This window comes from Sciurus vulgaris, assembly GCF_902686455.1.
Source record: "Sciurus vulgaris genome assembly, chromosome: 7".
In the NCBI taxonomy this organism is placed as follows: Eukaryota; Metazoa; Chordata; class Mammalia; order Rodentia; family Sciuridae; genus Sciurus; species Sciurus vulgaris.
The window spans coordinates 113460948-113687560 of NC_136467.1; the positions used below are offsets into that span (position 1 = coordinate 113460948).

The following is a 226613-nucleotide window of genomic DNA, read 5'->3' on the forward strand; positions in this document are numbered from 1 at the left end:
GCCACTGCCCCCGGCTGGGATGGTGTTTTCTTAATTCAAGGTAGAAGGAGAAAAATGGGGCCCCAAGGAGGTTGTTTTACTTTTGTTTTTGTTTTTTTCATAAAGCCAAATGTTTCAGTCTCAAAGGGAATTCTGAGACTGTCATTTGTACTTTGGGAATTAAAACATCCCTAAATAAAACTGACTCTAGATGGAGTGTATTTCCTAGGGCAGTCATAACAATGTGCCACAAGTTGGTGACTTAAAGCAACAGTAATGTATTGCCTCAAGTTCTGGAAAACAAGTCCCAGCCCCAGTATTGACAGGGCGGCGTTCCCTCTGCGTCCTCCCTTGCTGCTTCCTAGCTCCTGGGGGAGCTGGCAATCCCGCACCCCTTGGCTCAGAGCTGGTCGCTCCTCTATCCTGCCCATCTTCCCTCGGCCTTCTCTCCTGTGCCTGGGTCCTCATCTTTCCTCTGGGTCCAAGTGTCCCCTTTTCCTATGAGCTCACCAGTCATATTGGATCCAGGGCCCACTCTGCTCCAGCACGACCTCATGTTGACCAGTTACATCTGAATGACCCTAGTTCCAAATAAGGTCACATCCACAGGCACCAGGCATTATGCCTTCAACATAGACTTTTTTGAGGGGCCAGGCAGCAGATTTTTTTCCTAATTTCCTTACTGGACAAATGAAAAAGTTAGTAGCCCTTAAGCCAAATCAAGATGCTCATTTGATTTCGTTTTGGTTGTGTTATAGGTGAGTAAAATCCCACCACCTGGAAGCCATCAGAGAGAACATTTCCCCACTGCCCCAGCTCCTCACCACAGCCTGGGCTGGTCCCCAGCCACACCAGAGGGCTCTTTGTCAGGTGAAGGTGGACTCTGGCCTCACTCTGTCCTCCCAAGGATCCAGAGCTGTCTCATCCTCCCACAGCAGGAAAAGATGGTTGGAACCTGAGAGTGGGAAGCCTCTCGTCACATCGCCACAGGGCACACCCTGATGCATCCCAACCCCAGAAGGGTTCAGACTTGGGCCAGACCAACCCCACCAATCCTCCTGCAGTGGCCCCAGCAGGCAGGGCCCATCTCCCAGCCTGGCTTGGGCCTCCAGGCTCCAGCTGAGGCTTGGTGGTGGGGTGAGGGTAAGTGCGCTTCTTGTCCACTGTCTTCTGGAATGACAGCTGCCTGGCACATAGTAGATGCTCAAGAAAAAGCGTGTGCGAAGGAATAGAGTGAAACTGGGTTCACATTCCCCATTCACATTTCATTTATTTGGTTCCCGTTGCCTCCCTTAAGCCTCTCTGCTCACTTTCCCCTGGCTGTGGCCGTTCCAACTTCCACTCTGCTCATATTCCATCTGCTGCCTGGACTGCCTTTCCTCTGCCTGGTGCAGGCACAGCCCAAGCACAACGTCGAAGGCAGCATCTCCTCTGTGACGGCGCCGGGCGTTTCCGGTCTCCACGTTGTCCCATGCGGCCGTGATTCTGCTTGGCGGTACACACTTCTCTCAGCTGCACAGGAAATGCACTGGTGAACAACTCTAGAAACCAATGTTACCCACCACTATCTTCTTACTCCTCCTGAGGCCCTGTGGCCCTTCCTCACAGGGAATGCATGAGGTTCGACTTCAGACAGCCCCGGGTTCAAATCCAGCCTCTGCTACTTCCTAGCTACGAGGCCTCTGGTGGTGTCATGCCCCGTAGGACCTCATCTACCAAATAAGGATAGGAAGGCTGCCTCTTACACTGTGGACACAAAGATGCACCCCAGATGCCCCCTGTGCTTTGGATCTTGTGTCCCCTAAATGCCCTGTGCTTTGGAGGCCTCTCCAGCTCCCCTCCAGCTTGGTAGGTGGCACGAGCTTTAAGAGAGGGCCTAATGGGAGGTCTTTTATGCCCTCCAAGGGAATCGTGGAACCCCATCCTCTTCCTCTTACTCATTCAATTCCTGGCCCTGAGATGGGTGGTTTTGCTCTGCCGTGCCCCCCGCCATGGTGCCATGCCACAGTAGACCCAAAGCCGTGGGTCCAACTGATCACGGACCAAATCTTCTAAAACCCTGAGGCAAAATAAACCTTTTTTCTTTACAAGTTGAGCATCTCAGGTATTTGTTACAGTGACAGAAGGTTGAAAACAGCCCTCGAGGATGCACTGCTGCCCGATGGGCGGGTGCAGTCAGCAGATGCCTCCAGCTCATGGTCTCCTTTGCGATCTGGCTCAGCTGTAGAGAGCTGCCCCTCCCCCAAGGCCACGCCCTTCCCAGGCCATGACATCATTCGATGTTGAAGCCAGAGGAGGACAGAGGCCCGGTCATTTTGACAACACTTGGTCGCTCTGATGGGCAGTCCTCGCTCTTCACTCTCGTGGGGTTGACCCCAATTGTAGGGGCTTGTGTTCAGCGTCCTCTGTGCACATCCCATTTCCTCCCCACGTCCTCCCACGCGTTAACCCCTGTAAACACCTTGTGCCCCAAACTCCATCTCAGCCCTTGAGATGCAGAATGGGAGAACCTGCTGCAGAATGGGAGAACCACATCTATGATCCGCAGCCTGAGACCCCCGGTAGGTGCTCACTGTCACCCCTGCCCTCCCCGCCTTGGTGGGGAACAAACAGAAGACTCTGGAGCAGGCTGAGCTGAATCTCTCCAAGGGGCCAGGAGAGACTCAAGAATTCCTGCATTCCTGGAGAGGCAGCAGGGGCCCAGAGACACCAGGACCCTGTGATTAAAGAGACAGAAGTGGATTCAGATGGTCAGGAAATACTGAAACAGGCCTGCGAGGAGTAGCCAGGGATGAGTGGAAATCTATACGCAGAGTTAATTTTTTCCAGCTCCTGCAGCCAAGGCTACCCTGCAGATTCTGCTGTCTGCCCAGGAGCGCAGGGCTGCGCAGCTTCGAGGCGTTTTTTCTATAACAAGAGCCCCCTGGCTATTATTCTTTACAGTGTGAAGTGGAAAATTACCTGGATGAGGTTTCATGTGAAGCAGCAAGTTGTCGAGACAGCTGGAGGAACTTCTGAGCTGAAAACAAGAAAGAGAGCAAGTTCTTGGAACACAGTGAGAAAAAAGCAAAAAGGAAAGAGAAGGGGAAAAAACATAAATAAATAAAGGCCTGACTGGATGTGAGAAGCTGAGATTCCATCTCTCCACCTGAACAACTTGAAGAGCGGTTCCTTTCAAGAATGTCACGGAGTACCAGAGACCCAGGGAGAAAGCCCAGCAGTCTTCAGAGTCAGGCAGCTCCAGTCCAGCCTCAGCTCTGCTGTGCAACACTTAAGCGAGTTACTCAACCTATCTGAGCCTCCGAGGGCTGAACTTGTTGTCCTTTTTAGGTCACTCTCACCGTGAAGGGTCATGATCTCTGGGCAAAAGGGTGATGGTGCTTTGAAGCAAAAGCAAGTCAAGCTCTCTGTCCGACTAGGGGTCACCAGAACTTTGGGCCTTCCAGCTGAGTCTTGGAGGGCAGATTTGGGGACTGAAAAAGAGGGAGGAAACTGGGGACATAAAATGTGTGGATGAAACTGCAAAGGCAGAAATGGGCTTGGGATGCTTGGGGGACAAAGAGGAACCTAGGGTAACTACAAAGATGTCGCCTCTGCTCTCTGATCCTGAGGAGTCAAGTGTGAGTCATAGACAGTCCGGAAGAGGGAAGAAAAGTGAACAGTGGCGCACACAGAGACCCAGGGAGGACATGCAGGCAGGCGCATGACCGAGTTCCCCAGGACGGCCGGGGGCAGGGAAGGAATGGGCGCCGGAGGGCTGCAGAGGCTTGGAGACCTGCCCGGCTCCTCCGGGATGTGGGGGCAGGTCAGACGAGGTGTTGGTGTCCCCACCCCGTGTTGCCACTCCTTCTCTGTGAGGACCCAGCACCTCTGGAGGAGCGCAGCCCTGAGCCACCTGCACTGCCTGGCCCTTGCTGTCACTTTCAGGACCAAATGCATTCCACATGGCAGCCGACGCTGCCGCCCCGGCAGAGACGGAGAGGCTGTGACGGGACCTTTGCTCCCTCTGAGCGCCCCAGAACAATGCACCTCTGTGAGCCCCACTTCCTGGCACAGAGAAGCCTCTGACGAAGGCCGAGCCCCCACTCCATCACCACCACCCAAGCCCCTGAGGCCCCTAGCGACACCCATCTCCCCTTCCCCACACTCCCAGAACCAAGGAGACCCAGCAAGGAGGCCCCAAAAGGAAAAGAGCCTGGAAATGGTAAGGTTGAGGTCCATTGGAGGCAGGCAAAATGTGAATGCCCCAAAGGGCTGGCTGGGCAGGAGCCAGCTCCACGAGGGGCAGGTCCCCAAGGAGCAGCTGGAGTCCATGGGGGATGAGGGGACAGTACATACAGGGGCTTCCTGAGGGAAGGTGCTTGGCACACGGTGCAGGCCTGTGGGGTGCTTAGCTGACACTGTGTGCATCTACCCACCCGCTTCTGTGCTCTGGGCTGAGTATTCAGGTGTGCCATCTTGGTCTCTGACCTGGCAGACCCCAGTGCTAGCCTGTGCCATAAATGCTTTAATTTGGGCAGAACAAAGACCAGTGAGCAAGATAGGGCACAGGCTGTGTTCCTATGGGGCTGGGACACCTCTGTGGTGGACACGGTGTCTGACGTGAGGTGGCAGCAGTCTTTGGCTGTTGTGGCCCCCCCAGTCCTGGCCTCAGCTTCAAAGAGCTGTCTCACTCAAGGTCTCACCCTTTCCCAGGCAGGCCACATCCAATGACTGAGCAATGCTGGGACACTGGGAAGAGCCACCTCAGGCAAAAGCTGCTCCGTAATTCTGGACTTGGTGGTGCATGCCTGAAATCCCAGCTATTCTGGAGGCTGAGGCAGGAGGATTGCAAGTTCAAGGCCAGCCTCAGAAATGTAGTGAAGCCCTAAGCAACATGTCAAGACCATGTCTCAAAATAAAAAAATGAAAAAGGCTGGGCATGTGCCTCCATGGTAGAGCTTGGGTTCAGGACCCAGTACCCCTTCCACCACCACATACACACGCAAAACCAAAATCAGGTCCACTGGGAGCCGTGCCAACTCCACAGCTCCTGGGCAGTCACCAAGGCTGTGCTGAGCCAAGGCTACAACTTGGCTTCTCCCTCCGCTCATGCCTGCGCCTTCCCCCACCGCCGCAGCCCAGCCCTCCTTACTAAGCATCCTGAACACAAACTCCACCTCAGAGGCTGCTTCTCAGGGAACCCAACCTTAAGAGGCACAGCACAAAACAGAAGGCAAAGTCGCACCTGCTCCAGAAGCACCTGCGTGCCTGTGCTGAGTGCGAGGCAGTCCCCACAGTCACAGAACGGTGGCAGTGTGCAGGTGCCTCCTCTGGGGAGCTCCGAGAGATGAACTTGCCCATGGGGGTGTGGGACGGCTTCCATGATGTTCCAAGTTGGCTTTGAAGGACCACCGAGAGTCCAGGGCTGAGAGAGGTGTAGGGCGGAGCCCTGAGGATTTACCAGGTCACAGAGGAACCAGGAAAGAGACTGGTTCAGGAAAGACTGGTTCAGGGAGACATTCCCATAAAGGCAGACAGAGACCAGACCTCGACGGCCGGGTCTGGATTTTTATTTGTTTAAGCTTTTACTTGTTTTGGACAAAAGGAAGGCTTCGAGGGGTTTTAAGCAAGGGAATATCATCACCTGGTTTGTTTTCTAGGAAAATAGGGTGGCAGAGACAAAAAGCTGAGAACTCTGGGGGTCAGTGGAAGGGCAAAGGTGGGCTAAGTCTGTGCTGGCACTCAGAACCTGCTCCCTGGTGCCCGTGTGCTTGTCAACCTCAATGGGGTTACGTCCCCAGGAGCTCATCATAAATTAAAAATATAAGTGGGCCAGGTATGGTGACAAATGTCTGTTATCCCAGCAACTTGGAAGATGGAGGCAGGAGGATCACAAGTTCAAAGCTGCCTGGGCAACTTAGGGAGACCCTGTTTAAAAATTAAAAATAAAAATAAATAAATAGCTCAGTGGTAAAGGGTCCCTGGGTTCAATCCCTAGGATCAGAAAATAAATGCAAAATACATTTAATATACCTGACCTACTGAATATCAGAGCCACCACAGGGGCTCCCTGTTTCCCTTATGGTCGGGGGCTGACTGGGAACTTGGGCTCACTGCCGCTGAGAGTATGTTATTGCATCTTTCTTGCTTAAAAAATAATCAAAACTCCAAATATGAACTACAGTTTCTACTGAATTCATATGGCTTTCACACCATTGTTAAAGCTGAAAATCATAAATCAAACCATCGTAAGTGGGGGACAATCCGTACTGAGTCTTTTAAGCTGAAAGAACTTGAGAAGAACAACAGCAGGCAGGCCTTCTGACCTCCCCGTCCCCAGCCCGCCCCTGCAGAGCAGGTCATAAAAGAATTCCCTGCCTTGCTGTAAGGTGCCCATAACACCCTCCGTCGAGAGGGTCTTTCCTATACCTGAGGGGAAGAACAGACACACAGAAAGAGAAGCGGCTGAACAGACAGACTTTGCCAAGCTCCCCGCAACCCCGTATTCCCCTTAGATCAGACCCTTTCATCCATAAAAATACACAGATTTCCCTGTGTCTCTGGGTCTTCACTTCCGAAGGCCCCTGTGCCCCGTAAAGCTTACATTAAATAAACTTGCATGGCTTCTCTTGTTAATCTGCCTTTTGTTACAGAGAGTGCAGCCAGGAACTTTATGATGAGTGAAGAAAAGATATTATTTTTCTCCTGTACAACAGCATTAGGGAGGAAGCCACTTTACAGTATTTCAGATTGGCAGTACTGATTGGCAGATCTGAGAAACAGGAGCCAGGGTAGGAGCCCCAGGTTTATCCCTTTTAAGGGTTCTGCAAACTTCGACATTTATAAGCGTCTGATCCTACATTCTTTCCCTCTTCAGTAAACACCTACCTCTCAGCACAAACTTAATAATATGTGCAAAAATGCCTGTCACTCAAGAGATGCTAACACGTCTCATTTGTAATTTCTTACACAATGAGATTTTGTCATCGCAGGCTGGCAATGAAGAAAACAGTAGCCCCTGTAAAGTAAAAATGAGTTGGACTGAGTAACCAGGCTCCTGGCCCAAACCTACCTATCACACTCCACCGGGTCCCTCTGCCGAGGACAGAGGTTAGAGCGTGGAGGGCTCCAGAGAGTTTGGTGGGAGAACAATCACACTCCAAGAGTCACCTTCCTGGCCTGGCCTCAGGACCAGAAGGACGTAAAGACGGGAAGAGGTGTGGACCCAGGTTTTCAGACAGAGAAAGGTGAACCTATCCAGGGCAGAGAAGGGCTGAGAGGAGCCTGTCAGGGAACAGGGAGGGGACAGCTCCCCTGCCACTACTTATCACTGTTGTCTGGGAGTCGAGGACTATGAGGGCCCCAGAATAGGAAAGAACAAGGGAGAAAATTAGAGGTAAAATGTGAAGTTAATAAAAATACTTTATTCAATCAAACTCCAAAAGCAGCTGCGAGCCCGTCATGGCAGCCCAAACCGGCCTTCTGATTTTCCGCTTTGGTTAATTAGCTAATGGCTTGCAGGCTCCGGGCTGCTTTATGACTTGCACGTTTTTCTACTTCTTCTTCCCCAACCCCACCTTCCCCCTCCATTCTGGTCCTCATTCTCTGGAACCACCTCCCCTCAAAACCTGCTCAGGCCCAACTCCTCTTTGTCAGAAGGATACTAAGTCAAGGGGAACTTTCTGGGCCCCCATCTGCTCTGGATGAGCGGGTGCCTTCAGGGAGCACGAAGAAGTAGGGATGTGGAGTGTCCCTGGGAAGCTGTCCAGCAAGGTGAGACAGATATTATTTTCTTTTTTTCTTTAAAATGGTGCTGAGGATCAAACCCAGTGCCTCACACATGCCTGGTAAGCTCTCCACCACTGAGCCACAACCCCAGCCCATATTATTTGCATTTATGTATCAGGTGCAGAGGATGAATATTCCCCATAGCCAGCAAGGTGACAGAGGCTCTAACAGAGCCAGTGCAGTGCATTTGTAAGGAACAAGGGGTCACCTGCAACTCTGACAGGAGCAGATATCCATGGCTTCCTGGGAGAGCTGCTGACCATGCTGGGTGCATTGGAGCCCATTGGAGGAAGAGAGGAAGCCATCCCGGGAAGACAGCAGCTCTCACAAAGGAGGAGGATGGCATGTTGGGTGCCAGGGAAGCCTGGGACCATGGAAGCCAGTGAGCCCGGAGTCCTCTAGGTCAGGATTACTGTCCTCTCCTGCCTGTCAGTGGCACCCCAGGCCATCTGCACTACCCATCCCTGCGTGACACAGGGGCTCCTAATTCACAATGGAAATGTTGGGGCGTGAGGAGCACCTGGGTTTGGCACAGTTAAGCCATATCTAGCTCTTGCCATCATCCTCGAAGGCCCCGATGTGGTCTTAGTCTGCTAACGAGAGCACTGAGAGAAACTTTGGGTAGATCCAGGAATGTAGCTCAGAGGCAGAGCGCTTGCCTAGCACAAGCAATGCCTGGGTTCATCCCCAGCACCACAAACAAAACAACAAAGCTTACCTCTGGGTGTGTATACCAGAAGGAAAAAAGGGGGAGGACTACGCGAGATGCTGAATGGATATGCTAATTTGCTTCACCATCTATTATGGTTTGGATATAAGGTGTCCCCCAAAAGTTCCTGTGTTAATACAGGAATGTTCAGAGGTGAAATGATTGGATTGTGAGAGCTGCAACCCCTAGTCTGAATGGACTCACTGGGTGGGCCCCTGCCTGTGTACCATGGAAAGGTTCATCTTCCCTGTGACCCCTCTCTGGCTCCGTCCCGCTTCCTGGCTGCTGTGAGGGGAGTAGCTTCCTCGGCCACACCCTTCTGTCATGATGGTCTGGTCACCTTGGGCCCAGAGCAATGGACTCCGTTGACAAGGAACAGAACCTCTGAAGCCATAAGCCAAAAGAAACTTTTCTTCCTCTAAATAGTTCTCCTCAGGTATTCCGGTCACAGTGATGAAAGCTGACTAACATACCGTCTGCGTGGATCCCATAACATCGGGTTATATACCTTGACTGTACACAGTAGAACTGGTTTTTAAATAATTAAAGAAAAGGCCTTGCTTTAAAAAATGGAAGTGTTATTTCCAGACCCCAGCATATAAAATAGAGAAGGGGAGACCACTTGCAGAGGGGTGAAGGTGGGGCTCCTCACCCACTGAGCAGGCCCAGAGCAGCACGAGAATTGTCTGAAACCTTTGGTGGCACAGCTCAGAGAGAAGCACCAGGTTGATCCCACAGGCCTTAAGCAGAGGCAGCAGAATACAAGCCCGGGGCTGGCGGCTCCCAGCACCCGCCATTCCTGTTTCCACCACTCAACCTCCAAACCCCACCACCAAAAAGTCAGTCATGACGCTTTGTTTCTGTGGGGACTACAGAGCAGCTGTGAATGCAAATGAGGGGTCTGGGTTTAGCTCTTTGGTAGAGCACTCACCTCACCAGTGTGAGGGCCTCCATCGCAGCACAGAAAGAAAAAAAGTGAGTTAAGAAATAACAGACATTTCACAGAAGAAAATCTACAAGCAATCAACAGATATATGAAAAAGTGTTCAACATCTCTAGTAATCAGAGAAATGCAAATCAAAACTACCCTAAGATTTCATCTCACCCCAATTAGAATGGCAATCATCAAGAACACAAGCAACAATAGGTGTTGGCGAGGATGTGGGGAAAAAGGTACACTCATACATTGCTGATGGGGATGCAAATCAGTGCAGCCACTCTGAAAAGCAGTGTGGAGATTCCTCAGAAAACTTGGAATGGAACCACCATTTGACCCAGCTATCCCACTCCTCGGCCTATACCCAAAGGACTTAAAATCAGCATACTACAGAGATACAGCCACATCAATGTTCATAGCTGCTCAATTCACAATAGCCAGATTGTGGAACCAACCTAGATGTCCTTCATTGATGAATGGATAAAGAAACTGTGGCTTATATATACAATGGAATATTACTCAGCCATGAAGAATGATAAAATTATGGCATTCGCAGGCAAATGGATGAAATTGGAGAATATCATGCTAAGTGAGATAAGCCAATCTTAGAAAACCAAAGGATGAATGATCTCACTGATAAGTGGATGAGGACATATAATGGGGGGTGGGAGGGGTTAGCTTTAGGGTTAGGGTTAGGTTTAGGGTTAGGGATAAGGAGGGTGGTAAGACTGGAGGAAGGAAGGACTGTATAGAGGGAAGAGAGGGGTGGGAGGGGTGGGGGGAGGGAAAAAAATAACAATGAATCAAACAACATTACCCTATGTAAATTTATGATTTTTAATAAAAAAAAAGAAATGATGGGACATGACAGATAAATCTCTGCAATGTGATGTTTGAGTCTTTAAAGATTTTCTTTTCTCTCTCTTTCTTTGTTTCTTTCTTTCTCTTTCTTTCCTTCTTTCTTTCTTTCAATAGCGAAATTCACTCACTCACCCGTCTGTCCAAGAAACGCCTCATCAAAGCTGATGTAAATTCAGTGAGTCCCACTTTCTCAACCCCCATGTCCAGCTTTTTGCCTAATCCAGACAAATCTTCAGAAATGGCTCTCATCCTGTCCATCCTCACCCCCTGGCTGCCTCCCCAATTTGCCCCTCACCTTCCCAGGTCCCCACCACCACCTCCTGAACCACACCCAAGCTGGATGGTGGTCCCGGAGGCACACAGTGTCTTTTAAGCACCAATGGTAACTCAATGCACTTCCTTCCTGTCCTGGTCTATTTGGGTTGCTCTAACAAGGTACCTTAGACTGGGTAGTAATAAATAATATTACTTCCGGTTCTGGAAGGCTGGGAAATCCAAAATCCAGCCACCAGTGACTTGGAGTCTGGTAAAAGGCTCATCTATGCTTCCAAGATGGGGCCTCTTGCTGCATCCTGACATGGAGGAAGGGCAAATGCTGTGTGCTCACAGGACAGAAGTGAAAGGGCAGAAGGGACCAGGGTGTTCCTTCAACCTCTTCCATGAAGGCACTACTTCCACACGTGAGGGTGGACAGCCCGTGTCTTCATCTCTGCCCCAGCGTACACCTCTTAATACTCCCACATTGGTTACTAGTGCCGACACATGAATGTCGGAGGGACCCAAACATTCAAGCCACAGCACCTCCTCCTTCCCACTCTGGGCTGCACTCAGCCCTCCTAGGACAGGACTGCATGCTGAGGAGGGACCTGAAGAATTCCATTAGGTGAGGGTAAGTTCAAAAGGCGTGGGTCCTAAGAACCCCTTACACCCACTGATAGCCATCTCACTCAACCCATCTTGGAACTATGGTCATCCCGAGGTATCCATGCAGGGTTTGTTCCAGGACTCTGACGGTACCAAAATCTGGAGGATGCTCAAGTCTCTTACGTAAGTGGTATAATATTTCACATAACCTAGGCATGTCTTCCTGTATACTTTAAATCATTTCTAGATTATTTATAACCCCTAATATAAAGTAAATGCTATCTGAATAGTTACGTTGTTCACAGAAAAGACAAGGAAAAAGCTTACACATGTTCATTTTTTCTTCCTGAATATTTTCTATCCATAGTTGGTTGACTCTGTGGGTGAACCCGCAGGTCCAGAGGGCCGACCGTATTACTGTTTTCAGCCTAAGCCTCTTGTCAAGGCGGTAGGTTCTCGACATCTCCTCTCACATCTGGGTTTTAATTGTCCAAAACTTCCTGCAGCTTAAGCAATGCAGGGTTTGGAGAGGACTCTGAGACCCTTACTCCAGTGAACAAGTTCACCATTCACCTGGCCATTGTCTTCGTGAATGCTTCTGTGTCTGTCAAATGGAGACCAGAGTTGCTGCCTCTTCAGATTATTGCAGGGCTAAATGAGATTGTGCATTCCAAGCACCAAGCACTATGCCTGGTTCCAAATAAGTTAAAAAAAATTTTTTTTGAGAAAATAGCACCCTGGATGGATGCCCTGAAGACAAAGAAGGAAAGAAAATGTTTCTTGAGCTCCTATCCTGGCAAGGCATCATGCCAGATTCCACATGTGCTATGTCACTCGATCTGTTCAGCAGTACCTAGAACTATATTCCATAGTTTTATCTCAATTTTTACCATTTTATAATTTCAGAAACTGAGGAACGGTGAGGACAACCTGCCCAGGATTTCCAAAAGAGTCAAATGATCAAAGTCAACTTGGACTACCTTTCACAAATAGGGACCCTGGATGGTTCAGAAAATACAACAGTGTTTAAGAACCAAACCACATGTGGGAAAAGCAAGGAGCAGCCAAGCCTCAGAGCCACCAGAAGCAGGGACTCAGATGCCACCAGGCCTCTGTCTACACCTCTGGTCCTTGCTCTCACTTCCTGCAGGCGTCTGTTCCACACAGACTGCATCCCTCAGTTTCACTTTCAAAATTCCCAGGAAAAGGCTCTGATTGGTTCAGCTTGGGTCAACTAACCACCCATTAACCAATCAACTGCAGCCAGTGGCCTGTGGGATGTGGTCATGTGAGAGCATGTAACTTCCCACAGGAACCACATGTACCGAGGAGGGGCACGAGCAATCTGCAGAAAAAGAGTGTGTGGCTCCAAAAAGATAGGGGTATGGGGCTGGCCACAAAATAGCAACATACTCCAGTTTCATCACCAGGAAATAGAAGACTCTGGACTTATACCTAGGTCTGTGGTGCTCCAAAGCCCACATGTACTCTCAGTCACATGCTGCCTGTCTGAGACTCAGGTGTCTACTTTTGCTGTTGGAAATCATGTCTCTTCAGAAAGTTAGAACAAATTTCCTGCCTAGGTAATAATACCCATGAATACAGTATTTGTGGCATCCAAAAGCAGATGGAAGGCAGCTCTAAGCCAGGAGCCATGTTCCCCTTCTTCTGTTTCCTGGTCATTGTTATCACCACCTCCATCATCACCTTCTTCATCATCTATTTTAATATAACCTAACCTTGAAAGTAGGGTTTTCTGACTACTAGAGACTTTCTAGAGGTATTAGATTTAGACCATCATTTTTTTAAATATGGAAATCATAGATTGTTGCAGTGAAAAGAATCTCAAAATTAATAAACGCCACCATCCTTTTCATTTTACAGGTGAGGAAACGATGACCAGGAAGAGAGTGTCATTGTTGGACACTGGACTACCTCCCAGGTCCCCTCATTCCTGGCCCGTGTCCAGCACCTTCTCCATTCTGCCTTTGCAGGAATGCACAGTACAATGCAGAATTGTATTATGTCATACCAAGCATAATTTGGGTACAGAATCTTATTTTCAATGATCCAATAAGAATTTCTGGTTTTAGTAGGTAGGAATAAATTCCCTCTATTCTTACCTTCCTCACAGAATAAATCCTTTACCTCCTCACTCTGTCTAAAATCCTGCTGGCCTCGGAGGACATCACTTCCTTTGACCTCTGACAAGTAAGAGCCACTCATCCTCATGTCCAGGGGACTTGGGCTTGAAAGTGCTGACAATTCTGCATGGATCCTTCATTTCAGCATGTCTTGCCTGCAGAAGTGCTGACTACCGTCATTCTGGACTTTTCTTTCAAGATGTCTATAGAGTAATCAAGCTCCTCCTCAAGGAGTAAAGGACAGATAAGTCTACCGACCAGGGTAAAAAAGATAATGTCTCCCTCTAGAGCAAAGGAAAGACTAGTTTACCTCCCATTATAAAAGATGTAGAGACCCATGTCTCAGGATTCCTCTCTTGAAACATAACCTGCTTCATAAGCAGCCATCATTTCATCCTGGTTGTACTTCATTATTGAAACTAGGGCTCAAAAAAATCAATACGGCTGGGTGCAGTGGTGCACACCTGTAATCCCAGGAACTCAGGCAGCTGAAACAGAAGGATCACAAGGTCAAAGTCGCCTCAGCAACTTAGTGAGGCCCTAAGCAACTTAGCGAGACCCTATCTCAAAATAAAAAATATAAAAGGGCTGGGGATGTGACTTAGTGCTTAAAAGTCCCTGGGTCCAATCCCTGTACCCAAAAAAAAAAAAAATCGATACAAATGCAAATACTCTGGTTCCTGCTCTTGCTGCGAGTAAGATTGTCCTTTGATCTGGCCTAAGAGTCTCCAGTCTTCTCCCAACATTTATGGAGCTGTGGAAGGCACGGTTGATCGCTTGTAAGTGAGGTCAAATCCCAGACTCTTCACAGTTCTTGACAGACAGACACCATCCATCCTTCTGAATCCCCAATGCCATTTCCAGATCACTTCTTGGATTCTCACTACATTTTGATCTCACATGGCAAAATCAATCTTCAGCTCTCTTTATCTTGGTCATCTGCTAACCTTCCCCTCTTCTAGTGATACCTTAGGTCCCCGAGTCCCCACCCCAAGAACTGTTGCAATTTTGAACAACTCCCCAGGCCAACTCCACAACCCCTTGGCCCCTCTGTTCCTTCATCATTTCAACTCCTCTGGTTGACTCCTCCACTGCCGCTTAGCCACAAACTCCCTGTCATGGTTTGGATATGAGGTGTTCCCCAAAAGCTCATGTGTGAGACAATGCAAACAGGTTCAGAGGAGAATGATTGAGTTATGAGAGCCCTAACCCAGTCACTGAATTAATCCCCTGGTGGAATTAGCTGAGTGGTAACTGGAGGCAGGTTGGGTGTAGCTGGAGGAGGTGTGCCTTTAGGGTATATATTTTGTATCTGGCAAATGGAGTCTCTCTACTTTCTGATCATCATGTAAGCTGCTTCCCTCCACCACCCTCTTCTGCCATGATGTTCAGCCTTACCTTGAGACCTGAGGGATGGAGCTGGCCTTCTGTGGACTGAGACCTCTGAAACTGTGAGCCCCTCAAATAAACTTTTCCTTCCCTACAGTCATTCTGGTGGGGCTTTTAGTCACAGCAGTGAAAAGCTGACTAAATACTCCCCATTGCCACACTCCAGACAGTATCAGCACCAGTAACTACTCTATCTTGGAAACCTCAAAAAACAAACTCATTCTCTACTTTGATATTCTATTTTTCAATTCTAAGAATTCTAGTTGATTTTCAAATCTTTTGTGTCATCTTTTAAGTTTCCTGTTCCCTGCAGATATTTCTAAGTTGGTCTTTATTTCTCAAAACATAAAAAGCAGTTTTTTCATAGTCTGTGTTTCATAATACAGTATCTGAAATCAAGGAGTCTGTTACATCTGTGGGTCCCTAACAGTATCTTATTTCCATGTGTATTTAGTTATCTTTGACTGTGTGCTGGATATTATACTTGGAAAATCATTATAAAGGGTATGTGTCTGGAAGTTTAGAACCCACCTCAATCCAAAATCAAGGTCAGAGTTTCTGTGGACCACCCAGATGGTACAAATCTGAACTTCAAAACCATGTAAGAATTGGTTTAATTCAGTTCACCCCTGGCCTTAAGGAAACAGTCTTAGGAAGCCCAGTTTATGATGGTGACAGCCTTCTGCTAGACTCTATGGTTTGAGCTGGTCTTTGACTTTGATTTTGGTAGGCAAAACAAAAGTTCAGATTTGCTAGGATGTCAGACTCCCTCAGGGTAAAAGCAGACTTTATGCTAATTTGCTTGCCTAGATTCTTCTTTTCCCTTAATATTGGCCTAGTAATTCCTTGCAGTTTTGTCAGCTCTGGTTACTTTTGAGAAGATATTTCTATATTCTATGCAGCATTCTTGGTTGTTTTTAGTGGGCAGGTTAGTCCACGCAACCTAGCTCACTTGACAGGAACAAAAGCTCTAATGGTCCATTCTCTATCACAGATCACCTGTCCTTCCACTCTCTTCCCCCATTAACCTTAGAGCATCTGTGTTTAACCTTACCAAGACCTCCAGACCCAGGGCTACTTCATGTTCCTCTGTCTCCACTCCCTTCTTTATACCCGGCCACTTCAGCCTTGCTTTGCCAAAACCCTTAACTCATTTGTGTGCGCCATTTTCTTTCCCTTATATCTATCTGAAAAAACTAATCCTCCATGAGCCAGTCTTCTTGGCCCCTGTGTTCATACTACTTAGTGCTTATGAAAAACCCACTTACCCACTCATTTTGGTGTTACTCTTCTTTCTTAGTCCCTGATGACTACTGAGCATCCATCACTACCCAGCAGACACCTCAGTGACCCACTCAGTCCATGCCAGTTCCTCTCAGGACTTTCCTTCATTCCCTCTTGTGAATCCCTTTGCTACTGCACCAGCCCTGCACTCCAGATCATACCCGCTCCTCCCACTTCGCCCAAAGCAGCCATGTCTTCCCATCTCCCCGCTCTGGTTCCTCGTCCTGAGGTGCATTCACATCCACATTCACCCTTGTCTCTTTCGCACCTGCTGCACAGGCAGGTTCTCCTTCCTTCTAAGGCTCATGCCTCCACCTGACTCCATCCTCCTCTACCTTTGTAGGACCCTCACGCCAGTCGTTGACCTCCATTCTACCTCTTTCTGGTGGTTTTTCCCATCATCTGTAAACACACTCAAGTCCTCCTATTTTAAAAATGACCTCTTTCTTTCAACTGTACAAGTCCTTCCAAGGCAGTATTCCTGATCCATCTCCCCCAATATAGTCCAGTCACTCTTCCCAGTCCCCATTGCACCCCCAGATTATAGGTCTGTTCTCTTGTACTGTATTCCTCCCCCAAAGACAATGAACTCCTTGAGGGCTGGAACTTTGTTTTAATCACTCCTGAATCCCCAACACCTAGCATAAAATCTGTGGAATCAATGAAAGAATAAGACCTGGGGTCATTGTTAGGCCCAGCAGTTCCATTAATCTCCGTGTACTGGTTACCAGGGAGCTGTCTGCTTTGATGGGAGGCCAATTGGCAATGTGCTAACTGTACAGTATTACTGATGCTGTGCAAGTCTGTTCGGTCTATGGAAATTCTGGCTTTATTTAGTTAGTATCTAATTTGCGGGTTAATAAGTCTTTGTCTGAAGGTTTTGGTGCTAGCTAGGATCACCTTTCTCAGACTCCCCCGGGGCTGGGGTGGGGGATGAGTGTGTTTGAGGCCCTAACTCTTTGGATAGCTTACAGGATCTCAGTCTGGACATATTACTCATTAGGGTTTATTTACCTTTTGTGGTGGCCTAGAAGAAACCAAACTTAATGAAGTGGTTACCAAAAGCCTTTAACATCATATTTTCCACAGAGTTCATAAAAATATTGACAGTGGACTCAGCTGCCACATCCCACCTTTCAAAGACATGAACAAAAATTATATTAAGTATATTGATTTGATTATTTTATAAAGTCTTCATAGCAAGAAGTACAGAGTGGGTGCTCTCATTCACAGCAGCTGCAGGCTGGGCCTCCATGGGAGAGGAATGAGTGGGTTGGTCTCAGGGCCTTGGGCATGCCACTGTCCCTCTCTGGGTCTCAGTTTATAATAAGAAGCGTGGCTGAAAAGAGCTCTGGGGTTATGTCTGTTTCAGAATAGAATAAGGCTCTTTTTTAAAAAATTCACTCCCAGGACCACACGTGCCTTTGCTATAAAGAGAGGGGCAACAAGAATTTTGTTTTAATCTCTAGGATACCCCACAATCAGCAGAGATGGCCAGAAAGTTGAGAAAATGGTGACAGTTCCCAGGACAATTCACATGTTCTTGCAGGCACCCTGGTCCCAGCCTTCTTGGTCCCTAGCTGGGCTTCCCTGGAGCTCAGATCAATGGAACCTTCTGGCTCCACTCCCACCCTCCCAGCAGCCTCCTTGGCAGCCAGATCAGAGATAACCTGAAATATCAGCTCTGGGTAACCCTTAGTGACATCTGAACAGTGGGGTTTTCAAAAATCACCTGGACTAAAAACATCCTGTTACCTGAACTCCACCCGAGACCGGTGGCTTCTGACTCTCTCAGGCTGGGGCTCAGGTAGGTATGTTTGAAAAGCTCTGGAGGTGACTCTGATTCATGGTGGGGGGTCTGCAACTCTCTTGAGCCTCCCAGCAGACTTTCCCCAAGATGGAGCCACATGGAGTTTGGAGCCGGGCTGTGGAGTGGGTCAGCTGTGAGTCCTGCTCCACACTCACCCCGAGTGCTGCTGGCTGTGCCCTCCTCTCTGCGTCACCAGGGGTGGATGCTTGGCATGCTGGCTGGAATGTGGCGCGTGCTCAAGAGCTGCTAGCTCTCACCACGTCTTCCTCTTTCCAGGCCTCGGTGTCACTGACATCATCTCCTCCTTCTTCTCCTGCTCCACCTTCTCCTCCTCCTTTCTTTTCATCATGAACATCACCATGACCATCATTCATCACCAACCTGATCGTCACCACTGACATCATCTCCTTTGTCTCCTCCTCCTCCTCCTCCTCCTCCTCCTCTTTCTTTTCCTCCTCCTCCTCCTCCTCCTCCTGCCCCGCCAGCATCATTGTCATCAAAAGCAGGTGAGCCTGACTCAGCCCATCTTAGGGTGTGATGGAGCACCCGATCCTTGCTAACCAAGTCTCAGTTTCCTCATCTGAAAAAGAACAGCTGAATAGCCAGGTGCAGTTGGCACACACCCAGCGTCTTGTAGGCCGAGGCAGGAGGATCGCAAGTTCCTTTATTCACTGATCATCATGTTTCAGGCATCATTCTAAGTTCTTTATATGAGGAAAGTAAGTTATTACTACCCCTATTTTACAGAGAAGGAAAACAAAGCAAGAAAGATTAAGTAACTTGCCCCAAGTCACTTGGCCAGAAATTGATAAAAAGGAGAAGGCAGATAACCATATACCTCACAGGGCACTTGTGAAGATAAACTGAGACAGAGTTATAAGAACCTACTACCAAGCATGGCACACAGCAATACGAGTTCTAAGGGCTCCCAAGCCAGAGCTAAAGGTCCACACTGGGAGGGACTTACGGGCCCCTCCCACAGGTGCACCTTACCTGTCAGTGCAGCCTAAAATCCCAGGACAAACTGGGCATCCAGCAGGAATTGGAGGGAGGAAGAACATGCTGGGCCCTTTCCCCACCTCCAACCACGGTCCTTACCTGAACCAGACCCCCTCTACATATCCACACACTCACAAACCCATAAATACCTGTCTGCAGCCACACAGGACTTGCTTGGGGACAAAGAGTCAAAGGAAACGGGGATCCGTGTATGCCACCCAAGAATCAAGCTCTACTCCTGCAGTATGGGTCCTGCTCTTGAGTCCTCCAAGTGCCCCGTGGGCAGGACATCATTTGTTCACGGCCACCCCACTTTCCTTTGTCGGGTTGGTATGGGCATGCCACCTGACCCTGGTCTGGTCCATAACATGTGAAGGGAACTCTCAGAATGTTCCTGGAAAAAATTTCTCCTCCCCAATAAAAGGTGAGGGTAGCATGAGAAGAGTGCCCGCCCCTCCCCTCCCCGGTCTCCCACTCTAGTGCCATAGACAGCCTCGCGGAGCCCTGAGGGGAAGGCCCAGGGAGTCACAGACACACGGCTGTGCACCCTGGTGTCACTGAGTGCCTGTCAAACCCAGCATGCTTACCTCAAGACCTGTCCTCACAATGCAGCAGCAGGACGTAGACCTAGGGCCAGAGCAGCCTGGAACTAAGGTGCTAGCTCCACCACCTGCTTGAACCTGGTCAAGGTGCTTCACTTCCGAGGCTCAGTTTCTGCACCTGAGGCATGAAGACCTTAACAGCACCCCCATCATACAGATGATGTTAGGACTAAGCGTATGACTATATATAAAGTGTATGAATATATAGAATATATATATATATATATATACACACACACACACACAAGATAGATATATAAAACAGGCTGGCAGATAGTAGGAACTATGTAAGAGTCAAAGAGAACATGAGATCATTAACTATCTTTATTTAAAACAGCAACAATTAAGACCTCTGTTCTTACAGGTAATTCATTCTAATTGATTCATGTCCCTAATGACTATGACCTTGCACTTCATTTCATAGAGTTCAGTTGGGCTGAAACAGAATACTCTTCCTTGGAAATAGAGTTATTTTAGTTAACCAATCAGTGACTATTTATTGAAGGGTCTGCAGAGTCAGGAGCCTAATCTGGTCCTCAGAAACCAGTCAAGGAAGGAGCCATTCATGCAAGAGGAGCGACCCCAGATCGGTGGCCCCAGGAAAGCTGCTCTCGGCAAGCAGAACTCACTGATCAGCCAGCTCCGACCAAGAGCCCACGGAGCTCTGCTCTGGCATGCAATGGTGGGCACACTGGCAAGACCCTGCCCTCCACCTCGTAGGGGAAACAGGCTAAACAAATCTAGACTTGTATATAAACAACACATTGTTTATTGTTCAGGAGGACCCAAACAGAATGCCGTGGTGGATACTTAAAGAAGATAGTTGAAAAAGTCATGGAGGTCACATTTAAACAGAGACCTGGAAAATGAGCACTCAGACAATGACTGAGTGGACAGGATGTTCCAAGCAAAGGGAACAATGTGAGGACTTTGAAGCAGGAAAAGGAGCCACTTACTCAAGGAACCCACAGAAAGCCAGTATGCTTGGAGCCCAGGGAGAAAGGGTGAGCGCTAGGACCGCAGGCAGAGCTGGGTGACTAGGTGGGGGGTCTTTCTTCTAGCCCGAGGGAGGGCCGTGGGAATCTCCTGATGGATTTGTCAGGGAGGTGAGAGCTAGTCCTTAGGGAGAAAGGAGGCAACAGTGTCACCAAAGAAAAGAAAAGACTGAAAAACCAAATGGGCTGTCTCTTGAGTGCTGATCAAGGGGAATTATCCACAAGTCGCTAAGACCCTCCCAGAGCTTGGGAACTGCAGTGAGTGGGCTATATCAAAGCTCTCCCTCTTTTCCGGAAAATCCTGGGAAAGTTTAAGCTTTAATAATAAGAAAGGATGCTGAGGAATTTTAGGAGATTTTAAACGGCTCGCAGGATTAAAACCACTCTCAAATCTAATGCCCATACGCCTCCTGATAAATGTCAGCTGGATCCCTATTGAAGCCATACCCGTAGGAAGTTGGTGGGGCTGGTTTAGCTTGGGGTGACCATGCACGGCCTTCCTGAGCTTGGCAAGTGACAAGCCCAGAGCATGCTACGGGAAGGCGAATGCCTCTCCCCTTCAGACCAGGACTCAAAATCCTCTACCCCATTTCCTATGAAAAGTTCAGAGAGAGTTTGAAGATACTGTGCCAGGATTTCTGGAAGCTGAGTAAAAACGACCTTGAAAATAAACCACATGCGGCTGCTAATTAATCTTAGTTCCTGGCTCTTTCCAATCAGACCCCAAACTATAATCCATCTTCATTATGATTCTTTTAAAGCAAAAATACTGCATTTCCGCAAGTCTCATTAAGGAAAGAACATTTAAGGCCTTGGGTCATAACTCTTTCTGTGCCTGTCACATGAGTGTGCATGTGCATGCACATGTGCACGCACACACACACACACACACACACAAATGCACACTGGCTAACATGCTTAAACACTCTACAGGAAACTTTAGATTACATAGAGGGAAATGAGAGGGAGGAGGGGGCAGGGATATGAAAAATGGTAAATGAGACAGACATCGTTACCCTGTGTACATGTATGATTACACAAATGGTATGAATCTACATCATGTGCAACCATAGAAATGAATAGATGTACCCCATTTGTGTATAATGAGTCAAAATGCAGTCTGTAAAAATAAATAATAATAATAATAATAAAAACTCTGTAGGACTTGCTTATTGGCAGCCATGGGCTCCAATGGATGGACAAGATGGCCAAGAGGGGACACAATCAGTGTCACTGTCAAGCAGTGACACTTTCCACTCTCCATCTTGCACACATACAGCTGCCACACTGCTGTATACCCACCTGGTGGGCATCCTAGAAGTTATGGATGGGGGGTCTGGTCACTCTCCCAGGGGATGGAAGCAAGATTGACCTAAGCTGGGTGTGACCACCAGTGCTCTTTGATGGTGGTTAGTTTGGAGGTGGTATTTGACCCAACTCATCCGACTAGTAAGACCAAAGGAGAGGTCTGTCCGGGGTTTCTGGGAAAGAGTCTCTTCCATGATAAAAAGTGATGGGTCCTGGATAGAGATGTGATGAGAGTGAGACGCTTTGCCTCTAGGGCAGCCAATGAGGGGCAAAACCAGTAACCACAACGAGGAAAGCCACCTGCCTGAGTACACCTGCCGAAGACATGATGTGACTTCTGCTTAGGGAAGGCAGCGTTGGGACAAAACTGTGTTATTTCTGAGGACTGATCTCATCATGTGGGATCATTAGAAAAGGTTGGAATGGTTCAGGACCCATCTCTAAGGTGGGCTTCACATTGTGAATGGACTAAATTGGGACCACATTTAGGAGTCTGGTGACATGGCTTTCCATTGACACATTCCTTACCCTATAACCCTAGCTAAATCATGAGGTAGATCTGAGTTTTCCCAGTTGTAGAGACTGGAGGGTTCCTACAAGTTTCCCACAGATTTTGTTTACCTAAAGTTCATCAACCTGTTGACCATGAAGGAACCTCTGTGAGGTGTGACAAAGTCTCATTGTTATTCACCCACACCCACCTTCCCCATTTCATGCCCTATTTATTGCTATAGTTCCTGTCAGTCAAACCCTGGAAAGACCTGATTCCAGTTCTAGCCTAAATTATACCAACAATTGCACACTATGAAGAGAGACGCACCAGTCGTTGGATTTTCTGTTTGAAATATTTAACGATCCATTCGGATGATTCCTACTCATCACATGATCAGTTCCATCCAGAGACAGGCGTCCAGACCAGCCCTTGTTGAGTGCCACCATTGCAGTTTCAAAGGTGCCCAAGAACTTGAGCATGTGTGATGTGCTCTCGGAGACTATATTTATACATATGTACTTGTGTGTATTCACACACACAGGGCAAGACCCAGCCAGGGGAGGGCTGCCACAGTTGGTAGGTAGGCTCTTTTGACTTGAAGGGACCATAAAGATCAGCAGGACTAACCCTCTCTGTATATAGATGGGAAGTTAAAATCAAAGAGGAAGGTGTCTTGGCCAGAATCCCAAAGGTGTGGGCTTAAGATAAATGAAAACAAGTGAGTTCATAGTGGGGTTGAGGATGCTGGTTTCCTGCATAGCAATGCAGGAGGAACAACTTTGCACACTCTCCAAGGATAAGATGGTGGTGTGGTGGAAGCTCAAAAGGTACCGTAGATACCTCTTGGGTAGCTCACTGGACACAACCAAACATATCAAGGTCGGCCAAAGTTCATGTCTTTGCTACATGATGTCACCCCTGGCCACAGTTGACTGATCACTGGAGGATGCATGGCCTCAGGTGGGTCAGGCACATTCTGCCTCCCAGGAACTGGACATCAATAGAGACACTTGTGAGATGGAAATCTTTGGGACTGGATTGTTCTCAGGGAGTCCAGTGAGGAGAGAAGCCAGGGACTCCTGCTGATGAGGTATGGGGACTCTGAACCTTGGGTTCAAACTTTCTTTTGACTTATGAGATATCCTATGGACCCTCAAACTACTTTTTACTTTGCCTAAGCTAGTCAACAGGTTTCTGTGGCAAGCAACCCAAAACAAAATAAACAAAACACCTTAACTAATTAGGGAAATTCTAGTGTGCCCAGATTGCTACTCCATGGACAGCATATGTGAGACTTCCATGAAGTTGAGTTAAGTAGAATCACATCTCACGCTCCTATTTGCTGGGGAAGAATGAATGAATTCAATGAATAAGGCTATACCATCATCAACTGAACATTTTAAAGACATGTTGAGTTTTATGAGAATATTTAACATCATCCCAAAAGGATGATCTTTTCTCCAGAAGAAGATCAAGCTCTGGGGAAATGGTCACCTCTTCAGAGACCACTGGTTGTATCTCCAGACTCCAAATCTTGGGCTCTTTTCTGCACCACTGAACCAAGAGCTAAAGGATTTGACCTTTAATCTTTATTCAGCTACAAACAAGCCACTTTGACTCTCTGGGAGCAATTTTCTCCTCTATAAAATGGGAGTGTGGAAATAAATTACTTCTATGTTCCCTCATAACTATAAAATCCCCCGATTCTATTATCCAGTCATTAGAAATCTCTGTTTATTCATGTTTGGGCACCAGTTCCTAAAGTCCTTCTAGACCTAATGGTCTTTCCAAAGCTCACTGAGTGGGTTACACTTCAAACAGATTATTGTTTTTGGTTTTTTTTTTTTTTTTTTTGGTGCTGTGTATTGAACCCGGGGCCTCATATATGCAAGGTAAGTACTGTACCACTGAGCTACTTCTCCAGCACTCAAACAGATCATTGTAACGAGCCTAGCAGTGAATTCTGTGGTTGCCAGTCTTCACAGTGACATACACACCCTCACATAGTCCTCTCTCTCACTGAATCAGGACCCATGTGTGTAGCCGACAGACTACTGTAGAAATGATGGTGTGTGGCTCCTGAAGCTAGGTTATATAAAGTACTGGGGTTTCCTCCTTGGTCTCTTGGATTACTCACTCCAAGCAAAGTCAGTTGCCATGTTGTGAGGATGCTCATGCAGCTCCAAGGAAAGGTTCCTATGAAGGAAGGGCCATGTTCACCCACCTCCGATGGACACAATTGTCACCTCATGAGTGAGCCACCTTGGAAGCAGAGACTTCAGATGATCATAGCTCTGAACAACACTATAAGCACATCTTCATGAAAGACCCCAAGTTCAGAACCACCTAGCTCAGCCACCTTCACTTTCCTGAACCACAAAGACGAGGCAATAATAAATGCTGTTGTCAGTTTAAGCCACTTAGCTTTGGGGTAATTTGTTTCATAGTTAAATAACCAACCTTATCTCTAAAAAGATTACATTTGATATAATATTAGATTTTCTGATAAAGGTAATAATAATCATAGGCTTGTCATGCTATTTTTTTTCTCTAAAAGTCCAAAATGTTTTCAAATCTCTTTCCTAATTTTCCTGAGAGACTGTGCCAGGTCAGTGGGGGCCTGTGAGAGACTTAGCCCTCTTCTTGTCACCTGATTTGCACATTGTTTTAAAATTATAATTGGTTTGGTGAAACAATGATAAACTGATGGGTACCTGGGAGTTTATCATGCTATTCTCTTTACTTTTGTGTACATTGGGAACTGTTCTACTCAAAAAGATCATAATTGCTAAATCTTTACTAAGGTGGGTGGAGGGGAGAACTCCTTGGGTTGTGGACCTTGCCTCTCTCCATCTTTACCCCTCTTCCCAAGTCTCACTCCACTTCAGCCACACTGGCTTCCTCACTGCTGCTAAGCATACCCAACTCACCTCCACTTCTGGTAGAGACCACAAGATGTCTACCAAAATTTGGGTCATTCGACTGAACTACATTACCCAGGGTCCCTGGTAGGTGGCATGACATGTGACCAAATTCACTGCAATGGAACATGTGCATAAGTGATATCCAACCCATAGCAAACTCCCATAAAGCTTCTCCAAGTTCCTTCCCCTTCAAGCCAAGGTGACCTTGGTGGTTACTTTTGAAGAGGATGGAGCAGCTATCTGCTGGGTCCCTGGATGTCTGTGCAGAAGACAGCCATCTCACCAGCCTGCACGCCCATCCTAAAGGATCACATGAGAGATCAATAAGCATCTTCTTTTCTAAGCCTGGTGATTTCGAAGGTCTGTAGCACACATAGCCTACACAGCCCATCTCTTCACATCATCCAGACTTCGCCTGCCTCCGATGTCACTTGCTCAGGAAGCCTTCCCTCCCAGCGCCCCCACCCTCCCTTGCACTGCCCTGCATCCCTTCGTTTCACAGACCTACCCCACCTGTCGTCACACCTGCTGGGTTCAGCTGCTCTGTCTCCCCCATTAGGAAGTGAGATCCATGAAAGAGGGACTTTGCCTGTATCTCCAGCAGTATGATTTTTTAATGAAACAAATATGTGTTTGTTTATGGCCAGACTGGGAGGTCCTAAAGCCTAAATGGACTTAACAAACTGTTCCCTAAACTTCAGGAGCCATGTCATCTGGGGAGCTTATTAAAAGCAGCACTTTGGGTTTCTGACCCCAAGAATCTAACTCTGTCAGATTGAGGCACTGGGTGGGACCAAGCTGCTGTGTGTTGATGCATGAGCCAGGTTCAGGTCTTGCTGCTCTGACATGGGTCACAATAAGCACGTGATTCTTGGATGGTGGAGGATCCACAGAACAGGGAGGAGATGAGCTTCATCTGACTTCCAACTGCTCAGAAGGCTTGAAGACCAGCTCCCAATGTAAGTGGATACTCCTTAGGGGAGAATGGGCCTTCATTTTAGATATGGACTCAGCTAGGATTGAGGGAAACCTCACCCAACAATAGCTTAAACATGGGTGGCATTCATTTCTCTCTGAAGTAGCAATCTGAGCTGGGGTAGCAACTGTGGGCCCAGCCTGCTCCCATCTCGTTGTGCTACCATCTATAGTGTCACCTCTGCTCACATGGTCAAGAAAGCTCTCCACCACATCTGCAATCCAACCCACAGGGACGGGGAGAGGCACGCCCTGGCTCCTTCTAATGGCATGACCCAGAAATTGTACACATCCCTTCTCCCCATATTGCATTGGCAGAACTTGACCACGTAGATATACCTGGCTGCAAGGAAGACTGAGAAGTCTGAGTGCCACGAGTATAGCCAAAATTCTCTGACAATGGAAGAAGGCAGGAATGGATAACAGGGAACAGGGAGCTCACTACCACAAAGGTCACGTGGCTACTAGAGAGAAGAGAACCAAATGCTGTTGCAAAACCCAGGCCCAGGGACGCTGTCACCATTCAGCACCCAGAGAGGTCGTTATCAAGCTAGACAGAGGGAGGCGCTGGACCTGGGGCATCTACAGCACCTGCCAGATGGGGAATCAGGTCCCATGAGTCAATCAGCTCCCAGATGTGATCAAAATGGCCATTCCGTGCATGGACCACCCAAATGGGCAGAGCAGGGAGAAAAAGAGTACCTGGAACCAAGGGGAAGCTGTGTGCAATGGCATCTACAGCCCAGCATTTTCAGGGAGACCTTTCTCACTGCTCCAGGGTGGGCAAGGGCGGGGAGCTCTCTAACCTGTTTCGCTCCATTCCCAAGTTTTATAGCAAAAAAGGGAACCGGCCTTCCGCGTGTATGTTCTCCCCAGCGAGCAATAAAAAACCCTAAATGTCAGTGCGCTGCGTGTTAGAAGGTTCTGTCCTGCTCAGATTCTGAGGGTCTGCCAAGTTCCATAAATTAGGCAAACATCCCTGGGCTCAGGAGGCCTCACAAGGAGCCTCACAGGCAACCAGAGCAACGGAGTACCAAGGACAGAAAGGACCAATGCCAGGCCAGCCTGGCCTTGGGGGATGAGAGTGGCTGACCCCTGCATTTCCCTCACCCACCCTCAAGAAAGGTCTGGACCACTCTGTTCTCCAGGATGGTGGTTCTCAAAGGGTGATCCCCAGACCAGCAGCATTAGCATCACCTAAGAACTTATTGGAAATATAAATCCCTGGACCCCGCACCAGACCTTCAGATTCGGTGATACTGGGGTCCCACTGGCAACTTGTGTTTTAACGAGCCCCACGAGGCAGCCCCCAGGGGCTCCTGATGCCCACTGAAGGAATCTCCACCTCAAAGGCTTTCCCTCTTCAGGAAAATCAGCCACACAGGGCTGGGTGGCAGACCAGGAGTCCTGTGAGGCGAGAGAGGGGCCAGCTAAGCAGCACCACAGCTCCCGCTGGTCAGTGGTGAGAGACGGTAGGGGTCCAAAAGTGGGGCTGAGCAGGGGGGCCGAGCCTGGGAAGAGTTGTCATGACAGAAGCCCAACTCCAGAAGAGGAGCGTGCTCCCCTCCAGGAGAAGCTGAGCTGGAAGGCAGGAGCCGCAGGGACCATAGCAAAGGCCGGGAGCAGAGGCAACACTGAGGGTGGAGGTGTCCATAAAGGAGCATGTCCACACCAGGTGCCACCCACCCACTCCCCACCCCGAAACCCGGGCCCAGCCGTGAGGAAGGCTCCATGGCCCCATTTTGCTCAGGAGGAATCTGAGGCCCTCAAAGGCTGGGTCTTTATTCAAACCCAGCCAGCAGGTGAGTCCCATTGCCTCTCTGGGTAGAGGCTGTGGGGAAGGAGGGCAGAGGAAGAAAGGAGGGAAGGGGCAGCTTCCTGGACCTTCCCTGAATGATGTTGAAAAAAAAGTCTCTTCCCCACAAAACCCAGACAGCAAATCTCCGTTGGCTTTCATGACTATTGTTTTGGAAGTCGAAAACCTGAACAGCAACTATTTCTTTCTCTTTGCTTTCTGTCCAGGTGTAATCAGCTCGCATTCGATAAGGTTGTGCAGGCTGGGCTGTCTCCCAGGAGAAGGCCCAGCACCAGCTGGGGCAAGAAGCACCAACCCAGAACTCAGGAGATGAGCTCACCGTGCTGAAACGTCAAATTTTAGAAACTCAGAGACAGTTCCTGTCTAATCCCCTTGTGGAGCACAGAAAGGGAAGGTGACCTGCTCAGAGACACACAGCAAGTTGGTGACTGAGCTAGATCTGGGGTCTGGACCCATGAGTCTTCTATGAGCACAGAAGAGAAAAGAGCCCAATGTGTGTGAGTCCCAGTAATGACTGTCTTTACTATGTGTGACACATAGCAATCACCCAATAACTACTAGATTGTATGAGCCAACAATTAAATGAGGCAAACAGGAAGGGGAATCTTCCTGAGCCCCACTCTCCTCTACTGTCTGAGGCCACTTGAGATCCCTGGGCAGTGGGTCACATAGAAGAAACAACAAACTCAGAGTCCAGAGGTGTACGGTAAGGTCCTCATGCTGCCACCAACGTGACTGTGTGGCTTGGACCAGGTCACTTCCCTCATCCAGGCTGCAGTTTTCTTATCATAGAATGAGACTTCTCCCTGGACTGTGACAAGACGAGTTCTCAGATCCCTATAGGCACTAGCATTCTGTCAGTCCTCAGGAAGAAACCACATGGAGTTGGTCTCAGCGAGCAAGCATGACATGCATTTTGGGGGAAATGATCCAAATTCTACATATTGTAGATTCTGAATGAATCATCAGTTATGACTCAAGAATTCCTAATGGTAATGACAAATATGTTCATTGCCCTAAAAGTGAGACATTATTGAGGAGTACTGGAGATGAGACCACCTGCTGACCCCACCCCAGTCACAGCTGGAACGCTGAGCGCCTGGCAGGACTATGTGGTGAAAAAACTGGAGAAGATGCTGAGGATGGCGGAAGGGCAGATGTCTTCGGGAAAGTCTGTCCCCTCTGCACCCTCCCTGTGCCAGCGTGGAAGCGTCCCCCAGGCTCTGCCATTGACCCCCTTGTCCTCTGGCTTCTGCTTGAGTTCAGCCAATGAGAGGCCCTGGCACAAGAGGACAGGAGAGAGATGGGGGCCTGGTCACCTGTTTGCCTCCCTGTGCCGCATCCACTGCTTCTCGAGTGGACTTTCTGCCCAGGTGCCAGTCCCTGGTGCCCTCTCTGCCCTGGTGATAAGAGCAGTTGCAGCTGAGTCCCAGCAGCCCTGGCCAGGCACAACCCCTACGCCCACACCAGCTTCAGTTCTCCAGCAGGATGGAGGGGAAGGCCAGGATGTCAGAGGCCAAATCAACAGACGGGCCTCCCTGAGGGAGAGGAAGCCACGAGGAGACAACCTGAGGTCTCACCACTAAAAAGCATTGATCCGAAGGGTAACAGACTTGCTCCCCAGACCCTAGAAGATGCAATCTGGAGAAATACGCCCCTCAGCAGAACACAGGTCTGTGACAAACATGAGGAATCACCAGGTAGATGTCACTCCTGGGGTCTCTCCTTGTCTGAGCCCCCTTCTCTGGGAATTGCCCCTCCTCATAACCTCTGCTGGAGATGAGGCTCAGAGGGCTTGTTTGTGCTTATCCCTGTCTCCCACCCCCTGCTATGGCCGATTGGACCAGGTATGGACAACTGACACCAGCTGGACCAATCAGCTGCTCCATGTAGACCCTCAGCCCAGAGCGTTGAACACTCTATCACGTGGGCTGTGAACTTAAATCAGTGGTTCGTCCAAAGGTGGGAGAGACTCCAAACAAAAGGCAAGACAAACAAGTTAGACACATCCACTAAGCATTTACCCTCAATGAATTTATATTTTACCCAGACCTTTTTATAGATACATAACAAATATATATAAAATGTTTTAACATATTTTAGGAACATTAATATTTTATGTTGATAGTTATGTAAATATATAATTTTTATATATCATATGTAATTTCTTCTCACATTTTTCAGAATAGATTCTTAAAGCAGCTGGCTGTTGAGAGTGGGGGTGTGGGCAAAGGACCTCAGGAGTCCTAGGTACCAGGCTCAATGCCATGTGCTATACATAAATTTTATGTGGAATTTTCACAATTCCCTGAAAGCATCTATAACTTCCCTCATTTTTTAGGTCAGAAGGTAAGGCACAAAAAAGACCCATACATCAAATGAATGTTTTCTGAGAGTCTATTATGTACCTGGCACTGTTCTAGGGGATGTGTCTGTGGACAAAATGAACCAATACTCTGATGGAGCAAGAGATAATAACTGAATAACTGGAACTGGTGGCCCATTGGTTGACAAATGCTATGAGGAATATCGGCCTCTTTGCAGAAGCAGAGTGTCAGAGATGTGACAGGACAGGTGGGGACAAGAGAGGAGCTTCACCATGGTGCCACCTGAGTCAGGATTGTACAGACATGAGAGTGTGAGCCACACACACGGGAAAGAGCATTCCAGCAAAAAGGCTCTGAGGATACAGATCCTGAGGCTGCACAGGGAGCAATGGGGAGGCCCATGAGCCTGAATAATATGAGCAAAGACGGAGGCAAGGAGGAAGTGACATTAGAGAGGTGACAGGGTCAAGGGAAGCAGGGGCCTCTGGAGAGTTCTGAGCAGAGGAGTGATGGGGCTCACTGGGGCGTTAGCGAGACTCCCAGGTGGCTGTATAGACAGCAGACAAGGCAACAGTGAAGAGGCCGGGAAATGAAGGTCAAAGCTTGACCAGGAGCAATGGCCGTGAGCCTCACGAGTGGCCAGACTCTGGATAGGGTGCCAGGATAAATTTCACAGGATTCACACATTCGGTGCGATTGTGAGAGGGAGAGGAAAGCCAGGGTGACTCAGGAAGTTTTTGGTCTGGTGACTGGGAAGAGGGTGTCCATGTTACCTGCGGCTGCATAACAAACTCTCCCAAAACATAATGCTTACAAGGATCATTTGTTTTGCTCATGATTTTGTGGGTCAGGAATTAGGAAAAAGTTGGGTGGGAACATTGGTCTCTTCTCCATCCAGCATCAACCTGGAAGGCTGGCAAGGAAGGATGTGCTTCTAAGATGGCTTTTCCACTCACTGTTGGCACCTCTGTGCCTCTCAGCATCCTATATCCCTGCGTCTGGTCCTCCATGGACCCTCCACATGGGGTGGAGCTTCTCACAGCACGGTGGCCCTTGGGCTGTCACACTTCTTACATGGCACATGATTCCATGAGGCAGGAAGTAGAAGCCACCAGGCTAGTTATGGGCCATGCCTCCAAAGGGCACCGTGTCCCCCCACCATAGTCCAGTACTCTAGACTGTCATAGGCCTGGGCCTATTTCAAGGGGCTGGAAATATAACTCTGCCTCTTGATGGAGGAGTGGTAAGGCCACTTTGCAGAGGAGTGTGTGGGACAGGGGATATTCCTGTGGCTGTGTTTACAATTTGGCGCGGATGGATTCTAAGATGGGGAAGGCAGTGTAGGACAAGTGGGTAGAGAGCAGAGCTCAGTTTTAGGTATGTTAGGTTGGAGGCACCTTTGGGTATCTAAGCAGAAAGGGAGAATACAGCCCAACATCTACCTTTGTCCACCCACCCATCTGCCAGGACCGCTGCAATTCCCCTTTCCGTGGCTGAACAGCTTCAGAGAACGTTTAGCTTTCTTCTGGGGAGGAAAGGAGAATGGAGATGAGAAGGGGCTTAGGAAAGTGTCTTCCCAGGCAACAGCAGCCATGTGCCGTTATGATAAACCCTTCGGCTGGCTCCCTCCAAGGCCCCAGCACCAAGGTGTTGTGAAAAAAGGCCCCAAGTCAATGAGAGGCAGCTGGTTGAAGTGAGTCCCAGTTTTTCATATGACTCATAAATTTGTTACATGGTGAGGAAATTCCCTGAAAGCTTTTTGGCAGTCTCATCCAGTCTGACCAGTAGCTAAGAAACACATAACCTTCCAGTTAAGAAAAGGAAAGAAAACACACAAGGCTTTGACTCAGGGCTTAAATGGAGGGTCACTTGAAAAGCTTTCCTTCCACTGAGTTCACAGGGATTTATTAAGAAGGTTTGCAGTTGCAACCAGCCTTCGAGCTGTAGGTAGATCAGAGAGGTGTCTGCGGCCTCTGTGTGCACATGCCTTGACATCCAAGCCCCGCCTGGAGCAGACAGAGGAGGCTCCCCCAGCAGGCTTTCTCGAGCTGCTGAAAAATGCAAGCCTGCTCCCTAGACACGCAGATGTGCACGCCTCTCCCTATCCAGGTCAGGGCCAGGATGTGGCAGTACTGTGGGGCCACGCCCCCCTCTCCTGTCACTGTGCTGCCATACTCTGTCCACCTCTGGGGCTCCTGTGACAGGATAGTGTAGTAGAAAAGGCCCTAGTTGGTCTCCTCACAGCCTAACTCAGGCCAACAGCCTCACCAATTTGTGGAGGTCAGAGTGATGGCCACCTTTGGGGTCAGCACCCAGGAGGGGCATGGCATTCCCATTCAGGCGGTAATCAGTGGATGTGTTCACTTTGTGCCAATCTGTCAGAGCTAATGATTCTTCCTTCCTTCCTTCCTCCCTCCCTCCCTCCCTCCCTCCCTCCCTTCCTTCCTTCCTTCCTTCCTTCCTTCCTTCCTTCCTTCCTTCCTTCCTTCTCTGTCTCTGTCTCTGTCTCTCTCTCTCTCTCTCTCTCTCTCTTTTTCTCTTTCTCTTTCTTTCTTTTTTTCCTTTTCAGCAAGTTGCCCGCTACTTGACATTTTGGCAGCATCTGATTCTGTCAACCAATCTCCTCTCTTGATTTCTAGAGCATGGCTTTCGCCATATGATATGTATGCTTCTCTATATGTATGTTATACATCAATAAAAAGTTAATTTTTAAAAAATTGCCTTTTCTACCTACATCTCAATTTCCTCATCTGTAAAAATAAGGTTAGTAATAAACACCTTGAAGGGTTGTGGTAAGGGTGAGAGGTGTTGACAAAGTGTCCAGCACAACACCATCATGTCCTAGACACTAGCTCCCACTGAGGCCACACTTGACAAAAACATGTTCTCATGCCAATCCCCTGTGGTGTCACAGGTTTTCACAATAAACTGCGCCTTCTCCTTTCCTACCCTCTTGTCTACTCCCAGCCATCAACCTCAACAGGTCTGTCAGTATTTGACATTTGTATTCTATTCATGGGTCAGAGTTTCAGAACGAGGATTACAATGTCAAAGGATAAAGAAAGGAGGTAAGGGTTTGACTATATCAATGAATTAAATTGTATTAAAAACAAGAACACTTGAAGATCCAGTGGATGTTACCAATGTTGAATAAGAAGCAGTGAGAACATTCTAGTGGGAGAAACTTCTTGTGGCAGTGTGGAGACAAGGAAGGGCCTAGAAGGCACAGAAACCATAAGAGAGGGAGAAGGGGGCATAGGTGGAGGGACAAGGCAGTGGACAGATGACATTATGATTCTTGGGACAGGGTTTATATTTCCCCCGAATGCAAAGGAAGGCTCTGGAGTTAGCAGGTGTTGAGCAGAGCTGCCTTTCAGAAAGAACATAATGGAGAAGGTGGGGATTAGAGGAGGGTCAAGAATCAGGACGCACTAGATCCCGTTTGCTAACCATGTTCAAGTGTACTTTTCAGTGGTTTAGTTATATTCACATTGCTATGCAACCAATTTCCACAAATTTTTCATCCTGTTAAACAGCAATTCTATACCCATTAAACAATTCCCCATTATCCTTAGATTGCTCTGATAGATCTTATTGACCTACTGGGTGTGGGATTGAGGCAAAGGGAGAAGATGGGGTGACTGACAGGTTCAGGGATTGGAAAACTAGATCAGTAGAATGCTATTAACCAATTTGGGGGATGTAGGATACTCCATTTACTTGTCACACATAACAAACCACTCCAAAACCTAGCATCTTAAGCCAACAAAGATTTTTATTGTTCATGTTTGAGGGTTAGCTGGATAGGGCTTCTGCTGGCTTTTCCTGGACTCCTCATTTGGCCACCTTTAGGTGGAGGATCAGGTTCAAGTTGGCCTCACCTGGGAGCCTGGCAGACGACCCTGGCTCTTCCACCTCTCATCTCCACCAGCTTCCCTACACTGGGGCTAGCTTCTCCTAAGACCTGGGCTCCAGAGCTCTCACAGTGACACTTCTGTCATATCCCATGGGTCACAGAGGGCAGCCCAGAGAGAGAGGAAATAGATTCCACTTCTTAATAGGAAGAGTTACAAAGAAAGTGTGGCCATATTGAATCTGCTACATAAGTGGAAGACCAGTTTTAGCAGAGAAAACAAATTTGTGCTCATAGACATTGTTATGGTTTGGATGTGAGGTGTCCCCAAAAGCCCACGTGTGAGACAATGCAAGAAGGTTCAGAGGAGAAACAATTGGGTTATAAGAGTCTTAACCCAATCAGTGATTTAATCCCCTGCTAGGGATTAACTAAGTGGTAACTGAAGCAGTAGGGTGTGGCTGGAGGAGGTGGGAATTAGGGCATGGCTTTGGGGTATATATTTTGTATCTGGAGAGTGGAGGCTCTCTCTCTGCTTTCTGATCACTATGTGAGCTGCCTCCCTCTGCCACAGTCTTCTGCCATGATGTTCAGCCTCACCTCAAACCCCGAGGAATGGAGCTGGTCTCCTATGGACTAAGACTTCTGAAACCACAAGCCCTCGAATAAACTTTTTCTCCTACAGTTGTGATGGTCTGGTCATTTAGTCACAGCAGCGAAAAAAGCTGACTAAAACAGAGATGGAAGCAGAAGTTGAAATCAACTCACAGGAAGAGATTCCCCAATGCAAAGGGATCCATAATACTTACATGAAGAAAAAGGATAGGTGGAAGAAGACCCTAATGATTGTGGGAAGAAGATTTTGATACAGTGCTAAGAACAGACATCAAATTGCTCTAAATAATGAGCCTGAAGATACTGAATTTATCTGTGGATACCCAAGACACATCACATTGGCAAATGGAGATGCTTAAGATAGAGACTCTAGTCTTTCCATCCTGTTGCCATCAGACATGGCCATGAGATCAGTGGTGGGAAATAGGGTGTGAAGGGAAGTGACATGTGCTGCATTTAAGCAGGGATTTTAGAGCCACACATGGTTTCACAATTGTTCTTTTTCCCTCTGCCTTAAGAATGGCATGTCTCAGATGGGAGCTGCTGGATTCCAGAAAGAGCAAGCAGCGTCTCAGCCATTGAGTTGTTGGGGCTCTTTGTTAATGCAGCATAACCAAGCAAAGGCTGACTGATGACTCATTACACTCTTGTGAAATTGTAGCCACTCAAGAGAAAGTGGTAGGAGCCCAGAATTGGGAGGGGTAAATTATGACTGAGGTGATGGTCAGAGAGAGACCCCAGAGGAAGAACCATTTGTACAAGACTTCAAAGTATGGCTGGGACTTAAAGAGAAGGCAGTTGGGGAGATAGTATGTTAATGCCCTAATAATCAAGACCATATACCCTTAGGTTCCTTTTTAAGTTATAAATTCTGCATAAGAACTTTTTAGTTCCTAAGAATACTCATTTATAGTACACTTGGTTCTCTTTTGAAATATACTTCAAAAACCTGTAATGGCAAACAGGGGCTGAATATTAATGGCTTGGCCCAGCTTATGCATAGGAGGTCCAAATAAAATTGGAGTTTCACAGCAGAGAAAATAAAGAGGAATCTGAAAATACCTCCAGATTAGTGCCTGAAAAAAAAAAAAAAATGCTTCTCTTTAAGAGACAAACATTTGATGTCCTGGAGAAACTCACCCATAGAATCTGAATGTGGTCAGTGAGGACCTTCCAGGAGGAAGACTTGATTGACACATGGCCCCACTAACGGCTCCCCTCTCCCATCTCAGTGCCTGGCCAGCTTTGAATTGCAGATAGAAAAGACATGCTGTGAACAGGTTGGGAGCTAAACCCTCTGGAATTCGAAGGCTGCACCAAACCCTCCAAGAGTATTCCAAGCCCTTGGGTGAGCAGATTCAGTGGGGGTGATGGTGTGTGTGTGTGTGTGTGTGTGTGTGTGTGTGCATGCACATACGTACATGTTCAATTTAGCAGAGGAAGTCAAGGCAAATAGTTTAATCACAACCATCCCTTGAGGCAATCTGGAATAATTTTCTCATTAGAGAATGTAACGTGCGGCATGACTAATGTTCAATCAGACGGTAGCTCAAGCGCCCTCGCTCACCGCCATTACGCACCTCCACTCTGGTGGGGGCAGGGGGCTTCTTCCTTCCCCTTCAGGCGGGGGATGGGGGATAGAGTCTGGTGGGGGTGCTTTTTTCAAACATGAACATGAGGAGTAAACGAATGGGGCCCCTCGGGGCTCCTGCAGACCTGATCAAAGCTGGGCCCTGGATGCTCAGGCAAGGCTGCCATCTACATGTAGAGCTGGGGGCCTCTATTTCTTCCTTTGCTCCCCCATACCTCTCCCCTCTCCACTTCCGCTCGCCCCATCTGTCTTTCTCCTTCTGTCTCCCTGTCTGTCCACCCTGGAGACTCTCTTCCTATCATTTTCCCCTCCTCTGCACCCTCTTTGTGTCTGCCCCCAGCCTGTTTTTCCTTCTCGGAGTGTGTGTGTGTGTGTGTGGGGGGGGGGGGGGGGGGGCGGGGAGACCTTGAGGCCAGAACTGGCTTTTCCTCAGGAAACCCTCCAACATGAGGAACCCAGTTTCTGTTTTCCCACCTCAAAACCACAGCCCAGGATGTTCAAGATGGAAGGGCTCTCAGAGATTCTCTAGAGCATTGCTCTCCACGTGTGGTCCGTAGACCAGCAGGGCCGGCATCACCTGGCACTGGTTAAAAATACAGTATTTCAAGCCGCTTCCCAGATCCACTAAGACAAAACCTGCGTTTTGTCAAGGTCCCCTGGTGATCCTGAGCACGGTAAGTAAAATCTGGGAAGTACTGGCCTCACTGCCCTATTTCAGAGGAGCTGCCTGGGGCCCAGAGTGACTTGAGTCACCCCAGTTAAAGGGGTCAGACACTAAGCCCAGGACCCCTGGTTCATAGTAGTCCATGTCTCCCTAATTACTGCCTAGGTAACCCCCATGTTAAGATTATTTATTTATTTATTTATTTATTTATTTATTTATTTATTTATTTATTTATTTATTTATACCAGGAATTGAGCCCAAGGATGCTTAACCCCTGAGTCATATCCCCAGTCCTTTTTATTTTGGGACACGGTCTCACTAAGTTGCTGAGGCTGGCCTCAAACTTATGATCCTCCTGCCTCAGCCCCCAAGCCGCTAGGATTACAGGCATGCACCACCACAGACGTGTTAAACCCTTTTTGAAAGTCTCCTTCAGAGGTCCCTTTGGAGAAGGTTTACCCCTCAATGCCAAAGGATTCCTTTCTTTGCAGAAGCTCCTCTGCAGGAGCACCAGCCCACCATCACGGTCCCCCAGGTGCATCTAAGTTACTGGCATTCAGATAATGTAATAGCACACACACATTTTGCTTTACACATGCTGATTGGGTACAGCAAAATAGACCCACTTTCAGGCCATTAGGATATAGCCGTTTAGACTGCTGTTTAACAGTGTCCTAGACAAGGTGGCTCATAAATAGCAGAAGTGTATTTCTCACAGCTCTGGAAGCTGGAAGTCCAAGGTCAGGTGCCAGCACGGTCGGGTTCTGGGGAGGCTCTCTTCTGCTTGTGGACTACCCACTTCCCACTGGGTCCTCATGTGGTAGAAAGAGAGCTGGACACTAATCCCATCCTTGAGGATTCGTGACCAAATCGCCTCCCAGAGGCCCCACCTCCTATTTTTTATATTTGGGTCCTACACGCAGTTCATCCAATCAGCAAGGTTAGTCATACAGGTCTTCCTTGGAGCTAGATCCTCTCAAAAGAAGTTGTTCGGGAAAAAAATCATCTTTGGGCCTCAGTTGTCCCTAGTGCTACAGAGCAGCAGGAGGGAGTCACTTTTAGAGTGTCCTCTTTTCTCTCTCCAAGGAGTCTGAGGCTTAGTGAAGCAAGCCATGGAGAGACAGGAGCAAAACAAAGCCACCTCTTCTTCCTTTCTCCGTCCCCCATGCCCCTTTCTCCTCCTTGGCCCAAACAGGATCTGATCTTTACACACCAAACCAGCAGCTGAGGCCAGCACTGAGACAGGCACAGGGACTTGGGGACATTTTTCCAACATTTAACCTAAGTCCTGCAAGTTAAATCAAGGTGGGAGAGCATGAGCAGGGTGGGGTCGACGTGGAGAGTCCCCTTGGGCCCCTCCAGCTGCATGAACAGGGGTGGCTCCTGGGCCCCTCAGCTTTGTCTTCCTATATCATAAAACAATGAGATACAAGTCCAGGCAGGTATGTGAAGGCCTTAGCAGTGTGTACCAGTGAGGATAAAGTAGGTGCTCAAAAAAGGACTATCCCCCATACTGAGGGGGAGGGACAAGCCCAGGATTGTTTTCAAAGCTTTAGTATTGCAGGGAACCTTGGTAACTCCAGGCCTCCAGGGTGCCAGGCACAGAGGCATGGAAGAAACCCTGGGCCCACCACGTGGTGATTTTCATTAAACAGGTAGTAGGGCCAGGGGATGGGGTTGTGGCTCAGTGGCAGAGCACTTGCCTAGCATGTATGAGGCACTGGGTTCAATCCTTAGCACAGCACGAAGATAAACAACAACAAAAAGGGTATGTTGTCAATCTACAACTACAAAAACAAAATTAAAAAATAAAAACAGTAAGTGGGGCCAGAAGCTCTGCCAGGCCTCCCCTCCAGGGAGCAGGAGCCACCTGGGCCACACCAGGACCCAGCTCCCTGCTCAGATTCAGGGGTAAAGGGCACACCTGGGACTTCCCAGGATTTACCCACTGCAACATCACCCCGGGCTCCCATAGAAGTCTGGAGTGGGAAACAGGGTGTCAACAGCAATATGCCATTCCACCCTCCCCTGGCTCCCACCAAAACTGCCAAACGACTCCCCGCCACACACAAAGGCAGTGGGCGGCACCAGTGAGGGTGGCGAGGCCTGCCCCAGTGTGCCCATTCTTGCCGCTGCCTTCACCAAGCCCACATCTCGGGGCGAGCACCGCCCACAACCAGCACCTCCCGCACATCATGTCAGCAGCCTCCCTCCCCTCAACAGTCCTTCCAGAATCTTCACAGCACCCCACTGCCCAGGCACCTGCTGGGGTCTGAACGCAGTGCTCCTTAACTCTCAACTCACACCTGGACCTTACTGGAGAAGCCACCAGCTTAGGGAGGGACTGACCTTTTCACTGAGCCATTCAAGGCTGTTGACCCAAAGCTAGAATTAGGGTTAGCAAAGTCCTCTCCCTCTCCAGGCCAGGACCCTGGTTCACTTACCGCTGAATCCTGCCACAGCATCCAGGGCTACTCCTGGCACTGGTGAGAGATAAATAGACATTTTTTGAGTGGAAGATGAGTGAATGGATGTTCCAGGTCTAACAGGCTGTGCTGGCAGGCAGGGGATGGAGGACCATTGGTTGCTGAGCCCCATGCATGGCTCCTTCCTGTGGAGGGAGCCAGACCATTGGGCACTGCCAGAAGGGCAAAAGCTGGACACAGCATCTCTCGGCACAGAAAGCCTTGCACCCCATTTCCCCCAGTCACTCTTCAAGTCCAGCTCTGCCACCATAATGATGAGACACCGGAAGAAGGACCTTGCTGAGGACGGGGACCAGGAGCCAGAAATGCCCACGTGTCCTATCCAGTCCCCAGCACCCCTGAGCTTGCCCAAGTAGAAAGTTCTGGCTGGGTTCTGTTATCACATCATCAGGCTCAGTTGTGCCTCCCAGAGGCCTGGGGCAAGTCCGGCCTCTGGATGGGCCCAGGCTTCTGAACCAGCTGGTCTCTTGTGGCCCTTTGGGTCTGGCGCTGTGTGGGGCTTAGGGCTTATCTATCCCGAGTGCTACAGTGTGTGTGATCAAAGCGTCCATCAGATTGGAGGTCGGTGAAGGTACACACACCACAAGTGTCACCCCCTCAATCAACCCCTCCCCCCTTAAAAAGCCTCTGGATGCTTGACATTTTAACTGAAGCCTCACTGCTCAAAGTGGGGTCCAGACCAATAGCAGGAGCATCCCTCAGGAGCTTGTTAGAAAGGCAGACTCGGGCCCACCCAGAGTCCGCAGTAAACACCATCCTCAAGGCATTTTGTACACATGGACATATTACAAAGCGGGGCTCTGAAGCGCTCTGACCCCTGGAGGAGAAGGTGGTGGTGAGGAAGTGGAGAGGGCCTGGGTCAGGCCTCCAAAGCAAATGGCTCTGCTCCTCACTAGCTGGGTGGCCACAGCAGCCTTTTGACCAGCTGTGCTGTTTGTGCATCTTTCAAGTGGATGGACCAACTCACGCCAAATACCAGATGGGAATGAGATGCCAATCAGAAGAAGGCCATGAGAACTGGAACCAACCACTACAGGTCCTCACGATCAACAAGGATCAACAAGAGTGGTATGTCCATGACATAAAGTGTGATTACAAAACAACAACAACAACAACAAAACACTCACATATAGAAAAGTCTAGAAGGTTATATCTCAAACCGCTAATCTCAGCACATTGGGAAATTAAGAGATAAATTGGGAAGAAGCTATTGTTTTCTCAGTATTGTTTGAAATCTTATTAAAATTGACTTTTTTAAAATGTACATGCTGAAGGAAACTATCAGCAATGCGAAAAGAGAGCCTACAGAGTGGGAGAATATCTTTGCCACTCACACTTCAGATAGAGCACTAATTTCCAGAATATATAGAGAACTCAAAAAACTCTACACCCAGAATACGAATAACCCAGTCAACAAATGGGCTAAGAATATGAACAGACGCTTCACAGAAGAAGATCTACAAACAATCAATAAACATGAAAAAATGTTCACCATCTTTAGTAATAAGAGAAATGCAAATCAAAACTACCCTAAGATTCCATCTCACCCCAATTAGAATGGCGATTATCAAGAATACAAGCAACAATAGGTGTTGGAGAGGATGTGGGGAAAAAGGTACACTCATACATTGCTGGTGGGGCTGCAAATTAGTGCAGCCACTCTGGAAAGCAGTATGGAGATTCCTTAGAAAACTTGAAATGGACCCACCATTTAACCCAGCTATCCCACTCCTCGGCCTATACCCAAAGGACTTAAAATCAGCATACTACAGAAATACAGCCACATCAATGTTCATAGCTGCTCAATTCACAATAGCCAGATTGTGGAACCAACCTAGATGTCCTTCAATTGATGAATGGATAAAGAAACTGTGATATATATATATATATATATATATATATATATATACACACACATACATACTTACATACATATACACTGGAATATTACTCAGCTATAAAGAATAATAAAATTATGGCATTTGCAGGCAAATGGATGAAATTGGAGAATCTCATGCTGAGATAAGCCAATCTCAAAAATCCAAAGGACGAATGATCTCCCTGATCAGTGGATGATGACACATAATGGGGGGTGGGAGGGGGCAAGAATGGAGGAAAGAGGGACTGTATAGTGGGAAAAGAGGGGTGGGAGGGGTGGGGGGGAAGGAAAAAATAACAGAATGAATCGAACATCATTACCCTATGTAAATGTATGATTATGCAAATGGTATGCTGTTACTCTATATACAAATACAAAAAACATGTATCCCATTTATTTACAACAAAAATAAATTTAAAAAAATGTACATGCTGTTTAAGTTTGAGATATTATTACTACCATTATTTATAAGGTAGATGTCATAGCGCTAGTGACTTTATCCATGAGAAATAACATCTCCAAAAAGTTTGCATTTAAATCTCGTAGAACCAAGACACTGAAGCCCAAGGGACAGCATGAGGCCCAGAAGGTTCTCAACTCAGCTCTTGGAAGGAGGGGGATGACTGTTCCAGTGACATAGCTCTTGACAGGGAGAACATTTTCAAACATCAGCATCCCCTCCAGTGCATCTTTCTCTGGTGAAACGCCTCTGGTCTCCAGTCCAATATGGGTTAAAATGGCACCCCATTCAGAGCAAGATTACATTGAGTTCAGGTGTCTTGAGCAGAATATTTTCCTACCTCCGTGGGCCTCCATAGAGTCCTGGCTCCCACACTAGCCAGCTGTCAGTGGAGGACCTGTGTGGTGGGGGAACACCATGTGAGGCTTGCCAAAGGGTCAAGGGCACTGCAAGGAGAGCACTATGATGGGCAGCCCAGGAGGTATCCCCAGGAAATGAAGGACACCCGCCAGACCTCTCTGCCTCTGTCCATGATACCCCAAAAGCCAGCTCCATGCAATTCATCAAAGAAAGCCAGAGTGTTAGTCAACTTTCCGTTACTGGGACGAGTTCTGAGATCATGTACAAGGAGAAAAAGGTTGTTTTTTGGTTCATAGTTTTGGAGCTTTCAGTCCATGGTCAATTGACCCTGTCTCTTTTGGGCCTGCAGTGAGGCAGCACATCATGGTGGAGAGCACGAGGGGAAACAAACTTCTCATCACTGGTAGGAGAAAGAAAAAGAGAAGGGGCCAGAGCCCACTATCCCCCTCAAGGACATGTCCCCAGTGACCAGAAAAGCTCCTGCCAGGTACCCCCTCTTCAGGTTCGACCACCTCCCAACGATGCCCCACCAAGGTCTAGGTCTTTAACATACGGGCCTTGGGAAACATTTAAGACCCAAACCATAACAGGGAGGCCAGAGTAGGGTCCTGGGGCTCCCCAAATGTACCACCAATGCCACCCACTCACACCCAAGTGAAAGACTGAGAGCTGGGGTTGGGAGAAGGCAGAGGAACCCAAGAGAAGGCCAAGTGGGTCAGCGCTGCCAAGAGGACAGGCTCTTCAGAGGAACTCACCCTCTGCCCAGGACTTCTGTGTCAGGTCACTTGAGGACATGTATGGAAAGTCAAGAGCTCAAGTCCAAGAAGCATTTCCAGATATGCTGCCAGATGAAGCAGGAATTGGAATGGGATCTGGGCAAAGGACGGGAAGGCCAGGGAGTCAGGGCAGGGTTAGCACCAGTGAGCAGCAGAGCAAGCACAGAAATGTGGGTGTCAGCCAAAGGCCTGGCACACAGTAGGTCCTCAATAAACACCACCTTACTCCTGCTGCTTCAGGGACTCCTGTTTCCTGCCACTTGTCAGTGCTTGGGGGCTGTCTCAAGTCCAGCGATGGGTGAACCTAAAGATAGGAGCCCTCTCTACCCAAGAGAGGGTCAGCAGGGGACCCGTGCAGTCTCTTCCCCATGTTCCTGCTCACGTAGGCTGCCAGATCAAATGAAATCAAAATGACAAAAGTATTCATTGTTTTCTTAAATCTGCTTTCTGGGGTTTTCTTTTGTGGTTCTGGGGCTGAACCCTGGAGCCTTGCATGTGCTAGGCAAGTGCTCTACCACTGAGTTAGATCCCCAGCTGAAATTATTCACTGTTTATCTGAAATTCAAATTTAACTAGGCATCCTGTTTAGTTTTACATCATTTGTTTGTTTGTTTTAGACTAATCTAATCTCAGAACAATCTTAGAAACATGAAGCTAAGATATCATTATCCATATTTTGCAGCGAGGAGAGTGAGGCCCAGGGGTTTACTGCGCTTGCTTCCCAGAGCTGGCGAGTGGAGGGGTTAGGGACAGGCTCTCGGGGCCTTGGTGTCTCTGATTCCCAGACCTTTTACCCTATACCAATCATTCCCAGTCTTCCCATACAGCACCTGGGGAGTTTATTAAAAATACAAATGAGACTAAAGAGAAAGGTATGCCAGGATATACCCCAAACCAATGGTTCCTGGGAGGGGAGCAGTGGATGTGCTTTGGAGGTGGCAAGAGACAACCGTGCACCTTGGTTTCACTCACCTTTGTAGGGCTTGATTGGTCCGCCTTGAGCATACACTGCTCTGTAATTTTAAACTAACAAAATAAGTGGCAAATGCTCCCTATTACCAGGGAGCAGGAGGGGGGTGCATTGCAGACGTGGAACCCAGCACAAGGGCCTAAACTAAACTAAGCACTTAAAAGTCTACTGTTGAGTTTCTCATGCACAGAGGAACCCATCTGGGGGAAGTAATGAGAAGCGCAGAGAGGCCCTCACGCACAGCCCTTTCAAACAATTGGTTCAAAGATATTGACAGTCATGGGAAAATCTGCACCATGTTCAAAAGGAAAAGGACACCGAGCTGAGTATGCAGTGCCGGCCAATGAGAAACACACACATAATAAAGACTGGAGGAAAGCTGCAAAAATGCCCAGCGGGACTCTGAAACTGCCCATGGGACACTGCTTGACATTCCTTAAATTGTCCACATGAGCATATGTACTAAAGATTTTTTGAAATAAAAATGAAGACGCAGGGGCTGGGGATCTAGCTCAGTTGGTAGAGTGCTTGCCTTGGAAGCACAAGGCCCTGGGTTCAAACTCCAGGACCCCCCACAAAAAAAAGAAGAAGAAGACACTTGAGTCCCACATCAACGGGACTAAAGCAGACTTGGAAAGCAGTGAACCGTAGAAATCTGAACTGTCAGAGACTGGGACCCTCCTGAACAAGCACCGTGCCTAGAAGACCGGAAGAGGCCTCACTTCCGGCCTGAGAGACTCCACCCACTGGCCCCTTGGCTCCTCCAGGTGGTTCTAAGCAGAGGTAGGACTCCGGGTGGAGGGGAGCCCTTGGCACCTCAGGGCATCTCCCAGGCAAATGTTCCCTGGCATGTGACTTCCTCTGACTTGGAAAGAAATAGAACCCACGGCTCTAGGGAAATCGCTTTGCAAATGAAATGGAAAACAGGGTGGCGGAGAGGACTGCTCAGTGTGCCCTTGGCATCCCTCACTTGGAAACACAGTTATAGCCAAACAGGTGGTGTGCCAGGTGTAATTCGATCAGAGGCGTATCTGTGAGCGGAAAAGTAGCAAAACACTCCACATATCCCTGTGCCATGCGGCTACCATTTCAGAACTCAGGGTGCAGGAGGCCCTTGTGCTACCAAGAAGAAAGGCCTTTGGGTGGAATCAAGCCTCATGGACGCTTAGGCATCTTTAATCATTTCAGTACTGGCTGGAGGGGCTTCTGGACACAGTGGGAGACGGAACAGGTGAACTGGGATTGTCAAGAGCATGTTGACCCCAGTTCTCCCCCTACCTCTCTGCCTGGAGTGTCTTCCCTTCCCCCCACCTCCAAAGTACCCAGAGCTCCCTATTAGAGGTTCCACCAAGCCTGCACCCACTGAAGGTCCTTTTAGCAGAAATTCTTTCTCCATCAACCCTTTCACCCAAAGTCCCAGCCCCTTGGTCTGCTACGTGTTACACAGGAGAATGATCCAATTAATTCATACTGTAATGTGAATGATTGATGTACCAGCCCTGTGAGCCAGCGGAGGTGCACAGGCCATGAAGAACATCTTGGTTCCTGAACCCCACTGGGCTTGGGGACTGATGCATCCTCCTGAGAGGTGGCTCTGGATAGCCTCGGCCACTGAGCAAGGAGGCTCCTTCCTGGGCCTCCCCCAGAGTACCAGCAGGCCCTGAGCTGGGGAGGAACTCATGGGGCAATTACATCAGCACAGGACGCCTTTGTTTTGAGCTCAGGCTGGTTTCCCACAAGCGACTGAAATAAATTAGTGCGTTTTCAACGAGGGCGGTTGAAAGTGGCCCTTTTGGAAAAATCTCAGCAGCTGCTCTTTATTGGATTATAACTAGGAGCAAAACACCCCAAACCACACAATCGCCTGTAAAGGGGGGAAAAATCAAATCAAATACAACATTGTTGTAGGCTCTGGAAAATGTTTCCCCAGGAAACCCAGCCTGGGAACCTGGTCAATGTTCTCTTGCTCGGCGGCTCCGGGAGACAGGCGCTGCGTCTCGGGGGTCAGATGCAGTTTGTCTACACACAAGCAGCCAGAGACCAGCAGACAGCCACACACAGGCACACTGGAGAGGGGGACTGGCGCCCCCTGAGCAGGCTGCTGCCACAGGGATGCATTGAGGCCCGAGGAGCAGAAGGTCCTGTCTGCTGCGGTGGCCCAGCCCACAATGCCACACAGTGGCTTTCCTTTGAGAGGACTTAAAGATAGGTGGAACCTCCCTGTTTATGGCCTGAGCATCAACCCCAATCTAGGAATTCAGTTCAGCAGATGGCTTGAGATGGAGGGGGAGCTGGGAGGCCCGCACCTAGATGGTACCAGCTCTGCCACTACCAAGCTTTGCAAACTTAGAAACTTTTGCGTTCTCTGAGCCTCAGTTCTCTTGTCTGTAAAATGGGTATAATATGGATGCTCCCTCTTTCCAAGGTGAAGGTGGTGGGTGTTCACGTGCCTCAAAAGAAAAGCCAAAGGAGACAGAATCTGAGGCAAGACAGCCTGGAAGGGCTGAGAGAATTCTCTGGGCTGATGCAAACAGCCAAGATGTTCTGGGGGTCATGTCCTGGAGGACACTGTATTTGTCCAAACTTGTCAAACTGTACTTTAAGGTCAGTGCACCCTACTTCATGCAGATCATGCCTCCATTTTTTTAAATGAAAAACAAAATTAAAGTGCTAAAGAAATGAAGTTCTGTCTGCCATAATAGCGGCTTTATTGGCTTCTGTGAATAGGATACTCCCAAGTAAATAAAGTCTCACTTCACCTCAGATAGGAGATTGTTTTGAAGTTCAGGTTCAGTAGTTTTAGAAAACACATATGTTTGTGTCTACTTCAAACTGGCTTGGTAGGTATTTAAGAGAAAACATTAGTGCAATTCAGAGTTCAGTCAAAAAATAATAATATTTGGATTCAGTTCCGGTTCAGTGAATCAGGGCAGTGTTTTCCAATTTGGGGGTCACGGTTCGGTTCAGTTCAAGTTCTAGTTAGAACAGCCCAGCCTAGGGGTTGGCCCCGGGGATGCGGCTGCCTGCGGGCCACGGTCTGCACTCCGCTGTTCCTTCCCCATCGGCAGCAGTCAAGGGAGCCCTTCCAGCATCTTCCCCTCACTTTCCCAAAGCAGAAAGCAGAACTTAAAAGAAAAACAGTTAACTTCTTTGGCTAGGTCGCATCAAACCTAGGTCCCCACGCTGGCACATGTGGGTGAGAGGCAGGACTTGGTCCCTGAGATGCTGCCACCCACCGGGCAGAATGGCATGGGAGCATCTGCACCCTGGGTCCTGGCTAGGGGGCTGGTGTGCCCTTCTACAGGGACACCGAGGGGAAGGCGTGTGACTTAGCCACTCGCCAAGTCTACGCAGGCAGTGCACAGGGCAAAAGTCCTCCCAGGCCACCCAAGAATGGGGGCCTGCTGCTTCTCAGCCTCCGTTGCCCGCTCTGTCCCTGGGCAGTCCCAGCAGACACATGTAGGGCTGCGCTTGCTCTCCAGCCTCCTGGGCATTTCTGCTCGAGAAAAAGTCTCTGTGATTCCCAGCAGAAGCTGGAGCCATGGACAGGAGACAGCTGGGGACTGCTGACAGAGGTTTGGGGGAAGATCACCGATATGGTGAGGGAATAAGTCTCTAGGAAAAAGCAGAGTCACCTCCCCTCCTTCCTTGCACTCTGGCTGGCTCAGCCTGACCTGGGCCTAAACCACAGAACACCTGCCAAAGGCCAGTCCTCTCCCTCTGGCCCCACCCTCTTGTCCCCTGCAGTCCCCACCTCAACCCGTCCAGTCCACCTGGAGGGCTTATGCCTCTGTGTGTGGGCAGAGGTCACCCTTCACCCTGGCCCTTCCTGTCTTCCTGAGTAACTTCTCCTGTGTGCTCCCCTGGCAGAGGTGACCACTCTGCTCATCACCCAGGTTGCAGGTACCTCTGGCCTCACTCTGTACCCACTCACACCTGGTGCTGACCTCCTTTTTGATGACTTCTCTCCCAAAGGGCTGTCAGTCCTCTACAGAATCAGCCTCTGTCGGCAGGACCTTGGTATGAGTTGTGCACTTAATGCACTGAGCAATGGGACCTGCTCAGGGGCCCACTGGGGTCTGAATTCCATTTGCCAAGCTGTGCCGCCAAGGGCTCTGGGCACTTCTCTAATTCTCACCTGTGAACGCAGCCGCTGCCTTGCCCAGCAGGTACCTGCACATCCTAGGGGAAGACAGTTTGGCATCTTTACCAGCCATCGGGACAAGCTCATCGCTCATCCTGGGTGCGGTGACTTGCTCAGGAGTCCATCAGCAGCTGCACAGGCTGCTTTTGCAGGCGGGGATTAGAGAGCTGACGCTTAGCTCTGCAACAGGAGCCCAAGCATAGTGCCCAGCCTGGCTGACAGGCCAGCTCATAAGAGATGATTTTACCACCTGACTCTCGGGTCCTGCAAACCACTTTGGTTTCCACTCTCAAGCCAAGTGTTTGCCCAGCTTCTCCATTGCAGCCTGTGCCCTCTCCTAAGGAGCTGTGGTGTCCACAGGCAGTCCCTGTCACTCCACAAGGGAGACCCAGTGAATATTGACTAGGATCTGCTTCTGCCTGCCCTCCCTCCCTGCCACAGGTCAGCCAGATGGACCTTCCTCCTTGTGCTCAAACACCCAGGGCTTGAGCTCACCAGGCTTGGGGGGTTGGTTCTCCTGCTAAAATATATTTTAGGCAAACATCTGGACCATGAAGCAGGTGCATGCTGTCCTTGGGTCTTCTTGGTGGTGTTTCCTCCCTGCTCAGCCTGGTCGGCCCAGCAGAGGCCCCTCAGCCAATCTCATTTGTACTTTCGTCAGCCTGTGCTCTGCATATCCCCGAGGTGATGCTTCACTCAGACCCCAAGTCCATAAGAAGCTCCTGGGATGTTGCCCAGCTCAGGCTGCCCCCAAGGCACGCATCCTAATTGTCCATGCACAGGACCCATAGCTGCCTCTGTTTGGACTTTGGCCTGTGGAAGCCACCTCTCTGCTCCTGATTTCAGAGGCACCCAGGAGTCCGTGGAGTGCAGCAGAGAGAGCATGGGTCAGGTGGTTCTGGCTCAAAATGTCAGCAATGCCCTCCCTCCCCACCCACCACCCTGAGGTTTAGGGCAGCCCATTTTGTTTCTCTGACCCTTTGTTTCTTCTTCTTCACAATGGGAACAGTAATACCTCCACCAATGTGGGTTAAATGAGATAATGCCTGAAAAGTGGCTGGTTCCCAATTAGAATGGCCAACTTGTCCTGGGTCGCCCTACTCTGCCAGTTCCCCTTCCCGCTGACCCATCTCTCTGCTGGATGATAAAGTCCGTAAGGGCTGTGTCCCAACGGCCTGCACCATCCCTGCTCCAGGAGTCCTGCCGAGACCGGGGAAGGAGGATGCAACCCAGTAGACCACCATGGGATCCTCTTGGGGGAAAGGGGAAAGAGGCAATGCGAGAGGAGAACAGGCAGGTTTCTAACCCAGCTGGAAAGGCAAAGCCCACCACACCGGTGGACAAAGCGGTTTGGTGGGCGCCCCGTGTGCTGGGCGGCAGCGCCCCCTGCCGGCCGCCGACGCGCCTGGCTGCGGACCCCGGGAGGGCATGCGAGGAGGCTGTCCGGGCCTTGCCCGCACCTGGGACCCACGCCCCACCCTATGGCCCTGGAGCCAGTCGGTGGCCACGCGGCAGCTAACGGGATGCCCATAGTCGCGGGCTCTGCGTCCTTACAGAGGAAAGGATGAGTGGCTGCTGCGTCTGACCCCTCAGAAATAGGGCCCCGTCACCACCGTCAACACCTGGCCAGAGCTGAGGGGCCAAGAGCAGCTGGCATGGGAGCCCCGCCGTGCATTGAAGGGCTCCCTCTCCTCCATTTACCTGTTTCCTCTTCAGAGTCCCTCAAATGACTCAAGAACACATCACATGAAGCTTCATTCCAAGAAGCAGCCCTTTCTTGGAATCTTTTTTTTTTTTTTTAACCTGTTTCAGCTCATGCTAACAGCTGGTTTTCTCTCAGGGCTTCCTCCAGAAATCAATATTTTTGCAGTTCATGAACATGCTGGGGACATGCTTGTGAGTGTGTACCACCAAAGCCATGTGGAGGCTGTCAGCAGCCTCCCCAGGAGGCCAGCTGCCCACTGCCCACACTCCAGCCTCACACAACTACTCAGTGGGCCTCCAGGGTGATGCTCCACACAGTGTGCAGTACTGTTGGACAGCGGGGAAGCGAGACTGGAAGGAGGGAAGTGGGCCGGCAGGAGCTCCCCGCCAGCCTCGGTCTAGCCTGTGTACCTCCACTCCAGCCTCTATGCCTCCACTTCAGCCTCTACTCCAGGAAGAGCCCATGCATGGAAATGCTTTGATATCAAAGAGAAAAACTGAACACAGGCCTCCGTATTGATGGATAGGGGCCTCATGACACAACTCCCATGGGATAGTATGCTGACTTTAGAAAAAAAACTTCTTTCACACACAGATACACGTGCACATGCAGCTTATAAAACAATCTGTGTAATAAGTCAGGCTCTAAAATACTTGTGGGGTGATTTGAGGAAAGTTGAATAAAAGTTTTTATTTATATGGTTGAACAAAATTAACAAGGGATGGTGAAGTACCAGGGGCCGGGACCATCTCCAGGGCTGAAGGGGTAAAGGGGGGAGGTAGTAGTGGGGATCCAGAGAGGGTGACTGGGTATAGGGAGCCACCTGATGGGAGCACTGACCCAGCAGAGGGTCACAACCAGTAGCTGACCCTGAACAGAGGGGACTAAAGATCCCAGCTGCACTTCTCCCCCGTGCAGGGCTGAGCCCATTGGTGTAGGGCACACAGCTTCAGGGTAGGGCAGGGCAGGATGGGCCAGGGCAGAGTCCCTCACAGAGTGACCACACACAAGACTGTCCAAAAAGAGACACCCCAGGGTGCTATGCTGTCAGGCGTGTTCACTTGCTGGAGGGGTTGGCCAGAGGAAGGAGAATGGACGCTGGCCTTTCACTTCCTGTGACTCTGTATTTGAAGGTGTAACAACTGGCAGATGTGGAATCTATCATCACCGACAGTAAAGCATTCTGTTTGGGGACCAGAACATAGGCCGTGGTGGACTCTGGGGAAAGAGCCCATGCAGGAGCCAAGAGTCTGGTGCTGTCCTGTCCCTCAGGAAGCCCCGCCTGTCTTCCACTCCAACACACCCTCCCCTCCCTGCCCAGAGCTCTGTGTTCCCCTCCAGCTGAAGGACCAGCTCACCCTGGGCTATCGTGTGGGGCCCCACTTAGGTGCCACCTGTGTATCCACAGCTAGCCAGGAGCCACCTCATGTCCTTGTTAACAGCCGGGCACTGAGCACAGAGGAGGTGCCCAGGAACACAGTCATGACAGGCTGATCAAATGCACGGGCTCCATTTCTGGCCAGTGGGTTGACTGCCATGTAAGTCATTTAACTTTAGCGTCCTCTTCTCTCCAGTGCAGAGACAGATAGAGACCTGGCTCACCTCCCGGGTGGCCATGAATTTAAAACACTCTGAAAGGGCCAAAACGTGCAGAACCAAAGTGTGGCGAGTAACACGCTTGGGTTCACGCACCTTCGCAAATGCTTTTCTTATTTTTTTAAAAAAAGTGTTTAAGCAGGGCGATCACTTCTCTTCATTTCCTGCCCTCTCCCCTCCGCAGGGGCATGAGACATTTCGTTCAGGGTCGTTTCCGTCTGGGGGGAGGTAGGCCTCTCGAGGGAATGGCCCCCTTTAGGAATTTATACCGGCTGGGAAATATAATCCAGTGTTTTCCAGCCATCATTTAGCAAAGAGTTGTCATCAGAGTGGTTTGCTCCCGCCCCAGGCCGCCTCCCCTTCGCCCCTCCCTGCCCCGGAGGACCGACTTGGTGACTCTTTTCGTAGTTATGAACAAGCAAATCTGCGAAAACTTAGGAGGCCTCGGCTGAACCAAAAACATTTTTCAAAGAAACACTTTCCAGCCCAAGAAAGGTAATATCCTGGAGGGCTGCCTGCCTTCCTGCAATTAACTAGAATACCACCCAGCGGCGCTTTTGTTGGCTACCATTTCCCATGGAAATACCTCAAATGCTTTTCCTCCTGGTGGTTCAGCAACTAGAGACATGGAAACAGACAGCAGCTCTAAAATGGGACCTTTGTCTCTTTCCTGTTCAAGCCACAGAAGGGCAGCTGGGACCAGAGAGCCCTTCCTCCGCCACCCACCACAGTCCAGGCTGCCCGCAAGGGACAAGGGGCCTGCTCCCGGGTGGGCTCAGGAGCCAGGGGCCCTGAGGCTGGGAGGGGTGCCCTCTGAGGAGGGGCTGGGGTTAGACTTGACCAAGTGTGCATTCAAGCCCAGCCCCACTAGAAAGCCTCCAGCTCCCTGAACTTGACCAAGGGCCAGCACTTCGCAACCCCCAAGCCTCCACTTCCTTATCTGTTAAGTGGGGAAGGAAAGTCTTGCAGGGTTGTGGCGAAGAGTAAGTGAGGTGACTTGTGTACGCAGTAGGTGCTGGTGATGGGGCGCTTTCCATCCTATTCCTCAGGCTGGAGCACGGTCTTCTGGACGTTCCCAGGTTTCCTTTTCAAAGAGCCGCTCCTGGAGGGATGGTCTGTGAGGGCGAGCAAGAGCTGTAGCGATCGGGAAAGGAAAGGACTGAAGGAAAGAGATGGTCGGGAAAATCAAGCAACAATGCTGCCAATCTGTCACATCAGGGTTGATGGCAGAGAGGTCCCTCAAAGCAAGATTTGGGACTTCCAAGCCACCATGGGCACATAGAAAATGTCTCCTCTGAGGAAAAGACTACCAGAGCTACCTATGCCCCAATCGGGTTGTCTCTACATGTCATTAAGACAAGAATATCACAGCGTCACAAGGTCCAGAAAGGGACGTTTCAGCAGGACATACCCCTCCAACTTCAAGCCTAACCAGATTGTACCTCCAGGACATAACATAGGCCCGCTGCACCCCCAGCTGTCACCCGCACTGCTCTGCAACCGCCTGGGTTATGGGCCTGCCACTTCCCTTGTCCACCTAGAGTGGCCTGTGAAGCCCCAGAAGGACCTCCAGCCCAGATGACCTGTCCAACTGCAACATCTGCATCCAGAACTCCTCCATTCACTGGTCCTTCTTTAAGCAGGAAATGTACAATTTTGAAAACATTCAAACCATGGAGGAGATACAGGGAAGAATAAAGACAGCGAGGCGCAATGGCATGCCTGTAATCCCAGGGACTCAAGAGGCTGAGGCAGGAGGGTGGCAAGTCCAAAGCCAGCCCCAGCAGCTTAGCAAGGTGCTAAGCAACTCAGTGAGACCCTGTCTCTAAATAAAATACAAAAAAGGGCTGTGGATGTGGCTCAGTGGTTAAGTGCCCCTGGCTTCACTCCCTGGGTTCACTTTTTATTATTTAAAAAATAAACAAAAGAAAAGAGAAGAGGTGGGGAAAAGGGAACTTTGCTGTTGTTAACAAGGAACATGGAGATGGAGAAGCGAAACAAATATTTTATGACTCTAACTTGTATTTTATTTTGCTCACTGAATATCTCATTAGGTATAATTATCCTTGATCCTTTGTTGGACTAGGGCACTCTATAAATTAGTTATTTAATATCAGGTTGGACATGTTAAATTTAAACATATAATTTAGTCAGAAAATAACAAGTCCAATCATTGAATTTCATTTTTATCTTTATGTGAAAAACAAACCTATAGGCCACTAATTCTTTGTAAATCTAGCATCTTAACTTTGACCATTTTTGGAAAGCAGTTAAAATCATAATAAAGAAAGTCTTTGCAATTACAGAAAAAAGCTTTGGATGTTCGTGTCCTTTGGACATCTTTAAAGGAACAATTCTGATTCCCAAAGCAAAATCGAGATAGCTGAGGACTGGGGAGAGAGGAGAGATGACACCTGTGTTTGCCACAACCCACCTCCTTCTGCAGAAAAGGCAAGATGGCGGTCAGGGAAGGGCACAGACACAGGAGTGAGGAGTCGGGAAGGTAAAATTCACCCCTTTGCTATTTTGCTAAAGAATGTCACCAGTGCCAATACCTTAGTTATTTGTTGTTGTTTATGCTGATTTTTTAAAATATTATGCAGCAGAATCAAAAATGTTTTGGCCAATCCTAGTTTTCTGACAATTTTTTTTTTTTTATGTTCAAGACAAAAAGAGTATAAAGAATAAAAGTAATCGCACATATTCACACCACCCTGAGTTAAAAATCGTTCATTTTTTTTTTTACTGGAACATGAAGATGAGGCATGAACTGATATAATCATGCTTATTTGGCTTTATTATAGGTTCCATAACAAGCAGTCTGTTCGGATAGCGCCCTGCTACACTGGTCAGCAAAAAATTGAACTTCTTATGTACTAGTTGGTGGACAGCCCTTCCACCTGGGCCCATCCCTGGAACCCTTGCACTTGACTACATCTGGCAGGGAGGAGAGGGCAATCTAACTGCCCTGTATTCCTCAGCTCTCTGACACTCGTGAGGGTCAGATTCCATCCCTGTATGTCCCCTGGGCCCAGCAGCCTGGACTTCTCAGTGTGTGGACATCCTGGCATGGAAGTGACCATCTCCAACTGCCCTTCCCCTGGCAACGCCCTCACATGGCCACGTGTGGAACTGCAGCCTCTGGGTTAGGAAAGGCGGGCAGATAGGGACACCACAGGCCCTGGTCCACTGCTGCCAGTCCTGACAGCATGGGGCACCCAGGAGAAAGAGGGATGCCAGGTGTCCATAGGACCAGAAGTCACCTGGGGTGTAGGTCCCTTTTTCCAGTCTCAGTGGTAGAGGTCAGGATTCAGGTAATCAGAGGCCCACAGTGAGCAGCTCCTTGCATCTGCCCAAAAAGTTAAACTGGATCTAATGAAGTAGACACTTCAAGGAATCATTTCATTAATCACAGCAATATGGGATATATAGAGACTTCAGAATTTTTAATAAGGCCTAGAAAATGTTTACTTGAATTGCAGTTAGTAAATCAGAAACTGGAAGTCAAAGCCATTTACAATATCGCTGATGTGCAGACAGATTTTCCTCTCACTGAGGCAACGAGCTACCTGGTCACATGACTGGGAGAGTTTGTTTGCTGCCCTTCCCTGCGTCACAGCATGGCCCCACATGGCCCCAACCAAACCGCAGCTCATTTCCACTAAAGGTCATGCAGACAACTCTTGAACCATTTGTGCTATAAGGTAGAGAATAAAAGAATATATTTTAAAATCTTTGATGTACTTATTGGATTGTGTGATTTACATTACTATTCTAGTTAAATATTTGAGTACCAAGACCTATCCCTCCCAATAGAGTGTTACCTATTGGCAAGATTTTTGTAAATGCCATTTTATTTCATATATCGCTGCTCTCCCTCTTTTTCTCAGCGGTCCCTTTTAACTGCTGCACTGTACCTCCTCTAGTGACTCCCCCACATCCCAGTGGTCCTTTTCCTGTTTCCGGTGGTGTGCTCCTGGGTACAAGTTGAAGCGTTCCTCCAGGGCATAAATGCTGAAATTGAATTATTGGGCCTTAGGATTCAAGTACCTTCCGTTTTAGTGGACGGCTGGGTCACTTTCTCCCGCCATCAGAGTATGAGACCACGGTTTCTCTTTTTATCTTCATCCCTATTCCATACTGTTAGACTAATGTTTTTGGTCTGATGAGTGGAAATGGCGTCTTGATGTTTTGACTTTGAGTCCCCTGACCACTGGTGTGGCCGGGCATCAGCCGTGGAGATCTTCTCAGCAAACTGTCTTTTATCCTTCAATTTTCCCAGGTTTCCCAACTAACACCACCACCTCCTTAGCACCTGTGACACTCAAACTGAACCATATTCTGACACATCTCACTTTTTACATATTCAAAAATCATCAAGCCAAATTTGCAGTTGGCAAATGGAAATAGTCCAACTCACTTTCGGTCGTTTTACTGTTTATATTGTGAACACAAATAAAAATTCCAAGTGGTCATATAGAATGACCGAATTAAAGAGGCTCCAGGGCTGGGGCTCAGTGGTAGAGAGCTTGCCTCACATCCGTGAGGCACTGGGTTCGATTCTCAGCACCGCATACAAATAAAGGAATAAAATAAAGGTCCATTAACAACTTAAAAAAATATTTTAAAATAAATAAATAACTAAAGTGGCTCCACACCTGCTTCTTTCTCTTTCGTAGTCACCATGCTGTCCCTGTTTATCTCCTCCTCATTGTTGAAACCCCGGAGTGCTCCTTCAGGGGTGGAGGCATAAATTGCTCACCAAGCCTGCATGACTTTGGAGAGACACGAACTTATTCCCCAAGTGAATGTGCCCGCGAGTGTCAGGGGCCAACTGCATACTGAGCCTTCTCCACATTGGCTTCCTGGGTCTCTGTGCTGGGGGACAGCCATCATGTCCACAGCATGGCCCGCAGAAAAGAGGCAGGGGAAGGACACACCTTCTGTACATTCCTGCCTCTGTCCCCGTGGCCAGGACTCAACACGTGGCTTTTTTATCTGGGCTCTGCGAAGGGACTGTTGAAGAGTGTCAAGAATGTTCACTGAGTAGAAGTTATTTTGAAAAACTACAAAACAGATCTCAAGGCTAGGCCTGGTGGAGCAAGTTTGGGGCTTGGAATTTCGAAACCCTTTCCTAAAAGAACTGGGGAGTCTAGCCCGTGTAGCAGCGCACACCCACAGGGCCAGCGTTTTGGAAGGAATGGTGAGTTCAAGGTCAGCCCGGGCAACTTAGTGAGACCCCGCCTCAAAATAAAAAATAAACAGGGCTGAAGATGTCACTTAGTGGTAAAGTGCCTGTCATTCCAGTGGCTCAGGAGGCTCAAAGCCAGCCTCAGCAAAAGCAAAGCGCTAAGCAACTCAATGAGACCCTGTCTCTAAATAAAATACAAAATAAGGCTAGGGATGTGGCTCAGTGGCTGAGTGCCCCTGAGTTCAACCCTGGCAAACCCACCCTCACCTCAAAAAGCATCTTTAGCCTCGCAGAATCTCATATTCCAATATGGCTAAAAGGGAGTCTTATCTCTGCCATGTTCAGCCTGGAATTTCTCCGGGAGATGGTAGCATAAACCTCGTCAAAAGTGTCTGAAGTCAGGAAGGTTTTGTTTTTTTTTTTTTTTTCTTTGTGGTGCTGGGGATCAAACCCAGGGCCTTGGGCTTGCAAGGCAAGCACTCTACCAACTGAGCTATCTCCCCAGCCCAGGAGGGTATTTTTTGCTGTTGTTTTTCTTGTTGTTTTATCTAAATGCAGGTTCATGAAAGTCGTCACCTTCTAAGGCCCATGTGCAACTCAGAGTTACCTTTCCTCATTTACCCACCTGATAGGGGGTGACAGATAGTCCCTGTATAAAAACACCAAGAGGTTCCAGACTGTCCAGTGTGACTCAAGGCAGCCACTGAAGCTGGGACATCTGACTTTGGGCTCAGGAGATGCCCAGAGCTCCCCGTCACTTCCACGGAAGCAGTGGGCATAAATGCTAGCGTTTATCAACTGTTTATAAAGCCTGGCAGAGCAGAAGAACGCACTTGCCCTCTCAGGCCTAGGGAAGAGAGCCCAGACTTGGAGGACCCCTCTGGGCATGCACAATGCAATTAAGAACTTAAAAGAGAGCCACGATTTAGTAGCCAATATGTCGCACAAACCTACATGGACTTCCAGAACAGAGCTGTCAACACAACTTTCCGCAATGGAGAAAGGTGGGTGGGGTGACCCAGGAACTGAATACTTCACTGTATCTCAGTTTGATTTTCACTTTAATTACTGCACGCAGTGAGTGGTGACCATGTGGGACGGCACAGTTCTGGAAGAACCAGAACTTTTCTGCCTTTCTCTTTTCCCTTGGGTTTTTTTGTCAAAGCACAGAGGTGGGACCTGTGGTCGCAATGAGGGCCCTGGTTCTCCCCCACCCCCGGGCTCCCCCACCCTTTCTAGAGTCCTCCTTCCACCTGGCTTCTGTAGCGTTTTCTAGGGCCAAATATTATTTCTAATAACAGAGCTTTCTCATTTCAGTTATAATCACAAAGCCCTCTGGGGAGAAAGTCTTAGTACAACAAATGGCCTATCCAAAGGTTTCAGAAAATTGCTTTTTAAAAACTCTTTGGAGTGGACTATGCAGGGAAATTCAATAAGTATCATGTTGGTTTGAGTAAGTTAGCACATACGCCCCATGAGCTTCAGGGCATGTTAGGAGAAGGCTTTTTCACTGGATCCAAATAACGGGCAAATTGTTAATATAATGAGTGATCGAAGGAGGCAGGGTGCAGCCTTTGGAGCAGGGAGGCCTCCACAGGGAGGAGACTATTAATCAAGACTTTGTGAGAGCAGGGGGCAGCCAGTAGAAAACCAAGCTGCTTCTTCATGCACAAGGCAGCTCCTGGGTGAGGCCCAGCAATATTTCCCAAATTTAAATGTGCACGCATGCCATCCTGGGAGTCGAATTAAATTTCAGTTTCCCAGTCAGCAGGGCCTGATGGCTCTGGACCTCCAGGCAATAAAGCTCCCAGGCAGAGTCCACTGCCCTGACTCCCAGAGCTGCCTCTCCGGCAGAAGGCTTGGTTCTCTTGAAATGAGCATCTTGGAGTCTGTCCTCCGAGATATCCCACCCTGCTTTGTAAATACTCACTGCTACCAGTGATTAGCAGACCTCCCCAAAGTTGCCAGAACTCATCCAAACGTACAGGCCTGAAGTCCTGAAACCAGCTTTGAGATATAAAATCTACTTCCTGTTATTTCCCGTGTAGTCCAGAAACTTGGATGCCATCCTCAAGCTGCCTGTTCCTAACTCCCCACAAGTTGGTCACCTTCGTCTTAACACCTCTCAAACCTGTCAGCGACTCTTTCCCACGGCAGTGGCTGCCCTGGTTCAGGTCTTCCTTGCCTCTCTGCCCACCCCTAACCTGGCCTCCAGCAGTCCTCTGCCCCATGCCAACCTCCTCCTCTTTACACCTCTGCTGGAAACTCTCCTTCCTGTCCCCTCAGTAAAGTTTTCCACCATATTTTTCAGTCTATGATCTTGGCATCAGCTGAACAGTTTAGTTCCAAGTAACAGAAACCAATACCAGCCAGTTTAAGCTGATGCGCAGGGATCTCCCAACCCAAGAGTATGGGGTCACAGCTGGGTTTCAAGAAGACTCAGAAAGTAGAACAGAGGCCAGCAGAATTCTCCCCAGGTCTCAGGAGAGGTGGGGGTGAGGAGACATCAGGTAATGGTTGGTGGGAAAGGATGACTATTGCTAATTGTTGTTTCATAAATTCAGAGATCAGTACAAGATATACTCCCAAGATACAGGAAGAACTTCCATGATGACCCATGATTCCTTCAAAACTTCAGTTTATGTCAATTTTCAGGGAGACAAGTCCCTTAGGGTTATTAGGTAGAATAAAGGGTTGTTTCGTGTAAAGATTAAGAAGTGCTCCTGCCAGGCATGGTGGTGCACCCCTGTGATCCCCGTGGCTCAGGAGGCTGAGGCAGGAGGATCAGGAGTTCAAAGCCAGCCTCAGCAAAAGCAAGGTGCTAAGTAATTCAGTGAGAACCTGTCTTTAAATAAAATACAAAATAGGGCTGGGGATGTGGCTCAGAGGTCGAGTGCCCCACAGTTTCATCCTGGTGCCAAAGGGGGGGGGGGGGGGGAAGCAGCAGCAGCAGCAGCGCTCTGGGCTTGGTCTGTCTTGAGATTTCAGGTCCTATGGCAGCTGGATGAGTGGAAAAACAAAGTCTGGACTTAACTCAAGCTTGAACACCTCCTTCATTTTTTGGGCAATCCTGACCCTCGTGAGTTCACTCACCTCACCTGCAAACAAGATTTTTGTTGCCCTAATTAATTTCCTCATGACTCTACTTTGCACACCTCTCTAGGACCAATAGAAAAAAAAGAACAAAATCCAAATGACAAAATCTAACTGGTCACTTCTGTTGCTTCATCAAGTTGAAAAGCCTCAGAATCAGAGAAAGGAGGAAGAAAAGATGGCAAGGATTCCTCCTCCCCAGAATAGAGAGAAAACTCACTCACATTTGATGCTCATATGTGTTTTAGTGTGAGCTTTGTTTTTGAGATAACTGCTTCAGTTTTTGCACTGTGTGTTCAGTTAAAACTAGAGAAACACAATCAGCAAACTACACGAAGGCTGAGATGATCGAAAAGAAAGCTAACGGCGTGAATGAACACTGGCATCAGAGCACCAGATCACAGCAGTGTTTTCTGAGGAGGGGGAGCAATTCCTGAAGCACGGGCCTGGGAATGGAGCTCGGTGTCTTCAGGAGGCAGGCTCAGGGTTGCCCACACCGTGTAATCATTTTGGAACTGAGATTGCTACAAGGAGCAGGCCTGGATGATGATCGTGTTTCTCTCCCTTCTTGGGCTGCCTTTGACAGGCAGACATGAACATGAAAGTCCCCAGCGGAGGTGTTCAGTAAGGGTGTAGATCACAGTCCTGGTGGCCCTGAGGAACAGAGTAACTGCTGAACTAGTTGGGAGTTTAGTTGAGATGCTTTACACATCTGCTGCCTTAGACAGTTTCTAGAAAGGAGCAAGCACTCATTCTGAAGTATTTAAATGACATTTAGAACAATTTATAGTAAAACTGAAATCACGATTAGCCAATACGGCAGTGCACAGGATTTCCTAGGCTACTTCTGGAAACCAAATTAGAATAGCATTTCCATGTGCATTAAACACTGCCGCCACTGCCTTTTGCTGCATTCTTACTCTGGAGTTTCACAGTGAAGGAAACTATCATTTCAATCAAAGCCCTGCATTTCATACAGCTTTTTCATTTACAATGAAACAAAGCAAATTCCTGTGACCAAATTGCTTGCCTACAGCTCTCTGCAGTAACTGTATGATTTCACCCAGTGTGCAATTTGTGAAAATGAACCAAATGTCATTACTTTTGCTTTGAAAGGAAAGTCTGTTTCAAGAACATAAACAACGAAAAAACCTCACTCTTCTCCTCTGCTTTGTGATACTGGAGTTGTAACTTGAAACATTTTTGAAACAAGTCTTTTTTTTTTTTTAAACTTTTATTTATTTATTTATTTGGTGCTGAGAATCGAATCCAGTGCCTCACATGTGCTAGGCAAGTGCTATACCACTGAGTCACAGCCCTAGCCCACAACAAGTCTGTTTTGTACGTGTGGTTTTAACAGAATACCCTTAGGGTTGTGGAGGCCAGGAAGTACAAGGTCAAGGGGTCTATACCTGGCAGGGGCCTTCTTGCTGGTCACACACCATGGAGAAGGTGGAAGGGCAAGAATATGTGCACAAGAGAAGGGAGCCAAACCCATACTTGTTCCCAGGACCCCGCTCCCTTGACAACATGACATCATTAATTCACTCATGAGAGTAGATCCAATCATCTCTTCAAAGTCCCACCTCGTGACAGTGTTGCAGTGGAAATTAGGTTTCTACACATGAACTCTTGAGGACATCCCCACCCAGCACCAGTGGACATGTAGCAAGCACTAAGGAACAAAGTGGTAGGGGCTTTGCTTCTCCTGGTTCTGGTGCTTTTCCTTCTGATTGCTTCTGTGCTCTGTCTGCACGTGGTTTCCTTTCCAGCATGAGGATTCTTGGTTGTGAGGTGGGGAACACCCAGTGGCACTCACCCTCCAGTCTTACAGGTGCCCCAGCAGCCAGTTTCCCCACAAGTGTCTTCAGCACCCCAGCAAGTTGAGCCACCCCAGACCTCAGCACCTCAGCAAAATTCTCCATCACACCCTCTTCAAAGAGATGAGTCTCAGGTGCGTGGGGGGAGGGGAAGAGCTCTTCCAAACCTGTTCCTTCCTCAGGTTCTCTCCCAGTCTACAGGTGGTGGCTGCTTCCTACACCAGTTTTTCCTGTACTTTCAGCCATTTCTTTGCCCCTCTTAGTAGTTTATTCTTCATCCTGAATCGTCCTTGTTCAATTCCTGTTGTGGTTTCTTTCTCCTGAATGGACCCTCAACACTGAATAATGCCATAATTATTTGTAAAGTTTAAAAGAGGATGTATATTTTCTAAATCACTAAGAAAATTAAAGACAGGAAATTACAGTCCATTTAGGAAACAGAAATCAGTGAGAAAACATAAAACATGATCACAGCAGTCTAAAGCCCATAATTAACATAAAAGTAAATGGATTAAACCCTATTAAAATGCAAAGACTCTCTAAATGGGTTGAAATATAAAATATCAAGATATGCTGCTATTCAACAGACAGCTAAAAAAGTATACGTTAAAGTTAAAAATAAGGAAATTTAGCAAGTATAAACAAAAAGAAATATTTTTAATATCAAAGGAAAATTCAAAGCAGAAAAAACAAAAGCAACTTTAGTAAATCTTTCTTAGAATTGTACTTAACAACACAAGTATTATTTACTCAACAGTATTAAAATATACAAAGCAAAGCTCTTGACAAAATTGAGAGAAATAACTGAAAAGGGAGACTTTAAAATAACACTATTATTCTATGGTATTTGTAACCCAAAAAGAAAATTAAAATTTCAATAATATAATTAAATTTGATGATTAATACACATTCACCTCTGTCACATGCAAACTGAAGAAGCATTCACTTAAAACATCCACAGAACGTTTTAAGGATGCAAGGTCTAAAATCCTCAAAAAACTCTAAAAAGCAAAAGCAAAAATCACATAAACCATGCTTTCTTTTCACAGTGTAAAAATTTACAAGAGGCAAAAAAACTAAAAACAAAGCACACAAAAATGTTTAAGTATTCTAAATTGCTGAATCAAAAATTCAAAACATAACAATAACTAGAAAAAAAGGCTAGTACATATCAAAATGGCTGGGATGTTAGCATTTTTGAACTTAGGGAAAACTCCAAAGCCTTCAACATAGTCATCTGCATGCATATGAAAAATAAGCATCACATAAAAAGAGAAAAAATCTAGAGAAAAGAAAATAACAGGAGAAATTAATACATCTTAAAACAAAATCATGTTAAATCAAAACAGTTTTCTGAAGGGAAAAAGCATATCTTTAACAAGACTAATGAAGTAAAGAAGTGGTAAGAACTAAAAGAAAGCACATTTCTTAGAAGTGGCAAAATTAATTGAAGAGATTTCTATTAAAACCCTACTTTTTTAAAAAAAACAATTTTCTGGAAGAGTACAAATTACTAAAATTTAGCAAATAACAAAAGGAGAAATGTATTTTTAAAACAATTTTTAAAAGTTGCTTAAACTTAGAAATGGGCAACATAATTATCATGAAACTGACAAATATAAAGAAATTATTTCCAAACAGGGCTCTAAATTCAAAGTTTCACAAGCAATCAAGTCACTCCCCACTGTCACTGTTTAATGCACAGAAAAATGCACACAACGCTCCCATTTACTTTGCAGAGCTAGCAAAATCCCAATTGTCATCTTTGTACAATAACCCAAAACACCTAGCTTACCTTTGTAAAAATGTAAACTTCCCTAAATAATAGATAAGCAAGTCAAATTCTAAAATACCAGCAGGGCAGTTGCATTGTAAGAGAAATGCACTCGTAGGGAGGATGCGTGGTTAGACGGCATACTTCAGTTGTCACTGTTTTTCTTTGATACTAGTCTATTATGCTGGTGTTACTTCTAATTTTCCAAAGAGGACTCTTAGTCATCGTGGTGATTTCTTTTGACTCTTGATCAGATTTAAACTCAGTCCCAAAGTTACTGAGAACACACTTTTCAACACTAGTTTAACACTACTAGCACCTAATGAGTGCCCAAGAGAAAACATGATCAACGTGAGGGTTTCAAGTCGCCAACACTGCTCAGAATGGTGCTGGTGAAGAACCCTTGGCTTTCTAGAACACTAACAAACAATGACAGTGTATCTATTTACCAGAGAAAGTGGCACTGCCATGTGACAAAAGCATAAGTAGCAAACAACAGAATGAGACTACACCCATTTTGAAATTTTGCATTCTTGATTTTTTTAGGCTCTAAGTATGTGCATTACTTCAAATTCTGACAACAAAATGAGTCTTTATTATTAGATCAACTATTTGAAACCCTTATAATTCAACTACATAAATGCAAATAAACAATGAATTGTTTAAAAACAATTTTTAAAAATGAATCCACCTGGTTCCAGGAGTACATATGGATTAATGTTGCAAAGTCCATTAATGGAAGTCATCAACATACCAAAATGAGAAAAAACATATGATCATCTTAACAGATGCCCCCAAAGTCTATGTGACAAGATTCAAGAGCCATTTCTAATTCAAAATCTTTAAAAGTTAAAAATAGAGATACTATCTATATAAAGAACATGTAAGTCAAATAGCCAACTTAAAACACTATGGATATTCCCATTAAAACCAGAAACAAAACAATATCCACCATCATCATCATTTAACATTGTTCTAAACATATCAGTCAACAAAACATGCAATAAAAATGAAATGAACATATTTAAGAAATATTACCATTATCCATAGAGGATACTGAGTATTTCTTAGAAAACCCAGGAAAAATTTACTAGAAAAAGTAGAACTAAATGACTAGATATCAGAAAAATATCAATTTATGGCCTAAGACTACATAAGTATTACCTCTCAAATCTCTCCACCTAGCTCCATCCTCCAACCCCACCTCACCCTGCCTCAACCCTAGTTTGAGATCCTATTACTATTTGTTCAGTTTACTGAGTAGGGCTCCTAAATTAACTAGCTTCCCTACCTCAAACTGAGACATTACACAATAAGGGCCAGAGTAATGTTTCTAAAACCAAATCTGATCTGTCATTCCTTTGTTTAGAATGTTCTCATAGCTTCCCTTTGTACTTGAAATAAGACCCAATTTCATACCATGTCTTCATACGTGTGGGCCTATTCAACACCCCTCTTAACACTCCAGTCATGTTCCTCCTTTGTTCCTCAGACACACCAGAGGCTTGTGCAAGCTATTCACTCTGCCTAGGATGTGCTTTCCTTGAATCTCACAAGGATGGCTCTTCCTAAAGTGGCAATTCAACGTTATCTTAAATGTTAGATCTTTCAAGTGATCTCTTTGATCATACTGTCCTATTTTAGTTTCCTCCATAAAATCTAAAATTCATGATCTGAACTTTCCCTCGATGTTTAGTATTCCCTCCCAACTACTGTCACTCTGTGAGAACAAGAATTTTGTTTTAATAACCGCTCATCTCCAATATTTAAATGACTGACACATAAGAGTCACCCAATAAACATGTGGATTTTAAATTGTCTATCATTCTCAACAGACTGTAAGGGCCACAAAACCAGAACCAAGACTATGTGAATCATTGTTCTATCCCCAAGACTCCAGCACAATACACAGCTGGCGAATGAGTGAATGAATGAACAGATGAATGAATGAGTCCCTTCTTTCTCCTTCTAGTCCCTAACTTCTAAGATTGAGCAAACTTTTTTGGTGAGTCCAACACATAATTTGGCCTATACTGAGCTTGTAAGCAACTAATTCTGAACTAAATGATTTCATATGAATTGCTATAAAATTAATCTTCCTACTTCTACCCATTCCCCAAATTCTATAGCTATGCAACTGACCTGTTAAGCCAAATACAGAGCTTTAATGAAATTTGATGGCCTTGCTAAAATCAACCTTTAAAATGTCTTTTGTCAAAAACATAATTACAAGAAAATAACTGGTCAAGGAAAATTAAATCTTTTAAGTTATAATCCATACACAGTCTTAAGTAGCTGGCAGAGAAGAGGCTTTCCCTAAAGTAACACTGAAAAAAAAAAATTCTGAGGTATTAAAAAGTTAATCTTGTCAGTGTAGAGAAATGACCATTCTGTGTAGAAGTCATAAAGGATTGCCTCTTCACGACTAAAGTTAAGACACTGAATCATCATTCTGATTACCTACAAGTTATTAAATATGACACAGAGCACACAAGTTGATTTGTGGGAACTCTAGTTACTGCAAACAAAAGGCTACATTCTCAATTTTTTATATTTTATTTTTATTCAAGGGTTTACTCACAGGCAACAATTTAGAGTCAGGCTTTTTAAATTAAAAGGCCAAAACTAAAAATTCTTGCAAATATGACATTGGTAAAAGAATGATCATCTTAATAATTCAAACCCTTATCTGTCCTGTCCCGTTAAAAGTCTTTAACATAGAATGTAAAATCAATATCATTTAAAATAAACAACTGAGAAACCACAGATGGTGGGTAAATTTGTCAATGAAGATAAACATCAGTTTCAGCCTTGCAGAGTATGAAAACCAGCAATTAATTTGTCCTGTGACAGAATATAAACTGTGCTTCAGAATTTTGACTGTAAAGTCTCCTTCTCCAGCAGCAAATCAGCATATCTATGCTGAAGCTCTTTTTCTCTGTCCTGTTGTCGCTGCACGTCTTCTTTTAGGCACTTGAAGATATAAAAACATTAATTATTTCATGTGTAAGTATGCTGAAAATTAAAACTATCTGATGCTACTCTGTCATCTTAGAAACAGCTGGGTTAATTTCTAATTCTTAAGAGGCACACATTCCCCAAAGAGAAACAGACAAAGCAAATACTTTTGCTGGAAAACCAGTACCACAGCCATGCTTTGCTTTGGTCCGATAATTACCACCTTGTAAAATCTCTGCTACCCAAATAAACAAGCCAGTACTGTCCTATCAATACCATAAATGCACTAAAATAAGCCCTGACTTCCCTTGTAACTGGGCAGGAGTTGTCATGCACACTTAGGAGATAAATCTAAACCACACCTGGCCAAATGAATTTGATGTTCTGGAATTGCTAGCTAGGTTCCCGGCATCCAAAGTTACAAAACCAAAGGACGTTGCTTTAGCTGCCCCTCATACAGCTACACAAATGGGGTGCAATTAAGTTGCAGGGGGACAAATCACAAAAATTAGTCCATGTTTTTCTCTCACGTGTGGAAGCTAGAGAGAGAAAAGGAATAAAAAATGGATCTCGTGAAAAAGGAAGGAAGAACAGTACGGCAAAGGAAGGGGATCAGAGGAGGGCTAGGGGAAGCACTGAAGGGTGGTATTGAGCAAATTATGTTATGTGTATGTATGAATGTGTCACAACGAATCCCACTATTATGTATAATTCTAATGAACAATAAAAAACAATAAAAAAAGAGTCATTCCATTTTATAGTGTGTCGATACACAGAGAGAAAATAAGAATATCTGTGGATCCATCATTTGCCTGGTGTACAGGTCTAAACCAAAATACAAAAAGGGGAGACTCTTCTTGGAAAGGACTGCCAGTGTACTGGTCAAATTATATTGTTAGCTCCTGTGCATGAATGAAAATGTAACAACAAATCCCACCATTATGTACAAGTAGAATGCACCAATAAAAAATGTGGAAAAACATACATCAAAAAAAAAGAAAAGAAAAAGGGAAAGGCCTGCCAATACCAACTTCGGAAATACCCCGCACAAGAGAAAGAAAAAAGGAAAGCTCTGATAATTCTTTGCAGCTGTCCTAAGCAATGCTTTGAGGCAAAACAATATTACCTCTAGCCTCCGGGGAATAGCAGAATCTTCATGTTTCTTGAGTTCTTCAAAAGTGCGTAACTCTAAGTGAGCCTGTTCAATTTGATCCCACAAGTCATTCAACTGTTTCATGAGCCCCATAGCACGAGATTGGTAACCTCCAAGCAAAATTTTCATCTTCTTTTCCATTTTTGCAGCTCTCTTAGCTTCTGTAGTCATGTGACCCCTGTTTATCTGAGGAAGGGGGAGTTACATAGACATACATTTAAAAACCAGGCTATTAAGTAATGGCCAAAAAGGTACCACAGGTTTCATCTATGTGCCTCAAAGCAAACACACTAGAGTTCTTTATACCTCAACTACTGTAACGCAGAATTAGACTTAGAAAGGATTTATCTTGCACCTGTTGGGTTTTCCAGGTTAGTCCTAAATAATCTATCATCTATTATAACAACTTCACCCATCTCACAGTCTTGATTTTCATAGTATAGGAAAACTCCTGTCTACTTTCTGAAAATAGCTTCTGCTATCATTTGTCTGCATCAGTTTTGGACTGGCAGCAGCCCACGTTCATCATTTATATCTCAAAAATGCACTTCTGGGGCTGGGGTTGTGGCTCAGTGGTAGCATGCTCACCTAGCATGTATGAGGCCCTGGGTTGGATCCTCAGCACCACATAAAAATATAATAAAGGTATTGTGTCCACCTACAACTAAAAAATATATTTTAAAAAATAAAATGCATGATTAAAAAAAAAAGCACTTCTAAGCCGGGTATGGTGGCACATATCTGTAATCCCAGTGACTCGGGAGGCTGAGGCAGGAGGATCTTAAGTTCAAACCCAGCCTCATCAACTTAGGAAGTCCCTAAGCAACTCAGCGAGACCCTGTCTCTAATAAAACATAAAAAAGGGCTGGGGATGTTACTCAGTGGTTAAGTGCCCCTGGGTTCAATCCTTGGTACTCAAAAAAATATGTGTAATACAATGTGTAATACAAAATTATGTATCTAAGAGCACCCTATAACAAGGGAGACTGTGTGATAATACAAGTACTATTCTTTGCTGAGACAGTAAATGTGGGGTCGGGAAAACGGTACTCAGAAATGGCACCATGGAGAAAAATACTGTCAAATGCAAAATACTGATATAAAAACCATACCAAGGTTATTCTGTATGGGATAGAAACAATAAAAATCACCAGAACAAATACATAACTTTCCATGTAACAATTCTGAAACATCCACTTCAAGTCTGATTTCAAAACAAACAGGTTCAATCTCAGTGTCTTATGATCAGAATATGTAAAGATGAAAAAAAAAAAAAAAAAAACCTCTCAAAATGTATAGTATTTCTGGAAAAGAAGCACTTCATACCTTTCCATCTCTAGCTCAGCTTACTAAGTCAAAGTCAAAGGCAGCAGGGGATGGTATTGCAGGCATGTGCCTTAGAAACATGAGACGGATCTAAAAATTAATGCTCCTTTAAAACCATGCATTTCTTCAGCATTTTATAAAAGTTAAATTTTTTTTCTTCTTCAGTTGAAGAATAAATCCATGTAAACTACTAATACCATTTAAAAAGAAACCATTATACTCTAATAGGTAACAAATCAAAGTTAAGTTCTATGGCACAATATATCTTATAGAAGGGTCATCAAATACTGGAGAAGGTAGGCAGCATGGTACAGCAGATGAGAAAGGCACTCTTACTACCCAGCAGAGCCACCCAGCTTTTTTCAGTTGATGCAAGTTATTTAACCTCTGTATATCCACTTCTCTGTCAGTAGTAAAATGGTAGTCACTGCTAAAAGTTATTATGAAGTTTAAATCAAATGTATATAAAAAACGCACAACCTGGTATGGAATGAGCAGTCAACAATGTTCACTCTGATTACAATTATTATTTTGCAGATACTATGAAATTCAACCATTTTGCTCTCCTCTCTAATGACTAAGGGATTACAGAGGAGACTTTAAAATCTTCTTTAAATTCCTTCCAACTTTAATAAGAGACTATGTGGACCCCTCCTGGAAATAAAGCAAGGAACAACAGCTGTTCCTTCTTTTAAGTGGGCAGTTTGCCTTTTGAGAAATGCCAGATCAAATAACACACACAGGACCTCTGTCCTACACAGTGATATTATTAGAACATGAACTTGGGGTGTTCTTTAACTCCACAGGAAGATTTTCTAACCCTAAAGTTCAAATGAGGTGAAGCAAGTATCCAAGTACACTGACCCAGCAATTTTGTTCCACATATACCCAAGAGAACTGAAAACATGCCCACACAAAAATCTCTACCCACTGTTCATAAGCAGCACTATTCATAGTAGTCAAAAGGTAGAAAACCCAAATATCTATCAACTGATAAATGGATGAACAAAATGTGGCATTATCTATACAGTGGATTATTATTCAGCCATAAAAAGAAAGTATTAATATATGCTATAACATGGATAAACCTTGAAAATGTTTAGTGAAAGAAGCCACAAAAGACAATTGTATGATTCCACTACATGAAATGTCCAGAATAAGCAAATACACAGATTCAGAGAGTAGATTAATGGTTTCCTAGGGATGGACAATTTAGGAAGAACAACAGGGAGTGACCCCAACAGGTACAGGGTTTCTTTCTGGAATGATGAAAATCTTCTAAAATTGATTTGTGACAGTTGTACAACTATGAACATACTAAAAACAACTAAATAGTAAACTCGAGAGAGTTTAACTATATGGTATGTGATTTATATCTCAATAAAGCTATTATGAAAATAAAGCACCCAATTAGTAGAAACATTATCTCCAAGGACAAGACAATCCTCCTCATCAATTCTTCTGGATATAAAATATAAGAATCTCTCCCCTAACCCCCAAAATCAAAATACTTTCTGAGCCTAAACTTTAGAAAGGTGATAAGAAGGAGAAGCAAGATCGATTTTTAAGGCAAAATTTCCACCCTCATAAATTTTACAGCAAAAACAAGGAAAGAAGACAATAATTTGCACTCATCTTCTCCCACTTCAAATATTCTTGGTGTGTGGTTTTTTAAGCAGAAGCTTTCAACCAAGGTTAAACTTTAAAATTACCTGTGGAGTTTTTAAAATCTGCCAGTGCCAGTGCTCTAGCCCCCAAATCAGATTTAAATGGTCTCAGAACTTTGGGTCTTTAAAGTCCCCACGAGGTTCTAACAAGCAATTAGGATGGAGAACTAATTCTGACAGTCATCACAGAAGCTAGACATCAGGGGTTTTCTCAACTACACCCACCAAAAAGTCCCCCTTCCCCAAAAGAAATGAACAACTAATTTCAACAAGTTCCTTGTACTACACTTCAGCATGTTCTAAGAATACCGGTATTAGACACTCCAACTATATGTGGATTCAAATACACATCCAAAAGAATTTAAGAGCATAGAATTTCAAATTAATAGTGTTTTTTTTTTAATTAGTCATACAAATTAACATTTTCATTGGTTAGGATAACTCCATTAGCTTTACAATGATTGCTCTCCATATTCAATTTCTAATTTCATGTGACAGCTTAATGCCTATGGTCAGAAACTGTTTAATTAGTCATCAAGGTATATTTAGTATTATTAGTACACTGTATCTGGGAATTACCTCACCTCATTCAGTTGAGTTATTCATTTACTACTCCCAAACCACCAGGGATTTTAAAACTTCAAAGTTGTTAGTTTCAGTTTATTGCCAACAATTACATTTAGCTCAAACTTCATAAAAGTCTTTTGGCTCAACTATATTGTGCTAAGATTCCAAGCAAATATGGAAATAACTTTATTCAACAATAAATTTAAGCACAGGAAAAAATTAATTTAGTTAAAAACTATATAAAGTTAAGTCATGAGCCATATAAAGAAGAAATAGAAGATAGTTTTTAGTATTTGATTTTAGTTATCTTACATCTGCTGCCTAAAATGTAAAGAAAGGTTATCAGCATGTTTTGTAAAATGCTCAATCTCTGCTTAAAATGCTTCAGAAACATGAAATACACACGGGACAGAGCAACTTTAAATCATCCTCACCTCTGCTCATACAAAACCTACGGTTTACAATACAATGAATCATCAAGTAAAAAAGTTATATTTTTAAGTTGGTTTTTTCTTTTTTTTTTTTTAAAGTAAGCATTTGCAACTATCCTGAAGGATGAGTTATCCTAAACAATTATTTGCTTAGGAGTTGTACTGCATCCCACAGCTGATTTATCAAAGGGTCTCAAAAAAAAAAAAAAAACAAAAAAGCTTCTCAGACCATTACATCTTAGAGCTTATTTATCAAAATTTTTCAAAAACTGCTATTCAAATATTTGTACAAGATGAGCTGAGCAACCCTAATCTGAAATGCTCCAAAACCCAAAACATTTTAATCCATAAGTGGAAAATCCACACCTAACCTCATCTGACAGTTCACAGTCAAAATGCACAAGATTATTTAAAATACTTTATAAAGTTACCTTTAGCCTACATGTATAATGTATACATGACATATATATGAATTCTGTGTTCAGACTTAGGTCCAATCACCAAGATATCTTGCTATACATACACAAATATTCCAAAATCTGAAATCCAGAACACTTTTGGGTCCAAGCATTTCAGATAAAGAACACTCAGCCTCCATGTACTTGCAGATATACTTCAGAGTCTACTTGAAGCATCTAATAGTAGTGGAGTTAGTGAAGCTGAGCATTGAGACCAGATCTCATGCCCAACTCCCTATTTAACCTCACCTGACCCTTTGCTTCCACAATAATCGGGTGAAATATGTTTTCTTTGATTACCATGAATTTGGTGACCATTAAGAGGGCCTCAGGGCAGCTACCTGCTCTAGCCTGTCCATCATGTAATATGACAGGAACTTCACATGGGCAAACTAGTCGGTATCAAGACTACAGTCTGAGAAAGCAACGATCTCTGTTCTTAAGATTTGCTGACCTGAAAAGCATCTTATGACAAGGCAATTAGGATCAGACATACATCATTTGGCTACCAAAGCTCTATAAACTGCTCTTTAATCAGTCTTCTGGCAAGATGGATGTGGACAAGAATCCTCCATTTGCTAAGTGAGCTGGCTTTCTTTCCTTCTCTTGATACTGGGCATGGAACCCAGATGCTTTACCACTGAGCATGTATCCCCGGCCTTTTTGTTAAATGTTTTATTTTGAGACAGGGTCTCACTAAGGGTAAAATTCAATCCAAAGCAGACGAATAGAAATATATGTAATATATAAATGAGTAGGGAGATCAAGGCTGACAAATTTTATGCACTAATTCTACTTTACAAGAACTAGAATTTGCTTCAAAATAACAGTGAATGGGAGATAGTTAAACGAGTGACTATGCTCTGATGACTATTATAGCTACGTAATACATGAAGAATCATTAAACTAGTCTACTTTAAGGTACATTTTAAAATTCTTGTAATAAAAATTTCTTTTTAAATTTAAATTCAAGTCTGGCACTGAGGTACATGTCTGTTAACCCAGAAATTCAGGAGGCTCAGGCAGGAGGATCTCAAGTTTGAGGCTAGCCTCAGCAACTAAGCAAAACCCTGTCTCAAATTTTTAAAAAACTTTAAAAAAAAAGGCTAGGGACGAGCCCAGAGGTAAAATGCTCTTAGATATAAACCCGAGTACCACAAAATTAATTATTAATTTAAAATTTTCAAATTCAATATCTACTCTAACCACCATAAAACATCAGTAAAACAAAATACCAGAGACATTAAAATTTATAAGTATGACTATTTCAACATACCAATTACATGAAATGTTCAAGTGCGTGCATGATGTAAAATTCTTTTATAACCAAAATCAGTTTTAAGCATCACTCAGAGATACAGATGTCTTTCCTAAAATCAGCCCATGTCTCAAACTTCAGACATTCATCAAAACCTACAAAATATAAAAACTTGGCCACCACTGTTCAAGTGAACTTACTTCTTGATACTTCCTAATACCAAACCGAGTTTAATTCAATTTAGGCAACTTCAAGGTATACAGACTTATGCAAACTTGTGAGAAAATTTACACTTAATAACATTTGCTATCTGCTAGTGTTTTAAACGTCTTACAGTATTACAAATTCATTCCCATTAAATAAAAGCTATTACCCACCTGAATTTTACAGATAAGGAAATGTGAGACTCGTAGAGGTTAACTTGCCCTAGGCCACCAAGCCACTAAGCAATGATGCCACTGCCGTTGTGTCTTATTTTAAACCCCAAGACATCAGGCCATATCACTGCTAATAAACCAAGTATCCTCTTTGCCTTAACCCCTGAAATGCAAACATGCCTAAAGAAATTCAAGCTGTGGTACTGAATGGTATTGCCACCAGAGAGCACTCTGAAAAGCAAATTATTCTAGACATATGTAAATCATACCTTAATTAATGGAACTGCCCATCATTCTTTCCCTGATATAAATATTAACCTGTATATGAATTCTGGGACATGAAAAAAGCTAAAAGCTAAACATTTCCCCAGTTTATGCTTTTAAATTCCTGATTCTTTTATTCTTAATAAGCTATAAAACTACAGAACAATAAATAACTCGGAAAAATTTTACAGGAAAAAAAAAAGAAGTAGGGCAAAACATATAACTAGTGTTTAATTATTTGGAGAGTTCGATAAAGCTAATCTTTGCTACAGACTTTAAATGAAAGCAAATGATCAAGTTTCTCTTTTCAAAAAAATCATATTTACAATATTATACTATTAAATAAAAAATGTAGTATAGGATGTCCCCAATTTCCTCCCTTCATCTACACGTTAAAAAAAAAAAAAGACTACGTACATGTCTATGTACAAAAATGTTTGAGGTGATTATGGTTGGACAGTGGACTTCTTTTCTTCTATATTTTTCCTACTTCTCTTAAATTTTCTACAAAGCACAGGTATTATTTTTAGAAAAACATCTAAAAATGTTATTTTTTAAAATGCATAGAAGAGAAACTGTCTAAAAAGGACTGGCCAGAGACCAATGGAAAACCAATGGTCCCCAGGAGATGAATCAGTGGAACCATAAGTGTTTCCTCGGGTCATTACAAAAGAGAGCTGTATGGGACTTATAAAAGTGTAATTGTTACTTTCAAGCTCACTGAGTTTGTTAAGGTTACTAAGCTTAAGTAATTCCAAAATAAACACATTATCCTTGGGTCTCCAATACTGTCTTCAGTAAAGTCTGTTACAGTGAAGTTCAGAAAAATTAAGAGCATCCCTCACTGAAACTCTTGCTTGGGGGCCCAGAATATAACCTTATACCACTGTAAAAACAGGTTTAAGAATACCCAAAATAAATACACTGTTGATGGCAGTTCCACTTCCTAGTCCATCATTCAGCAATATGATCCTATAATAGTGAAGATGTGGTTCAATCACCAAAACATTTGCAAATAAGAGCCCGTGAGTGACTTTCCTTTCATCTCCATACTCCTCACTAGCATTGAGTTTCTTCAGTGAACCTTCCCTTTACTGATGAGATGCAGAACCAAGTAAGTGATTACTGTCATCCTATATCAGAGTTAGCAACCATCCAACTGAATCCCTGCAAAGCAAGCTAACCAGTGAGGGAAAGCCTAATAAAAACATTTCCAAGGGTAGCAAAACACTAACAAAGCATCGTGGAGCACTTTACAGCTCCATAGGTTAGGAAATAAAACATGTGAACTGCCTGAAACAAATTCAAGAAGCAAAATGGTTGTACCAAGGAGGTCCCTGGTCCAGCTCTCAGAGTTCTTGCTAGAAACAACTAAGAAATCTGTCAATACTTTAATACCTATGGCAGAGAGCACAACTTGGGACAGAATATTCCATAGGACTGGGAACTCCTCTCCTACACTACATTACACACTCCAGGGAACATAAGCATAAACCTGCTGTGGTACTTCCAACACATAACACTCCAAACAGCACCGCCCGCCAACTTAATCTTTACCCTAGGTCTTCACTCTAAAGTATTAAGGAAATTTTTTTTCCTGTGTAAAAATATCTGACTTAATAATGAAAATCACTGAGAAAATGGGATCCATTGTGCAGTCAATTTTGCTGAAATATAATCCTCAGGAAAGTCAGGGGTCCTCAGAAGAGTTTTATAAAAACACTGAGAAGGATTTTAAATGTGTTATCTGTGTTCTTTAAGTTACTTTATTTCCAAGAAGTCAATGTTACATAATATTTCTTGACTACATTGACTGTGCCAGTAAAATACAGGGAGAAGTATTACTTCTGGACCTAGTTTCTACCTCTAAGGAAAGTCTTTCCATTTTTATAGCTAACATGACAAAATCCACTTTTCAGCCAAACTTCCTCAACACAGCAGTTTAGATACTATTTCAAATACTATTAAATTTAATAGCAGGCCCAAATTCAGACTTTTCATTTCATTTTTGCACCTACTGGAAATTATTTCACTCAAAATAATTATGTCTTCAGATTATTTCCTATTTCCACTTAAAGTGGAAACAAATTAGAACACTTCGAATTCTATTTGCACTTCCCAAATACAGAAATGACTCATTTGTCTGGCATCATCAGAAAATGAAGTTCTCCACATTCGGCATTTTCCAGATAACTGCAGCCCACAAGAGTGGATCTTGTTCCCCACTATGTCCACCAGAACCTAGAACAGTGTCTAGTACGTAGCAGATGTTCAGAAATAGACACTAAATGCATGAGTAAATTTTTATTTTACTTACTTTTGCATGGCCCTTTTATTTTTAAACATTGACGAAAAATTCCCTACAATGAATTACAGTCATCCTTCCTTTAAAAAAAAAAAAAAAAGGCACTGAACAGAAATCAAGATTTTCTTCTTACTTTGGGTAGCACTAGAAATAGCAATCACTCTACTATGCTACCAGACACTTAATCCTCTGAAGCTATTAAAATGCACAGAACTTTTTGCTACCATGTTAAAATGCCCTCCATGCTATGCTTTTCCTGAAGTGAGCTATCATGCCTGCTTGCTGCTGCTGCTGTTGCTGCTGCTGCTATTGCTGCTGCTGCTGCCGTCGCCGCCCCCTTCTTTTACACACAAATGTCTGGCAAGGTTCTAAAGTTAAATCTGTCTCTAGAGCAGAATAAAATATATGGACTTGGTTATAATTCAAAAGCCTTTTCCACTTACTTCTGACCCGTAACTACAGATTCTATGTATTTAACAGACTCTGGACACACACACACACACACACACACACACACACACATACACACACACGCCCTACCACGTTCTACAGAAAATCTGAGATGGTTCTGTTAGTTTTAAATGGGTATCTTAAGGATTTTAATTTAAGTGCTAAGTTTCAAATATTAATCATGAGTAATGGCTCAAAGAGTAGCTCCAATATAAACCTCAGGGCATAAACACTTGGGAGACACCAGCCACCACAAAGCTGGGTTTCATCTTGCTTGTTAGGTTGTGATAAGGCCGCAATTTAGATTCACTGTTCCAAAGTTCATGGCAGCAAAAATCAACACACTGGCAGCCATGGTGCACTGTGCTTGCCCAGAAAGGCCTGTCTCCCTAAACCTGAAAGTGGAAAGGATAATTTAAGTGTATCATTTAGTTTATACAATGTAACTGGGGTTCCTTCCCCACAACAAACTTTGAATAATGTTTATAATTTAGCAATCAACTGAAATGATGAAAGAATTACCACAATTGAAATAAAATATTTATGTATTTTAAACCAGTAAAGCTGTGTCTTCAAAAGCAAAGAGAAATATAGTTCTGAATTAGGGATGGATACAAATAAAATGGGGGATTTGTTTATTTGGGTCTCTGAGTTGCTTTTCTTCTCAAAGATTTAATGAACTTTCATTTGAAATAAGCATATTTTACTAAATTAAAGGATCTGATTAAGTATTTCTTAAAAGTAACTAGCTGGATAAACAATAAAGAAAGTTATCCAGGAGTCAAGAAGAGAAAAATTACTTCAGACTGTTTTATGAATATTCTTCCAAAGTCACCAATCCTTCAACAAAAATAGTTCAACGGAAGATTTCAGTTCCTGGTACTGAACTGAACAAAGAGAACCACATGTTTTTAATGGTTGCTCATAAACGACCCAAATAAATCTCCAAAGGAACAGCAGTGATTCTTTCTGTATTTTTCCCTTCAAAATTCACAAGACCAATTCAACATCGAAATAAAAATTACTGTACTTTATGGCACCACTCACTTTGTGACACATTTATTTGCTGTCATGAAAGTTAGTGCCTCAACAAACTAAATGAGATTTAGGGAAAAACTTTTTTTTTTTTTTTTCCTTTTTATTTTAAACAGCACAAAATGTCCTTCCCATTTGCAGCAGAAAGAGTTTACCCACCTCAAATGAGATTTTCAAACTAAGTGAGAGACCTACGTATTTATATATAAATGTTACAAGGAATCTTTCCAAATAGCTTTCCAATCAATTATGATGCTGACCTTAGATCAGAATTACACTGTTAACTACCATTTATAAGAAATGAAGCCTACACAACAGAAGTATAATGTACAATTTAACCACTGATGGTCTACATTCCCCAACTTTAACTCAAAATTAAAACACAGAGCAACAGCACACCCTGCTGGAAGTTAGTAATACAACTAGAATAAGCAGCAGCCCTGAAATAAGATTTCACCCAAGATGAGAATTACTTAAGAAACACTAATTTCCCACTAACTGAAAACAGAGGTTCATGGGCATTAACCTTCAGATGCCTACACATGTGATCTTAAAGGTTAAATTAAAACTTAGAATAACCTTCAAATGAAAAGATACTGCTTCTTCCTAATCCTTTCTCTGGTTCCACACAGCCCCAACCACCTCAAGTGATTTTACTCTGTCTGGATTTAACCCTAAACAAAAATATTCTCAAATCTGTTTTCTGTAAAGAAAAACTAGTAATTTCATAAAAGAGGAAACTGAGGCCATTTTCTGCAAGCAACTGCTTTAAGTACCCCTTCTCCTTCCCACCCCATCTTGGTCTTTGATATATCCCTAAAGACCAACATCAGGAATCCACAAGGCAGCCTGGTGGTCTATGAACCACAATTTACATGCCACTGGCAAAACCTATACAGATTCTGGAATTCAAAACATGCAGACTATTTTAAGAAACCACATGCCATGAAACTGCATCTAGTAGGTTTCAATGTTTACATAGGCATGGAAAATCCTAGAAGCCATTGTCTAAGTAATCCAACTCTACCCTCTAACTCAAACTTACAGGAATCAGAAGATAGAAAAACTATCAAAGTTTTGTACGTGTGCTGCCTTGGCTATAGAAAGGAAACTCGATACCACTGAAATAAATCTCTTCATAGAAAAAAGAGACTATTACAGTATTAATCTACATTGTTCTGAGTAATCAGTTATCAATTTGGTGCCTGCTCCCACATCTAAAAGGTACTGACTGACCTGAGGTTAACCTGCAGGGTACTCTTTAGAAGGCCAGTAATTGTGAAAACCCAATGAACAAGGTCAAGAATGATCCAACGCTTCAGTTTAGTTTCCATCAAAAATTGCAAAGGCAAAAAGCAGCTCAAGTTTATTTTACTGAAGGTGTAACCAGTGGCATTATTTACTTCATAACTTAAATCAAGGTACATTTGAATTCGAATTTTAAAGGGATACCAACCTCAAGCCTCTTTTCAAGTGATTCAATTCTGTCCTTTTTGCTAGCTAGATTAGCCCGTGTGTAGCGGCTCTGCCCAGGAAGATATAAAACTTGACTGTAGCATTCTTCCCACACCTGGTTATAAGCTTCACTGGAGAGTTCTCCATGGCTCATTCCTTGTTTTACCACTTCCATCTCCTGCACAAGAACATCCTGGGCCTGTTTAGAATAATAATTTCAGAGAGTTTAAGTACTCCAAATACTTGTCATCACCAGAGGAGAGTTTAAAAAGAGTTTTTTCCTCCTTCCTTAGGCCGAAGCAAGGAGTTTTGGTTGGTTGATCATTTTGTGGAAGGATGAGGGGGCAATACCTAAGCCTATAATTCATATTAATTGAATTACTATGTCTATAAGTCAATACAGACTGATTTTAAAATGTCAAGCATCTGTTTCCCCAACAATATAAACATCATTTGTTTTTACTCGTAGCAGATACCATTTCTCAGTTAATAATCTATAATGTGTCAGAAACTTAGTTTAAAAATTTTACCCATATTATCTCCAAAGATCATAACTACCTTACAAAGTACCAATATTCACCTGAGGTTTTTTTATTGTTTTTTGTTTGTTTGTTTGTTTTTGTTTTTTTGGGACAGGGATTGAACCCAGGGGCACTTAACCACAAAGTCACATCCCCAGCCCTCTTTATTTTTAATTTAGAGACACAGCCTCACAAAGTTGTTGAGGCTGGCTTTGAACTTGCAATTCTCCTGCCTCAGCCTTCCAAGCACTGGGATTACAGGCATGTGCCACCACATCGGGCTTAACCTTCTTTTAAAGCTGATGAAACTGAGGCTCAGAGACTAAATTTGTTCAAGACCACATCACTAGTAAGCAGACAAAGAATCTAAGCCAAATGGCACCAAAGGTTGGGTGTGCTCCATTCACTTTCCCATTCCACCTCATACTCATCACCTCACAGTACAGTGAGGGGGAATCAGGCCTCTTTTTGACAAAAGCCTTTTTTTTCCCATCCTGAAAGAATACCCCTAACATTGCCAGAGAACCAGAATGGAGGCATAAATGAAGATCATAAACTAGCTTCAGTTCGCTACAAAAGGAACAGTTTAAAATGACAGAATGACAGGGAAGACGCAAAACAGGCGGGGGTCAGATCACAGCTTTAACATTTAAGTAGCTGTCTGAATTGTTTAATTTCTCTGAGCCCATTTCTCATCCACAAAATGGAGATAACACCTCCAAACCTGATATGTTTGTCATTAGGATTAAATGAACAATATATGTAAAGAGTTCAGTCCAACACCAGACACACAGAATTCCATGAACATATCACAAACCTGTTCTAGACCCTGGCATTGTGTGGCTAATGAAAAACTGACAACCACCTTCTAATGCCTTATAGAAGATTTTCAATCATTCCAGTAATGTTGGAAAATAAACACGTCAATATATGTTTTTAAAAAATCAAAAGAAATGACAAAAAAGAACCCAAAACTTTAACAAAACTGCAAAATTATGTACATAGAAAATAAAGTACTGATATTGTTAAGCAACACCTCTCAAGGGAAACGGAAAACACACCATTTTAACATACTTAATGAAAATCTGAAACCTCATTCAAAAAGAAACGGTACACTCTGAAATTATACATAGTAAAAATTTACAAGTTTAGCTCTTATCAGGAGAGAATGTAGAATGTAGAATGTCATCTTTAAAGAGTAAGAATAAAGAATCTGCTTAAAATAGCTGTTTCAAATTCTTTTGGAACAAAGAGGAATTCACAGACAAAATATGGGAGAATATTTAATATTATCTGTTTCAAATAATCCCAAAGCAATATTTAGAACTGTTACTTTTAAAGGTTGTATTAGAAATGTATCCCCTATAGAACCTCTAAAAGCAACAATTTGATCCTTGTTTCATATTTCCATACATAAAATAAATTTAGGAATATTTATTTTCTAAATTCCTTTTCCTCATATTTTCACTGTTCAAGTATTGATTTCAGAACCTGAGTCTCAACCCTAATTCAATGATTAAATGTGCTTAACAGAAGGCACTCAACAAAAGTCAGTTTCACTATCCCACTTACCAAAAAAAGGTAATTCAAAGTTACTTAGAAATCAGGGGCAAGTTGTTGATATAAATCTAAACCCTCCCCCCTTTTTCTACTGTCTAAAACTCCTATAAGAAATATGTACTAGTTTATAGTAATACATATTTTTCTGAAAATAGTGAGAAACTGAGAAAGGTGTAAAGAGGGATAATGCATTAGAGGAGATGGGAGAAAGAATCCTGTAATTTCTCCCAACTGTGCAGGAGCTCATTTCAAATTAGAGTGATCACTGCCCCTCAGGGTCTAATATTAAAAGAAAAAAAGAATTAAGCAAATGACTGCTTTACTTCTGCCTTAGCCCATTTTTTGTTGCTAAAACAGGAAACCACAGATTGGGTAATTTTAAAAAGAAAAAAAATTTCTTTCTCACAGTTCTGGAGGCTAGGAAGTCCAAAATCACAGGGATACATCTGGTAATGCTTTCTGACTGCACCGTAACACAACAGAAGGCATTAATCCCAAGATAACTCACTCACTCCAGATAAAACCAACCCACTCATGAAGGTGTAGCCTTCAGATCTAATCACTTAACATTATTACAACAGCAATTAAATTTCAACATGAGTTTTAGAAGAGAATTTCAAACACAGCAGCTTCCAACTAGAAAATAAACTATTTTCTTATGCTACTGTACAGATTTCTATTCATAATCACAGATATTTGATCTATCAAAGCAGAAAGAATAAAATGCATATTGAGGGAGACTTTATACAAGAAATTGTTTCCTTATATAAAAGAGTAGAGGGAAATCATGAGGGGATTTCATATAAAGTATTTCATATAAAGTATTTCCTTTCTTTGAACAGGTGAATGGTTTAATCTATAAATTTTTTTAAAGAATTTAACCTTTATTTTATTTATTTGGGGTTTTTTGTTTTGTTTTATTTTGTTTATCTGGTGCTGAGGATCAAACCCAGTGCCTCACCTGTGCTAGGCAAGTGCTCTATCACGAGCTACAATCCCAGTCCATCTATAAATATTTTCAAAGTAGATGGTCCCCAAATAACAATGGTTTGACTTTTTATGTTACAATGGTATGAAAGCAATATGCATCCAATTCAATCTTTACTTTAAATCTTAAATTTTTATTTGTTTCTAGGATAGCAATAGGCAGTATAATACTATCTTGAAAGGCTGGCAAGCTGCTCCTCCCATAGCTCCCGGAAAACCACACGATCATTCTACAATGTACTGTGTTGATAAACCATGATATCTGATGGGTTAGGTGTACTAAGTGCTTTTTCAACTTAACAGTATTTTCAACTCATAATGGGTTTATCAGCATATAACCCCATCAAAAGTCAAGAAGGATCTGTATGTAAGTGAGCTTTAAAGGCATTCAATTCTTTTCAGAGATAGCAGAATTGAACACAGAAAGTGGCAATTGCAGCAATTATTGAACAAATCAATATATTTATGAATCAAAACACTTTGCCACCAGAACCAGGGTTTATCTGATACACATGTGAGGTGAGAGTAAAGTATGTCCTTTTCCTAACACTTAATATAAACATCTATCTCCTAACCATATGCTTCAGTTGTTTATGAATATTAATGTGGCAAAATAAGTTCACATTTGTCCACAACACACACCATCTAACAAATACTTAAATCTCATGACAGAAATATTCCTGCTCAATCATACCTTTTTCAGCTCTTCTTTGGAGAACTTTTCATAAGGGTTATGTTCCAGATAAGCAATGTGCTCAGAATTGTTAGTACCAAATACAACAGTTTTTCCTTTCTTATTTCCAGAAGGCTCATAGGGGTGATGTAGAAGGTCATAATGAAGCATTGTGATCATTTCTTTTTTGATTAGTTCTTCACTTTTCTGTAAATCTGTTAGAGGTGGTTCTACATTTAAGGGTCTTAGAATAGTTTCATTCACCTAAAAATTATAAAACAAGTACAATTACCAAACATATCAGTGCAACATACTTATGTTATTGCTTTTATAGCAAGAATTAAATAGCAGTTCTACATTTTCAAAAGCATTTTTTTTCCTTCTAAATTCTTACTGTGATTTAAAGACTCGATTGGGACCTGCTTTACTATATTCCAGGAAGTAGATGAAATTTTGTTTTACAGTATTTATGAATGATGTAAAAAGCATCAATCATATAAAAAGAAACTTAAAACTTCCTAAGTCAGAAATTTCAATACTTACTTCAGATGGTCTTGGCAAATCTTTCTGGACAGCTTTGTGCATTCGTTTCATTTCCTTTACACGCTCTGCCTCTCGTATGGCCTAAACAATAATTTTATATCCATTATTGCAGCTATACAGTATTTGACACTTCTCAATAAAGCTAAAAACATTTTAGTGTGTAAGATCAAGAATGTTCAAAAGCTAAATCTGTAGAAATTTGTATGCATTTGTAGAAAGGTGACAGTAAGGCCATGAAAATTAATCTATCCTTTCATTCTCAAAACAATAGAAACTAAGAAATTTCAATGTCTGCTACAGCACTCTCCAAATTTATCTGGCTCTATATATCAGACAACCACTTTTCTTGTATAAATGAGAATCCTGAACTCAAAGGAGACTTCCACAATACAATCCTTCCCTTTCACCCCAAAGCTACTGACTTATAATTTAAAAAGCTAGTCAATGTTTCCTGATTCTCAAGTTATAAATAATATGATAATATATTAAAATTTCATGGCATTTCTGAGAAAGCAAATGTAATTCAAAGTAGCTGAGAAGGCAAAATATGAAAAGTACCACCCACTGCGCCCCATGAAAAAGTACATTCACATGGTTCACCTCTAAAATACGATTTATACTGATGTCATTCTCACATCAATCCCGAGATTAAGACTACATAAAATCATCCTAAAATAGACTGCCACAGAATTAGTGAAAGGGGTCACATAAACTCAGTTTTAGTTTGGAATTTACTACTACTTACCAACCATAAGACTTGAGAAAAGTTAACTTAATTCATTTGAGCCTATTTCTTCATTTTGAAAATGGAGCTAACACATTACTGGGCTATTATGTGCAAATGAGAAAATAATTAACTATAAGATATATTAGTACAACATATTACTATATATTTCCTGATACACTCTTCCCAATTTCCAAATTCGTTTTTTTATTACACTGACTTAAAACTATTTACCCAACTAATCTAAGATGACTTACTTTTAACATCTTTTCTCCACTAGATTTAAGTAAAGACTATTTGTATTTTAGAGAAGCATAATGAATTTGACAGAGTATTTAAACTTCTCTGTACATATGCATTTCAAAAATACCCATCAAGAGACTGTGAATATACTATGATTTACATAAGTGAATATAAATTAATCATGTAATTTAGGATAAATTTTTTTTAAATATCAAAAAAACCTTCTAAGTAGAGTTCTTGAGACATTTTAAAAAACTCCTCATTCTTTAAGCCTCCTGACACATTTAGTCCCACTCACTCTTCTTTATAGCACAATTACCCACCTGCTTTCGAGCATCCACGTCAGCAGCATCTTCAATGTAAGTATCATCTACTTCACGGTCTTCCAGCTCCTTCTCAGCATTTTCAGGTAAAACGATTTCAAAATCATTCTTAGGGGCAGGAAGTCCTAACAATCCTAATCGGAGATGTTCACGAGATTCTCTTTCCTATAGAAAAGAAATGGTACTTCTCACTTATACACATTAAGTATTCAATAAATATTCTATAAAAATTTCAAAAAACCAATTACCCCAAAATAGGATGTTTGGAAATCACCTCCACTAGGGCAGAAAAAAGACTAGATTTTCACTTGGAAGAATATATTTCTGACAAGGAAATTTAATAGCAAATGAAAAGAACAAATACAAAAGTTAACTTGTTCTTGGACTAATAAAAAGTTCCCAAAGCAACCAGCAGATACCCAAAGTATTTTCCAGTACATCCTTGGCTCACCTTTCCAGTCTTGTCTCCCAAGTCCCCTAGAATACAAACATCATTAAGACAAAGGACATCCCCTCAAATTTCTGAAGAGTGTTTTGCACAAAATAGGTTCTCAATTTGTTTAATTCATAGATAGCTTTTCAGAGTTGGCGTTAGTAGATATCAATTTAGGCACTAAATCATAAATTAACTACATGTATAAATGAAGTTAGAATTAATTTATAAACTAAAGATAGATCAGTATCACTGGAACTCATTTTTTAAAACTTCACAACAGCCTGGCAGAGTGGCATGCAGGAGACTGACAGGAGGATCGTTGAGTTCAAAGTCACCCTCAGCAATGGCAAGGTGCTAATAAGCAACTCAGTGAGACCCTGTCTTTAAATAAAATACAAAATAGAACTGGGGATGTGGCTCAGTGGTTGAGTGCCCCTGAGTCCAATCCTTGGTCTCTGCCCACCCCAAAAAATTTCACAATGATTTTCTTTGAAATCAAATAATAAGGCCCAATAATGAAGTAATAAAAGCAGTAACATGGGCAGAAGCAAAAATTCTAACTATTTATAGTTAGCTTTCTATATCACTTTGTAATATATACAAAAGAAAACTTCTTGAAATCAAAAAAAAAAAAAAAAAAAAAAAAAAAATAACTTGGCTTTGAGATCAAGGCTGTCCTAAATATATGGAGCAAATAGGAGGTCAGGTTCAAAATCTAATTGATGAGGCTTTGAAACTCAAAATTTCATTCATAGAAACAAAGAAAAAAAAAAAACAAAATACATGTATTCCCCAAGAAAGGAAAAGTATTCATTAGGAAGTGATAAAAATTTAAATTATAAGAGATATAAGGAGCATTACTTTCAACATTTTCAATACTCAAACATATTAAGAGTAAGAAAAATAGACTTATAAGCCCAAAAGGTTCCTCCCCCACCACTTTCATCAAGTCTTACAAATCATTTTTGTTTTCTGGCATTAACAGATGTATAGATTCCTAAAGTATATGTAATACACACTGATGAGGGGAATTTTTACTTTGGTGCCCATAAGATATTTTTAAAACATTTTTTCAGAGCTGGGAATACAGTAAGCTCAGTGGTACAGCGCCTACTTATTAGCATGATCAAGGCTCTAGGTTCAATCCCCAACATTATCCCCCGCACCCCAAAAAAAAAATTTTTTTTTTAAGAGTATCAAAAAGTGGCTGGGATTGTGGTTCAGTGGTAGAGCACTTGCCTAGCATGTGTGAGGCACTGGGTTAGATTCTCAGTACCACGTATAAATAAATAAATAAAATAAAGGTCTATCAACATCTAAAAAAATATATTTGAAAAAAAATTTTAAAACTACAAAGCAAGTATTAAAAGGGAATTGACACATACCATCTGTTTCACATAAGAGGGATCACTATAGTCTGCCATTCCATCTTCTGGATTAATGTTTAACTTGTCTCTAAGTGGAGTTCTACCTGGAGTAGAATTAGTAACTGGTTTGGGGGTTGTTCCACTCCGGGGAGTTAGCCCTTCAGCTCCATTAGAAGGAGTCCTAGAAAAACAGAAATCAATTAATAAAAGTGCTACTTATACTTGGATTGTGCTTTCAAATGTTTTTCGCATACATTATTTAACAGGGAATGTAGAAGATATGGAAAAAACAAAGATTCCAAAAATTATGTCTGCCTGGTTTTAAGTTAGTTTTCTAGGTTAAAATAAAGGTTTGGTTTAGTTAGCACAGAATGCAGTATTTTTCTTTTACTGATTTCTAACAGTCATTACATTTGACATTATCTTCCTAAACAAGGTCCACTAAACATTATTTCAACTTTTTCTTCATGTGTTAAAGTGGCTAAGAACAGGTAGTGGGCAGGGAGGCTGACCACCACACTCAATGGCTCCAGACAACTCTTTTGAGTTCAGGGTGTCTGTCTTATCATTTGTCTCCTCCCCATTAAGTTGTTGGTTCTCACATCATTAGTCATTACTGTCATTATCATCGACTGCATACTTTAAGTAATTCATTCCTTCACATTTTATTTGGAAACCACACACCACACTTTTAAAAACACATCCAGGTATAAACAGGCTCTGGGTGAAGATTAAGAAGCCTCTTCTAGCAATAAAGTCCATAGACAAAGCCATCATGGTGACACAGGCCTATAATTGCAGCTACTCATGAGGTTACACTGGGAGGATCACGAAGTCTGCAGCCAGTCTGGGCAACACAGCGAGATCACATCTCAAAAAATAAAGAAAGGACACAGACTTTGCAGCAACTTATGTTTTAATTAGTTCAAAGCCTTTTGGTGGGTGACAGAAGTGCTTACTTCCTGTATCTTGGCTGTGTTCCAGACTGGTGGTGCTGTCATAGAGCTGTTCCCAATAGCTGAGGTGTTACCATATAAGAAATGGTCCCTCCCCCACAAGGAGCCTACAATCTAGTTGAAAGACAAGACATACACAGGAAAAGAAAGATTAGTCTCTCTTTAGCCTCACAAGAAGTGTTATGTCATACTGGGATTGGCTGCCAGTGCTTCTCGATTCTGCTTTCATGAATAAATTTAACAGTCTAAAGAAACCTAAACCCATAGAAGGACATATCCAAACACTTGTACTTGAAATAGTCATCCCTTAAAAACTCAAATTCCATTTTAATATGACTTGTTTCCATACATTCTCCTTTTCAAAAAAGTAGCTTAAAACAAAAGAACTGCAAAGTAATACTGAACACTAGTTAATAACATGCATGTGTATTTAGGCATGAATGTGGACTGATTATTTGCAACCTACTTTAAATACTTTATTTAAAAAATAAAGTGGATTGATAAATGGACAGATGTGTGATAAAGTGAATATCACAAATTACATAAAGTAAAATGTTAACAGTCATAGAAACTAAGTGACTGGGTATATGGATGTTCATTTTGCCATTCTTTCATATTTTGTGAATGCTTAAAAAAAAAAACTTTTTTTTTTTTTTTGGTACCAGAGATTGAACTCAGGGGTATCAACCACTTAGCCACATCCCCAGCCTTTTATTTAGAGACAGGGTCTCACTGAGTTGCTAGCGCCTCCCTGTTGCTGAGGCTGGCTTTGAACTCAAGATCCTCCTGCCTCAGCCTCCTGAGCAGCTGGGATTACAGGCATGTGCACCCAGCTGAATGTTTAAAATTTTCAGATAAAAATGCTAAGGGAAAAAACAATAAGACATACATTAAAAATATTACAATTTTTATAAAATTCACCAATTGATCACTAACAATGGATTCATCTAATCTTTAAAATCAAATATAAAGTGTTCAGAAACAAGGTGATAGCATCTGAAACTTTCCAAATAAAAATGGCACAGTATGTAACCATTTCCTTGATACCATTAAGGTTATTTATTACCATGAGTAAGGAGAAAGTAAAAAAAGCAACTTGAATACTTATTTATATTCTTTGTCAACACACTAAAACAAACATGCTGTCCAAGTTCTTGGACTCAAGGTTTTCCAAAACACAAAATATGTTTATTTTTACAATACCTGAATGGGGTAGAAAGAACTGTGTTTGGAGTCTGTACGACTTGCCGCTGTGGAGTCACACCTGAGAAGTCACTCTCATGCAATGGGGTATTAAGTCCACCTTTTAAAGGGGTATCCACATTGGTCAAGGCCATGAGGTTCTGGGCTTCCTATTAATAAGAAACAAGGAAGCATGTTTAACAGTCTAGATAAGCTAGCAGAATCCTCTTTTCTGATCCTATTTTAAAAAATCTTGAAGCAGCCAAAATTCTTAGTTCTCAGTGAAAACAAATATTACACCATGATAGATTTCAATACTACCAATCTTCTATCAATCTAACACATCAGAAGTCATAAATTCTAGAACACAGTTTTACAAGTCAAGGTATGCTGTTAGGGCCACACATATGAAACTGTCATTGTCCAAAAGCTTCTCCTATTACCCGTGCCACATCTCTTTATAATCATAACATACTAAGAAGTGAAATTTCCCAATGTGAGTTGAGGCCAAATGTCCAAACACCCAGCTTTAAGTCTGGTCCTCTTTACTAATTCTTTATCCAGTCTTCATTAGCGTCTCTGTTTCTTCTACTGGGAAATTAAGATAATTCAAGTGACCAATACACTTCACAAGACTCCTACAACTAGGCTCCTCTCAGAAGTCTTGCCTGATCTCTAGGCAAAAAGGAATATGTTCCCTTTCATCCCTCCACCATAACCCTGTCCTCATTACCTCCTTTGTACCTATGAATCTCTTGATCCCCAACTCAGAGACTGTGGCAAGCTTTATTTTCCAAAGATGGTCACAATCATCTCTTTCACACTGCATGTTTGATTCAACCACAATTATGAAAAGGCAAGGCTCTAGATCCCCTGCCCTTGAATGTAGGTGGCCTTGTCATTCACCTAAAACCAACAAAATACATTACAAGTGACACTGTTTGACTTCAAAGGTTAGTTTAGAAAATATAATGTCTTTTCCACCAAGTTCACTGCAACACTCACATGGGAGCCCTGAGACACCACATGAGAATTTCAACTGTTCTGAGTACACTATGCTTAGAGAAAACCCAAGCCAGATTCACTACATATTCCCTGGAAAGAAGCCAACCAACAACCAGTATCAACCACCACATACAGAAAGATCTATCAAGTCACCCTCATGTTCTGAGTCTTCCTACCTGGAGCCTTAAATATCATGGAGCAGAGATAAGGCACCTTTCTTCATGCCCTGGGCAAATTTGTAGCCCACAGAAATCATTAGCAAAGTAAAATATATCAGGACACTAAGTTCTGAGGTAAAACAAAAATAACCAGAGTTAATCCATAATTTTGAATATTCTGATTCATGAGAAAGAACCCTGAATTTCACATTATCGAAGTCCTATTTGTGTTTTTTGCTATCTAAATACAAGTCATTTCCTGGAAAGAAATTTGTGTGGGTTTAGAACTTATGCAGGAGAACTAGGAGAAATAAGAATCAAGTTGCAAAATCTATATACTCCCAGAAATATAGAATACATGCCAATATTTCAGGCAGGCAAAGGCATAAAATACATTACACTTAAAGACCCCCAAAAAGGATCAGGCTGAGGAGTAGAGAAGTCTGACACAGTAGGAGATGATCCAGTAGAATGCTAGTACATCAGAAAGCTGTCTCTACATTGGGGATTATTCTCTTATCAACTATGTTACACAGGGATATTTTCCAGAATGTCCTTCCCCATCCATATGGTTCAAAAGTAAAATAAAGGTAGAGGAAGAAGTAGAGGTAGAGGTGGGAAAGAGGAGGTAGCAAGCACTATACTCTAAAGGTTGTTTGTTGAAGTTGGTGAGACACATGCAGAAGAGCTGGCAAGTTTTAGCAGCATGCCCTTGCACTTCTCTACCCAATAGCAATCCTGCACCCATCCCAAGACCTTCAGCTGCAAACACACAAAAAACAGTAGACACAAAGAACCAACATCCCCGACAGCCCCCTTCATGCCTAGCTTCCAATTTCCCTACAAACTCTCCTTTTCAGATCTTTACTTCCCTACTTTTTTCTGCTATTGTGCACAGATTCAATTCCTTTCATAAATTCCTAATTCTATGGTGTTCATGGTGGTTCTGTTCCCCTTAATAAACCCTAACCAATGCACCCTAGGACTAGATTCAAAGAGGCCAAGAAACAAAACTTCTCTTATCCCTGTCTACCCATCTTGGCAACCTTGGCACCTATATCACACATAGAACACAGACATCCAACCAATAAAAGCGCAACAAGTAAAGATGAATTTACCACATTTTTCATTAGAATAACAGGTATTTTATCACACTTAACCAGACTAAATTCTCAACTTCTGTCAGTTTGTCTCAGAGGTTCCAAAAAGCTTCAACCAGCTGGGACCATTCTCTAATACCTTATTGAGGCAGAGACTGCTAATTGTCACAAAAAGCATTCTCTTATTCTATATAACAAAAGTCTCCATTTTTAACCAGGTTGCCAAAAACAAAACTATATTACCCATTGTTCGATGTGGTGTGTTATGGTATGTTACGTACCTAAGTTCTGGTCAGTGCAACAGAAGCAGAAATGATAAATGCAACAGATGGGTTCTTAAAAAGGGAGACAGTAACCCTTGTTCTCCCTTCATCCTTCCTGCCAGCTAGAGGCAGGAAGGTTGGCTGGCACTGTAGCCACTGTACCTACCAAAGGGAGATATTGTGAAGGAAAGGCAGATGTGGGTCAGAATAAAACAGATCACCCCTAGGTCCCTGATACCAGAAAGTACCATAGGAGACCCAGTCTGTTTATCTCTCAACATAAAAAACATAAAACAAAAAATAAACTTTTCTTCTATGTAGGCCACTGTTAGGGTTTTCCATTAGAACTAAACTTAATTCCAACAAAAACACTCACTTTACAGATAACTACCCAAAGTCTTTTAGAAGATGAGTCCAAAATTACAAACCCTAAACACTGCATATGTCCTAGCCTCTTGGTATTTTTTCAAAATAACTATTACTCTCTAAACATTCTTTCATTATTACCTCAATATTCTTTAAGTCAGTCTTCAAAGTCTATATTAAACACACAAAAGGATAACACAAAGCTATAGTAATCAAGACTGTGGTCCTGGTATAGGATAGCTATAGTGACCAATAGAACAAAATTCAGAATCCAGAAATATTCATGGTCAACTGGAGTTTTTCAAGGGTACCAAAATCATAATATGGGGGAAGGAGTATTTTCAACACATGGTGCTGGAAAAACTGGATATCCACATGCAAAAGAATGAAGTTGAGCCCTTATCTCACATTCAGTAAAATGAACTCAAAAATGAATCACAGACCAAAATGTAAAAGCTAAAACTATAAAGCTTTTAGAAAAAGACATGAGGAAATCTCTCTAACACTGGATAGTGCTACATAAGGCTAAATGCAAAAAAAAAAAAAAAAAAACCTACACATCATGAAATTAAAACTCTTTTGTGCTACAACTGAGAACATGAAAAAGGAAAAAGACAAACCAAAAAATGGAAGAAAATATATGCAAAATATACATTAGATTAAGGAATAATACCTAAAATATACAAAGAATTCTTACAATTCAATAATAAAAAGATAAACAGCCCAACTGAAAATGGGCAAGGATTATGAGTAGTCATTTCTCAAAAAAATGTTTTAAAAAAGAGTCAAAAAACACATTTGCAAAGATGCTCTATATCTGTAGCTACCAGGGAAATGCAAATCAAAAACACAATATGACACCACCTCTTGCCCAGGATGTAGAATCATAGGATGGTTATAATAAAAAAGACAGATGATAACAGTGTTGACAAGAATATACAAAAACTGAAACTGTCACATATTTCTGACAGAAAAGAAAAAGGGCACAGCTGCTTTGGAAAACAGTGACAGTTCCTCAAAAAGTTAGATGCAGAGTTACCACAAGACCCAGCAATTACACCCCTGAGTATACATCCAAGAAAATGAAAACCATGTCCATACAATCACTTGTTCAAAGAACCATTATTCAGAGTCAAAAGGTAGAAAACACCCAATTAACAATCCACTCATGAATGGATTAAAAAAGTGTGGTATATTCACGTAATGGAATATTACTTAGCAATAAAAAGGAATGGAATACTGATACATCTTACAGTACAGTTAAATTTTGAACAGTATGTTAAATGAAAGAAGCAAGTCACAAAATATTGTATGATTCCATTTATACAAAATGTGCAGAACACAGAACACTAGAAAGACAACTGCACAGGGCTTAGCAGGTTTGAGAGGAATGGTGAGTGACTTTAACAGTACAGGGTTCCTTTACGGTTGATGAAAATTTTCTATAATTATGATGATAGTTGTTCAACTCTGAAAATACTGTAACAAATTATATGCTACATTATATCTCAATAAACTTTTTTAAAAATATAATTTCCATTAAAGTCATTATGTTACCATTATATTGCCTAATAATTAATTTTTCCAAAAATAAAGTTTTATTATTTTTCTTTAAAATTTTAAGTGCCAAATAATCATAGTACTAATTTTTTCAAATAGCACCTTGAAAAAGTGGAAGACAGGATATTCCTGTGTGTCAGAGAAGACAAGGAAAAGCTGAGGCATGGATAAAGTAACAAAACCAAAAATACATATCCTGCTGCACTCTGCACTCTTATGAAATGTGTGGAGAAGTGTACAAGTAATGCTGAGCCAAATCAACACAGAGCATCTATCAGAAGCATCTATACACTCCAAGCCACCAGAAGAGGGTGGCTAACAGGATTCTCACAACACCTACAGTCATTATCATCCCCTATTATTAACAGGTTTATTCAGTTTAATTAGATTCCTGTATGTATTTTGGATTATTTAGGGGTCTCCATGTTTCTCCTGTCAACAGCAGAATTTTCTTTCCCAATCTGACTAAACAAGTTTACCTGACATTCTACCTGGTTATGAATACCCCAGAACGCATTCTTTAATTATGCTCAGGGTCCAAAAGAATAAATGCACAATCACAAAATTGCTTTATAAACTCTTTGATATGCTAGATATCTTACTAATTTACTTGTGAAACCCCATGTCCAGGTCTCCTCAAAGTCTTGAGTTGGCTGATAAAATAACTAGTGAGCAATAATTTAGTGGGCATGCATAAACAATACAAAATGAGAATAAAAGCTCTTCAGAAAAAACTCTTCAGAAAGAACAATAAGGGTTTCTAATAGGGGATCCCAGGAGGTATTAAGAGCAAATTATTATTATGAAGAAAAGGAAATGATATATAAGTCTAAACTTTAAATTGGAGGCATCCAGCCTTTTTTCCTCAGGCGGGTCCCAAAAAGCTAGCCAGCTGTACACCCCCACTTAGGCAATATTAAAAGCTCCTTCTCTGAGGAGTCTGATAAACCTCAATGAAAAAGACCTAGTGATACTGACATCAAGAATTCCCCAATGAAACATCCCAGTCAGAACAGCCTCCAGAGAAGCTGGGAGTCAAGAAGCTTCACCCACATAAAAGTTTACAGTGAGCTTCCAATTGCCCCTCACCCTCCACATAAAGTAAAAGTGTCAAAGATCACCAAACATTTGAGAATATATGTTTATGAAGGGTAGAGGACAACAAAATACTTGAGACTATAAAAAGTGAAAAAGCTGGTAAAAACAAAACAAAACCATGATTACTAATAGTCCCAGAGAAGTAAGAGAAGATGTTCATGAATAAGAATGGATATTAAAAAAAAAAAAACTAAACACGTTTTAAAAAAGCTCTAAGAAATTAAACAGCCAAGCATGGTGGTGCACACCTATAATCCCAGAGACTCAGGAGGCTGAGGCAGGAGGATTGCAACTTTGAAGCAGTCTCAGCAACCTAACACCTAACTAACTTCGCCAGACCTGGTCTCAAAATAAAAAATTAAAAGGTCTGGGGATGTTCAATCCCCTGAGTTCAATCCCCAGTACCAAAAACAAAACAACACAAAAAATGAAATAAACATATCATCTTAGAAAATTTAAAAACTGAATAAAGATAAAAGTGGAAAACCTACAAATCAAAAAATTCACAGAAAACTGGAGAGGAATAAAGACAAAAATTGGAGTTCTATAAAGAGACCAATGAAAAGGAAGAATTTTTTTAATTCAAACTAATTTTCAAGAATTAAAGCTCACAAGTCTTTAGAATGAAAATATTCACCAACTACTTAGCAGAATGACTGAAAAGATTCACACAAAGAACCATAGATGTAATAAAGGAGATCATGAACACTTCCAAAGAAGGAGAAACTAGGTTTCCTACTAATAATCTGAATAACACAAAAGGTCTCACCAGCAGCAGCAGAAGCCAGAAGATGTAGGAATCAACCTCAATATCTATCAACAGAGGAATGAATTTTTAAAATGTGGTATGTATACAAAATGGAATACTGTTCAACCTTAAAAAAGAAATCCTAGCATTTGGAACTTGGGTGAAACTGAACAACATCATATTAAGTGAAATAAGCTAGGCACAGAAAGATAAATACCCTATGATATTACTTATTTGAAAAGGTTACACTTGTAGAAAGAAAAATGGTGGATGCCAGAGGCTGAGGGGTGGGAGAACCAAGGGGATATTAGTCAAAGGAAATGAAACTTCAGTTAAACACAAGAAATCTACTGTACATCATGATGACTATAGTGAAGGACTTGAAAATTGCTAACAAAGTAGATTTTAAGTGTTCTCACCACAAAAAAAAAAGTATATGAGGTAATACGTATGTTAAATAATTTAGCCATTCTAAAATATATTCATGTATCAAAGCATCATGTTGAACACCAAAAATATATACAAATTTTACTTGTATACAAAAACTAAATTAAAAAAAAAAAAAAAAAAAAAAAACTACCTCCCACGAATCCTTTCTTAGAAATTGAAGGATATGCTTCATTGACAAGAGAGTAAACCAAGAAAGCCAAAGATATGGGAACCAGAAAAGACAGGATCCAAGGAATTTTCTACAGGACAGTGAAGGGAAATCAAAAATATAAAAATAATAAAACATGCTGTAAACAAGATCCAGTGAGTTATCAGTCCTAATTAAAGCATCCCAAAGTTCTGGGAAAGACTTCATTAGGAAACAGAAACTTTTTGAAATTAAAAGCTCTGAAAAAAGTTTTTACTCCTGAGCTTCCTCATGCTGTGAATGGAAAACTAAAAGCTAGCCCCTGTGTTTTCTGGCTAGCACTGCCTAACTATATCTGTGGACTTATACTGCCTGTCTTTTGTTTCTATAAATTTTAACCGCTTCTGTATGACTAATAAGAGAAGATACATCTAACTGCTTCTCCCCAGTTTGACAAAATTGCACAAAATTCATTTTCCCTTTTTACATCATTTGTTTATTTCTTAGGCAGGTGGGTGGCCAAATTCAGACAGTCAGTTATCCTGGTAGTTACCCTGGCTCGACTGCTGGTAACCTTTAGAAAGATGAGATTATATGAAATCTGACCAGTTCAGAGGAGACTGACAGTTTATATAGTCTATAATTCAATTAGTACTAAGTATTCAAAAAATTCAGTAACTGAATTAAAAAACAAAGTAACTCCAAGGAAAAAACAAAATAATATACAACACAGTATTATGCTACATATTATATACAAATATATATTTGTATAACTTGTAAGTCATGAAGCACCTCAGGGCTCAATAATGAACAAATAGGGTTTACAGAATTGTAACTTCAACCATGAACCAAAACTATAACATAACTGTAATGGACAATAGTACTATATATGACAAGGGAAAAACAGAAAAAGTCTGTGCATGACAGAGACACAGGGTGTAAGAGGGCCAAATGTTCAAATTCTATATGGAGAAACAACAAATAATACTCAACACTGAAAACAATGAAGTCATAAGTATCTTAGCAATAAGAAAGTAAAAACGAAGAATTGTAATTGGTACCTCTGCAGAGCAAGCAATGAGGGACATAATTGTTTTTCTTACTAAACCTTACACAATCATTTGACTCTTGGATCAAGATCCTGAAATTGTATTTCTGACTGAGAGAAAAGAAAATGAGATGTAAGAATATTAAAATTCTCAATAGTGTCTTCCAGGTTTGAGCAAAATCTGACAGGCATACAGACACCCACGGAATACAAAGAGCTGTGGATGCGCCATGTGTGAGGGAGAGTGATGAAAGCAGTGCCACTGACACAGTATGTCAGTCAAGGAGAGAAATGCAAGGCAGTTTTTTAAATCACTGACGCGTACATCTTATTTCCTGCTAGGATTATTAGGCAACGTGAAAATTTTAAATCCTATGTTTTACTGACAGATATAAAAGACTAGTAAAGGTAGAAGGACTGGTTTCAAATTGTTATAAGTTAATAATGTAGAAAAGAAAATCACCTAATTACTGAATCTGCTGATTTAGCTTCTCTACTAGACATATGTTTCAGGATCTATGCATTCAGGACTCAGTTTCAAACTGCTGAGACCCTGAAAGAAACAAAACCAAACCACTTAGTGTTCTCCTTCATGATACCTTTAAGTATAATAAGTAACGTGAAAGGCTTCTCTACTATGTGGTACTATACCTGCAGAATTCTGTCCTGGGAAGCTGGTGTTCGGGGTGTTCTAAGAGCAATGCTATTGTTGGTGACATTGTACTCAGACAAAAGAGTACTGGAAGCAGAGTTTGTTATGCCAGATTCCTCAGCAGTCTGACGTGCAATTTCACTTGCTTGGCCTACTTTTACAACTTCCTGAAGTTCTGCATCTGAAATCTAAAAGAACACAATTATCACAGTAAGCAGCATTTTAACTAAGAACCAATACAAATTAAAATTTCCATATTCTAGAAAAGATGAATTGCTGAAGCTGTATGATGAACACACAGGGTCACTGAACTACCCTATCGTTTTTGGCTTATAAATTTCTATTTTAAAAAACTTAAAAAGCCCTTCCTACATACCATGAAGGCAAAATTCATCTATGGTATAGAATCGAGCTACAACTGCTATATCTCCATACTGAAATTCTTTCATACTAATATGATTATGTACATAACTATCCATCTGGGAAGGAAAAAAACCAAACAAATAAAAATATCAGTCTACTGAATCAAGATCCTAAAGAAAATCTAAAGGTAATTTTACCAAAATAAATATTCCAAGGAGTATTAAGGGAAAAATTTCAGACAAAACTGAATTAAAAAATACTACTAGAAAGAGCAACATATGACAAAATTTGATTATGTTCATGTTCACAAGTCTGTGTTGAGGCAGCCAACAGACTCCTGGGGAAACAAACTCTGCTGGTGTCCTAAGTCCCTTCCTCTGCTCCATTAAACCTGTCTGATTCTGAAGAGCTATACTACCTTTTTTTTTTTTTTTTTTTTTTGGCAGTTCTGGGGATTGAACCCAGGGCCTTGTGCATACAAGGCAAGCACTCTACCAACTGAGCTATATCCCCAGCCCAGAGCTATACTACTTAAATTCAAAGTTCCCATGTTTCTGATCCACTATTAGTAAGTCAAAGGACTGCAATAAAATGGATGAGGGAACATTTGTATCTCTCTTTTCCACAACTCCCACATTGATTTTTCAGAGCTGTTCTTTCATATATATATATATATATTTTTTTTTTTTTTTTTTTAGTTACAGATGGACACAATAACTTTATTTTTTTAATGTGGTGCTGAAGATCAAACCCAGTGCCTCACCTGTGCTAGGCAAGTGCTCTACCACTGAGTCACAACCCCAGCCCATTTTTTTTTTCAAAAAGAAAAAACGACGTAGCAAAACATTCCCTGAAAGAAAGCAGATTGAAGTCCACCGTGCCAGACCATACCTATCCTGATCAGCTAGGAATAAGAGGCCCAGAGCCCTAATTGGTGACAAATTGCTAAGTGTTAACAATTACTTACTAAACAAACCATCATGGACAGTTTAAGACTTTATATAATAATTTATACAGAGAAGTTGCTTATTTATCATATTACACCACAACGATTTATTTTTATGTGTGGCTCACCCATTACACTAACTTCTTAAGGGCACTCATAACAAGGCTGAAACAAAGGCCCTCAAACATTTGCTGAACAAATGAGATAAGCTTATTAATTCATACAATTAAAAAAAACTACTTTTATCAGATTACCTGAGGAGCAGGAAGAACTAGTTTGCTTCTCTTTTTAGTAAATTCAGAAACACCACTAGTTTGAAGAATAGCTGATGGCAAATCAGATTCTTTTTTCCTTTTCAAATGCTGTTTGTCTTTTTTTCTATCTCTTCCTTCTTTCTCACTATCATGGATCAAGGTAGAGAAGAAGAGATTTTAAGTTACACATTGGCAATAACAGCAAAAGCCATTTAAATATTCATATCCTTTGAACAAACTATCTTATTTCTAAAGAAAATAAAAAAGCAAAAATAATATACACTAAGTTGTTAGTACATTCAAAAATGAAAATTCAGGAACAGTAATAGAATTATTAAGGGGATACCTTAAGTACTAAAAATTAAAACGACTCTGAAAACTGACAGGCAAATCATTACATATTAATGGCAAAAGAAAAAAATTTCTACATTATGATTATATTCATACACAAATGTATATGCACATAAGGATGAAGATGAATATGCAAAAAAGAAACAAGTAAATGAAGATGAAATTAAAACACTGAATTTTAAAATTTCTCCTTAATATTGTCATTAAATTGTCAGGATTTTAAAATACATAATTTTTTTAAAAGGGCATTTTAGTACTGAAAAAGGACACCCAAAAGTTGTTGAAAGCCTAAAGCCAGGATCAAAGCAGTCTTTCCAAGCTCCTATACCATCTTTCCTTCTGCCTGTTTTCCTTTCCCCCCAGCTAGTCTACTCCTTCCAAATGATTAGCTTTCTTCTTTATCTCTTTATTCAAAGATCCCATAAAGCAAGGTCCTGCTTTGAGAAATATATACAATCAAGTACATTCAAGAAAATCCTGTGTTACAGTGGCTGCTATCTGCTTAGAAACCAATCATGTCAACAGAAAAGCAAACAAAAAATTTTCTTAACAAGTATAAAATGTTCTCCCTACAATAAGGAGATATAAGATTTAAAGAAACTCTATTTAAAAAAAAAAAAAAACTCTAAAAATAGGTGAAATCCTCTGTACTCTAAGACATAAATATTTATAAATATACACACTTATCCCCATCAAGTGGAAGACTTAAGAATGGAAAACAGCAGTTTTTCCTTTTAATTGCATTTTAATGAAAACATGGTAAAGTTTTTACTTTAAAAAAACAACATTCTAGATATTAACAGATTTTTTCCAGGCCATTAGTAAAACATCTATTTGTCCAAAAATGTACAAGAATATCAAGATGTGATTTAGTGAGTAAAAAGTCCACTAAGAGCTGGGTGTGTGGTACATATCTGTAATTACAGGGACAGGAGGCTGAAGCAGGAGATTCTCAAATTCAAGGCCAGCCTCAGCAACTTGTTAGATCCTCAGCAACTTAATAAGACATGTCTCAAAATAAAAGAGCAAAACTGGCTAGGGTTATAGCTCATTGATATGCACCTCTGGGTTCAAATCCACAAAGAACCAACCACCATAATTCAAAAGCCACACACGGCATTCTCTGCTAACAAAATGACAGAGAGGGTCACGGGTCACAGGGTCACCTTTCCCAGAAAGGTGACTGCATTAAATAAAAACAGTATAAGCAGGTCAAACTGTGATAAATAATAAAAATTTAGCTCTGACAATAACAATACTTGGCCCTTCACAGAATTCCTATTATACCTATTTCCAGAATCAGAAAGGCAACTTACGATCTAAGTTCCCCATCAAGATCCTGCTGTCTTAATTTCCTAAAATCTGCATCAAGGGCCTGGTAGTTTTCCTCAGAAGTATCATAAAAACCAAGAGCAGGCTTTTTTTCAAATGGGATTTCAGCATTATAATCAACTCCTCTTTTCTTTTTTCTTTTCTTCTGAATTTCTATGCCAGCTGCTCGAAGTTCTCTTCTTTTTTGGAGGGCAGCAAGACGCCTGAAGAAAAAGAATGCAAAAATCACCTTGAAAATCATGTACCATGGGAAAAGGATGAACTTATTAAAGAGTTAAAAAAATTACCTGGTTATTTGGGTAAGAAATGTTTATTCTAAACCCTCATCTCATACCATTCACCAAAACAGTTTTGACTTAAAGGTGTGCACACACATACATGAACACTAAAGCAAAATGAAAAAGCAGAAGAAACTGTAAGTAATTATGTATCCTATCTCTGGATGAGAATGTACTTGCTAAATATAAATTAACATCAAAGGAAAAGATCAACAGGTTTAAGATTTAAATTTTACAACTGCAGCACTATAAAAACCATAAATGAAATTAAGAGGTAAATAATAGGAAAAATATTTCCAATTAATGTTAGGAATAATTAAATATAAAAAGTCAATGCAGGGGCTGGGGATATAGCTCAGTTGGTAGAGTGCCTGTCTCGCATGCACAAGGCCCTGGGTTCAATCCCCAGCACTGCAAAAAAAAAAAAAAAAAAAAAGTCAATGCAAAGTTTTTTAAAAACTTGCTCCAAAGGGTAGGGGAGAACAAATAAAGTATTATTTGATAAGGAATCACAAATTAATAAGCGCCATTTGTACATATCTAATTGATACCACTCCACTTATTTTAGTGAGAAAGGTGCAAAAAGTAGAAAGCCTCCCAAAAAAGGTAATGAGAAAATAAACTGAGGTAGCTTCCTTCAAAGAAATGTAGAATTATGCATTAAAAGCCTAAAGTTTTTCGAATTTTTTTAACTCTGCAATTTTACTTCTAGGCCTCTAGCCTAAGGAAATAAGTCAGAACATAAGCAAGGACTAATTAGAAGACTGTCCACCAAGCGCTGTTCATAATAGTAGATAACTGGATACAATCTAAACATCCATCAATAAGAAATTAATAAAATGAATCTATAACATACCTGTAAGACAGGATATTATGCAGCCATCTATGTAACCTTTAGAAAGGAGAAACATCTCCTCTAATAGACATGGCAAAAGGCCTAAAACAGAACTGTGTAAGAACTGTTTACACACTAAAGCACAACATGGAAAAATTACCTATCAGTGATTATGGGGTGATGTAAAGGACGTCCACAAAAATTTAACCATGATTATCAGTGAACATAAAATTCCATCTAATTTTCACTTTTTTCTTTGTACTTTCCCATGATGCTATAACTTTAATGATTTAATGACAAGAAAAGTTGCTCACAATATTACAAGGAAGGAAAACAAGTCACAAAACAGTATATAAAGGTGACTTCCAGTGTAAGTGCATGAGGAACTCCATAAAACCATATCCCCAGAGGCACTGATGAAAATTACATATATAAAAAAACAACCAGGGCTAGGGATGTAATTCAATGGTACAGTGCTAGGCTAGCATGCTCAATGCCCTAGGTTCAATTCCTAGTACCACTAAAAACAAACAAAATCTTGGGGTATAGTGTGGCTCACCATTTGCCTGGCACACGTGAGGCCCTGGGTTCAATCCCCAGCACCACAAAAGAAAAACAAAAGCAAAAAACGACCAATTAAAGTTCTGGAAAGTATCTTACTGGGACATGGCCAAAAATATAAATATTAATAGTATCTACTTAAAGTCAGCAAGAAAAGCAAACAAAAGTATAGAAGCTGAAAAGAGACCCACTATCTCCCACCCCCCAGCTAAGGGAGAAACAAACACCACTTCACGCAGTCAAGACTGCAAGGTTCCTTTTCTCTGCCAGCTCCCAGGGTCAGGACTTTCACTTCAGGAAATGCATGACATCAGAATTTCTCACCCTGCCACCAGACACCCACTTGCAGAAGCTGAGTTCCATCAAGAATGCCTGAGAAGTGAAGCTCCCCTGTTCTACAGTGCCACCTTGGGCAGAGTGTTGCTGAGACTACTACTTGCCCCGGCTTCTGGGATGAAGGTTCCATGCTGAAAGAGACACATTAAGGAGAACTGGGCTACTACACATTACACCACGCTCCTATTCCCCAGCAAGTACTCCGTTCATAAAGCATGAGTGTCACTCAGACACATGGACTGTTAGAGCCCTGGGGAAGAAGCAGGTCACAGAACAGAAGAGTTCCAAATCTCTTTCCAAAGGAACCAACTTCATCCGCAGAGTGTAAAGAAGTTCTAGCCTGAGGACACTCAAAAACAATGGTAAAAGTTGTTGTAAAAGGCAATTAAGAAACTAACAGATTCACTGGAGATACAGGCACAACTATAGGCTCACTAGTTAGCCAGAGAGAAACTGAAATAGAAAGCTGTGAGGAACCCTCCTGGGGTCAGAACAAATCCTCAACAATGATTCCAGGTACTATGCCTTCAAAGGATCCCAAACTGGACTGATCAGGTTGTGGAACAATCTATACCCCAGGACACTGATAAAAACAATGCAGCACACAGCTAGGTAGAGTCAGGGAAAGGGATGTCAAAGAGAGCCCTGCCTAAAACCTGCCATCCTGAATAACTATGGGCATATCCAAGATTGCTCCTCTCTAAGAAGCAGCATCAGAGGGAAGCATTTCTTGCCAGGAGGGAGGGAAGCAGAGAAGAGAACACTAAAATCATAAAGTTGGTTCACCAAACAAGTAAACAAGCAAATAACAACAAATGGAGGCTGGAAGGGGCAGTACCTAGAATTGCTACAATATATCATCTAAAATAAATGTCCAGTTTCCAAGAAAAAAAAAAAATGATAAACATATTACAAAGAAAGTTATAAGGGAACCAAACAAGATTAACAGCTGACTTCATGTATGTGTAAATATAGGTGGGTTTATATACACATAAACATACATCTATATTGAAAGAAAGTTTTAGAAGAATATATTCTAAATATTAATTTTTGTTCTTTAACGGACACAAAGACTTTAAATCACATTAGAAAACCTTTATCACATAATGCTAAGTGAATATAACAAATCCTTACAGAAAATACATATTATACCAGTCATGTCCAAAAATGAAAATATTACCAGGTACTGGAATTAAAAGTATATTACTTTCACAATCAATAAAAATGCTTTTAAGTTATTAGATTTGTGATTTAACATTTAAATAGTCCTGCATGCACTTTGCATACAGGCCAATCCAACCCGTATGTACAATACAACTTATAAAAATGTGTTGATTCTTGTAGAAAACCTACAAGAAATTACAGAGTTAAAATCTGCAAAAATATATTGAAAGCAGTAGATGTAGGCTGAATTTGGACTTTTCTCATATGTATATGCTGTAACCCTAGCCCACCCACATGGTTAACAGGGTCTAAAATCTCGGTCTCCCAATGATCTTCTAAATAAGTCTTCCAAACAAAAATGGAAAAGTAAATTTTTTTTCAACCTTACATTCTTAATCCTAAATAGTATAAAGCATAGAAAGGTGGCTAAGACTGAATAGAAAATTCAGCAACTCCTCTTGGTTTGTTTTCACTATCCCAGGCCAGTCATGCTGCCATCAAGTTAACTATCCTAGGCTAGTGATTGACCAGTTAGGCCAACAGCACAGCATCCTCAGACATGAAATAATGCTCTATCTCACTTCATGTTGGCACTTCAAAGCCAACATGATGCTATTCATCATGTCAGGAAGTACTTCCTGGCCAGCTTGAGAACCACAAAAGGCACTGTGAAGGTTAGGGAGTTACTCTAATGCCTGAATTCCAAAAGTTAATAAGCTATTTTACAGTTCAGATGGTCTATCAACTTCATCTTGGTTTCTGGGCCACGAAGAATATCAATCACAGATTTAAAACAAGAAACAAATAGAAGAAAATGGAAAAAATCCTGAGTAAAAGACAATGCCTAATATATATTCACTCATTTTTTTTTTTTTAATTAGAGCTTTACAGTTATACATAGGAGTTGGGTTCATTCCAGCAGTCTCATATGTGCATGGAATTGATTTCAGTTCACTAGCCCCCCACTCCCAACTTTTCTCTCCTCCTTTTCTCTCCCTGCTCCCATTCTCCTTCCGCTACCCTACTAGACTTTCTTTCACTTACCTATTAAATTATATTTGATTGGTTCTTTATATCATCCTATCCTTCCCTCCCCTCTCCTTAATTTTACTCCAGATTCTGCGTATGAGAGAAAACATTCGACTTTTGAGTTTCTGAGTCTGGCTAATTTCACTTAGCATGATATTCTCTATTTCCATTCTTTTACCAACAAATGCCATAATTTCATTCTTTTTTATGGTTGAGTAGAACTTCATTGTATACATACCACAATTTCATCACTTCATCTACTGATGGGCATCTGGGTTGATTTCACAATTTAGTTATTATAATCACTCATTCTTTAAAAGATTTCTATGAAAGCCTAAAATTTGGCTCAAGGCTCATCAATGTCATGTTCAGCCAAGACTCCTGTTTCATAGCCAGTGCCCTACTAAGAAGAGAAACCAACTGGCAGTCATGGAAAAGTCACACAGTTATGTGTGTCCTCCAGTCACTTGACTCCAAGATGCTACAACAGATGAAGCTTTGCTACTAACAGATCAAATACTAGGTAAAATGTGCACTACTTCTGTCCTATCTTCAACACTTTTAAAAAACGTAGTTTTTATATAACTACTCTGAAATGGTTGTGGGGGATAACAAGTTTTTTTAGAGTAATAAAGCAAAGGAATATCAGCAAAATAGAAATTGGACAATTAAGTTTATCATTGACTAACCCAATTTTAATGGGTCTATGAATTCATAGACCAACTATTCAAAATGAATTGAGAAAACCATACCTTGCTTCTTCCAATTGTTTTTCTCTTGCTTTTCTCTTGGCCTTCTTTCCCTGAGTATTAGCCAGGCGGGCTCTAGCTTCAGAAAGCATCTCGAGTTCATCTGCAAAAACAAAGAGAACAACTGAGATCCTTTCCAACATAAGCCAGTATGTAATATACGCTAGTGCTTAAAATAAGGAAAAAACATAAATATACTCTTTATATGGTGCAGCATAAAAGAAAAACTAGGTTAAAAACCAGGTCCATCACTTGCTAGCCATGTGACCTGGTCACATTTACCCTCCTTGAGCAATTTCAACTTCACAGGGCATTAGGTCAAAGAACTAATAAGTAGCAGACATGGATCTAAGTCCAATTCCTCTGATTCTGGGTTCAATGTCTCACAGAATCAGCATAAAATCTCCAACACAGTCTTACAGTATTGCCTTCTCACAGAGATAACTAATCTGTCTAAAGGCAAAGAAGGACTGAGGTCCAATATTCTGACTTGTTGGATAAAAGAATGAAAAACAGAACCTCATACTTTTGGGATAGCTAACCAGTTGTATTACACTGCTTAATATATTAAATGAATTGGAAAAATGGAAGACAAAGGGAACTATCCAAAAGAACAACTATTCTATAATAGAACAGACTAGAGATATTTGGAAAGATACTTAGAATAACAACTGCTAATAAAACTGGGATTCTGAAAAGTCAGAGTAGTTCAGAGGAATTTTAAAAGTTTAAGAGGCCTGAGGAGTCTACAATTACCAAAGAAACTAATTCCTCACAAGCATACACTTACCCTCATCCATATCAATTGGATCAGGCCGTGCTGGTTTTGTTTCTGGATTTGGATCTATTTCTCCAGGTTTAAGTTTTCGTGGATCATCTGTTGTTTCCTCTTCATTGTCTCTTTGGGCAGTTTTGTCCCTAAAAAAAGCTCAGATGAGTTAGTCACAGTTATCATACCACTTGGTACTCTTTTTTTTTTTAAACTCAATGGATAAGCGTTAACAAAATAGAGCAATTCTATCATTGCTTCATCTGAAATAAACAGCATTAAAATTCTCTAATTTCAGAGAGTGCTTCAATTCACTATCAAACAGGATTCAAGCAGCTCCTTAATCACAAATACAGTGCAGCCATACAAACAGAAACACCAACAAAAACCAAAATGTTCTAATAATTCATTCTCAGCAGTGTGATTATGGGTGACTTTCATTTGCTCTTTCACTGCTATTTTTTCTCCCAAATGTTCTATGATGAACATGTAAGACCTGTATACTTACAAATTAATTTAAAAAAAAAAAAAGTTATACCAAAAGACATAATTTTGATTAACTATATGACATTTTGAAATATAGAGCCCAGTAGCTTTAGCTCCTCTGGCTTTAGTCATATCTGAAATTAAAACTTTTAGTATTTCCATACTAAAAGTTTATTCAATCTCATTAACATATACATTATTTTTTTGTATGTGGGGGGTACCAGGATTCAACTCAGGAACACTCAACCATTGCGCCACATCCCCAGCCCCCTTTTGTACTTTATTTAGAGACAGGGTCTCATAGAGTTGCTTAGTGCTTCACTGTTGCTGAGGCTGGCTTTAAACTCAAGATTCTCCTGTCTCAGCCTCCTGGGCTGCTGGGATTACAGGTGTGTGCCACAGCATCCAGGCATATACATATATTTTAAAGTGCTTTGAAGATTCACTTACAGGAGAAATTCATAGTGTTCCAAGCACTGAGCCGCTGTTCTTCCAATGATTGGAGCAATAGTCCTCCACTGAGTTGGCATCAACTTAGCCAAGTGCAAGAGTTTTTCCTCTTCTTCTCTGGACCACTCTGTTTTCTTAATGCTTGGATCCAGCCATTCATACCTATTAAAAAGACAGCACTTTATACACTAATCAACTAGTATAAGTATCCAATTTCCACATTAGATACACTCACTTCTACTATATGAAAAACATGCTCTCATCCTTCAATTACTAAAGCTTCTCTTTCTGATGAGAATATTCACTGTGTGGTTAAACTTATCCCATTCAATACTCTCCATCTCACTATATTCTATTGTATTGTAATTATGTGAGATTCATAATACTTTGAAAAGGTAACTTGACTGAAACATGATCATATGCCTTCTTTCTCAAGTGACTTTTTTTATTTTTTACTAGAGATTTTGAATTATTTGGAAAAAAACAATACCACCTCTTTTTTTTTTTTTTTTTTTTTTTTTTTTTTTTTTTTTTAGTGTTTCTAATTTTCGTAATACTTCCTCATACTTTCTCACAAAACCTTGGCTTATTTCTTTAAGCATTTCATTATACCCACTAAATGCTGTTTCATCACTGAATGTTTTTGTCTGGTATGCTTTTAAATTTAAGTAAAAATACAATGACCTCCTCTGTCTTTCTAATACCTACCCAACCCACCTTTTCCATCCAATTCTTAGCTAGATGAGAGGCTGGCAAATAAGACATAAGTCCTCACAACCTCTAAAGCGAGAACTTAGTGCCACTAAAAGAAACAAAATTCCAAACCACTTCATCCTCCTGGGAACCATCTTCCTCTCTGCAGTCCCATTTCTACCTTCTGATCCTTTCCTATATCCAAATGCCTAGGAAATCAGGTCACTTCTGTACAATCCAAAGTTTTTCCTGGCAGCAGAAGGGTTGGGGCTGGGACCAGATCACTTATGCCAAAAACAAATGTAAACAATTTAATGCAGCCACTTCCCTGTGATTTAAAAGGTGATACCACAGATGTATTGTTGGCCTACATTGCATTTTAGTGTAGCAAATATACAATACTTCAATTCTATTATGAGAAAACTCAGTTACTGTGAGCTTGCCCAGAAAATCAACCATTCTTTATCATTTGTTTCCTTGTGAAAATAAATCTTAAAACAACCAATATATGAACTTTTGGAACACAATCCATTTATAAGCCTGGGACCATCTGTCCTTAAAAGATTTTATGCTTCACAAAGTGCTCTCAAACATATTAACACATTTAAAAATGGAGCTTTGATCTCCATCAGTTAGTTTTAAGTATTTTTATCCCTAATTGGAAGAAAATAGGGGCAGGGAAAAGGGAAGAGAAAAAAGTCTTGCCCAGGATCACATAGGAAGCAAAGAGCAACTAAGTCAAAAATCCATTTCCCACTCTATATCCTGATGCCTTCTTTCTTTGAGAAGATCTGAAGAACTGACATTTCCCTCATCAAAATCAAGGTCACTTTTTCTTTTCCATTCTGTAACTCATACATACCATCTGGCTTTGCACTGCTTTGCTGATTTTCTATGCAGCAACGAGGCAATCCTAGACCACTGGTTTTTCCCATATTTCATTACTGCTGCTTTCAGAATTTCATCCTAAAAGAATAGTCAGAGAGAGTATATTCAATCACAAAATTCCAAGTAAGAAAAGACAAAATTTAAATCAACTCCGATGGAGGGGGAAACCCTCAGGTTAAAAAAGAATAGAAAGGTAAAAGGGGGACAGGGTGTTGGCTTTCACCTGTAACCCCAGCAACTCTGGAAGATAAGGCGAGAGAATCACAAGTTCAAGGCCAGCCTTGGCAACTTAGTAAAACCCTGTCTCAAAATTTTACAAACAGCCTGGGGATGCAGCACAGGAGAAAAGCACCCCTGGGCCAGACTTGGTGACACATGCCTACAATCCCAGCAGCTCAGAGGCTCAGACAGGAGGATCACGAGTTCAAAGTCAGCCTCAGCAAACGCAAGGCACTAAGCAACTCAGTGAAACTCTCTCTAAATAAAATCCAAAATAGGGCTGGGGATGTGGTCTACTGCCCCTGAGTTCAATCCCTAGTACAAAAACAGGTACAAAAATAACAGCAAGCAAGAATAAAATAAAATTTAAAAATTAAGAAGAAATCCCTGAGGACATCTTACCCTATCTTGCATATGTACTCCTCAACAAACTGGAAGCAGAAACAGCCCAATCTCAGCAACACTACTTCCTGACAGAGATTAGTAAAAGTATCCTCCAGTGTGCAGCTCTTTAAAAGGTACAGTTCATTCATTTATACAATCATTCAAGAAGCATTTCCTACATACTTACCTTAATCAGGTCTGTGTACTGGGGAAAAGAATCAAACAAGACAGATCCACAGCTCAAGAAATAACCTGGGACTGTAGTCGTGCATGGCATTTCCTTTCCAATCCCTTAATACCCACAATGACTCAAGAATCCAAATTTCAAGTTTAACCTAAAAATTAAATATTTCTCTCCCACCTACCCAGTCAGCTCACCCAGTCTTCTCTACTATCTAAATACTACTTCACCAAGGCACCCAACACAATATGGAATGCACCAATCTCTGAGCAGCCTAAGAAGCTAAGACACAGACACAAGGGATGATGAAGTCACAGATTAATGCACTTGGGACATTTTACTTTTAGAATTTTTCCACATCAAACTTGAGCTACATGTCTTGTATTTGAGTTGCTGCAGTTCATTTCCCCTCCCATTAACAGATGGGTTTTTAAAAGACTGTAGGGCTTTGCCCACTGCATAGAAATTGTGCTGCTACTTGACTCTATGTGTTTCTCCCATAGAAGTCATCTCCAATTTTAACAATCTGGTTCCCTCATTAGATTAAGTAAGTTATCATTGCCTTTATTTGTAACTTTGTTGAAATAATGCTACACTTCAGCACATCTTCAACCGAAATATATAAAGCAGGTATCCACCCTATTACATTCACACCCAAACATCTGACAAAAACCTACTTCATGTTGGTGACTATCCTAGGTTCTAAGGGTATCAAGACCTGGTCCTTCTGCAGTGCTATCTGGTAAGGGAAGTAACAACTAGCACTTACTGAAAGACTACTATGTGCCTGATTCTGTTTTAAATACTCCAAATGTCCTACCCATTTAATCCTCAAGGAATTATCTCCTTTAGAAAAATGAGGAAAGGGAAGGCCCTAAGAGGTTAAGAATTTTATCCAGCATCATACAGAAGGACATGATACTTACAAAAGAACAAAATAAACTATAATAAAATAGATAAAAGAGGTGGCACAAGACTACTGGGGATGCAACTAACTCTTATAGGGTGCATGAGCAAAGATTCCAAGATGTGTTTCTGAATGAGGTTTGAAGAATGATCAGCAGGACGCCAAGCAGTAAAAATACATTCCAAGAAGGTACAAGAGGAATTATTATTATTCCAGGAATCAGTAGATTCAGTGCAGTCTGAATTTAACCTGCATTAAAATTTAATTTCTATTTTACTCCAGTTCTACTGCCCTTGGGCTCACCCAGGGCATTATCCATTACGGTTTTTGGAAGCAAACACTATGGTAGGCAGTTTGTTCGGTCTGGCCTCTATCCCGGCAAAGGCGAAATAACAGGAAGTTAAGAAAAAGAGACCTTGGGCTCTGTCGGGCGGACACACAGGTTATGCCTCGGTAACAGATAAGAAAAGGGATGAGGGCGTAAACGGGCTCTTTGCTTTCCCTGTGCAAGGGAGTCAATGAAAAACAAAGTTGTGGCCACAGCAGCAACTTTATTTTCGAGTCCCAGAGAGGGACCGGGTGCTCGCACTGAGAGGATGGTGCCCCAGAAAATCAACTCTCGCAGACGTCCCATCTCCCCCGCCAGAGTTCCTCCAGAGGAGGAAGGGGGCGCGTCCTCAATTCAACGAACATTCACTAAGGGCCCAACAGATGCCTCGCAGTGAGCTCAGAGCTGAGTGGCCAGGTGGTTAAATTGCGATCCCTGTCCTTGAGGCGCTGAGAGAACACTCGGCCTGACAGGGTAAAGGCCCAGAGCGTCCGCTCTCGCGCTGAGGCCCCCCAGCAGACCCCGCAGGGCATCCTCCTCGCCTCCCAGACCTCCGTGCGCGTGCGCACAAGCTGTCGGAGGGGGCGGAGGGCAGCGGACGGCGGGAAAAGGAGACCCACCTCGGTGTTCCTCCACACGCCCCCTTTGATCATAATTCGAGGCATCTTGGCGGCGGAGTGTCCCGGCAAGCGGCCGAGAGGAGCTTCCGAAAAGTAGTAACGGAGACTCGGTCACGAGACCCAAAGCCGCCACTTCCTCCAAACGCGACCTTCTGCTTTGAAGAGATCTGCGCAGGCGCGGGAGGGCGGGCCGACCAGCAGGTCTCGCGAGATGTCGGTAGCAGAAGGGAAAGAAGAGCTCTGTGAAAGCTTTGGGGTAGCAAGACTGACAGAAAACCATCAAACTGCTGTGGCCACAGCGCCCTGCGCCCCGCGCATGTCCAAGACGGGTTGGAAGAAACCAGGGTTCTCGCGAGATACCGGAGTTGGAACTTGGCTAGGGACGCAGAGGTGGAGTTGCTCGTGACGTCACTCAGTGGCAGCGGGTGGGAATATTATGAGACTGGGCTTTCAATCCGGTTGGTCCGAAGAGAGCTTTGTTAATTTATTAATGCAGCCCTTTATTAAGCATTTATTAAGCGAACTATTAGAAATTTTCTAAACAGAATGCTCGGGAAAAGGCAATAACCTATTTAAGGCTCAGTGTTCCAACCCGTAAAAATAGAGATAATGATGGTATCAATCTCATATGATTGTCCTAAGGACTAAATGAGATCATAAACCCAGCACAGTTATCTAATACATAACTACACCAAAAAAGTGGCAGTTATTATTGCAAGAATGGCAACGCCAATCTCACCCCACCCCCAAGGGAATCCATGGTTATCCCAGAAATCGGCAGATATGTCACATCAGAGCTTTTCGTTCATCCTTCTTCAGTCTGTGTTGATTAATAAAAGTTGCTATTGATAGGTTCAGGTGTTAGGCGAACTCGGGTTAAGTTGGAGTCTTGGCTGTATTCTCAGTGTCCTCATCTGAAAAGTGCAACTTAGAATACTTAATTCACAAATTCAGCAGGGGGTGGGGGGCAGGTTGAAATATAACCGAAACCCAATGAGGTAGAGATTGCAAGCTTTCTGCCATCCCAACTCCCAATAACACAGCCTTCTTCACTATTTCAGAACATCTCTTTGGCACCAGCCCTGAAAGCTGTGAAAATATTTAATTAGTGAATCAAAAAGCAGCCCCGAGGATTATATAGTGGCTCTGTCTTTACATTTCTTCCTTTCTCCATTTGCCTCTTCTGGAAAAGCTGGAAATTTTTCAGGTTTAAGTTTATGTTAATTTTTTTACCCTGAAAGGGAAAATTGCATTAATAAAATAACTGCTTTCTGTTAAAAGGGAGGCAGTGTAGATTATGAAGAGCACACTGATTTGGTCACCAGTGATCTCATTTCACTCCTATCTCTGCTATTAGCTGGCTGTGTGACTGGTAAGAAGCCATTTTCTGTCTCTTCCTTCTCTGTGGTGGTTGCTGAACGTCTAACCTGTGACACCCAGGAATTGTCTACTACTGTGTATTGGAATCTGGAGACTAAGATGGGAAGAAAGCAGATCACAGATGTATTGAAAGGAGCAGAAGAAAAGTACAGAGAGACTTAAGAGCCTTGTTAGAGTCCCTGGATCTGTATGTTCCAGAGTCCCAGTTACATCCTTATTCTTGCATTCTGATGATTAATTTGTTTTGGTTTTAGCCAGTCGAAGCTGGGTTTCTCTTATTTGTTTGTTTTGGTACTGAGGATTGAACCCAGGGGCAACCACTGAACTACATCTCCAGCCCTTTTTATATTTTAAGACAGAGTATAAGTTGCTGAGGTTGGCCTCAAACTTGAATCCTCCTATCTCAGCCTCCCAAGTTGCTGTAGTTGTGCACCTCTCATCCAGCTGGGTTTCTGTTATTTGTAAGCTAGAATCCTAACAACTGCAGGGTTGGGCCAGTCCTTTCTCAGGTCTAACATTCCAAAAGTCCATGATGTTGCCGCCTTCTTTCCACTCAGGACCACCAACTATACCATGTACCTCCTTCCTACCAACTAGAAAAGGGTGCCTCTTCCTCAAGATGCCTTAATGTCACCTCCTGAAAAAAGTTGTCACAAAATACAGATGTTTTGGAAATGGAACACTCTACTATAAAGAAATTTAGATCTACCATGTCTATAATGTGAATGGGGCTCCTAGGGGCATATATCAAATAACCAACCAATCCAAACAGAGAAGCCCCGTCAACTGTCCTCCAAAGCACTTTTGAATGTGCAGATGCTATGTCCCCTTTCAGGGTTCAGAAAACACAACATCATGAGAGTTCTAAGATGTCTGAAACCAGAGCCCCACCACCATAAACACCAGAAAATGAATATTTTGTCTTCAGGATGACCTGAATTGACCTGTTTCTATACCACATCGCCCCAGCCTCACACAGTATCAGAGCTCCCACAAAGAGACCATCTCTACCCCAAGGACTGCCAAGGATCTCTGGCAGGACAGCCAAAAGAAGCAACTACCATCAGGCAGCCAGACTGTAGTCATTAGGCCACACAGCAAAATGAGTGGTGACTTCTTAATAGGTTTAATGAGAAACCAACTCTCCTTCTTCCTCACTCACCCAAGACATTGTTTCCCAAACATCCCTCAGAACACCAGTCACATGGGATACTCCATAAACATAAACATGATTTTTCAGAGTACTTGAGTTTCAAAAAAGCATCATGCTATCTTCCCTCTTGAAGAATCGCCAAAAGTAAAGCCTGTAAGAAATTGTAAGAGACATCTGATTAGATTTTTTAATTTTTTCCCTATACCTGTTGTGGGTTGAATTGTGTTCTCAAATAGATATGTTCAACCACCAGATATTAAGAGAGAGGCATGGGATACACCCATTCCCTGAGCCTCCAAAAAGGAACCAACCCTGCTGACACCTTAATTTTACAGTCTTAGCCTCCATAATTATGAAACAATAAATTTCTCTTGTTTTAAGCCACTCGGTTTGTAGAACTTTGTTATGGCAGCCCTAAGAGGCTAAGACACTCCTTTGTTTTTAATAAAGCATTTCCAAACTAATCTGACCTTGCAAACCTTTTTTCTTACACCTAGTGACAAGCAAGAATTAGAATTTGGGAAATCCTGGCTCAAGAAAAGGCAGTTGGATGATCCATCCAACTTACAAAGGGATTTTTTAAGCTGCCTCATCCCCTACTTCCCTGCCCCTCATCATTTTCAGGGGAGCTGGTTCTGAATGGATTGACATTTACTTAACTAAGTAAAACATTAAAAATTCTGGTTTCCTTCTCATCCATTTTTTTCTTTCACCACCAAGAAACTAGGCAGGAAGGGACTAAAATTAGAAGCAACAGTGGTGACCACACAAAGCACAGTTTGGGGGCAGGGTCAGTCACCCCCGAAATCTTTCTCATCTCCCCCAAATAAACACATACAATTTAAAAATTTGTCCTGTCTTGCACACACAATTGCAACAGACAAGTCCTCCAGCCCGATCCCAACTCTTAGATTGCCATTCCTAAGCCCCTCCCTCCCATTTAGAAATGCCATTAGCCAGCACTGGGAAAAGCTAACACCCTGATGTCAGGTCACTACAAAATGCAATTTCATGTACCATAATCCTGGTCATTCAAAACATATTGCTCAACATGCATAATCACCTAAATTGGCTTGAGTTTCATCTTTGTCTCTTCCTTTATGATGGATCCAATTGTAATTTGCAATATTTTTCTCAGTATCTCATCTTTGTGGATTTCATTTCTAGGGAGACTCTGTGCCCTGTGGTGGAGAAGTGCTCCCAAAGAGAATTTGCTTTTCCTCAGGTCTCTGAGATTCAGAGGTCCATTTGAGCTCATTGCTTGGTTTGGGATCAATATTCTAATCAGGTAATGAATATCTAGACCCCCAAATCCACATGGCACATTTTTTCACAGAACTTTTTTTTTCACGTGCATATATCAGGCCCTAGTTTATATGCCCAACTACAACTTAGGCAGTTTCACCCACGTATATCACAGACTCCTCTGAGTCAACTCGCCCAACACTGACCTTCTCCCAGAAAACCTGTACTTCCCCAGCATTTTTTATCTCAGGGAAGACACAAGGTGGCCGCATTTGGTTGCATAAAAAGTTCACTGCACAATGAGCAAATAGAGGCTGAATCTAGCTTGCACACAGCCCATCCAGGTGTGCATTTACCAGTTGTGTCTTTTGGAAGCATGTCTTTCTCTAGTTATACAAAGATGCCACATTAGCTAGAGGTGGCCCTGGAAACAACACTACCAACCCCATGGCCACTTTTTCTTCTCCCATACCTCTTTCCCACCTGAAGCCACACCATCCCTCAGTCTTACCACTTTTTCCTCCTACTTGTCCTCCAAGCCATCTATTTATACCACCTCCCTTATACATTGCACAAATGGCAAACATAAATGCAGAGCTCTCGATTCAGTTTGAATTTCAGATAAATAACAAATAATTGTTAGTATTAACTATGCCCAGTGTATCCAGTCTATCCTCTTTTTTAACAGTACTCTCCATTTTTACCCCATGTCCATGCTGTAACCTGTCAAAAAGGCATATCTGTAACCAAATGATCACCCCCACACTCACATCTTCCCACTGGGAGCTTGGGTCTGTCAGTTGCCCTGTACCTTCTCTACATTTGGTGGAGGCAGACGCATTTCCTCAGAAAACAAGGTGTTGGAATATTTGGCTGCTTATTTGATATGAAGCTGTACTCCTTTATGCAAAACCTAGAAATGCTTGCTTTTCACTTAAGTAATCTTACAAAGTCCAGGTTTAGGAGCCTCCGTGTTAGCTCTCAAGGCAGACGTGGCCTCTCTGCTCCCCAGAGTGGCAGCAGGCCATAGTTCTTCCTAGAGCTCCCTCATTTTAGAAGGACACCAGTCATCTCAATGGATTCCCATCTCCTTTCCTAGAGTTCACTGAGAACTTGGACCATAGACCCTCCCCCTAAAAATCGTACTATTCCTCATCTGGCTCATTGCTCAGTCCTGAGTGGAGATATTTATATATCAAGGTACTCTCTCGTGATGTCCCAGCCAGAAAAGAAAAGCATCTCTAGGGTGCTACATGATTTTCAGGGGTTCCAACCCAAAATACGAATTCAAGTTCTCTAAGTAATGCTTTCACCTACCTAGCTTTTTTTGAAAGTCAAATACCTAAGGGCCAAAAGAAACAGTCTAACCAAACTAAATTCCTCATACTAGAAATGTGGACAATTAGTGGAATCCTACAGAATATTCATAAATCCTTTGTGGAATTTTAGAAGTTTAATAACTGCTATGGTTGGAATATGGCTTGTCCACCCAAAGTTCGCGTGCTAGAGGGTTAGTTCCCTACTCAATGGAATTGAAAACTGATAGAACCTTCAAGAGATGGAGCCTGGTAGGAGGTGTTGTAGGGTGTGGCTGTTCATGCAAAAAGGTTAAAGCTAGCTAGGTCTTGCAGGAGTAGATTAGTTCCCATGAAAGCTGGTTGTTAGAGAAAAGCTTATGCCTGGTCCCTCCCTGGTCTCGTTTCATTTCTGGCCATGTGAGCTCCTGACACATGATGCCATCTGATAGGTTATGATGTCGCCAGAAGGCCTTCACTAGAAACTGGGACCATTCAAACTTAGACTTTCAGTCTTGAGAACTGTGAGTAAAATAAAGCACTTTGTTTTTATACTTAGCACAGCTGTAGGCATTCCATATAGCAAGCCAAGTGGACTAAGATAAACCCCAATGTATTAATATTTTGATAACTCAGAATGGCAGAGACTATAAAAAAGTCTTGAAATTATTATCATTTAGCTGATTATAGCCATATAACATAATTTTTCCTTCCGTTCTTCTTTTTCCAGGAATTGAAATTAGAATATCTTATGTTTATCGTGAAGTTGTTACTCTGTGGATTTACTTGTAAGTAATCCGGTGCAGATTGTTCACCTGAGTCTTCAGTTATTGAAAGTTAAAAAGGAACACACATGTTTATTTACCAAAGAACCTAAAGTGAGGTGAAGGGGATATTCACATCTAAAGGTTCAGTCTCTGGTGCCTGGAGAGAAGAAAGAGCTGAACTGCCGTGACACACAGGTTTTTCCCATTGGCCTTTCTCTGTGCCTTTGTCTCACCAACACACACATGGACACTAACACACGTACAGAGGTTCCACCCAAAGCTGGCAGTGGGACTTTTCATGGAGTAAGGCCTGGCAACTGAGATGGCCACACAGAACATCAAACCCAATGGAAATGGCCAATTTCTAGGAGATGACTTGTAGTCCTGAACTCTAGACCTCCCGTCATTTAATAGTTTGGGGTGTGTGTGTGTGTGTGTGTGTGTGTGTGTGTGTGTGTGTTATCATAGTTACTCAAGTTTAGAATACTACCTAGGAACTTAGACCTCTTTGAAAACTAGAGCCTACTACAAAACTCTGAAACTCTATTGTGGTTGTTTTCCTTAACATCTTTACTCTGGAAGACTTCTTCCCTCCAAAAGAGTGGAGTACCATCTGAGAGCAATTTCCTTGCCACCTAGAAAATTCCATCATGCAATTCCCACGGAATCTTTTGAGTTGCTCTACACCGTGTCCTCCATTATCCACCCACTCAGGATGTTGCAGTTGCCTTTTTTATGTGTTCATTTTTATGTTCTGGTAAACATGTTGGCAACCTTCTTTTTTTGCTTCCTAAATTACAATTGTCTTTTATTTTCTGGATTTTGTTGGGGTCGGGGATGGGTCTTATGTCCCAGGGACCAGGGGATTAACACAGATGTGTGCTGATCTCACCCCAAGGAGCAGTCAGCACAGTCACAGGTGGTAGGCCCCAGTTCTTTGCTGACTAGTCTAATGGCACATGTGAAGGTGGAATGTGCTGAGTCCTGACCCTACTTCCATCATTCTGGCTGTGTTTAGAGACAATAAACAGCAAACACTTTAACACACTAAGGGCATGATGAGACCAGGTCCATAGCCCTCATTGATCAACCAGTGGGGTCTTCCTAGTGAAGAGGAGATTGGCCATGAGCATGCCAAGAGGCAGGAGTGTGGCTTCGCCGTGGCCTGGCTGTTCAGGGTATACTTTTGTTCCCACTGCATGACTGCTCCTTGTACAGTTGATGGGAGGTCCTGAGACCCAGACGGTGGCCACAGAGCTCTCACCCTTCTTGGCTGTGTAGGCAGACAATATGGGATTGGAGCTTCAGGGCAATAGTACTAAGGACCTGATGGACATCCAGTCTTGACATTTTTCTGACAGGAACCAAGTGAATATTGGGGAAATTACCAAAGGCATTAATAAAATGAGAATAAGCTGTGGCAAAAAAGAGAAGAAAAATAAATAAAATGAGAATAGTTTTACCAAAAAATAATGAAAGCTCACTGCTACGGTCTGAGCGTTTATGTTCCCCTGAAACTCATGTGTTGTGATATAACCCCCAAGGCGATGGTATTAGGAAATGAGGCCACTGGGAGGGAATGCAGTCAATGCCTTTATAAACAAGACCCCAGAGGCTGGGCATGGTGGTGCACACCTGTAATCCCAGGGACTTGGGAGGCTGAGGCAGGAGGATTGTTAAGCTTGAGGTCAGCCTCAGCAACTTATGGAGACCCTGTCTCAAAACTAAAACAAAAACAAATGGGGGAAGCTGGGGAGGTAGCTCAGGGGTTAAACATCCCTAGGTTCAATCCCCAGTACTGAAAGAAAAAAAGAAAGAAAAAACCCAGAGAACTAATTTGCCCTTTGAACACAGCAAGAAAGTCCTGTCTATGAACCAGAAGATAGGCTCTCACCAGACACCAAATTGCCAGTGCCTTCAGCCTGGACTTCCCAGTTTCCATAACTATGAGAAATAAAATCCTGTTGTTTATAAGTCACTTTTGTATTCTATTACAAAAGTCTGAAGAGACTGAAGCACTCACAAAATATCCACAAACTATCTCCAAAATATCTCATTGATTTGAGGGCATCCTTAGAAAGACTTAATGTAACTGAATGCAGCCTACATCTTAGTAGTATAGTATCTGTGTTTAATTTCTTGAATTTGATATCTGTATACAGTTATTAAAGAATCCTTGATCTTAGGAAAAAATGCCAAAGTATGCAGGTCTGTAGGTGTAAAGGGTTATGATGTCTGTCATTCGCTCTTCAATAAAGTTCAGCAAAATAATAACAGTAATAATGAGAAAGAGAAATTTTGGACAAATGTTAATAATTGTAGAATCCAGGTAAAGGATATGCAGTGTTCATTATATGATTCTTGAAACTTTTCTATATGTTTGAAAGTTTTTAAAATATAAACAAGACAGATCAGAGTCAACAGAGTCAAACATTTGATTTATAACATTGTCAAAAACAGCAACTGAAGAAACTCGCCAGTCTATGGTCAGCACATGTTTTGTGGGTCTGTTTCTGTTCAGAATTGTCTTGGTAAGTTCAAAATACCTGTGGATAGAGGCATAAAGTTAAAGGTTGTGTTCCTTTCTAAAACTAACAGGGCCCTGGGTGGTGGTGCACATATGTAATCTCAGGAGGCTAAAGCAGGAAGATCTCAAATTCAAGCCCAGTCTGAGCAACAAGGCAAGTCCCTGTCTCAAAAACCAAACCAAACCAAAGCAAACAAAAAGACTAATGGCTATCAAACCAGCACACTCAACTCTCAATGCACAGTCACGGCATCTGCCCAGGGAACCAGCTTGGGCAGGAGACACATCCATTCTAGGAGAGACTTTGCTTCTCTCCTCTCCATGTGACGCCTCTCAAAAGCCTGCTCTTCTGGAGTCCTCCAGTTTTTATGCTGTTTTTTGAAGTTTCTTTGACCCACCTAAAGGGAATAAGCTCTGTAACAAGGGCTCTGCTGGCTGCCAGTTGTCAAGTTCCTCCACCTCTCTTATCTCGTTCTTCAAATTATTGGCCTTCTCTTTCACCCAGAAAGGCAAGCTGCAGAAAGAAGACAGTACCCTGAGTTTGAATTTGTCTGATGTGAAATTTACAAACACCATTAGTGGTTAAGAAGCACTATGCAAAAATAAATGAAATAAAGTAAGAGTGCATTTTTTTTTTATGTTGTTGGTACCAGGGGTTAAACCTAGAGGTGCTCTACCACTGAGCTATATTCCCAGCCCCTCTTTATTTTTTGTTTTGAAATAGGGTCTCATTAAGTTGCCTAGGTTGACCTCAAACTTGTGATTCTCCTGCCTCAGTCTCCCAAGTAGCTGGAATTATAGACTTTGCTTGGTAAGAGTTGTAGTTATAATATCTGGTTATATCTTAAGGTCTCGTCCCCATTGGACAATGATACATGAAACATGCATTATGTCTTATTCTTCCATCACCTCACCACTTTTCCATTCCTCTTGTCACCCAAGGGCACAAATGGCACTCTGCTGATATCTATTAAGCTGATTAAAAATTCCCATAGACATATTGCAAATTATAGTACTATTCAATAACTAATCTCACTTCCATAATTTGTATTCTAATTCTGGCTTTGTCTCTAACTAGATAAAGACAAACTAGGGAAGACTAGGGCAAGTCATATAAGATGTTTAGTTATCGGGATTTGTCCTCATTTTGAATTTAGATTGTTGCATTTGCAGATTTAACATTTTTAATTTCTAAGCACAATGAGGATTTGTTATGGGTGATTTTGTTTGTTTGTGGGAGTTTTGTTTGTTTGTTAGTTGGTTGGTACTGGGGATTGAACCTAGGGGTGCTCTACCACTGAACTACATCCCAACCCCTTCTCTAGGTTTTACTTTCAGAAAGGTACTTACTAAGTTGCCCAGACTGACTTCAAACTTGCAATCCTTCTGCCTCAGCATGGCCACCATACCAGACTCCAGCCAGCATGATATTTAAAGATGTGAATAACTTCTTTTCCCCCATTATGGGGATTGAACCCAAGGGTACTCTACCACTGAACTACACCCCCAGCAGTTTTGTTTTTTGTTGTTGTTGTTGTTGTTGTTTGTTTGTTTGTTTTGTTTTGAGACAGGGTCTCACCATTTTGCTCAGACTGGCCTTAAACTCCTGAGCTCAAGCAATCCTCCTGCTTCAGCCTCCTAAGGAGCTGAGGTCATAGGCACCCACCACCAAGCCCAGCTGATGTGAATAACTTTAACGAGAACAATGCAATTGCACTTGCACAAAACTGATTTATCAAATAACTTGGGAAAAGAAAAAAAACACCTATAAATTTTATTCATAGGTAATTAAGGTGGCTTTCACTACAAAACTGAACAAAATGTATGAGACAGTTGCCACCAGACATGAAACAGATAGCACAAGATTGTGGTCTTGGAGAAAAGGAAAACAAATGAGAGTCCCATGATCACCCAGCTTTCACAAGGTGACACACATTCCATATCACAGAGCAGAGATGGGAAATCCCAAGTACAGCATGGTGTTCTCTCTAAGTTTGAAGAGCCAGAGATCAGAGTTCAAGGAATCTGAAAGAGTTGGAAGCTACAGAGCAGAGTCCTGGAAAATAAGAAGCTGTACAGAAAATGAGCTTTGGAAATTTACATATCAGTCTCTTTGAGTCTTTGCTGAATATTAATGTTTAGGTTAGAACTCCACAAGACACTCCACAAGAGTGATTATGAAACTGTGAGCTGAGTTATTCTCAGGGCTTACCAAGGGGTAAAAGTCAGGGAAGTTCCCACCACAGAAGTGAAGACTCACTAATCAGTGAAAGCATACACCAAGACCCTAAAAGGGCTACACCTCAGTAGTGGGGTTACACTATCTTTAGACTAAAGTCTACTTTAAATATACCCTAACAAAGCTTAAAAATAAGGCTAAGGCTGGAGCCAGAACTCTTGGTGTGGAGTGTTTGCCTAGTACATGCACAGACCTGGGTTCAATTCCTGGCCAAAAAAAAAAAAAAAAAAAAAACAGGATAAAGAAAAGAAAAGACCCATGAATCACAAAATATATGTCAATAACAATAAAAAATAAAAATAAAAAAGATCATAAGACTGCAAGTGACTTAACTGCCTGCTAGAGTAAAGCTAGACATTCAGCAATATAAAATTACAATGCCCAGTATCCAAACAAAAATCACTAGACATTCCAAGAAGCAAGAAAACATGACCATAACCAGGGAGAAATAAATCATTCAGTAGAAACAGATCCAGAAATGATGAGCGATCATAGAGTTATCAGACAAAAATGTTATAATAGCTATTAAAACTATATTCAAGTATTTAAGGAAAATGTGAAAATAGTGAGGAAGGAAATAAAAGATATTTAAAAATACAATGAAATTTCTAGAGATTAAAAACACAATAGTCACTAAATGGGAATAGCAGTAATTAGAATGTAGTAGAAAATAATGAATTGAGAAAACAACAAATGATAAATCCAACAACAAAAGCTGAAACTGAAGGCTTTCTGTCTCCTGCCATGACTAACGGGTTGGCAGACTTTTTCATCATGGTAACTGTCCCTGGAAGAAAGGGTCCAAGTTTCCTAATTCTCTTACTGGTCACAGCTCAAAAGAATTTGCTAGTCTACAGTGTTTTGTACTTAAAAAAAAAAAAAAGCTTACTTGTTTTAGGAAAACAAACTCATTACTATTCTATTAAAAACATTTATTTGGGTTTATGTCTGCATCCTCTGTTCTGTACCATTGATCTGCCTGTCTACCAATACCATGCCATTTTTGTTACTATTGCTTTATAGTATAGTTGAAGGTCTGGTATTGCAATACTCCCTGCTTCACTCTTCCTGCTAAGGATTGCTTTAACTATTCTGGGTTTCTTATTCTTTCAGATGAATTTCATGATTGCTTGTTCTATTTCTGTAAGGTACATCACTGGGATTTTAATTGGAATTGCATTGAATCTGTATAGCACTTTTGGTAGTATGGCCATTTTGACAATATTAATTCTGCCTATCCAAGAACATGGAGATCTTTCCATCTTCTAAGGTTTTCTTTAATTTATTTCTTTAGTGTTCTGTAGTTCTCATTGTAGAGGTCTTTTCACCTCTTATGTTAGATTGATTCCCAAGTATTTTATTTTTTTCAAGGCTATTGTGAATTGGGCAGTTTTTCTAACTTCTCTTTCTGAAGATTCATCACTTATGTATAAAAATGCATTAGATTTATGAGCATTGATCTTATATCCTGCTACTTTACTGAATTCACTTATGAGTTCTCCAAGTTTTCTGGTGGAATTTCCTGGTTCCTCTAAATATATAATCATGCATCAGCAAATAGGGATAGTTTGAGTTCTTCTTTTCCTATTCATATCCGTTTAATTTCTTTGATCTGTCTAATTGCTCTGGCTAGAGTTTCAAGGATGATGTTGAATAGAAGTGGTGAAAGAGGGCATCCCTGCCTTGTTCCAGTTTTTAGGGGAATGCTTTCAGTTTTTCACCATTTAGAATGATATTGGCCATGGGCTTAGCATAGATGGCTTTTACAATGTTAAGGAATGTTCCCACTATCCATACTACAGAGATATAGCCACATCAATGTTCATAGCTGCCCAATTCACAATAGCCAGATTGTGGAACCAACCTAGATGCCCTCCAATTGATGAATGGATAAAGAAACTGTGGTATATATATATATGTATATATATATACAATGGAATATTACTCGGCCATAAAGAATAATAAAATTCTGGCATTTACAGGCAAATGGATAAAATTGGAGGATATCATGCTAAGTGAGATAAGCCAATCTCAAAAAACCAAAGAACAAATGATCTCACTGATAAGCAGATAATGACACATAATGGGGGAGAGGGGGCAAGAATGGAGGAAGGAGGGACTGTATAGAGGGAAAAAGAGGGGTGGGAGGGGTGGGGGAAGGAAAAAAATAACAGAATGAATCAAAAACTATTACCTTATGTAAATGTATGATTACACAAATGGTATGCCTCTACTTCATGTACAGAGAAACAAGATGTATCCCATTTGTTTACAATAAAATTAAATTAAAAAACATTTAAATATGAAAAGCAACATACAAGAGCCAAAATAGTTGGGTAGGATGATGGGATTTAGGCAATTGTTATTATTTTGAATATTCTAGAGTAGAATTTATAAAAACTGTAAAGTACAAGCATGAACCCTAAGTATGTGCTGTAAGTAATGATGCAGCATAATGAGGGTATTAAAGCTCCCAAGTTTGGAACAAAAGGCTTTTTTTCCCATTGAGCTCCAGGGTTTGTTTCCCCCACCCTGAACTCTGATAGGTCAGACTCTTGGACATTTGCTTACTCTGTCCATACTTATATGTGACAGTTTTGTGTTAGAATAGAAAAGAAAGAAAGAAAAAAATACATCTTTCTTTTTAAATATCTCCTCCTACCGAGGTAAATAAATGAGGTTCAGAGTGGAGCTGAATAAAAGTATAAAGACAGGGGAATGATGTTCCCTTCAGGAATGATGTTCCCCTCAGATACAGGAGTCCTCCGCTGCTTTCTCTCTGCTCTGGAAGCAAGAAGCCTATTGGTCCATGTAAACTCTCCTGTCATGCACACCTAACGCAGCATATGGCATGTGATCATTTGCTAATCACCTCTTGAATATGTGCCCATCCCAGTGGCCAGATGCCACAGACACTTGACCTCCACATGCCCCCCCAAATACCCTCCTCACAAATTACCCCACCCTCCTGCTGGATTCAAAAGGTCCCTAGGTGTCAACTGTCACAGGCTCCTCATTAGGAGAAAAGAATAAATAATTGATGTTTTCATAAAAATGGACTAATATAAAATTTGGTGATAAACTCACTTGGGAACTTGTGGAAGAGGTTCAAGTGGAATAAATGTATCAAATTTCTTTTCATAAGGCACTCTGAAAAAAACAGAAAAAGCAACCATAAAATTGGTATGGCTTCCGACAGCATAGAGATTAATAAGTCATTATGTTCAAAAATGTCTTGTTTTCCAGTTTTAATTTTCAAGTACAACCTTCAAAAACTATAAGGGTCATAACCTTTATTATTTTTATTATCTTAAATCAAAGTCATTATAACCCACATGGTTAATTTTTAAACTTCTATTTTAAGTGCAATGCTGCAATTGTTTTAATTTAGTGATTCTCTTGTTCTCCCAAATCACTGGGGTCTAAGTTTACTTCCAAGTTTAAATCAACCAAGTAGTCACTAACCAACAATCTAATTTAGTATAAAAATTCAAAAACCTTCAAGTTTGCAGTAATAGAAGTGGAAAGAAAAATTGACAACCACTTGTTTGCAGTCCAGATCTTGTGTATAGTTGTAGGCAGGTCTTGAAATATCACACTGTAGCCCATAAATATGTTCAATTACTATGTGTCAGTGAATTTTTTGACTTTTTTCACCTTGTGTATTTTGTCATTTCAATGATCCAAGCATATGTGTGTGTGCACTAATTAACTAAAGATAAACTTTTTAAGGAGTTTTTACAAGATCATGTCTTGCTGAGATACACCCCTTTAAAAACATAATTTATATGTAGTAGATAGACACAAATCCTTTAAAGTCAACAAAGTAACTCTGGAAATAACATGTACTTACAATGAGAAGTTCACTGGTGGCAGAGTGGATCCTACTTTGTGAAAGCCTTTACTCTGTTCTGGGAACATATATGGATTGTCCCCTGGAGTGAACTTTGGAATTCCATTCCTTGAATCAATACCTGCAGAAAACATTTGAAAATAAAATCACACAAAGGAGTGGAGATGACCCACAAGTTTGTGCTAAGTAGCAACATGACAATGAAAATAGACTATTTTAGTGTTTTATTATGAGTTATATAGAGGTTTCTTGAAGTTCTATTTGTGATTATCTAGCCTTGAGGCGATGAAGATAAAAGTGTGAGCCTGGGTTTGGAACATTTTCTAGAAGGTGTTGTTAAGATTACCTTGCCTTGGGGAAAAAGAACAGGCTTGGGTTCAGATGGCATGTTTTGGTTCAAAATATACAGTAAATGAGAGGTATCTTTGCACTGATTTGAAAGATCTCTAACATTAAAATCTTTTCATTAGTACACCTCAGCATTATTGCCCTTTGAATCCATGAGTCCTAGAAAGTCCAAGAAGTCCTAGAAAGTCCTTGGGGTTCTGCCCTCTGACTGAGTCTCAGGAGGAAATCAGCTGATGAGTGTCCTGCCCTCCTGCTTGGGGTTGGGGTGGCTCTGCATGGGAGGTACCTTCCTGGTGAACAGCTGTGGAGGAGAGGTCTGCCACCGCAGGGTGTGCCCTGCTTTCTGGGTTCATGATGCTCTGACACCCAGCTCAACTTCTTCTAGTGCCAAGAACAAGAAACCAACCACAGGCACAGGAGAGCAGGAAGAGCAGTGCGGGAAGGTCACTTAAACCCGCATGCTCGACACTGTATCTCCTAAGAAAACAAACCTGGACGGAGGAGACCAGCCAGCACTGCACTTAGGAGCAGCAATGCCTGGCGGAGGCCTGACAATGTCCTTCTTTGTCACATGTCCAGTGATCAGGCCTCCTTTTTTCTCTTTCTCTCTTGAAAGGCTTGTTTTGATATTACTGAATTTAACTGTATCCACAAAATACAAGCCAGAGGGAGAAATGGGGCATATTTTGATAAACTGCTTCCTGACTACATTGTCCTCTAGCTAACTCAAAAAGTTATCTGCACAATAGGTGGGAGTTCTAGAGTTACTGAGGAATTTGAATTTTTGCCTTTCTCTTTCAAAAAAACTTTTCAATAGCCAAGACTGTGTCTAGACTTCCTATTAGCTCTTCTGTGTAGTAAAATAGCAACAACTACACCCATGCCTTGAATATTCACTGAGGATTAAAAGCAGGAAGAGTATAGGGACTGTATCATTTGAATCCCAAATTAGGGCAGTGATAGGTGAGAATCAGGCGACAGGGAGAGGTGCTAAAACGGGTTTGGACTTCAGAGTCAGTCACACCTGAGTGCAAATTCAATTCTGCAATTTCTAGTTCTGTGCCCTTGAGTCATTTATTTAATCTCCCTAAGCCTCCTTTGCAAACTGTTTATTTCAAATATGTACTTTGCAGTGTTATCATGGTAGTAGGCAAAAATGCTCCAAGCATATAATTGGCATTCAAGATATGGTAACAACTGTTATTATTTGAAATCAGAACTAGACTAATACTTTCCCATCTTGAAAATTTTTAATCTGGGAAATACAATGTCCATGTCGCCAAGGAAGAAACCTCTATCTAGGGAATCTTTTCTAGGTTGGAGACAAGACATGCCAAATAAAGAGATAACACAAGAAAGCAGTAAATGCGATATACTCTAGAACAGAGGCTCTAAAATCTTAGCACTCCTAAGAATGACCCCCAGAGCTTATTAAAAATGAAGGTTCTGGTTCCAGCCCAAGAAATTCCGTTTCAGAGATATGGAGAGTTTTCCGAAACTAGCATTTTTTATTTTTATTTTTATTTTATTTTTAATATTGTCTATTTATTTATTTTGCAAATTCTCTAGTTGATTATGGCGCAGGTGGTCTGCGGACAACATTTAGAAATGAACTATTCTAAAAGATCTCATGGGATAATATCAACAAGTGGAAAAAGTAAAGACTACTGAATCCATGGCAGACTTTATCAGAAAACAAAGCAAACTTTCATGGTTAAGCTTCTGAGATTTTAGGATTTCAGAGATTTCAGGGATTGATTGTTACTGCAGCAGAAAACATCCTACTATGACTTGTAGAGTCAGAGTATACTTTCCTGTAGGAAGAGCTATCCAATAGAAAAAAATTATATTTTCAGGCCTTTTCCCTACAACCTATATCTATAACCATTTTGTTCTTTCTCTTGTGGCATTAATTAGGCCTTTAGGGAACTCCACCACTAGTCTGATCATAACTGAAGAGTTAGAGACAACCACTATTTAAATGTATTTTGACTTATTTTTCTCTGTAATAAAATGGGTTGCACTACAGTTCAAAACGGCAACTGGCTGGTACTTCCTGATCATGCCTGTTCATTTCTTGCTTGTCTGAGAAATAACAAGGGAAGAAAGAATTCCATAAAGGAAGAAGTGACCAGTGTTGAACATGACAGTATCAAATGCTGCAAGGAGATCAAGGAAAAGAAGAAATGGAAAAAGTCCATTGTATTTGATATGTACAGAAGTCATTGTATACCAGGAGTAGTGGTGCAGTCCTGTAATCCCAGCTACTCAGGAGGCTGAGGCAGGAGGATCACAAGTTTAAGGCTAGTCTGGGCAACTGAGGGAGAACTTGTTTCAAAATAAACTAAAAGGGCTGGGGATGTAACTCAGTAAAAGAGTACTTACCTAGTAGCAAGCATGAGGCCCTGGGTTCAATCCCCAGTACCAAAAATATAAAGAAGTAGTCATTGAACAATATTGCCTAAGTAATCATACTAAAACAAATCAAGCCTATAGCTCCAATAACCAGTTTACAGGAGATTCACAGGGAAGGGCAACTATTAAACAATACTAAGGGAAGTAATCAGCAAAATTCTGATCACAGACAAGTGACCTTTTTCTTCATAAAATAAATTGCACTTAAAAAGTGGGGGAGAACCTATACATTCAAAGAGATTTAAAAGACATTCAGCTAGGGCTGGGGAGATAGCTCTGTTGGTAGAGTGCTTGCCTTGCAAGTACAAGGTCCTGAGTTCAATCCCCAGCACCACAAAAAAAAAAAAAAAAAAAAAAGACATCCAACTAATTTCAATGTGTGGGCCTTATTTGAATCCTGATTCAAACAAATTAAATTTTTTTAAATTATGAGATTTATGAGACAATTGGATATTTGCATACTGACTGAATATTAGATGGAGAAATGACTGTTCATTTTTTAAAGATATGATATTGTGTCATGGTATTGTGGTTAGATGTATAGAAAGAATCCTTTTCTATATGATATATTTACAGATGAAATGCTTTAAAATAATCCCTAAAGAGTAAAGCAAGAGCAGGTTTCAAGATGGCGGCCTAAAGGGTGGCTGCATTTCATGTTGCTCCAGGACTCAGGATTCAAAAGAGCAGATATTGAGACACTTGGGACCAACTCAAAGCAGCCGGGTGACTCTCACCCATTGGAAAGGCGTCCCGGATGGGACGGTAGTCCCGGAACGCAGGGAACTTTGTGAAGTAGAGCTGCCGGCGAGACACCCCTCCCCCCGCTGGAGCAGTGAACTTGGACAACTGGGAGCGCAGTAAAGGAGGCCGCTCGGCACAGCGCTGGGACTCGGAGCAACCACTGGGGCTCCGGCGGCTGCCCAGGGGAGGAGTGGCGAGGAGAGCTGTGTGGACTCAGAACACCAGGGCCTGCCCTGAGGAGGAGGAGGAGGAACGTGGCCGCTTGGGTTCGGAGTGACTGCACCAGAGCTACAGGTGGTTGCCAGAGAAGGGGCTGCGTGGCGAGCTGTTTGGACTCTGACCACTTCTGAACCCCGGGGCCTGCCCGGAGGAGTAGGAGGAGGAGGAGGAGGAGCGCAGCGGGTCGTTTGGACTCGCAGTGACTGCATTAGCGCTCCAGGCGGCTGCTCAGAGGAGAAGGCGAGTGGTGAGTTGTTTGGACTTAAAGTGACAGCTCCTGAACACAGGGGGGCTGCCTGGAGGAGAAGCGTGGTGGGTCGCTTGGTCTTGAGTGGCCGCACCAGAGCTCCGGGTGGTTGCCCAGAGGACCCACGCAGCGGGTCACGTGGATTCAGAGCCACTCAGAGCGACCGCTCCTGAACACCCAGGGGGGGTTATATGGAGAAGGAGGAGGAATGGGGAGGGTCACTTCGACTCGGAATGATTGATTGCCCAGGGCTACGGGTGGTTGGTGGGAGGTGGAGGCACGCAGTGAGTTTCTTGGACTCCTAGTGACCACACCGGAATACTGGGCGGCAGTCTGGAGGAAGAGGCGTGTGGTGGGTCTCTGGGACTCAGAGCGATTGTACGGGGCCCCAGGTGGCTGCTCAGAGGAGGGGCCGCATAGCCAGGCGATTAGGTGCAGAGCAGGGTCCCAGGATCTAGGAAGCTTCTTGGTGGAAGAGCCGCACAGAGATAGGCTTAGGGCGGAGCAAAGGTTCCAGGCCTGCGGGCAGATTCTCTGAGGAGGGGCAGCCTAAGGAGATTCATCTGCGAAGGGTGAGGCTCCCAGGCCCAGGAGGTAGGGCAGGGCCCCTGGGAACTTTGCAGAGGAAGGCAGCCCAGCCCAGGCGGTAGCTGTAAATTGAAGGGAACCTCTAAGAGGGAACTGACCAACGAGACCTCCCCACCGGGTGAGTCTTCCCTGCCAGGTGAGATTTCCCCACAAGGACGGTAAAACCAGAGACTCAGGCCCAAACAGGCCTTGCCATAGCCCGCAGCCTAGGTCCCCTTTGGATGACCATTGGTCAACAAGTGGAGGCACCTCTGCCCACTAGCAGGGATTATACCCCACCTGAAGGCCACCACTCCTAGAGAGGCAGCTTCCTTGTGGAGCACCGCATTATCAACTTCCTCCAAGACTTCAGCCTACTGAAGGCTAACGGGGGATATATATAGAAATCTTCAGGGACATTGTAAGTCAATAGAGGAAATCTGCAATATCTCAGCGGTCCACTGATACCTGAACAATATGAGAAAACAAGGAAAGAAAATGCTACAAACAAATCTAGATGTTACATCAATAAAACCCAATGACAGCATGGCAGAAGAAATGACAGAAAAGGAGTTCAGAATGTACATAATTAAAATGATCAGAGAAGCAAACGCTGAGATGAAAGAGCAAATGCACGCACTGAATGATGAGATGAAAGAGCAAATGCAAGCATTGAATGATCGCACCAATCGACAATTAAAAGAGCAAATACAGGAAGCAAAAGATCATTTCAATAAAGAGTTAGAGATATTGAAAAAAAAACAAACAGAAATCCTTGACATGAAGGAAACAATAAACCAAATTAAGAACTCCATAGAAAGCATATTCAATAGGATAGAACACCTGGAAGACAGAACCTCAGACATTGTAGACAAAATATTTAACCTTGAAAACAAAGTTGAACAAACAGAGAAGATGGTAAGAAATCATGAACAGAATCTACAAGAACTATGGGATATCATGAAAAGGCCAAATTTAAGAATTATTGGGATTGAGGAAGGCCTAGAGAAACAAGCCAAAGGAATGAACAATTTATTCAATGAAATGATATCAGAAAATTTCCCAAATCTGAAGAATGAAATGGAAAATCAAGTTCAAGAGGCTTATAGGACTCCAAATACACAAAATTACAACAGACCCACACCAAGGCACATTATAATGAAAATACCTAACATACAAAATAAAGACAGAATTTTAAAGGCTGTGAGAGAAAAGAACCAAATTACATTCAGGGGGAAACCAATACGGATATCAGCAGATTTTTCAATCCAGACCCTAAAAGCTAGAAGGTCCTGGAACAACATTTTTCAAGCCCTGAAAGAAAATGGATGCCAACCAAGAATCTTATACCCAGCAAAACTTACCTTCAAATTTGACGATGAAATAAAATCTTTCCATGATAAACAAAAGCTAAAAGAATTTACAAAAAGAAAGCCAGCATTACAGAACATTCTCAGCAAAATATTCCATGAGGAAGAGATGAAAAACAAAGAAGCAAATCAGCAAAGGGAGGAATTATCCTAAAGGAATTGTCAAATAAAGAAGGAAACAAGTTGTGTCAAACAAATAAATAAATAAAATTTTAAAAATGAACCAAATGACCGGGAAACCAAATCATATCTCTATAATAACCCTGAATGTTAACGGCCTGAATTCATCAATCAAAAGACATAGACTGGCAGATTGGATTAAAAAGAAAGATCCAACAATATGTTGCCTGCAAGAGACTCACCTCATAGAAAAAGATACCCATAGACTAAAGGTGAAAGGATGGGGAAAAACATACCATGCACATGGACTCAGCAAAAAAGCTGGAGTATCCATCCTCATTTCCGATACTGTGGACTTCAAGCCAAAGTTAGTCAGAAAGGATAAAGAAGGTCATTTCATACTGCTTAAGGAAGCATAAATCAGCAAGATATAACAATCATAAACATCTATGCCCCAAACAGTGGCTCATCCATGTATGTCAAACAAATCCTTCTCAATTTCAGAAACCAAATAGACCATAACACAATAATACTAGGTGATTTTAACACGCCTCTCTCACCACTGGACAGATCTTCCAGACAAAAATTGAACAAAGAAACCATAGATCTCAATAACACAATCAATAATTTAGACTTAACGGACATTTATAGAATATACCATCCAACCAAGAGCGAATACACTTTCTTCTCAGCAGCACATGGATCCTTCTCTAAAATAGACCATATATTATGCCACAAAGCTAATGTTAGCAAATACAGGAAGATAGAGACACTAGCATGTATTCTATCAGATCATAATGGATTGAAGTTAGAAATAAATGAAAGAGTAAAACACAGAAACTATTCCAACATCTGGAGATTAAACAATATGCTATTATATGATGAATGGATAACAGAAGATATTAGGAAGGAAATTAAAAAATTCTTAGAGGTAAATGAGAACAAAGAAACATCATATCAAAATCTCTGGGATACTATGAAAGCAGTACTTAGAGGGAAATTTATTTCATGGAGCGCATTTAATAAAAGAAGTAAAACTCAACAAATAAACGACCTAACACTACAGCTCAAAGCCCTAGAAAAAGAAGAACAGAACAGCACCAAAAGTAGTAGAAGACAGGAAATAGTTAAACTCAGAGCTGAAATCAATGAAATTGAAACAAAAGAAACAATACAAAAAATTGACAAAATAAATAGTTGGTTCTTCGAAAAAATAAACAAAATTGATAAACCTTTAGCCACACTAACAAAGAGAAGACGAGAGAAAACCCAAATCACTAAAATTCGGAATGAACAAGGAAATATCACAACAGACAGGATGGAAATACAAAACATAATTAGAAGCTATTTTGAAAATCTATACTCCAACAAAATAGAAAATTTCGAAGACATCAACAGGTTTCTAGAGACATATGAATTGCCTAAACTGAACGAGGAGGACATAAACAATTTAAATAGACCAATTTCAAGTACTGAAATAGAAGAAGTCATCAAAAGCCTACCAACAAAGAAAAGTCCGGGACCAGATGGGTTCTCAGCCGAGTTCTACAAAACCTTTAAAGAAGAGCTCATTCCAATACTTCTCAAAGTATTCCATAAAATAGAAGAGGAGGGAACCCTCCCAAACTCATTCTATGAAGCCAATATCACACTGATACCTAAACCAGACAGAGACTCATCAAGGAAAGAAAATTTCAGACCAATATCCTTAATGAACATCGACGCAAAAATTCTCAACAAAATTTTAGCAAATCGCATACAAAAACATATTAAAAAGATAGTGCACTATGATCAAATGGGTTTCATCCCAGGGATGCAAGGTTGGTTCAACATCAGGAAATCAATAAACGTAATTCACCATATTAATAGACTTAAAGTCAAGAATCACATGATTATTTCAATAGATGCAGAAAAAGCATTTGATAAAATACAGCACCCCTTCATGCTCAAAACACTAGAAAAAATAGGGATAGTGGGAACATTCCTTAACATTGTAAAGGCCATTTATGCTAAGCCCATGGCTAATATCATTCTAAATGGTGAAAAACTGAAAGCATTCCCCCTAAAAACTGGAACAAGGCAGGGATGCCCTCTTTCACCACTTCTATTCAACATTGTTCTTGAGACTCTGGCCAGAGCAATTAGACAAACCAAAGAAATTAAAGGGATACGAATTGGAAAAGAAGAACTCAAACTATCCCTGTTCGCTGATGACATGATTATATATTTAGAGGAACCTGGAAATTCCACCAGAAAACTCTTAGAACTCATAAGTGAATTCAGTAAAGTAGCAGGTTACAAGATCAATGCCCATAAAACCAACGCATTTTTATACATAAGTGATGAATCTTCAGAAAGAGAAATTAGGAAAACTACCCCATTCACAATAGCCTCGAAAAAAATAAAATACTTGGGAATCAATCTCACAAAAGAGGTGAAAGACCTCTACAATGAGAACTATACAACACTAAAGAAAGAAATTAAAGAACACCTTAGAAGATGGAAAGATCTTCCATGTTCTTGGATAGGAAGAATTAATATTGTCAAAATGGCCATACTACCTAAAGTGCTATACAAATTCAATGCAATTCCAATTAAAATCCCAATGACGTACCTTACAGAAATAGAGCAAGCAATTATGAAATTCATCTGGAAGAATAAGAAACCCAGAATAGCTAAAGCAATCCTTAACAGGAAGAGTGAAACAGGGGGTATTGCAATACCAGATCTTCAACTCTACTACAAAGCAATAGTAACAAAAACGGCATGGTATTGGTACCAAAATAGAAAGGTAGATCAATGGTACAGAATAGAGGACACGGACACAAACCCAAATAAATACAATTTTCTCATACTAGACAAAAGTGCCAAAAATATGCAATGGAGAAAAGATAGCCTCTTCAACAAATGGTGCTGGGAGAATTGGAAATCCATATGCAACAGAATGAAACTAAACCCATATCTCTCACCATGCACGAAACTAAACTCAAAATGGATTAAGGACCTCGGAATCAGACCAGAGACCCTGCAGATTATAGAAGAAAAAGTAGGTCCAAATCTTCACCTTGTTGGTCTAGGACCAGACTTCCTTAACAGGACTCCCATAGCACAAGAAATAAAAGCTAGAATCAACCACTGGGATAGATTCAAACTAAAAAGCTTTCTCTCAGCAAAGGAAACTATCAGCAATGTGAAGAAAGAGCCTACAGAGTGGGAGAATATCTTTGCCAATCATACTTCAGATAGAGCACTAATCTCCAGAATCTATAAAGAACTCAAAAAACTCTACTCCAAGAATTCAAATAATCCAGTCGACAAATGGGCTAAGGAAATGAATAGACACTTCACAGAAGAAGATCTACAAGCAATCAACAAACATATGGAAAAATGTTCAACATCTCTAGTAATAAGAGAAATGCAAATCAAAACCACCCTAAGATTCCATCTCACCCCAATTAGAATGGCGATTATCAAGAATACGAGCAACAACAGGTGTTGGCGAGGATGTGGGGAGAAAGGTACACTCATGCATTGCTGGTGGGGCTGCAAATTAGTGCAGCCACTCTGGAAAGCAGTGTGGAGATTCCTTAGAAAACTCGGAATGGACCCTCCATTTGACCCAGCTATCCCACTCCTTGGCCTATACCCAAAGGACTTAAAATCAGCATACTACAGAGATACAGCCACATCAATGTTCATAGCTGCTCAATTCACAATAGCCAGACTGTGGAACCAACCTAGATGCCCTTCAATTGATGAGTGGATAAAGAAACTGTAGTATATATATATATACAATGGAATATTACTCAGCCATAAAGAATGATAAAATTATGGCATTTGCAGGCAAATGGATGAAATTGGAGAATATCATGCTAGTGAGATAAGACAATCTCAAAAAGCCAAAGGACGAATGATCTCACTAATAAGTGGAGGATGACACATAATGGGGGGGAGGGAAGGGTTAGTGTTAGGGTTAGAGTTAGGGTTAGGGAGGGGGGCAAGTATGGAGGAAGGAAGTACTGTATAGAGGGTAAAGAGGGGTGGGAGGGGTGGAGGGAAGGGAAAAAATAACAGAATGAATCAAACAACATTACTCTATGTAAATTTATGATTACACAAATGGTATGCCTTTACGCCATGTACAAACAGAGAAACAACATGTATCCCATTTGTTTACAATAAAAAAAAAAAAAAAACAAGATTAAAAAAAAAAAAAAAGAGTAAAGCAAGCAGGGCTGGGGAGATAGCTCAGTCGGTAGTGTGCTTGCCTTGCAAGCACAAGGCCCTGGGTTCAATCTTCAGCACCAAAAAAAAAAAAAAAAAGAGTAAAGCAAGCAGATCTAGGAGAAAAGAGGAGAGGGAAAGGGAAGGTGCTAGGGAATGAGATTGATCAAATTATATTATGTGCACATACAAATATGGCGTAATGAATCTGACTATTTGTATAATTATAATGCACCATGAAAATTGCACCTGTTAAAAAATTAATTAAATAAAGTAATCCCTAAGGGGAGGGTAAAGATGAAACAAAATTAGCCTCATGTTGAGAATTATTGACATTAAGTGGGTGAGTGCATCAGGTTTCAATATGATATTTCTCTACTTTAGTACATTTGAAGATTTATATAATAATTTTTTCTTTTTAATAAATGTAAAATTGGCATTACCGCTGGAGTGAGAGAGAAATATGCACTATTCTGGAAGAGGCATATCCGAGGCTTCAAATATAAAAACAATATTCTATTTCTTTAATCATGTAAGAGGTACACAAGTTTTTGTGCTATTTCAGTCTACATATCTGCAGCTATTAAGGATATGCAATTATCTGAGCACATCCAAGGATAATGCCCACTGTGAAGTTCGTTGGGAAGTGATATGTTAGGGTTAAGATTTGGATCACTGGGGCTGGGCTCAGGGTAGAATGCTTGCCTAGCACGTGTGAGGCACTGAGTTCGATCCTCAGTACCACATAAAAATAAATAAGATAAAGGTATTGTGTCCATCTACAACTAAAAAAATTATTTTAAAAAAGATTTGGATCATCTCGATAATCCCATTTCCTTTCGATATATACATGCAGAACAGGAGTCGGGCAGGGTGCAAGACTTCCCTAAGACTCCATATCTGTGACCACTCTTCTATCTCATCGAGTGTGGATTTTCATGGGCTTTCTGGCCAAGTAAATAAAGGCCTTGATTTCCAAAGCCATTCATCTCTGTTATGAGCTTTAAAATCTATTTTACATCTCAAAAACAAAAACTTTTCTCTTCTTTCTCTTTGTACTCCTTCTACAGAAAACTTACTCATCCCCCAAACTTTGGCTGCCTCCTCCTATACAAGTATTTCTATAAGAAAGGGGCCACAAGTGGCCCATTGGTTCTTTGCAACCTCTTAGGGTCTTTCAGTAAGTCCTTCAAGAGTAAGCTGGGGGCAGAGAACTCACCAAATTACAAGCCAAGGAGATTGTGTGTTTGTGTGTGTGTGTGTGTGTGTGTGTGTGTGTGTGTGTGTATGCATAACTTTTTTTAATCTTGATTCTTTTAATTAAATAGTTACAAAATAACAACATGTACTTCAGGCTACGGTTTATGGAATGTTTTCCTTGTGGAGAACATATAACATTTTGAACGCATATGACAGGCAGCATCTAACTGAATTGGACTTCAGTGAGGTTTCTATTAATAACTATCTGAGAGAATTTATCTGATGACTTAAATGTCACATTAGCATTTTATGAAATTCAGAGCAAAACAAAAATGTGGATCAGCATATGTTGTGAGTTCTTTGCCAAAATATGTCACCTGCCAACTGTCCTCTCTGTTTTCCTACCTTCCTGTGCACTAGGGTGACATGGTAACCCTGCAGGGCTATCCCCAGTCTGCCAAAGGCAGGCCTGCAGAAGCATGAGTTAAGAGTTTTCTCAGGCATTGCATAGTCAAGGTCCAGGAGGAAAATATTACCGTATTTCTTTCTCCCGAGGCTCTGGTCCACTGTCCTCTCTGACAGAGACCTCCTATTGCGAAGGAAGACCCCGTTGAAGAAGCACTGCTTTCCCACGTGGTAGGTGTGGATATTGCTGCTAAACCTTGGGTAAAAAGTCCACTCAGGACGCTGCCCATCTTCTGGAAGACATCAGAAATCCTTCCATTAACACTGCTCCCAGCCCTGGAATGCAACTAGATGACAAAAAGTGGTGACGACTCTTCAGACACTATCTGTACGACCTTAACCAATATGTATGATTCCTTGTTCCACATCAGGGACAGTGTCAACCTTTTGTGAAATGCACAAAAGGAAGGGAAATGGAGGGAAGACTACCTAAGAGGCCTAATAAGTATTTCCTTTTTGAACTCTCCTTCAAAAGTAAAGCCAAATTTATGCATGGAAATTGTGTATGGGTTGGAAAGGTCAGAGACAATGTTAAACCTTTACTCTGATACTCTGATAACTGTGTAGAAAAAAACAAAGCCCACTGGCCAGGAAAAGACTAGACCAACCATGGCATCCTATCTGGGTGGAACATGATATTGGTGGGAACAGTGGCCAATGACATCACCTCAGTGACTCCTGTAATGTCTGCATATAACAATATCAAATGCAAAACGCTGCTGTGAACTCAGTGAGACCCTGTCTCTAAATAAAATACAAAATAGGACTGGGGATGTGACTCAGTGGTTGAGTGCCCCTGGGTTTAATTCCTGGTACAAAAAAAAGTCCGCTATGAGACCTCAGGCTAGTTACTGGATCTCTCAGTGCCTGTTTTATCATTAGATACTTTTCTTATATCATTGCAAACAATGATTTTAAACAATAAAAGATTCCCTAGAAGCTCTCGGACACCCCTTAGATTCTGGGATTACCAAGAAAATGTAGATGCCAAGTTTGGGTTCTGATCCATTGCTCTACTTCTTAATTATGTGTGCTTATATGGATGACCAAATCTCCCCACGCTATGGTTTCCTTCTCTGTAAAATGAGTAGGTCTATAATAGCCACATAGATCTAAATGTACAGGCACAAAAGATCTGCATGATTTATTCACTATTGACTAAAAATAGTTTGTATACTGCAGCTCATTTATTTGATGTGTGTGTGTGCATGTATCACTTAATGATTTTAAAAATGTATCATTAGCCTACTTCATTGTTGTAGAACACCATAGCATGTGCTTACACAGAATTGGATGATACAGGTCACTGATACAATGAGGGCTCTTGATGCATTCAGGAGACATGGTAGAGGGAGGAGGGAAGAATAGAAGTTCATTGCATTAGAAAAAGGGGAAGAGGGAAGGGAGAGGGGTGAGAATGGGAAAGACAGTAGACTGAATCTGACATAACTTTCCTATGTTCATATATGAATCCACCTCCAGTGTAACTCATTGGATCCTAATCAGAACAAGCTATACTCCACATACGTATAAAATGTCAAAATACATTCTACTGTCATATATATCTAAAAATATTTTTTAAAAGAATGATAAAAAAGGAGACATGGTAAACATGAGATGTATAAGATGCATACTGTTTTATAGTTAAGTTTTTTTATAAGTAGAACGAGTACACTACAATGTAATGGTAAAAACTGTAGTGTAGGATGTTAAATATATGCAGCACATGACTGTTTATATATGTGTGTATATTAAATACACAAATACACATATATATTACAAAATTCTAGAAAAATATATATGATTTTCAGAGCTACGGAGCAGAATGGGGATATTGTTGGAGAATATTGAGTAAGGATTTTTTACATGCTACATACTTTTATATTATTTTAATATTTTGCAGCAGTATTTTATGGTTTTTATATAAAGGTATTTCAGTTTGAAAAATGTATGACCATAGCTCCTCAGAAGAGCTGTTGTAAGAATTAGGGTGTGGGTCCCCTGTGCCTGTCAAGAGTATGGCAGGCTCCTGAGTAAACCAGGGGCACAGAGGCACGTGGGGGAGGTCTATGACCTACTCACTTGTCTGCAACTTAAGCAGGCTGAATTCCTCAGAGTATTCATCCTTTTGGACGTCAGGCAATGAGATTTCAGAGGACTGATCTGAATGTGAGAAGGGAGATTTCTGACCCAAATCTGTAGCAAGGCTAGAAAGAAAGCAGAGAATCAGCGTACTCTGTGTGCTTAAACTGGTAGTTAGAATCCATTTCACAAGTCTCACTAAAATGACACTACTTCTCACTTACAGAATTGGGCCTACTCATCTATAAAAGTCCCTGAGCATCTCATTTATTTTTTCACAATTCAAAGGGGCTGAAACATATTCAAAATATGGATGCTTTAAAACAATTTCATGGTTTCTCAAAAAGATAAACAGAATTATTATGTGACCCAGCAATTCCACACCTAGGTATACACATCCAAAAGAATTGAAAACAGAAACTCCTATATTTATATATGCATGTCCATTACAGAATTATTCATAGTAGCCCAAAATGGAAACAATCCAAAAGTCCATCCACAGATGAATGGATAAACAAAAGTTGGTGTGTATACACACACACACACACACACACACACACACACACACACCCCAGAATGTTATTTAACCATAAAAAGGAATGGAGTTGTGTTAAATGCTAAAATATGGATAACACTGAAAACATAATGTTAAGTAAAATAAGGGAAACATTATATTAAGTAAAATATTGTATGGTTCCACTTATCTGAAGATAGAAAGTAGATTAGAGACTGCCAGGGAGACAGGAGAGAGGGGAGAATGGTCAGTTATTGCTTAATGGTTACCAAGTTTCTGTTTGGGATGATGGAAATGTTTGAAAACCAACAGTTGTGATAGTTAGACAACATTACAAGTGTGGGGCTGGGGTTGTGGTTCATTGGTGAAGCACTTGCCTAGCACATGTGAGGCACTGGGTTCAATCCTCAGCACTACATAAAAATAAATACAAGTATTGTATTCATCTACAACTAAAAATATTTTAAGATAGATAAATAAAAATTAAAAATTATAAGTGTAATTAATGCTACTGACTGTACACTTAAAACTGGATAAAATAGTATTTGCTATATTTATTTTACCAGAATGTAAAAAAAATGTATGTTACAACATAGATGAACCTCTATAACATTATGTTAAATGAAAGAAGCCAGACAGACACCAAAGACCACATATTGACTATTTCATTTATGTGAAATGTACAGAATAAGAAAATCAATAGACAAAAATGTAGATTAATAATTGTCCGCGGGGGGGATAAAGGACTTGGTAGTTATCACTAAAGGGTACAACTTTCTTTTGGGGTAATGAAAATGTCCTAAAATCAATTGTAGCGATTATTGTGCAACTCAACAAATATACTAAAACCATTGAGTTGTACACTTTTAATGGGTGAATTGTAAGATATGAAGGTTAATTTTAGTTGTCAACTTGACCAAATTAATGAATATCTAGGGAACTGTGTTGGTGAGGGTGTTTCTAGACAAGACTGGCAGTAAGTCAGTGAACTAAGTGGAGAGAATCCACCCTCAATGTAAGTGAACATCATCCAGTCTGCTGGGGTCCACGCAGAACAAAAAAAGGCACAGGAAAGAAGATCTCCTCTCTCTTTCCTGGAACTAGGACACTCTTCTCCTGACTATTGACAAAGGAACTTCAGGTTCAGGCTGGAAATGTGACTCATTGGTAGAAAGTTTGCCAAACATGCACAAGGCCCTGGGCTCAATCCCTAATACCACACACACAAACACACATAAAAAAAAATCTCTAAAAATCAAACTCCAGGCTGCTTGGCCTTTGGACTCCAAGATGAGTGTCTACTCCTTTCCCCACCTCCCCAGGTTCTCAGGTCTTCAGCATCAGGCTGACAGTAACAGACTCAGTTCCCTGGTTCTAAGGTCTTCAGATATGAACTGAGCTATGCTACTGGCATTCCAGGGTCTCTAGCTTGCAGGTGGTCTATCAGGGGACTTCATAGCCTCCATAGAGCCGACTTATCAAATAAATTCCTTAATATATGTATGAATGAATACAGAGAGAGAGAGAGAGAAAGTTTATAGGCTCCATCTTTCTGGAGAAACCTAACTGATGGTATATGAATTTTATTTCAGTAAGTCTATTACCAAAAAGTAAAGTTTGTTCAATAAAACCATTAAATGTAAACAAAAAATCAATAAGTATATAGAGAAGAGGAAGAAATTATCAAAATACATCCAGGCTGAAATGATTATAGAAGCAGCAATATGTTTAGCACTGAAACTCCTGATAGTTAAAACTACTACAACAAGCTATTGTGTCAGCAGAAAGAGTAACCATTTCTGGCTTAAGTGGCTTAGCAATTGGTAGATAGCATTAGACAATGTATTCAGGTATATTATCTGTTATCAAATCATAGGAGGTTTTTTTCATAAAATTGCCTCACTCATATGTGAATAGTTTCAAAGAAATTTCATATGGTTTGTCTCATTTGCTCCCTACTAATAATCCTGTGATCTAAATAGAACCAATATAATCATTTCTATTTACAAAGCAAATGAACTCTACTTGACTTTCAATGATAAACACCCCTAGACTGGGTCAGAGATAGATCTGCAGCCCAGATCTCCTGACTCTAGACTAAAAATAATAAAGAGCCCTCATGCAATAACTCAACACTCCCCAATCCTAAATATATGACAACTTTAACCTTGCAATAAAATACCTGAATACCAGGGTGGAAATAAAAAGTTTTGCTGGATGATACAGAAAATGTTCCAAGGATAAAGGAAACTTTCCAAAAGAACTTTGAAAGTATCCTCCTAACTTTATTTATTCAACAAACATTTACCTGAGTCCATTCTGTGGGAGGCACTAGTCTAGACATTGGAGATCCAAAGATGAATCAACACAGTTCCTCCACTCAAGGAGCTCAGGGCTGGGTAGGAAAGATGGACACAAACACAGATGCCCACACCATGGAAGAGTGGGCAAATGCAGGGATACAGAGTTTCCAGCAAATTAAGGGCACTCTCAGGAAAGACACCTAATCCAGTTAGGTTTGAGGGGTCAGGGCAGACATCTGGAAAGGAATGAGCTATGACTCAAGAGATGGGTATAAGTTTGCCACATATATCAGTCAAGATTCGTAGCTGGGACTGATAGAAATCCTACTCGAACCATGGTAATTTAAGCAATTATGGGCATGTACAGGTTCCCCTGAGAAGGGTATCACTGGGGACAACCAGAATCAGGATTCAATGTCTCCTGAACTTGCTGGTTCCTGTTTGTTGAGACATTTTGACTTAATTTTTACCAACTGCAGATCAACTTTTTCATGAGGACAATAAGCAATCAACAGCCTCCAATCCAAATTCTCAGTCTTCCAACCAACTTTTATACCTATGTCCAATGTGAAGAAAAAAAAAAATCTCAGGGAAGGACTCTGATTGGTCCCGAATGAGTCATGTGCCCTTCCCGAATTCAATCACAATCAATGAGTGGCATTACACAAGAGGGCAGCTTCTATCTAGAATACTCATTAAAACTGGGTAGGAAGGAACAACTTCCCATGGAAAGGGGCTTAGCACAGAGGAGGCCCTAGGGAAAGAAGTCAGTAGAATCTGAGCAGCACCTACAATATGTGAACACAAGTAAAGAGTATTGGGAGAAACCACTTCAGGCAAAGGACACAACATTAGGAAAGTCACAGCGGGAAGAAACAGTAGGGAAATGAAGAAATTTGATGTGGATTTTGATGTTGGAAATAAGCCTGAAAAAGAGAAGGAAGGTAAATCTGGAGAATTTGCAATTTATATGAGGGAACTTAGATGTTTCTTTATTGCTCCTTTTTTTTTTTTTTTTTTTTAATGGAACTGGAGATTGAACCCAGTGGTGCTGTACCACTGGGCTACATCCCAACCCTTTTTTTTTTTTTTTTTTTTTTTTTCATTTTTTTATTTTAAGATAGGATCTCGCTAAGTTCCCTAGACTGGCCTCAAACTTGTGATCCTCCTGCCTCAACTTCCAGAGAAGGTGAGATTATAAGCACACATCATCATGTCCAACTGTTTTTTATTTTCTTTTTAAACACAACAGAAATTTATTGTCTCATAGTCCTGGAGTCCAGAGGTGTAAAATCAAAATGTCGGCAGGGAGGCTCCTGAAGACTTCAAGGGAGAATCCATTACATGCTTCTCTCCTAACTTCAGGTGGCTATAAGCAATCCTTGGTGTTCCTTGGCTCCAATCTTTGTTTCTGTCTTCAAGTCTCCTTTATCCTTGTGACTCACTTCTAACAAATAAGATGCCACTTTTAGTTTACAAAGAGATTGGACTTGTCTAGGTCTAGTTTGCTGGCTGAAGAGAGCTTCCATATTGTGAGATGCCTTATGTAGAAGCAAGGAACTAAGGGATATCTCTTGGCAACCTCCAGTAAGGAACTGAAGCTCTCAGTCCCATATGCCTGCAAGGAACTGAATGCTGCCACCAACCATGTGAGTTAACTTAGAGTGTATCCTCCCCCTGTCAAGCCTTCAAATGAACTCACAGCCCCAGTCAGCACATTGATTACAATCTCATGCAAGAGACCTTGAGCTCAGAGTCTCTTGAGCAAGAGACTCCATCCAAGTCCCACTCTGTTTCCTGACCCACAGGAGACATGAGATTACACATGGTTGTTGTTTTAAGTCATTAAGTTTTGGGTGATTCATTGTGCAACAAGAGATAACTTGTATGGAGGTTATCACAATGGTCTAGAGGAGAGATAATCAGAGCTTGGATAATGCAGATGAAGCAGAAGAGATGGATTATAAGATATTTCAGGACTAGATCCCAATTGTATGAATGGTAGAAGACCAGTGTAACCCTTGGGTATATCTATACCTTTGAGACTATGGGAACATCTACCAGAGGGGACACAGGAAAGGACCTGATGTTGAGAAAATCATGATAATTTCAGTCAAGGCACACAGAGTTTAAGGAGCCTGTGCAACATCTATGTGGACATATCTAACAAGTAGTTGAATATATCAGTCTGAAGCTGGGGCTACGTCTAGGCTAGAGGTTTAGATTCAAACACACATGCTTTGACTGAATTAGGTCCTCCTTAACCCAGGCATCATGAGAGAAGCAGCACCAATCACCCAGTTCCCATTCTGTAGGATTTGAACTTGACAGTCTGAGTTTTCTTTCCTTCCAAATAGATGGACTTGCTGCTGCTGGTAGTGACATATACCTAATATAGAGAACCTAAAGAGGGAAAGCTTAAGAATTATGGCCAATCTCTTCCATGTCCAGTGCTGGGGGTAGCAAAGCCCTTGGAGAAGATTTTATTATAGCAAGAATCACTGCATAGCTTTATTCCATTTCTAGGAGTTTACCTTTATAACATAACCAGAGAGGGGCAAAAGACGAACACACAGGGATACTCATTACAAGCATTATTCACAATAAGCAAACCCTTTAAAACTACAGGGCAGGGTTGGAGATATAGTTTAGTGGTACAGCAGCTGCCTAGCATGTGTAAGGCCCTGGGTTCAATCCCAAGCACTGCAAAAAAAAAAAAAAAAAAAAAAAAAAAAAAGAATAAAAATAAAAACAAAAATAGGAAGTTCTGACAATCCAGCATGTAGTCACTGAAGACCATGATCTTGAAAAACACTCAAAGATGTGAGCTATTTTTCTCCATATATATCATTAAGAAGCAGGTTCTGCAAGATGTCCTTCAGTAGGAGAATGAATACACAAGCCATGGTATGTTCAAACAATGGAATATCACTTGGCACAAAAAAGAAATGAACGATCAAGAAAAGACATAGAGAAACTTTAAATGCATATTACTATATGAAAGAAGTCACTCTGAAAAGGCTACAGGCCATGCGATTCCAATTATATGATATTCTGGAAAAGGGAAAACCATGGAGACAAGGATTAGGGGAGCGAAGAGGGATGGACAGGCAGAAGCCATAGGATTTTTAGGAAAGTGAAAAACACTCTGAACAAATCCCATCAATATGTACAACTACATTGCACCAATAAAAAAATGTGGAAAAAAAAGAAAAATAATCTGTAAGAAATTACCAAGGTAGATACAAGTCACTATGCATTTTTCCAAAACCATAGTATGTACAGCACCAAGAGGGAGTTCTAATATAAACCATGGACTTGGGATGAGTCTGACGTGTCCATGAAGGTTCATCACTTGTAACATTTGTACTTCTGGAGCAGGATGCTGATCATGGGGGACCAGGGAGATATGGGAACTCTCCATACCTTCCCCCTTCAATTTACTGTGAACTTAAAACTCCCCCAACTGAGTAAAATCTTAAATGAATCTTTTTAAAAAGCAGGTTTTACAAAAGGGTAGTATAGGTTCTTAATAGTGTAAAATAAATACATATTTGCATGTATAAGAAAAAATTTCCTTACACATATAAAAAAGTAACATCAGGACTAAGGATGTAGCTCAGTGATAGAGGACTTCGCTAGCATATGTGAGACTCTGAGTTCAATCCCTAGCACCAATAAAAAAAAAAAAATTAATATCAAAATGTTCAAATTTATTCTCTCAGGTATGAAATTATTCTTTCATTTTAATAGTGTTTTATATTTTTTAAATTTCTACAATAAACTTTCATTGTAACAAATATTTTAGAAAATATCTTCAAAACTTATTACTATAAAAGAAATATAGAGAAAGGTATCTAAAACATAAATACAGTCTTAGAATTATAAAGCCAACATCTCACCAGGCACAGTAGCACATGCCTGTAATCTCAGCAGCTTAGGAGGCTGAGGCAGGAGGATTGCAAGTTCAAAGCCAGCCTCAGTAAAAGCAAGGTGCTAAGCAACTCGGTGAGACTTGTCTCACTGAGACAGGGCTGGAGATGTGGCTCAGTGGTCCAGTGCCCCTGAGTTCAATCCCTGGTATCCCCCCCAAAAAAGAAAAAAAATCTCAGGGAACAGATGAAACACTGCCAGTTCCCCCACCCCCACCCCATCTGCAGGTCCCTTCCCAGGAGAGGTAATTACACCCTGACTGTTACTCTTAGGATAGTCATTTCTTTCCTTTTTTTTTTTTTTTTTCAGGTTTTACCACCTATGTATGTGTATGTGTTCTCAAAAAAATACACTTTAATTTCACCTACTTTTGGGCTTTGTAATAACAAGTACTTGCACAGCACTTACTGTGTGCCAGAGAGTCTCCCAATCACTCTTCATGTATAAGCTCATTTAATCCTCAAAATAATCCTAGGAAGTATTTTACAGATGAGGTTTAGAGAGGTGAAGTAATTTGCTCAAGTTCACACAGATACTAAGTGGCAGAGCTGGAACTTGAACCCAGACCATTTAGCTCCAGAATCCACACCCTTGCCAAGCACTACTTCTCAGACCATCAGCTTCTTGGTCAGTTTACCCCAACAGCGGTCTCTCTCTACGAGACCCTTACTTACTCTAGGTGACCACACACTCTGGTGAGGCCTGGAGGCTCACTGACATGCAGATCTGTTTCAACAGAGGATGAGGGGCTGTCCCTTCTGCCAGAGGATGTCCTGTTCCAGTCCAAGAAATGATTGCATTTAGTACCTGCAACACAGAGATATTGCCATTTAATTATATCATTGAAATACCTGCCACTCTCTCTAGTTCCCTAGATTATAAATAGTTTGCTTTAAAAATAGCTAACGTTATGAGCATTTACTATGTACAGGGGATTATGTTAACACCTTATCCCATTTAATCCCCACAACAGCTTGTAGATGCAGGTATTACTTATCCCCCCACCCTGCATCTTACAATGAGAAAACAGCCTCAGAAAGTTAAGCAACTTGCCTATGATCACATAGAATACAAACATTTAGGCACAGGTTTGATCACAGTATTTGTGATACCAAAGTCAAAGCTACACACAGTTACCTACTCTGAACTCAGTGGAGGACAGAGCTGAATCCAGCTATCTATCAAAGCACATTGTATTGAACATCTCAATACAACTTTTCAAAAGATTTGTTCATACAAAGAATAGTGAATAGAGCTGGTAATCATGACCTAAAGAACTGCCTTCAAAAACGTCCAGGGATTGCCTTCCCACTGTGGAGTCGTTCATTAGTCTGCACACCTTCCCCACCAGACTGACTTATTCATCTTAGTAGCATCCAGAACATGGCTGGCACAAAGTAGATCTCAGAGTTCCAATGAATAAACTAAAAAAGAATTACAACTCCCTAACCACACACAATCACAAGTAACATCATCCTGAAAGTCAGTAATTGTCAGATAGAGGCAATGTATACAATGTATATATGGTAAAAGTCAACCTGTTTCTTCTCACTTTATATGGGTGTGTGTGGGTCTTGTCCAATTATTTAAAAAGATCAGATGAATAGATATTGTATTTCTTTATGAATAACTTCAGAGAGCACAGAAGATCTATAGACACACTAACCTCTGGCTAAAAGAAATGTGAGACTTCTCTGACTTGTGAGTACATTTTTAACTTAACTGCTATTTTGCCTACATAGGATCATGCTTCACATGCATGTGGTATAAACCACGTGCCCTCTGCAAGTTCCATTTATCGACAGCATAGGCAATTTTTTATTCATTTCCTTCAAACTCATATAGCAAGTGAATCATATCTTTCCACTCTTGTTAAGTCCCTGCCCTATCACAAAACACTGTACTCTTACCAGGCATCATAGCATCCACCTATAGTACCAGCTGTTCAGAGTTTAAAGTAGGAGAATCATTTGAGCCTATGAGCTCTACTCTATCTCAAAAAAAAGTAGTCAAATCCTTCACTCCTAAGAAGATTCTCCTGTGCCATCAAACTTTGAAGTCCTGATGAGCTACTTCCTCCCTTCAAAACTCTCCCACTCTGGAGTTTCTTGGAATGTACCCTAAGGACTACCCAAGGCCTGTTAAAAATACAGATTCCCACTGGGTGCGGTGGTGCCCGCCTGTAATCCCAGCAATTCGGGAGGCTAAGGCAGAAGGATCACAAGACCCTAAGCAACTCGGCGAGACCACATCTTAAAAAAAAATAAATAAAAAGGGTTGGGGATGTGGCTCAATGGTTAAGCACCCCTGAGTCCAATTCCTGTTTCCAAAAAAACAAAAAACAAAACAAAAACAACAACAACAAAATGGATTCCCAGATCCCATCACAGATGTATTAAATTAAAATCTTTCTAAGCAAATCTGTATTTTCAACAAATTCCCCTCCCCCAGTGGCTCTTTGGCTCACATTTGGCAATGATCTTCCTCTTCTCAAATCCGACTCCATCACTACATTGCACTCCATCCAGCCCCCTTTCCTGATTCGCAACTGCCCAGAATTTCCCAGATTTGCTGGTTCATGAGAATCACCTCGGGGGCACTCCTTCAACATGCAGATTCCAGACCTAAAGGACATAACCTGGGAATGAGTGTGTTTAAGAACCACCTCAAGCCAGGTGCAATGGCACACGCCTGTAATCCCAGCGACTCGGGAGGCTGGGGCAGGAGGATGGTCAGTTCAAAGCCAGCCTCAGCAACTTAGCTAAGGCACTTAGCAACACAGCAAGACCCTGTCTCTAAACAAAATACAAAATAGGGCTGGGGATGTGGCTCAGTAGTTAAGCACCCTTGAGTTCAATCCTCAGTACAAAACAAAACGAACAAAAAAAACACCTCAAACAATTTATAGGGCCAGCCACCTGAGGGAAATGCTGTTCTGGAATATGTCCCAGAGCCCACAGCGGCCCCAGGTACTGTGAGGTCAAGTGGTGTGAGTTGCTAGGATAAAGTCAAGCCCAGTGGAGGGGGCAGGGAATGAGCAGTGCCGTGAGGAGGAGAGGACAGTCCCCAGTTGGCAAAGGAGGAACTACCCAGACACCAAGCCACAGAAGAAGTGTCAACAAACACAATATAGACCACGCTCTGACCACAATGCAATACAACTGGAAATCAATGATAAAAAGACAGCCAAAAACCATCCAGAATCCTGGAAACCCAAACCACACTTCTGAATAATTCATACAAAAGAACAAATCATAATGGAAATCATGAGGTGCTTAAAGATCCATGGACATAAGTACTATATATCAAAACTTGTGGGATTCAACTCAAACAGTAATTAGAAACTGGAGCCCTAAGTGCGTATACTATATTTCACTGGATCTATGAACATTATTATTTTATAAACCACAAAGAATAAAAGCTGCCAATTAAAGACAATACTTTTTATCACTTTGAATTTTTATTTTACTCTTATTAAAGCCTTCTTTCAGGTTTGGAAATACATTTTAATCACAGGAGTCATATACATAAAGGAAGAAAGAAAAGAAAAAGAAATTGATTAAGGCACTCTTATGCCTCAATCACTTTTCAACTCAATGCACATTTCCCACCTAACTTTGACCTCAGTGCAATGTGAATATGGGTGAAGCAACACTTAAATGGAAGCTTCTAGATTGTCTGTGGAATTTTCCTCCAAGCTATGGGCAATCATTCTTCATGTTTCAATGCTCATACAGCAAAGACTACACAACTGCTTTGCACCTGCTGCTAGGCCCATAGTGCTAGAAAGATCAGAACCAAAATCAGTGATGCAAACTGTGAAAAATGTCCATCTTTGGACAGTATAGGGAGATTATAATGTTCAAAAACAAAGTTTCCAAAACTAATGAGTAAACTTTCAACTTAAGAAATGAGGAGTGGGCTGGGGTTGTGGCTCAGTGGTACAGTGCTTGCCTAGCATGTGTAAGGCACTGGGTTCAATTCTCAGCACCACATCTAAGTAAAATAAAGGTCCATTGAAAACTAAAAAATATTTTTGAAATTTATTTTTAAAAAAAGAAAGAAGGAAGGAAGGAAGCCAGGCACAGTGGCACACACCAGAAATCTCAGCAACCCAGGAGGCTGAGGCAGGAGGATCATAAGTTCAAAGCCAGTCTTGGCAACTTAGAGAGGCCTTAAGCAACTTAGCAAGACCCTGTCTCTAAATAAAATATAAAAAAGTCTGGGAATGTGACTCAGTGGTTAAGCACCCCTGGGTTCAATCCCCAGTATCAAAAAAAAAAAAGAAAAAAAGAAAAAGAGAAGAAAAGAAAAAGTAACCTCCACAAATGATAAGGAAGGAAATCATAAAATAAATAAAATTAGTAAGATTATCAGAACTACAACATGAAAAAAATGAATACGGTGGATAAACAGAGTTCAAGGGCAAAATTTAAAATGCAAGTAAGTAGTATTAGAAGTGAAAAGGAGCCCATAATTACAAATAAAATAGAAATAGCTGCACAGATGAAGAATTTGAGTTGCAGAAGTGTCAAATAACTCATTCAGGGTTTCAATAATAAGGAGCATAATTTATAAAATGTAGTTTCTTGTTACATTCATCCCCTTCCACAACCAGAGCACTTTCACACACGTGTCATCTCAGACGACTTTCACAATACCTCTGTCTGGCAAGGAGACAAATCATACATCAAGCCCTGTTAGTTTAACATGGATACCCTTTAACCAAACACTCAGCTGCCCACTCCTGCTTATCTGCTCAACAAGCAGGCTAAGGGTCTAGGGCAGTGGCTTGTAGCCCTTTTCTGGATCACAGGACACCCTCCCACATACTCTCTGCCAGAAAGATGCACATAGCACACACTTGTGCATGTGTCTTCAACTGATTTGTGGGTCCCCTTCTTTCCTCAAATCCATGAACTCCCTGTTGAGCTGAACTCTAATGTGGTCTCCTAAGTAGATGCAGAAAAGGAAACTATGGTTCTTTGGATAATGTGGTCTGATGATGTCAGGGCATAGTGTCCTGGTACCCCTAACTCTGAAGCATGGAGCCTCCTTAGCTCATCCTTTATAAACAGCAGCTTCTTTCTTTACCCCAAATCAAACCGGAAACCGAGGAAGCTCTGGAGCTTGAAGTTCGAATCCCAGATCCATTTCTCCTTGCTGTCCCTGCCACATTGGGTAATGAATGGTTCTAATTCTCCAGCTCCTCCAGGCTATTTCCTGCTATGGTGGGGAGTCGTACCTTCCTCCTCTCTCCACACTACAAAGGAGAATCCAGAGATCACAGACAGATCACAGTTTGCATCGCTGATTTTGGTACTGATCTTTCTAGGAGAAAATCTGATTGGGCAAAGGTAGGACATTCCCTAGCCCCTTTTGGCAGCATACAGTCACTCATTCTTCCAAGTGAATGACAACCTGAGCCAGGGCTCACCCTGAGTTTTCTGGGAGACTGTGGCTGCTCTGCTCCAGGACACTGTGCTCTAAACCCAAATGTGCCTCCACGCATGCTCCTCAGTCTTAAGAACCAGTTATGGAGTGACCAGCCATTACTTAATTTGAACCTCTCCTGGCAGTGTTCATAATTTCTCCCTGATCTGTCTAAGCCCATAAACAGTTCCACAAATCTACTAATATTCAGCAAAGGAAAAAATGGAAGGGCACAGACTCTGGAGACTGGCAGACTCAGGTCAAAACCCAGTGTCACCTTTTATTAACCAAAGCACTTCCTCTGCTCATTTGTAATATACTTCCCGAGCTGTAATAAGATCCAACGAGGCAATTCAGGAGAATGGTGCACTCTGCCTAATCAGATCGTGGATTAATACAGACATAAACTACTAGTGGAACAATTCTTTTTAAATGCCTCCAAGCTAGATGCTATAGTTTGGATCTTGAATGTCCCCCAAAGGCCCATGTGCTAAAGGCCTGGTCCCCAGCCCACAGCACTATTGGAAAGTGGAAAACCTTTAAATAGATGGGGTCTTGTGGAAGGTCTTATGGTCATGAGAGCACATCCTTCAAAAAGACAATGGTACTCCAGCCCCTTTTCTCTCTTTTTTTCACTTCCTAAACAGGAAGTGAGTAGTTTTTCTCTACCACATGCTCCCACTCTGATGTGTCACCACAGGCACAAAGCAACATGGACTAAAACCTGTAAATCTGTAAGCCAAAATAAACCTTTTCTCTTCATAAGTTGATCATCTTAGTTGTTACAGTAACAAAAAGCTGACTAACACACAGCCTTCTAATAGTGCTTCCTGGATATAGCAACAAAACTACACCCAGCCCTCCTGTTTTCTTAGCACTCAACTGCATTTCCTCTCCACCTCGGTCAAGCAGGAGTCAGCTTTCTCTGGAACCTTCTCCAGCTCTCTGCTGCAGATCGATCTTGAGATGGAGGGAAGATGGCAGCTCTGCAGACCATTTCCAGTGTACATGGGCTCATCTATACACGTGGTTATTTTAAATATTAATAATGACCCAGAGACAAAGACAAGACACTCATACGAAAGGTTATCAGCCAAAACAAACACTCCACAAGCCACTGAAGTCAAGTGCACAGGGCTAGGTTCTCAATCGGAACCTCCCCGCTTGCAGTTCAGGGGCGTTTCTGGGTTCGGATGCCCGAGGGCTCCAGAAAGAACTCGCCTGCAGCCTACCCCAGCAGGGATCGCCGCCCGCCCACCGCGGGGCTCCCTTTTCACCTCTGGGTCTTGGTACTCCATTTCCTACGGGAGCCCCAGGTCTACCCTCGGAGGCTTCCATGGAGAATGCGGCCGAGATCAACGCATCAACTGGCGGCCGAACTGCCGAATGCCGGGACTCGCGGCCGAGGGCAAGAGGGACCCGCCGCCGCCGCCGCCTGCACCTGCCACCCGCGGAGCCGCGTTCCGGGGTTGCCCGGACACCGCGCCGCTTCCTGCAGACCGGCTTCCCGGGGCTCCTCTCTCGTTTGCATCCCGGCTTTCTGGCCTCGGCACCGGATGGGGTCTCCTAGAGGTGCAGAACGGAGGCCCCAGGCATGGCGGGACGACAGAGTCAGGGAACCCGAAAAAGCTGCTTAGAGTTTTAGAAAAGAAAAAGAAAAAGAAAAAGAAAAAAAAAAAATTTAAGGGTTGTGGTTCTTTTCCAAGCAATTTTCTTTACTAGAACTGTAGCCTCTGGTGGCAGTGAAGAATGGGTCCTCCACAAAGCTTGCAGATGCCCCCTTATCGTTGGCATTGACTAAACAGGATTCATCTACCACTTAGAGTGCCTTTTCTGGGCCAGGCGCCCTGGTGGATGTTATCTTCCTTAAGCAGCCAGCTGCATTTTTCAAAATAGAAAACTGACTTTGAACAAGGGCTTGCTCAAGGTCATTCCGAAAACAGATCCATTTTCAAGTTTCTTCATTCCAAATCTACCACTCTTTCTATTCTACCAGCTGAAATTTATCTTCCAAATCCTTCCTTTCCAGTATCTAATAAATCTTGCACAGAAAGCTTTTTCCGAGTTGAGTTTAGTCCCTAAATTTATATTTAGAACTACTTTCTCCCTCGGTGCAGTGGGGAGAAATTTTAGAATGTGTTTTATTTTTAGTAATTTTTTTAATGGTTACAAAAGAAATAAATGGTCATTGTAGAAATCTTAGAAAATGGAGAAAGGTATTGTTGACACTCATAATCCCACAATCCAGAGATCAACCGCTTTTTCTGGATGTCTGTTGCTGAATAACAAATCAACACCAAGTTCTGTCACTTTATCTCTGGATCCTGGGAATTGGCCAGGCTATGCTGTTCAGTTTGGGGTCTCTGCTGTTGCAGTTAGAGGGTGGCTGGAACTTCCTCATTCCTATGTCTGGGGATGATGGCTGTCAGCTGGGGCCTAAGCTGGGGCTTTTGTCAGATCACCTACAGATGACTTGCCTGTGCTTCCTCATAGCATGGTGTCTGAGTGTCCAATAGGAGCACGTCAGGAAGACCAGGCAGAAGCTATATTGCCTCCATAGTCACAGATTCAGGTAGGGGAAACCTAGACCTCACCTCTCCCTGGAAGAATCAAAGTCACATTGTATAAACAGCCTAAAGGAAGGGGGATCTTGTGACTTTACTAGAAAATACAATTCAATACACCACCACTTATATTTAAGGGCTATTTTCTCCCTGTCCTTTTTCAATGCATATGTATGTTAACCTAGGTAGATTCGAACTATATAGCCAATTGTGTGTAAGGCTTTCTAAAAACCTAACTTTATATCTGGGGCACTTGCCTTTATTAAAGTTTAAAAATACATTTTATGTGTGTAATTATCTCATGGTAGAGGGGTTGCAACTTTTTAATAGAAATGTGAGCTGGACAACAATATAGTTATTAATGGCTTGACCCAAGATGCTACAATAAGAGGAAAACAGACTTTTGTCTATTTTGTTCACTGCTATATGCTAAGCACCTAGTACAGTGCCTGGCACATATAGGCCCTTAATCACTATTTGTTTAACAGATGGATGGATGGATAGATGGATGAGTAAAATGGTCTGTGCTGAGCCCCTCCCTCTCCTGCTTGCATCCTCCTGAGAGGAAAGAGACCAGGTCCCTAACCTGCACCACCAGGTTCCTAGACATCAAGACCTATCTGTTGTCCTGTGATTGTAAGACAGGTAAATTCCAAAAGGGAAGCTCTCTTGTCCCCAGTGAGTCTATAAACTGTGACTCATAAGCCTTCTGCTACTCTGCAACTTAAAATCCCCCAAGCTGATTTGCCTTCATGCCTTGGACAAGTTTTGGTCGCTTGCTGTGTGGGCCTGTTCAGGTGGCTGCCCCAAGGTTTGGCAGGGCACGGAAGCCACTAAAGGAGTCCTCTAGGTCATAGAGCTGCCTCTGATCAACTTGGCCTCCTGTTCACTCCGTACCACCAGGGGTAGGAGATGTTGGGTAGGTTCAGAAACCTAAAGTTTCCCAAAGCCTCCAGAAAACCCCCAATAGCCAGGAGGGCAACACCATCTGGCTAGAAAAGGCTCTTGTCAGGGTTCCCTTGCTAGCCCCTGACTGTGTGCCCCAAACAAAGCCCAGCCTGGAGGTCACTGCAGAACCTGTGTGGAGAGAGGGAGGTCTGATGTAGGGAGTGGGGTCGTCAAGGGACCTTGAGGTGAACTCTATCTTCTCTCTGGCTTTAAATGCTCTTCCCAGCTCTTCAATCCAGGAACCTGGTGTGTCACCAGCCTGGTTCTCCTGGATCTAAATGAGCCCAGAACACTTGGGACCATAGACCACCAACAAGCACATAACAATGTTTAGATGGAAAGTATCACATTGAACCCAAAGAAATTGCTGTTCAGGAACATGGTTCCGTATCAGTGGTTTCATGTGGTTCAATTTGATGGTAAAAGGTAGACATTTGTGGCAGGTTCCATAGCGAAGTCAGAGGAAGAAGGGCTGGACATTAGCCTCCACGCCCCATCTTTGCCCTGCAAGACCCTCACTTTTGGTACCATGACTGGGAGTTTGGATCTGGGAAGGGAGACAGACAGCAAGGTGGGGCGAGGAGGGGTGGGGGAGGGGGAGAGTTGCTTGCATGGGATAGGGAGTGCAGTTCTGTTCTCCCAGCCTCCTCTGCTCCTGCGATTCCGACTCTTGAGAACAGAATTAAGTGTCCAGGGATAAGAAGAAGTCAGACAGCAGAGAGGACAAGATATCACATAAACTCAACCCCATTCCTTTTGGCAGAACAAGAAATGCCTGCAGTAGAAACTGGAGCTTGGAAGGATAGTATTATTTCTTGACTGAGGAATCAGAGACATTGTAAAAAAAAAAAAAAAAAAAAAAAGTCTGTGTTTGACGAACTCCAAGAGCTGCAAACTAAACTGGGAATGGGAGGGTCTAAATCCTGCAAAAGCCCAGTCAGGGAAGCCCCTTTTCCCCAATGTCAGAAAAGGTCACCCATCACAAACCTCAGTACATTGCTGTCCCACCAGCACACACCAGAGGGCAGTGCAGACCCAGACATGGGGAGGGAGTTGCCATCTGAGACTCCAGAGCGACTTAAAGTGGGTGCTGTAGACCTCAGTGTAGAGTGGATTACTGGCACAGTCTGCAGAAGTGTCAGGCACAGGAAGCCTGGCAAAGATAGGGCGAGGGGGCATGAGCTACCCCAGAGCCACCTAACACAGCCAGCTCCCTGATCTTCAAAGCGCCTCACCCTCAGATCAGGTCAGAAAACAGTATCAGAGTCTTTGTTCCAGTCACAGTGCCAAGTGCAGGGCTCTCAAAGTGAGTAAAACACAGTCCCTTCCCCAGCAGAGTACCTGTGATAGATGTACCAATTTCTAAGCATTCATCATTCACTTTTTTTTGCAGGAGCACAGGGGTTGAACCCAGAGGCACTTAACCACTAAACCTCATCCTCAGCCCTTTTTTGTATTTTATTTAGAAACAGGGTCTCACTGAGTTGCTTAGGGGATTGTTGAGATGCTGAGGCTGGCTTGGGACTGACGATCCTCCTGCCTTAGCCTCCCAGTCACTGGGATTACAAGCATGGGCCACAGGGCCTGGCCTTGTCATTCACTTAATCCCTAGCATCATGAAGTGCTATCACAATCCTCCCCATTTACAAATGAGAAAGACAGGAAGTCATGGGACAGAGTACTAGTCCAGTGAGTAACTTGCAGAGCCAGACCTTAAACACAGCCTCTCTGGCTTCCAAGCCTGGGCTCGAACTGCTATTCCAGAGCTCCTGGCAGTGAGAAGGCCCACTTGTTATCTCAGTACCAGTCAGGCAGGAGAGCCCTGGGAGCATGCCCGTCCCCAGAAGCACAAACGTCCCTTTAGACTTGGAATTCAAAGTGGCATAAATCAATTATTAAGATTTTTTTAAAAAATATTTAACATATGCAATATATAAAACAGACTTGTGGACTCAGGGTCCCAGCTTAGGCGAGTGGAAGGCCTGTGCTGTATAAAATAGGAAGGGAGAAGAAGGAACTGCTGGGGAATTCCTTGAATGTCAGGTTTATCCCAACAGGGAATGGGAAGTCACAGCCTGTCTCTCATCTAAGGATGACAGAGTGCTGTATGCCACCTGTCCTCATGCCCTCCCTCTGCTCCTCCAGGTCCACTCCCTGCTGCCCCCACCACCTGCTCTGTGTCTGGGTGGCTGACCTGTAAGGAGGCACTCCCCAGTTCCCACGAAAGGCATGAGGCAAAGGGGGTGGTGAGGTCAGGTTATTGCCCCAGCTCCTTCCCTGCTGACCACAGCTATTTATACCCCTCTCCATAAAGTCACAACTTCTGTCAGGGGCCCTCTCTTCAATGTCTCTCTGGGATCAAGTAACTGCTTCCTTCTGGACCATGCAGGCCTAGAAGAAGCAGTGAGTCCTTGCTGTCCCAACCCTGGGGCTCTACTGTGTTCCTTGCTGCTTTTCTTCAACCCCACCTACACCATTGTGACTACACTCTGCAACCGCCATCTCCTGACTGGAACCCTAGAGCTCTCAGGAGACCATTCTGATGGGGTGGGGAGGCCACTGTCTGACAAGGGCTGAGCCTGGTATTGGATATGAGAAGCCACCCACACAGAGGAGGCAAAGACAACACTCTGGTTTGTAGCCTGAGAACACAGGTGTAATGGTACAGCAGTTTCTGGGTGAGCTGGGAAGAGGAAAGTGGGGTGGCAAGAGAGATGGTGAGGTTGGTTTCAGGCAGGCTGAGAGATGGAGATGTTGGCATAATAAAGGAAGTTGAATGGACTTTTCTTGTAGCCTGGAATTGGTACCTGAGGCTCCAAATTGGGGACAAAGAGGATTAAGTAATCCATTTATGGGTGGCGGGGGGGTATTGGGATTGAACCTAAGGAAAATGTTTCACTGAGCTATACCCCAGCACTTTTTATTTGTTATTTTGCAACAGAGTCTCATTAAGTTGTCCAGACTGGCCTCAAACTTTGACCCTCCTGCCTCAGCTTCCTGAGTGCTTTGGGTTAAAGGTGTGCACCATTGTGCTCAGTGAGTAACCCATAGTCTAAAGAGAACATTTACCAATGGAGGACAGACTCCTCCAGGGCTTATTAAAAAGCTGCCAAAGTGCTAAACATTGCAGAATATTTGTTACTTTTCCAGGAAAAAAAAAAATGGGTAATTAAATGTTGTTATGGCCTTCAAACAAGCCAATACTGTGACAATCAACATTAGGACATAATAGGTGCAAGGGCAGACTCACCGCCCGACTTCCTGAGTGCCGAGCTTGCCACTCCTGTGAACAAGCTGTGCACCCCAGGCAAGTTACTCAACTTCTGTGACCCTCAGGTGCCTTGTGTGTAGAGAGGGAAAAGAGTAGGACCTCATAAGGTTGTGGAGAGGATTCATGAGCAAATCTGTGTCATCTTAGAATGACAGGGGTGTGGTAAGAAGTTGCTGACCGAAAGAGGGTTTCCTTCTACAGTTGCTAAAATAATGACATAAAAAACAAATCTGATGCAAGAGGAATGGAAGAGCCTTTAGCCTGTTCTCTTGAAGAAGGATCAGGAGAGAAAATGATAGAAGCCATTTCATCTGTGCCAGTTGCTGGAGAGCTGAAGGCCTCTGAAGGACGGAAGAAGGTAGGCCATTCCCTAGCCCTACTGTCTGCTGCTGTGGTAGGACTGCAGACCCTCAAGTCTCCACTCGGGCTTTCATCAAGATCAGGAGCGGACTAAGAACCTCCAGAAGGACTGGCTTCAAGGAGAAGACAAGCAAGACTCCCTCCTGGGACAGATGGGCCCTTCCACACAAACCCTAAGAAAAATACCAAAATGGCTAGGCAGGAAGCTCATGGCCTGGGAAATTCTCCCCTGGAGAAGTACAAGACAGAACCAGAGCTAACATCTGCAATAGATCGGGAAAATAAGTGCAAGTTCCTGTGACGGGATGGGTCTGGCTAAAAATGCCCCAGCTGGTTGGTGTAATGAATAAAGGTCACAAGCCATAGGTAAAGCAGAGGGGTCACCTAGCCACAGTGGAAGAGCCAGATATAAAATATGTCCATGGCCCAGGCTGGTGGTAGGATGGAACATCCTGCTGAGCTCTGCCATCTGTTCCTTCAGGTCCACCTCCACCTTTCTCCCCAGCAAGCATAAGAATAGGCAGATTTTCCTGAGAAGAACAAGAAAGGAAAGCAAAAGCCAGCGTGCTGGCTGATGTGGGCTGAGGGAAAATGGTGGGAAGAATGATTTCTTCTCAGGATGTTGCCAATGAGAGTTCAGACTTGGTGTTACAGTCCATTTGATAAGACTTCTACTTTTGATAAATGTCTAGGCTCAGTAAAATATCACGTTATTTCTTACTAAATACTAGATATCAATCCTCATTAGAAAATGGCAGCATAGTTGTTCATATTAACTCATGGAGGGTTTCCCTCTGGGCCACACACATAGGTTTTTGCTCATTTACTCCTTCTAGCAGTCCTTTGGGGTTGGTCCTGTTATTACCCTCTTGCCTCCAAACCTCAATTCAGAGAGGTTAAGTAAGGCCTGCAGGACCTTACAGAGCCCAGATAACCCAAAAGCTCTGCCTTGGAGGACTAGCCCTGTACCAAGGATGATTTAAAGTTAGGGAACATCGCAGCTGGTGGTGCCAATATCTATTCAACAGAGTCTGATCCTGAGATCTCAGGTACTCTACATTTCTATTGTTCCACTAGCACATTGTGGTGACTATGAACCCCGGTAGATCCCATCATTGGAAATCTGGACCCTAATAAGAATCAAATTTTTACTCTCTGGAGACCTCCCAGACATTGTCAACACAGAACAAAAACTAGAAAGGCTGTGTGCTCACTAAAGGCACAGAGGCTGTGTGTGTGTGTGTGTGTGTGTGTGTGTGTGTGTGTGTGTGTGGTATTCCTCTCCCACTGTCCATCCAGTCCTGGGTGGAATTGCTGCTGCAGTAATCCTTCTTTCCCATTATCTCCATCTTGTTCTTGGACACTCTTCCCAATTGCTCTCTGCTCAGAGGCCATCCTCACTTCCTTCTTACCTCACATGTCAGCTCTGCTTCACTTACCCTTTTCCTTTTGGTTTCTGCCATTTTGTGTGTGCTACTTGGCTATTGCCACAATATTACGTAACAAACCACCTCAAAGCTCAGCAGCCTCCAACGAGAAACATGTATTTTCTTCTCACTCATGAGTCTGGAGGTCAGCTAGCCTCGATCTACTTCAGGCTGAAGATCAGTTAGACCTGGCTCCTGGTGCAGCTCAGGTTCCGGTTGACTCCCTGGGATTTGTCTAATTCTCCTGGGACCAGCAACACCAGGAGGCATGGTTGTCTTGTGTCAAATGGCATAAGTACAAGAGGGTCAATAAAAACACACCATGTCTCTTGAGAGGCATATCATGGTCACTTTCACCCATGTTCTGTTGTCCAAAACAAGTCACATGGGAAGATCTCAAGTCAGTGAAGCGAGAACATATACTCCATCCACACAAGTGGGAAAAAATACAAAGTTCCAGGGTACAGAGTGCCTTAGCACAGTTCTAATATGGAAGTTGAGAGCAATGGTTGAATCCAATGAATTTCATGTTCTCAACAGTTCCTCCAAGATATCCATGAAGTAATTGGTCCTTGTTACTTTATAACTAGAGAGGAAGTCCCTTCCTCTTCAGTCTCCTCTAGCTCTGGAGATGAACTTGTAGCCATGTTCAGGACCACCAGCCTGCTCGCAAGCTTTGGAGAGAGAAGAGCCTTGGTTTCAGGACTGCCCTTTGCCTCCGGAGCAAATGCCTTAGGAGTGGCATGCTCTGGAATAAGGTATGGACATGTTCTCCCAACACGCTTCAATCTTTTCAAATTTTTGTTCTGCTTTTTCATGTTCCAGAAAGACTTTAAACCAGATGTGCCTTTCTCCCAGTGGAACAAGCCTTTAAAAGTTCCAGATGTTCCTTGCTTAGCTAAACAGGATTCAGATTGAGGGAAAGGGTAAGGACAGAAAAGAGGCAGAACTGCACATTTAACACTTTTTAAAAAACAGGCACTCTTTTGGGTATAAAAGCTACATAATTAAGAAGAAATCTCTTAAAGTAGATGAAGAAAAAAATTTAGACCTCATCACTAGCACAGGCAGCATCCTTCAAACACAGCTTTGATTTCTGAGCAATGGTGTTCACATTGCCACTGATCATGAGCCAAATCCACTTAAGTGGAAGGAATCCACTTATTACTGTGACCTGCAAAAGAAGTTAACTCTGAAGTTGGCAGCTCCTATTGCCCACACTGGAGACTGTGGTCTGATACTGAAATATTAGCTGCATGGTAGTTTCTCCCAGTGATGACAGGATGAGAGAAACATCTGTAGGAACAGTCTTTAAGGCACCATAGCTAGTTAGGGATGATCATCACACAGCTGGCCAATAACCAACTTACGGCAAATATAAAGAAACAGGAAGCACATGATGTGTGGTGCTCAGGGTCACAGCCAATCAGTCTTCTTATATCAAAAGTCTATGACCAACAAATAAAAAAAAAAAAAAAAAACTAAAAAAAAAGTTCATGACCAACAAGGTGGTACACACCTGTAATCCCAGCAACTCTGGAGACTGAGGCAGGAGGATCCAGGCTTAGCAACTTAGTGAGGCCCTAAGTTATTTAGCAAGACCCTGTTTTGAAATAAAATAAATAAATAAATAAAAAGAAAGGGCTAGGGATATTGCTCAGTGGTTAATCACTCCTGGGTTCCATGCCACAGTATCAAAAAACAAAAGGTCAATGACATATGTGAGGTACCCAAAATAGTCAAATTCATAGAGCTGAATCCACTTAAGTGGAAGGAATCCACTTATTCCTGTGATCAGCAAAGGAAGTTAACTGTGAAGTCAGCAACTCCTATTGCCCACACGGGAGACGCTGGTCTGACACTGAAACATTAGCTGCATAGCAAATCTGTGGATTTGGTGGACAACCGTGACTGTCAGGGGCTGGAGGATGGGCAATGGGAAGTGAGTGTTTAATGGGTGCAGAGCTTCCATCTAGAGGTGTTCAGTGGTGACGACTGCACGGCCACGGGAATGTACATTTAAAATGGTTTCCAGGCATGGTGGCGCATGCCTGTAATCCCAGTGGCTTGGGAGGCTGAGGCAGGAGGAGCATGAATTAAAGGTCAGCCTCAGGAACTTAGCAAGGCCCTAAGCAACGAAGAAAGACCCTGTCTCTAAATAATTTTTTTTTTTTAAAAGGGCTAGGAATGTGGCCCATAGGTTAAGCACCCCAGGGTTCAATTCCCAGTACTAAATAAATAAGTAAATAAATAAATATATAGTTAAAACAGTAACATATATTTACAATTAAATAAACAATTATCTTTTTTTAAAGTTTCTGACCATTGGGACATCCATCCAGCACCTACAAATTCACCTACATGCACTTTTTTGAATCTTTGTCATACTTCAATGGCAAGTGCTAAAGTGCCAGAAAAATAAATATAAAAATGGGAAATAGAAATAAGTGCTGCAAAGAAAATGAAAGAGGGCAAGAGGATGGAGAACGGGAGGAGACACAGGGCTCTGGACACCTTGCTTCGAAGGCTATGTTACAGGTTGAATTCTCTCTCCTAAGAACTTCGGGAAGCAATTTTATACCCCTCACCTTTTTTTGCAGGGAGAGATTAGATTAAAATCCAGGTACTTAGTATAGTCTATCAAATATTTACAGCTCAGTATATTTATCTATTATGTCAAAAGGACAATGTTAACTCAGTCAAGGTAAATAGAAGACTTCTCATTTATAATAAAAATTTCATTTCAGCAAAATTCAAGGGCTTTCTTTTTGGTATTTATTTCCTCTACTTTAGTATCTTTTTAAATGTCAGTCACAAAGTTTTGCATGAAAACAAGCATGATAAATAAATCTTGCTTAAAAGTCAAATGAGTATGTACATATATGTACATACATAGATGTTTACTCTATACATACCTGTGCACATATCCATAAATATGTGTGTATGTGTGCATATATATTTCTTTATATGGAAAAAAGCAATTTTCCTGAAAATTAAAGTATAGGCATTTATTTTTAAAAGCCCATGACCACATGCTGCTGGATTTGGACTTTAACTTAAGACTCAGACAAAGTCAAACCCAGGTTTTATCTCTGGAGACTGAAGAGGTAAGGAAAAGTTTGGGGTGAGACCCCCAGAAAGTCAAACTCAAACCAGATATCAGGGAAAGCATTCTCACGACTGACCCGACTCTACTTTTTCTTGCTTCTCCCCTGCGTTCTTCCCCCTCTACCTAATTGCCATTCTCTGGACCCTTCCTGAGTCACTACTATCTGGGGAGAAGAAAACATCAAGTGTCTTCTAAGCATCACTATTTCTGCCAGACTGCTCCAAAGTAATTAATTACTGACTTTTTTCTTAGCCTCCCAAGTGCCATCTACTACTTCTGATTTTTCATTCCCCATGGCCCCCTGCTGAGGGAAGGATGGCATCGGCATCTCCAGAGCTGATGGCTAGAGCGCCCATACTGTCTGTCCTTGTGAGGCAGCATGGCCCACAGCTCTCAACACTTCTTAAAAATGAAGACCTTCCAATTCCTGGGTGATGGATTGAGGTAATAGTTGTTCACTCATGTCCAAGACAACACACTGGTCATCCTAAAGTCTGCAGGAACCTGCCCCACATTGGGAAGAGCTTCAAACAAGAAGGAAAGGGCAAAGGGAAAACGGAGGACGCTAGGTTCAGTGGACACATTTCTCCAGGAAGCGAAGCCTAACTGGGCCTTTCAGTTCCAACTTCCATAAAACACAAGTGTTCCTTGCTAAGGAAACCTGAGGACTGCCCAGCACAGCTGGTCCTCCTGGGCTTAGCGCTAAGCTGGGATGTCTTTCTCAACAGTCTTCTGGGATGCCCCAAGTTGGAGTCACATTATGTGTTCCGCCACCGTTATTATTTTTTATTTATTTATTTATTTATTTTGTGGTGCTGGGGTTTGAACCCAGGGCCTTGTGCTTACGAGGCAAGCACTCTACCAACCTAGCTATCTCCCCAGCCCGTGCCACCATTATTTATCGTTGATGATGTTTTGCAGTGCTGGGGATCAAACCTAGGGCCATGCACATGCTAGGCAAGTGCTCTACCACAGAGTTACATGCCCAGAACACACTGGTCCTTTTTGACACGCCCATGCTTGTGGGAAGCCATCCTTTTCTAGCAGTATCAGATGGTTCCCTATCTAGTTTCCCTGAGAGAATGGCTCCCCTAACTCCACCCTATCCTGTCCATCACAGAAGAAGCTCCTCTGGGTCTTGCCCCCTTTACCTGTCTGTCTATAAATAAAAGAGAGTTGGGCAACTCCATGTTGTTACGGTTAGAGGCCGGAGCTGGTATGGCCAAACCCGTCATGCCCCCTCTCATTTAAAAAGAGTATTGGCTCTTGTGTGTTTATTGATTAGATAAGTTTTCAGGTAATTGTGTGATATACAGCCAACATCCTCCTCCAGCAGTTAGCCCTTTTCTCATCCACGCAGGACATGGCAGAGAGGTCCCCCACACATGCTCATCTGTCCGTGTCCTCACAACACTCAAGGGACCCAGCTTGACCTCCTTACAGTCATCTTCAGTCCTTTCAGCCATGATTTCCCCTGAGTCACCCTGGCCCGGTTCCCTACACTACTGTTTACCAGCACACCACAGGTCAGCAAAACCATTAGAGTGTTACATGGAGCTTTATGACTGGATCCCAATGGCATCAATGCCAGGAACACGCCCCATGACTTTGACATGAGCTTCACATAAACCAAGTACATTCCACCTTGGACAAACGTCACATTTGTCCTGACCACTTTATAAGAACCTCCCTCTGACCCAAATATCTGCAGGGATACAACTGTATTATTGTCTTCTATGAGAAAATTCCCAATAAGTAAATTTCAATCAGTAAATCCCAATCTCTTTCTTTAATCTTGTGGCAACTTTGGATCAGTTCTTTTACATCAAATTTTTCTAAATACCCGCTGACTGAGAGGTCAGAACTCTTATCGATTGACCTCACTTGGCACACAGTAGCCATTCCATAAACATTTGCAGAAATGAATTGAATTTACAATCTTTATTACACCAACCAAATAAAGCATACCTCCTCTTTCTACCATCATTAAGGAATTTTCCAAACAACTAAAGATGTTTCTATTAAGCCTCAAAGCTGAATATGTTATTGAATTCATTCTAAAATGCTTTGAATATTTCCTAGACTCTTTAACAAAATTCACAAACATAATTTTTTTTTCATGACCTGGGGTAGATTCATTGGCTTGTGAGTTTGGCTGCTCTTAGAGGGATTTACAGTGGTTTAAACAAGAGTCTTTTCCTCTCCCATGAAGCAATGCAGGAGCAGGTAGCCCATGGGTTCTGTAGAGACTCCACAGGGTCAGGAATTCAAGATCTTTCCATCCTCTTGCTCTGTCATCGCCAGATGTTACCCTTCTCATCACCTTACCCCTCAGGCCATGTCGCAGGCTGTAAAGAAGGATGGACAGAAGAGCAGAACTCGGATGACCTGCCATACTTCACTTCTGGTTCCTAGTCTGAGGACAGCACTTACCCACCTGGCCATGCCCAACAGCAAGAGACTCAATAGCCATTGTCCACAGAAAATCCTCTTGATGTGATGGAGGGCTCATTTCTAATGATCCTACTTCCTACCCTGCCAAGGGTCAGAAAACCAAAGACCTGAGCCTTCTAGAATTATGTGTTTTAAGTCACAGCATCAGCAAAGATGACTAAACATTCTGTTAGCCAGCTTTTCTTTATTGTCACAAGTACTCGATATAATCAATCTATCAAGAGGAAAGTTTGTTCTGGCCAAGGGTTTTAACAAAGGACACCATTGCTTTTGTGCTTGGGGTGAGGCAGTGAATCATGGTGCAGAAAGCATGGAGGACAACTGTTCCCCTTCATGGGCAGGAAGTGAAAGAGGAGAAAAGGCCTGGGTTCCACTATCCCCTTCAGAGACATCCCCCCAAGACCCGAAGACTTTCCACTAGACCCCACCTCTTAAAGCTTCCTCCACTTCCAGTAGCACCAGCCGGGGGACTAAGCCTTTAACACCTTGGCCTTTAGGGGACCCTCTAAAGCTTCTCTGTTCAAACTATCGCAGTAAGCATACACTACACACACAATGGCTTTCGGCTTTGTTTTGGGAATGGGAAAATTCTTGGGTGTCTACTATGCACACAATTACCAGTTATGATGTTAACTATGACATGCATTATTCCTAAGCCAGTTTGGTAATACTCTAAGTCTGAGTAATAACTTTGGACTTGGGTAAATAGAAATCTTTCTAACAAGTCTAGATTTCTAGGTTTTATGATATTTTTAGCTTTGGGGGGGTTGTTTTGGGGGAGTATCAGGAATTGAACTCAGAAGCAGTCAACCACTGAGCCACATCCTCAGCCCTGTTTTGTATTTTATTTACAGACAGGGTCTCACTGAGTTACTTAGCACCTCACTTTTTGCTAAGGTTGGCTTTGAATTCGCAATCCTGGGGACTTAGTCTCCTGAGTCGCTGGGATTACAAGCATGCAGTGCCAGTGCGCCCGGCTTTATTTTTAGTTTGAAGTACTATCGCTGTCTTTACGTCAAACCCATAAAACAAATGACAAGCAATTTTAAAAAATGAATTATATGCATTAAACACATACTCATTCACACACACACACACACACACACACACACACACATGATCCGATGAGGGTTAATAGCAGAGGTTGTGGAACCAGGCTGCCTGGGTTCAAACAGCTGCTCTGCCACTTAGTATTTGTATGATATTAAGAAAGTCACCTAATCTTTCTTGGTTTCTTCATCTGTAAAATGGGAATAATAATAACTTACCTCATTGGGTTTTTGTGAGAACTCAATCCTTTATCATATACAAAGCATGTTACTTGGGGTTGGGGGCGTGTAACTGAATGACAGAGCACCTTCCTAGCATATATGGGGACCTGGATTTGATCCCCAGCACTAAATTAAAAAAAAAAAAAAAAGCTATCTGAAACATAATAATGCCCAATAAGAGGTAGCAATTATTATTAAATAAACTAAGTTGCTGCTTCCGCAGGTTCTGAGCAAGTGTGGGAGAGAAACCCCTTGGAAAGCAGCTCTCCCACTGCTCAGAGGCTTTCTTCCTTCCTGTTCTTCTGGGCTGTGCCCCAGATGGCTTAACGCCCCTGGAAGCTGAAGGGCCAGAGTGCTGTGGTAATTAGAGTCAACTTGAATCTTGGTACGTTTTATCTCACTCACATCCTGCATGCATTTTTAATAGCATCTCAAAGACAGCGGAAGTAAACTGATGGCAGATGCGAGCTGCACTCATATTCGTATTCCCAATTCTGTGTTTACATTTCCATTCTCCAGACATCCTTACAGACAGACAGAGGCCCCATTTCAAAAGGGATAATGGAACTGTGTTCTCATTTATTAAGTACTTTTTGCGGAAGGGCTTTCTAGATCAAAGCCAGAGCATCTCTCTCCACTCCTAACAGCTCAATAACAAGAGGGAAGGAAGCCGCAGGGAAGTGAGACACTCTGGTCACTGAGCCCATTTGACTCCCACAGTCGTCCTATGACACCGCCTTTGCAGAGTGTGCTCCGGAAGACAATGCTCTCTGCACCCGAAAATACCCTATTTATAAAGGGGTCTGTCTGACTATCTTTGTGAAAGGAGCATTTGATAATAAAGTTTCTTGTAGAACAAACAAATACTGTTTCATATTCTATATTCTTTCTGTTCATAATCTATGTAATTTTGAACAGAAAATCCGTGTACCTAGGGCTGGGGTTGTGGCTCAGTGGTTGAGAGTTTGCCTAGCACATGTGAGGCACTGGGTTCCATCCTCAGCACCCCTTAAATATAAATAAATAAATAAAATAAAGGTATTGTGTCCATCTATAACTAAAAAAAGAAAAAAATCCATACCTAGCGTACAAAATCAAAACCTACAAAGGCATTCAGAGAAAGCCTCCCTCACACACCAAGCTCCAGCTGGCCAGGCCCCACCTCCACTTCATCCCCAGAGAAAAACCTGTTCCCTCTCTTGATCCCTTCTAGAGCTGAACAAGCAAATATGATTGCATGTGCTTTTTTTCCCCTTGTATGAGTAGAAGAATCCAGACACACTAATCTGCATGTTTTCTTCTTTACTTTTGGAAATCTATTCAGAGAATATCCTTTATTTAGGATTTCCTCAAGGAAAACGCTATGCAGAACTCTGGACCTTGGTCAATTCTGATGAAAAATAGATTCTTAATGGTGTCACTGGCACTTGCCCACATGAACTTCACCAGCCTTTCAAATGCACCACCTGCTGGGTGGGATGGGCCCCTAGATCTGTACTTTTCCAATCTTAGCCCCTCATTTCTTCAACTGCACAGCATGAAAGCAGCTCAGACCTATGACTCGTCGTTCCCTAAACGGCATAACCCCAGCATTCACAAAAAAAAAAAAAAAAAAAAAAAACCCACAATTTAAAAGAGGTTGCTCAAATGTCAGCTATTTTTATAATACACACACACTTTTGTTCTAGGAAAAAAAATTAATAATAAGGACCCAGGGATGTAGCTCAATGGTAGAGCACTTGCTCAACATGCAGAAGGCCCTGGGTTCCATCCCTAGAACCATGAAATTAAAAAGGAAAAGAAAGAATAAATACTACTTTTTAAAAAAATAAGTGAAGTAATAGTGCTCTAGTAATCTGGGGCCTAGAACCTTATGAGAGTTTTTAAATTGAAAAATAATAATTATGTATTTTTATGGGTAACATGATGCTTTGATAAATGTATATATTGTAAAATGAATAAAATGTATACATTGTAAAATGAATAAATCAAGCTAACTGGCATAGCTATCACCTCATATATTTATTATTTTTGTCATGTGAACATTTAAAACTACTCTCTTAGCAATTTTGAAATATGCTTTACATAATTGTTAACTATAGAAACCATGCCATGCGATATATCTTGAATACACATTTTTAGTTAGTTAATTAATTTTTTGGTACTGAGGATTGAACACAGATCCTAGTGCATGTAGATAAGAACTCTACCACTGGACTGGGGTTGTGGTTCAGTGGCAGACTGCTAGCCTGGTATGTGTGAGGCACTGGGTTTGATTCTCAGCACCACATAAAATAAATACATAAAATAAAGGTCCATCAACAACTTAAAAAAAAAAAAAAGACTTCCAACCCTAAAAAGAAAGAAAGAAAGAACTCTAGCACTGAGCAACATTTCCAGCACTCAAAAACTTATTCTTCCTGTCTAACTAAAATTGTAACTTTTGACTAACATCACCTTGTTTCCCTCAACACATGCAGTCTCGAAATTTTGGATCCTTTTCTCTATGTCTAAAATGAATAAATCTAAATTCATCCTATTTTTGATGCACTTCAAAGTAAGTTGTAAATACCAGAACACCATCCCTAAACACTTCAGCTTGTATTTCACCGACTAGATTCAGTATTAGTTTAGAATTTTTCTTAAATTACACACCCTGAAATATTTTGACATGAAATTTGACAAATGCACACAATACCTCCATTAGTCATGGTAGGCATGTTTTACAGTTGTCTATCTGCCAATCAGGAGAAGAATGCTCAGGGATTACATCTGAGATGAGAGAAAATCCCATCAGAGTCAACTTTAGTGATACTGAAGATTTGTTTTAGTCAAACCAAAGAATTATTGTAAGAATAAATTGTACAAAAAATAAAACGCCACTTTTCAAGGTATCAAAAATATTCCGTAGGACTGGGGATGTAGCTCAGTTGTTAGAGTGCTTGCTTCGCCAAGCACAAGACCCCGGGTTCAATCCCCAGCACAGCAAAAAAAAAAAAAAAAAGAGAGAGAGAGAGAAATAATGTCCATGTGCCAGCAGGGAAGGGTAAGTGGGAGGCAGGAAAAACTCATAGGGTGAAATCCCAACTGAACCCATAGAGAGTGTGAGCACCTGGCTGGCTGCCACTGCAGTCACCCTGATGGCTGTTACAGGTGGCTTGCAAAGGTGTAATTAAGAAATTATGAAAAATATTTGTGGGATAATTGACTTAAGAAGTCACAGCCGAATCCATTGTGTCACATGGAGAAATAATTTGCTAACGGAAGCAGCAGAGCATCTAGAGGCGTGGAGTTCAGAAAGACGATCAAGGGTCAAAAACATGAGAGTGTGTCTCCAGCCCCATCAGGGAGAGAGTGTGCCAATGATTCATCCAAGGTGAACATTCGAGTGGGATTTGCAGGCACCAGTCTGACTACTCAATGATGTTGGCCACTGAGACATCCGCCCACTCACTCCCTGTGCTGTGATGCTCTGCTCAACAAGGAGGCTTCTGAAAACACTTGCTTCTCATGCCCACAAGAGACAGAATGCAATGACTATCTCATTGCAATTGACTTTGAAATACATCAGAACAGCATGGATTGATAGGTAGACAGGTGTATGGGAAGGTGACCAGGCAAATAGAGGAAAATGTGAACACTTGTAGGGTCTAAGTGAGGGGCATGTGCATGCCCTGAGCATCTGAGTCAATTGGCAGTTCCATGTCACAGCACTATGGTTTGTGCAATGCTTTCCTGTGACCTGGGCTAGCAGGATTTGGGCATACATAGGGCCACTTAGACACTTAAGTTTCTAATTTACAATCCTGGGAACCAAACCCTAAGCCCTAGTACTACCATGATATTTGGAGAGCTTGCCCAGGCAGCCAACTGACCTCTCCTAGTTCACCTCACTCTCTTGGCTACAGTTTCAAGTGCCTAAAGCAATAGTAAAATGGTGGTGTGTGAAATCCCCTCTCCTCTCTGTGCCAGGTGGACATCCAAGGGTGGATTCTCTCTAGCCATCATCCTACTTTCTCACTGTCCTTGGTCCTTTTGTTCTTTCTCCCTCACACCACAACACATGTATCTCCAGTCGGTTGTTTATACACCATTTCCCCAAAGGCTTCTGCATTGCTGGAGGGGTCCTCTCAGCCCCTTGGGCCCCCCTCCCAGTCACTAAAAGAATCTCAGTCTTGCACAGCTAAGCTTCAAGACAAAGAAAATCCTTCAAAATGATTTAGTACGAATATGTTCAGACATAAGAGAAGTTGAAAGAATCACACAGTAAGTATGCATAGGCACACAGCCTGGACACCACATGGCCCACATTTTCTTATACTTGTCGCCTTGTCACAGATCCACCCATCATCAATCTAACTTCTTCTGTGGCATTTTAGAGTACACTGCGAACATCAAAACACTTTACCCCTAAACACTTCAGCAATCCTATCATCAACTAGATACGACATTAATTCAGGGTGTTACGGCAGTAGTTGTTCTAAAATTTACATATTATGAAACCACTGCACCTTTATCAGGATAGATACTACCAGGGGAAAAAAATAGGAAATAACAACTGAGAGCAAGAATGTAGCGAAATTGGAACCCTCATGCACCGTCAATGGGAATGCAAAATGGTAGAACCACGGTGGACTACAGCATAGCAGTTCCTCAAAAAAATTAAAAATAGGATTACCGTAGGATCATCCATTTCACTTTGGGATATCAAATCCCAAAGAATTTTTAAAAGGTGCTGGAGAGATAGTTCCATTTCCACGTTCACAGTAGCACTGTTTGCAATAGCCAAAACATGGATGCAACCCTCAAACCCACGGATGGATGAATGGTAAGCAAAACACAGCAAAATGGAATATTATTTAGCTTTAAAGAAGAAGGAAACTCCAACATGGTCTACAACATGGAAGGCAGCTATGTGACCACTATGCTACAACATGGGTGAAACTTGAGGGCTAAGTGAAATAACCAGCCACAAAAAAACAAATACTGTATAATTCCACTTAAACAGGTACTTAGTCAAAATCGTGGAGATAGAAAGTAGAAAGGTGGGGCTGGGGAGATAGCTCAGCTGGTAGAGTACTTGCCTCGCAAGCACAAGGCCCTGAGTTCAATCCCCAGTACCGCAAAAAAAAGAAAAAAAAGAAAGTAGAAAGGTGGTTGCCAGAAGCTGGAGGTGGGAAAATGGGGAGTTGAATGGGTATAGAACCTCAGTTTAGTTGATGAATAAGTTCTGGAGATGGATGTTGGTAATGGTTGCACTGTGGTGTGAATGTGCTTTATACCCCTCAACTGTTCACCTAAAATGGTTGAGATGGTAAATTTGCTATATGGTTTTTATCACAATGAAAAAATGAAAAAAATACATACTACAAATTTTTTTCCGTACTGGGTAATGAACCCAGGAGTACTTTGCTACTGACCTATATCCCTTTTATATTTTATTTTGAGACACGGTCTCACTAAGTTGCTTAGGCTGACCTCCACCTTGGAATTATCCTGCCTCAGCCTCCCAGGTAGCTGGCATTACAGGTGGGCACCACCACTTCCGGCCCTGTGAAATGTTCTGATGTGAGTTTTCACAAGTATATGCAGCAAGTGTAATCTGAACTCCTCTGAAGAAATAGAACAACAACAACAAAAATAGAACATTTTCATCACCCCAAAAGGTTCCCTTGAGTCCTTCCTTAATCAGTCTTGCCCCCAACCTCCAGAGGCAACTGCTTTTAAAAAAATCAGATTTAAAAATCAGCTTGAAAAATACATTAGTTTGGGGCTGTGTTTGTTGCTCAGTGGCAGAGCACTTGCCTAGCATGTGTGAGGCACTGGGTTTGATCCTCAGCACCACATAATAATAAATAAATTATTAAATAAAGATATTGTGTCCATCTACAACTAAAAATATTTTTAAAAAATACATTAGTTTGACTGTTTTAGAACTTCATGGAAAAGAAATCATTAAGAAGCGCGTACTCTTTTATCAGTCTTCTTTCACTTGACATCTTTTTAGACATGGTATATATAGCAGTAGTTTGTTCTTTTACATCACTGAGCTGTAGTTCATTAAAGGACTATATTGCACCTTTTTCATCCATTCTCCCATTGATGGACACCTGTCTTGTTTCGAGTTCTTGACTGTTAAAGTAAAGTTGCTATGAACATCCACGTACAAGACTTTTTGAAAACAAACATTTTCATTTCCTTTGGTTGAGTATCTAGAAGAGGAATGGCTAGGTCACAGAACAATGTAATTAGACATATGGCTTGGTTTAGTCCTACCAATTTGCTATTTGTTTTCTATTTGTGCCACGTGGTTTTGGCCCTCGTTTCTCCTTTCCTGCCTTCTTTTAAATTAACTAAATAGCTTTTATAGCTTAAATTCTCTTTTGTCTTTTTAATGATATTTTCTCGTATTTTTTTCATCAAGGTGAGATTTACATAGCACAAAATTAACCACTTTTAAAGTGCACATTTCAGCCAGGTGTGGTGGTGCATGCTGGTAATTCCAGGGACTCAGGAAGCCAAAACAGGAGGATCACAAGTTTGAGGCCAGCCTGAGCTATTTAGTAAGACACTATCTCAAAATAAAATAAAAAGGAGATGTGGTGCAGTGGTAGAGTGCCCTGAGTTTAATCCCTAGTGCCACATAAAAATAATAATATATAATAAATAAAAATAATAATAAAATGTACGTTCAGTAGTATTTTTCACATCACAATGTTCGGCAACCACCACCTCTACCTAGTTTTAAAACATTTTCATTGCCTGAGCCCAAGAGTTCAAGGCCAGCCTGGGCAATGCAGCAAAACTCCAAAATAAAACGCCATATCCATCAAGCAGCCCTCCCCGTTCTCCTCGCCTCGGCACCTGGCAACCACCAATCTGCTGTCTCTGTGCGTTTGCCTCTTCTGAACATTTCATATAAATGGAATCATGAATATGTGCCTTTTTCTGTCTGTTTTTTTCATAATGTTCCGAGGTTCATCTGTTTGACAGCACATCTCAGTGCTGCATTTGTCATTCACAAATTCACAAATTCCATTGTATGTATAGACACACTTTGTATATCTATTCATCCACTCACGGGCATTTGGGTTGTTCCATCTTTATTTTATTTTATCTTATTTTATTTTATTTATTTGGTATTGGGGATTGAACTCAGGAGCACTTAACCACTCCGCCACATCCCCAGTCCTTTTTTGAATTTTATTTAAAGACAGGGTCTCACTGAGTTCCTTAGTGCCTCCATTTGGCTGAAGCTGACTTTGAACTGGTGATCCTCCTGCCTCAGCCTCCGGAGTTGCTGGGATTACAGGTGGTAACTGTTCCATCTTTGTTATGCATTTTTGTGTGGTTGTCCAGAGCAGTAATTTTCAAGTATTTAGTTTCAGGTTATACTCCTGCAAAGTATTGAAGACTCCCTGTGAGCTTCTATGTGGGTTATGTCTATTAGAATTTAAACTGAAAAGCTTAAAATATTTTTAATTAATTAAAATAAAATGATAAAGCCATTACATGTTAACATAAATAATGTGTTTTTGTGAAAAATAACTATATTTTCCCAAAAAATTAGTGAGAAGAGCGGCATTCTTTGCATTTTCGCAAATCTTTTTAATGTCTAGCTTAATAAAAGACATATGGCTTCTCCTATCTGCTTGTGCAATCTGTTACCATATGTTCTTTCATTGACATGTAGAAAGAAAATTCAGCCTCACACAAATATGCAGTTGGAACAGGGAGGACCTTGCAGACCTCCTGAATGGGTTTCAAGGATTTCCCTCTCAAGGTCCTTGTACCATACTCAAAGAACTTCTGCTTAAGGTTTACATTGTACAGTAGTGCACTGCATGAGTTTGGTCCACACCTCACAGGTAGACAGTGGCCCCACAAAATTCTAATGGAGTCAAATTCCCATTGTACAGTGACGTTGAAGTTTGTGGTGATGCTCATGTAAACAAACCTACTGGGTTGCCTGTCATATATACTTTTATTATGAACAATACATAATGTTTGATAATGATAATGAATGATTATACTACTGGCTTATGTATTTTACTTTACTATACTTTGTTCGTTAGGGTGTACTCCTGTTGCTTTATTTTACATTTACTATAAAACAGTATGCCATTTTACACTACCAGCAGTCTCATACATTTCTCTCTCTCTCTCCCTCCCCATCTCTCTTTCTCTCTCTCTTTGCATTTTTTTTAAATGAACAGCTACATATGTCATTTTTCATATATTCAAGTATTCTGAAGGATACATTCCTAAAAGTGAAATTGCTGGGTCTGAGTACATGCTTTTTTTTTTTTTTTTTTTTTTTTTTTTTTTTTTTTTTTTCTGTACTGGAAAATGAAGCCCGGGCACTCTACCACTGACCTATATCCCCAGCTCTGTTTATTTTATTTTAATTTTGAAACAGGGTCTTGCTAAGTTGCCTAGGCTGGCCTAGTACTTGCAATCCTTCTGCGTCAGCCTCCTGAGTCAGGGGTTACAGGTGTGCACCACCTTACCTGGCTACCTTCTCTCTTGACTGCATCCAGAGGCCACAACAAGGAACCAACCCATACAGTCTTTTGTGTAAGCACATTTTACACAATGACAGAATCTCCTAACAATGCATTTCTCAAACGTATCCTCATTAAGCAACATGGGACTATATCCCCTTAAAATCTTCAGAATCTACCTCAAGTTAATACACTACTTGACAAAAATGTAAGAACTTCACAACAGCAGTTTCATTTACCACCCCATTCTTTCTGTTGTGACTATATATATTACATAACACGAAGGGTAAGAAGGAGAAACAGAACTAACAAATGTAAAATTCTTATGATTCACACAGTACTTTAAATAAGTTGATGGATAAAGGATAGCCTTTCTATTTATACACATTTTTCTCACTTCTGGTGTTTTTCATTCCTTTCTAAAAATTCAGCTTGCTATCTGATAGGGTTTTTGTTGTTGTTGGTTTTGTTTTTGTTTTTGTTTTTTGATACTGGGACTTTAATCCAGGGGCACTTAACCACTGAGCCACAACCTCATAACCCAATCCTTTTTATTTTTCATTTTGAGACAGGGTCTCACTAAGTTGCTCAGGGCCTTGCTAAGTTGCTGAGGCTGGCCTCAAACTCCTCCAGGGACACTGATGTGCTAGTAACTCTGGAATCTACAGATCAGAAGCAGGCTGATCTTGCCTCTCTGTGCTCTGGGTTTTTATATCCAACATCTGGTAAAATCTCCCCTTAGATATGTAATTTCAAACTTAACATCACCAAAGCCAATTGTTGTCCCTTCCCCAGTCCTGTTCCTTCCCCAGGCTTTCCAGTCTCAGTGAACAGCATCACCACCCACCCAAAGATCCAAGCCAGGAGCTCGGTGTTTTCCTCGTTCCCTGCATCCACTTACAGCACTACCTCCATATGGAGCCTGAATCCAAGCACCTCTCATGTCCACTGCTGCAGCCCTGTCTATCACCTCTCTCCTGGACATCGACAACATCCTAATGGGCATTCCTGTTTCTCCCATCCCCCCACAATCCATTCTCCCTTAGTGGAATGACCTTTCAAAGGCATAAGTAAGATCACATTGTTCCTCTACTTAAAATCCTCTAATGAAGCATTTTATCTCTAAATACAGTAGTTCCCCTCATTTATAGAATTTGTTCCAAGACCCACAGTGAATGACCAAGACCATAGATCATACCTGTATATACTATGTGCTTTCCTATAAGTACATACCTATGACAAACTTTCACCTTTTCACTTAAAGGAAGCATTTTATGGTTTCTCATTGGCATATCAGAATTGTCAGTGTCACAAGTCTTGCAATTTGGAGCCATTATTAAATAATAAGGGATAGGGATGAAACTCAGTGGTAAAATGCTTGCCTAGCATTCATGAAGCCCTGGGTTCAATTCCCAGCACTGAAAAAAAGAAAGTTATTTGAACACAAACACTGCAATATCACAAGAGTCAATCTAATAGCCAAGATGGTTTCTAAATGGTTAATGGGCAGGTAGAATATAGAGTGAGGATACACTGGACAAAGGTATGAGTCATGTCCTGCACAGGATGGAATAGGATAGCAAGAGATTTCATCATCCTACTCAGAAAAACATGCAATTTTAAACATACAAACTGTATATTTCTGGAATTTTCCATTAATATTTTTGGACTTTGGTTAACCACAAATAACTAAAACCACAGAAAGTGAAACTAATGGTAAGGATGTACTACTGTATATATTATTTACAAAAATCTAGGAACAATGACCAACATAATAGCAAAAAGCATCCTGGATACCTAGATTATAGTTTTGAAATACTATTTGAACCTGGGACTTTGGGAAATGACTGATTTCAAGCCTAGCAATATACAAAACAAGCCAGAAATATTTTGCCATGACAAAAAGCAAGGAATCTACCACACAATTAGAATCACATCAAAAGGACTCAGCAGCCAAATCAAGGAGGTTCCCACTGACCAAAAATGGGACAATTTAAGCTTTAACAGAGCTAGTAACTGCAGTGAATTAAAACCATCAAACATGTTGAAACTCTTGTATTCTAAGTGATTTTGGAAATATAATAGCTAACCTTTGAAGGGTGATAGGAAACAAATTTATTATCTTGAACACTGGTAAGTAAAAGGGGGAAAGCATTCAGAGGTAGCTTCTCTTCATAAAAACCTCCAACTAATAAAAAAAGAAAGAATTAGAATACCACCACATTGAAACCTCTAGTGCAATCAGTGACTGCTAAGACTACAGAAAGACAACCAAACATTAATGTTCCTTCTGGGGAAAGAGCATCTAAAGGTTTTGCCAGAAAGACCCAAACCTGTGTCCAACAAGTCGCTACATCCACGTGCTAATTTGCATGAAATAGAGAAGACAGAAAATGTAGAATGTGAGCTGAATATCGAATGAACAGTCAGCAAAAGCTGAGACTGAGAAACTGTAAGGAAAAGAAGAGGTCAAGCCTCCCTGTAAGGAAAAGAAGAGGATGAAGTAGGACCTTGCAGCTTAAAAGACTTAAAACACATATTCACTTTTTTTTTCAAAAAAGAAAAAAAAAAAAAAAAAAAAAACCAATGAGAAAGACCATAACATCTAAGGGTGTGCATTAGGATGAAGAAATGCAAAGCAGTGACTACTATGAAAGACAGCTTTGGGAAGAGGAAGGTGATTGGGATTGGGGAAGAAGCCATGGAGGGCCGGGCCAAGTTCTAGTTCATGACCTGGATGGTGGATACAAAGCTGTTTGGGTTTCGGGGGTTGCGCGCCAAGGATCAAACCAGAGCCCGGAGCATGCGAAGCAAGCACTCTACCCCTGAGCTACATTCCCAGCCAATAGGTAGGCTTTTCTAATAATTAAGCTATATATTTGTTTCAGTTGGTCTTCTACGTGTTTTTTTTTTATTATATCTTTTAGATGTTGATAAGCTTTTATTTTATTCATATGTAGTATTGAGAATTGAACCCAGTGCCTCACCCATGCCAGGCAAGCGCTTTACCACTGAGCCACAACACCAAAGAGAATCTGGGTTTTTTGTTTTGTTTTGTTTTGTTTTGATTTGGTGGTGGTGCCGGGGATTGAACCCAGGTCTTGTGCATCTACGTATTTTATTATGACTTATAAGTGATTTTTTAAAACCCATCTCTAAAGGAGAGGTCAACAAAACTTTCTAAAGGTCCAGGTAGTCACTATTTTAGGTTTTGCAAGTCAAAAGAGGCAAATGAGTGACTGCTGTGTAGGTACTTACATAACCATTTAAAATGCAACTATTTTTAAATGCTTAAGGATAAACTCAAAGCGTTGCGCCCCTTGAAGATCCACAATCCTTGAATGCCGGATCTGCTCTGTCTAGCACCCGCCAGTCGCGTGCTCCCGGGTCTTAGTTGTCTGGGGAGAGCGCCGCTCCCCTCCCCCGCTAGTCAGCAACATCCTCAGCGTCTCCAAGCAACTGGCGAAGAGGAGCGAGCACGCACGCGCAGGAGCTCTGGCCTCCACCACCGGCTCAGAGGGGGTGCCACTCCCTGAAGTTGAGAACCTAGGGGCTCCCGAGCCTTTGACCCCCAGAACTGGCAAAGGCACCCCCTCCTAAAGCCAGAATCCAGATTCTCCCCTTCAGCCCTCTACTCCACCCTTGTCACTCAAGGTATGATCTAGCATACTAGCAGCCGCAGTCCTGGGAACCTGGTAGAAATACAAGAATCTGCTAGAATCAGACAGGAACCCTTCTTACTTGCCAGAACCCCACCCCAGACCTCAGTGTCTGCATTTTTTAACAAGATCTTAGGAGATCCACATGCGTCTTGACGTTTGACAGGTGTGCTTTCACATTAAGGCAATACCATAATAAATACTTCAAAACCAGGAACACCTTTTATAGGTGGAACTTAACCTAGACACTTTTTGATTTATAAAATGAAGGCTCCAAAGCTGGGTTCCCTGTATTCAGTATGGGTGAAAAATGTCTTCTCTAGTATCCTCTGTCCATCAGTCCAGGACAGAATATATCACTGGACTTGGATTTCTGCTCTCAGAGTCAAAGGGGAAATCAGAAAAGATAGTTTCCACTCCCAGAATGAATGTATTGCTTCTTTAAACAGGGTGAAAAGCGGGGGTGGGGGCCTCAAAAAATATGGGTGCTTTGCACCTGGTAAGATAAGTAGGTCAAATGGCAACATAAGAGAAGTCTCAGACTGAGGGGAAGACACAGTACCACTGTCTTTAACAAGAATGGAGGCAGCACCCAACACAGTGCTCACAAAATGCAGCTGAAGAGCCCATAAAAAACAGTCCCCATTTTAAATTGCAAAAATGAAATTCCTGGTAGGGTGCCGTGGCGCATGCCTGTAATCCCAGCAACTGGGGAGGCTGAGGCAGGAGGATCGCCAGTTCAAAGCCAGCCTCATCAACTTAGCCAGGCACTAAGCAACTCAAGGAGACTCTGTCTCTAAATAAAATATAAAAAAGGGCTGGGGATGTGACTCAGTAGTTAAGCACCCCTGGGTTCAATCCTCAGTATCAAAAACAAAAAGAAGAAGGAGAAGGAGAAGAAGAAGAAGAAGAAAGAAAAATTCCTACCAACACTAAGACAGTGGATCAGTACTCCCAAGAGATGGTCCCACATCGCTAACTTCCCTGTCTGATGAGTTCTCTCCCCCTACATCTGTCTTGGGAAGCTGCAGACTTTGAGTTTTACTTCCTCATCAGATGACGGTGGCACATTCCAGTGCTAAAAGAATCACTTTGCTTCACCAGGAAATACTAAACAGAAGTGATTCACCAAAGAACACCACATTTAAAGAAAAGAAAATGATCATACTTTTAATGGTTAGGACAAAATTAAAAGAAATGATTAAGTAGAAAACAATTAAAAAATAATTTTTAAGCCAGGCAAGGTGGTGCATGCCTGTAATCCCAGAGGCTCTGGAGGCTGAGGCAGGAGGATCTTGAGTTCAAAGCCAACCTCAGGAACTTAGTGAGACCCCAAGCAACTCAGTGAGACCCTATCTCTAAATAAAATACAAAAAAGGGCTGGGGATGTGGCTCAGTGGTTAAGCACCCGAGTTCAATTCTGGTACTACTACTAATAATAATTATTATTATTTTTTAAATCTATGATACATGCTATAACATAGATGAAACTTGAAAACATCATGCTAGGTGAAAGGAGCTGGTTACAAAAAGCACATATATGATATGATTCCACTAATATAAAATGTCCAGAACAGGCAAATCCATGTATATACCATGTATGTGTGTGTGTGTGTGTGTGTGTGTGTGTGTGTGTGTGTGTGTATATGGAGAGAGAGAGAGAGAGACAGAGAGAGAGAGAGAGCCAGAGAGGAGAAAGTTGATTAGTGGTTCCCTGGGAGGAATGAAAGGATTGGAGTTAATGGCCAAAGAGTGCCAGCTTTGTTATAGAGGTAATGAAAATGTTCTAAAAGTGGTTTGCAGTAATATTGCACAATTCTGCGAACATACTAAAAGTTATTTAATTGAGTACTTTAAATGGGTGAATTGTATGGTGTGTATATTTCAATGAAGCTGCTTCTTTTTATTTTATTTTTTTAAATTCACAGTACCACACGAGATACCAGCAAGTCTAAAACATGGAGTTCCTACTAAACACAAAGACTTTCTGGGCAAGATCTGGAAAAAAGTAGAGGCCCTGCTATATTTATCTGAGGAAACACTCCCATCTCAGTTTGGGAAAGAATTTCACAGTCTTTTCTCAAGGTCATCAATCTCACAGAAATCCCCATCCGGCTTTAGGTTCCTGTTCCAGAAACACTGGAAAAACCAAAACAGGCAAAGCACTTGCAAAACAGCACCTTTAACCTACGTGGGCTCCATGAGAAACAGAATCATGGAATAGACATGATGGGCTCTGTCAGAAAAGAGAGTAGAGAATTCACTATTGCTATAGAAACTCAAGTCCAAAATAGACTACATATTCCCCCAAGGAAACTATGTTTCAAAAGACCCTCAAAAAACATAACTCACAAAGAATTATAGCCAAAAGAACCCCTTCAATGGCTAGGGTCGCCTTTGTGCACACCCACCTCACCTCCTATGACCCTAACAGGCTTTAACCTTGACCCAATCTCTGTTTAGTTTCTCAAACCAAAGGCAGAGGTCATCATGAGAAGCCCTGTGAAGCGTCTGGCTACACCCACAAGGATCTGTGTTGGCCTCACAGTCACAGCTGTTACTATGGAAAGAAAGATACAAGGGGAGGTGGGGCAGGTGTCTCCTGCCCTAAAGCAAAATATACAAAACTCCAGGGAATCTGGGAGCCTATGGAGATCAATCTCTGCAGCTTTCAGCCAACAGCTTCGTTCCCACCTGGCGACCTGGATTCTCTCTTATCCCCCAGCAAATTAAAAGACCAAATGTTATTAAGCAATTAATAATGAAGCAGATGCTGTTTGGCTTCTGTGTCTCTGACAGAAACCTGCTCCAAAAGACCTACTTCAGTCTCTAAGGGAAAAATGACTATCTCCAATGCCAAGGGCAAAGGGAACTATCAAGTGTCTAGAACAGTGCCTGGCATATAGTGATATTCAATGCCCCTCAAATGAATGCTGTTATCTTCTTAGCATTCTCTACCTTCTTCCCTCAGCCTGGAAAAACACATAGCACATACACAGGCGAAACTGCGTTCACAGCTCTTCACTGTAACTCCATTTATAACCTTGCAAAATCAATAAGCATACAACAACTACTGCTAGAATATAGATTTTAGAGGACTGGGCATTTTATTAATGTTGTTACTAATGTACCTAAGCGCCTAAATCAATGACTAACACATAGGAGGCGAGCTCTTCATGAATATTTGTTTAATACTAAGTGAATCGAGGGCCTGCTGTGTGCCAGGCGCTGTACTATCCGACTTCTGCCAGCGTCCCCTTCCTTTCCAACCACTTCCACCCGCGGCAGAAGCTGTCCTGAGTCCTCCTGTCGTCAGGGGCCGCTGTAGGAAACGTGATTCCTTTCACGTCACTCTTTGATCCCGTGAGGCCGCTGCCCAGAGTTACGATGGCTGCGCCGGTGGCAGCTGTAGCCCGGCGGCTGCGGCGGCCCTTTCGAAGGTCGCCCGCATGGCAGGACCCCAGCCGTCGGCCGGCCTCCACCGAGCCGCCTCCAGCCCAGAGCTCCGCGGTGAGGGACGCCTTCCTGAGCTTCTTCCGGGATCGCCACGGCCACCGACTGGTGCCCTCGGCCTCCGTGCGGCCCCGTGGCGACCCCAGTCTGCTGTTTGTCAACGCAGGCATGAACCAGGTGGGGGCGGAGTTCGTCAGTTTTCCGGAGAAAGGCGCTGCGGGATTGGGCAAAAGAAGTGAGGGGTGGAGCTCACAGCTTCGGGAGAAAGGGGGCGGAGCGTAGTTGGATGAACCGATTGGGGGCGGAGCTCAGGCCTAGTTAGGGCTTGGAGAGGTCCTGACTGAGCTTCTGGTCAGGGATGGAGTTTTAGGTCCTAGAATAGCGGATGTGGAGTCCAGCGGGGCTCTGAATAAAGATAATTTGTCCATTAAATAATGTTTATTGAGCACCAACTGTGTTCTAGGTAGCTGTGTTTTCTAAGTGTTTGATTTTGAGCAAGCACTTACTCTCTCTAGACTTTGTTGTTCTCATCTGTAATTTGAGGACGGGGTGGAAGGTTTACATTAAAAGCCGACTAAATGCTGATAGTTTGGACAGTGCCCAGAACCCGTTTGGGTTTTATTTGGTTTGGAACTGAGGATTGAACCCAGGGGTGTTTTACTGCTGAGCCACATCCCCAGCCCTTTTTATTTTTCATTTTGAGACAAGGTCTCCTTAAGTTGCTTAGGGCCCTTCTAAATTGCTGAGGCTGGTCTTGAACTTGTGATCCTCCTGCCTCCACCTCCCGAGTCACTGGGATTACAGGCACGCGCCACCGCACCTGGCCTGTGATCAGTTTTGTTCCCTTAAGTTACTGAATGTGTTTGAAGAAGCTAAGATGAAGGCACCAACTTTCAGTGCACTGTCTCCAGCCACCAATACATTTATCCTTCTTGACTATTTTACTAGCAGAGGGTCTCTGGCTCTGCCTCACACGCACCAGAGATGGCTGCCACAGGCTCCCAGGTTGTCTCCCTAAGCCAAGACCACACTATACTCTAGGGTCACAATTGGCCTTTAGTCAGAACAGCCATTGCTATATCTACTCTCCACTTTTCCCTCTGAGGAGATAACTGCCTTCTCCCTTCACATGCTTCTAGTTCAAGCCCATCTTCCTGGGCACTGTGGATCCTCGAAGTGAGATGGCAGGCTTCCGGCGTGTAACCAACAGCCAAAAATGTGTGCGAGCTGGTGGACGCCATAACGATCTGGAAGATGTGGGTCGAGACCTTTCCCATCATACCTTCTTTGAGATGCTTGGAAATTGGGCCTTTGGAGGTGAATATTTTAAGGTACGTCATCAGGGAACTCTGGAGTTAAGAAAGGATCAGAGATCAGTCAAGAAGGGGGCCTCCCTGGCTGCTTAGGCAGGGCCTCATACTAGATACAGAGGCAAAGTGCTAGATGAACTTGTATAATAGGACCATATCTCATTTACCTAATGGGATCGTTAAGTCCCTAGAGGGCAGGGACTGTACCTCCTGTCTAATGGATGTTTAAGTTATTGTATGAATAAATGGCCAGACAGCAATGTTAAGGTGCTAACTGGAATTAAAGGTCACCCCAAACCAGGGTAGGTAGAGGATTTCATGGAAAAGACGGGATTCATTTTTAAAACTTGAAAGAAGGTAAGCAGACGAACCAGGAAACTTTCTGGGCAGGAAAAACAAAAAAACTTCAGAGGCAGAAATGGTCTTGGTTTATTCCAGAAACAAGGTAGGCAATGGAAATGGTTTTGTCTTTACCTAAGACTTGAACTCATGTGGCTTAGTTGGCACATACATGGGGCCTCCCTGTCACCCACCTTCCCCTTCCCCACTTCCTGGTTTCCTGTGCAGGCAGAGGCTTGCAGCATGGCCTGGGAACTGCTGACTCAGGTCTACAGGATTCCTGAGGACAGGCTTTGGGTATCCTACTTTGGTGGTGATCCCAAAACAGGACTGGACCCAGACCTGGAGAGCAGGGACATCTGGCTCAGCTTAGGGTAAGTCAGTCCCCTCTTTATATTCACTTCTGGAGGGCAGGTAAACTGGAAAACAGAGACTGCCAGCACAGGTCCTTAGTCTCAGCATACCCCAGGGTCAGCCCTGTTCCTCTTGCCGAGCTGGGACTTGGAGGAGGGAGTCTCATGACAAAAGTACCCCAGCTTCTGAATCTGTCTGTCTCCCACCACTTACCTGGCTTTCTCCCCAGGGTGCCTGCCAACCGTGTACTTTCCTTTGGACCACAAGAGAACTTCTGGGAGATGGGAGACACGGGCCCTTGTGGGCCCTGTACTGAGATCCACTACGATCTGGCTGGTGGAGTAGGAGCCCCTGAGCTGGTAGAACTTTGGAATCTGGTCTTCATGCAGCACAACAGGTAATGGGGTGCTGAAGCAGGGGGAGAATTCCTGCCTAGAGGTAAAAAAGGAGGCAGTCAGAAGAATGATCTGCTTTTTACAAAAACAAATACTTAAAAGGCACTCAGTATATATCAGGCATATCTTTAAACACTTTTCAGGTAATGACTGATTTAATCCTAGTCTTTGTCTATGACAATTTAAACCAGTCTCTGACCTGCTAAGATGCAATGGAGTTGAACTTGATGCTCTCTAAGATTTTCTTCTAGTCTTGACATGTCTCTCTAAGGGCAAAGAATTCTGCCCTAGTAGGTGATTTGGGTCTAGGCAAGGGCCCAGGCAATGGTGAATGTAGAGTTAGTCCTGTATAAGAAAGGACAGGACCCAAGGCCATTGTCCTGTCCCATTGGGCAGCAGTGGGGTGTGGTGGGAGGAGGAACCATCCTGCTCCTCGTCGACCCCCTTGGACTTCTCATTACCTGGGCATCTCCCTCGGACCTGTATTCTGGTTAGCCTCACCCTGTACACCTTCCCTGGTCAGAGAGGCAGATGGAAGCCTACAGCCCCTGCCCCAGCGACACGTGGACACAGGAATGGGCCTGGAAAGGCTGGTGGCTGTGCTGCAGGGCAGGCGCTCCACCTATGACACCGACCTCTTTTCCCCGCTTCTCAACGCCATTCACCAGGTGAGCCTTCCTCTGCCCTTCCGGAAGCTCTCTGACCTGCCGGTCATTAGCACTCAGCCCCCTGGCTTTTCATCTTTGTTGAGAATTCAGAGTATTTCCAGCATATGGGGACAGTAACCAGCTGAGAATCCCAGGGTTTCAAACACAAGGCTTGGGCTCATTGTTACTTGATGTTGCTTCTAACTCCTTCCTTCATTCATTCAAAAACTGTGAGTTGAGTGCCTACTTTGTGTTGAGTCCTGTATGCTTGGTACAGAGGATATAGCTGTAAACAGACAGGAGATCGCGGAGCTTACCCACTAGTAGGAAAGACAGACAATAAATATGTGAAAGAACAAGATTCTAGGTTATAAATTGTAAACAGACAATAAACATAGCTGATAGTAACCAAGGGTAGTACCAAGGAATATTAAACGAGGTATGTGGAGAAGGCTCACCAGAGATGACCTCTGAACTGAAACCTAAAAAAGGAGTCAGTCACAGGAAGCTTATTCCAGGCTGAGGGTACAGCTGGTACTAAGTCCCTTAGACAGGAAAGGGTTTGACATGTACCAGGAACCAAAGGCAGCCAGTCTACTAAAGTAGAATCACAGAAAATGTTACTGGCCACATGTAAGTTAGCTTTTGCTGTATAATAAACTACCCAAATATTCCATGACTTATGACCACCATTTAGCTCATGAGTCTGAGGCAGGCTATTTGGTGGCTTAACTGGGAAATTCTTTTGGTCTCGTGTGAGGTCACCATACCTCTATGCTCAGTTATGAGACAGCTCTGTTCTGGGGGTTGGCTGGCTTCCAGTTGGGGTGAGTAGGCTCTGTGTCCATCATCATCCAGCTGGCTAGCCCGGGCTTGTTCACATCACAACTCAGCAAGGTTCCAAGAAGGAAAGCAGAAGCGTAGGCTTTCGACGGTGTTCTTTTCACTATGTTCCATTGGCCAGAGCAAGTCACAAGGCCAACCTCAGACTTGAATGGAGAAATAGATTCTATCCCTCCATGGGAAGCAGCTGTAGTTTCATCACAAAGCACCATGTGCTCAGGAAAGGAAAGCAGGAATCAAATCTCATGAGGCCTTGAAGTCCAAAGTGAGGCTTTTATTCCACCCGTGGCGAAAAGGACTGGGACGTGGGGTGACAGGTCCCAGATACACTTCTGAAAGGGCACTCCTGTGGCTGTATGGAGTGTGGGCTGAAGGGTGATAAGAGTACTAGCCAAGAGACCTGTTGGGAGGCCATTAGCAGGCAAGAGACTGTAGAGCAGAGCGAAAGCGGGAGCTCTCATGGACGTAGAAGAAAAGGACCCACTGAGGGATCAGATGGGGAGGGGCAGGGTTACTGACTTGAGCTGCAGTGAGTGACAGGGCTGTTTATTGACATGATGAAGTCTGGGGAAGAGGGTGAATCCAGCGAGGACTCCCATGTGTAGAAAGTGTCAGACAGGCCTGCTCAGATCTGCTCCCGATGAGTTTCGTGGCCTGTGTCCCTTAGCTCTTCTGGGCTTCAGTTTTCTCACTTTAAAGGAAGGATAATAATACCTCTTGAACAGGGCTGTTTGGGGGATGCATCATATTTCAAGGAGGCACCCAGTTCTGAGAGTAGAAATTCAGTAGGTGATCACACCATCACCATTGTTAATGCTGACTATGAGCCCACGGGCAGCTTCTCCAGAAGCCCATTCTGCAGGTGGTTGACTTTGGGGCTGAGCGACGATGCTCTAGAATCAGTGAAGAACATCCACCCAGCCAGATTAGGCAGGGCCAACAGCATGTCTCCTCTCCTGCCTTCCAGGGCTGTGGGGCGCCCCCTTACTCAGGCCAGGTAGGAGCAGCAGACGAGGGACGCATAGACACAGCATACCGCGTGGTGGCTGACCACATCCGCACACTCAGTGTCTGCATCGCCGATGGTGTCGCCCCAGGAATGTCAGGTGCCCCGTGAGTGTGGAAGGGCGCCACAGAGTGGCAGGGGCTGCTGGGGCTGCAGGGCAAGGAGGGAGGACATGGAGCAGTGGGTTGGGTTGAGAGCACAGGATGAATGGGGGAAGGGAGAGGGCTTTGGGGTGGACCCCACTCTCCATACTGCCAGTCAGGAGCTGCTGGGGGCTCATATCTGAGTTCTGAACCCCTCTAGGCTGGTTCTTCGTCGGATTCTTCGTCGAGCCGTGCGGTTTTCCACCGAGGTCTTACGGGCGCCGCCTGGCTTCCTGGGCAGCTTGGTGCCCGTGGTGGTGGAGATGCTGGTAAGGCCTCCCTGGCCTGAAAGACCCTACCACCCTGGGCACCCAGGGTTCCTCACCCTAGATGTCCAGCCCAGCAGCCTCTCCGCCACACTTGCTTAAAAGAGGCAGGAGGTTGCAGGAGGCTCCTGGCCCAGGCCACTGAGCTCGGACATTATGACTCCCTTCTGCCTCCAGCCCTAACCCGTAGAACAACCAGTTGCCTATATGGGTCCCTTCCCCTGTTCCTCAGGGCTCTTGAGCCTCTGGGCCAGGGGTCCTCAGGGAGGCCCGGGTGGGCTGGCTGCCCATCATGCCTCCTCAGCCCTCTCCACCTTCCCTAGGGAGACACTTATCCTGAACTGCAGAAGAACTCAGCCCAGGTACCAGATTTGGGTGGGGAGGGAGGGACAGATGGGAGAGTGTGGAGAGAGGTCCTCCCTCAAGGAGACCCAGCTCCACTCTTGCCCTGCCTGTTCAGATAGCCAACCTAGTATCAGAGGATGAGGCAGCCTTCCTGGCCTCCCTGCAGCGGGGCCGGCAGATCATTGATCGCACTCTGAGGCGCCTGGGGCCTTCTGATTTGTTCCCTGGTAAGTGGGGTACCTCGCCAGAATATGAGCAGTTCCCCAACACTCCAAGGTGGGGAGAGGAGGGAGCTCTGGGCCAGTCCTGTGTCTCCTGTCCACATCCTGCCTCCCCTGTGCCTCCTCCCCTGTCCTCCCAGCACCCGAACCCATCCTGCTTCTCCCTCCTCTGCACTGCCCATCTAGCCCTGCCTCGTGTCCCTGTGATCCAAGGTGGCCTGCACGCTCAGGCCGAGCTTCCCCGCTCCTCTAAATATCCCATCTCTAGCCTTGAAGATGAAGCTTGAAGGTGACCCCTCACCTAGGAGTCTCTTGTGTGGGGAGGGAGCACTCGTGCTTGGCACATGGTTATCCCTGTGCTTAGAAAAGCCCTGGCCCCTTTCTTCTCCCTCACGTCTCTCTCCTTCCTTTGTCTTACCCCTTCCCTCCTCAACACTGTGTCCTCCTTCCTCAAAGCCGAAGTGGCCTGGTCCTTGTCACTGTCTGGCGACCTGGGGCTCCCTCTAGACCTGGTAGAGCTAATGCTGGAGGAGAAGGGGGTGAAGCTGGACTCTGCTGGGCTGGAACGACTGGCCCAGGAGGAGGCCCAGGTACAGGCTGGGGCACCCCTGTTCTGGGTTCTTTTAGGACATGTCAACCTCTTCCCCAGCCCTGAGTTCCTGGGGCTAGAGCTATAGCTATGGAGAAGAATCTAGGTGCTGAGAGTCTGTCCCTTCACCCATGGGAATGATGGAACAGAAACCTCAGCCCCTGCTCAGAACCTAGGGAGAAGAACAGTAGTTGGCAGTGAGCTGGACAGAGGATCAGAAGAGGAGAGGCCAGCACAGTGTCCTAGAGAGGAGGCCTCCAGGGGTGGTGGGTAGGGAGACCTGAGCCCAGGGAGCCTGTGTGAGGGAGGGTCCACCAGCCAGCCCAGGTCTCTAGCAGCCATCCAAGCCCTGAGGTCTTATTCAAGAGGGGGGCTGCAGAGTCCATGGGGACAGGACTCTTCATGGCTCAAGCCCCATGGTGTTCTCTGTACCCATTTCTTACATGCACCATTCTGCAGCACCGGGCACGGCACACAGAGCCAGAGCAAGAGCAGGGGCTGCACCTCAACATCCATGCACTGGGGGAGCTGCAACGCCAAGGGGTGCCCCGCACTGATGACAGCCCCAAGTACAGCTACTCCCTGCAGCCTGGCGGGGGTTATGGTGAGAGCTTGGACCCAGGCAGGTGGCCACAAACTTGCCTAACCATGATTTTGGGAAGGACATCTAAGATGATGGCTCCCAGCCCTTGTGCATTCCCCAGGCTAGCCACCAGGGGTCGCTGCAATCCCGACGGGGTGCCTGCTGGCCTCAAGTCACACACCCACATCCCCAGCCCCTGCCTACCACCGATAACCCTTCTGCACCCTGGCAGAGTTTGGCACCTGTGAGGCCCAGGTGTTGCGGCTGTATGCAGAGGATGGGACAGCCGTGGATTCCGTGGGGGCAGGCCAGCGCTGTGGCTTCCTCTTGGACAGGACCAACTTCTATGCTGAACAGGGGGGTCAGGCTTCCGACCGTGGCTATCTGGTGCGGGCAAGACAGCAGGTGAGTGTTCCCCATCCCAAGCTAACTTCTGTGGAGGCAGGCCTCAGCCTGGATAGGGGCAAAAGGGAGGGAAAGATGACAAGCAGTCACTCCAGCATCTTGACCCTGCCTTCCCCTCAGGATGTGCTGTTTCCTGTGGCCCGGGCCCAAGTCTACGGGGGCTTTATTCTGCATGAGGCAGTGGCCCCTGAATGCCTGCAGGTGGGGGACCAGGTGCAGCTGCATGTGGATAAGGTAAGGACCCCACTCCAGTTATGCTCAATATCCTGTGACCCCTTCAACCTCCCCACACCCCATCCTCAACCAGGACCCTGGATGACAAAAGCATTACAGGCCTGGCGTCTGGGCTGCATGGAGAAGCACACGGCCACCCACCTCCTGAACTGGGCACTGCGTCAGACCTTGGGCCCCAACACAGAGCAGCGGGGCTCCCATCTCAACCCAGAACGACTGCGCTTTGATGTGGCCACCCAGGTGAGCCAGGCACAGAAAGACAGCCTTCTTGCTTAAGAGCCAGTCTAGTGTGCCAGGGTTGACCAGACTGGGCAGTGGGCCTCTTCCAGCTCTGATGTTGGGTTCTGAAGACCCTGCAGCTGGGGACAGCCCCTTCCCCTCCAGCCACCCACCTGCCCTGTTACCACTGTCACCCTAGCCATTCTTGCTTAAACTGGGCTGCCTTTTCCCTTCTCTGCTCCCTACCCGCTCTGTACACAGCTGCTCTGACCCTTCCACAGAATGCACTCATTGACTACTCCCAATCCTGCTTGCTGATCCCTGCAGCAGCCCATCCATATTTCTTCCTGTTGGGCCTGCTGTTGTAAGCCCCCTGAGGACAGAGTTTCCTTTTTACTATTTTCATCAATTTTTGGTGCCCAGTGAAAGGGCTTCAGCTTCCAGTAGGCCCAACTCCCAGGTGGCTTTCTAAGGAAAAGAATTGTTTCTCTACCAATATTTATCGAGTACCTACTCTGTGCCAGCCACCATCGTAGAACCTGGGGATAGTTCAGTGAATGTTGACTGCCCCTAATGCATCAGTTACAAGGATAAGGCTAATGTCTGTTTCCATGTCATTTGCCTCCATCCTCCAGGGCCCACTGACCCCAGAGCAGCTACGGAGAGTAGAAGATACTGTCCAGGAAGCTGTGGGGCAGGATGAGGCTGTCTACATGGAGGAAGTGCCCCTGGCACTCACTGCCCACATCCCTGGCCTGCGCTCTCTGGATGAGGTCAGTTGGTGGAGATAGCCTGCTCCCTTCAGGCGTACCCAGAAGGCTCCTTCTTTGTTCTTTACAGGCAATTACAGGCCTGTCCCCTCTTAACCCTCAGATATACCCAGACCCTGTGCGGGTGGTATCAGTGGGAATGCCCGTGGCCCATGCATTGGACCCTGCCTGCCAGGCTGCCCTGAAAACCTCTGTGGAGCTCTGCTGTGGGACGTGAGTCACTCCTCTGCTGCCCTGATCCTGGGGCCTAGATCTTTTCCTTTCCGTGGTCTTTGGAGCCACCAGATCCTAGCTTGGGGCTCAGGCTTCTCCCTTCTCTCCAATAATCCCCTCTGACTTTGTCCTTCCTCCTCTTGCCCACAGGCACCTGCTGCGCACAGGGGATATAGGGGACCTGGTTATCACTGGGGAGCAGCAGCTTGCCAAGGGTACCACCCGTCTGTTGGCTGTCACCGGGGAGCAGGCCAAGCAGGTGAGCACACCCGTAGGCCCAGGAGACTTCCAGGTGTAGATGGGAGGGCAGGGGACACACATACACAGCCAACATTGCTGGGCTCAGGAATGCCAAGCAGTGAAGCCAGTGTTCATATGTGCACACTGGTGTGGCCATGCCAGCTGTTGGCAGCTGGCACCTGTTATGATTATTTGGTGCTATCGTCTTGATTAATCCTGGCTGTTGAACTTTTCTAATTTGACCTTGACCAGCTCCAAGCCCCTGTCCTAGGGAGATGAGAGTAAGCTTGGAAACTGACCATTCTGTCCTCTCTCTGCAGGCTCGAGAAGTGGGTCAGAGCCTCGCCCAGGAGGTGGAAGCAGCCACAGAGCGACTGAGTCGGGGCACCCAGGACCTGGGGGAGGCTCAGCGGCTATCCAAGGACATGGGACGACTGACTGAGGTAGAGGCTACCCCCGTAATGGAGCTGTTTCGAATCCTCTTTTGGTCCTGTTCCCTCCCCCACTCTTCCCTGGGCTCTTAGGTCTCTACCCAGTACTTCAGTAGGTTTGGGCTCCAGCTGGCCCAGATGTTTATCCACAGGGTGGGTCTGGTGTCTGCCCTGACCCTGCTGTTCCCTGCCTCAGAGGCTATGGCTCAGGCAAAGGGCAAAATGATACACTCTGGCCACAGGCTGTGGACACTTCCATGATGCCCCAGTGGCAGCGACGGGAGCTTCAGGCCACATTGAAGGTGCTGCAGCGGCGCGCCAACACAGCCATCCGTAAGCTGGGGATGGGCCAGGTAAGGGGGTGACCTCGCCTCTGTGCTCAGAGGCACTCCAGCATGAACCCCAAGAGGCCGTCCCCTAAAGGGCTGGGGCAGCGGGGGCAAGGGGTGAGGGACCAGTAACAGCTTCTCCCTTCACCTCCAGCTAGGAGCCATCTCAAGCTATTTCCCTACTTTTTTTTCTGCCAAACTGTCTCTTCCCCAACTTTTCCTCCAGGAAACTTCCTACCTTGATTAACGCCATTCAACCCATATTTGATGGTCAGTCCCCTCCTGGTCCATCTGTGCTCCAGCCTTCCTCCGGTCACCTTCAGTGACTTACTTTTGGGGGCCTGGAGCTATGACGAAAGGGAGGAGGCAAGGCAGGTGGGGAAGGACAAAGGTGGAACCCAAAAGACAAGGACATCCTTGGCAAAGCCCCTCCCGCCAACACCACTCAGAACTAATGACCTTCACTGAGGGAGGGCACAGAAGAAGCCCTCTGGGGATCGCTGGACGGGGGCTCACTTCTAAGGTGGGGGATAATGGGAAATCCAGCTCTCAGCCTGACCCCTTTACTGTCCTCCCTGCTCCACAGGCTGCAAAGAAATCCGAGGAGCTGCTGAAGCGGCACTCAAAGGGGCCTCTGATTGTGGACACAGTCTCCACTGAGTCCTTATCGGTGAGTGCTGGCACTGGGCAGGGGGCTACCTCAGTGTCGGAGGAGGACAAAGGCCTGGCTGGGAGGCATCTGGGAGTCTAGGAAGCTATGCAGTGCCCGTGTCCTCACTCACCAGGTGCTGGTGAAGGTGGTGCGACAGCTGTGCGCGCAGGCCCCCAGCACATCTGTGCTTCTTCTCAGCCCCCAGCCAGTGGGCAGTGTGCTGTGTGCCTGCCAGGTGGCCCAGGTAAGGGAGCAGGAGAGCACCCTAGCCCTGGCAGCTCCTGGTCCAGCTCTCTAATTCTGTGTCTTTTATTCCTGTCAGACAAGAAGGCCAGGGCTGGCTGGGTGGAGGTGACCCAGTGGACATCCCAGAACGGACATAGGGCAGTTTCCTTTCCCTAAGATAGCCTTTTCTGCCCCATAAGAAACTGTGACTCCCTGATTCCCACACTCCCAGGCCTCACTTCCCCACCACAAGTCCCAGATGCTTATCAGCCTCTGCACACATTCCCAGCCGAGCACTTTTCCTGTCACCTCACCAACTGCCCCACTATGTGCCCAGCTAGAGAGGGGCTGTGACCCCTGAGATACCACTCTTGCAGGTCCTCTGCATGGATGCTGGCAGTGAGGCTGCTGCGCATCCCTTCCCCTTCTGATTCTGTCCACAGGGTGCCACGCCCACCTTCACAGCAGAGGCGTGGGCGCTGGCCGTGTGCAGCCACATGGGGGGCAAGGCCTGGGGCTCTCGCGTAGTGGCCCAGGGCACTGGAAGCACCGCTGACCTGGAAGCTGCCCTCAGGACAGCCCGAACCTACGCCCTTAACCAGCTCCAACCTGGGCCCACCCAGGAACCCACATGGACTAAAGGCACACAGCTGGCACACTCAGAGGGCCAGAAGAACCTCCAGTAAGCTGAAGCAGAGGACCAAAGGCTGGAGGCTGAGTAACTGAGCTGAATTGGGCCACCTGGTCTGGTCCCTACATGATACAAGGAGACGTGGGTTAGGGGAGGCAGAAGTGGGCCCAGGACACTGTCCCCGCCCAGTGTGAAGACACGAGCTATTGTGGTTGTAATTGTTTATTAAAAAGTACTTCACAAAGGATAGGAAGCTCTGGAAGATTCTACTTAAAAAAATTTCCTTTCCAGCATGGCATGGGTGCCCCATCACTAATCTGACCTCTTACACAGAGCACAAAGGCCAGCAGAACCCAAATCTGGACCATCCTCATCCCCAGAGTGCTCAGACAGGTTCTGCATGCTGGGCTTAGCTGGGTACCAACAAAGGGCTCCCTGGCTACCAAGAACTAGAAGTGTCATGTGAAAATCATGACAGCAGAGCCAACCCTCCCTTTTAATTAAGGCCCTGCTGATTTGTTGATACACTGAGCAACAGGTACTGCTCTATCGCTGAGACTGTGGCAAGCACCAGACAGTTTCTGCTTGGAAGTAAATTCAGACTTGCTTTTAGTGGGAGAAAAAAGCAAGAAAGAGAAAGAAGAGCCAGGTACAGTGACACAGGCCTGTAATCCCAGCCTGTCGGAAGGTTTAGGTAGGAGGAAGGCAAGTTCGAGGCCAGTCTGAGGAATTTAGTGAGACCCTATAACAAAATAAAAAGGGTTGGGGATGTAGCTCAGAGTTGGAGCACTTGCGGCATGGGTGAGTCTCCGAGTTCAATCCCAGCACAGGAAAAAATGAAGAGGGTGTCAGACAGTGATGAAAACTAAAGTGAAATGGGGTTGGGAGGGTGGGGTGGCATCCAAGCTGGGAGCAGGAGGTGAGAGTGTGAGCCTCACAGAAATCTGAGGGAAAAGTGTTCCAGGCTGGGAACAGCCTGCACAGGGCCCTCCAGTGGGTCAAGAGGCCCATGCCACGGAGCAGGGAGCTAGGACAGTGGTAGGTGAGGGATCAGAGAGAGCATGGGGGTCAGGCTTTTTAAAACAAGTTACATAGCACCTGCCCCAGCCTGAGCAGAAGCAAACGGGAAGCTGAGATCTGTGCTCAGAGCAGTCAAGGGCTGAAGGGAGGTCCTCCTCTCCTGCCAGAATAAGTCCACCCAGCCCTGACCCAGGCACTAGAACTCTGCTGGTTCCCAAATCCTGATGCAAGATGAAAAAAAGAACCTCCGTGGACTCATCTTCAGAGCCGGGGTCCCCTGGCTACCAAGTCCTAGGGTTGTCTAGTTTAAAAAAAAAAAAAAGTGTTGGAACACAGGAGCATCATTGCTTGCAGTGCCTCATTCTGATTGAGGCCTGATGATTTGTGGGTAAGTCAGTGCAGGGCTTGAAGGGGCAGTGGTGCTCTCCACGGGCCCAGCTCCTCCCTGGGCACTACCGGGTGCTGTGTACTTCCATTTTATTGATGAGTCATTGGAGCGTCTGAGATATTTACCCAAGGTAACCAAGTGGTAGTAATCCAGAGCTGAAATGAAAACCAAGCTCTGCCTTCATGAGACAACGCCCGCCCCTCCACCCAGGCTGCCTCTCCTCTCCAGAAGGATTTCTTTTTTAATAGCCAGCCCCCTGGAGATCAGGGACACTGACCACATCCTGTCACTCCAGCGCTGGATGTGGCGCTGGCACCCAACTTGGGGCTGTGAAGGCCTGGACCCTTCCTGTCCCTAGCACCCTATTTACGTCTTGGAGAAAGGTGTGGGTCAGTAGGAGGCCTTAGGGGAGTTCCAGTGACTCCTGTAGGTGCCCAGAGAGGGCCTTTCCATCCTCAGTTTCCACCACGTGTTTCCTGAACCACCTCCCCGCGTCACCCCAACCTTTCACACAAAGGTATCCAGAGGTCAAAGCACTCCAGTCCAGAAGACCTGCCATCACCTCCCCGCAGGAAAAGTCCACCCATTCCCAACGCCCGCAGAAGCACAAAACCTAGCCCAAGGTCACAGAGCTCCCGCTACCGCCAACCGCCCCACGCAGCCAATTCCGCAGAAAGCCCCAGGGCTGCCAGCGCGCCGCGTGCCGGCGCGTAGGACAACCGTGTGGGCAGTCCCGCTGCGCACCCGGCACCTCGCCCTGCGACGGCACGGCCCGCCCCCTGGCAACGCAGGCGTCCCTAACGACCACTGCGGCCGGTGAGGGCGAGCGCCCGGTCTCCGGAGCTGGTGAGGGACTTCTGGGAGAGGGGATACCCCACCCAGGCCTCCCAGACCGACCCCACGCACGGGAGCGGGGCCCCGAAACCCCTCCAGCGCCCTCGGCGCATACAGGCCATCGCCTTGGCCCCAAGCTGGGAAGCGTCGGTCTGTCGGAACGTACTGCGATGTCTCTACCCTACCCTGGTCCACTCGAGGGGGGATCCCCGCCTCTTCCCCGTCCTACCCGGTCACTATTTGCAAACTGGCCCCAAGGCCTGGGGTCCCCGTGAGTGGAGTGGGGAACTGCCGGATTAGAGGGAAGGCGAGACATCAGGTAGGTGGTGAGGGACAGCATTCTTAAGTCCTGGAACACCAGTCCTCTTAGAAAGTCGCCCCCTCGTCCCCAGCAGGAGGGCTGCAACCTTACAGCTCCAGAAGCTTCGGTGCCTCTGTCCTGGTTTCCCTTGGTTACCAAAGAGAAGCCAGAGCCTCTTCACCCCAGGTAGGATGGGGGAGGGACCCGCTGGCCTTTGGAGCTGAGCTTCCCTGCTGGGGTGTCTGAGGGAAGATAAGGATGCGGGATGGGGAGAGGAGCACCCCCTTGAGTCCTTTCTGAGACAACAGACCTTAGTGAGGTGAAGCTGGGGGAGGGGGTCCCAGAGGTTATGAACCTGCTGACTGTTTCACTGTGACAAAGACCAAACCTGGGTTCTGTCAGAGAAACTATTTGGCCCCTCTTCTTGTGATTCCACAAACTGGGAATTCCCAACTGGAAATTCAGGAGTGACTTATCCTAAGGTAAGACATAGTAGCTGTGAAAGAGATCAAGGCGGTGCCGACCAAAGCCCAGGGCCCTGGAGAGGGCTCCCCCTGGGGAATCCTGGTATGAGGCTGTGCGTGGGGAAGGAACTAAGAAGGCAGAGGAAGGGAGGGCAGGGAAGTGGGTGGAGTGGGTAGGCAGGCAGGGTCAAGGCTGGGGCACCTCCCAGGAAGGTATCCATGGGCTGAAAGAAGGCTGGACACCTCTGTTTCTCAGTTCGGAGGAAGGGATGAAGGACAATTGAGGACCAGGGCTGTGAGGAGCAAGGTGAGAAGGCTCCCCCACAATGTCATCTCCTTTCCCATTCTGGCAGTGGCAAGAACCTCTACATGGAGCAGTTGAATTTAACTGGGGACTTGAGGAAAGAGAGAGAGAGAGTGCGAGACCTCCCCTGTGAGGAGGGAATGTGCTAGAGACTGAGGTCTAGGCTCCTGGGTCTGAGGAACAAGGGCCCTGTATGAGCCAGGGGGCAAGTGATCCAGTGGATACAGGCAGTGTCCCAGCTTGTCGGAGGCTTCTGTGTCCAGCAGTGAATTGGGGCAAGGAGGCCTGGGATGCCTAGGTCAGCATCAAAGTGGGTGACCCTGGGTTCCATACTGGTGACAGAAAGCTCGTGAGCTGGAGAAAGTGGGCGGCCAGTGGGCAAGTGCTGTGACTCACCAAGTTGGGATCAACCCCAGCACCTCATGGAAGGAAGAATGAGTGTTGTGCAGACAGAAATTCACACCTCAGCTCTCACCCCTAGGTGACAGCAAATACCTTAAGCTTTCTGAGCTTCAGTTTCATTTGTGAGATAGGGACAATAGTGTTTTTTAAAGACAACAATCCTCAATAATATATTAGAGGAGTTGATAAATTACATAGGTAAGGCATCTAGCACATGCCCCAAGTGCTGTTTCTGGGCCCAGCACTCTGAAATGTCACACACACACATTAACTCCTTAGTCCTCTGGATAATCCCATGAAGGGGGAGTGTTACCACCTCCATTTTAAAGATAAAGAAACTGGTGGGTTAAATGCCTTAACCCAAGGGCCCACAGATGCAAGGAACACAGTGGGGATGTGCTCTGAGCTTTTAGCCAGCTGTGTGCTCCTGCATGCTATTGAGTGCCTAAGAATTCAAAAAACCATGGTTCTATCTAACCAAGGATATGGTTCCCAGAAGAAGCCATCAAAAATTAGGACAACCCTGACCAAACTGGGGCAGTTCCTTTGTACTTTTATTACCTGTGCTTCGGCATGTAAAGAACAGACCCTTGAAGTGATGACCTAGTGTGGACGTGGTCCCTTTGTGATTTTGGGGCCCTGCTTGGAGACAGATTCTAAGGACACAGAGTAGGGGCCTGGAGGGGGTTGGCCTTTCCCCAGGGATCATGGTCCTGGGTTGGCTGTGGTTGATGCTGGAGACATCACCACGTGGAGCCCAGTGTGCCTATGAAGCAGGCCCCAGAGAGATGAAAGTCCCCAGCACACCCCACCCTCCTCTTTCCTCCTCCAAGGGCATCCTTTAGATGGGAGCACCAACTGTGTTCCAAAAGGCACTCATTCCTGGTAGCCCTGACCTCTCTGGAATGTCAGAGAGAATTCCTGCCCCAGAGTTAGGAACATGCTTCCAGAGTTTGACCTCTGGGATCACCTGATATTGCGCCACAGGCTCCCCAGGGAGATGAGGCTCCAGAGAGGAAAGTGAGCCCTTTTGGGTACTGTCCTCTCCTCTGGGGGACCTTGGACCCTCAACTAATGGGGGTCTATCCATCCCTGCAGGCTCTCAGGGAAGACAGCGCTGCTCACTATCACCCTCAGCTGCAGACTGGTGATTCCAGGACTGACTGAGGCCCACCTGTGAAGTAGGTGGCTGTGGCCGGCCTCCCACCTTCCCCCTCTTGGTGGGACATTTCCCTGCCCCATTTCCAACTGTGCTCTCTTGCATCTGAAACTCATTCACACTGAGATGTAGGTTTTTTTTTTTTTTTTTTTTTTTTTTTTTGGGGGGGGGGGGGGCGGGTGCACAACCCTCCTGGGACAGTCATTCCCTGTTCTGTCATCATTGTCTTCTCGTGTACTATGTGGATGAGGAAGCCACCCTGCCTGCATCACAGGATGGTGGAAGACTTAGATGAGTTCCGAAGGGACCTTGTAACTGTCCGGTGGTGAACAGCTGTAGGTTGCTGATACAGCCTCTGGCTGGCACAGCTGGGATGTGACACTGGAGGTGTGTGTGATGTAAGAGAGGAGGGGTCTCAGGAGTTAGATATTTGGTCCTCCCAGCTACCCCATTGAACTATTTTATCTACTGATTTAGGATTTTTCCCATCACTTCATGCACCAAATTGTGACTTAGCAAAAGGGTCACAGAAGCCCAACTCTTAGCCTCACCAAAGGGGGCAGATGACAAGACTGCCAAGTGAGGTCAGAGCTGCAGCAATGCGAGGAACCAGGCAGTTCTGGGGACCCAGGGACGGGGATGGGGACTGAAGTTCTGGTGCTCTGGTCCCTCTTCCTTGCTGCTGCCTCTATCGGGCTTTATTGGGTCCTGCTGCAGACACTCCTTGTGTATGTGAGAGAAACAACTTCCAGCAGTGGGGGCTCCAGAGCCTTCAAGGACATGCGTCCTTCTGTCTGCCTCCACTTAGACAAATCCCAAGAAGGACTCTGATTGGCTGGCATCAGGCAGCCAGCCCTGAACCAATCGCCCTAGCCAATAGGAATCTCCTCTTGGTCAGAATCTATTCTTAGAAGCAAGTGGGACAGCCTATAACAGCTACCCCTAGAGCAAGCCTGGCTGGGTAAGGGACTGGAGACAAAATGAGTAGGAAGCAGCCTCACAGCTTGAGGAGCTGGTCTGGCATGGATGTGGGGAGAGAGGAGAGGTAGTCTTGTCACTGAGGGGACAAAGGTACTGGGCGTCTGGGACTCTAGCAAAGGGAGGGGTTGTCTGGAGGATGAGGGACAAGAAAGCCTGTGGAAGAGGTGCTGGAGCTCAGATTCAGTGAACCATTGATTGTCCCTCTCCCAGGCCTCTCCCAGGCCTCTCCCAGGTAGGAACTGTTTCAGGAACAGCCTGAGCAAAGGCAGGGAAGCATGGACTAGCCCACAGCATCCCAGATGCCAAGAAGAGTTTACTGCCTGGTGTGGCGGTGCACTCTGGGATTCCCAACCACTCTGGAGACTGAGACAGGAGGATCACAAGTTTGAGGCCAGCCTGGGCAACTTAGCAAGACTGTGTCTCAAAATAAAAAATAAAAAGAGCTGCAGATGTAGCTCAGTGGTAAAATGTCCTTGGGTTGGATCCCCAGTACTGACCAAAAAAAAAAAAAAAAAAAAAAAAAAAAAGGTGGGTGGAGGGGAGAGGGGAGTTTATTTCAGAGAGCATCCAGTCATGCTAGGAGGACTGAGGAGGCTGACTTCTGCCCGTGAGCAGTGGTGAGCCACTGAAGGCCTTACACAGAGACCTGGCTATCCCACAGCTAGCTGAAAGAGGACCAGCCTGGTGCCAGAGACCAGGTGCCCAACAGCTGAAGCTATGATGTGACAAACAAGGAGTCCCTGAGCTGAGGCAGCAGCAGGAAAGGCCCAGAGGTGCTGGCAAGGGAGGCAGAATAGCATCAGTATACAGATGCAGGGCCTGCAGGAAGCTGACGCCCAGTTCTGCTATCTAGAGGGGTTGAATCAGAGGGCCCTGGAAAGCATCCCAGCCTGAGTCTGGAACTCAGAGGAGACATGAGAGCTGGAACCCACAACAGCAGTGAGGGGCCCTCAGCCGGGGAGGAGCGTGCAGAGGGCAGAAGCCTGCGATGGAGACTTTTGAAATGAACTGTCAGAGCAGTAGAAGAGCCAGGCGGTGGTGACAAGGGCAGGGGTCAGACCCCTGGCCTCAAAGGAGGAGCTCGAATGGCATGAATATCATCTTTACAAGAGCCACAGCAAGGCAAGGAGTTGGTTTCACTCATTATCTTTTTAAATATATTTTGCTTGCTATATTACTTGTTTTTAAAAAGATACTTTTAAGCCAGGCACAGTGGTACACGCCTGTAATCCCAGCAACTCAGCAGGCTGAGGCAGGAGGATCACAAGTTCAAAGCCAGCCTCAGCAGCGAGACCCTGTCTCTAAAAAAATATAAAAAGGGCTGGGGGTGTGGCTCAGTGGTTAAGCGCCCCTGGGTTCAATCCCCAGGACCAAAAAAAAAAAAAAAAAAAAAAATTGTAAGAACATTTGGAACTAAAATCCCACTTAGAAAAATCCTCTGTGACCGGGCACATGCCTATAACTCCAGTAGCTAAGCAACTCAGCGAGACCCTGTCTCTAAATAAAATACAAAACAGAGTTGAAGATGTGGCTCTGTGGCTGAGTGCACCTGAGTTCAATCCCTGGTACCCCACTGCAAAAACAACAAATCTTCTGTGTCTGGTAATAAGGTACCTGCCAAAAACATTTTCATAATATCTAATTTGTAAAGAGTTAATTAAATGAAAATTATTATGCAGTTTATGTCTTCAACATTTGCCTTAAAATGACATCAGACCCCAAGGTGTGACTGTTGCTGTAAACGCTGAAGGATGGTAGGATCTATTTTTATTTCAGCCCTGCATGTGGCAGCCACATGGAGCGAGGCTCTGCCCCTTCCTTCTGAGGAGTTGGCCAGGGCCCCGGGAGCTTTGCTGGATCCTGTGTGCCACGCCAGAGGCAGACTACAATCCCCCAACAGCAGCGAGAGCAGTCAGGACCAGGCCTTAGGAAAACTCCCATTCTAGAGAGTGAACTACGGGCCATAAGCAGAGGGCTGTCCTGTCCCAGAGGGCATCCCCCCGACAGGTGGGGCTTCTCAAGGTGTGGCCCCCAGGAGGAATAGCAAGGCCTGTCTCCTAAAACAGTGAGGCTGGTGGCAGCGTGAGTTAAGACAGAAGTGCCGCCCCAAGGCAACGCCCACAAGTGACCTGGGGCTTCCCCTGCCCAGCCTGGTCCTGCTTCCCTGAGACCCACAGACGTCCCAGACAAGGGTAACAACAGAATGTTCTTTAGGCTAGAACCTTGGAAAGAGCCCAGGAGTCCAGATGCAGGCTGACAGGAGCGGCTGACCTGTTGATCTGTCACCTGTGACCTCTCTCCTGCTGTGCATCTAGCCCCGGGGCCATCACTGCACCCTTGCCCTTCACCTCTCCCTGGAAACAGAAAAGGGCACTCATTCAAAGGAGCCAGGTCAGCATCCCTACCTTCCACAGTTCCTCTGGCACCTCTCCAGCACTCTTTTCAACTTCCATCAATATTAAGCAAATATTATGTCAGGAATCTCTACAGTAGTATTCTTAGGAAGATATTAGTATTCCATTTTACAGATAAGGAAAACTGAAGTTCAGATAGGGTAAGTAACTTGGCCAAGGTCGCACAGCAAGTAACTGGCCAAGCCAGAAAGGCAAAGTCAGCCGATGCCTCCACACAGCGCTGGCTTCCCGCCCCACCCTCTGAGGGGCCAGTAGCCAAGGCTGGAAGGACCCGATCTGTGAATTTGCATTTGATTTGCATGAGGGGTGTCACGATACATAAATATCTTCCCTACACTGTCGCTGTCCCCAACCCCCTCTCAGCCAGGCTTTTCCTCCTTGAGATGCCTGGCAGGCTTGGGGAGCACCATCTGGTCCCTCCCTCTGCCAAGGATGCCTTTGTTGGATCAGAGTGTTCCTTCCCACCGGACACTGCACAGTGCACTGGGTCAGGGCGCCGCCGGAGGGGGAGCTCGCTGAGGAGCAGCCAGCGCCGGGGCCAGGCAGCCATTTCCACCTGCAGGTCTCAGGGCAGGGGCGCGCCCACAGTAAGGGTGGGGGAGTGGGCGAACGCCTTCTGTCTTCAGCCGCAGATTTAGCTGCCTTCTCCCCTCCCACGCCAGCCCAGTGCTGTCTGGAGAATTAGAAGAAGACAGGGCGGAGACTGAAGGGCTGGGCCCAGAGCTGAAGCCCTCCGCAGGCAGGAGGCAGGAGAGGCTGGCGGCCTGGCCAGGCACGAGTGAGGGTCCCCTCGCCTGTCTCAACCGGCCCTGACCTCAACCGTCTCAGACACTCAGTGTGCCCGTGGAGTATCAGATTTCGAAAACTTAGTATAAAAACATACTTTAATAGTTTGTTTTGTTGTTGTTTGTTTTTTTTTCTGGTACTGGGGATCGAACTCAGGGCCTTGCTGCTTGCGAGGCAAGCACTCTACCAGCTGAGCTATCTCCCCAGCCCTCTAATAGTTTTTTGATTACCTATTTAAATGGTAATATCTCGAACGTACTGAGTTCAGTGCAAAATTAGTTTCACCTTTTTAAACGTTTTTTCCCCATGCCGTGGATACTAGGCAAGCACTCTACTACTGAGCTACACCCCAGCCCTCTTTACTTTGTTAATATGGGTCTTAGAAAATTTAAACTAGCAAACAAGGCTTACATTTTGGGTTTATTTCTGGTGGTCAGTACTATATTCTCAACCCAGTCCTCAGGACAGGCAGTGGCTACTCTTTCTGTACAATGCTTAATGCACAGAGCTGTTCTGAACTGCGTGGTTCTTTCTCAGACCTCCATCCCCTCACCCTCAGGGGGCAGTACATGCAGGATTCAGAGTATGAACTTAATAAGGTGGATTTAAAACCATCCTTATTATTTATAGCTGTGTGACATTGAACAAATCAGTTCTCCTCTCTGTACTTCAGTGTCCTATCAGAAAAATGGGGAAAATACAAGTACCTATCTCTAAAAAACTTTTGTAAGGATGAGTTCATATACCTAAAAAACTAAAGCCGGGTGCAGTGGTGCGTGCCTGTAATCCCAGCAGCTCAGGAGGCTGAGGCAGGAGGATCACGTTCAAAGTCAGCCTTAGCTATTTAGCAAGGCCCTAAGCAACTCAGCAAGACCCTGACTCTAAATAAAATGTATTTAAAAGGGGGGGGGTACTGGGATGTGGCTAAATGGTTAAGAGCCCCTAGTTCAATCCCTAGTACAAAAAAAAAAAAAAATACAAATTAAAAGTGTGCCTGGTATACAGCAATTACTGTAATTCCTGTGTAACTATTATTATCTAAAACTCTGGGCTGCTCCTTGCTACAGTTTCGTGTATTAGACAATACATTATGCCTCTTTGTATTATTTTATTCACTCCTCCAAATAATCCTATCCTGTTTCCCTCATTTCACTGGATAAAGTATAATTTAATCTCTCTGACACTCAGAGAGTTTCGTTTAACCTCTCTGAAATTCAGAGAGGTGGGATAATTGACCCAAGTCCATGCTGGGATTTACACCTGGATCTACTCCACTCCAGACACTGACACCTAAGCACCACTCTGCTGAGATCCTCCAAAGTAACACCTCTATGCCCGCATTCTGTTGTTCTAGGTCCCCATCCAAACCAAGGACCTGCCAGTCTGAGAAGTTTCCTGTCACAAGGTCACCAAGGGACTTCGTGTCCCTTCATTGCCAGGCCCCAGCATGCAGGGTGCCCTAACACCACCAATACTGTCTGGTCCCAGCCAGTCCGCAGTCTCCAACCAGGGCCTGATGCCCACTGCGAGCCAAGCTTCAAACATAGCCCCACAGCCCTCGAAGACCTTTTCCTCCTCAGGCCCACTCGCAGCAAAGACCAAGCCCACACCTGTGCGTCGCATGCGCCGGATCATTGCTGAGGACCCTGAGTGGTCACTGGCCATTGTGCCCCTCCTCACCGAGCTCTGCATTCAGCACATCGTCAAGAACTTCCAGAGTGAGCCTGCTCAGCTTTGGCTTGGGTGGGAAGGAGCAGACCAGAAGGGAGGCAGGGGTGGAGACGACCTGGTGTAGAGGCCCCAGATGCAAGGTCCTGGGGCAGCCTGCACACCCTGGCAGCAACCTCCTAGCTGCTCAGCACTTGCCTTTCACCAGCCACCAAGACAGTGTCTGGTGCTGCCTCACTGCCAGGCCCCACCAGGCTCCCACCCACACAGTGCCCTGGCCAGGCCTGCACCCTCTCTTTGCTTTGTCCACCCTCTCCAGCAAAACCCAACCTGAACCAAATCTACTTCCTCCTCCGGAAGGCCCTCCCTGATGAACCCCTTCTTCTATGGGTTTCCCCTTGTTCCTGGTTTATTCAGTATACCCTATGCTCCCCCAAATATTAGCTCTTTCCAAAGACCTCTCCCACATGGGGGAGCTCTCTGAGGACAGGACCATCATTTTGTCTACTGCCACCTGACCTAGGATACATTTGTTTCACTTCCTGTCTGCCTCTGCCCTAGAATGTCAACTCTGAGAAGGCGGGGCTTCTTCTCTTTCCTAGGTGTTTGTATTTCCAGGCTTGGAAAAGTGTCTGGCACACAGTAGGTGTTAAAGCAAATATATTTGTTTTCAAATAAATGAATCATATCAGACTGGGAGCCTCTGAAGTCAGGGGTTATCTCCTCCAGCCCACTAGGTTATAATGGAGGATTGGATTGGAGATTTATCCTGGACCAGGGGTTCCCCGAGACCAGATACTGAGCTGTCCAGCTGCAAGCAGGGAATATTCTCAAGCCGTGTCCTCTCCTCTCCCCTCCCATTGAGCCTGCTAGAGCAAAGTGGAGCTCCCCAAGAGCAAGGAGGGCCCTCCCTTCCCTCAGTGACCCCAGGCTCGCCCAGCCCAGGGAACCATGTTGTTACATCCCCACCGCTGAAACACTTGTTTCCCTTCCTCTACTCTCCAAGAAAACCCTATCCTGAAGCAGCTGCTCCCAGAGCACCAGAAGAAGGTCCTGAGCCACCTGTCCCCTGATCTGCCACTGGCTGTGACCGCCAACTTGATCGAGGACGAGAACTACTGGCGTCGCTGCTGCACGCAGCGCTGGCCGGTGTGCCACGTGGCCAAGCATGGAGGCAGCTGGAAGCACATGTTCTTCGAGAGGCACTTGGAGAACTTGCTGAAGCACTTCATCCCGGGTACCACAGACCCCAGCGTCATCCTCGACTTGCTGCCCCTCTGCGCAAATTACGTGCGCAGGATCCGTGTGGATCAGTTCCTTCCGCCCGTGCAGCTCCCTGCCTCACTGCAGACCCGGGAGCTGTCGGACTCCGGCAGCGAGGTGGAGTCGGAGGAGCCCACCATGGACCACTACCAGCTGGGGGATCTGGTGGCCGGTCTGAAACACCTGGAGGAACTGGACCTGGTGTACGGCGTCAAAGACTGTGGCATGAACTTCGAGTGGAACCTCTTCCTCTTCACCTACCGAGACTGCCATTCCTTGGCGGCCACCATCAAGGCATGCCACACCCTCAAGGTACCATCTGCCCCCTGCTTAGCTCCACCTCCTCTTCCTCCAGTACTATCTTCTTCCTCCCAGTTCTTCATGCATCGACCTAGTTTGGGTTTTGTTTGGGAGCTGGGGGTGGACCTAGGGCCTCAGCAGGCAGCTCAGATCCCCAGGCCCAGACTTGAGTCTTTCTTTCCCTCCCTCCCTCCCTCCCTTCCTTCCTTCCTTCCATTTCCTGCCCTACGCTACTAACTTCAGGGTACAGGGGTAAGCGAGGCTCTGTTCACCAGCCATTTAGTCATCCTACAAACATCTGCGCTCCAGGCCCTGTCCCAGGTGCTGAAGATCCAGCAACGAGCAAAATTATACGATTTGTGCCCTCTGCAGCTAACAGTCGGGTGGGATGAATGGCACTAATGAGCAATCATGTAAATGTAAAATTGTAACTAGATGAAGGGTTGCCAAATTTAGCAAACAGAAATACAGGATGTCCAGTTAAATTTGAATTTCAGATAAATAACAATTTTTTAGAAGTATATCCCAAATATTCCATGGGACATACTTGTTCATCTGAAATTTAAATTTAACAGAGTGTCCTGTTTTAGTGCTTTTTGTTTTGCTTGTTTGTTTGTTTGTTGCAGTTGGAAATCAAATCCAAGGCCTCATGCATGCTAAACATGTGCTCTACCACTGAGCTACCCCCACCAGGTCATATCCCCACTTATATTGCCTCTGGCAACCCTAAACTGGGGTGAAATACATGCTATAAAGAAAAGACATTCTTATAAGAGATTATAAAAGGGACATTTGACCTTGCCCAGGAAGGCTTCCCTGAGCAAGTGTCACTTGTGTAGAGATTATAAGGAAGAGTAGGAGCTATAGTCTTGAGGAAAGAGAGAAGCCCACTCCAGGCAGAGGGAGCAGCATATACAGACTCCTGGGCAGAGTCAATACAATTAACTCCAGGGTCTGAAGTGAAGGCTGTGTAGCTGGATGGGGTAAAAAGGGAGAGCCAATCAGCAGCTGGACTCAGTGGGAGAAGGAGGCCTTGTTAAGGAATCTGTCTTTATCCTGAAGAGCTCCGGGGCACCATCGGTATCAGTCTGCTTTTGTTGCTATACCAAAATATCTGAGACTGGGTACTTTATGAAGAAAAGAGATGAAAGCTGAGGATATAGCTCAGTGGTAGCGTGCTTGCCCACCAAGAATGAGGGGGCAAACAGGGAGATAAAGAGAGAAGGAAAAAGAAGTGATTTGACTCACAATTTTGGTGACTGAAGGGTCCATACAGCATGGCACCACACCTTGTTTTTTCTCTCCACAATGTGGTGGAGAAGCAGGAAGAGAAACAGACAGGTACAGAAGAAACCAAGTGCATGGGGTGGTCTCATTTTATAGCAACCAGCCCTTCTGGGATGTCAAGAAAACTACATTAATCTCTTCTGAGGGAAGCACTCTCAGTAATCCAACCACCTTCCACGAGGCCCCACCTCTTATAGGTTCTACAACAGTAGGGATGAAGTCTCCAGCACAATGATCCTTTGGAGAGCAAACCACATTCAAACCATAGCACCGTCCAAGGATGTTAGTCAAAAGAAGGAAACATCACTGGATTGAACATAAGAAAAAATCACACGTTTGTGAAGGAGAATGCAGAGAGCAACAGTGGACATAGTAGGTGACCTGGGACACCACTGCCAAACACAGTTGAAGATGAGGGGAGTTTGAACCATGGAGGTGTCTGCAGAGATGGAGAGAAGCAGAGAGGCTCACGAGGTAGGTAGGCCCTTTGATCAACAAGTCTCGCTGGCCTCTGAAGGATGTGGAAGAGAAGGAAGGAGCAGGAGATGGCAAGGATTCTTGCTTGTGAGACCAGATTGTGGGAGGGGGCCGCTGGCAGGGACAGGGGATCCAGGAAAAGGACCAGTTTTGAGTTCCAGTTTGAGGCGCCCTAGAGCAGGGATCATCTGGTTAGTTGGGTAGAGGGTCTGACGCTCAGCTGAGAAGTCTGAATTGAATGTGGAAATGGGTGCCATATTCATTAACATGTCCAGTGAAGCCCTACATTGGAATGGAGGCTCATAAGGGAGAACCAAGGGTGAGGGAAGGAGACGTGGCCTGTGGTGTGGATGGAAAGAGAGCTTTCCAGGAAGGCAGAGGGAAGAGGAAAAGGGGGACGTGGCATTGTGTCACAGAGCCACAGAGGCATGTGTCTCAAGTAGAGGGAGTGAGCAATGGGGTGGGATGGAGCCAAGGACTGACCTTTGCAAGCCTGGAGGTCCCTGAGGGGACACTCAGGGGTGTTCCAGGAGCAGAGGCTGTAAGCATGGTTCATGGGGAGAGGGGGAAGTGAGAAAGGGTGGCTGTGATGGAGAACTTGACTGGGAAGCAGAGACGAGGGGAGCAGTAATAGATGAAGGCTTTGGTTTTCTTAAGAAAATTGCATGTGTTTAAAACCAATGCAAGGCTCCATCAACTTGCATAGAAGGGCAACTGCAGAAGAGAGGTGCAGGTAGGAATATGTAAGCACAAATCCCACCATTGTGTGCAACTATAATGCACCAAGGAGAAATGTAGTAAAAAATAAAAAACAAACAAACTAGTTTTAGAGGAAGAAGAAGGAAGAGGAGGAAGAGGAGAAGAAAAAGAAGGGGAGGATGAGGAGGAGGAAGGGAGGGGGAGGGGGAAGGCAAAAGGGGGAGAGGGAGGTGGGGTGCAGGTCCATGGATCAGGGAAAATTCCTGAAAAGGCAGGAGCAGTAGGACCTGGCACTGATGTGAAGCAGCTGGCCCTGGGCAGCAGGAGAGGGGATATGGTGAGGAGCAGTGGGTATGTGTTTGATATAAAAAATGAGGGATCCCATCCAGTTGTTAAGAAGTCAGGAGAGTCCACCAGCTGAACGGGGGTTCTATAGGGAAGCCTCCTGAAGTATGAGGAGGTTGAAAAAGGTTGAAATAGCCATTGTAGCCAGGCATGGTGGTGCATGTCTGTAATCCTAGGGACATAGGAGGCTGAGGATGGAGGATAGCAAGTTTGAGACCAGCTTCAGCAACTTAGGGAGGCCCTAAGCAACTCAAAAACAGCTGGGATGTAGTTCAGGGGTAAAGTGCCCCTGTGCAGTCCCCAGTCCCCAAATAATTCAGACCCCAGTACCAAATAATAATAATAATAATAATAATAATAGTTATTGTAAAGCTGGATATTGTGGTTCAGGCCTGTAATCCCAAGAATTCAGGAGGCTGAGGCAAGAGGATCATGAATTTGAGGCCAGTCAGGGCAACTTATTGAGACCTTGTCTCAAAATAAAATAAAAAGGGTTGGGGATGCAGCTTAATAGTAGAGAACCCCTGGGTTCAATCCCCAATGCCAAAAAAGTATTTATAAATAAAAGTAAATAGTCAATGTAGATCATGAGAGAGTTTGTTGCCCAGAGACATATAGAGGCATTGGTACACAGCACTGCAGGCCTGCTGGTGGTGCCAGTGATAGCAGTCAGTCCCACTGGTGACGTCTTCCATCAGCAGTTGGCTGGGCACAGGCATGCAGAAAACAGAGAACAAGGCTGATCCAGAGTTGGGGCTTCTCCAGGTAAATGCAATAAAAACACAAGAGGACACAAGGCTTTAATCTGGCTAAGAGGGTGGTAAAGGAAGGAAAGGACTAAAGGGTGGGGAGAAAGAGGCCAGCCACTGAGAAGTCTCAAGGGAGACAGGGGAGAGGGACAAACCAGTGGGAAGCAGAGGGAGTGGGCTCCTGTCTACAGCATTCATAAAGCTATCCTCACCACCTTCCTTTTATTTTTTCATCCCATTATTTCCTGCTTCTTGCCCTCCCACTTCCTGTCTCCCCAGTCAATCTCTTTCAAGAGTTCCTGTTCTTAGGGTGGGCAGTGTAGTTCAGGAGTAGAGCATGTGCTTAGCATGAACCAGACCCTAGGTTCCAGCACCAGTGGTAAAGCAAAACAAAAGCAGTAGGTGCCTTAGCACATGCCCACCATAATCCCAGCAGCTCAGGAGACCTAGCCAGGAGGATCACAAGTTCAAAGCCAGCCTAAGCAACTTAGTGAGGCCCTAAGCAACTCCATGAGACCCTGTCTCTAAATAAAATGTAAAGAAGGACTGGAGATGTGGCTCAGTGGTTAAGTGCCCCTGGGTTCAATCCCAGGCCCCCCCCCCCCCCCACCACCACCATCACACACACACACACAAAGAAAAGCAAAAAACAATTTCCCTCCATGGTGGAGCTTAGCCATCCAAGGAGGGTACATTGAGGGACTGGGGCATCAGACAGACCTGGATTCCTCAACTGCCTCCACAGCTTAAGCACTGTAACTCTGGGCAAATGATGAAACTGTCCTAAACCACCTTTATCTCTGTAAAATGGAGAGAACTCACTTGACCACATCAGGGTGCTGACAGGGTGTTCAAGACAGCGATGATGCGATGTCTAGCAATGTACTCAGCACATAGTAACTGCTCAATAAATGGTAGTCTCAGGAGCAGTGGCACATGCCTGTAATCCCAGGGACTTGTGAGGCTGAGACAGGATGATGGTAAAGCCAAGGCCGGCCTCAGCAATTTAGCAAGACCTTGTCTCAAAATTTAAAAGTTAATCCCAGTGGCTCTGGAGGCTGAGGCAGGAAAATCACAGGTTCAAAGACAGCCTCAGCAACTTAGCAAGGCTCTAAGCAACTCAATGAAACCCTGTCTCTAAATAAACTACAAAAAGGGCTGGAGATGCGGCTCAGTGGTTAAGTGCACCTGGGTTCAATCCTGGGTACAAAAAAAAAAATTAAAATTTAAAAAAGGGATGGGAATGTAGCTCAATGGAGGAGCACCAGTAGGTTCAATGCCCCGTACTGGAAAAAAAAAAAAGAATAACATTTCTCCTGCCACCTATCACCAACTCTGTACCACTGGGTAGTTCTGTCCTGTCCAAGAACCAGCTGGTAGCCAACACCAAGTGAACAGAGTCTCAGGCCTCCTCATAGCTACCTTTACTGCCTTCTCTACCTGCAAGAGGTAGGCAGGCGGGCAGCTCATCCCTGGCTGGTAGGTGCTACAGACCCTCCACCTGCCTACAGATCTTCAGGCTGACCCGAAGCAAAGTGGATGATGAGAAGGCACGCATCCTGATCCGCAGCCTGCTCAACCATCCCGGCCTCGAGGAGCTGGACCTGTCACACAACCTCATTGGGGACCGAGGTGCGCGTGCTGCTGCCAAACTACTAAGCCACAGCCACCTGCGCGTGCTGAACCTGGCCAACAACCAAGTGCGTGGGCCCGGTGCACAGTCGCTGGCTCACGCCCTGGCGCACAACACCAATCTTGTTTCCCTCAACCTGCGCCTCAACTGCCTTGAAGATGAGGGCGGCCAGGCGCTTGCCCATGCCTTGCAGACTAACAAGTGCCTTACCACACTGAACCTTGGTGGCAATGAGTTGTCAGAGCCCACAGCCACGCTCCTCGCCCAGGTGCTTGCCATCAACACTACGCTCACCAGCCTCAACCTGTCCTGCAACCACATTGGGCTGGTGAGTCATCTCTTCTGGGTCAGGCAGGGGGTGGGTGTGGAATCCAATTACCATGGGAAGCCCAGCATGGTGGCACACACCTGTAATCCCAGCAATTCGGGAGGCTGAGACAGGAGGATTTTACAACTTCAAGGCCAGCCTCAACAACTTGGTGAGGCCTTACGCAATTGAGCAAGACCCTGTCTCCAAATAAAGGGGATGTGGCTCAGTGATAAAGCACTCCTGGGTTTAATCCCCAGTACGAAAAAACAAAACCCAACAGCCATGGGATATTTGCAAGACAGGTATCAAGAGGTCATAGATTGGGGCTGGTGGTATGGCTCAGTGGTGGGGCATTTGCCAAGCATGCATGAGGCCCTGAGTTTGATCTCCAGCCCTGCCGAGAGAGAGAGAGAGAGAGAGAGAGAGAGAGAGAGAGAGAGAGAGAAGAAATCGCAACTTTAATTACTACACATTGCATTAAATATGCATACATACTATGCTAACATATACATTCCAATATCTAGTATTTTTCCTTTAATCTTCACATTTATCTAATCACATTAAAGGTTTGTTTTGTTTTCATTTTATTGTTTTTATTTTGCTCTGCTTTGACAGTGCTAGGATTCAAGCCTACCACTATCCCCCCAACCCAGCCTGAGTCCTTTCTGACAGATAGTGCTTCTCAAACTTTGCTGATGAAGTCCTAGAATAAAAAATACAAGTTACAGCCAGGTTTGGTGGCACATGCCTGTAATCCCAGTGACTTGGGAGGCTGAGGCAGGAAGATTGCAAATTTCAGTTCAGACTCAGCAACTCAGCAAGACTCTGTCTCAAGATAAAAATTGAAAAAGGACGAGGGATGTAGCTCAGCATCCCTGAGTTTAATCCACAGTAACAAAAAAGAAAGTGGAAATTGAAGTTATGTGAATCCCTAGTGGACACACACATAAACATAATGTCATGGAAATTTATGTTTACTGTCTGTGATTTATCCTGTTTTCCTTTAGATTCTATTTCATTTTTTAAATGCTTTTGTGACCCATTAAATTGGCTTCACACACACTACTGGGATACAACCATAGACCAGCAATACCCTCCCTCTCAAGGTGGAGTTCTTTCACACTGAACCTTCCATTAGAACAAACTTTCACTCCCACTCACTCTGCCTCTTACTCGTGCACCATGTGCACTGCACTGTCTCCATAGGTGTGTTCTTGGCTGCAAGTAATAGAAAGTTGAGCCAGGAAGTGGCTTAAACAGGAGGAATAGTCAGTATTTCATATAACCAGAAACCCAGAGTGTAAGGTCCTGAGGCGGACAAATTTCTTTAGTGCCACCCTCTGCTCTGCCCAACCCAGTCCTGTGGCCTTGGTCTCTCTAGTGCTCCCAAGATGGCGGCTGAAGTTTTGGTATATCATATGGGGACATGCCCAGAGGCAGAAAAGGGAAGAACACTGTTTCTCTTTTGTTCTTTTCATCTCCCCACCCAACTTCCCCCTCACATCTCCCTAGACAGATTGGTCCTTCATGCCCAAGACTGAACCAGAGGAATGGAATTACTAACATTGCTAGATATCCATGTGTTTCAAACCACTAGGACTGAAAAATAAATCTAGGGGTCCTGACCACCATTTTTTGAGTAGAATGGGACAGAACAGTTCAGCATGCTGCATAGATAGGTTAAGTATGGTTTTGTGAAACTTGTTTTAATCATACCTATATTAAAATGTGTGTGTGTGCATGTGATCCTGAATGGTGATGGAAAATAACCCCTTCCCTTTTCCAACTCTCCCAGGATGGTGGGAAGCAGCTCCTGGAAGGCATGTCAGAAAACAAGACCCTCCTGGAATTTGACCTGCGCCTGTCAGATATATCGCAGGAGAGCGAGTACCTCATTGGGCAGGCCCTCCATGCCAACCGGGAAGCTGCCCGCCAGCGGGCCTTGAATCCTGGCTACTTGATGTCTCCCATCATTGCCAATGTCCCTGGGAATTCTGTGGAATAAGAGTGGGGACAGGGATCTGACTTGGGTTACTACCCCAGCCCCAGCCCTAGCCCTAATTTCATGCTTTTGCTGGGCACTCTGCTAGAGTGTCACAGTGGTTCAGGGGAAGGGGGAGAGGAGACCAATCCTTGAGTGAGTGATCAAGGGTCATAGGCATAGAGATTGAGGTGGGGAAGGGCACCAGGGATAGGGGAAAAAGGGGTGTGAAGCAGACACCTACTTCTTGGGCCCAGAGGAAGGATTACTAAACCCCACAAATGATCAACTCCTTCTAGCAACAGGTAAGGCAGAGAGGACTCTGAGGACTGTACCTGATCAGAATCTCTCCCATGGGGGACTGCCCACCTCCCTGGCTCAGCACTCCCAGTTTCCTCTCTACTGAGCAGATCCATAACCTTCAAACATACACACATGCACATTCTCCCTCTCCCTCTCTCTCTCCCACCTCTGGCTACAGCAGAATCATGCCTGACTCTTTCTGCCATCTTCTTGTTGCCTGACTGTACATTATCCAGTTCTATAGGCTACACCATCCCCAAATCCCCACATCTCAGTCTGGGAAGGGGACAATGGGTGACAGAAGCTCAGACCCAATGACCTCCCTTGAGGAGGCAATTGTAGAGAATGACTGCTGGGGAGGTGTGAGATTACTCCTGCCACCCACCCCAGAGAGCTTCTGGCAGGAGAAAGGAGACAGAGGAAAGAGCGCACACTGGGAGAGGGAAATCAGTGAGTCATCCGCAACTTTATTATCCACCAGTTTGATTTGTACAATCTTTGCGCTTGGATATCCATGACAGAAAGGCCACAGTGTGATGCACCCAATTGACAGAGACCTGTCTTCTCCCCAGCCAGGCCCAGCCCACCCCAAAGCCCTTGTCCCCAGGACCACGGAGCCTTCCAGGTGCTCTCCATGAATCCCTGGCACTCTGTGGCTGCCCAACCTGGGACCAAACCCACAGGAATCACATCAGCCCATGGGGCCACAAGAGGACCTGACTGATGGATTCAGGCTGAGCCTCACCCTCCATTCTCTTTGGGCTGAGTGGCCCAGAGCCTCCAGACCTATGTCCCCTTAGGGCAGGCCATGGGCTACAACCACAGTCCAGGAGTGCCTGCCTTCCAGAGACTTCCAACAAACAGGCGCTGAGCAGAGCACCAAAGGGGGCTTGGGAGTGATTGCAGCATGTGCCTGTCTGGGCCACCTAGAGTTCTTCCGTGCCTGACACCCTCTGACAGTTCCGGAGTGCAAACGTGTAGGTGTGAGGGTAGGTGTGTGTGTGTGTAGCCACAGCACTAGCAGAGGTTCTAATTAGAGAAACAAGAACATTCAGTGTAAAGTTTAATTTTAGAGATTAATTTTCTGGTTTTGGTTTTCCCTGGCAATCAATAAATTTACCAAGAAAATAGACCAAAGAATTGGTTTCTCTCTAAGTCTGTGCATGTGTGGGAGCTGAGGCTGTGTGAGAAGACCTAGGCAGAAATGGTCCATATGGGTGAAAACATAACAGAGGCCCCTCTTCCCCTCTTCTGAGGCCAGGCTGCATCTCAGGACTGGACCTGAGGGAGGAGGAGCCATGTTCCTTCCTCCTTGGAGCCACAAAGTGGCCAAGATGACCCACATGAGGACAGGACATCCATGTGCCAGGCCAAGAACTGGGACCTGGGGCCACAACTGACCACCTGTACCTCGCAGATGTCCACTCAGAGGAAAGAGGGGTGTTCCAACTTCCAGACCCCTAAGAAGCACAGACTCAGGGTCCAGGCAGGTTTCACAGTGGCAGGCAGGTGGGCACTGCTGCCCAGGAAAACCTGGTGGGCAGCTGTTCCCTTCTGCCCAAACTTCTCCCTCTCTGACTCTTCTCCATCTTCATTCTGCTATCTCTATGTGGCTGGAAAGTTCAACTCCATGGGCCGTGATGTCTCCACACGTGATGTCTCCTTCTCACGTCCTTCTGGGAAGGAGGGAAGGGGAGCCAGGGCCATGTTGCATAGGTGGAGGCCACACTCCTTTGAAGGTGGAGGCCTGGCTGGGCTGGAGGAATATGGGAGAGGCTGAAGGTAGAGTTCTGATGGCTGAGGCAAGCAAGAAGCAGCAGGGGTGGGCCGTGCCTGGGCGGCCCAGGGAATCCTGTCTAGGCTGAAAAGTGAGTTCTATCCCTGGACGCTAAATCTGTTGGGAAAACTTTAGCCAGGGTGGTGGGGAGGGCATGGATTGTACACAGACATGCACACTGAAGCACATTGGAGTGGAGGAGCACGGGGGAAAGAAGTCAGTGTCAGCGCTTTGGGGGAACAGGACAGGAGACCAGCGCCCTGGGGCGGTGGCAGGATGCCCCTCTGAAGACCCTGGGGGACACAGCAGGGCTTCAACTTGTGGGATAGGGGAAGATGGAGGGGTCTGGCAAGATTTAGAGAATTCCTGCCTCTGACCCTGCCCCTGGAATTGACTACTTCTCCAGCTGGGACTTGTTACACCATCCTCAGCCCCAGAGAGGCATGTGTAAGGGGCAAGCACATTCCACTCCTCCCCACAGTTCTGGGGGAGGAAAGGGCTGCCATCCAGACACCCCTGCCTTTAGAGGTCCTTTCACTGTACTCTCCACTGCCCTCTGCTCTTTAATTTTTCTGGTTGACACACAAGTGTCTCATGATCTCTCCACTTAGTCACTCACCCTGGTCACCTCTAATGCCTAATGCCAGGGTGACACCTGCCTCTCTAAAGGGAGCACCCACCCAGTACTCAGGTGAGGAGGTTGCTGCTGGGAGGCTGCAGGAGTATGCAGAAAGGACTGAGGCCCTCTACCTCCATGGCTCCCCTCCCCTCCCCTGCACCCTGGCAACAGCTCTTCAGAGCCAGGGAGCAGAGGATGAGTGCGGTAGGTGTGGTGAGCACAGTCCCTCTAGGCCCTGACTCCTGAGGCTCAGTGAGATAAACAACAGCGGAGGGAGTGGCAGAAAGAAAACCCCAAGCTTTGGGGACAGTGCCAAGAAAAGGACAGCAACATTTCCAGAGTGTGGAAATGGAGTATTGGGGCTGCCACCTGGCCCTGGCCTCAGACCCACTGAATTCATTAGCTGGTTAGAAGCCAGCCCTCGGGTTCACCAAACCACCACCCCCTCAAGAGAGGCCTCGTGGGGCGACCAAACGGAAGAAGGAAAGCCCCAACTGCCCTTCCCCACAACCTTTACACCTCCCAGCTGCACTGCCAGGGCCGCTCCCTTGAGAGAAGGCCCAACAGCACAGTTGCCAAATAACAGTCAGAAGACCTGTTGAAAGGCTGGATGGGAAATCTCTCGTGTGTGTGTGTGTGTGTGTGTGTGTGTGTGTGTGTGTGTGTGTGTGTGTGTGTAGGAGGAGGAGGCATCACCCCCTTAGGAACTTGAGTGGGGTTGGAAGAGCGACTCTGCCCAGATGGGTGGGATTCTAGGGGAGGTGCTGACCCCCTCCCACCCTTCTCTGTACAGGAAAGGTGGGGGTCTCGGTCCCATCCGGGACTGTCTGTGCGCTCTCCTCTTACCCCCTCCCCTCTTCCTGCTGTAACCTGCCCAGCCTCAGTCATCCTCCTGTCTCCCCCTGCTACACGCAGGGAGCACAGGCGGCAAGGGGCAGGAGAGAGGACGCTAAGGGCCTCTCCAGGGCCGGAGGTCACAGTGAGGTCTCCACGCAGGAGCCGTGGCGGTGCAGCGGTCGGTGGCTGTGGCCCAGACACCCCTCCTGCCGGTGGACGATGAGAACCGGGAAGTAGAGGGCGTCGTGATAGGGCGGCGGCGGGCCGGCCTCCTCCTCGTCGTCGTCTTCGTCGTCCCCCATGCTGGCCTGGCTCGACAGCCGCGTCTGCTCCGTGGGGCAGCTCGCTTCGTTGACGCTCCCGCTCCGGCTGCGCCACAGACAGCTGCGTCGGGAACCGTAGAGACGGCCGAGCGAGAAGCGACTGCCCCCACAGCCCGCGCCTCCGCCCGGCCCGGGGCCGGCCCGCGGGCTGGCGCAGATGCTCAGTGCGCTGCGTGAGAAGATGGACGAGCTGCTGACGGCGCGCTGGCAGTGCTCGCAGCTGCGCCGGTACGGGGCCACGCCCGCCGCGCCCTGGCCGCCCACCCCGCCGTAGCGGCAGGTGGGCGCGAAGCCGCCGCCCGCCGCCCCGCTGCAGCGCGCGCCCAGTCCCGCCAGGTCCATGAGCACCGCCTCGGAGTAGCTGGGCACCAGCTGCTGGTTGGAGCGAATGTGCCATTCGAGCTCCGTGCTGTCCACCGTGTTGACCCGCGGCAGGCGGTGGGTAAGCGGGGGCAGCAGCTCGTCGCTGGGGCTGAGGCCGCCGCCCGCGCTGCTAGCGGAACCCGGACCCTCCAGACCGAAGAGCTTCTCCACGTGGTAGTGCGCATAGGCCGTGCGGTACTCGGCCAGCACGCGAAGGGGCCACGACAGCGTGAGCAGCGCCGCGGCCCAGAAGGCCGATGAGCAGGCATACCAGGGAGGCCTGGTTGGGTCCGGGAAGGCCACCATGAACTCGCGAAAGTCCACGTTCTTGAGGTGCATGCCCTCGCGCGCCTCCATGTAGTCGTCCAGGCCCTCGTTCTCGGCGAAGAAGCGCGCGCGCTGGCACAGATACGCGTTCTCAGCCTCCACGCTGGCAAAGCTGAAGCACTTGGTGAAGCGCAACCTCGTGGCAGGCGCGCCCTCCAGCCCCACCAGCGCCTTGGACACGTCTCGGACGCCACAGCGCGCATAGTCGAACTCGGCCTCCGCTACATGCGTGTTGACCCGTTCATGGTAGACCTGCAGCGCGGGGAGGCGGCTGGAGTCCCCAAGAGCCGGTGCCACGGTGCCCTCTGTCTGCTATTGCTGGCCCTCCCGACCGCCCGTTTGTCCCATTGCTGTTCTTGTTGCCTGGTCCAACCCTAAGCCTGTCCCGTTTTGAGTGGCGGCGGGAGCAGGCAGATCTTACCGTATGGGTTATAGAATCACCGAGGCCCTATGCTTAATCAATGAGTTAGAGATGAGGACAGGACTGCAATCCAACCTTACCTGACTGCATTCAGTAAGCTCTGCTTCCTCTGGCCTTGACCTGATCCTTTTCTCACTGCCTGCTTGGTCCTGTGCTGCTCCTCACCACCACAAGCAGCCTCCCCGTCTTCATTTTTGCGTATGTGTTTCCAAAAGGAGCCCCGGCAGAACCCCTCTGTCTCTAGGCTCCCCATTCTGGCTTTAGTTATCACTCAACCTCCTTCCTGCTTCTCACAGGTCCCAGGCTTTTGTCTACCCATCCCAGTTCTCAGACAGAGGTCACTGGTGCCAAGGACATTCCTACTCCTCCAGAACCTCAAAAGGTCTAATTCTGAAAGTGTTGATTGTTCTGAGGACTCTCCATAAATTCTCCCACACCCTCCTCTGGGAGCCTTGAACTGGGGATCCAAGCACCTGGTTTTGAGTCTATCACTCAGGAGTTGCAAACCATGGGCCAGTCTCTAAGCTTAGGTCTCCTTACCTGTGAAAGAAAACTCAGTAGCAGTCTCCTCACTGAACAGGTGAGCCCATGCTGTGAGACTGCACATGTGAAGCCATCTGTAGCCATTAAGCACTGAACTACACCCTAGAACCAGACAGCTTGGGGCTGACTCCTATCTCCTCCACATACTAGCTAAGTGACCTTGAACAAGTTACTCAACCTCATCATATCTGTTTCCTCATCTGTAAAATGGGGACATACCTACCTCATAGACTTACACTGAGTGTTAAATACTGTAGTATTTGTAAAATACTCAGATCCTGGCTCTGTCGGTGTTTGCTGTTAAGTCGTTCTTACTGCCCTCTTATTGCAGTGCCCATTCGAGCTTACTGCTGCTCTGTGCTCCTCCACACACAGGTTGTGGGGAGAGGGAGGCAAGTCTGAGCACCCTCTCCCTTCTTGAATGCCTGTACTCCCCTCCAGCCTCTCACCTGGGTGGTGGTGTAGGCATCTCCGTTGCGGTATCTGGTGACCTGACGGGTTCGGCGGACATAGTGGTAGCTGATGGCCTTCCACCAGATGCAGGGTGTGGCCTGCTGCATGCGGCCCACACGCTCCCGCACACTGCTCACATCAACACGGTGCTGCAGCTCATGGCGGGCTTGGCAGTGCCAACACTCCACCAGGTAGACGGCGTACAACATGAGCAGGAAGGCCAGGGGGATGTAGACATAGCCGTTGGAGCAAGGGCTGTCATGGTACATGAGGCTGTTGCCCTGGTAGGCGCTGCTGAAGGTGAGGCGGGTCACTGTGGTGACATGGCACCAAGCCACTGCCCCCAGGCAGCCGTACATGAGCAGTGAGAGCAGGAGGCACTTCCAGTGGGACTCACGGCAGAGGGACTTTGTGAAAGAGGGCTGGATGGGACGCTGCTGCTCAGATGGGCAGGGAGGGGGCCGAGATGAGTGGGAAGTGAGACAGAGTGGCAGGACCCGGCAAAGAGATGGATGTGAGAATGGAGGGGCAGAGACCAGCATCAGAGACACAGGTGGGGGTGTGGAAAGAAACGCAAGACCAAGACGGGAACCAGAGACCAGAGACAAACACAGAAGTGACCCAGAGACAGCCACAAGGACAGTAAAAGGGACCAGAATGCCAATACAGGAAAGTGCAGAGAGACACCCCAAGAGGCAGAGAGGGATCAGAGCCAGAAATGGAGGCCCAGGAAGCAAAGAAGACACAGATGGATAGGATGGCACCGAGAGAGAGTCCAAAGACAGACACAAAGATGGCAATGAAATAGGAGAAGGCGTGGATGGGGAAGAAGGGAGGACAGACAGATAGGCATCAGCAAAGGTAGGACCCCCTCACAGACACCTTCCAGGTGTCCCAGGACAGGGGGGAAGGACCCACTGACATCACCTCCCCACTTAACAGGTGGGGTCCTGACTTCTTGCAGATATTTTCAGTCTAGTTTCTAGAGGAACCATTCCCCTTTACCCATCCAACTCCCTAACTCTCATGGAAAATCATTCCAATACTCCCTTTGGAGGAGGAACCCCCAAGGAAGCCCAGGCCCCCTTCTGGACGACTCCCATGAGTCTTCCTGCTACACTCTAATATTGTTCTCCTCTGTTCTAGGATGGGAAGGAGGGACTGGGGTCCCTAAGCAAAAGGCAATCCAAAGGGAGGTATTCCAAAAGGCAGAGTCATGTGGCTAGGGAGAGAATGGGAACAGGGGATATGGGGCAGCCATTTGTCACAAGAAAACAATTTTTAGTGCTCTGTTAAAGCACTTGGCACATTCTGTCCCATGGTTGGCCCAATGAGTTGTTTACATGTCTGAGCCTCCTCTAGACTAAGCACTCCTGAGGGCCGGGCCCATGCCTAATTCTTGGCATCCTGAATGCCTACCATGGTGCTGGCACCCAGCAGTCACATAATATGTGACCTCTTGCTGGAATCCTGATTTGTCCCTTTAGTTCTGCAGGCCTGACCTGGAGGCTAGCCAGGAAAAAGAAAAAAGGGGTGGAAAGAAAGGGCACAGTAACAAGCAGCAGGCCCTGGATTTAGTATGGGTAGGTAGATGGAACAGGAAGTAGCACACAGCATATACCTATAAGGAGCACACACCTATGTACGCCTTTTGGGTGTCCTGTCTCTGGGAGATGTGTGCATATGGGCACGTTTGTGTCCAGCTGGTTGTGTGCTTGTCCCAACATAGGCACAACCAGAAACGGCTCTACCTGTAGTTCTGTCTCTGCTTGCTGTGCTCCTAGTCTAGTGCAATGTGCATGTGTGAGCACAAGTGTGCACAGGAGGCTGGGGGGTGGTGCTTCTGGTACTTTCCTCAGTCTCTTTGTCTCCAGTTTCAGAAGACTACTGTACAGCCCTCAACTAGGGATATGCCTAGTACCAAGACTCCTAAGGATTCTCGGGTTTAGGGACCCCTTGGGGGAGCAGCAGAGGGTTGGGAGAGGGGGGTGCACCCCACATACACATTCACGCCCCCAGTGACCCCAAAAGGTACAGCCTCTGTACACATCTAACCTTCTTAGGGCCCTAACCTAGGTAATCCCACCATTTCCCCAAGGTGCCTTCCTGACACTGAAGCCCCTAGAAGTCCCCCTTCCTGGTCATCAAGATAGCATCCCCTCTGTGAGACAGGATCCTGCCACCGTCCTCACCCTGGGAAAGCCTAGTCCCCCACTCCAGCCCAGGGTCCGCGAGGCTCCGCCCCGGGACCCTCCCCCTGCCCGGGACCCCTGGCCCCGCCCCCGGCGCGGCCCCCTCCTCGCCACCGCGGACAGCTCCGGCAGCCAGGTGGGGGCGGCGGCGCCGGACTGCGGCTGTGGCGGCCGGCTCGGGGTGCGGGGCGCCGGCCGCGCTGCGGCGGAACCGTGGGGGCCGCGCACGGCGGGGGGATGGGGACCAGGCCGCGGCCGCGCCCGGGGAAGGGGCCGCCGGCTCTCACCTCCTCTCGGGCGGGGCCCTCGTCCGCCGCTGCCATGGGCTCCTCCGGGACCCCGGAGCCGCCACCGCCGCCGCCGCCGCCGGCGCTCTCTCCCGCGGCCGAGCCAGGGGGGGACATGGCGTAGAGGGGGCGCGTCGAGCTCAGGACCTCCCGGGGGGCTGCCAGGGGCTGGGGGCATCCTGCGCGGGCCCTGGGGAAGGGGCGGGAGGGGGCGGGGCCCTCGCTGCTCCCCACCCCCCGACGGGGGGAGGGGGCCTGGAAAGGGCACCGGGGGTAAGGGGATGGAGGCCGTGGGTGGGGGGCAGGCTAGAGGGGCCGGGCTGGGGGGGCCGGGGCCGGGGGCGGGTGTCACCTTGAGGCCCTCGCGGCGCCGCTCCGCCTCCCGCCCGCTCCCGCCGCCGCCTTTTGTCTGAGCGGAGCTAGAGCCAGCGCGCCCCCCCCCCCTTCCTCCCAGCGCAGCTCAGCCCCGCCCCCGGCCCCCCAAACTCCGCCTTCCCCAAGCCTACCTAATAACCACCCCGCAAAGGGAAGAAGCAACAGGGGCGCCGCGCACCCCTTCCCGGCTCCCAGCACTGCTCTCCACACCTCCCTCCTGCCCGGCCGCCCATCCGGGGAAGATCTCTGCCGCAACTCCTCTCCTTCAGTCCTCCGTGGAGGGGGCGCCCGAGGGTCAACCAACACCCCTCCCAAGCCGGCTCCCGCAAGTTCCTGGGGCTAAGGAGTGGGGAAAGGAAACAGTCTTGGCACCCTAAGGAAGATCCTTATTCCTAATTGCGTCGTAAAGGGTTAAGGCAAGAGCCAAACTTCAGATGGATGGAATAGGGTGAAAGGGGAGAGAATGAAGCTCGTTGTGAGAAAAGGACTAACAGAGGACAGAGAAGAGGACATTGGAACCCGCCTTCACGAAACCTTCTTCCTCCCCTAGAACAGCCCCAGAAAAACAATGAAGTGCTCTAAGCTGGAGGTCAAGGAAACTTGAGTTCTAATTGTTAATCCTGGCTGTGTTATTAATGAGTTGTCTTGACCTTGGGCAAATGCCTTTCCCTCTCTCAGCCTTGATTTCTTCATCTGTGCAGTGAGAATGTTGACTAGACAATCTCTAAGGCTCTGGTCTGTGGGTGTAGGAGGCAAAGTCACAGAGTCACAGACCACAGGCCAGGCTGAGTGACTGTAGTCAGCCCACCCCCACCATGCCATGCCATCCATCCCACATTGCTTTCCCCTACATTCCCTAGGACAGTGAGGAAGGGAACTGACATTCATGCATTCCTGGATGGATGCATCCGTTCAATAAACAAGTATTAGGCAGCCATTGTGTGCCCTGTACGAAATGAAAAACAATTTCCTATCCTCAAGGAGCACGAAGTTTAAAAGGGACGGAAGGACATGGAAACCAATCATTATGATAGGATGTGATAAAGGCATGCATGATCAATCCGTGTTATTTGTGTCATTAGAGCCTTTGACATACAGTAACTGTATGCAGAAGGAGAGTGAGTAATTAACTCTGGTCACCTGCTAACACTCACAGAGCTAGTCCTAAAATTTAGATCGTTCCTGTTTAAAAATTCATGGGTAGCCAGGCAAAATAGCAATGCTTGTAATCCCAGCTACTTGGGAGGCTGAAACAGGAGATCATGAGTTCAAGGTCAGTCTCAGCAATTTAGTGAAACCATCTCAAAATATAAGTTGAAAAAGGCTGGGAACGTAGCAAGTGGTAGAGCACCTCTGGGTTAATCCCCAGTAAAAAAAAAAAAAAAAAAAAAAAATGTTAGTCCATGGCAAAACCTGGATATCTGATCTCTGGGTGTAGGATACAAGCAAATCTATGTGCAAGAGATATTCCTGAACCTCATCTGGGCAGAAGAACCACTTCCTCCACCTTCCTCCTGGTCTTTCCTTGGTTTTCTTACTTTCCCTTTCCAGGCAAGGTAAGATTCTGTCACTTCAGAACCATCCAAACTGCATGATCCTTTCCAGGTTGGTGAGTCCATTCTCCCTGCCCAAGTAGAGACGGGTGTGGTACTAAAGAGGCCCAGTCTCTCTTCACTCTGGTGGCAGGGACGGAATCTCTCGGTGGCTATTCCAAAGTCTCCCACCCATGCTTTTTGGGTGATTTCAGTTCATTAAGACTGAGTCTGGTCCTCCCTGTAGACAAAGGGCAGAGGTCCTAACACAGTCTTCCTAACCTGCAGGATTCTCTACTTCCCCATGTAGTTGCTTATAATCTTCCTCCTGATACCCACCCCACTGCCTTTCCATCTCCCCTCCAGGGGCCTTTGGAGGAAAGACAACCCAACTCCTTTTGGCCAATGCCACAGCTCCCAAGACACCAAATACCACCCTGTTTCTCCATTCATGCACATTACCCTTCCCTGGAAGCTCCAGGAAGAGGGTGACGGGGGTGGGGGTGGGGTGGTGGGATGAGCCAGCTGACCAGCTGGTCACCATGGAAACAAGGACTGTTTCCCAAGATGAGCCTGGCTAGGGTGGGCAGGGGTGGGGAGTGGAAACATGACAAAGGGAACCAGGGAACTCAGCAGAGAGAGAGGATTTCAGGAGCCTAACCTCAGAAAAGACTGTTACTCTCAGAGAAGCAAAGTCAAGGCCGTGAACATGCTACAACCTGAGTCAAAGTTCCTAGGACATCCTTCCAAATAACACTGTCATGGTCCCTTTCCCCATTCCTGGAATGACAGGAGGGCTTCCTGTCAGAGTGCAGGCTCTGGTGCTGATGGCAGTGGGTGACTCAATGCTGACCTCCTGTGGCCAAAAAAGGGGCTGATACACACCTGTTCTGGCTCAAGGCCAGACACCTGGATGTACTGGGGTGGTTTTTTCCTTAAATTTGGCCTCTGTGTCAATTAGAAGGTGGTCATTGAACTCTATTGAATTCTGTATCCCTGAACAGGGCTCAGATACCCACCCCTGCATGGCTTAGATCTTGATAAAGAAGACAGTTTCACTGAAACAAATTTCAAGGTTTGAGTTAGGTCAGAAGAACCTAGCTCTGCACTTGCTGACCACTGAACCTTGGAAAGTTAACTCACCTCTCTGGCCCTCAGCTTCCCAACATTAAAACATGATGACAGTACCAGATTTTGAACCCATTCAGTCTAGGTCTGGAGTTTATTTTTTTGCTCTAGACTTTGAGGATGGGAGAAAAGCATGCAGGGGAGATTAAGAACATCTGAAATCACACTGACCCAAAGGAAGGAGAGGGGTTTAGGGGTTTTGGTATTGTTTTGTTTTTTGAGATGCTGTTGAGCAAGCATTCTACCACTGAGCTACATCCCAGCATCCCCAAGGAAAGCAGATGCCTCAGTTTCCTTGGGGTTTTCTCTCATGACTCCTCTCTGCCTCATGTTCAACACATCCTCCCCACTCTGGTCCTCCAGGGGATGGAGAAAAGTGGATGAAACTAGGCATTCTTTCCCTTCCCATTTCAAGCTCAAATGCAACCTTCCCTGCCCCTCACCCCACTGAGTAGCTGGCTCACTGTGTGCTACCCAACACTATTCCCCCCTCCTGTCTTAACCCAACCACCTTGAGTTTCTATTGCTGGAAAATTTTTTTGAAGGCTGGGACCTTGGTTTTTTTCTTGTGGGGGGGGTTTATTGGTTATTACTGTTACTGTGATAGCTGGTCTTGCTCCCAGAAGAGGGAACAATGTCAGGAATATAGCAGAAGCTGTATACATAATGTCAAATGAGTGAATGGATGGATGCATAAAATGAGGTTGTGGGGGAGGGCAAGGAGGAGCTGGTCAGGAGCTGCCTCAGCCCAGCTTCCTTCCTCCCATGCCAAAGATGAAAAGGAAGCTGTACCTTGGGGATGATCCTCTAAAACCATTGCTGACCCAAAGTCAGTGGCCCTGGAAGTCCCAGGGAGAAGCATGAAAGGAACAAACTATGAGCAGTGGCATGGAGCTCACCTGTGAGGTGTTCTCCCATGGCCTCTCTGGGTCCAAGGAAAACAGGGAATAAAAGATGTTTGGGAGCTGAGGCTGAGAATATGGAGGGAAACTCAACAGTGTGTCTGGGACCTCTCCACCCTGGCCATACCTTAAGGAACTACCCATTAAGGGCAGCCAGATACTATAACCACCCAACGTCAGGGCTCACCCTGTAAGGAAGAAAAAACCCCATGAGCACTCTGCCTATTAAACAAGTCTGCCTGAGAAACCTCACTTTCTAAAAACACATTCTCATGCCCAATTCTATGTGATCTGGAGAAATGACACAGGAGGCTCTCTGTGCAGGACCCTAGG

The 226613-nt window shown here is 44.3% G+C and overlaps 5 protein-coding genes and 2 long non-coding RNA genes across 16 annotated transcripts; 3 read left to right on the top strand and 4 right to left on the bottom strand.

Annotated features, from left to right (window-relative positions):
• Positions 1–1238: 1238 nt before the first annotated feature.
• Positions 1239–48295, bottom strand: LOC306665511. Its single transcript, XR_013765055.1, has 4 exons — positions 47979–48295; positions 5207–5889; positions 2941–2998; positions 1239–1491 (listed from the first exon to the last, which is right to left on the bottom strand). It is a non-coding gene; the product is annotated as an uncharacterized lncRNA (long non-coding RNA).
• Positions 48296–60784: 12489 nt separating this feature from the next.
• CDC5L (cell division cycle 5 like) lies at positions 60785–111260 on the bottom strand. Its single transcript, XM_079147681.1, has 16 exons — positions 111081–111260; positions 108416–108519; positions 106861–107022; positions 105946–106073; positions 105159–105258; positions 100188–100406; positions 98521–98665; positions 96957–97145; positions 88404–88552; positions 86263–86425; positions 84442–84606; positions 83152–83232; positions 82630–82872; positions 78869–79066; positions 67248–67460; positions 60785–66136 (listed from the first exon to the last, which is right to left on the bottom strand). The coding sequence occupies exons 1-16, from the start codon at positions 111123–111125 to the stop codon at positions 66032–66034; spliced, it is 2409 nt and encodes an 802-aa protein (XP_079003807.1). The 5' UTR covers positions 111126–111260; the 3' UTR covers positions 60785–66031.
• A 90-nt stretch (positions 111261–111350) lies between these two features.
• LOC306665987 lies at positions 111351–138143 on the top strand. 2 transcript variants are annotated; one of them, XR_013765156.1, is made up of 3 exons: positions 111351–111470; positions 116884–116941; positions 137549–138143. It is a non-coding gene; the product is annotated as an uncharacterized lncRNA (long non-coding RNA). The 2 variants fall into 2 exon arrangements; XR_013765157.1 differs by lacking the exon at positions 111351–111470 and adding an exon at positions 114779–114901.
• SPATS1 (spermatogenesis associated serine rich 1) lies at positions 119006–153583 on the bottom strand. The gene is made up of 10 exons (XM_079147709.1): positions 153540–153583; positions 153001–153352; positions 152607–152741; positions 146965–147097; positions 139541–139665; positions 137530–137691; positions 125540–125660; positions 124774–124836; positions 119846–119961; positions 119006–119466 (listed from the first exon to the last, which is right to left on the bottom strand). Exons 2-10 carry the CDS (start codon positions 153059–153061, stop codon positions 119438–119440), a joined length of 945 nt encoding a protein of 314 aa, XP_079003835.1. The 5' UTR covers positions 153062–153352; positions 153540–153583; the 3' UTR covers positions 119006–119437.
• A 28770-nt stretch (positions 153584–182353) lies between these two features.
• Positions 182354–194379, top strand: AARS2 (alanyl-tRNA synthetase 2, mitochondrial). 2 transcript variants are annotated; one of them, XM_079147679.1, is made up of 22 exons: positions 182354–182920; positions 183883–184074; positions 184621–184766; positions 184976–185143; positions 185665–185809; positions 187599–187744; positions 187941–188049; positions 188370–188408; positions 188507–188618; positions 189069–189202; positions 189661–189805; positions 190017–190189; positions 190310–190423; positions 190523–190663; positions 191278–191415; positions 191516–191625; positions 191776–191884; positions 192186–192308; positions 192539–192649; positions 193212–193295; positions 193411–193521; positions 193946–194379. In XM_079147679.1, exons 1-22 carry the CDS (start codon positions 182678–182680, stop codon positions 194186–194188), a joined length of 3036 nt encoding a protein of 1011 aa, XP_079003805.1. In that variant the 5' UTR covers positions 182354–182677; the 3' UTR covers positions 194189–194379. The 2 variants fall into 2 exon arrangements, with proteins under 2 accessions (XP_079003805.1, XP_079003806.1); XM_079147680.1 differs by lacking the exons at positions 182354–182920; positions 183883–184074; positions 184621–184766; positions 184976–185143; positions 185665–185809 and having other exon boundaries at positions 187722–187737.
• Positions 194380–196322: 1943 nt separating this feature from the next.
• Positions 196323–215013, top strand: DRC5 (dynein regulatory complex subunit 5). Of its 7 annotated transcripts, XM_079147692.1 has the most exons (8): positions 196328–196387; positions 196768–196862; positions 197058–197158; positions 198945–199027; positions 204541–204904; positions 205861–206429; positions 211486–211935; positions 213713–215013. In XM_079147692.1, the coding sequence occupies exons 5-8, from the start codon at positions 204634–204636 to the stop codon at positions 213920–213922; spliced, it is 1500 nt and encodes a 499-aa protein (XP_079003818.1). In that variant the 5' UTR covers positions 196328–196387; positions 196768–196862; positions 197058–197158; positions 198945–199027; positions 204541–204633; the 3' UTR covers positions 213923–215013. The 7 variants fall into 7 exon arrangements, with proteins under 7 accessions (XP_079003820.1, XP_079003816.1, XP_079003819.1 ...); XM_079147694.1 differs by lacking the exon at positions 197058–197158 and having other exon boundaries at positions 196323–196387; positions 198945–199031; XM_079147690.1 differs by lacking the exon at positions 197058–197158 and having other exon boundaries at positions 196323–196387.
• Positions 215014–217571: 2558 nt separating this feature from the next.
• On the bottom strand, positions 217572–223110 carry TMEM151B (transmembrane protein 151B; the record flags this gene model as incomplete). Of its 2 annotated transcripts, none has more annotated exons than XM_079147688.1 (3): positions 222344–223110; positions 219861–220301; positions 217572–218699 (listed from the first exon to the last, which is right to left on the bottom strand). In XM_079147688.1, the coding sequence occupies exons 1-3, from the start codon at positions 222458–222460 to the stop codon at positions 217572–217574; spliced, it is 1686 nt and encodes a 561-aa protein (XP_079003814.1). In that variant the 5' UTR covers positions 222461–223110. The 2 variants fall into 2 exon arrangements, with proteins under 2 accessions (XP_079003814.1, XP_079003815.1); XM_079147689.1 differs by having other exon boundaries at positions 219861–220155; positions 222344–223108.
• Positions 223111–226613: the final 3503 nt, after the last annotated feature.

Bases quoted from the DNA above. Each gene is read 5' to 3' on its own strand.
- CDC5L (XM_079147681.1), bottom strand. From the start codon at position 111,125: ATGCCTCGAATTATGATCAAAGGGGGCGTGTGGAGGAACACCGAG. The intron at 108,520-111,080 runs GTGGGTCTCCTT...CTATTCTTTTAG, and splicing joins GCGTGTGGAGGAACACCGAG to GATGAAATTCTGAAAGCAGC. The intron at 105,259-105,945 runs GTAAGTGTATGC...TTGTTTTTGCAG, and splicing joins TCCAATTGATATGGATGAGG to ATGAACTCGAGATGCTTTCT.
- AARS2 (XM_079147679.1), top strand. From the start codon at position 182,678: ATGGCTGCGCCGGTGGCAGCTGTAGCCCGGCGGCTGCGGCGGCCCTTT. The intron at 184,767-184,975 runs GTAAGTCAGTCC...CTTTCTCCCCAG, and splicing joins GACATCTGGCTCAGCTTAGG to GGTGCCTGCCAACCGTGTAC. The intron at 187,745-187,940 runs GTGAGTGTGGAA...GAACCCCTCTAG, and splicing joins CCAGGAATGTCAGGTGCCCC to GCTGGTTCTTCGTCGGATTC.
- SPATS1 (XM_079147709.1), bottom strand. From the start codon at position 153,061: ATGGAAGCCTCCGAGGGTAGACCTGGGGCTCCCGTAGGAAATGGAGTA. The intron at 147,098-152,606 runs GTTGAGTGCTAA...TCTGTGTTGCAG, and splicing joins CGAGGTGGAGAGGAAATGCA to GTACTAAATGCAATCATTTC. The intron at 124,837-125,539 runs GTAAGTACATGT...TGTTTTTTTCAG, and splicing joins CCACCAGTGAACTTCTCATT to AGTGCCTTATGAAAAGAAAT.
- DRC5 (XM_079147694.1), top strand. From the start codon at position 204,634: ATGCAGGGTGCCCTAACACCACCAATACTGTCTGGTCCCAGCCAGTCC. The intron at 204,905-205,860 runs GTGAGCCTGCTC...CTACTCTCCAAG, and splicing joins CATCGTCAAGAACTTCCAGA to AAAACCCTATCCTGAAGCAG. The intron at 206,430-211,485 runs GTACCATCTGCC...ACCTGCCTACAG, and splicing joins AGGCATGCCACACCCTCAAG to ATCTTCAGGCTGACCCGAAG.